This window comes from Indicator indicator, chromosome 33 (genome assembly GCF_027791375.1).
Source record: "Indicator indicator isolate 239-I01 chromosome 33, UM_Iind_1.1, whole genome shotgun sequence".
Lineage (NCBI taxonomy): Eukaryota > Metazoa > Chordata > Aves > Piciformes > Indicatoridae > Indicator > Indicator indicator.
This window is the reverse complement of record NC_072042.1, coordinates 859,833-1,139,832: the sequence shown is the minus strand read 5'-3', so window position 1 is coordinate 1,139,832 and position 280,000 is coordinate 859,833. Positions and strand designations below refer to the sequence as shown.

At 52.9% G+C, this 280,000-nt stretch overlaps 2 protein-coding genes and 2 non-coding genes across 5 annotated transcripts; all 4 read right to left on the bottom strand.

Annotated features, from left to right (window-relative positions):
* Positions 1-71,576: 71,576 nt before the first annotated feature.
* Positions 71,577-126,081, bottom strand: SDC3 (syndecan 3). The gene is made up of 6 exons (XM_054395179.1): positions 125,311-126,081; positions 79,452-79,541; positions 77,318-77,435; positions 76,264-76,892; positions 72,964-73,234; positions 71,577-71,822 (listed from the first exon to the last, which is right to left on the bottom strand). Exons 1-6 carry the CDS (start codon positions 126,079-126,081, stop codon positions 71,656-71,658), a joined length of 2,046 nt encoding a protein of 681 aa, XP_054251154.1. The 3' UTR covers positions 71,577-71,655.
* An 8,971-nt stretch (positions 126,082-135,052) lies between these two features.
* PUM1 (pumilio RNA binding family member 1) lies at positions 135,053-225,760 on the bottom strand. 2 transcript variants are annotated; one of them, XM_054395399.1, is made up of 21 exons: positions 225,395-225,760; positions 207,129-207,197; positions 194,365-194,473; positions 191,285-191,463; positions 189,077-189,243; positions 187,135-187,405; positions 177,913-178,006; positions 175,466-175,567; positions 168,435-168,586; positions 166,528-166,666; positions 164,344-164,487; positions 162,543-162,839; positions 159,686-159,922; positions 150,796-151,063; positions 148,960-149,089; positions 148,096-148,230; positions 145,935-146,072; positions 143,019-143,144; positions 141,380-141,501; positions 137,885-138,077; positions 135,053-135,347 (listed from the first exon to the last, which is right to left on the bottom strand). In XM_054395399.1, exons 1-21 carry the CDS (start codon positions 225,755-225,757, stop codon positions 135,216-135,218), a joined length of 3,567 nt encoding a protein of 1,188 aa, XP_054251374.1. In that variant the 5' UTR covers positions 225,758-225,760; the 3' UTR covers positions 135,053-135,215. The 2 variants fall into 2 exon arrangements, with proteins under 2 accessions (XP_054251374.1, XP_054251376.1); XM_054395401.1 differs by having other exon boundaries at positions 148,102-148,230.
* LOC128977823 (small nucleolar RNA SNORD103/SNORD85) lies at positions 137,010-137,095 on the bottom strand. Its single transcript, XR_008489435.1, has one exon. It is a non-coding gene; the product is annotated as a small nucleolar RNA SNORD103/SNORD85 (small nucleolar RNA).
* Positions 170,566-170,649, bottom strand: LOC128977821 (small nucleolar RNA SNORD103/SNORD85). Its single transcript, XR_008489434.1, has one exon. It is a non-coding gene; the product is annotated as a small nucleolar RNA SNORD103/SNORD85 (small nucleolar RNA).
* Positions 225,761-280,000: the final 54,240 nt, after the last annotated feature.

Genomic DNA, 280,000 nt, shown 5'->3' with positions numbered 1-280,000 from the left:
TTACTTGGTTTGCAAAGTGGCTGGGAACTGTTAGCATGGCCTCAGATCTCCAGGTCAAGGAAGGGATGGGGGGTGAAATAGAGAGGAAAGCTTAAGGGACAGGATGAGCAAGAGTCCCTGTCAGGACAGGGGATTGTTGACACCCACCAGGGCAGGAGATTGTTGACACCCACCAGGACAGGGGATTGTTGACACCTATCAAGACAGGAGCTTTTTGAGCCTGCACAGGCAGCCTGATGTTGGGCAAGTCCTGAACGTGCACATGGCCAGATGTTGGCCAGAGACCTTCACTGGACACCCAGGGAGCTGCAGGGAGGGGATGTCAGCAGATGGTGCTCTTCACCTGGAATCAGTGCCCCACTTCTGGGCTTAGGCAGAGCTCCCATCACTTGGATCATCTTTCCTAATGGTGAGATATACAATGGAGGTCTTGACCACTCATGGCCACTAAACTGCTCCAGGAACTGACTGCAAAAATGACATCTCACTCAAGAGCTCCATTCCCTCCAAGACATCCCAGCCATGAGCAGAGGCAGTATTGCTTTGAGTGCCTGCACAGAGAGCTGCTGGGGTGGATCTGGTGCCCTCCTGCATGCTTTCAGAAGAAAACCAGTTGGTCCTGTCCAGAAAGGGAACTTAGGAGCCTTCCTAGCCTTCTAACCATAGACCAGTTTTGCTTGGAAAAGACCTCTAAGATCATTGAGTCTAACCATTAACCCAACACCACCATGGCCATTAAACCATGTCCCCGAGTGCCATGGCCACACAATGTTTAAATATCTCCAGGGCTCGTACATAAATATCTCCAACTTCACCTCCCTGAGCAGCCTGTTCCAGTCCTTGAGAACCCTTTCAATGAAGAATTTTTCTTCTGATATCCAGCTTAAACCTCCTCTGGTGCAACTTCACAGAATCACAGAATGGTAGGTGTTGGAAGGGAGCTCAGAAGATCATTGAGTCCAACCCCTTGCAAGAGCAGGATCACCTAGGGAACATCACCCAGGAACAAGTCCAGATGGGCCCTGAAATTCTCCAGACTGAGACTCCACCACCTCTCTGGGCAGCCTGGTCCAGGGCTCTGCCAACCTCAAAGTGAAGAAGTTTCTCCTCATGGTAGGTGGAACTTCCTGAGTTCGATTTATGTCCCCTGCCCCTTGTGCTGTCACTGGGGACAACTGAGAAGAGTCTGGCCCCATCCTCCTGGCACTCAGCCCTTAGATATTTGGAAGCATTAATAAGATCCCCCTCAGCCTCCTCTTCTCCAGGCTAACCAGCCCCAAGTCCCTCAGCCTCTCCTCATGTGAGAGATGTTCCAGTCCCTTCAAACTTGAGGCCTGTTCTTGTCGTCCTAGCACTTGTTCCTAGTGAGAAGAGCCCAACCCCCACCTGGCTCCAACCTCCCTTCAGGTAGCTGTAGAGAGCAATGAGGTCTCCCCCAGCCTCTTCTTCTCCAGCCTAACCAACCCTAGCAGCACAGCAGGCTCCCAGCTCTGTGGTGGGTCAGTGGTAGCTTCCCACCAGCTCCCAGCTGGATGTGCCTCTGGAAGGCAGCAGCACCCTGCAGGGCTCAGGGCTGTGCTTCTCTGCAGGGGGTTCAGCAGGAGCGGTGCTGGAAGGTACAGGACGCTCCTGGCACGGCTGTCAGATCTCTGGTGTCAGCAGTGTCAGCAATGCTGACAGCTGGGGACAGGGGAAAACCAACATTACAAACTGAGCCTAATTGCTCTGGAGCCCCTGGAGAGCAAACAGAGACTCTGGGATGACCAGCTCTGCAAACAGAGTGGTGGCTGTCCCCTGGGAAGTCCCCAGAGCTCTGCTCCCCCAGCACCTGAGGTGTTAGCACTGGAGCTCTGATCTCCTCAGCTGGACTTTGCAGTGTCCACTACAGCCCCAAGACCTAATTTAGCTGTTTCTGAGGCTGAATCCTCAGCCAAGAGCAGCTGGATCTGCAGTCATGGCAAATGTGCCTGCTTGCTGCCAGACTTCCTGACCCACTGATATTCCTGGCATGCTTGGCCAGCTCTTCTGGCCAGCTGACATCTTTCACTCTTGGGCAGTGTTCAGACATTGCTTAAGTCATTTTTTTCCCTCCATCAGAGGATCTGAACCTCCTCCCACCTGCCCTCAGATGAGAAGCTGCTATTTGGGCAGAGCAAAGAATCCAGTCTGAGCCTGCAGGATACTCCTAAGGTCAGGCTGAGCAGGACAAAATTGTTTTGGTCCAACAGCTCATATTTAAAAATCTGCAAGAAAGTCTTTGGGAAGCTCAAGCAATCCATTCAGGTTGTGTGTGCCAAGCATCCAGCCAAGAGCTACAACACAGCCTGGGTGCAGAAGGCAGCAGGCAGCACCATTTGTGTGCACTGCTGGCCTTTGGCAAGACTGCTTTGCTGGGCAGACCTTCCTCAGAGGAAGAGCTGCTGGCTGGGTGCTTGTTCAAAGGGCTGTGTTCACCCTCAGAGCAGACCCAGTAACAAACTAGGCTCACCTCATCTCCCTGGGGGAGAACTGGGGTGCAAAGGGATGGCAACAAACACCCAAGGACAGGCAGGGAGTCTCTGTCAGGAAAAAAATCATTGGATTGTAGAATGCATTGGGTCAGAAGGGGCCTTTAAAGGTCATCTAGTTCAACCCCCCTGCAGTCAGCAGGGACATCCCCAACTACATCAGGTTGCTCAGAGCCCCATCAAGCCTGACCTTGAATGTCTCCAGGGATGGGGTCTCCACTGCCTGCCTGGGAATGCTATTGCAGTGTTTCACCACCCTCATAGTACAGAACCTGTTCCTAATGCCCAACCTAAATCTACCCTGCTCTAGTTTCAGACCATTGCTCTGTGTCCTACCAGCCATTGTCAAAAGTCCCTCCTCAGCTCTCCTGTAGTCCCTTCAGGTATTGGAAGGCTGCTCTAAGGTCTCCCTGGAGCCTTCTTTTCTCCAGGCTGCACTCAGCCTGTCCTCATAGCAGAGGTTCTCCAGCCCTCTGATCACCTTTGTGGCCTCCTCTGGACCTGCTCCATCAGGTCCATGTCCTTCTTGTGCTAAGAGCTGGACACAGTACTCTAGGTGAGTTGTCCCCAGAGCAGGGCAGAGGGGCAGGATCCCCCCTCTCCATCTCTGGCCTTCTGACTTTTGATGCAGCCCAGGCTGCCATCGGCCTTCTGGGCTGCAGGTGCCCCTTGCTGGCTCCTGCCCAGAAAAGTCAGCCCAACAAGATGAGTTGGGCAAAGAAAAATCTCTGCCTTTTGCTTTAGAGAGTGAAGGTGTTGATGGCTGAACTTTTGTATGAGCTTAGAGGTCTTTTCCAACCCTGGTGTTTATGGTTTTCTAAGATGCCTTTTGTCTGCTCTCCTTCCACCCCCAATAGACTCTGTGAGGACTGCTCCGTGAGTCCACTCAGCAAAAAAAACCAAAGAGGCAATTTCCACAGCTCTTAATTGCATTTATAATTAAGAGGCAGCACTATTTACTCCCAGCTGAACTGTCTTGGGTGGTCAGGGCTTGAATGGGGCTTCCTTTGAATCAAGGGCTATCACTGTTCAATTGGTTATTGATTATTAGCCCCCTCCAATTCCCAAGTAAAAGCATTCAGACAGAGATGCTTTGCCTGAGATCTAAGAGCCTGCAGTGGCCCTCAGGACAGGGAGGATTATTTATTGAAGCCCTGGTCCAGTCAAAGCAAGGTTGATGCTGTCTGTTGATATTTGATTAGGGTTTTGCCAAGGGGCCAGAAAGATGTTGTTAAGTAAAGCTGCTTCCTATTAGCTGGAAGAAGAAAATCCAGCCCCTGGGTCTGCTCTGTCTCTGGTTCTCCATCACACTCCTCAACTCCTCAGTTCTCTGTGGGGCACCAACCTTCTTTTTCACTACAGGTGCCAACCAGCCAGCACAACTGGGCACAGTCTTGGGCTGAGGTTTCTCAGGGTCCTGAGAAGGGCAACCAAGCTGGTGAAGGGTCTGGAGAACAGGTCTGGTGAGGAGCAGCTGAGGGAAATGGAGAGCAGTCCTGTGGAGAGGGACCTGGGAGTGCTGGTGGGCAACAAGTTCTGCATGGGACAGCAATGTGCCCTGGTGGCCAAGAAGGCCAATGGGACCCTGGGGTGTGTTCAGAGTGTGTCCAGAAGACCCAGGGAGGTTCTCCTCCCCCTCTACTCTGCCCTGCTGAGACCTCATCCTGAGTACTGTGTTCAATTTTGGGCTCCCCAGTCTAGGAGGGACAGGGACCTGCTGGAGAGGGTCCAGCAGAGAGCTATGAGGATGAGTAGGGGACAGGAGCACTGCCTGGGGAGGAGAGGCTGAGAGCCCTGGGGCTGGTTAGTCTGGAGAGGAGAAGACTGAGAGGGGATTTAATAAATGTTTATAAATATCTGAGGGCTGGGGTCAGGAGGGAGAGGACAGGGACAGGCTCTGCTCAGTTGCACCCTGGGATAGGACAAGGAGCAATGGATGGAAACTACAGCACAGGAGGTTCCACCTCAACATGAGGAGGAACTTCTGCACTGTGAGGGTCACAGAGCACTGGAACAGGCTGCCCAGAGAGGTTGTAGAGTCTCCTTCTCTGGAGAATTTCAAGCTCCATCTGGATATGTTCCTCTGTGACCTGAGCTGGATTGTATAGTCCTGCTCTGTCAGGGATGTTAGACTTGATGATCTCTTTGGGTCCCTTCCAACCCCTGGCATCCTGGGATCCTGGGATCCTGTGAAACCTTGCCCTTCAGGATAGAAATGCTGCTCTGTGAGCAGAGGTTGTGGTAGCTCTGCATCTCCTTTCCCCCTCATGGCACCTCCCCTTTCTAACGGTTGGGTTTGATGCCTTTAAAGGTCTTTCCCAGCCTAAATGATTCTGTGACTCCATGATTCCTTTCTTTGCCAGTCTCTGCTTTTCCCACATGGTCTAACTTCATAATCCCTCCCAGCTACACTGAGAGCTGCTGGTTTCTATCTGCCCTGGACATTGCTGTTCCTGGTTTAGGTTGAAGAATAACCCTAAACCAGTCTGCTTCCCATTACATCTGCTGGCTTCAGAAAATCTTGTACAGGAGAGCTTGCCCAGGATTTTCAAAGCAGAGAGCTGTGTGTGTGTGTGTGCAGAGCAGCACAAACCCAGGGGCAGCCCAGCTCTTCTTCACCCAGCTGGGGTGCCAGTCTGGGCACACATGTGCCTGGTGTGCCCTGAAAGCTGGCAGAGGACAACTAGGTATGGGAGTGGGGAGAGCAGACACAACCCCCTGAGACAACCAGCTGTGCTTAGCCAGAAATATCTTCTGGAGAAAGCTGGAGCACTCCTCAGATGTCTGCAGCCAGCAGAGCAGAGGAGGTGCTGCTGGGAATCAGCGTTGGAAGGCAGCAGGAGGAGACAGCTCTGACCAAGCAGCAGATGTGCAGCCTGCTTGGCAGGGGCAAGGAGTGAGCTGGAGGATTTCTGGCCCATCCCAGCTCTTCAGTATTCATGGCTAGCCATAAATGTTTTACAAGGCTTGAAATATTTAAGGTTGGAGTTGACCTTCTTTTTTTTTTTTTTGTCGTTGCTGTTGCTGATACCTCAGGCGTGGTTAGTTGTGATCATTGCACAGGGACATTCACTGAGCCATGGGAAAGCCACAAACACCACCCATGCTCAGAAACCAGGAGGGGCAGCTCTGAGCAGATCCAAGAGGTTGGTCACCTTCCTCCCTGAGCAGGTGTGAGAGCTCTCTCCATGGCTTGAGAAGTTCTACAGCTCAGATGGGTCAGAGCTCAGAGCTGTCCCTCTGCCCAGGACTTGCAATTAAGTTTGAAGGAGTTCAGCAGTTCCCAACCTCCAGCAGGTGCTAAAGCAAGACATCCTGAAGCATGGGGACAGGTCACAGAATCAGAGAACCCCACAATCCCAGAATCACAGAAACATTCAGGTTGGAAAAGCCCTTCAGGATCACCAAGTCCAACCCAGAATCCTACTCTACAAGGCTCACCCTTAAGCCATATCCCCCAAGAACCACATCCAAACCACCTTTAAACACATCCAAGGTTGGTGACTCCACCACCTCCCTGGGCAGCACATTCCAATCCCTGACCACTTTTCCTGGCAAAAAAAAATTCCTACATTCCAGTCTAAACCTACCCAGTCGTAGCTTGAGGCCATTCCCTCTTGTTCCATCACTAATTACCTGTGAGAAGACACCAGCACCAAGCTCTGCACAACCTCCTTTCAGGTAGTTGTAGAGAGCAATGAGGTCTCCCCTCAGCCTCCTCTTCTCCAAACTAACCATCCCCAGCTCCCTCAGTCTCTCCTCATCAGATTTATTCTCCAGGCTCTTCCCCAGCTCCTTGCCCTCCTCTGCACTCATGTCCAAAGAAGCAAGCAGAATCTCACTTCACTTACAAAAGTGGCTGACAGGAGTCCTGGAAAGGAGAAGAAGTGATGCAAACTCTGCCAGTGAAGTCCCAGAGCTTGTACTGAGGACCTGTTGTATTTATAGGACTCTCAGCAGCAGCTCTTAGCCTGACCTGTGCCTTTTCTGTGTCCAGGTTCAACACCATGAACTGTCACCCTAAAACACACAGTAAAGGCACACACCACTGTGCAGCAGCTGGGCCACAGGACTAGGGAACACCAAGAGGAGTTGTCTCCTTCATCCAAAAATCCCAGAGGGATGAAGAGAAGAGGCTTGGACCCTGCCCCATCTGATGGCCTCATGCACAGGAAAGAAAAGTGCTGTGACCTACTGCAAGCAGTTAAAGACCTGCCACAGCCTCACTCAGGCCAGACTTCCAGGATCCAGGCAGTGATGATCCTCTGATCTCCACTTCTCCTGTCCCTCTTTATAGGTGCCCCAATGCAAATTACCATCAGAAGGGGCTGTGGGAAGAGCCTGCCCCAAAGTATCTCCTGCCCTGGAGTGGACCTGAGGAGCATTTCTGTTGTGTGTTGTGTTTTGCAGCTGAGCAACCTTCAGTGCCAGCCAAGCTCAAACATGAAAGAGGTTCACAACCTCCTCCTGGGACCAAGAAAGGTTTGGAAGCCAGGAACAGAAGCCTTTCTGCCAGCAAAGCAGATGGTGCTGTGCTCCCCCAGCTTGCAGGAGGGTGAAGGGGCACCTCACCCTGCCTCAGCCCCAGTCAGTGTGCTCCCACCAAGGATTGGATCCTAGGACAAGCTGCAACCCAGCCCAGAGGAGCTCAGCTCATCACAGCTCTGCCTTTCCAAAGCTGCTCTCAGCTCTTCTCCCATCTGCTCCTCTCTGGCACAGGAGCAGCAGCAAGGCAAAGCCTTGGGTACCTGCCACCCAGGCCCACTTGGCATTCAGAGCCATCCCACATGTCTTGAGCTCCCACCCAGCCCAGAGCAGCTGCAATTCCTAAAGAAACCCCAAAACATGTCAGGAGATGCCACTTAAAGCAGTATTTAAGCACAAGTGATGGGGCCATGCACCAGCAAAGGCTCCCACTTGTACAGTCCTCAGCTGCTCTGCTAGAATTTTATGGATGGACTTGATGATGTTAGAGGTCTTTTCCAACCTTAATGATTCTGTGGTCCTATGATTCTGAGACAGAGGTTGCTAACCCTGAGCTCATTTCCATCATGTCAATACCTCCACCTCATTTTCGCCCTCTGAGATTTTTTTTCTCCCCTTTCTTCTGCCCTTTCCAGCCCTCTGTTTCCTCCTTCCCTTTCTCCCCCTAAAGAAACTAAAGAGGAAAACTCTGCTTTCTGCTTGCTTGGTGACTGTTCCTGCTGCTCCACGTGCCTCTGCTGGCTGAATTCTGGAGACAGGGTGCAGTAAATGGGATGTTTAATCTTGCTGTCAGGGCCATACATCATCCCCTAAGCTCCTTCTGGGGTAACAAGAGCAGCTCAATTGACAAAACAAGCCCAGGAATGAATAAACCAACAGAAAACACTCAGCCCATCAGGCTATTAATCCACCCAGAGCCAAAGGCAGATGCAGGAGAAGAGAAACACACACCAGGGACTCCTGGGCACTCTTGCTTCCTGGAAGAGTTTTGGCTGTGAAGAGAAGGGAAGGAGGGGACAGGCTCTGCTCACTTGCACCCTGGGATAGGACAAGGGGCAATGGATGGAAACTGCAGCACAGGAGGTTCCACCTCAACATGAGGAGGAACTTCTGCACTGTGAGGGTCCCAGAGCACTGGAACAGGCTGCCCAGAGAGGTTGTGGAGTCTCCTTCTCTGGAGCCTTTCCAGCCCTGTCTGGATGTGTTCCTGTGTGACCTGTGCTGGATTCTGGCAGGGGGGGTGGACTTGATGGTCTTCTGAGGATCCCAACCCCGAACATCCTGTGAGCTGTGATCCTGTGAGGATGAGCTGCTCCAAGCACAGGTGTCTGGCCCATAGCATCACCCCACAAATGAGCTGCCCCATGGATCTCACCAGCCTGCCAAAGCCATGGGCAGCAGCAGCACCTTCACCTCCTCCCTTTTAGGGCAATGAAGCTGTTGAGGGGTTTGGAGAGCAGGACTTAAGAGGAGAGGCTGAGGGAGCTGGTGTTGCTCAGCCTGGAGAAGAGGAGGCTGAGAGGAAACCTCACTGCTCTTTAAAACTCCCTGAAAGGAAGTTGGAGTGAGGCTGGTGCTGGCCTCTTCTCCCAAGTAACCAGTGACAGGACAAGAGGAAACGGCCCCAAGTTGTGCCGGGGAGGTTTAGGCTGGAGATTAGCAAAAGTTTCTTTGCTACAAGACTGGAACAGGGTGCCCAGGGAGGTGGTGGAGTCCCCATGACTGGAGGTGTTCAAAAAATGAATAGATGTGGCACCTGGAGACATGGTTTAGTGGCCATGGAAGGGCTGGGTAGAAGGTTGGACTGGATGATCTCAGAGGGCTTTCCAACTCGAATGCTTCTATGGTTCCCACAAGTCTAACTTCCAGGGTGAGGTGGACTCAGTTTGTATCCCCTCCAGGGCAGGCAGAGGCTTCTGCTGTATCTTGAAAGCAGCTGGCATGGTCTGAGGTGCTGCTGTCACCAGGGACTGGGACTCATTAAGGTGATGGAAGACTGACTGGAAGTGGCAGGCAAGGGCTGCATTTGGGGAGCAGCCTGGCTCAGCACACTGCCTGCAGCCTTTTGCTGCTGGCTCTGCTGCACACCCAGCACAGCACCATCCTGCTGCACACCCAGCACAGCACCACCCTGCTGCACACCCAGCACAGCACCATCCTGCTGCACACCCAGCACAGCATCATCCTGCTGCACACCCAGCACAGCACCATCCTGCTGCACACCCAGCACAGCACCATCCTGCTGCACACCCAGCACAGCACCATCCTGCTGCACACCCAGCACACCATCATCCTGCTGCACACCCAGCACAGCACCATCCTGCTGCACACCCAGCACACCATCATCCTGCTGCACACCCAGCACAGCACCATCCTGCTGCACACCCAGCACAGCATCATCCTGCTGCACACCCAGCACAGCACCATCCTGCTGCACACCCAGCACAGCATCATCCTGCTGCACACCCAGCACAGCATCATCCTGCTGCACACCCAGCACAGCACCATCCTGCTGCACACCCAGCACAGCATCATCCTGCTGCACACCCAGCACAGCACCATCCTGCTGCACACTCAGCACACCATCATCCTGCTGCACACCCAGCACAGCATCATCCTGCTGCAAACCCAGCACAGCACCATCCTGCTGCACACCCAGCACAGCACCATCCTGCTGCACACCCAGCACAGCACCATCCTGCTGCACACCCAGCACAGCATCATCCTGCTGCACACCCAGCACAGCATCATCCTGCTGCACACCCAGCACAGCACCATCCTGCTGCACACCCAGCACAGCATCATCCTGCTGCACACCCAGCACAGCACCATCCTGCTGCACACCCAGCACAGCACCATCCTGCTGCACACCCAGCACAGCACCATCCTGCTGCACACCCAGCACAGCACCATCCTGCTGCACACCCAGCACAGCATCATCCTGCTGCACACCCAGCACACCATCATCCTGCTGCACACCCAGCACAGCACCATCCTGCTGCACACCCAGCACAGCACCATCCTGCTGCACACCCAGCACAGCATCATCCTGCTGCACACCCAGCACAGCACCATCCTGCTGCACACCCAGCACAGCACCATCCTGATGCACACCCAGCACAGCATCATCCTGCTGCACACCCAGCACAGCATCATCCTGCTGCACACCCAGCACAGCATCATCCTGCTGCACACCCAGCACAGCACCACCCTGCTGCACACCCAGCACAGCACCATCCTGCTGCACACCCAGCACAGCATCATCCTGCTGCACACCCAGCACAGCACCATCCTGCTGCACACCCAGCACAGCATCATCCTGCTGCACACCCAGCACAGCATCATCCTGCTGCACACCCAGCACAGCACCATCCTGCTGCACACCCAGCACAGCATCATCCTGCTGCACACCCAGCACAGCACCATCCTGCTGCACACCCAGCACAGCACCATCCTGCTGCACACCCAGCACAGCATCATCCTGCTGCACACCCAGCACAGCACCATCCTGCTGCACACCCAGCACAGCATCATCCTGCTGCACACTCAGCACAGCATCATCCTGCTGCACACCCAGCACAGCACCACCCTGCTGCACACCCAGCACAGCATCATCCTGCTGCACACCCAGCACAGCATCATCCTGCTGCACACCTAGCACAGCACCACCCTGCTGCACACCCAGCACAGCACCATCCTGCTGCACACCCAGCACAGCACCATCCTGCTGCACACCCAGCACAGCATCATCCTGCTGCACACCCAGCACAGCACCATCCTGCTGCACACCCAGCACAGCACCATCCTGCTGCACACCCAGCACAGCATCATCCTGCTGCACACCCAGCACAGCACCATCCTGCTGCACACCCAGCACAGCATCATCCTGCTGCACACCCAGCACAGCACCATCCTGCTGCTGGCCAGTGAAGGGTTGGCACTGGGTACTGGCATGTCCTGGGTGGCAGCAGTTCCCATGGACACTGGCAGGAGATTTGTCTCTGTGCTTTCAAGCTGCAAACAGCTGTCATACAAAACTCCTCTGACAGGAGCTGAACCATGACTCTTTCCTATATCCCCTTCTGAAATAACCAATATTGGCCCTTTTTAAGACCTCCTGCAGGGGTGCTGAGCTCAAGGCAAACCCAGAGGACTCCAGGATAAAGCCAACCAGCCCTCACACCATCTCCAGCCATGGAAACACCCTGAACATGTATCCAAACACCTCACCTGCCTCCAAGCCTTGGAGACCTTGGCTTGGCCGTGGCAATGCCTTGCCCATGACAAGGTGTGAGGAGGTGGGCAAGAAGATGCTGGCCTAGAAAGGATGGGCTGGGAGGTGTTTCTCTCTTTCCTGGTGCTGGAGATATTCTGGATGCTGCATTCCAACAAAAACCAGGAGCAGCAATGACTGATAAGGTAGTGTGCTGAAGGTCAGAGAGCTGGGCACTGACAGAGGTGCTTTGCCATGGAATACTCAGCCTGGCAGCAGCACTTCTGGGTGAAAAATGTCTGTTGTATGTAGCATGCATCACACAGGACAGAGCAGCTGCTGGCTGCAGGGTAGGGGTGCAGCCCTCAGCTGCTCAGGGAGGGGGTGAGCAGTGCAGTGCTACCAACCACCTTGCATTTTGAGATGCCTGGACAGATTGTTACTGACAGGAGAAGACCCCGTGTTCAGAGGAGGCTTTTGGTCCTCTCCACAGGGCAGGGGGGAAGGTGGCAGCATCTCCAGGAGGCATGTGAACTGCAGACCATTACAGCACCCAGGATGATGAAGATGTTTGTTAATGGAGCTGAGGTAAAAGGCTGAGGCTCATCCAACTGCGAGAAGTTTCTGGAGATGCCCAGCAGAATAATAATTGCAGCATTAAGCACCGGGAGGGTACTTAGCAGCGCTGCCGTCTCAGGCAGGACTATCAGGCAGCCACTAATGCATGCACACAGCCACCCCAGCAGCCAGGCAGGGGAGGGGGGAGGGAGGGGAGAGGGAATTTAAAGCATCTCTCACTGCTCCAGCCGTGGGGGAGGGGGACAAGAGAGAGAGAGAGACGATTTCAAAGGTGAGTGGGAATGCTTTTAAGCATAAACAAGCGAAGCGCCTGAGATCCCAGATCCTGGAGGGAATGGATGTTGGGGTCAGAGTTACACCTCCCTGCATTTTAATGGAGGGAGCATCTGCCAAGCCTGCCTGCTGGGTGGAGGACAGAGGCTTCCAGGGAGCTGCTTTCCTTCACCTGCAGGACTTGAAAGACCTCATCCCACCTTGGCTTGGGCAGCCCACATCCCCCTCCTGCCTGTCTGTCAGGTGCCCAAAGCCTGGCAGGAGAATACAAATCACAGCATCATAGCAACACAGAAAGGGCTGGCTTGGAAGAGACCCTCAAAGGCCAACTTATCCAACCCCCTTGCAGTGAGCAGGGACACAGAATCACACAATCATAGAATCACAAAATCATAGAATCACAGAAGGGGCTGGGTTGGAAGGGACCCTCAAAGACCAACTTATCCAACCCCCTTGCAATGAGCAGAGACAGAATCACAGAATCATAGAATCACAGAATGGGTAGAATCATAGAGTGGGGTAGGCTGGAAGGGACCCTCAAAGGCCAACTTATCCAACCCCCTTGCAGTGAGCAGAGACACAGAATCATAGAATCATAGAATCATAGAATCACAGAAGGGGCTGGGTTGGAAGAGATCCTCAAAGGCCAACTTATCCAACCCCCTTGCAGTGAGCAGAGACATAGAATCATAGAGTCACAGGATGATAGAATTGTTTCATCTGGAAAAGACCTCTAAGATCACTCAGTCCAACTGGCAATCTAAGACCACCATCAGGTTGCTCAGGACCCCATAAAGCCTGACCTCTAAGGTCTCCAGGGATGGAGCCCCCACCACCTCCCTTGGCAATCTGTTCCTGTGTCTCACCACTCTCACAGTAAATAAGGAGGGGCAAAGGGTTGGAGCTGGAAGAGGGCAGATTGAGGCTGGAGATTAGGAAGAAACTCTTTACAGTGAGGGTGGGGAGACACTGGCACAGGTTGCCCAGGGGGGTTGTGGATGTCCCCTCCCTGGAGGTGTTCAAGGCCAGGCTGGATGAGTCCTTGAGCAACCTGGGCTGGTGGGAGGTGTCCCTGCCCATGGCAGGGGGTTGGAACTGGATGAGCTTTGAGGTCCCTTCCAACCCAAACCATTCTGAGGTTCTATGACTAATTGATTGGATAGGGCTGGGTGATAGGTTGGAATTGGATGATCTTGGAGGTCTCTTCCAACCTGGTTGATTCTATGATTCTATTCTCTGATTCTGAGTGACATTGTTCAGCAGGAACTGAAGCAGGAGCCCTGAGCTTGCTCTGCTCAGTCACAGGATGGTGTGGGGCTTGTGAGGTCAGCCCTGCAGCAGGGTGGGACCTGAATGCTTGTGTGATTCTGTGATTCTGTGAGTCCAACCATTGACCTACCACCACCATGGCCATTAAATGAGTCACAGCTTCCTTCAGTGAGGGTACCTGGGATGAAACTCACCTTTGGTGGCTAGCAGAGGAGAGATGGATCCCTACCTGGTAGGGATCTGGGGCACTTTGGACAACTCAGGAAATAAAAGAGGAGGAAAAGTGACTCTGGATGCAAATGAAAAGCAGCTGCACAAAGCTGGAAGAGAGCTTGGGGTGCAATCATCCAACATCAGTGGTGTCTCAGAGCTAAGAAACACACAGCTCACAGGGTCTAGCTCCAGATGACTGCAAGGAAAAGAACTTCTGGATTGGTTGTTTTGTTAGGGGAGGGGGTTGGGAGGTTGGGGTGGGTTTTTTTTGCCTTGCTGTGAAGAACCCTGCCCCAACATGTGTGAAAGCCACTAGACAATCAGTCTGGATTAGCCAGACATCTGATTAAAATGAGCCCCAAGAACAATGGCTGCTGATGATGAGGAAGATTGGATGTAGGTCACATTAAAAGAATGTGAATAAATCATCCCTCCAAAGACCAATTACACCAGGTTCTGTGATTGAGGAATGGGAAGAGGGGGGAAAAAAACATCTTCTGATGCCTTTGGGATGATTTCCAGGCTGCTCTTTAACCATTCTCTGCCCAGAACTAAGCAAACTCTTCTCCCAGAAAGGGCTGTGAGCAACTTTCTCCCTGCCTGAGGCTTTTGCAGGAGTGATGTCTTTCTCCCTGCCTGAGGAATGATGTGGGCCAGAGAGGAACAGACTCAAATTAATACTTTCTCCCCTATTTGACCTAAAATAGAGCAGACTGTGGCTATGGCTGTCCCTAGCCTGGTGGAAAGAAGATCACCTGGTGCAGAGATTAGCTGTCTCCTGAGCCTCACCTAATCCAGCTCCCTGTTTGAAAGCTGCTTTTTAGCACCCATGGAAGGGATTTGCCCCCAAAATAAGGGTAGGGAAGCTGCACAAAGCCTGGTTGGACTCTTGTCCTGAGAGCTTCTCTGAGATCTTTTTTACCTTGGGATTCTACTTTTCCAGGATGCTTCTGTTCCTCCCAAGTGATTGTCTCCTCTGTCGCCTCCTCTGTCCCCTCATAGAATCACAGAATTTTCTGGGCTGGAAAAACCCTTTCAGCTCATCCAGTCCAACCAGTCTCTAACTCTGCCAAGGCTGGGGCTAAACCATGGCCCTCAGCACCACATCTCTGCCTCTTTGTTACACCTCCAGGCATAGGGATACAATCCCCTCCCTGAGCAGCCTGTGCCAGTCTTTGAGAACCCTTTGAGTGAAGAAGTTTCTTCTCATGTCCAACCTAAACCTCCTTTGGTGCAACTTGAAGCCATTTCCTCTTCTCCTATCACTTGGTACTAGGTTGAAGAGACCAACCACATCTGGCTCCTGGCTCCAGTCTCCTCTCAGGGAGCTGCAGAGAGCAATGAGGTCTCCCCTCAGCCTCCTCTTCTCCAGGCTGCACACCCCCAGCTCCCTCAGCTGCTCCTCCCCAGCCCTGTTCTCCAGACCCTTCCCCAGCTTGGTTGCCCTTCTCTAGACCTGCTCCACCTCCTCAGCGTCCTTCTTGGAGTGAGGAGCCCAAAACTGAACCCAGGATTTGAGCTGTGGCCTCAGCAGTGCTGAGTACAAGGGGACAGCCCCTGCCCTGCTCCTGCTGGCCACACCATCGCTGATCCAAGCCAAGATGCTGTCAGCCTTCCTGGCCACCTGGGCAACTTCTCCCTCTTGATGACTCTCTTCAACCATTTCAACAACTGCAATAACTTCTGTTTAAATTGCAGGAGGTAGAAAGCAGCCCCACTGAAATCTGAGGTTAAACCATCAGGTTTTGCTGTTGTTCTCTTAGCAAACCCAAGATTTCACCTTCAATCCCTCCATGAAATAAAGCACAAGCAGGGGGATCTTTAAGCTGGGCACTGCAGGATCACCCTTGGCTTGCTGTGCTGAATGTACAGCTTCTCCTAGCTAACAACCTTCATCCAGCTCATACGTCAAGAGCCTTTTCATTTGCCACCAGTTATTCTTCCTCTATCTGTGTTCACTGAGCTCTTAAATTATTATTTTAAAGCATAATCTCCCCATTGTCTCTCTTGAAGATACAAAGACCCACCCAGGGACAAAGGAAACTCCCCCTCTTAATGGTTGGTTGGGTTGGATACAAAGCTCACCATGACAAAGCCCAAGTGGCTTGGAGAGTTTTCTACCCTCTCCATGCAAATGGTTCATCCCAGATTTGTTTAACCAGTTCCCTTCCTTCCCAGCAGCCTCCCACCCACCACAGTTCAGAGCCCTGGCACTCTGAATAGAATCATAGAATCAGGCAGGGTTGGAAGGGACCTCAAGGATCAGCCAGTTCCAACCCCCTGCCATGACCAGGGACACCTCACACTACAGCAGGCTGGCCAGAGCCTCATCCAGCCTGGCTGCAAACACCTCCAGGGATGGGACCTCAACCACCTCCCTGGACAACCCATTCCAGGCTCTCACCACTCCCATGATTAAGAACTTCTTCCTCATGTCCAGTCTGAATCTCCCCACTTCCAGCTTTGTTCCATTCCCCCCAGTCCTGTCACTCACTGACACCCTCAAAAGTCCCTCCCCAGCTTTCTTGGAGCCCCCTTCAGATCCTGGAAGGCCACAAGAAGGTCTCCTGGGAGCTTTCTCCTCTCCAGACTGCACAACCCCAACTCTCTCAGTCTGTCCTCATAGCAGAGCAGCTCCAGCCCTCTGCTCATCCTCCTGGCCCTTCTCTGGACACCTTCCAGCACCTACAGACCCCTCCTGTAACAGAGGCTCCAGAACTGGACACAGAGCTCCAGGAGTGGTCTGAGCAGAGTGGAGCAGAGGGGGAGAATCCCCTCCCTGGCCCTGCTGGCCACACTTCTCCTGCTGCAGCCCAGGCTCTGCTTGGCTCTCTGGGCCCGCAAGTGCTCACTGCTGGCTCCTGCTGAGCTTCTCCTCCCCCAGCACCCCCAAGTCCCTCTCCTCAGTGCTGCTCTCCAGCCAGTCCCTGCCCAGCCTGGATTTGTGCTTGGGATTGCCCTGACCCAGCTGCAGGACCTTGCCCTTGGTCTTGTTGAACCTTCTGAGGTTGGCTTGTGCCCAGCTCTGCAGCCTGCCCAGGTCCCTCTGGATGGATCCCTTCCCTCCAGCCTGTCCAGGTCCCTCTGGATGGATCCCTTCCCTCCAGCCTGCCCAGGTCCCTCTGGATGGATCCCTTCCCTCCAGCCTGTCTGCTGCACCACACAGCTTGGTGTCATCAGCAAACCTGCTGAGGGTGCACTCAATGCCTCTGTCCATGGCACTGACAAAGATGTTGAACAAGCCTGGTCCCAGGACTGATCCCTGAGGGACTCCACTTGTCCCTGGCTTCCCCTGGGACATGGAGCCATTGACAGCCACTCTCTGGGTGCAGCCATCAAGCCAGTTCTTTATCCATCTAGTGGTCCAGAATCTCCCATAGCTGGCTGAAGATGAGCCAGTGTGTGTGCCCAGGTGGTCAAGAAGGTCACCAGCATCCTTGCCTGGGTCAGCAATGGTGTGGCCAGCAGGAGTAGGGAAGGGACCATTCCCCTCTACAGGACGTTGGTGAAGCCACGTCTCAAATCCTGGGTTCAGTTTTGAGCTCCTCACTCCAGGAAGGATATTGAGGGGATGGAGCAGTTCCAAAGAAGGGCAACAAAGCTGGGGAAGGTCTGGAGAAGAGGGCTGGGGAGGAGGAGCTGAGGGAGCTGGGATTGTTCAGTTTGGAGGAGGCTGAGGGGAGACCTCATTGTCCTCTATGAGTCCCTGGAAGGAGGTTGCAGTGAGTTGGGGGTGGGTGTCTCCTCCCTAGGAACAAGTGACAGACAAGAGGAAATGGCCTCAAGTTGCACCAGGGGAGCTTTAGGTTAGATATTAGGAAAAATTTCTTTGCTGCAAGAGTGGTCAGGGATTGGCACAGGCTGCCCAGGGAGGTGGTGGAGTCCCCATCCCTGCAGGTGTTCAAAAATGTGTGGCCATGGCACTTGGGGACAGGGTTAAATGGCCATGGTGGGGCTGGGTTGAGGGCTGCACTTCATGATCTTGGAGGTCTTCTGAAACCTTAATGATTCCATGATTCTGTGATCAGTTTCCTCTGTGGAGCAGGCACTGGCATGGCCACATTGGTGGCTGGGTACTGCTAGGTGTAGAGAGATGTGTCTTGGCCTTAAGCCTGTTTTAATGATCCTCAGGTTGGTGCAGGAAAGGTCCTGTTCTGTAATCAATATGCCTGGGCTGCCCTCAAGGTGAGGGAGAAAGGATTAGTTACTGATCAGCTCTGATAGAAACCAGCAGGTATTGATTGGGGGAAACAAAGCTCTGTGTTGCTCTCTTGTCTATACAGACACAAACATCACAGAATTCCAGAACCCCAGCATGGTGGGGGCTGGAGGGGACCTCTGGACATCATCCAGGGTACCTCTGGACATCATCCAGTCCAACCCCCCTGCTAAGGCAGGGCACCCACAGCAGCTTGCCCAGGATGACAACGGCCAGGGGGGGTTGGAAGCTCTCCAGGGGAGACTCCACAAGCTCAGGTTGCTCTTCTCCAGGCTCAACAGCCTCAGGGCTCTCAGCCTTTCCTCCTCACAGAGATGCTCCAGGCCCCTCAGCGTCTTCACAGCCTCCACTGGACTCTCTGCAGTAGTTCTCTGTCTCTCTTGCACTGGGAAGTCCAAAACTGGAGTCATTACTTCATCCATAACCTTGCTAGGGCAGAGCAGGTGGGGAGAAAAGCCTCCCTCAGCCTCCTGGCCACACTCTTTTTCATGCTCCCAAGGACACCATTTGCCTTCTTGGCCATTAGGGCACATTGCTGACTCGTGGGGAACTTGTTGTCCCCCAGCACTCCCAGGTCCTTCTCTGCAGAGCTGCTTCCCAGCAGGTCTCCCCTCCCCCTGTACAGCTGCAGGAGGTTGTTCCTCCCCATGAGCAGGACCCTGCTCTTGCCCTGGTTGAACTCCAGGAGGTTTCTCTCAGCCACTCCTCCCAGGGCTGTAACACCAGCAAACTGGCTGAGGGTCCACTCTGTCCTTCATCCAGGTCATTGATGAAGATGTTGAACAAGACTGAACCCCTGGGGAACACCACCATGAGCTCCATGCCTCCAACCAGACAAGAAATACTGATCAGATGTCGCACCTGAGCCAAGACAGATTGCATTTGGGGTGTTTAGATGCAGTGCTCATCCCCAACCCTGTGTGCTGTGTCTCAGCAGCATCCCTGCAGCACACTGGCCCAAGCCACCCTTGGAAATTCTCAGACTGAAATCTCTTTCTCCCCCTAAAACCTTTCAGTGCTGGTCCATGGCTTTGCTCATGCCTGTGAAGCTCTAATTGGTTCCTCCTTCATTTCCAGCAGTAAAGTGAGGAGCTGAGCAGCAGGGCTCAGAGGCAGCTTGCTCTAACCTACCTCACCACAGGGGCTGTGCTTGCTGGGGATCGATGGCATAATCCATTTTGTTCTGCCTTGCCATGCACTCTTACACTGCCTCTACAAGGGCACTGCAGGGCTGGTGCCAAATTAGTGTTGGCACCAACTACCTGCATCACCTACGACGGGGAAATCACCTCCACAACTCCCTAACTTATTGCCCTTGGCATCTTTGACAGCACTGAGGTTATGCAGAGTTTAGCTGCAGCTTTGACCTCAGCACAGAGGCACCACGGGGGTTGGGTTGCCAGCCTGACACAGCACAGCACAGCACAGCACAGCACAGCAAAGCAGCTTCCTGCCTTGGACAGATAGGAACAACAGCAGGACCTCAAGTGCAGGTTGCTGGCCACCAGCACACCCCTAGAGGTCTGAGGGATCACGTGCTGGGTGGATGCATGGTGCCTGGAAAGATGTCCAGCAGGGAAGGACCTGGGGGGGTGCTGGTTGGCAGCAGCTGGAAATGAGCCAGCAGTGTGCTCAGGTGGCCAAGAAGGCCACCTGCAGCCTGGCCTGGATCAGCAGTGGTGTGGCCAGCAGGAGCAGGGCAGGGGCTGGCCCCCTGTACTCAGCACTGGTGAGACCACAGCTTCAATCCTGGGTTCAGTTTTGGGGCCCTCGCTCCAAGAAGGACATTGAGAGGCTGGAGCAGGTCCAGAGAAGGGCAACAAAGCTGGGGAAGGGTCTGGAGAACAGGGCTGGGGAGGAGCAGCTGAGGGAGCTGGGGGTGTTCAGCCTGGAGAAGAGGAGGCTGAGGGAGACCTCATTGCTCTCTACAGCTTCCTGAGAGGAGGCTGGGGTGAGGTGGAGGTTGCAGTGAGGTGAGGGTTGGGCTCTTCTCCCAAGGATCAAGTGACAGAATGAGAGGAAATGGTCTCAGGTTGCACCAGGGGAGGTTCACTTTGGAGATGAGGAAAAATGTCTTTGCTGCCAGGGTGGTCAGGGATTGGCACAGCTGCCCAGGGAGGTGGTGGAGTCCCCATGCCTGGAGGTGTTCACAAAACCTGTGGCCATGGGACTTTGGGACAGGGTTTAATGGCCATGGTGGGGTTGGGTTGCTGGTTGGACTGGATGATCTGAGAGGCCTTTTCCAACCCAAACAATTCTGTGATTCTCTGAGTTTCTACACCAGTCTCTGTGACAAGCCCAGCACAACCTGAAGAGCCTGGCAAAGCTCACATCCCAACAGAAACATCTTAATCATATTCTCTGTGATTTCTATCACCACTCAGCCACTGGTTTCAGTTTCATCAGCTGGTGACCAGACAAGGTCAGGGAGAACTTAGCTCTTTCAAGAATAAATAGAGGCTAAAGCTAAGGGAAAGGAAAAATCAATAAAAAGATGAAGATATCTCCATGAGTCACCAAAATGAAACAGCTACAGAGGGGGTAAAATAATATATATATTCATAATTTTAATATAAGCAAAAGGGTTGGTGGCTCCATGAAGCCTTTTTATTCTTTTCCCAGGTCCTGCCTAGCTACAGTTCTTAGAACAAGGAACTCACTGGAGGAGTCCAGACTTTAAAGCCCCTTTCCCAACAGACAGAGTAGAAGAGACAGACAGAGAACAGACCAGCAGGGCTTCCAGCAGGACCAGACTCAACTTCCCTGCTCATTCCAGAGCAACCATAGAGCAGAAACTACCACAAGCAGTTGAAAATAAATCCTTCAGGGTTTCTTTACAGGTTGTGAAGAAACCACAGCAGAACAGAATTGGCTTTCTGAAAGACATTCTTTGAAGGTCACCTTAAAAAAAAAAAAAAAAAAAAAAAAAGTCCCAGGAGAACGCAAAGCCTGGAGCAAAGACCAAAACGCCTTAAAAGGAGCTCTCCTGGCCACCAACCCAGCCCTTGCTATTGCTGGCAGCCTCATAGTAAAACCTATTCATAAAGCTCCACTTGAAACGACGTGGTGGGCTTCATGCCTCCACCACTCCTGCTGGAACCTGTTCCAGGACCTCACTCCTGCAAGCCTCAGGACCTTCTAATTTCCTGCCTTGGGTTATTGATGGCCATTTGGAACTGTTTGGTCACGGGCCAACCCCGTCCCTTGGTTTTTTCCCTGCACAGCAAGTCCTCAGACTGTGCTGTTCTGCTCAGGCAGAGCCATCAGGACTGCTCCTGTGCTCCCCTGGACTGCCCAGGGTGGTGGAGTCTGGGGGGAGCTTGCAGCAGAATCAGAGAGTCATAGAATTGTTAGGGTTGGAAGGGACCTCAGGATCAGCCAGTTCCAACCCCCTGCCATGGGCAGGGACACCTCACACCACAGCAGGTTGCTCACAGCCACATCCAGCCTGGCTGCAAAAACCTCCAGGGATGAGGCTTCCACCACCTCCCTGGGCAACCTCTGCCAGGCTCTCACCACCCTCATGGGGAAGAATTTCTTCCTAACACCCAATCTGAATCTCCCCACTTCTAGTTTTGCTCCATTCCCCCCAGTCCTGTCACTCCCTGACACCCTCAAAAGTCCCTCCCCAGCTTTCTTGGAGCCCCCTTCACATACTGGAAGGCCACAAGAAGGTCTGCTTGGAGCCTTCTCTTCTCCAAACTGCCTCGGTGGGGTGAGGAGGACTTGGAGCAGATACTTTGGCTTCTTGTTCTGAATCACTGACTGAAAGTCCTTCTCTATTCATCAGCTTCAGGAATGAGGCTGCCTGAGCTGAAGGAGTTTCAGAGTAGCTCTCACCCCTACTGCTTTCAGGTGTCCTCCTCTCCAATTGTCCCAGAAACCTTTCTCACACTGACCATTTTAGTGCCAAGTGATCTGCAGGAGGCAGACCTGAAGGGCTTTCTGGCTCAGCACCTCATGGGCTGTAATCACCTCACAAAAGCCAGCTCTGTGTGGAGAGGAGGGACTGTGGATGAAGGCTGAGCAAAACTTTCCACTGCATCAAGGCCAATGGAAGCTTCAAACCAGCCAGGACCTCATGGTAGTGCAGCACTCAGCACTGCTACAGCTGTCACTGCTCTGCATCAGTCAGCCAGAGAAACCCTCTGCCAGCCACAGAATCCCAGAATCCCAGCATGGTAGGAGATGGAAGGGACCTCTGGGGATCATCCAGTCCAAGCCCACATCCAGGTGGGTTTTGAAAGCTCTCCAGAGAAGGAGACTCCACAACCTCTCTGGGCAGCCTGCTCCAGGCCTCCAGCACCCTCACACCAAAGAATTTTCTCCCCCTGTTCAGGTGGAAGCTCCTGGGTTCCAGTTTGTGCCCACTTTCCCTTGTCCTCTCACTGGGCACAACGACAAGAGTCTGACCCCTGCCTGTTATCCTTCACCCTTTGGCTGTAGGTCCCCTTCAGGTCCTGGAAGGCAGCTCTGAGGTCTCCCTGGAGCCTTCTCTTCTCCAGGCTGAACAGCCCCAACTTTCTCAGCCTGTCCCCATAGCAGAGGTTCTCCACCCCTCTGATCATCTTCCTGGCCTCCTCTGCACCCTCTCCAGCAGGTCCATGTCCTTCTTATGCTGGGAAGTCCAGAGCTGGACACAGCTCTCCTGAGAGATCCAAGTGAGCTGGCTGGCATGCAGGGAAGTGGAGACAAGACCCTGTGGGTTTTCCCTGCCTGTATCTCCCTGCCTGGGTCCTACATTAGGTGGAGGTGCACAGGCTTCAACTCCTCCAGCAACATCAGAGCTAAACCTCCTTTCTGCTGGCCTCCCACAGGGCTCTCCAGCAAGACAGACACTGGCAGAGAGGAGCTGAGTGGCTCTGTGATGTCTGCACTGCCATGGTCTGAGCAGCACTGTCAAAAACCTCCAAGAGCAGGAAACAATTGAAGCAGAGACAAAGATCTTGAGGAAATTCCATCAGCTTCAGCAGCAATTCTTGAGTAAACAAACCTGGATTGATGTGCTGCAAGAAAATGTTCTCTTTGCTTGCTTTATTTGTTTGCTTTTTTTTCTTTTTCAAAGGGATTCTTTTTGCCCCAGGATCATTTTAATTGTGTGTGGTTTGTTCTTGTGTTCCCAGGGTGTAGGGACATGGCTTCAGTGACAGTAGCTAACATGACAGTGCCACTCCACGTTAGTGCTGACAGGTGGGACAGGATGAATTAGCTGCTCCTCCTGCCATGCCATTGGGGTGGAACAGAGCATCTCATGCTGGAAACAGAGCACCAGTGCTGATTCTCCTTTTGGTTTGACCATTTCACAGGCTCACAGGATGTTAGAGGTTGGAAGGGACCTCTAGAGATCATAGAGTCCAACCCCCTGCCAGAGCAGGACCATAGAATCCAGCACAGGTCACACAGGAACACATCCAGACAGGGCTGGAAAGGCTCCAGAGAAGGAGACTCCACAACCTCTCTGGGCAGCCTGTTCCAGTGCTCTGTGAGCCTCACAGTGCAGAAGTTCCTCCTCCTGTTGAGGTGGAACCTCCTGTGCTGCAGTTTCCATCCATTGCCCCTTGTCCTATCCCAGGGCACAACTGAGCAGAGCCTGTCCCTGTCCTCTCCCTCCTGACCCCCAGCCCTCAGATATTTATAAACATTTATTAAATCCCCTCTCAGTCTTCTCTTTTCCAGACTAAACAGCCCCAGGGCCCTCAGCCTCTCCTCCCCAGGCAGTGCTCCAGTCCCTTTCACATCCTTGTAGCCCTCCCTTGGACTCTCTCCAGCAAATCCCTGTCCCTCTTGAGCCCAGAAGTGGATGCAATATTCCAGATTATTATTCCCACTATTTAAATGATTCAACCAGGGCCTGCTTATCAGAGAATCATTTCATACCTCCAAGATCAAGTTTAACCATTAACCTTACTCTACCAAGTCTACTGCTAACCCCAGTTCTGGAGTCCCCAACACTAGAAGAACATGGAGCTGTTGGAAAGGGTCCAGAAGAAGCCATGAAGTTGAACAGAGGGCTGGAGAACCTCCCTTATGGGGACAGGTTGAGAGAGTTGGAGAAGAGAAGACTCCAGGGAGACCTTAGAGCAGCCTTCCAGTACCTGAAGGGGCTCCAGGAGAGCTGGGGAGGGACTTCTGATGAGGGCTTGGAGTGACAGGAAGAGGGTTAACGGCTTTGAGCTGGAAAAGGGGAGATTGAGACTGGAGATGAGGAAGAAATTCTTTAGAATTTCTGGGGAGACACTGGCACAGGTTGCCCAGGGAGGTTGTGGCTGTCCCATCACCTGGAGGTGTCCAAGGCCAGGCTGGATGAGTCCTGAGCACCCTGGGCTGGTGGGAGGTGTCCCTGCCCATGGCAGGGGGTTGGAACTGGATGAGCTTTGAGGTCCCTTCCAACCCAACCCATTCTGTGATTCTCTGCTCCTTGAGCCCAGCCATTAACTCTCCTCTACCAAGCCCACCACTGAGCCACATCCCCAAGCACCACATCTCCACAGCTTTTAAACACCTTCAGGGACAGTGACTCCAGCACCTCCCCCAGCAGCCTGTTCTGATGTCTGACAACCCTTTCAGTGAAAAAAATGTCTGCTAAGGTCCAGCTTTAAAGCTCCCCTGGTGCAGCCTGAGGCCATTCCCTCTCTTTCCATCACCACTTCCTACTAATTGAGAGGAAATTTTCTAAGGCCTCTCCTGTTTGTTCTGTAATGACAATGTGACACTTCAAACAGGAGAAGACGACAAGTACTTAGCACACTAATTAGAGCAGAAATGTTTTCAATAGCCAAGGAAGGTGATTCCAGCCTAACACTGAGCAACACTCCACCCCCCCGCTCTCCCCACCTCCTTTTGAAGATCTCAAAGCCCTGTGCAAACACTAATAAATTAAAATTGTTTTTGTTTTCTCTCCTCATTTCAAAGGCAGGTATGAAAGGAGGGAAGGGAAGGATGGGGACAGAAGGACTACAGCTGTGAAGGAGCTCAAATGGTTTTCCCAAGGGACCACAGACCTCCCTGAGCAGAACAGAACCTGTGGCATCTGCTGTGAACCCCCACTGCTGAATTCAGCAGAGGATAGAAGCTGGGGGGTGGCACCAAAACCAAGGAATGTCTGGAAACATAGAATATACTCTCCAGAGCCCAGTGCACTGTGCTGCCGTGGAGCTGTTGAGGTGGGAAGAGACCTTTGAGACCATCAAGTTCCACCATTCCCCTACAGCCTGCAACTCCACCACTCCCCTACAGCCTGCAACTCCACCACTCCCCTACAGCCTGCAATTCCACCACTCCCCTACAGCCTGCAACTCCACCACTCCCCTACAGCCTGCAATTCCACCATTCCCCTACAGCCTGCAACTCCACCACTCCCCTACAGCCTGCAACTCCACCACTCCCCTACAGCCTGCAATTCCACCATTCCCCTACAGCCTGCAACTCCACCACTCCCCTACAGCCTGCAACTCCACCACTCCCCTACAGCCTGCAATTCCACCACTCCCCTAGAGCTTACATTTCTACCACTAATGCTAAGCCACTGCCACTGAGCCCCATCCCTCAGTACCACATCCATGCATCTTCTAAATCCCTCCAAGGATGGTGACTTCACCACCTCTCTGGGCAGCCTGTTCCTGTGCTTGATTAACCCTTCTTTATGTGAAGAGATTATTCCTCATGCCCATCCTGAACCTCCCCTGTCACAACTTGAGGCCATTTCCTCTTGTCCTGTCACTTGCTGCATGTGGAAAGAGGCCAACTCCCACCTTCATCCAGCCTCCTTTCAGGGAGTTGTAGAGGGTGATGAGGGCTCCCTTCAGCCTCCTCTTCTGAAGAGTTCCCTCAGCTGCTCCTCATAATCATAGAATCACAGAATTAGAGAATGGTCCAGGCCAGAAGAGACCTCCAAAGGTCATCCAGTCTGACCTCCCCATGCTCAGCAGGAAAAGCTCAAAGCTCTTCACCAGCTTAGTTACTCTTCTCTGGAAACACTCCAGCACTAAAATGTCCTTCTTGGGTTGGGTCAACCTTCCTCACCTCATAACCTCTGGTGCCCAAAAAAAGAACAACCTTCACAAATGCCCCAAGTGCTCATTTCCTTTGGTCATCATCAACTGCTCCATAAAGTGCAGGTTTGTGCCACTTTGGGTGACATTTTTAGCCTCCTAAGGAGAGGTTATGTTGTTGTCTACTGAAGAAAATCACTGTTGCCATTTTTTGCAGCTCCCAGTCAGTGTTTTAGGTGCCACAAAATCTACTTTGATGCATGCACCTTGTGTGGCTGGAGTTGTTTCCTGGTCAGATCTGAGGGCAAAGCTCTCCCAGGCACAACCAGAAATGCTGGAAGAGCTGCTGATGATGGCGATTTCTCCTGCATTCCTGTGGCAAGAGCTTGTGGCTTTCCAGGCAGGAAAATCCAAGCTTCCCTTTAAACCCTGCATCTTCAGAAGCTTCTCTCTGACCACAGCAGGCAAGAAAGTCTCAAGTGGGAAATCCTCAATTGCCATGGATACAGCACTTGGGTGTGTCAAGGGCTTGGAGAGGAGAGCAAGAGCAAGTGATTGCAAAGCCAAGGGAGCAGACACAGCCCCAGCTTCCCCCACCATGCACTGCCCTGGAGTCACAGATGGAGCCCAACTCCCTCCTCCCAGCAAACCCTTTGGTGTCCTGTGGGTGCTGCTGTGAAAGCCATGTGTGCACCTCTCACCTGCAGCTTTTTCCTCACTTCCCACCTCTTGGCTGTCTGGCTACAGATCCTTCAGATCCATGTCACATTTCCTACCCTGAAGCTTCTAGAAGAACAGCACAGATTTCTTTCAGAAGTCATAGAATGATAGATGGTTAGGGTCAGAAGGGACTTTAAAGATCATCCTGCTTCAACCCCTCCCACCAGCCCAGATTGCTCAAGGCCTCATCAAACCTGTCCTTGAACCCCTCCAGGGAGTGGGCATCCACAGCCTCCCTGGGCAACCTCTTCCAGTGTCTCACCATCCTCACTGTAAAGATTCTCCTCCTAATATCCCTGCTTGAGTACATGGAGAGTACATGGAGCATGGTTCCATCAATGACCTTCAGGTGATTGTCCTCTGGGTTTCTGCAGGTTTCAGTGGGATGGGGCCAGGCTCTTGTCAGTGGTGCCCAGGGACAGGACAAGAGGCAGTGAGCACAAACTGCAACCCAGGAGGTTCCATCTGAACAGGAGGTGAAACTTCTTTGGTGTGAGGGTGCTGGAGGCCTGGAGCAGGCTGCCCAGAGAGGTTGTGGAGTCTCCTTCCCTGGAGAGCTTCCCACCCCCCCTGGGCATTGTGCTCCTGATCAAGCTGCTGTGGGTGCCCTGCTGGAGCAGGGGGGTTGGGCTGGATGATCTCCAGAGGTTCTTTCCAAACCCCACCACACTGGAATTCTGGGATTCTGTGACTGGCAGAGGCTTCTCCTTGTTGCCTGATGCAGAGCAGCGACAGCTATAGCTGTGCTGAGTGCTTCCCCTGGCTGGTTTGAAGTTTCCATTGGCTTGGATGTAGTGGGAACATCTTACTCAACCTTCATCCATGGTCTCTGTTCCCCATATGGTGCTGGCTGTTGAAATGTGATTACAGTCCATGAGATGCTAAGCTAGAAAACCATTCAGAAATCCACTCCAGTCTGATTTTCACAGGTCTGGGCTCCATAGAGTGGGACCAAAGTGCTTCCTCCTCAGCAGGACATCAGGCAGCAACGGTGAGAAATCCTGGAGCTTGTCTAAGAACCAGAACTTGAGAGTTCTCCCTCTCCATTGATTCCTTTTCTCTTTTGCCATAAATCAGTCTCAACTCTTATCTCCTGTTCTGTGGCTTTTGTATCACCAGGCTCCAATCCATCAGCCTCTCTGTCATGCCAGATGCTCAAGAATGAACATCCTGTGCCATTCCTAACTCAAAAAAGCTGCTGAGAAGGACTCAGTTCTCCAGCAGATTGTTCAAGCATTGGAACAGGCTGCCCAGGGTGGGGGTGGAGTCACCATCCCTGGAGGTGTTTAGAAGATGCATGGATGTGGTGCTGGGGGATGTGGTCTAGTGGTAGTGGCTTAGCATTAGTGGTGGGATTGTGAGCTCTAGGTGAGCAGTTGGACTTGATGACCTCAAAAGTCTCTTCCAACCTTAACAGTTCAATGATTCTGTAATGGAAGATGTCCATCTCCATCTCCATCTGTAGTGGAAGTTCTTCCCATACACATCCTCGGACTAAAACAAAGCCAATGGGGACCCTTCAGTTTACACCAGAGAGCTGTGGCTTGGCACAGCAGAGCCTGCTCCATAAATCCAGGCATCACCAACATCATTTTAACCCACCCCTTCATCCTAAATAATGCAGGAGATGTAAATGAGGACCAATGTGTTGATACATCAACATTTCACTCAGGCTTCTCATCTCCAGATTTGCAGCCACGACAGATTCAGAGATTGATGCTGATAGCCAGTGGAGCTCTCTGAGATCTATTAAATGTGTTACTCTCTCCATCAGAGAGCTCTGTGTGGCTCCTCCTGAACCAACATGGGGAGGGTTGGGAGTGGGAGAAGTCATTTAGCAAGGGTGCTCTAAATGTCAACTCTGTCAGCTCTGTTATTAATATGTCATGAGTGGACTCCAGGTGATGCTTGCTGAGAGATGAACATTATGAATGGAACACCCTGCCTGGAAAATGAATATTCCCCTTGCTAGATCATTTGTAAGTGTTGTGGAGAGGTGGTAAAGAGGAGAGGCTTGCTTGGAGATGAATGAATTGGGAAGGGAAGGCAAGGCAAGGCAAGGCAAGGGAAAGGAAGGGATTCCATCCCATAGACATCATCTTCAGAATAACTCCAAGGGATCCCCAGGGTCAAACTTCTCTTTCAATGGCCACTGTTGGAAGAGGACTCAAAGAACTCAGAGATGTCATAGAATAGCTTGAGTTGGAGGAGAGGAACACCTTGGATGCTGCACATGCCTGGTGGGTGCTGTCAGAGGGCTAGGCATAGAATCATGGAATTGTTAGGGTTGGAAAGGACCTCAAAGATCATCTAGCTCCAACCCCTCTGCCATGGGCAGGGACACCTCCCACTAGCTCAGGTTGCTCAAAGTCTCATCCATCCTGGTCTTAAACACTTCCAGGGATGCTTCTCTGAGCAACCTCTTCCAGGGTCTCACCACCCTCAGAATAAAGAACTTCTTCCTAATGTCCAATCCAAATCTACCCTGATCTAGTTTAAGAACAAAGGCTGAGACTTGGTTTAGATGAAGCTCACTTCCATCCCTACCAGAGCCAGGGCAGTCTGAAAGCTGAATGAGCAGCTTGCAAGGTAGCATCCAGAGGGGTGGTGATGAGGGGAGAAAATAGGACACAGGTGGCTCAGCTCTAAGGTGGCTGAGCACAGAAAAAGAGAAGAGCTCTGGCTCCAACCTGCTGTCTTTGCAGGAGGCAAGAGGATGGTGGAGGGTGGGCACTGTGGCTGAGCAGGGAAAAGATGCTTTGGCCAAAACACTAATTGCTTTGTTGTGTGCAAGGAGCAGGAGGGGGGAACAATTCCACCATGCTGGAAAGCCAGATGAGATGAACTTCTAGCCTCCTGGATGCCAGAGGAGATGGACTTATAGCCTCCTGGATGCAAAAGGAGATGGACTTAACAGCCTCCTGGAACTAGAATGAGATGGACTTACAGCCTCCTGGATGTCAGATGAAATGGACTTACAGCCTACTGGAACTCAGCTGAGATGGAGTAATGGCCTAAAGGTTGATCCAGGAAGAGAAAAAATGCAGGGAAAACCATCCCTTGGTCTAAGCCATGCCCCTGTTGAAGCATGAACAGCCTGAACTGGCTGCTCTCTTCTCCTTCTGTTATTGGGAGCCTTCTGGGAGCCAGGGCTGAGCCATGACTCTCATTTCTTCCTCTGTTTAGAGGGACTGGTCATTATTTACTGAGGATTCTCAATGCCTCAGCAGCATTTGAAGCAAGTAGGAAGCAGTGCATTTGTAAAGAGGCAGTCAGAGGTGACAGAGAAGGGAAGGCCCCCAGTAATTGCTCCTATCTATCATGCTGGCTTCTCTGCTTGGCTCACACCAGGCTCTGCTGATGTTAATGCTGGCTCTGGGCACAGCCTGGCTGGAGTGGGGATGGGTTGTAGTGATTCTGCCTTCTTTAATTCATGCTTTGCAGCAGTGTGAGTTATTGCTTTCCAAAAGAGATGGAAGCAGAGATGAAGAGATGGAAGCAGAGCATGATTAATCCAGAGGATAGGCATGGCAACAAGAGGGGATGGAAGTGAGAGGGCTGGGGGCAGGAATGAGAGCAGACTCACAGACACATGTGGGAACATGCAAATACAAATACACAGGGGAGTCCTTCCCAAACTTACCACAGAATCACAGAATGGGTTGGGTTGGAAGGGACCTGAACGATCATCCTGTTCCAAGCCCCCTGCCACAGGCAAGGACACCTCCCACCAGCCCAGGTTACTCCAGATTGCCTTTGGACACTTCTAGGCTTGGAGGCTCCACAACATCTCTGAGCAACCTGTTCCAGTGCCTCACCACCCTCATGGGGAATGATTTCTTCCTAATCCTTCCTCTAAATCCAGCTTCTTCCAGTTTCAAGCCAATCTTGTGCTTCCCCTGAAGAAGAGCCTGAGGGAAGGTGGTCAGAAGAGGACATGTCCATGTGGAGCATGTTCCAGCAGTTCCTTTTCAGGCAGCTCCCAGGGAGATCATTCTTAGCAGGGATGACCCTTGGCAGAAGTCTTCCACCTCAATGACCTTAGAGTGTAATTTAGTGTTGAAAAGAGCAGGGCAGGTCTTTAAGTGGGGTTGGGTTGTGGGTGGGATGAACCAGCCACAGATGTCCCTTCTCCTTCCACCCCTCCAGGAATCTCACCTGGAGAAACAGTCTGTGCAGCACTCAGGTAACAAGGTGGTATCTGGGGCTCTGCTCTGCCCTGGTGAGGACACATCTGGAGTCCTGGGTCCAGTTCTGGGCTTCCCAGTTCAAGAGAGTCAGGGAACTACTGCAGAGAGTCCAGCAGAGGCTAGGAAGATGCTGAGGGGCCTCTCTGTGAGGAGCAAAGGCTGAGAGCCCTGGGGCTGTTGAGCCTGGAGAAGAGCAGCCCCAGAGGGGAGCTGAGCAATGCTCAGCAAGAGCTAACAGATGAGGAACAAGAGGCTGGGGGCAGACTCTTGTCAGTGGTGCCCAGGGACAGGACAATGGGCAATGGGCACAGGAGGTTCCACTTGAACAGGAGGAGAAACTTCTTTGGTGTGAGGGTGCTGGAGTCCTGGAGCAGGCTGCCCAGAGAGGTTGTGGAGTCTCCTGTGGAAAGCTTCCCACCCCCCCTGGGCATTGTGCTCCTGGGCAAGCTGCTGTGGGTGCCCTGCTTGAGCAGGAGGGTTGGACTGGATGATCTCCAGAGATCCCTTCCAACCTCCACCATGCTGGGGTTCTGTGCAGTGGTATGAGGTAGGAATCTCCTAGTGACAGTAAGGGTGTGCCAGATAGAAATGAACACAGAAGGGACACCCACCTGGCTGTGTTCCTGTGGGGCCTGCTCTAGGTGAAACTGCCAGCAGGATTGGACTAAAACATCTCCAGAGTCCCCTTCCAACCCCACCATGATCCTGTGTGTGCTGTGATCTCCTCTAGGGCTGCTACAACAGCAGTTGTAAGAAGAGTTTAGAGACACACATGGTTAGAAGCTGCAGTGGATCCAACACAGACACCTAATGGTCTGGATTTCAAAAAAGAAAAGAGTTTGGGTTTTTTTTGTGGAGGCAATCAGGATGAATTAGGTTTTACCCAGCTCTTCCCCCAGCATTCAGCACATTCCTCCTCACCAGGAGGCAGGCAGACACTGGGGGCACCAGTGCCTGACTTCCAGGCTATTTCAGAGCCAGTGACCTATATACAAGCAGAGGATGCCAGTCAGAGCTGTCAGGAGAGACACTCCTGGGCTGGCTTGCAGAGACATTCACACATGAAGGCTTTCTGCCTGGGTCATCAGCCCTCACTGGCAGGGCCCTCTGATGTCTTGGTTCCACGCCACAGAGGAGTGGATGAGGGCTGAAGCTGATCTGGCATGATGCTGCCTATGGGTGGGATGAGAGCCTGTCCCAGGAAGGCTGTGAGCATTCCACCAAGGCTGTGGTGGAGCATTCCAGCTGCTGGGGAGCAGCCTGGCTTGCAGAGGATGCAATCAGGCACAGCTTGCTGACGCTGCAGTTAAGCCAACGGTGCCATTAGTAGAGTGGATTTCATTGGGAGCTCCACTTAAACCCTCCCCTGTTCCCCCACCCCATGGCCAGCTGTCCCTTACTGCTGCTGAGCTGCTCCTGAAGGTCAGAGAATGAGAGAATTGTTTCAGTTGGAAGAGAGCTCTGAGATCATTGAGTCCAGCCTTCAACCTAAGACCTTAAACCATGTCCCAAAGTACCTGGAGTGGGAGTCACTGGGATGTGCTCAAATCCTACCCCTCCCATGGCAAAGCTTTTTGTGTGTGCAAGCAAGCCCCACCAAAGCTTCCTGAAACAGCCTCCAGACTCCACTTGACACGTGTCTGATCTTTGGAAACCTGCTAACAGCATGTTCACTCTCTTGGGGGCTTCACAGCTGGTCCCCAAACCCCACCATGCATTCCATAAAGCAAGGACCCTCCCTGCCTTCCCTTCCCCAGCCCAAGCCAGGAAAATAAGCCAGCAGTGTGCCCAGGTGGCCAAGAAGGCCAATGGCATCCTGGCCTGCAGCAGCAATAGTGTGGCCAGCAGGAGCAGGGAAGTCATCCTGCCCTGTGCTCAGCTCTGGTTAGACCACACCTTGGGTCCTGTGTCCAGTTCTGGGCTCCTCAGTTCAAGAAGGACATTGAGATGCTGGAATGTGTCCAGAGAAGGGCAACGAAGCTGGGGAGGGGGCTGGAGCACAGCCCTGTGAGGAGAGGCTGAGGGAGCTGGGGGTGTTTAGCCTGGAGAAGAGGAGGCTCAGGGCAGACCTCATTGCTGTCTACAACTACCTGAAGGGAGGTTGTAGCCAGGTGGGGGTTGGGCTCTTCTCCCAGGCAAGCAGCACCAGAAGGAGAGGACACAGCCTCAAGCTGTGCCAGGGAGAGTTTAGGCTGGAGGTGAGGAGAAAGTTCTTCCCAGAAAGAGTAATTGGCCATGGGATGTGCTGCCCAGGGAGGTGGTGGAGTCACCATCCCTGGAGGTGTTCAAATAAAGCTTGGATGTGGCACTTGGAGCCTTGTCAGGAGGTGTTAGGTATTAGGTAATAGGTTGGACTTGATGATCTCTGAGGTCTTTTCCAACCTGGTTGATTTTGTGCTTCTGTGAAATGCAACCACAGCAGAAGAGGAAAAGCAAAGTTATGGCCAAAGCCATGCTGGCAAGCAGGAGATGAGCATAAATCACTGCTGTGCTGAGCCAGGGCTAGATCCACATCCCTCCAGCTCCAGCAGCCCAGCTCCTGACACTTGGGGGTTTGCAGGAGCTCCTTCAGCCTCTCCACACATCACATTGGCTATGAAATCACACAGCTTCAGACAGCTCTAATCAAAAATATGGGACAAAGAGAGAGACTGAGAGAAATATAACTCAGCAAGAGGTGATGCTTCATAGCAGGCTCCAACCATGGGTGACAAGGGGAGGGGAGGGGGCACCTGACAGAGATCAGGCTGCAATAGAAACATCACCTTCTCAACAAGACACTTGATCTGCTAAATCAGCTCCATTGCTTGTCAAATTAAATCCATAGGCCATTTAATCAGGAAAGTCAAAGCCAGCTCCAGTGTCTCGGGGGAAGTTTTATTGGAAGCAGGTCCTGAGTGTGGGAGAAGGAAGGTGATATATAGATATAGATATATATGAGACTGCCTGCTAATGCTGCAGGATTTGTCAGGAGGGGACACAAAGAGAAAAAAAAAAAAAAAAAGAAAGAAAGAAAAATAGAGGGAGGGAACAACTCAGTATCCCCACAGAAAATTATCTGGATTGGGGAAATAGGAGCTGACCCAGTTTGCAAGATTCTGTTTTAAGCAGAGAGAAGGAAATCTTGTTAGGAATGAATCTGACCTAACATGTGGGCTTGGAGAGGCACAGCAGAAGTGTGATGAACTAGGAGAGAAACAGGCCAGGAGGAGGGGTGATAGCCTCTGGGACTGGTCTTGAGGTGAAAATTTGGGTCAAGCCCTCAGAGGGGACATCCCTTTGGCTTCTCCAGCAGCATGTGCTGGAAGGGTGCTGGTGGGGGGACAGGAACAGCTCCCATGTCCCACCTCTGGAATATCATAGAATCATAAAATGGTTTCGGTTGGAAAGGACCTTAAAGCTCATCCAGCTCCAACCCCCCTGCCATGGGCAGGGACAGCTCCCACCAGCCCAGCTTGCTCAAGGCCTCATCCAGCCTGGCCTTGAACACCTCCAGGGAGGGGACAGCCACAAGCTCCCTGGGCAACCTGTTCCAGTGTCTCAGAGAAGAATTCCTCATCTCCAGTCTCACTCTCCCCTCTCCCAGCTCAAATCCATTGCCCTCATCCTGTCACTCCCAGCCCTTGTCCAAAATCCCTCCCCAGCTCTCCTGGAGCCCCTTCAGGTCCTGGAAGGTTGTTCTAAGGTCACCCTGAGGCCTTCTCTTCTCCAGGCTGAACAGCCACAACTCTCTCAGCCTGTCCCCATAGCAGAGGTTCTCCACCCCTCTGATCATCTTCCTGGCCTCCTCTGGCCCCTCTCCAACAGTCCAATGTCTTTCTTCAGGAGAGCTTTGAGCTCTACTGTATGAATGAATCCTTCTTTGTGTCGAATAAATCCCAATGTGTTGTGAATATTATTACACAATGTGATAAAAGCCAAACGATGCTGATGGAGAGGGATGGCAGAGGGGGAAAACAAAGAGGCAAAGAGGAGAACAAACCAGAACCAAAAGAACCACAATAAAAAACAAACCCCTGACCCAGAAGAAGGGCAAGAGAGAGGGAAAGATGATTTGCTTTCCCTAAAAATCAACCCCCAAAAAAGCAAAAAAAAAAAAGAAACCCCAAAAAAAATCAACCCAGCCTGTGGGAAGGAAGCAACAGAATTTAGAGCAACCATTTTGGAGATAAAGACTCTGCTAAAATTACTGTTGAACATTCCCAAAAGAGGCAGATAATGCCCAGATTACATCTTCAAAGTTTGATCGCCTTAAGCTGAAGGAGAAAGAGAAGGGAGAGCTCACAGGGAGAGAGAGAAAGAGATTTGGATCCTGAGGACTGTCAGGAGCCACATTGACTTGGAGTCCAATCTCCAGGATGTTTAATATGTAGATTGACTCAGGCTTTCTCAGTAAGTAATTTAAGAAAACAGCATCTGGAAAGGAGGGGGGGGGGGGGAAAGATAAAAAAAGGTCTTAAGTAATTTAAAGTGGCTGCAAGCAAAGGCAGCAGAAGGTCAGTGTTTGGAATACAGGCAAAGAGTGGTGAGAGGGGCTCTGGAAAGAGGCCAGATTTGGGCAGTGGGAGAGGATTTCCTGCTTGTGTTCCCATCCTTTGGAGCTTGCTGCTTGCCTTTCAACCACATCTGTGTGGACATGGAGAGCAAGAGAAGTGTGGCAGCAGGGCCAGGGAGGGGATTCTCCCCCTCTGCTCCACTCTGCTGAGACCACTCCTGGAGCTCTGTGTCCAGCTCTGGAGCCTCTGTTCCAAGAGGGATATGGACATGCTGGAAGGTGTCCAGAGAAGGGCCACAAGGATGAGCAGAGGGCTGGAGCTGCTCTGCTATGAGGACAGACTGAGAGAGTTGGGGTTGTGCAGTCTGGAGAGGAGAAGGCTCTGAGGTGACCTTCTTGTGGCCTTGCAGTATCTGAAGGGGGCTACAAGAAAGCTGGGGAGGGACTTTTGAGGGTGTCAGGGAGTGATAGGACTGGGGGAAAGGGAACAAAACTAGAAATGGGGAGATTCAGATTGGATGTTAGGAAGAAGTTCTTCCCCATGAGGGTGGTGAGACATTGGCACAGGTTGCCCAGGGAGGTGGTGGAAGCCTCGTCCCTGGAGGGTTTTGCAGCCAGGCTGGATGTGGCTGTGAGCAACCTGCTGTGGTGTGAGGTGTCCCTGCCCACGGTAGGGGGGTTGGAACTGGCTGAGCCTTGAGGTCCCTTCCAACCCTAACAATCCCATGATTCTATTCCTAGCCCTGTGACAGCACCCCCCAGGCATGTGCAGCATCCAAGTTGTTCCTCTCCTCCCCACCCAGAGGTGGCTGATGAAGGAGGTACCCCAGGCAAACAACTCCAAGGGAGGAAAGATCCTATCTAGCCTGACAGAAGTAGCAAAGTAATGATTCTGAGAGATGGATTCTGGTGTCTGCCACTCCCAGGAGTAAATCCAAATCTCCTCTTCATCTCCCCTCTGTCTGCCTTGTCTGCTTAGGGTCCGATTCAACGAAGCAATTAAGTGAATGATTAACCACCATTGATTGCAGAGGATTACACACACAGCCTGAAATTCAGGGAGACTTGACATGCTGACCAGGGCCTGACAAATGTGGTTTGCAGTGGGAGAGGACTCTCCCCAAGCTTTTTCAGTGCCTGGCATAAAGAATCATAGAATTGGGTGGAAAAGCTCTATAAGATCATTGAATCCAGCATCGACCCAGCACCACCATGGCCATCAAACCCTGTCCCCAGCTGCCATGGCCACAGCTTTCTAGAACACCTCCAGGGATGGGGACTCCACCACATCCCTGGGCAGCCTGTGCCAATCCCTGACTGCTCCTGCAGCAAAGAACTTTTTCCTCATCTCCAACTTAAACCTCCCCTGGCACAATTTCAGGCCAATTCCTCTCCTTCTATCACCTGATCCTAGGGAGAAGAGCCCAACCCCCACCCCACTGCAACCTCCTTTCAGGGAGCTGTAGAGAGCAATGAGGTCTCCCCTCAGCCTCCTCTTCTCCAGGCTGAACAATCCCAAAGGAAAACTGAAACTAGTTGGGAATCAAAATGTTTCTCCCTGCTTTTTGTCAGGCTGCAGGGTGAGGTTTCTGCCCCTGCATGTGCTGACAGCCAGCAGCTGATGGACTAAGCACACAGCTTGGTGGTGGTCTGCTTGTCACAGGAGCCAGGCATTGCAACAGTGATGACAAAACCTTGCATCTAGAAACCAGATAAAATCACCCAAAATCATGCAGTCAGGACCAATTCCAACTCCAAACCCAGCTGTGTGTCCAAGCCTACATCTGGAGCTGTGTCTGGATGAGCTCTGCACCTTCTCTTCTGAGGAGAGCAGGAGACACAGCAGCTCTGGCATGAACAGGGACAGCTGAGAAACCAAAGCCACAGAAGTTTATTTAAGGCCTCACATAAAACCAACCTCAAGTCATCCTATCCAGAAGGCAAATCACAAGCCAGTGATTGCCTGAGATTAGCAGCACCTTTGGAGCTACTTGGAAGAGCATGATGCAGGAACATGCAGAGCCTCCAAAACACTCAGCTGAGCACCCTCAGAGCCTGCTTCACAGAATCACAGAATCACAGAATTAACCAGGTTGGAAAAGAGCTTTCAGATCATCAAGTCCAACCTCTCACCCAACACCATCTAACCAACTAACCCATGGCACTGAGTGCCTCATCCAGGCTTATTTTAAACACTTCCAGGGATGGTGACTCCACCACCTCCTTGGGCAGCACATCCCAAGGGCCAATCTCTCTTTCTGAGAAGAATTTCTTCCTCACTTCCAGCCTAAAGTTCCCCTGGCACAGCTTGGGATCGTGTCCTCTTGTTCTGTCACTGCTTGCCTGGGAGCAGAGCCCAACCCCCACCTGGCTACAACCTCCCTTCAGGTAGTTGTAGACAGCAATGAGGTCACCCCTGAGCCTCCTCTTCTCCAGGCTAAACACCCCCAGCTCCCTCAGCCTCTCCTCACAGGGCTGTGCTCCAGACTCCTCCCCAGCCTCATTGCCCTTCTCTGAACACCTTCCAGCATCTCAACATCTCTCTTGAACTGAGGAGCCCAGAACACTCCAGGTGTGATCTAACCAGTGCTGAGCACAGGGCAGGATGACTTCCCTGCTCCTGCTGGCCACACTATTGCTGCTGCAGGCCAGGATGCCATTGGCTCTCTTGGCCACCTGGGCACACTGCTGGCTCCTGTTCAGCTGCTGCCAACCAGCACCCCCAGGTCCCTCTGCCTGGCTGCTCTCCAGCCACTCTGTCCCCAGTCTGTAGCACTGCATGAGGTTGTTGTGGCCAATGTCTAGAACCTGGCACTTAGATGTGTTAGATGTGTTCTTTGACCAAATCTGGAGTTGTTTTCCAAGGTGCAGCCAAAGGCACCTTCCTGACCTCCAGTCTGACTTTGCAGGATACACTGGGACCCTTCAGGTTTGTGGTTTAAGGTCAGCATGGTGGCCTGACACAGTTTGGAGCTTTACCCCACAAAAGCTGGGCTGCTTTTCCTGAACATTCCCACCAGCTTTCCACCTGAAGTAATATTGCTGAACCTGGGACATTTCAATCCAAAGATTGAAGACTTGGCAAAATGATAGAGAGTTGAAATCAGAGACTCACCAGGGGGTTGCAAAGGGGGGGATGCCACCACTCCCACCCAATATAGCCTCTTCTTCTCTAGATGGGAGGTGGTGGTGGTGTCATCATCCCTGAAGGTGTCCAAGAAATGTGTGGCCATGGCACTTTGGGACCTGGTTTAATGGCCCTGGTGGTGTTAGGTCAATGGTTGGACTCGATGACCTTAGAGATCTTTCCCAACTGAAACAATTCCATGGTCTCTGTGATCAGCCTTTGGTGCTAAGTAACCACATTTTAGTATGAAAGACACAATTTGTTCCAAATGCAGTGGCTAGAGGGATGCCACATCCTATTCTTACCAGCCCCATGGTGTCCTGTCAGCAAGCCAAATCCTGTTCCCAATTACAGGAGTGCAAATTCACAGCAGCTGGGAGCACAGCCACTGCCAGGGGAGCCAGCAAAGGCTCCGAGACCTGAAATCACAGCACAAGGATTTGCATCTGCAATGAGAAGTGGGCAAGCTGTCAGGCAGACAACAGAGGTGCTGTGCAGCAGGCACTTCCCACAGCCTGGCACTGCTGAAGCCATCAGGTGGCACTGCCCCTGCTCTGGGTGGTAGAGGTTTGGGAAACCAAGCTCAGCAGGCAGAGTTCCTTCTCTTTTGTGCTGCCACCCACATGCACGGACATCAGTTCACAGCAGCAGCAACCCAAGAGCAGCAATCAGAACTCTCAGTGCTGTCCCTGTCACCAGCCCCCTGCCCAGACTGGGACATCAGTTCACAGCAGCAGCAACCCAAGAGCAGCAATCAGAGCTCTCAGTGCTGTCCCTGTCTCCAGCCCCCTGCCCAGACTGGGACAAGTCCCTTCCTCTGCCTCCATCCGCAAGTGCTGGCTTCCCCAGCTGGGTGACACACTGCTGAGCCCAGCATCAAACAGCAGCTGAACAGAGCTCAGCTGGGCTTGAAAGACAAAGTCCCAGAGCAAACATCCACACCCCCAGTGGCATCCACACCCCAGAGCCAAGCCCCCAGTACAGCAGCAGGGCCTGCCATGCCCTGCCAGGGACTTCAAATGCAGACATCAGCTCCTTGCGTGACTCTCCCTTCCCTGCGCCCGGATGCAGGCAAGCCCCACGCCAGCAGGACAGGCTCCGGCTGAGGACCTGCTGGGGGCTCTCCACAGAGCTCTCATTGTGGAAGGAATACAATGGAGGCACCACAGAGCACATGGCCAAGGCCTGGGTGGGGAGAGCAGCAGCTTTGATCTGCCGGGGTGGAGGAGCTGACTGTGGGGTCGGTTAACCCTTGGAGCTTAGCCCAGTGCTGGTTTCTTCCTTTGGTCTCCCTGCAAAAGGGGCCTGCAGCTGACTGATCCCATCCACTGCAGGGGATCCTGAGGAGAGCTGGGAACCAGGTGCCAGGATGCTTGGGGTCCCTTCCAAGCACTGGGACAGACACTCATCCTCCTCACCAGGTATTTCACAAGCTGCAGCATTTCTCTGCTGCCTTCCCATCCCTCCCCTGAATGCTTCTAACATCACACTTGAGAAAATCCCCCTGCCTGAGCTCCTCTCATTGACCTTTATTCCAACACCCAGAGGTGGCTTGTTGCTGAGCTGCAGGACTGCACCCTTCACCTACCCACTCCCCAAACCCTTCTGTCCACCTTCTCCATCCCTGACCTCTTTTATACCAACCCACAGGCCATAGACCTTCCTAATGGACATCTCCAGCTTCCATGATGTCCCTGGTTAGCTCCAGAGAGAAGGAACATGGTGCTGGGGGAGGGGGCACCCAGGCTCTTTTAGCTGATGGTTTTGATGCTACATTTTTTCTCTTGTTGACTATTGAAGGCTGCACCTAAGGGATTTCAGGGAGGGAGACAAGGTAGGGTCTCATCAGATACATCCTCTCCTGACGTCAGCATCCTCCCTCACAGGGTGAGTGCAGGGTGCATGCTGTTAGTTAGATCAATAGAGTGTTCCTGGGGAAGGGAAATGACACCTGGGCTGTGGTTCATCTGCCACCGTGACTCCAGCCTCTATGAAAGCACAAAGAGACTGTAAGGAGCTGGCAGGCAGCTCCCTTGGGATTACAGCAGCAGACTCCGAAGCAAAGCCCTTTCCAAGGCAAAAAAATGCAGTTTAGGAGCCTGATGTTCAAAGATATTTGTTTTGCAGGATTCTGGCCAGCAATGAGAGGAACTGCACATGGGTGGCAGGGCTGAGCGTCAAGCCCCGAAGCCAAATGTCTGAGAAGATGCAGCTCACTCTGAGCATCTTGATTCCAAGGCTGTGCCAGAGCACACTTCCTTCCCTGGGTTACATCCAGGCCTCACCCAACACAGAATCCCAGAATTGCAGACTGGTAGGGGCTGGAAGGGACCTCTGGAGGTCATCCACTCCAACCCCCCTGCTCCAGCAGGGCACCCACAGCAGCTTGCCCAGGAACACAATGCCCAGGGGGGTTGGAAGCTCTCCAGAGAAGGAGACTCCACAACCTCTCTGGGCAGCCTGCTCCAGGCCTCCAGCACCCTCACACCAAGGAAGTTTCTCCTCCTGTTCAGATGGAACCTCCTGGGTTGCAGTCTGTGCCCATTGCCCCTTGTCCTGTCCCTGGGCACCACTGACAAGAGTCTGGCCCCAGCCTCTTGCCCCCATAGGTCCTTTATCTCTTGCTGAGCATTGCTCAGATCCCCTCTGGAGCTGCTCTTCTTCATGCTCTCAGCCCCAGGGCTCTCAGCCTTTCCTCTTCACAGAGATATTCCAAGCCTCTCAGCGTCTTCCTAGCCTCTGCTGGACTCTCTGCAGTAGTTCCCTGTCTCTCTTGAACTGGGAAGCCCAGAACTGTACCCAGTATTCCAGATGTGGCCTCACTAGGACAGAGTAGAAGGACAGGAGCACCTCCCTCAACCTGCTGGCCCCACTCTTCTTCATGCACCCCAAGAGAGCATTGGCTCTCTTGGCCATGAGGGCACATTGCTGGCTCATGGTGAACCCATTGTCCACCAGGTCCTTTTCCACAGAGCTGCTCCCCATCAGTCCAACCCCTGATGTGTACAAAGACCCTTCACTGTCATCCAAGTGGGCAGAGCCTTAGCTGCTCCTTCTGGAGGGCATCTCAAGGCACTTGGAAGAGAAGAAGGTTATCAGGAGTAGTTAGCATGGATTTACCAAGGGGAAAATCCTACTTGATAGCATTCTGTGATGCCATAACTGAATGGGTAGATTCAGGCAGAGCAGTGGATGTAGTCTGCCTTGACCTTAGCAAGGCCTTTGACATAGTCTCCCATGACATCCTAGTGAGCAAGCTCAGGAAGTGTGGGATGGAAGAGCAGACAGTGAAGGGGATTAGGAAGTGGTTACAAGATAGAGTTCAAAGAGTGGTGATCAATGGTGCAGGGTCCAGCTGGAGAGCTGTACCCAGTGGAGTCCCCCAGGGATCAGTGCTGGGCCAAGTGCTGTTCAACATCTGCACCAATGACACTTATAAGGGGACAGACAGACAGACAGACAGAGTCTGCTCAGCAAATTTCCTGATGGTACCAAGCTGGGAGGCTTGGCTGAGACACCTGAAGGCTGTGAGGCCATTCAGAGACTTGGACAGACTGAGAGCTGGGCACAGAGGAACCTAATGAGGTTCAGCAAGGACAACTGCAGAGTCCTGCAGCTGGGAAGGAAGAATAAACTGCAGCAGGACAGGTTGGGAGGGGATCTGCTGGAGAGCAGCCCTGTGGAGAAGGACCTGGGGGTGCTGGTGGGCAACAAGTTCTGCGTGGGACAGCAATGTGCCCTGGTGGCCAAGAAGGCCAATGGGACCCTGGGGTGTGTTCAGAGTGTGTCCAGCAGACCCAGGGAGGTTCTCCTCCCCCTCTACTCTGCCCTGCTGAGACCTCATCCTGAGTACTGTGTTCAATTTTGGGCTCCCCAGTCTAGGAGGGACAGGGACCTGCTGGAGAGGGTCCAGCAGAGAGCTATGAGGATGAGTAGGGGACAGGAGCACTGCCTGGGGAGGAGAGGCTGAGGGCCCTGGGGCTGTTTAGTCTGGAAAAGAGAAGACTGAGAGGGGATTTAATAAATGTTTATAAATATCTGAGGGCTGGGGGTCAAGAGGGAGGGGACAGGGACAGGCTCTGCTCAGTTGTACCCTGGGATAGGCCAAGGAGCAATGGATGTAAACTGCAGCACAGGAGGTTCCACCTCAACAGGAGAAGGAACTTCTGCACTGTGAGGGTCCCAGAGCCCTGGAACAGGCTGCCCAGAGAGGTTGTGGAGTCTCCTCTGAAGACTTTCAAGCTCCATCTGGATGTGTTCCTGTGTGACCTGTGCTGGATCCTATGGTCCTGCTCTAGCAGGGGGTTTGGACTCGATGATCTCTGGAGGTCCCTTCCAACCCCTGACATCCTGGGATCCTGGGATCCTGTGTTCAATCTCCAGAGGGCAGAGCAGAGAGGAGCCTTTGCAAGGTAAGTTTGGAAGACAAAGCAGGCTCAGGCACAGCTCACTTTATTGCTGTTGTTTTCTGGAGGCATCTGTTGTTTTGGAAACCTCTGAGAGGAGCAGAATCCAACACACAACACACAGAGCACCCAGCCCAGAGCATCCTCTGTCAGAGGAGGAAATCTCAGACACGTGTCTGAAGCAGGCTTGAAAGCTTTTTGGTTGTTGTGTTGCTGGTGGTAATTTTGCTCAAGAAAAAAATATTAAAGGAAGAAACTCTTTTTTTTTTCCTTTCCTTTTTTTTTTTTCTTCCTTTTTTTTTTTTCCCAACAACTCACCCAGATGTTTGTGGTTGGGGATTTTTAGAGGGGGGGTTTTGAAGTGCCTGGTTAGTCTCATGTATATTGAAACCTGCTCTGCTGACACAGAACAAGGGGGGCTCTGATGGGGTTCAAAGGGATCTGGAGAGCAGAAGTTTACACAAAGCTTTGCTCTGCTTTCCTGCAGGAGAGGGAGGAGGGAGGGGAGGCTGGGAGGGGGGAGCTGGAAGGGTGGCTGTTGCCTGTGAGAGCTTCTTCTGGGGAAAAGAAATGCAGGAAAATAGAATCTTAAAGCAACAAGTCCCACAGGCACAGCCAGGGATTTCAGAGAATCATCCCAGAACCATTGAATGGTTTGGGTTGGAAGGGACCCTAAGGATCATCCAGTTCCAACCCCCCTGCCATGGGCAGGACACCTCCCACCAGCCCAGGCACCACATCCCTCAGCACCACATCTATGTCTTCTAAACACCTCCAGGGATGGTGATTCAATCACTGCCCTGGGCAGTCTGGGCCAGGCCTTGACAACCCTTCTGGGGAAAAAAATTCTTCCTTATGTCCAATCTAAACCTCCCCTGGCACTGCCTGAGGCTATTTCCTCTTGTCCTATTGCTTGTTACCAGGAGGAAGGCAGCAACCCCCACCTCACTCCAACCTCCTGTCAGGGAGCTGCAGAGAGCAATGAGGTCTCCCCTCAGCCTCCTCTTCTCCAAGGCTGAACTCCCCCAGGTCCCTCAGCTGCTCCTCCCCAGCCCTGTTCTCCAGACCCTTCCCCAGCTTTGTTGCCCTTCTCTGGGTCTGTCCTTCTTGTAGCCCCCTGGTGTCACTCCCCCTCTGTAAACACTCATCACAGTTACAGCTTGTGCAAGGTGGTGAAGGTGAAGGACTGGGACAACAAGGAGAAGAAGCCCAGGAAAGGCAGGGCAGAAAGACAGCAAATTGCTCCCAGATTATGCCAGGTGCAGGACCTGGTGCTGAGGGAGCTTAGCTATCCAGGGGGTTGGTGAACTGAGTCCTCTTGGCTCAGCAGTGCTGGCTCAGACAGCTTGATCTTTGCTGCTGCCCTCCCAACACATCCACCCACCTCATCCCCTTCCATTCCAAAGGACATCAGCATCTCAGGATGCTAATGCAGGCAGCCAAGCTCAGAGGGGCTGGATGGCTGGTAAACCTGGAGGGGTTTCAGCAGGAGAAGATGCACAGCCTCTCAAAGGTAAATAAATAAAGTCTGCAACAGCATCCTTGAGCAGGGAATATGCAGGGCTGGGGCTGGAGAGGAGAAAAGGCTTCCTGGTCTTCATATCCATCACTTATAGACATACCTGAAATAGATCCAAGCAGGGTAGATGTCACTAACTAGGGACATTTTTCACCAGGCTAACAAGGAGGGGTTTTAAATCTTACCAAGCAGACCTTAAATAATTCAACAAACAAGACTGGGGCAGGTGAGAGGACTGAAGGGAGCTGAGTTCAGAGCTCTGAGAAAGCTCAGCAGGCCCTGAACCACCACACTGGCTCCAATGACACTTGATGAGCCCCGTGGCTCTTGGCCATGCAGGCTTGGGCCCCACAAGTGCCATTCATCAGGCAGAGGGCAGAGGCTCCATCCTGCTGTTGTGGGACTAGCAGCAGAGTTAGGCTGAAGATACAGATCCACAGTGGCCTCAGGGCAAGGCAGACACATCCTGTCACTCCCAGCCCTTGTCAAAAGTCCCTCCCCAGCTTCCCTGGAGCCCCCCTTAGCTACTGAAATGCTGCTGTAAGAGCCTTGTCTTCTCCAGGCTGAACAGCCCCAACTCTCTCAGCCTGTCCCCATAGGGCCATTAAGCTCCTGGATCTAGCCTTCAAGGCTGGAGGATGAGCCTCATCCCATGCTCTGCTCTCCCCTAACCCTCCCCTTGCTCTCTAGGACTGGATACCTGCCAAGGAGCAGACAATTTAGCACCAAGTGTCTCCCTGCTGATGTTTCCATCAAGACAGGGAACTCAGAAGGCTTCTCTGATTTATGGAGGCATGCTGGGACTGCTCCTTGTCAGGAATTACAGAAGAAATCTCATTACAATCTCCTCAGTCTTCATCAGCCTGGCACTGAGCCCACTGGTGCAACCTGTCAATCAAAACCTTGCTCCTGAAGGCCCAAAGGGTCTGTTAGAAGTGTGACTTTTTTTCCCCTTGATGTAGCCATGGTGCTCTTGGAAGCCTGGAGGATGAGTCATGGGGGGATGTGGCTGCTTTGGGGGCAATGAACACAAACTGGAACCCAGGAGGTTCCACCTCAACATGAGGAAAAACTTCTTTGGTGTGAGGGTGCTGGAGCCCTGCAGCAGGCTGCCCAGAGAGGTTGTGGAGTCTCCTTCTCTGGACACTTTCAATACCAGTCTGGATGTGTTCCTGGGTGCCCTGCCCTAGGTGATGATGCTCTGGCAGGGGGTTGGACTTGATCTCCATAGGTCCCTTCCAGCCCCTACCATTCTCTGATTCTCTGAAACTTCACAACTGAGCTTTGCTGGAGCATGGAGTAAGGAATGACAGCAGAAGTCTCTAATGGGGACCCCCAGCACACAGGGTAGATGCTCATCTCCATCCATATCATCATGGTGTGATGGGGATTAAGTCACAAAACATCCTCTGAGAACATCACAGAATCACACAAGCATTCAGGTTGGAAAAGCCCCTCAGGGTCACCAAGTCCAACCCAGAACCCCACTCTACAAGGCTCACCCCTAAACCATAGCCCCAAGCACCACATCCAAACCACCTTTAAACACAGCCAGGCTTGGGGACTCCACCACCTCCCTGGACAGCACATTCCAATCCCTGACCACTCTTGGTGGGAAAAAAAACTTCCTACTGTCCAGTCTAAACCTACCCAGTGGCAGCTTAAGGCTGTTCCCCCTTGTTCCATCCCTAACTACCTGTGAGAAGAGACCAGCACCAAGCTCTGCACAACCTCCTTTCAGGTAGTTGTAGAGAGCAATGAGGTCTCCCCTCAGCCTCCTCTGTTCCAAACTGAACAGCCCCAGCTCCCTCAGTCTCTCCTCATAAGGTTTATTTTCCACCTGGCTGCTGTGCCCAAGGTGCTTCAAGGATTCCTCCTCTCTCTCACACCCATGGCTTGTCAGCACAGCAGCCTCCAGCTTCTTAAGGTTCTTTACAACACTTCCACAGTGGTTGCTCCTCCAGTGGCCATTAGGACAATTCCCCTTGGCTGCCTCCCCCCTCACCTCCTCTTTGCTGTCACAATAATCTGGCTCTGCATGGTTTGGGAAACCCGTTGCATTTTATGAAAGCTTAAATCTGGAGCCATCCCCACAGGCTTCCTTCAAATGTCCTCATCCTCTGCCCTTCCCTTGCTCTGCAGACTCCAGCACAGGGGAATTTTGGGTTTTTTTGCCAAGGCCAGGTGAACTTGCTGAGATGTCCTTGTAATAAATCCAAAGCAAAGAGGTCTGAGGTGCTCCTTGTGGGGCTTTTACTCAGGGAAATGATTTCAGCAGCACAGCAGCTCTGAGCTTCGCCTTGAATCCTGGAGACTCACTTTGCTGCCTGCTCCTTGGAGCTGGAGGAGGGATGGAAGGTCACTTGATTATGCCTGCCAAGTGAGCAGCTCCTCACAAGTGTTGGATGAGCCTCCTTTACAGGCTGAAAAATGCTCTACAGAGCTGAGACCCCTGCTTGATCTGTAGTGTCAGCCCTTGTGCCCTGCTCTGAGCTAGCACAGAGCAAATTCTGCTCAGTGCTGTCCCTTCCCAGCTCAGGCTCTGCTCAGTGAGGCACTTTCTGCAGTTCAGGGGCTGCTGCTAGCAGGGAAAGGCTGATGGGGAGAGATCCTGCCAAGGGATGGGATGCAGAAAGGCTCTGCCTGAGACTTGCTCCTGGGCACACCAAGGGCACAGCTTGTGCCTCACATTGCGGGGCAAGAAGTCAAAAATGGCACCTGAAGGGAGGAGCAGAGAGCACAGGGGACCCTCAACTGCCCAACAAGGGATTGCAGCCCATGGATAGCATCTTCAGGATAAAGCTGAGGCTGAGGGATCATGAGAGTCAGGTCTCTCTTCTTCAGTGGCCACATCTCAGGAGGATTCTCTGCTGCCTTCGATCCTTATCCCTGTGTGCCTCAATCCAGTTCCAGAATCCAGCTCCTGAATCTGGTTCCCACCTACCAATGAGACCAGAATGGGACTTCTGCCACAGCATCAGTGGTGGCAGTGACTCACTGCCATCAAGGACTGGGTGCAGGATTGGGTTTCTGTATATTGATGTATATATCATTTGATTGTTATTATTTTCACTAACAAAATGTCAATTTGTTCTCCCAGCCCATCACTCTCTCCCCCCTTATTCCCTTTTTCTTCCCTTCCAGTGTCCTCCCAGTTCTGTATCTCTGGTCTTCCAGCCCTCCAGCCCCAGATCCAGGTCAACACAGGGATGGACAACACTCTTGGCACATTCTAGCAGCCAAGATTCAATTTATCTTCCTGGTTGATAGGCACTCAAAGCAATCCTTCATTTCCCTCCCTTGGAGATGCCTCCAAGCCCAATCTCCAAAGTCAGGTTTGGATGGGGTGAGATGTCTGGGCTGTTGAACCTGGAGGTGGTAGAGTAAGGGCTGAAGTCAGTGTTCAGAACCTCCCAGGCTCACTATAGCTAAGGGCAACCCAATTCTGGCTATTTAAAGCTTAGATGTCTGGTTTATGAAGTCCCCTTTGCTGAGAAGAGAGAAGGACATTGCAGGAGGGTGTCTGAGATGGGTTGGGAGCTCAGGAGATCTCTGTCATTCCTCCCTTTTGGGGAGAATCCTTCCTTTTAGACAGCTGCAGTTGTTCCTGCAGTGCCTAATAGAAGGCAGGCCAAATCCCTGGAGAGGTTTCAAGATGCTGCTGTCACCCTGCTAATGTTTAGATTAACTCCCTCTTTTGCCAAGGAACAATATCCCTCAAACTTCCTTCCAGAACAGCCCACCAGAGCCTCATTTTGCAACAGCCTTTCCTGCTGTGGCAGAGAGCTCCTGTCTATTTATATACATCTCCTCCACACCTAATAACCACAAGAATAACTAATAGGAAGTGCTTGAAGCATGTCTTAATTAGCAAGCTCCGATGTCTTTAGTTAATTGATGGATTTTCAGCAGGATTGAGGCTCAGGAATGGAGTGAGGGTTTCGTCTACCTTCAGCAGAGACTGAACAAGCTTAGTTCATCTCTCTCTTGGGGCAAGGGCATTTGACACAACAGCAGTTGATGGAATGGAGAGGAACCACCTTGAAGAGCAGCTGAAGGAATGTTGTGGCTGAGGGGGGGATTGTGAATTAATTACCCTCACAACAATCATAAACACTGTGGCAAATGGGTATTAACAACAAATAGTAACCCTTTATTAATGAAAAGTGCCAAAATTTGTTGAATAGGATTCTTGGATGGTTGGAATATCTATTTCCAATGGGAAGATGCAGTCTCAGGGCAAGAGACAAACCATTCAATGCAAACTAGGAGGCAATAACTTGGGAGGAGAAGGTCCCCGAGAGCAGATAGCTCTTGGATACAGTGGGGGGAGGCTTGATAAGAACCTTTAAACCCAAAGGGCAATGAACTCATTACTCACAGCTGCTTTTACCCACACAGGGATGCTGCTGCTGCTGCTGCTGTGTGAGAGTTTCCTGCGGGGTCCCAGGCTGGTCTGGCTGCAGCAGACGGCTGGCAGTTACCGACGCAAGGTTTGAGCAAGGCTTAAAGAAAGGTTTGAGCAAGGCTTGAAGCAAGGTCTGATCAAGGCTTGAAGCAAGGTATGAGCAAAGCTTGAAGCAAGGTTTGAGCAAGGCTTGAAGCAAGGTTTGAGCAAGGCTTGAAGCAAGGTTTGAGCAAAGCCTGAAGTGAGGTTTGAGCAAAGCCTGAAGTGAGGTTTGAGCAAAGCTTGAAGCAAGGTTTGAGCAAGGCTTAAAGAAAGGTTTGAGCAAGGCTTGAAGCAAGGTTTGAGCAAGGCTTGAAGCAAGATTTGAGCAAGGCCTGAAGCATTTTTTGTCTTTCTTTCTCCCTACAAGCACTGAAGTGTTCAGTGGAGATCAACCTCAGTGGAGAAGAACTCAAGAGAGTCCAGTGGAGAGCTACCAGGATGATTGATGGACTGGAGCACTGCCCTATGAGGAGAGGCTGAGAGCCCTGGGGCTGTGCAGTCTGGAGAAGAGAAGACTGAGATTTAATAAATGTTCATAAATACCTGAGGGCTGGGGGGCAAGAGGAGGGGACAGGCTTTGCTCAGTTGCACCCTGGGATAGGACAAGGGGCAATGGATGGAAACTGCAGCACAGGAGGTTCCACCTCAACATGAGGAGGAACTTCTGCACTGTGAGGGTCACAGAGCACTGGAACAGGCTTCCCAGAGAGGTTGTGGAGTCTCCTTCTCTGGAGCCTTTCCAGCCCCATATGGATGTGTTCCTGTCTGACCTGTGCTGGATTCTATGGTCCTGCTCTGGCAGGGGGGTTGGACTGGATGATCTTTGGAGGTTCCTTCCAACCCCTGACATCCTCTGATCCTGTGAACCCATGGGGCTCCAGAGCTCCCAAGTCTGGACCAAATCATTGCTGGGGGTGATGTGTGTGGTAGGAGAATGTGTTGAGTCTACCTAAGGCAGGAAGAGGCAGAACTGCTCTCCCAGGCATGTCCTGGCAGAGCAACTTGTTCTTAGGTCAGGCACTTGCATGAGCCATGCCTGCTGGGAGTGCTTTCTGTTGGCAGTGGCACCATCAGGGATTGTGGAATTTTCAGCCATTTTCAGGGAGATAGTTGCTGATGTAGTGAGCAGTGCCAAATGTCTTCCAAGATGGCCAATGCCAGGGCTGAGCCAGCCACTAAACAAGTGACAGAGGCTCTGCCCTGTGATGAGGGTGAGGAGTGATAGATACAAACTGGAACCCAGGAAGTTCCACCTCAGCATGAGGAGAAACTTCTTTGGTGTGAGGGTGCTGGAGGCCTGGAGCAGTCTGCCCAGAAAGGTTGTGGAGTCTCCTCTGGAGAGAGTCCAAACCTGGATGTGTTCCTGGGTGACCTGCTGTAGGTGACCCTGCCCTGGCCAGGACTTGGTCTCCAGAGGTCCCTTCCCACCCCTACCATTCTCTGATTCTCTGAAACTTCACAACTGAGCTTTGCTGGAGCACGGAGTGAGGAATGGCAGCAGAAGTCTCTAATGAGGACTCCCAGCACATGGGGTAGGAGCTTATCTCAGCCTTCTGTGACTCTGATTCCCACCCTGGACACCTCTGCTGTTGCATTTCTTCTCTGTCCTCAGCGAAGAACAAAGTCAAGTCCCAGCACAGCCAAGGTGCTCTGAGCCATACAAAGTACAGTGGTGAGAAAGGAGAAGCAACAAACCTTTTTCTCTCCCCCATAAATCTCTCTGTGAAGCATTTGATCTGGCAGCCTCTGGTATTTTTACCACAGGAGATAATCTTTGGTCGTTTGGGGCTAGTGATAAAGAAAAACTGCCTCTTATCAGCCCACCAGCTCCTCCCAGCAGGAGACATCCTATCTTGGGCACATCAAGGCAGCTTTTTGTTATTAAAGAAGCTGTTTGTTTGCCCTGATCTACGGTGGGTGGGTGGGGGAAATAAATAAATAAATAACAAAGGCAATTTCTTTTGTTCTCCACAAGCAGCAAATCGGTAAGCAGCAAATCAGAGCTTCTGCTCTGTCTTCATTACCTGCTCTGTAATTGTCGCTGCTGAGAGCCTGGTGAGACACCATGAAGGATGCTAAAAGCTTTCCCAGCCCTTCTTGCAGCACCATCTGCTTTTGTCTTCTCTCCTGATGGAGGCAAAGGGATGTCCACTGTTTTTAAAGGGGCAGGGGGGTGTGAATGCCACCTCTGGCTTTATTCTTCATCAGAATCAAGTGACCTTGGGTCTGCCCCCTCTGTCTGCTGCAGGAGGGGATTCACAGTCTCACAGTCTCACAGCCTCACAGTATATCAGAGGTTGGAAGGGACCTCAAGAGATCATCCAGTCCAACCCCCCTGCCAGAGCAGCATCACCCAGGGGAGTCTGCACAGGAATGCATCCAGGTGGGGTTGGAAAGTCTCCAGAGAAGGAGACTCCACAACCCCCTGGGCAGCCTGCTCCAGGGCTCTGTCACCCTCACTGTCAAGAAGTTTCTCCTCATGTTGAGCTGAAATCTTCTATGTTCAAATGTGAACCTGTTGTTCCTTGGCTTATCACTGTGAACCACCCAGCAGAGCCTGGCCCCCTCCTCCTGACACCCACCCCTCAGCTATTGATAGACATTGATCAGATCCCCTCTCAGCCTTCTCTTCTCCACACTAAACAGCCCCAGGGCTCTCAGGCTCTCTTCCCAGGGGAGATGCTCAAGTCCCCTGAGCATCCTGGTGGCTCTTGCTTGGACTCTCTCCAGCAGGTCTCTGTCTCTCTTGAACTGGGGAGCCCAAAACTGGACACAGTATTCCAGGATTCATTTGGAGCAACATCTTTGGGCTGTGTAGGTGAAGGCTCCCTTGGACATCTCCACTCCCTGCCCTTCACTTCACCCAGAATGAGTAAAACAAAGGGAAATTTGAGGTGTTTCAGGAGTGGTTGGGGAGCAGAGATTTGTCTGCAATGTCCATTGCCTGCTTCATCTTAGCACACATCTGTGCTGCAGGGGTGTGGCAGCAGCTTTCCTGCACAACTGCTGGAGAAATATGGAAATTCAAAGTGGAAAGAATCATTAGAAGTCCTCAAAAAAAGCTAAATGGTGGAGATCCCACAAGTAATCTGGTAGGGGAAATGCTGGCCATGGGCTGGCAATGTGAATCACAGCCCAGCAGCAGCCATGTCCTGAGCTGATCCCCAGCAGAACAGGAGCACTGATAGCCACAGTGGGAACTGTTCTGGACAATCTCCTTCACACAAACCAGAAGACAAGAGAAGCAAAAGGGCACACAAGAAGCCCCAGCTGTGAACCCCTCTGCTGTGAGGCCAGGCTGAGAGAGTTGGGGTTGTTCAGCCTGGAGAAGAGAAGGCTCCAGGGAGACTTCCTGATGTTCCCTTTAAGTCCTGAAAGGCAACCAATTGGACTGGTAAGCTTTTAGCTTGCTGCCTTGGTCACTGGTGCAGATGTAGTCATCAAGAGATGAGTTTTCTGCTTCCCAAGGCAGAATCCTTCCACTGCAAGAGGGATCCAGGCTCTGGCACTGGTCCCCACAACCCTACCCCAGGCTGCAGCTCTTCGGTGCCCAGCTCAGAGGGGAGCTGCCTGTTCCCTCTGCCTCCCAAAACTATCTGTGCTTATTTGAATGTGTAGTACAAAACGATCCAGCAGGTTATTCAGTGCCCCTGGGAGCTCCTGAGCAGGCAGAAATGATGAAAATTTATTAATTAGGTGATTATTAATTTATTATCATTATTAACTGCTGACGTTCTGCTCGGCACCAGGCTGGGCTCCAGCTGGTGGGGCTGCAACTGCAGATGGCAAGAGCCTGCCATGAGGAGAGATGATCCTGTTACAGCCCTGCTCCATCCCATGCCCTGAGGTGAGCATGAGCAGGGGGGATGGGGAGAGGTAGAGGGGTTCACCACATGCCTCCAGAAAAGATAAGAGCCCACAGTTCCCATATGGATGGACAGACTGAGAGAGCTGGGGTTGTGCAGTCTGGAGAAGACAAGGCTCTGAGGAGACCTTCTTGTGGCCTTCCAGGATCTGAAGGGGGCTACAACAAAGCTGGGGAGGGATTTTTTAGGGTGTCAGGGAGTGATAGGACTGGGGGGAGTGGAGCAAAACTAGAAATGGGGAGATTCAGATTGGATGTTAGGAAGAAATTCTTCCCCATGAGGGTGGTGAGACACTGGCAGAGGTTGCCCAGGGAGGTGGTGGAAGCCTCATCCCTGGAGGTTTTTGCAGCCAGGCTGGATGAGGCTCTGGGCAGCCTGCTGTAGTGTGAGGTGTCCCTGCCCATGGCAGGGGGTTTGGAACTGGATGATCCTTGAGGTCCCTTCCAACCCTGACTGATTCCATGATTCTATGGGGGCATGGAGCAGGTCAGCCTGATGGGACAACTCCCCTGCCATGGAGGGAGGTGTCCCTGCCCATGGCAGGGAGGTTGGAACTAGATGATCTTTAAGGTCCCTTCCAGCCCAAACCTTTCTGTGATTCTGTGACAATAGGGAGGGTCGGGGGGGGTTGGTCCCGAGGAAGCTGCAAGTGTGGGAATGTGCAGGAGGCAATGAGGAGGGCAGGGCAGGGCTGGAGGGGGATGGAGAGACTCATTCTATGATTCTAAATTTCCTGTCCAAGCAGAGTCCACAGCCTGTGCTGTCTGTCTTACAGGAGTGAAAGGAGAGGTGGGAGCAGCAGACACAACAGTTTGAGGATGCAATTAATGATTTTCCAGAACAGAAGCAGAAAGCCAGGTGAGATGGCAGTGCTGTGGTCCAAAATCATGGAATCACAGAATTGGTTTGGTTGGAAGGGACCTTTCAGATCACCCAGTCCAACCCTTAACCCAGCACTGCCAGGACACCACCAAACCATGGCACTCAGCACCACATCTCCACAGCTTTGAAACCCTTCCAGGGATGGGGATTCCACCACTGCCCTGGGCAGCCTGGGCCAGGACTTGATGAAGAAATAAATTGTTCCTCAAGTCCAACATAAACCTTCCCTGGTGCAACTTGAGGCCATTTCCTCTTGTGCTATCACAGAATCATTGTTTTGGTTGGAAAAGATCTCTAAGCTCATGGAGTCCAACTCTCAGCTTCAGGCCACCATGGCCATTAAGCCATGTCCTGCAGTGAGCTGTCCACCTGTTTCCTGAGCAGTGTCACTTGAAATCTTCTTGGTGGAGCAGGAGGACACAGAGTGCAGGTTGTAGGCATTGCTTGCCCCCTCCCAGACAGGATCAAGACTTTGTGTTCAGGTCCACACCAATGTGAAAATCTCTCTCCACCTAAACCATCCTCATCTTCCCCCTTCTCATGTTGACCCATGGAGGCCTCTGCTCAGAAGGAGAAACTTTGGTGTGAGGCTGCTGGAGCCCTGCAGCAGGCTGCCCAGAGAGGTTGTGGAGTTTCCTTCTCTGGAGAGACTCCAAACCCACCTGAACATTGTGATCCTGGGCCAGCTGCTGTGGGTGCCCTGCTTTAGCAGGGGGCTTGGACTGGATGAGCTCCAGAGGTCCCCTCCAACCCCTACGCCGCTGGGATTCTGGAATTCTGTGAAATTCAAAGCCACAACAGCACTGCTTGCAAGCAACAGCCCCCACAGCATGGCACAGACCCTGCAGCCTGGTCAGTGCCTTGCTCTCCAGCTGTGGGGCTCATCTGCACATAGAGACCACCTCTGGCCTTTGTTAAGTGAGCTCCCATCCGGACAGCTACAGGCAGAAGGTGGTGTTAGGAGGTGGGATGCAGCTGGATGATGTGTGGTGCTCAGCTAACAGTCACCTTAAGCATTTCCAGGCTTCTGCAGCTTTGTTTGCTGAACAGGATGTTGATGATTCCTGTGCTGGGACGGGAGTAGACTTGCCCAGCAGTTCCCCTTGCTAGGGACCAGACCTGCAGGAAAGCTTCCCAGTCTGTGCTACAAGGAAGAGGAGGATGATGATGATGATTCATAGAATGGTTTGGGTTGGAAGGGACCTTAAAGATCATGGAGTTCCAACCCCCCTGGCATTGTCAGGGACACCTCCCACCAGCCCAGCTTGCTCCAGGCCTCATCCAGCCTGGCCTTGAACCCCTCCAGGGAGGGGACATCCACAACCTCCCTGGGAAACCTGTTGCAGTGTCTCCCTACCATCACTCTAAAGAATTTCTTCCTCATCTCCAGTCTCAATCTGCCCTCCTTGAGGTAGGTGATGATGATGACTTCCACCTCTGACACTATTCTCGCCATGAAATTCAAGTTCTGGAAGATGAAGAAGCTTCCTGCTACTCAGTGGGCCAAATGTAGAGAGAAAGCTCTTGGCCACATCAGGAAACACCTCCCATGATGGGAGGAGTGTCCAGTTCTGGGCTCTTCAATTTAAGACAGATGTTGAGATGCTGGAACATGCCCAGAGAAGGGCAAGACAGCTGGGGAGGGGTCTGGAGAACAAAGATGGGGAGGGGGCTGGAGAACAAAGCTGGGAAGGGGTCTGGAAGCACAAGGCTGGGGAGGGGTCTGGAGCACAAGGCTGGGGAGGGGTCTGGAGCACAGCCCTGTGAGGAGAGGCTGAGGGAGCTGGGGGTGTTCAGCCTGGAGAAGAGGAGGCTCAGGGGAGACCTCATTGCTGTCTACAACTACCTGAAGGGAGGTTGTAGCCAGATGGGGGTTGGGCTCTGCTCCCAGGCACCCAGCACCAGAACAAGAGGACACAGTCTCAAGCTGTGCCAGGGGAGGTTTAGGTTGGATGTTAGGAAGAAATTCTTCACAGAAAGAGAGATTGGCCCTTGGGATGTGCTGCCCAGGGAGGTAGTGGAGTCACCATCCCTGGAAGTGTTTAAAAACAGCCTGGATGAGGCACTCAGTGCCATGGGTTAGTTGGTTAGATGGTGTTGGGTTGGACTTGATGATCTCTGAGGTCTTTTCCAACCTGGCTTGTGACTCTCTGATTCTGTGGGAGTGGGGCTGCTCCTATTTCCCTCTGGAAGTCCTTGCCAGGGATGAAATTCACTCTGAGCTTTATCAGAACCAGCTGCTCCAACGCTCCACTTCCACTGACTTAGGGCTGAGGATTACAACCCGTAATGAGAAAGGCAGAGTCAGCTTGGAATGTTTGGACTTCATCTAAATGGAACACTGAAATTGATTTAACCTTCATTATTATTATTGGTTTGTTACAGGCAGTAGCACAGGGTCCCTATTATTTTTAATTGGCTTTGTTCCTCGTTAGATTGAACACAGATTGTCAACCAGCAGAATTTCTCATTGAATGCAAATCCAGACACCAAATGTCCAGGCTCCAACAGTCCTGGAGAAATGCTGATGAGTTGTGTTGTTTTTCTTTTTTTTCTTTTTTTTTTGTTTTTTTTTTTTTTAACTTTTCTTTAGGAGGGGGATGGGAGGGGGGAGGGAAATATCCCACCAGGGAATTCTCTGTCCTCTCAGATGGAGGACACAGGGTGAAGTGTCCTCTCTCCCCACCACAGGGATGGATCCAGCTTCAGGAAAAACAGCTCCTGTTTTGTGTTGTTTTTTTTTTTTTTGTGGAGGGGAGGAAATACATCTGAGAAGGGCTGGGAGTAGGTGAGGGAGACATGCAAATCCCCCAGGCACGTTTATCAGCACCAGAATCCAATTGTCTTGAAGCAGGTAAATAATGGGAAATGCTTGACTGCTGTATTAGCTGCTATTAATATCTGCTGATGCTCAGGAAATGTTGTCATGCAGAGCAGGAATAAGCTGCTCTTTGCCTCAAATCCTGTACAACAGAGCAAAAATCCTCCCAGGCAGAATTCTGGAGCCGCTGGCGTCCGCCGTGCCCAGATATCCATCACTCCCATCAGGCAGTCCTGACCCACACACCAGGACAAGGAGTTTTATCCGGCCATTCTCTGCTGGAATTTGAATTTTATATGTGTATTTGTTTTTTTAAAAGGACTTCCTGCCCTTGCAAAGCAGGGGAAAGAGGCCAGGAACTATAAAAGGTGAGGGAGGTGGGTGGGGAAAAACAGGGAGGACACTTGGGTAAAGGAGGATTTGCTGAGCCCCTGAGGTAAGCAGGGTGAGAAATCAGGGAATGCCAGGTTGGAAGGAACCTCAAGGATCATCTGCTCCAACCTTTCTAGGTAAGAATCTGGTTGAAATGAGCTGCCCCAGCACCCTGGCAAGCTGAGTCTTAAAACTGTGTAATGTATCACAGGATCAGAGTATATCAGAGGCTGGAAGGGATCTCAAGAGATCATCAGGTCCAACCCCCCTGCCAGAGCAGCATCACCCAGGGGAGTCTGCACAGGAATGCATCCAGGTGGGGTTGGAAAGGCTTCAGAGAAGGAGACTCCACAACCCCCCTGGGCAGCCTGTTCCAGGGCTCTGTCACCCTCACTGTAAAGAAGTTTCTCCTCATGTTGAGCTAAAATCTTCTCTGTTCAATTTTGAAGCTGTAGTTCCTTGGCTTATCACTGTGCACCACCCAGCAGAGCCTGGCCCCCTCCACTTGCCCCCCACCCCTCAGCTATTGATAGACATTGATCAGATCCCCTCTCAGCCTTCTCTTCTCTACACTAAACAGCCCCAGGGCTCTCAGTCTCTCTTCACAGGGGAGATGCTCAAGTCCCCTAAGCATCCTCCTGGTACTCTGTTTTAATCTCTCCATCAGGTCTCTGTCTCTCTTGAACTGGGGAGCCCAAAACTGGACACAGGATTGCAGGTGTGGTCTCAGCAGGGCAGAGCAGAGAGGTAGAAGAACTTTCCTAGCCCTTCTGGACACCTTTCTTGATGCATCCCAGGATCCCATTGGCTCTCTTGGCCACCAGAGCACATTGCTGTCCCATGGATCACTTGTTGCCCACCAGCACTCCAAGGTCTTTCCCTGTGGAGCTGCTTTCCAGCAGGGCAGCCTCTAACCTGTCCTGGTGCCTGTTGTTGTTTCTCCCCAGCTGCAGGACCCTGCACTTGTCCTTATTGAACTCCATGAGGTTTGCCTGCAGCCAGCTCTCAGCCTGTCCAGGTCACATTGGATGGCTGCACAGCCTGACAGGTGTCAGCCAACCCCAGTTTGGTATCATCAGAACTTGCTGAGGGTACTCTCAGTGCCCTCAGCCAGGTTGCTGATAAAGATATTGAAAAAAACTGGACCCAGCACTGATCCCTGGTGTGTAGGGTAATCCACCCCTCCCCTTGGGAGATGATTCCAGTGTCTGACTGTTCTCATGGGGGAAAATGGGGAAAAGATAGGAATGAAGCTTTGGGGGTTATTTATTTACAGCAATGAAGAGGACTCTGAGACAAGACAAGATACCATTGCACTACCTTGTCCAGAGAGGTGGGAGATGCCTCATCCCTGGAACCATTCCAGGCCAGGCTGTTTGGGGCTCTGAGCAACCTGCACTAGCTGCAGATGTCCCTGCTGACTGCAGGGGGGTTGGACTAGGTGACATTTAAAGATCCTTTCCCACCCAAACATTCTGTGAGATCAAGGTTGCCAGGGAGCTGGAAGAAAGGGAGGCAGGAGATGGCTCAGCATGTCCATGTTGTCGAGGTGGGAGCAGAGCAGCAGCTGCCTGCTCTCTGGGATGAGGCAGGACAGTGCAAAGCTGCCTTGGGAGCAGTAAATCAGCATTAGCCAGAGCAGCTGGTGAATTCTGTTTGTTTGGAGTCTGCAGAAAAGCTCAGAAAGGATTTGCAACCCTCTGAGGATCTCACAGGGGGGTGGCTCTGCCACTGCTGAAATGCAGCTGAAGCTGGGGTGCTGTGATGTGAAGCCTGGGAGTGGGGTGAAGCCATGAAGGCAGCTGAGCCTGGCCTCATTCTTCAATAGCTGAATCTTTAGCTGGGTTTCTTGTCTTGGCAAATCATAGAATGGTCTGGCCTGGAAGCCAAAGCTCATCCAGTCTAACCCCACCCTGCAGTCAGCAGGGACATCCTCAACCAGTTCAGCTTGCCCAGAGCCCTGTCCAGCCTCACTTTAAATGTCTCCAGGGAAGGAGCCTCAACCACCTCCCTGGGCAACCTGTTCCAGTGTTACACCACTCTCAAAGTAAAGAACTTGTTCCTAACATCCAATCTAAATCCACCCTTCTCTAGTTTGAAGCCGTTGTTCCTCATCCTGTCCCTGCAGACCTTTGCCAACAGTCTGTCTCCATCCTTCTTGTAGCCCTTCAGGTCCTGGCAGGCTGCTCTTAGGTCTCCCTGGAGCCTTCTCTTCTCCAGGCTGAACACCCCCAGCTCCCTCAGCCTGTCCCCATAGCAGAGCTGCTCCAACCCCCTGAGCATTTTCATGTCTCTCCTCTGGGCCCTCTCCATCAGCTCCATGTCCTTCCTATATTGAGGGTTCCAGACAGCACTCCAGGGGAGGTCTCACCAGAGCAAAGAGGCAGAATCACCTCTCTGGCTGTCCTGGCAACGCTGCTTTTGATGTTGCCCAGGATGTGATTTGCCTTCTGTGCTGCAAGCACAAGCTGTCCATCAGCACCCCCAAGTCTTTTTCCACAGGGCTGCATATCCCAGGCAATGGTGCATATCCTTCCCTACCCTGATGCCCTTCCAGCATCCACCAACAGCTCAGGTAGGAGGTCCCTCCACAGCTTTGTCACCTTCAGTGTGACTGTTTCAGCCAGTATTTTCCACCTCACAAAGGGAACCAGGAAGTTTAAAGCACCCTGTTTCTCCTTTTCCCACCTCTTCAGAAGTCCTTTCACAGGTCTTCAGAGGGAGTTAATGCTTCCAGATGGCTCAGCCAGGCTTTTAAGATGTCTATTGGCTCCAGGTTGTTTGAAAACATCTCTCTCTGAACAGCTTCTTCATTCCTCAGCTCCTGATTTGGCTTCTCACCTCTACCCATGTTCCTCTGTGAAGACTCAGTGAGACCTCAGGGCTGAGACCTGCAACGTGTGGACCTTGGCAGCATCAGGTTTGACCTTACTGCCTCACTGTGCATCCCCTGAGCACAGAGACAGCCACGAGGAGCTGTTCCACCTCCATGCTTTCTAAACCACTCATTGCATTTGTCTGGGACAAACCAGCCCTGGTCTTTCAGTTCCTGGTAGTGGGAAGGCAATCATGAGAGCCCACCTCATCCAAGTGCCTAAAAGCCAAGCCCAGTGTTGACCCTTTGGCTTGCTGTTGTTTAGTCCTTTCCTTTGGAGGCTGAGCAGAGCATTTCCCCCCCTCTGTGTGAAGCCACTAGCACTCATTCCAGTCAGTTCAATGCTGCTAGAGATCTCCTAAAGCTGACTGCAAGAGTCATAGGATCACAGAATCATTTTGCTTGGAAGAGACCTTTAGGTTCATCCACTCTGACTGTTCACCCAGCACCTCCAGCTCACCACTAAACCATGGCCCTCAGCACCACCTCTCCACAGCTTTTCAGTCCTTGAACCCTACCACTGCCCTGGGCAGCCTCTTCCAGGATTTGATGAACCTTTCTGGGGAAGAAATTGTTACTCATGTCCAACCCTGGTGCATCCTGAGGCTGCAGGAGGTGGTGTATTTCAGGTGGTGGTGGTTACTGCTCTAGAGTTATTCCTTCTTATCCCAGCTTCAAGGAGTGGTGGCACTGCTTATAAGCCTGGGTTGCCACTCCCCAAGCTTAGGCTAAGCTGGAGTCTCCTTTTACCCCCATCACCCTCTTTTACCCCCAAAATGGGTGGTTTCTGCAATGCAGCTGTTGGTTTCTGAAGGCTTTGGTGACAATCTTATTTCCATCCACCCATCCATCCTCTTTTCCGCTCAGGTTTGGTCTCTGAAGACCTCTCCAAGCACAGAGCTCCCATGTGTGCTGTGGATGTTCTCCTGCAATTCCCTTAAATCCCTGTGAACCAAGGGGGAGGTTGTGCCTGGGGCTGTTACTTTGCAAGGTCAGATCTCAATGGCAGGATTCTTTTTGGACTCTCTGCTCATGTCACAGAGATTTAGAATTGGTGAGTTACAGGAACCTCCTTTTGCCACACAGCCCCACAACTTGGACCATTTTGGATTATCCTACCAAACCCTGGGGGTCTGCAATGGAGCTGTGGGGAGGCAACTTTCCTATGACAGCCATGGTGGGGGGAGAAATACAGAAGAATCAGAGAATTGTTTGGGTTGGAAAAGAGCACTAAGAGCACTGAGTCCAACCATCAACCCAACCCCACCATGGCCATCAAACCCTGTCCCCAGCTGCCATGGCCACACCTTTCTTGAACACCTCCAGGCATGGGGACTCCACCACATCCCTGGGCAGCCTGTGCCAATCCCTGACCACTCTTTCAACAAAGAAGTTTTTCCTAATCTGCAACCTAAACCTCCCCTGGCACAATTTCAGGCCATTTCCTCTTGTTCTATCACCTGGTACTAGGAAGAAGAGACCAACACCACTGCAGCCTCCCTTCAGGGAGCTGTAGAACAATGAGCTCTCCCCTCAGCCTTCTCTTCTCCAGGCTGAACAACTCCAGGTCCCTCAGCTGCTCATCACCAGCCCTGTTCTCCAGACCCCTCCCCAGCCCTTCTCTGGACCTGCTCCAGCAACAAAGGAGTGGGGATGAGGATATAATTAGAGGCTGTTTCAAGCCCTCAGCCTGCATTCCAACACCTCACTGCAAGCAGTTACTCACCTCACTCCTGACAGAGCTGGCTGGGGCTGCTGCCAAGTGCTCAGCCAGTCTGCCCAACGGCACAGTGACATCCTTGCTGCTGGGGCTGGGGACAAGCTTCACAGCCTGGATGGGTGGCCCTGATGGATCTGAGATGCTTCTGTGGGCACTGAGAGCTGCTGTGGGGAACAGCCCTGGGAGTTAAATCAAATCATAGACTGCTAGGGGTTGGAAGGGACCTCTGGAGATCTTCCAGTCCAATCCCCCTGCCAGAGCAGGGTCACCCAGGGCAGGTCACACAGGAACACATCCAGATGGGTCCTGAAATTCCATAGAGAAGGAAACTTCACAACTTCTTTGGGCAGCCTGCTTCAGGGATCCAGCACTCTCACACCCAGCTTTTCCCTTGTGTTTCAGCAGAACCCCCTGGGCTCCAGTTTGTGCTCCTTGCCCCTTGTCCTGTCACAGGGCACCACTACAAAGAGCCTGGCCTCTTCTTCTTGCCCCCCACCCTGTAAGCGTTAGTAAGATGCCCTCTCAGGCTCTCTTCTCCAGGCTCTCAGCCTTTCCTCACCACACAGATGTTTCAGTCCCTTCAGCATCCTTTTAGCCTCTGTTAGACTCTCTCCCTGTCCCTCTTGAACTGGGGAGCCCAGAACTGGACACAACACTGCAGATGGGCAGATCAGGGCAGAGTAGAGGGGGAGGAGAACCTCCCTTGCCTTGTTGCAAACACTCTTCTTCATACACTCCAGGAGACCATTTGCCTTCTTGGCCACAGGGTCACATTGCTCTCCCCTGGATAACTTACTGTCCACCAGGGTTCTTCTTCATGGAGTTACTGCCTGGCTCCAAGAGCCAAAGTTTGGGGTAAAAATGGAGGTGATCTGGGGCTTCTATTTGTTATCAGTACTCAGCAAGGTCCTTTTGAACTGTCTGGCCTGAGTGGAAGGATGAGGTGTGTCCAGCACAGCAGTCTGTGACCCTTGCTGAGGGCTGAGTGCTGGGTTCTACAGAGCAGCAGTTTAACCATGATGAAGAACTTAGTAATGGAGCATGAGAACCTTCAGCCAGAGGTTTAGCAGGGTCCAGGCAGGTAACAAAACCCATCCAAAACCACTCCAAAACCACCATCCCCCAAACCAAGTGGTGATCCCTGAAGTCCCTGCCAGCACTCCACTAACCCCAGGGCTGGGTGTGGATTTGCTGGCACATAATGTGGAGCACATCCAGGCTGGGGAGGTACCACTGGGGATCTCCTGGGGGATGTTGTTTGCCCTTGGCCACAGCTGGCCATCAGGACAGTGTGAAGCCACACAAACCATGCATTCAGCTGTGAGTGAAGATCATCCATGGAGGTCTGACCTCTGCAGAGCTGGAGCTCTGCAATATGTCCAAGCATCTCCTTATGGAGGCTGACAGCATCGCTGCCAAGTCTCTCACCATGCTCACTTCCAGGAATGGCTCTGGAATGGAGAGCTGTGAAAGCAGGACCCCAGGCCAACAGTCCAGGCTGCTCCACCTCCTCTTTAGGGAGAGGATAGAGCAGGTCCAGAGAAGGGCAGCAAAGTTGGGGAAGGGTCTGGAGAACAGGGATGGGGAGGAGCAGCTGAGGGAGCTGGGGGTGTTTAGTCTGGAGAGGAGGAGGCTGAGGGAAAACTTTCTGGCTCTTTAGAACTCCCTGAAAGAAGGCTGCAGTGAGGTGGGGGTTGGTCTGGCTGCAGTGAGGTGGGGGTTGGTCTGGCTGCAGTGAGGAGGGGGTTGGGCTCTTCTCCCTAGTCGCAGGTGATAGAAGGAGAGGAAATGGCCTGAAACTGTGCCAGGGAAGGGTTATGTTGGAGATGAGGAAAAATTTCTTTGCTGCCAGAGTGGTCAGGGATTGAAACAGGCTGCCCAGGGAGGTGGTGGAGTCCCCATCCCTGGAGGTGTTCAAGAAATGTATGGCCATGGCACCTGGGGCCATGGTTTAGTGGCCATGGTGGTGCTGGGTTGATGTCTGGGCTGGATGATCTTAGAGGTCTCTTCCAAGCAAAACAATTCCATGATTCTATGATTTTACAGCTGAGATTTCTCCTCCAGTGCTGGTAACACTCCTGAAACGCTCCGTGGCCCTTCTCACACCTGCAGCACTCCCAACCCCACCGTGCAGCACAGGCACAATTGGCTGCTCTGGGCTGGTCCACAGTGCCTCCTGCTCCTCAGCATCTCTGCAGAGTTGCCATGGAGACCATTAATTAGCCACCATCCATCCCTTGCCTGATGCTTTCAAGCCCTGAGAATAAATTGAGGTTGAGGGAGGTGATTCTCCCCCTCTGCTCCACTCTGCTGAGACCATTCCTGGAGCTCTGTGTACAGTTCTGGAGCTCCTATCACAAGAGGGATCTGGAGGTGCTGGAAGGTGTCCAGAGAAGGGCCACAAGGATGAGCAGAGGGCTGGAGCTGCTCTGCTATGAGGACAGACTGAAAGTTGGGGTTGTTCAATCTGGAGAAGTGAAGGCTCCAAAGAGACCTTCTTGTGACCTTCCAAGGGGCTCCAAGAAAGCTGGGGAGGGACTTTTGAGGGTGTCAGGGAGTGACAGGACTGGGGGGGATGGAGCAAAACTAGAAATGGGGAGATTCAGATTGGATGTTAGGAAGAAATTCTTCCCCATGAGGGTGGTGAGAGACTGGCACAGGTTGCCCAGGGAGGTGGTGGAAGCCTCATCCCTGGAGGGTTTTGCAGCCAGGCTGAATGTGGCTGTGAGCAACCTGCTGTGGTGTGAGGTGTCCCTGCCCATGGCAGGGGGGTTGGAGCTGGATGATCCTTGAGGTCCCTTCCAACCCTGACAATTCCATTATTCTGTAAGTGAGATCCTCTCTCTTCACCTCCATCCCACTCTGGCAGGATCAGAGCCAGGAGGTGCAGGCAATCCACAAGAAAGCAGGCAAAGCCCTGGGCAGACAACGTTTAAATGACTTTATTTTTCTTTTTTTTTTTCTTTTTTTTCCCTTTTTTTTTCTTCTTTTTTTTTTTTTGTCTCCTTTTATAAATGGGCACAGCACAGAAATCTTAAAAAAAATAGACAGTACCATTACAGTGCTAGATCCATTGGCAAAGAGTAAAATTTTTTTTCATAGTATTTTTTTAAGATTTTTTTTTTAATTTTTGCTTTTTAATTATTTTTAAAGTTTTGGCCATTGAGTAAGAACAAAAACAATTAACAAACATTTGATTTCAGTTGATTTTTTTTTCTTGGTTGTTGTTGTTTTTCTTTTTTTTTTTTTTCCTCTTTTTATTTTTTTTTAACAGACACTTATGAAGCAATTTAAGTACTAAACCCTAAGAGAGTTATGTACATACAAAAAAAAATTAAGATATGTTTCCTATTAAAAATATTTACATGCATTATTTTTTTTTCTTACCCCCCTTCCATATTCTTCTGTTCATGAAAGATTTTTATGTCCTGTTGTGGTGCTGGGAATTTCAATCAGCTCCAAAGGCAAAAGTGAAGTGGAGCTTTAAAAAGTTCTGGAAAGGGATTTCTTCCTTTTTTTTTTTTCTTATTGGACATAGAACAATGAATTCTTTTTGTTTGTTTATAACAATGAAAATTTTTGTTTGTTTGTTTAACAATGAAAATTTTTTGTTTATAACAATGAAAATTTTTGTTTGTTTATAGCAATGATTTTTTTTGTTTGTTTATAACAATTAAAATTTTTGTTTGTTTATAGCAATGAATTTTTGTTTGTTTATAACAATGAAAATTTTTGTTTGTTTATAGCAATGAATTTTTTTGTTTGTTTATAACAATGAAAATTTTTGTTTGTTTATAGCAATGAAATTTTTTGTTTGTTTATAACAACGAAAATTTTTGTTTGTATGTTTATAACAATGAATTTTTTTGTCTGTTTGTTTATAACAATGAAAATTTTTATTTGCTTAGGTTTGCTCTTTTTTTTTTTTCCCTTTCTTTCTTTCTTTCTTTCTTTATACAAGAAGGGTTGATGTTTATTTACAGAAGACCCAATGGATGGTGATTTCTCCTGGTGAAGTGGTGGTGAGAGGGAAACTTGTGAGTTTCCAAAGGAGGTTCTATCAAACTGCAGTGGGAATAGATTGTTCTCAAGTCAGCAGTTCTGTCTGGTTTGATTGTCAGCTGGACTTAAACCCAGGGGGACCCAGCCCAGGGGTAGCTCATGTGTGTGAAGTCGCTGGTACCCATGAGGTCTTTTGGAGATGCATTGGATGAGTTGTTCTGGAAGGTGAAGGGGGAAAAAAAAAACCACAACCAAACACTTGGGTGTCACACGAGTGACTTTTTTTGCCCCCCCCTCCCCGTTCCCCCCCCCCCCCAAAAAAAAAATTGAAAATCATAGTAAAAAAAAAAAAGAGAGAGAGAGAAGAAAGAAAAACACACACCAAAAAAAAAAAAAAAAAAAAAAAAAGAGTCTGTACAGTCCAGACTGAGACTGCTCTAGAGAGTGGGAGTGGAAACGTCCCCGGAGCTGCAGGCACAAGGTGCGTGGGACAGAGCGGAGCGAGCGCGGAGCCTCCACCGGGGCTTGGGCTCCACGTCAGCCCCAGCTGGGGCTGTGGCAGTCGGCAGCAGGCTCCTTATCCCCAGCCCCGGCAGACCCCCAGGCCAGCGCTGAGGGGCTGGGATCAGGCCGTTGCTACGCTGGGGCAAAGAGCACAGAGAAAGGAAGGAGCCGGCAGCGTGGGGCCGAATCCCGCAGCCCGCCGCAGACCACAGGGGCCGAGGGCTGCAGAGCCCAGAACGCGATGCTGGCTGATAAACCTTCCTCCTCCTTCTCCTCTTCCTCCTGGTTAGGTGCAGAGTTTACACTGAACCTGTGCCTCACACTCACAGGTATATACATATATACAGAGTTATTCATTACATACACATATATATACATACAGACACACCCAGCCCTGCCACTGTGGGCTCCAGCAGCTGCCAAGGTGCCTGCTGAGATGCCATCTCCTCTGATAAAACCTTTCACTGTTGAGCACTCAGTGTCACTGTAGGTAGAAAACCTCCAAGCTCAGAAATGTTTATAACCACAAACAGGGTGTTAAAGGGGGGGAGGGGAGGGGAGAAATAAGCATTAAAAAATAAAAATCCATTCTTGTTCCAGGCAAAAGGTTTTGTTCCCAGTAAAGCCTCCAGTTGGTGACTCGTGGCAGGGGTTGGAGAGCTCTGATAGTCTAGAGAGCAGGGGGCAAGACTCAAGTGGAGCAAAGCAGCTCCCAGCCAGGCATCTTCAGCACCCAGCATGCAAAATGAGGAGGGAATGGAACACTTCAAGGCAAACCAGCATGCCAAGGCACATCCAGCCCAGTGGCATCACTCTCCCTGCAGCAGGATCCCCACCACCACCCCAGTACAGGGTCCTGGAAAGGTCCAAAATCAGATTTTTGGAGGAAACTCAGTTCCCAGCCTTGCAAAACCTGTCTGGAACTGGGTCCTGCCACCAGCTGGGGTCACCTCCATCATCTGCCCTTCCCATCCTCCAGCTTACAGCCCTGTGTTTGGGCTCTTGAGTGCTTTTTCTGGTCCTCCCCTTCCATTGACCTCCTCCCCCTCCCTCCTCCTAATATATCTGGCCCAGGAGTCACTGGTTACTTTAGCATTCTCCTTCCAGGCATCAGCTGCTGCAAATCACAGCAGAGAGAGAGGCTGAAGCCAGCACAGCTGGGAGAGGAGCTGACATCATCTTTCACACCTTGCAAGCACAGCTCTCCTGAAATTATGGACCTGGCACAGCCCAGAGCCTTCTTCAGCTCTGGTGTATCACACACACACACAAGCACACAGAAAAGAAATGGCAAAGCCAGTGGGAGAGCCCAGCTCAGTGCCCACATGGCCATCCTTGGGTGCACAGCTGGAAGGGCAAACACAGCTGGAAGGAGGAGCACAGCTGGGAGACTGCAGCTGTTCATGGGTGGTGTCTCTGCAAGGGACATGCACAGGCTGGGGAAGAGGCTGAGTTTGTGCAGAGGAGGATAATGCCAAACCTGGCAGGTTTGGGGAGGGGATGGAGATGCTCAAGCTACCACTGGAGTTAATTTACCCAACCTTGCTCTGCAGCCAGATCAACAGCTGAGAAAAGATGCTTCTGCTCCTCCCTGCCGTGCTTTCTCCTCTCTTCCTCATCCATCTTCACACCAGGAACCACTCAAAACCCCCAGAAGCTCTTACTGGAGGGAGAAGCTGTGCCCTGCTGCCCACCATCTGCCTCCAGCCACCCGTGGCACAGCCATGTGCCCAGCACCACCACCCAGTGCAGGGCCGAGAGCCACCATACACCACATCCACCTGGTGCCACACACAGCCTCGGGGGTGACCCCCTCACACACCCTGGCAGCATCTCTCTTCTAGGTTCCATTGGAGTTTTACTCATCCCCATTAATCAGGAAACAGAGAGCCAAAGGTTTCTGCAATGGTTTTGCAGCTGGGCTTGCCCAAATGAACACAACCTTTGGAGCAGGCTGCCCAGAGAGGTTGTGGAGTCTCCTTCTCTGGAGAGATTCCAAAGCCACCTGACTCTTGTCATTCTGGGCAAGCTGCTGTGGGTGCCCTGCTTTAGCAGGGGGGGTTAGGACTGGATGATATCCAGAGGTCTATTCCAACCCCCACCATGCTGGGATTCTGGGATTCAGCTCCATCCCACAACTCCTTACCCTACAAGGCAGGCACAAGTTCAGCCACCCCCAGCAAGACAAGAGTGGGTTTTCCTTCTAAGCATCAACACCAACAACTCTCCAGTGCTCCTGGGAAGCTGAGGTGACAGCAAAGGCTCCACCCTGATTTACCACCAGAAGAAGCTGGACTCCAAGGCCAAAAGACAATCTCCTTGAGCTCACATCCTATCTCCAGGCAGAGAGCAAGTGCATGGAAGCAGCAGACATACAATGAATCAAGGCTTTGGTCAATTCTGATGACCACTTTAATTGCCTTCACCTTTTTTGCTTTGGTTTGGTTGGTTTGGGGTTTTTTGTTTGTTTGTTTGCATGTGATCCTCTTGTACTTTTAATTACTTCCAGAGAAAGCTCTTCCCAGCCTCCTCTCACCCTCCCACTTCCAACCTTCCTCTCACTTCTGGAACTGTGACGGATTTAAGTGCTGGGATTACAACTTAACACCAGCTGAGAGAACTGAGGTTAAGCTTGAGTGAATAAAAAATGGTATTATAGAAGTGCAGACTATTAGATGGGGGGAAAAAAAGAAATGGCATGAAGAAGATTAGGGAAGCAGCTAAGAAAATCAGCATTTAAAAGATTAAGCTGGGAAGTTTGGGTGGTTTTGTTTTTTTTTTTTTAATGCAAGGATTAAGTCCAAGTTTGCCCAAAAGTTGGTGGGTTTGGGTGGCTTTGGTACTTGTCCTGTCCAACTCCCTAAACTCCTTGATTTCTGCCACCCCTGTCCCCCAACAGCTAGGGCCCTTTGTGGGGTCCCCAAAAGGTCCCCAAAGCCATCAAATCCATGAGTTGAAACTCACACTTCCAACAGATCAGAGGAAGAGGCTCTTGGAGCCAGGTTGGCATTGAGACATCTTCAGATGTGTGGTCCTCCCTTTGCAGCATCCTCACCCTCTGCAGCAGGGGTGGATCCAAGAAATGGTTACACACACACACACACACACACACACACACACTCCTGACACCATCTGCTCTAAACTACAACCAAAACAATGACAATTTGGAGGCTGTTATCTCTAAAATGGGGATTTTAGAGCCAGCCTGTGCACAGGGGCTCTGCTCCCTGCCCTAAAGTAAGACCAGGTCGGTGTTTTGGGTCATAGCCACAGATTCACAGACTGAATTTGGTTGGGACCTTCAATGGTCATCTTGTCCAGCTCCCCTGCAGGCAGCAGGGAGAAGTCCAACTAGATCAGGCTGCCCAGGGCCACATCCAGCCTGATCTTGAATGCTAGAATCATAGAATCATAAAATGGTCTGGGTTGGAAGGGACCTCTAAAGCTCATCTAGTCCAACCCTCTCTGCAGTAAGTAGGGGCCAGGGATGAGACCTCAACCACACTCCTGGGCAACCTGTTCCAGTATTTCACCCCCTTTACTGTGCAGAACTTCCTCCTGATGTCCAACCTAACTCTGCCCTGCTCCAGTTTCAAGCCATTGCCCCTCATTCTGTCCCCATAGCCCCTTCTGAACACTCCCTCCCCAGCCTTCCTGCAAGTCTCCTTCATACTGAAATGCAGCTCTAAGGTCTCCCTGGAGCCTCCTCTTCTCCAGGCTGAACAGCCCTGATTCTTTCAACCTGTCCCTAGAGCAGAGGTTCTCCAGCCCTCTGATCATCTTGGTGGCCTCCTCTGGACACTCTCTATCAGGTCTATGTCTCTCTTGTGTTGGGGGTCCCACAGCTGGACACAGCACTGCAGGTGAGGTCTCAGCAGAGCAGAGCAGAGCAGAGGGGCAGGATCCCCTCTCTCCATCTCTGGCCATGCTGCTTTGGATGCAGCCCTGGGACCTTCTGGGCTGCCAGTGCCTTCACTGCAGATCCCAAGGGAGCATAGCCCAAAGCCTCCCAGCTTCACAAGTGCCTTCCAGCCACTGTGTGCAGTGCCATGGGAAGCTGCAGGGGTTCCATTTCCTATCTCTATATAACTGTGTATGTATACGAGTGTATATATATATAGATATAGATAGAGATTGATTGAACTCTAGAAGATGCATTTGGCCTCTCCAGTTCCTAACACAAGAAGCTCTGCTGTCTGGTAGCCTCTCCCAGGGTCATAAATCCCTACATCCACTAACACCCCAAGAGGCCAAAGTGTCACTGTGTTTGTGCAGGTTAATTCATGGTGCAACAAAGTCAAAGCAACACACTTTTTTTTTCTCCCTGCCCCCTCCCCACCCTCCATTTCTCTTGTTTCAGCTGCTCTAAGTAAGAGCAAAGTCAAAATCTCCGTGGGACACCATCGAGATGGCAACCACCAGAAAGGCAAAGCTCCTTGACTGCACCACAAACAGCACTTCAGCTAATTAAAAGCCAGGTTGCTGAGATATTTAATTGACTTTCCTGTGCAGAGTCTTGCTCCAAAGCATCTAGCCTTTCTAGAAGGCACAGCTGGGCTCTGGATCAAGGCCCTGCTGCTCTGCACCTTCAGTGGCCTCACTGCACTTGGGTGATGGTGGCTTCCAGGATCTCTTGCTCTCAGGCTCCTGGGTGCCCTGTGGGTTATACTGGAATCTAAGCGTAACAAAGGAAACAAAAAACATCAGTCCTGGGTGTTGCAAAGAGCTGTGTGGCAGCCAACCTGCCCTGGGGCTGATCCATGGAAAGCCCCCACTCTGCCTCACCTTCCTCATCTTCTGGCTGCAAGTGGCCTGATGGGGACCCCTGCCCAACCTTGAGGGGACAGAGTGTGGGTTCTGCTTTGCATTTCTTTTCTTAGGCTGCACCTCACACCTTGCAGAGATTTGTTATCCCCTCTGGAGGCACCAGGGAGAGGACTGAACTTCTCCATTTCCAACTCCTCTCCCTGCCAGCTCCCCAGCAAGCAATGTCCTGCTCCATTTCAACACCAGTGCTGGCGGCCGTGCTGCACAAGCTGAGTTTTTATTGGTCACAGTGACAACCCAGCAGGAGCCAGGTCCCTTCTCAAGCCAAGCCCTCAGTGGCCAGGGACACGCAGGTTCTGCAGCTGTAAGGTCTCTGGCTGTGCCCAGCAGTGTGGTGAAGCCAGGTGGTGGCAGCAGCAGGAGATACCCCAACAGCTTCTGGCTGCTCCACAAAACTCTCCCAAGAGTTGATCTCAAGAGATCCCTTCCAGCATACTGGCCACGTGTGGGAGGATTTCTGCCTTCCCTACTCCGAGAGCAAACCCCTGGCAGGGGTGGGGGGACACATCAGGTATTCCAGCCCCTTGTGTGCTTTTCCTCAAGGTTGGTAATGGATTTGAGAGCTGTGTCCTCTCTTCAAAGAGAAGCAGGGAGCAAGGGGATTCCTGCAAAGCAACCAGCCCCGTTCGACAAGAGCATAACAAACAGAAACAAGAGAGAGGGACAGAAACCTCTCTGCTCTCCCAAGGGAAAAAAAAAAAAAAAACAAACAGAAAAAAAAAGAGGAAGATAAATCCAAACCAACCCCCCTGTGCCCCAGGGCTGGTAGAAGATGTCCAGATCCCAGAGTCCATTGTGTGGGTGGGACAAGCCCAGCGAGCTCCAGCTCCACAGGTTCCTTGGCGCCGGCTCCTTGCCCCTCTCCCTCCCTCTGCAGCAAGGCCAGAGGTGCTCGGTCTGAGCTCTGAGCTTCCATCACGCTTGAAGATGTCCTTTCTCTGTTAGCTGTTGCCAGTTTTGCTGTTTAAATTCACAGTCTGATCCAAAAAAAAAAAAAAAAAAAAAAACAAAAACCAAAAGAGAGAGAGAGAAAGAAAGACAGAGTGGATGAAGGAGAGGAGGAGGAGGAGGAGGAGGAAGGGAGGTTTGGAGCAGGGAGGGAGGAGCGTGAGGCACGCCAGGCTCTGCTTCTATGCGTAGAACTCCTCCTGCTTGTCAGGCTTCTGGTAGGTGACGTTGGCTTGCTTGGGCTCCTCCAGTGTGTAGCTGCCCTCATCCTTCTTCTTCATCCGGTAGATGAGCAGCATGACCAGGAAGGCAGCAAAGAGGGCTCCAACCACGCCACCCACGATCACAGCTGCAACACAGACAAGTGGCACAGCCATCAGTGCCAACCTGGCTGGGCTTCCAGCACTGACAGTCTGGGGGTTCATCTCGGATCCCAGCTTGGTCTGTGCTTTGCAAGCACTCAAGCAACTTCTCCCCTGAAAGCTCTGGCTAAGAAAACTGCAAATGAAGGCGAGAGGCTAATGCAATGCTGTGATCCAAGGAGCTCCAACAAGCTCCCGAGGGCAGTGGTGCTGAAGGGTGAGGAGGGCCTAAGGGCTGTAGTAGATACTATACAGCTGCACAATGGATGATGGACTGGCATGGGGCAAGCCAGGCACAGAGAGGTCCCTGCACAGGCTGTAACCTCCTAGAATCACAGGAAAGTTTTGGTTGGAAAAGACTTTTAAGATCGAGTCCAACCATTCTCTAACTCTACCAAGCCTGGTGTTAAACTGTGGCCCTCAGCACCACACCTCTGCCTCTTGGAAACACCTCCAGGGATGGGCATTCAACCACCATCCTGGGCAGCCTGTGCCAGTCTTTGAGAACTCTTTCAATGAAGAAGTTTCTTCTAACATCCAACCTAAACCTCGCCTGGTGTAACTTGAGGCCATTTCCTCTTCCCCAGCAGGGAAGTCCCCCCAGCAGTTGCTCATTTGGGTGCCTGCTGGCATCCCTCACACTCAGCTGCAGGCCAGCAGAACTATAGCTGCTTGGCCATGCCACTGCCTGCAGCTCCCTTTAGCTAGCAATGGGACACTGACACCACTGCCCCATCTCTGATGTCCCTCTGGCTGGGACAAGTGGCCCTCTCAGGGTCCCTCTCTGCTCCCCTGCCACCAGAGGTGGTTGGTGGCATTCAGCCAGCACCACAGCTCAGCTTTCCACTAACATCCCTTTTTCTTTTTCCCTAGAAAGCCATCTCAGCAACATCAACTTGTGCACAGCTCTGCACTCTCCTGGCAAAGGCTTGAGTACCTCTGGGGACCCCTCCAGCCTTGGAGCTACACTGGCAGGTGGCTGTGGGTTAGCCAAGGTTTGCTGCTACACCAACACCCTGCCAAAGGCCATCCCCCTCTCCTGAGGCATGGACAGCCCAGCTGCCTGTCCTCCCTCCCCCTCCAAACACAGCAGCTGCACCCCCACAAGCCCAGGGTCTCCTCTCTCACCTATCAACACTTCTTTCCTCTCCAGGATGTTCTTCTGGGGCAGCTGAGCAGCGGAGTTCCCGGAGTCTATGGAGTTGTCCAGCAGCCCTGGCTCCGCATTCCTGCCCGGCCCAGGAGCTGCTGGTGGTGTCCCCACGGCCTTCACCTCGTTCCCCAGCTCGGGGCGAGTGGTCTCCTCCTCCTCACGGATCTCAAAGTCCCCACTGGGGCCGCTGCTGGCCGGGGCCTCCAGCTCGTTGTCAGGGACTGTGGCCACCTCCCCCGGCTCCATCTGGGAGAAAGGACAAGATGGAGCAAGGGACAAGGACCAGAGGGTGGTTCCTGCCTCCAGCACCTCCGATGCCTTCTGAAGAAGGACATCACAGTACCAAGGAGAGGGTGGCCCTCTCAGGAGGGAACATGGAGAATAAGGTTGGGGTGTCCCTTCCCTGCGTCACTTGAAGTGGAAAGCTACACTGCAGCAAGCAACACATCTTGGTGGTCACCAAAAGGCTGAGTGTGGCTCAGCTGGACACTTCTTGTGTGCCCCTATCCCCAATGCCCCTGGGATGCACACACTCTCCCCTGTTCCATGGAGCTTCCCCAAAAGGGAGCTCCACATCCCAGGGAGCTCCACATCCCGACCCTCATTTGGGCTCTCTGTCCCCAGTGCAAACCCATGGCTGGCTGAAACATCTCAGAGATGCCTCCTTGTTAGGCACGAAGTGATGCAACCCTTTTAAGCTCCAGCAACAGAGCCCTGTAAGGATCAGATGCCACTACATGAGCCCCAGAGGAGTCCCTTTCTTCTCCCTTTTCTCCCTTCAACCATGCAGGAGCAGGGAGCTGGACAGGAAGGTTGGTCCTTCCCACCCAGGGCATGGAGCCAGCCTGTCTCTCTGACATGAGCTCTACCTAAGCTCCTTTGGCAAAGTGGCAAAACCAGCATGGAAAGCAAACATGGGCCAGGCAGATCAGAGGATCATAAAACTCTAGAATTATTTGGGTTGGAAGAGACCTTTAAGATCATCAGATCCAACTCTTAAGCCAGCACTGCCAGGTCACCTCTAAACCATGGCCCTCAACACCACATCTACACAGTTCTGAAACCCCTCCAGGGCTGGGGACTCCAGACCTGGGCAATCTGGCCCAGGCCTTAACAACCCTTTTGGGGAAGAAATTGTTCCTCATGTCCAACCTAAACCTCCCCTGGTGCAATTGGAGGCCATTTGCTCTTGTCCCATTGCTTGTTCCTTGGGAGAAGAGACCAATCCCTATATGGCACCAGCCTCCTTTCAGGGAGTTGTAGAGAGCAATGAGGTCTCTCCTCAGCCTCCTTTTCTCCAAGCTGGACAAGCCCAGTTCCTTCAGCTGCTCCTCACAAGATCTGTGGCCTTCTGAGATGAGTCTCTCCATCCCCCTCCAGCCCTGCCCTGCCCTCTTCATTGCCTCCTGCACATTCCCACACTTGCAGCTTCCTTGGGACCAACCCCCCCCCGACCCTCTCTATTGCCACAGAATCACAGAAAGGTTTGGGCTGGAAGGGACCTTAAAGATCATCTAGTTCCAACCTCCTTGCCATGGGCAGGGACACCTCCCTCCATGGCAGGGGAGTTGTCCCATCAGGCTGACCTGCTCCATGTCCCCATAGAATCATAGAATCAGTCAGGGTTGGAAGGGACCACAAGGCTCAGCCAGTTCCAACCCCCCTGCCATGGGCAGGGACACCTCACACTACAGCAGGCTGGCCAGAGCCTCATCCAGCCTGGCTGCAAACACCTCCAGGAATGGGACCTCAACCACCTCCCTGGACAACCCATTCCAGGCTCTCACCACCCTTATGGTGAAGAACTTCTTCCTCACATCCAGTCTGAATCTCCTCACTTCCAGCTTTGTTCCATTCCCCCCAGTCCTGTCACTCCCTGATAGCCTAAAAAGTCCCTCCCCAGCTTTCTTGGAGCCCCCTTCAGATCCTGGAAGGCCACAAGAAGGTCTCCTGGGAGCCTTCTCCTCTCCAGACTGCACAACCCCAACTCTCTCAGTCTGTCCTCATAGCAGAGCAGCTCCAGCCCTCTGCTCATCCTCGTGGCCCTTCTCTGGACACCTTCCAGCACCTCCAGATCCTTCCTGGAACAGAGGCTCCAGAACTGGACACAGAGCTCCAGGAGTGGTCTCAGCAGAGTGGAGCAGGAGGGGAGAATCCCCTCCCTGGCCCTGCTGGCCACACTTCTCCTGCTGCAGCCCAGGCTCTGCTTGGCTCTCTGGGCTGCAAGTGCTCACTGCTGGCTCCTGCTGAGCTTCTCCTCCCCCAGCACCCCCAAGTCCCTCTTCTCAGTGCTGCTCTCCAGCCAGTCCCTGCCCAGCCTGGATTTGTGCTTGAGATTGCCTCGACCCAGCTGCAGAACCTTGCCCTTGGTCTTGTTGAACCTCCTGAGGTTGTCTTGTGCCCACCTCTCTGTACTGAGCTGGACCCCATTGAACAACCCCAAGCAAAGCCTCCCTGGATCCCTCCTTTGCAGGGCAAAAGGCTCCTTCCACAGCTGCCTGGGAACACTCCAAATGGAGATGAGCAAAGAGCTGGATGGGTGGAAGCAGGGGCTGGTGACAGGAGCCCTCTCCATGTCACAGTGCCCGGGGCAGGAGCACATGGCTCACTGCTCCCCACCAGCAGGAGCTTTTGTGACAGAGATTAATTGAAGGTCAGTGAGAGCCCAGAGCACTCTGCAGCCAGAGAAGGGAACTAGTTTAGACTCATCACTGCACCTTTCACTCAGAGCTCTTTGCAAAGGGCCCCCGAGGGGCTCGCAACAGGAGATGGATCCGTGGATGAAATCCCCTGCTCAGGACACCCAGCAGGCTGCAAATGCACCATCAAACCATAACTGTGGAGCATTTGGGCCTCCTGATGACAGGCTGCAAGCTGGGAATGGTGCCATGAGCCCAGACACCAAGCTCATTCCCCATGAGGTGGTGGTGGTGGGACCCCAAGCCTTGCTTCCATCCTGCCTAGGGAAGCTGCTCCGGAGGCAGAGTTGGGGACACCAGGGACATGTGGCATACTCCTAACTGCCCTCCACCAGTCCCCGTGCAGCCTCATCACTGTGCTCTGCCCATGCTAAACCCCCCACCCTTTATTCTTCCCTCTCCAGCTCCCCAAATGCTCCACTCTCCACAGAGCTGGGGAGAGCCCAGCCTGGCTTGATCTCCCTCAGAGCAACCAGCTCAGGACAGATCAACCACAAACACTTCCCACCACCAGGGTGTGGCTTCCAACACGTCCCACAAGCCCTACAGCAGGTGAGAAGAGCTCCTGCCTCCTACCTGGGGGGCTTCTGTGGGTGGCAGCGTGGTAGGACTGGATGGCAGGGCAGTGCTTTTTTCTGTGGGGTCTGCAGTCCTGGAGGTGCTTGGTTTTGGCAGGGACCTGGGCTTAGCTGTGCTGGTGGGGACCTGCCACGACGTGGCCAGCTCCGTGGGTGTGCTGCTTTCGAGGCTGGAGGTGGTTGGGGTCTCTAAGGTGGTGGCCCGAGTGGTGGCTGCCTTGGTGACCAAGGGAGGCAGGAACCTCCGGACAGTGGTGGGCTTGGCAGTGGCCACGGTGGTGCTGGTGGTGCTGGTGGTGCTGGTGGCCACAGTGGTAGTGGTGGTGGTGGTGGCTGCAGTGGTGGTGGTGGTGGTGGAGCTGGTGGTGGCAGGAGGTGAGTCGCTGGTAGCAGTGCTGGTGGTGGTTGCTTTCCAGCTGGGGATCAGTGGTGCCTCTGTCATCCTGGGGATGTACAAGGCGCTGGTTGTTTGCTCAGGGGTGGTGTCCTCAGCTGGGAAGGGTTCAAAGGGGGTTGCCACAGGCTGCACCCAGGTGCCAGGCAGCACGGCCGCCGTGGTGGGCAGCGTGACCGAGGTGTCCGTGGGCAGGGTGGCTGCGGTCTCCAGCCCTGACTCCTGCTCGAAATCTGAAAGGGGAAGAAGAGTGAAGGGTCAAGCTGCTGCTGCTCCAGCACCTCCCACTGGTGACAAGCTCCTACCCACAGCCCTAAAACCGCTGGGATCATGGATTGGTCCCAAGGGCTGCAAATTCCCATGGGGTGGCCAAAGCTCCTCTCTGAGGTCAGTGAAACCACTACAACATGGCACATGCTGGCATGCTGGGGAAGGGCTAACCCTGCCAGTATGGCCAGAGACTGAAATGGGAAATGGAGTCACCAACCCAACCTTTGGGACAGTTCCTGCCTAGGAGAGGGCAAGAGGGTAGCTCCAGGAAGATGGATAAGGGGTGACCTCTGTCCTCACATCCCATGGCAAGCCTCTTCCCACTTCCACCAAAGCCCATAGCCAGGCTCCCCTGTGCCCCTTCCTCAGGGACCCCTCAGGTACTTACAGCCAGAGCCAGAGCCTGAGTAGACATCATCCAGTTCATCATCCCCAAAGGGGTCATCATCCCCAGAGCCCTCCAGGTCCACAGGCCTCTCGTAGTTCTCATTGCGCCAGCGCTGAGCCTGGGGAAGGGAGAGACCTGTGAGCAGCCCCAGCCTGGCCAGCTCATAGAATCATAGAGATAGGAAGGACCCTTGCAGGTCATCTTGTCCAACCCCCCTGCAGTCAGCAGGGACATCCCCAACTAGAGCAGGTTGCTCAGAGCCCCATCAAGCCTGACCTTGAGTGTCTCCAGAGATGGGTCCTCCACCACCTCTCTGGGCAACCTGTTTGGGTTGGAAAAGGCCTCTAGGATCATCCAATCCAACCATCAACCCAACACCACCATGGCCATTAAACCATGGCCCCAAGTGCCATGGCCACACATTTCTTGAACACCTCCAGGGCCAGTGACTCCCTGGGCAGCCTGTGCCAATGCCTGACCTCTCCTGCAGAAAAGGAATTGCTCCTCATGTCCAACCTAAACCTCCCCTAGTGGACCCTGAGGCCACTTCCTCTTGTCCTATCAGCTGTTCCCTGGGAGAAGAGACCAACTCCCACCTCAGTGCAACCTCCTCTTAGGTTGCTGTAGAGAGTAATGAGGTCTCCTTCAGCCTCCTCTTCTCCAGATTAAACACCCCCAGCTCCCTCACCACCCCCCTGGGCAGCCTGTTCCAATCCCTGACCACTCTTCAGGAAAGAAATTTTATCTCATCTCCAACCTAACCCTCCCCTGGCACAATTTCAGGCCATTTCCATTCTATCACTTGTTCCTTGGGAGAAGAAACTGACACCCACCTGGCTCCAGCCTCCTTGCAGGAGCTGTAGAGAGCAATGAGGTCTCCCTCAGCCTCCTCTTCTCCAGGCTGCACACCCCCAGCTCCCTCAGCTGCTCCTCCCCAGCCCTGTTCTCCAGACCCTTCCCCAGCTTTGTTGCCCTGCTCTGGACCTGCTCCAGCTCCTCAATGTCCTTCTTGGAGTGAGAAGCCCAAAACTGGACCAAATATTCAAGGTGTGGCCTCACCAGTGCCCAGTACAAGGGCACAATCCCTGCTGTGGTCCTGCTGCCTACACAGTTGCTGATCCAGACCAGGATGAAGTATTTCCCCTGGAAACAAACCCTCTGGAAAAGGGGGGAAAATCCAACAGCTGCTTTTGGAAACTGTTATAAAATGCATCAGTTTGAATCCCCAGCTCCCTGTGGTTTTGGGTTAGGTGACTTTCATGTGATTCTTGGCACAAGTGTGACAACATCACACGTTCTCAGCTGCTCTGATGTGGAGAGTCTCAATCAGAGAATCATGGAATCATAGAATCATAGAATGGTGGAGTCTGGGAAGGACCTCTAGAGATCATAGAGTCCAAACCCCCTGCCAAAGGAGGGTCACTCTGGGCAGGTCACACGGGAACACATCCAGGTGGGTTTGAAGGTCTCCAGAGAAGGAAACTCCACAACCTCTCTGAGCAGCCTGCTCCAGGCCTCCAGCAGCCTCACACCAGAGAATTTTCTCCTTCTGTTCAGATGGAACCTCCTGGGTTCCACTCTGTGCCCATTGCCCCTTGGCCTGTCCCTGGGCACCACTTAGGAGAGTCTGGCCCCAGCCTCTTGCCCCTCAGCCCTTTAGCTCTTGCTGAGCATTGCTCAGATCCCCTCTGGGGCTGCTCTTCTCCAGACTCACCAGCCCCAGGGCTCTCAGCCTTTGCTCACAGAGCTGCTCCAGCTCCTCAAGTTGAGGCAGAACTTCCTGGGTTCCAGTTTGTGCCCCTTGCCCCTTGTCCTGTCACTGGGCGCCACCGACAAGAGCCTGGCACCTTCTCAATGCCAAACAATATCAGACTTCAAATGCTTTACTGCTTCCCAGCTGTATGAAACCCTGAAGAGCCCTTGCTAGCAGGGCTCTTTAACATCTTGTTTTGCAGATCAAAGTGTCTCCTGTTTGTGTTGCAAGGGAACAGTTTGACACTTCATTACAGCCCAAGCAAGGAGGCTTTGATCTGCAAGATAGCATCAGATGTTTCGAGATGTAACAAGCCAGGTTAGTGCTTAAATTTAAAAGGAAGGGGCTGAAGGGTCCCCTTCACCTGTTCGAGTGTTTTACCTCCCGATAAGAGCTTCCAGCTTCTTTGTTTTCCTTCCAGACTGGAATTAAAAGGAGTTTTGAGGAGTCAGGGAATAACAGCCCTGCATCCTGCTCAGACAGCAACCGAGCCCAGCAGCCCCTGCTCAGCACACGGCCAGAGAGGGGTCCCCAGGCACCAGTGCCCAGCCCCGTCGTGCCCCCAGGGTCACCAACCAGTGCCATGCTCCAGCCTGCTGTGTGAGGCTCCTCAATGTGATGCACATGTCTGGAGCTGGGAACCTTTCCTCTAGGACTGTCCCCTTCCCACAGCTGCACTCCCTGCACTGTGCCAACACCTCCAGCTTGAGGGAGCAGGATCCCACAGAGATCCCTGTCCCAGAGATCCGTCTCCCAGAGATCCATCTCCCAGAGATCTACCTCCTAGAGATCCATCTTTCAGAGAGATCCATCTCCCAGAAATCCATATCCCAGAGATCCATCTCCCAGAGATCCCTCTCCCAGTGATCCATCTCCCAGAGATCCATCTCCTAGAGATCCATCTCCCAGCAATTTCCCAGAGATCCATCTCCCAGAGATCCCTCTCCCAGAGCTGCTGACAGCAGCAGGAACAGCACTAAAAGCCCTCTGGGGGACAAAAATCACTCTCTGGAGACTCCTCTCCCAGGCCTGCCCCTCACACCCCAGCCTGAGGAGAGCAGAGCTGTCCTCAGCCAGGTTTTGCCCTAAGTGGATTCCAGAGGGTGGGTGGGAGGCTGTCAGTGGGCTCTGTAGCAAGGAGGGCCGATGGCAACCCCTGCCCCAGCTCCAGCTGCTGCCTGGCCAGCTCGGTGCATGCAACACCAGCCCCTGCCCACCGGGCACCAGCATGCTGCTGCCTGCAGTGTTCTCAGAGCTGCAGCACTCCTGCTGCTCAGGGGAGATGAAGAAAGACCTAAAGTGGGCTGGAGGAGAGTTTCCCTTCTCTTGCTTGTCCACAAGCCTCCAGAGGCTGCTCCTGAGCTGCTCCTCCTTGCAAGGAGAGCAAAGCCATGGCAAGCAGCAGCAGCTGCTGGGCAGCCCTTTGCTGCCCACCAACATCCTTCATTTTAGGATTGCATCTGCCCAGCAAGCCCCTGAATAACCACAGAGCCAGGACCAGGCATGGGGGGGACACCTCCTGGAGGTAGCAAGCACAGCCCCAGCCCACCAAGCTTCACAAGGGTTTATTGATCTAAACAGGAGGAGGAACTCCATGTGGGGGGTGTGGAGCCCTGGACCAGGCTGCCCAGAGAGGTGGTGGAGTCTCCATCTCCGGAGTCACTCCAAACCCACCTGAATGCCATCCTGTGCAATCTGCTCTAGGTGAACCTCCTCTAGCAGGGTGGGTTTGCTCTAGCTGGTCTCCAGAGGTCCCTTCCAAGCCCTATCATCCTGTGATTCCATGATAAAGATTTGTGAAACATCTCCAGGTGTTCCTGGGGGCTGTCTGGGACACAACTGCTCCCAACAAAAGCTGCCATGTTGCTCCACTCCCAAGGTGGTGACATCAGCCTCCTCCCAGCCAGGCTGCCCCAGCTGCAGCCCTGCTGGTTTAGGTCAGGCTCATGCCATAAATCCTGGGAGCAGTTGGTGCTTATTGGGATTTCCTGCTCCTTAGATCCTTAATGCTCCCTGTGCACTGAGCCCCATGGTCACGCAGGGCCCCTCCACCTCCCCCCAGCAATGAGGAGGTTGTTCCCCCTCACATGGCTGGATAAAGGGGAGAGGAACAGAGATTTTGGCAGCCCAGGAAATCACAAATCATGCAGGATGGCAGCTCCCACCTCCCGACCTGTGGCTGCCTCCCCATCCATCAGCCTCCAGCCCAGCAGAGGCAGCTGCCTGGATTGGATCCAAAAGGAAACTTCAACCAGACCTTATCCCTGAGCCAGAAGGCTCCAAGTGATCAGAGCAAAGTTGGAAGAAGCCTACTGGCAGGACCCCTTAGGTGTGCTGTATCCATCCCTCACAGCTCCTGGTCCCCAAGGATGGTGTCAGGGACTGTCCTGACCCCACTGCAGCAGGGATGGGGCTGCAAATCCCAAGAGAGGGTTTCCCACAGCAGGAGTTTTGGGCTGGGAGTCACCCAAGTCACATCCACACCCTTGATCCTTCCATGGCTGGGAAGGGAGCACCCACACACAGGACTCCCCAGCTCCTCTGTGCAGCCCTCTCCAGGTGTCCAATGCAAAGCTGGTCCAGGCAGGCACAAGCTCCTCAGGGCAGGAAGGAAAACCCAACACAATGCTCATCCTGCCCCCAATGCTGCCCTTCTGCTCCATCTCACCTTTAACCCTGCAAGGTGCTGAGCTCCACCAGGGCCATGCTGAGGACTGCCCTGCAGAACCACTCATGACATGTCCCCACGGCTCAGCCCAGGAGCCTGTCACTGACATGCCAGCAACAGGAGCAGCCAGGGCCAGGATCCAGCTCTGCCACCACCCAGACCCCAGCCACCTGCCCTGTTCCCACTCCTCCAGTGTCCAGAAAGGTCACAGATCTGCTGCTGTTACTTCAGGCCCTGATGCAAAGAATCACAGAATGGTTTTGGTTGGGAAAGACCTTTAAGATCACCAAGTCCAACCCTTAACCCAGCACTGCCAGCTCACCACCACACCATGGCCCTCAGCACCACATCTACACAGCTCTGAGACCCTTCCAGGGATGGGAACTCCACCACTGCCCTGGGCAGCCTGGGCCAGGGCTTTGCAACCCTTTTGGGGAAGAAACTGCTCCTCATGACCAGCCTAAGCCTCTCTGGGCACTGCCTCGTGTCCCATCACAGTCTAAAGCAGTGTCCATAGGGCAGGGCCAGAAATTCCACTAAAGGTTCCTCCAGTGCTCTAAATGACCCAAAGCAAGTGCTAGACCACTGGGGTTTGGATGTCAGCAGCTCTGGAGGTCTCATGGGCACTGTATCAAGCTGAAATAAGAAAAGCATTGCTCACTAGACCCCCGTGGACTCTCTTTCTCCTGCAACCACAACAGGGCTGAGCAAGGTCAGCAAGCAATGCCCACCCAGCTCCTCACTGTGCCTTTGCCTGCCTCTGCTCCCCAGCTTGGCTGAACCATCTGGGACTGACAGCCAACGGGCTGCAGAAGAGCAAATCACACCCAAAGCCTGTGCTAAGAGCCTTGGAAAGCACACAAGAGCTCAGGACCTTTGGCCTGGCACCATCAGAGCCAAGCAGGGAGATTAGAGAGGATTCAGTCCCCCTCCAGAGTCCATGCACATCAACCCCCAGCACAGCAGGGGTCAAGTCCCCCGTTCTGCTCTCCCTTTATCCAGGTGGGTGACACCATTTCACAGGTGACAAAATGTAAAGCTTGGAGAAAAAGTCCAACTCAGCTCACCACAAACAGCTCTTTGGCTACACCAGAGGATTTAGGTACTTAAAACAGAGAACTGTAGAATGGTTTGGGTTGGAAAATCCCTCCAAGAGCATCCAGTCCAACCATCAACCCAGCACCACCATGGCCATCAAACCCTGGCCCCAAGTGCCATGGCCACACCTTTCTTGAACACCTCCAGGGATGGGGACTCCACCACCTCCCTGGGCAGCCTGTGCCAATCCCTCACCACTCTTCAGGAAAGAAATTTTTCCTCCTCTCCAGCCTAAACCTCTCCTGGTGCAACTTGAGGCTCTTTCCTCTCATTCAATCTCTTGTTCCTTGGGAGAAGAAACTGACACCCATCCCCCTCCAGCCTCCTTGCAGGGAGCTGCAGAGAGCAATGAGGTCTCCCTCAGCCTCCTCCTCTCCAGACTAAACACCCCCAGCTCCTTCAGCTGCTCTTCCCCAGCCCTGCTCTCCAGACCCTTCCCCAGCTTTGTTGCCCTTCTCTGGACTTGCTCCAGCTCCTCAATGTCCTTCATAGAGTGAGGAGCCTAAAAGTGAACTCAGGATTCAAGCTGTGGCCTCACCAGTGCCCAGCACAGGAGCAAAATTCCTGTCCTACTCCTGCTGGCCACACCATTGCTGATCCAGGCCAGGATGCTGGTGGCCTTCTTGTGCTATGGAGGGGAGCTGCCCACCACCTTCATGGTACAAAGATGTTCCTACAGACTGTTCTGCATTCTTGTTCATCTCCTGGGGAACAGGGACCAACTGCTTTGGGCCTTCCTTTACAGCCCTGCCTGCTCCTCCCTCCTTCCCAACACCAGGAGCAGGGTGTTGGATATCTTAGGCAGGGAGGTTTAGGGTGTTGGATATCTTAGGCAGGGAGGTTCAGGGTGTTGGATATCTTATCTTATGCAAGGAGGTTCAGGGTGTTGGGTAACTTAGGCAAGACTCTCACAGTGACTCTAAATATTCTCCAAACCTGCCCCAAATGTGCTGCTGTTGCAAAAGCAACACTGTTGAGTGGCTGGCTCTGACCTCAGGAGGAGGGGACTCTCATAAATCAATCCATCTTTAACCACAGGGAGAGGCTGCTGAACCTCCCTGGGATGCTCTCAAGCCTTTTGCTGGAAGCCATCAGCATGGCAACAGTCACCATGGAAACCACCTCCTCCATGGCATCCATTGCTGGTGCAGGGAGATGTGTGGTGTCCTTTAAACCATGTCTCCAGGTGCCATGGCCACAGGTTTCTTGAACACCTCCAGGGATGGGGACTCCACCACCTCCCTGGGCAGCCTGTGCCAATCCCTGACCACTCTTGCAGCAAATATTTCCTCATCTCCAACCTAACCTCCCCTGGCACAATTTCAGGCCATTTCCTCCCATTCCATCACCTAACACAAGGAAGAAGAGCCCAACCCCCACCTCACTCCAGCCTCCTTTCAGGGAGTTGCAGAGAGCAATGAGGTCTCCCTCAGCCTCCTCTTCTCCACACTAAAGCACTGGAAGCAGACCCAGTGCCTTGATGGGGATGGAGAGAGGAGAGAGATGCTCTGAGTCCCCCTGGATGAGCTTCCCTTTTTGCAAATGCAGCTCTAAGGAGACTTTTCTGCCTTAGGAGGCATTAGAACACCCCAAAACGCTGGGAAGCAGGGAGCTGGCCACAAACAGGGTCAGCAATCCCCCAGGGGCTAAAGCAGTCTTCTGCAGCAAAACACATTGCAACTGGGGGCATGCCAGAGGAGAAGTGTTGATCATTTCTCTGCTATTTGTCACTGGTTATTGCCAATTAATATTCCCCCTCCCTCCCCCCTCCCCAGTCTTGAAATCCTTTCTTTGGTCTTTTACAGAGAAAACCTCAATAGCTCATCCCAGCACATGATTCAGTGACACCATAAACAGCTGAAGGAACATCAACTCACACAGAAAGTCAGAATGAAAACAATGTTTCTGATCCTTTAAAGGCTCCACAAAGTCTTTTCCCGTCACAAAAGTAAAAACTCCTTGCTGAATTTCCACTCTTCGATCCAAGGCTGTGGGATAAAAATAAATCTGTTGGAGAGTTGCTCCAGACAGCAGCTCAGGGTCACCAGGACCTGCTGCTTTGGGAAAAGATCTCCATGTCCCAACACAGAGTCACAGAATAATTTCAGCTGGGAAAGGCTTTTAAGATCATCCAGCCCAACCAGTCTCTAACTCTGCCAAGGCTGGGGCTAAACCATGGCCCTCAGCACCACATCTCTGCCTTTTAGACCCCTCCAGGGGTGGGGATTCAACCACCTCCCTGGGCAGCCTGTGCCAGGCTTTGAGAACCCTTTGAGGGAAGAAGTTTCTTCTGAGGTCCAACCTAAACCTTCCCTGCTGCAACTTGAGGCCATTTCCTTTCATTCCTTGTTCCTTGTGAAAAGAGCCCAACCCCCACCTGGCTCCAGCCTCCTCTCAGGGAGCTGTAGAGAGCAATGAGGTCTCCTCTCAGCCTCCTCTTCTCCAGGCTGCACACCCCCAGCTCCCTCAGCTGCTCCTCCCCAGCCCTGTTCTCCAGACCCTCTCCAGCTTTATTGCCCTTTTCTGGAGCTGCTCCAGCCTCTCAATGTCTGTCTTGGAGTGAGGAGCCCAAACTGAACCCAGTATTTGAGATGTGGCCTCACCAGTGCCCAGTACTGGGGGACAATCCCTGCCCTCATCCTGCTTGTCAGCTGTGGCTAAGATTTTGCATGAGGACCAACACCAGAGACCACCAAAGAGATGGAGATGACCACAGTGAAGCTGAGGAGGTTGGCTTAGAGAGCAGAAGGATGGCAGGGCTGGGGCTGCAGGATGTTGAGGGAGCTGGGGGTGTTTAGCCTGGGGAAGAGGAGGCTCAGGGCAGACCTCATTGCTCTCTACAACTATCTGAAGGGAGGCTGTAGCCAGGTAGGGGATGGTCTCTTCTCCCAGGCAGCCAGCCCCAGAACAAGAGGACACATTCTCAAGCTGTGTAGGGGGAACTTTAGCCTTGCTCTTAGAAAGAAGCTCTTCCCAGACAGAGAGATTGCCCATAGGAATGTGCTGCCCAGGGAGGGGGGTGGGGTCGATGTCCCTGGAGGTGCTTAAGAAAAGACTGAATGAGGCACTTAGTGCCTCAGTTAGGGCTGGACTGGATGATCTTGGAGGTCTCTTCCAACCTGTTTGGTTCTGTGGTCCTGTGGCTGCATGCTGATGGGAGCCGGGGGGGCTGCTGCTGACTCACCAGCAGCAGAGATGCTGCTCCCCGGGCGCGGTGTGGGCTGGGGCGAGCAGCCGCCAGTTGTTTTGTGCAGCTTCATTCTCACCCGGATTAATGAAGCCCCTGAACAGCAGCTGCCTGAGCCCCAGTGCCTTTTGGTTTAATAGCTCAGTTATTTTATGCAAGTAAAATAATCATTAACGTTTACTGAGCAGCAGGCATCATCCTGGCTGTGCATCGATTGCGGCTGCCAGCGCAGGCAGCGCCGCCGGGAGCTGCGCTGGGGGCAGGCACAGCACAGAGTCATGGAATGGCAGGGGGTGGAAAGCATCTCTGGAGATCACCCAGTCCAACCCCCCTGCCAGAACAGGATCACCTCAACCAGGTCACACAGAAACGTGTCCAGGTGGGGTTTGAATCTCTCCAGAGAAGGAGACTCCACACAACCTCTCTGGGCAGCCAGCTCCAGCAGCCTCACACCAAACAAGTTCCTCCTCGTGTTGAGGTAGAATTTCCTGGGTTCCAGTTTGTGCCCTTTGCTCCTCATCCTATCACAGGGCACCACTGCAAAGAGCCTGGCCCCTTCTTCTGGCCTGCCACCCCTCAGATATTTCTAGACATTGCTCTCCTCTGGGGCTGCTCTTCTCCAGGCTCTCAGCCCCAGGGCTCTCAGCCTTTCCTCCTCACATTGATGCTCCAGGCCCCTCAGCATCTTCATAACCTCTACTGGACTTTCTCCCTGTGTCTCTTGAATTGGGGAGCCCAGAACTGAACACATTATCCCAATGTGGTCTCAGCAGGACAGAGTAGAGCAGGAGGAGAACCTCCCTTGACCTGCTGGCCACACAGCTCAGTTGACTGTTGGCCTTCTTGGCTGCAGACCCACACATCCCCAAACCCATGCTGGGACATGTAAGCTGCTGAAGGTTTTCTCATTGTTTGGGGAATAAAATGAACCACCTGGGCCAGGCTCAGCTCTTCAAACAGCAACTCTTCCTCCTCCTCCTTGGGATCATCTGTCACCAGCATCACTTTTCATCCTAATTCTTCAATGGATCGGTGCCAGATCCTACCCCAGTCCACAGTAAATATCTCTGAGCCAGGGCTGGCATGAAAAGCAGCAAACATCCTGATGGAAATTGTTGCTAACACCTCATCTCCCAGCAGGCTCCACTTTCAACCTCTGGGGAGATGGAGGAGAAACAAAACCAACACAAGCTACGCACAAACACAAGTCCCCACTCCTGCCTTGTGCAGCACACCAGAGCAAGAGGCACAAACGAGCCCAGAGAGGCTCAGCCAGCCATCAGCTGGGACTGTAGCAGGCAGCTGAGGTGGCTTCTTGAGGTTCCCCTGGGCAGGAAGGTCTTCACAAGAACTAAGCACCCACAGGGACCACTGTGTTTGGCTCCTGCTGCATCCAAAGTCATCCAAAGTGTTGTGGCCTTGGCCAGAGCTGGTGGAACACTTGCCTGGAAACGAGTGGGGCAGGAGGTGCCCTCGAGTCTGGGTGAGCCAGCTTAGGGAAAAAGCCAAGCAAAAGCCAGGCTCTATAGATCCCTCCTTGGTACCCAGGAGTGGGGAGAGTCCTGCCACAGCCTAGAGCAGCAGGATAGCCACTTGAGGAAAAATCCCAAACCTACAGTACCCTCCCTCCTCCTACTGAGAGCATCCTGCTAGCACAGCATGGGGGCAATGGAGACAACCAGCATGAGCAGGACCAAAACCAGCCAGGCTGGCAGGCAGGGATCACAGATTCACAGAGTGGTGGAGGTTGGAAGGACCTCTGGAGATCACCAAGTCCAACCCCCCTACCAAAGCAGGGTCACCTAGGGCAGGTCACACAGGAATGCATCCAGGTGGGTTTGGAATGTCTCCAGAGATGGATCCTCCAACACCACTATGGATCACAGCAGCCCCAGTTGGTTCCTTTGGGTGTATCACTAAAGGTTCAGCCCTTGCAAAGCCACCAGCAGCCCCAGTTGGTTCCTTTGGGTGTATCACTAGAGGCTGAGCCCTTGCAAAGCCACCAGCAGCCCCAGTTGGTTCCTTTGGGTCCATCACTAAAGGTTCAGCCCTTGCAAAGCCACCAGCAGACCCAGTTGGTTCCTTTGAGTCCATCACTAAAAGTTCAGCCCTTGCAAAGCCACCAGCAGCCCCAGCTGCAGCCGAGCACAAGCCCTGTTGAGAGCCCTGGGTGGTTTTTGGTGACAGCTTGAGCTCCTCCGTGCCTCCAAATCTCCCCAGCCAGATGGTTGGGCTGATTACACTCTTCCTGGGTCACCCAAGGGCAAGGCCAGTGTTCCACAGGCCCAACAGCTCCTGAGTGAGGAGAAAACATTTATTCTCCCAGCCTCAGAGAGGGAGGAGCTGGATTTTTTTCCCCCTCTTTCCATTCTTTTTGCTGCCTGTGGGATCCCTCTCACTTCCTCTCCTCCTGGCCAGGGAAGGATGGACCCTGCAGCCCAGAGCAAAGCCAACCTGTGCCCATGAGCCCTATGGAGCCATCCAGAAGGGGAGAAACAGATTGGGGCTGGATGGTTTGATGCACAGTGTCTTGGACACTGGTGTCCTTGTTCTCCACCAGCCACACTGCTGGAGCTGAGGAAACCTAATGCTGCTCCCTCCCTGCTCAGATTTCCCAGCTCTGCTCCAGCACTGAAGAGGTTGGCAGCACTGAGAGAACATTACAGTGGTGCCAGCCCTGGAGACACAACCACTGAGAGCCCAGAGCCTTCAAAGCAAGGCAGGGATGGAGCAGGGTTTAGCATGGGCCATGATCCTCTCTGCTCTCCTCCATTTATTGCAAGGATGGGCTCAGGCAAGAGGCTTCATCCTTGTTGAGACCACCCTGAGGGTAAGACCCCAAAGCAAAACCTGGAAGGGGTGTGAGAAGAAGAGTCACAGAGTGGCTGGAGTGGGGTGATCATGGAATCACAGAATGGTTGGGGTGGGAAGGGACCTTTAAAGCTCACCCAACCCAACCCCCTGCAGTCAGCAGGGACAGCTGCAGCTACAGCAGGTTGCTCACAGCCCCAAACAACCTGACCTGGTTCCAGGGATGGGACATCTCCCACCTCCCTGGGCTACCTGGGCCAGGGTCTCACCACCAAACATTTCTCCTTCTCTCAAGTCTGAATTGCCTTCTTTTAATTCAAACCATCTTTCCTTGTCCTATCCCAAAAGCTCCTGCTCAGAACTCAGTCCCCAGCTTTCTGCTCAGCCCTTGAAGCACTGCAAGGCCACCAGAAGGTCTCCCTGGAGCCTTCTCTTCTCCAGGCTTCACAACCCCAACTCTCTCAGCCTGGCCTCACAGCAGAGGGCTTCCAGCCCTGCCAGCATTGCTGTGGCCTCCTCTGGCCCTGCTCCAACAGCCTGTCCAGGTCCCTCCGGACCACATCCCATCTCTCCAGCACACCAGTGGCACCATTCTGGGTCCAGAGGGTTCCCAGGGAGGTGCAGTGATTGCCTGGGGCTGGTGTGCCCCTGTCCCTGGGGGGAAGGAGCCTGATTTCAGGAGGGTGGAGACAGTTCATTGATCAGCACTTGGAAGATGCTCAGATGCCAAGTGTTGGCTGCTCAGCACTCAGAAGCCCTCCTTTTTTTGCACCTTTAACATGGATGGGTGGGTGATTGGATTCAGAGCAGGCTGAGGTGCTGCAGAGGGGGTGTGAAAGCCCAGCTCAGGCTCCTTGCAGGCAGCAAGAGGTTCCCAGCACCCGTGGAGGAGCTTCTCACTGCCTGAGTAACCCAATTTCTGCTGTCTTGCCTCATCACTCAGCTCTCCAACAAGAATTAGAGCAGGGTGGGGAGTTCACACAGGACTCCCTGCTGAGCCCAGGGAGGAGAGGTGATGCCAGGAGGCAGAGAAAGGCCAGCAGACAGCCTGGGGACACATCTTGGCTCTACCCAGCTCCTCTGAGCAATGCAGTGGTGACATCCACTGTGCGGGGGGAGGCTACAAGAAAGCTGAGGAGAGACTTTTGACAAGGGCTGGGAGTGACAGGACAAGGAGCAGTGGCTTTGAGCTGGAAGAGGGGAGATTGAGACTGGAAATCGGGAAGAAATTCTTTAGAGTGAGGGTGGGGAGACACTGGAACAGGTTGCCCAGGGAGGTTGTGGATGCCTCCTCCCTGGAGGTGTTCAAGGCCAGGCTGGATGAGGCTTTGAGCAACCTGGGCTGGTGGGAGGTGTCCCTGCCCATGGCAGTGGGGTTGGAACTGGATGATCTTGAAGGTCCCTTCCAACCCAAACTATTCTACTATTTCCTGATCCAGGCCACTAAACTAATTTCACCTGCATTTTCCAGCTGGCACATCAGCCCAGCTCCCTCCAAAAACGCTCAGGAGCAGCTCAACATTTCCCACCCCCAGCAGCTCACGGCTGGAGCTCCTCGATTTAGGGAAGGGGGAAGGTGGGGGGGGAGGTATTTGCTCTTTCTAGTCCATGCACAAAGAGCCTTCAACCTCTATTTATCTGCCCTGAACTTTATCTGCTGCAGTTATTCATCTGGAAATGTAATCAATCTCCCTGCCGACGGCACCACCCCCCCAGGCCCCGCAGCTGCACAAAGCAACCTCCCTCCCCTCTGCATCCAGAGGCTGCAGCAACCCAACCTGGCCCTGGGATGGAGAAAAATAACAATGCAATTAAAAAAAAAAAAAACCAAACCAAACCAAACATCACCTTTCCTCTCATGTTTCAGCTCGAGCATTTGTCAAAAGTCTGCATTTGGGGATTTTATTTTTTTGTCCTGGTTTGTGCAAAGGGAAGAGAAAGACAACTGCAAGCCCCTCCCCCCCCCCAGCCGTGGGGGTCATCTCGAACGTGGGCACTGCTGGGACACTGGGGAGCTGGTCCCTGATGAGTCCTGTCTGGAAGTGCTTAGGCTCTGCAGCAATAAAGCTAAGGTTTCCAGATGAAAGGAAAGGTCTGGAACCTGCTGAAGAGCAGAGCCTTGACCCCAGCTTTGCCCAGCTCTGGTTACTGGGTCCTTGCCCAGGAAAGGCTGCCAGCCCCCGGGGCTCAGCTTACTGGGAAAATAAAAAGAGCTGGAGGCTTGGTGCCTTCCAAATGAGCAAAGCTGCAGCCAAGTGGACAAAGCCAAAGTGGGTAACGGGTGGAACTGAGGAAGTTCCATGGAAACTGGAGGATTATTTCACTGCGAGGGTGACAGAACACTAGAACAGGCTGCCCAGGGGGGCTGGGGAGTCTCCCTCTCTGGAGGTATTCAAGACCTGTCTGGATGAGTTCCTGTGTGAGCTGGGATAGGTGATCCTGCTCTGGCAGGGGGGAGGGTTGGCCTGGATGATCTCTGGAGGTCCCTAACAGCCCCTAACACGATTCTGTGACTCTCCCTGTCCCCAGGCCAGCCATGGAGGGGTTGGGAGGCTTTCTGCAGGAGGTGGGAGATGTGTCAAGGTATGGTGTGTGGCAAGGGGGGAGTTGTGCTGCTGGCAGGAGCAGTTCAGATATTTCTACAGCCTGAGCCACGTTGTTTCCTGCCCCCAGCTGAAGTTCTCCTAACAAAATGGAACCGAACCAACCTCTCCCACTCTGCCTCCCAGCACTAATTGCAGCTGGGAGCAGTGATGGCAGCGATCCAAGGTCCTGGCCAAGAGATGAGAACCAGCAGCCTTGAAGGCAACAGCTACCAGGCACCCTCAGCCCCACAGCTGGAAGATGAGGCTTTGTGTTTCTGTGGTGTGACCTCAGTGGGGATCCCACCACCCACCTGCTCTGCCAGGCTGTTCACGTGGCCCAGGTGGCATCACTGCTCCTGGCACCCAGGAGAGTCACCAGGACAGGCCTGGCCTCTGGTTGCTCTTCACCTTCTTCTTTGCATGGATTATTGCCAGCATCACAGCAGGTTTGAGTTTGGGGGGAGGAAGAAGCAGCTGAAGTGAAGCAGCAGGACCATGAGCAGGACTGCAGGCTCTGCACACACACTGCAGCTGGTCCTTGTCACTGGCTGCAGGGCAATGTCCCTGCCAGAGCCTCTCCTGGGTGCCTCTGCCTCACCCATCCCAAAGCACTGGATGGCAGAAGAAGAGAAACCTCCTCCTGTGTTTCACAGGGAGAGGGAAACTGAGGCAGAGCAAGGGAATGACAGAGTCCCAGAATCACAGAAACATAGCATCTCAAGCACAAATCCAGGCTGGGCAGGGACTGGCTGGAGAGCAGCCCTGAGGAGAGGGACTTGGGGGTGCTGGGGGAGGAGAAGCTCAGCAGGAGTCAGCAGTGAGCACTTGCAGCCCAGAGAGCCAAGCAGAGCCTGGGCTGCAGCAGGAGAAGTGTGGCCAGCAGGGCCAGGGAGGGGATTCTCCCCCTCTGCTCCACTCTGCTGAGACCACTTCTGGAGCCTCTGTTACAAGAGGGATCTGGACATGCTGGAAGGTGTCCAGAGAAGGGCCCTGAGGATGAGCAGAGGGCTGGAGCTGCTCTGCTATGAGGACAGACTGAGAGAGTTGGGGTTGTGCAGTCTGGAGAGGAGAAGGCTCCCAGGAGACCTTCTTGTGGCCTTCCAGGATCTGAAGGGGGCTCCAAGAAAGCTGGGGAGGGACTCTTTAGGCTATCAGGGAGTGACAGGACTGGGGGGAATGGAACAAAGCTGGAAGTGAGGAGATTCAGACTGGAAGTGAGGAGATTCAGACTGGACATGAGGAAGAAGTTCTTCCTCATGAGAGTGGTGAGAGCCTGGAATGGGTTGTCCAGGGAGGTGGTTGAGGTCCCATCCCTGGAGGTGTTTGCAGCCAGGCTGGATGAGGCTCTGGCCAGCCTACTGTAGTGTGAGGTGTCCCTGGCCATGGCAGGGGGGTTGGAACTGGCTGAGCCTTGTGGTCCCTTCCAACCCTGACTGATTCTATGATTCTATGATTCAGGTTGGAAAAGACACTGAGGAGCACCAAGTCCAACCCATGACCCTACTCTACAAATGGACATCAAAGTCCAGCATCTCTGAATAGATAACAGCAGCTTTGGTCTCCTTAACCCTCTCAAGCTGGCAGGGGCCAAATGGACACAGCAAGAGATCTCCCTGTGCAGAGCTAGCAGTAGAAAGCAGGTGCAAGTCCTGCCTCTATCAAGTCTCCATCACCTCATGGTCAAATCCTCATCTTCCTCTAGCACCACACATTTTGAAGAGGAGTCACTTGGGCAGCAGGAAGGATTTCTACCCCTCCAGTGCTTGCAGGAATCCAGGGCAGCTCTGTGTCACCAGCAGAGAAGGCAGGTTGGGTGCTGGGTGCTGTGCCCCATGCGTGCTGGCTGCCATGGCCACTGGGTGCAGCAGCAAGGACAGACATTCAACATCAATTGCCTTCTCCTTGGGTATGGAAATGTTGAGTTTGCCAAGGAGAGATCTCCAGAGGCTAGAGGCAGCAATCAGGGCGGCTGGATGTCCACCATGGATGGATGGATGAATCCTGGGAATGGCTGAAGGCAAAACCTGATGAGGATCTCCAGCCTGAGCACCTCAAAACATACTCCCAGCAAGATCTGGGGGGGGGGTTTGCAGTGGCCCAAGGGACAGGCAGGGGACAGGCAGTACCAGAGTGGGGAGAGACCAGAGCCCAGCTTGGGCCATGCCCTGGGACCGTGCTTCACCCATGGACAAGGCAGCTTCCTGGTGTGATGCACAGCTGGAGTGATGCACAGCTGGAGTGATGCACATCTGGTGTGATGCACATCTGGAGTGATGCACAGCTGGAGTGATGCACAGCTGGTGTGATGCACAGCTGGTGTGATGCACAGCTGGAGTGATGCACAGCTGGAGTGATGCACATCTGGAGTGATGCACAGCTGGAGTGATGCACAGCTGGAGTGATGCACACCTGGAGTGATGCACAGCTGGAGTGATGCACAGCTGGAGTGATGCACAGCTGGAGTGATGCACAGCTGGTGTGATGCACACCTGGAGTGATGCACAGCTGGTGTGATGCACACCTGGAGTGATGCACAGCTGGAGTGATGCACACCTGGAGTGATGCACAGCTGGTGTGATGCACAGCTGGTGTGATGCACAGCTGGAGTGATGCACAGCTGGTGTGATGCACAGCTGGTGTGATGCACAGCTGGAGTGATGCACAGCTGGTGTGATGCACAGCTGGAGTGATGCACAGCTGGAGTGATGCACAGCTGGTGTGATGCACAGCTGGAGTGATGCACAGCTGGAGTGATGCACAGCTGGAGTGATGCACAGCTGGTGTGATGCACAGCTGGAGTGATGCACAGCTGGAGTGATGCACAGCTGGTGTGATGCACAGCTGGAGTGATGCACAGCTGGAGTGATGCACACCTGGTGTGATGCACAGCTGGTGTGATGCACAGCTGGAGTGATGCACAGCTGGAGTGATGCACAGCTGGTGTGATGCACAGCTGGTGTGATGCACAGCTGGTGTGATGTCCTGAGCTCCAGCCCCCCCAGAAGGGCAGCTGGGACTTGTTGGGCCAGCCTGGCTGACAGGGAGCATCCTCTAAGGCCTGCAGGTAGGGAAACTGAGTCACGAAGCAACTGAGCAGCATCTCCTCAAAAGCCTGGGAGAGGATCCAGGAGTCCTGGGCTCCACCTCCCACAGCTTCTCCCTAGAGGAGGTGGAAGGTCAAAAATCGGTGTGCCTGGGGGTGTTGGGGTCATGACCTGGCCCAGCACCCCTCCCAGGGCACTCACCGCACCATCCAGCCCTGCTGCAGTGATGGGGCTCCAGAGAAACAAATCAAAAGGGAAGCACAGCACCATCCAGCCCTGTTACAGTGATGGGGCTCCAGAGAAACAAATCAAAAGGGAGGCACAGCACCATCCAGCCCTGTTACAGTGATGGGGCTCCAGAGAAACAAATCAAAAGGGAGGCACAGCACCATCCAGCCCTGTTACAGTGATGGGGCTCCAGAGAAACAAATCAAAAGGGAGGCACAGCACCATCCAGCCCTGCTGCAGTGATGGGGCTCCAGAGAAACAAATCAAAAGGGAGGCACAGCACCATCCAGCCCTGTTACAGTGATGGGGCTCCAGAGAAACAAATCAAAAGGGAAGCACAGCACCATCCAGCCCTGTTACAGTGATGGGGATACAGAGAAACAGATCAAAAGGGAAGCACAGCACCATCCAGCCCTGTTACAGTGATGGGGCTCCAGAGAAACAAATCAAAAGGGAAGCACAGCACCATCCAGCCCTGTTACAGTGATGGGGCTCCAGAGAAACAGATCAAAAGGGAGGCACAGCACCATCCAGCCCTGTTACAGTGATGGGGCTCCAGAGAAACAGATCAAAAGGGAAGCACAGCACCATCCAGCCCTGTTACAGTGATGGGGCTCCAGAGAAACAGATCAAAAGGGAAGCACAGCACCATCCAGCCCTGTTACAGTGATGGGGCTCCAGAGAAACAAATCAAAAGGGAAGCACAGCACCTTCCAGCCCTGTTACAGTGATGGGGCTCCAGAGAAACAAATCAAAAGGGAGGCACAGCACCATCCAGCCCTGTTACAGTGATGGGGCTCCAGAGAAACAAATCAAAAGGGAAGCACAGCACCATCCAGCCCTGTTACAGTGATGGGGCTCCAGAGAAACAGATCAAAAGGGAGGCACAGCACCATCCAGCCCTGTTACAGTGATGGGGCTCCAGAGAAACAGATCAAAAGGGAAGCACAGCACCATCCAGCCCTGTTACAGTGATGGGGCTCCAGAGAAACAGATCAAAAGGGAAGCACAGCACCATCCAGCCCTGCTGCAGTGATGGGGCTCCAGAGAAACAAATCAAAAGGGAAGCACAGCACCTTCCAGCCCTGTTACAGTGATGGGGCTCCAGAGAAACAAATCAAAAGGGAGGCACAGCACCATCCAGCCCTGTTACAGTGATGGGGATAAAAAGAAACCAATCAAAAGGGGGAAGGGGGGAGCAGAAAACCACCAGAAAGAAAAGAAAAAAAAAAAAAAAAAAAAAAAAAAAAAAAAAAAAAAAAAAAAACAAAGAAGCAGATTTTGAGCAGATTTTGTAGGTTTTTTCCCTTTTTTCAGATCTAAAATTGATTAAAATAAACCCAGGGATCTGACTTAGCTGTTTCTATTTAGGAGCTGAATAAAGACTCATGAGCCCCAAAGCTTATCTGCTTTGGAGCTTTTTTAACCCAACCATATCAGTTGCTCCTCAGGCTCACATCCTTGTGCTCTCAGGCTTCCACCACTACAACCACCACTGATTTCTCCACTGGCTGCAGCAAGCTGTGAGGTCCCTGCCTGCTGTCACTCACTGCTGACAGGGTTACAACTCACCCAGCTGTGGGTTGGGCCAGAAAAAAGGAATCTTAAAAAAAAAAAAAAAAAAAAAAAAAAGAGCAAGAATTTGTGTTCAGCAAGCTGCCTCCTTCTCCCTGCTTATCTTCATGCCTGGTGGTGAACTTCCCACCACTCTGCCCAGCCCTGCACTGATCCTGGGTGCCCACTCAGCACCAGAATTGATGCTGGAAGAGCCAGGGGATGTGGGCAGCACACAAAGGGAGCAGCAAGGCTTGGGTGCAAGCCCAAGTGAAGCCAGAGCCCAGCCTTGGGTGGGCTTTCTGCCTGTGGCCAGGACCCCTTGGCTGCTTTGCTATTGCTGGGGGGAGCAGACCTGGGGAATCAACTCTGTGCTGGGGAGCAGGTCTGGGTGCTGAGACTGGGGCTGGGGATCTGAAACACTGGCATGCAGCATGGGACTGTGGTCCCACAGAGCAGCTCTCCCTGCGTGCCCAGTCCCCAGATTCCAGGCTGGAATGGTGATGATGCTCCTGCAAATCAGGCTCCCAGGTCCTCCAGAGCCAGGGTATTCCCTCTTGCTGGGGACATCAGGGGCTGGTGGCCCTTCCAGCCCTCCCTTGTGCAAGGAGAGCAGTGGGATGTGCAAACTCATCACAACACAGCCCCAGCAGCTGGCTTGGCACCACTGCTCCTCTGCACCAGCAGATTTTGTCCCCTTTTGGGCAGCACCCTGACCTCAGCCCTGGTGATCACTCACTGGGCAGCAAACCCAAGCTCCTCTGCCCCATGGCCAGTTCAGCAAGGGACAGGGTGAGGATTAAGGAGGTGATACTGCAGGGGATTACCCACAGCCCTCCCTGGCAGCCTGGATCCCAGCAGATTGCCTGTGCCATGGTGGGGGGAGGGCAGCAGCAAACCTCCTGTCTTTGCACTGGATGATTTATCTTTTGTTTGATGGTGCCATGAAGTGCAGGATTCACCCAAAGGCTGAAGCTGCACTGAGGAGGAGCAGGTGTGGTGGCAGAAGAGAGTGACATCCATTGCAGTGCTCTGATGGGTCAGCAATACTCCTCTGACCACAGGGACACATCTTTCCCCTCAAGGATTCATAACCCTCTGCCAATCTCCAAGCAGCTCAGGAAGGCTCCTCCACCCCCTTCTCCCTCCTGGAGAAACTAAGTCATCCCCAGCATGGCTCTAAGTCACCTCCCCACCAACTTCACCACAACTAACCTTGTTCTTCCCTAGATCCACAAAAATCAGCACAAAAATCAGCACCCCAAGGAGCACCCCAAAGAGCACCCTGAAAAGCACCTCAAAGAGCAGCCCAAAGAGCAGCCCAGAAAGTATCCCAAAGAGCATCCCAAAGGGCACCCCCCAAGAACAGCCCAAAAAGCACCTCAGAGAATATCCCAAAGCACAGCTCAAAGATTATCCCAAAGAGCATCCCAAAGCTCAGCCCAAGGAGCATCCCAAAGCTCAGCCCAAAGAGCAATCCAAAGTTCAGCCCAAAGAGCAATCCAAAGCTCAGCCCAAAGAGCATCCCAAAGTTCAGCCCAAGGAGCATCCCAAAGCTCATCCCAAAAAGCACTCCAAGGAGCACCCTGACCTCCACACTGCACCCAGCAGCCTGGAGCTCAGGCTCATCCCAGCTCCACTTCTGCTTTTTCTCCTGCCTGCTTCCCAGGAGGCACAAGGAGAGGGCTGTAGATAAAAAGTGTTATTTTTAGCACCTCCTGGCATTAACCTCTGGGACTCTGCTATGTGTGGCATCCCCAGGGCCAAGGTTTCAGCAGGGTGCCTCAAGCCCAGGACACTCTTACCTCAGCCAGAAGGAAAAGCAGGGTGTCCTCTACACCCACTCCCAACCATCTCCAAGGCAGTGGTTTATGCACCTCAAGCTGAGGATTTGGGGGTCACATCCCAACCTGGGAGTGGGAATGTTGGTGAAGCACTGTCCACAGCCCCAAAATCCCACCAAGCCCAAGCTGAGTGTGGAGCTTGGCCCAACACCAAGGATTAACACCCAGGTTCCTTTGGCAGCTGCTGCAGGGATGATGCAGGGATGCTGCAGGGATGATGCAGGGATGCTCCAGGGATGCTCCTTGTGCAGGCAGCACAGAAATGTCCATTTGTGCCCTTTGCAGGGGATGAGGCTCTGCTTGCCCCACTGGGCTCTGCCAAACCCAGCTCCTGCCCAAAGCCATGCCAAAGGCTCAGGGCAGAGGCACAGCACAATGCCAAGGTGCTGCAGGGACAGGAGCAGGGTTGGAAAAGGCCTCTTAGATCATCCAGTCCAAAGAGCAACCCAACCCCACCATGGCCATCAAACCATGACCCCAAGTGCCACGGCCACAGGTTTCTTGAACACCTCCAGGGATGGGGACTCCACCACCTCCCTGGGCAGCCTGTGCCAATCCCTGACCACTCTTGCAGCAAAGAAAGTTTTCTTCCTCTTCAACCTAAGCCTCCCCTGGCACAATTTCAGGCCATTTCCTCTCCTTCTGTCACCTGATACTAGGGAGCAGAGCCCAACCCCCACCTCACTCAGCCTCCTCTTCTCCAAACACCCCCAGCTCCCTCAGCTGCTCCTCCCCAGCCCTGTTCTCCAGACCCTTCCCCAGCTTTGTTGCCTTTCTCTGGACCTGCTCCAGCAACTTAATGTCCTTCTTGGAGTGAAGGACCCAAAACTGAACCCAGAATTTGAGCTGTGGCCTCACCAATGCCCAGTCCAGGGGCACAATCCCTGCCCTGCTCCTGCTGACCATACTGTTGCTGAAAGAGGCCAGGAAAAAACAGTTTAGGGAAGCTCTGCCTGTGGTTGGGACTAGGATGGGGAATTAGGAGGTGTCATGCTCCACAGGTAGCCCTGGGCAGGATGCTTTTGCCTCACCAGTGCCCAGCACAGGAGCATGATCATCCCTGCTCCTGCTGACCACACCACTGCTGATCCAGGCCAGCATGCTGCTGACCTTCTTGGCCAGCTGGGCACACTGCTGGCTCAAGTGTAAACCACCCAGCACCAAGGGCTGTTTCCTGGACATCATCCCTGGCTGAGCTAAGCAGAGCAAAGGGGCTGGGAGGGAGCCCACAGCCAGGCTGCAGCTCCCCTGCCCTGGGGATCCCTTCCAGTTGGGATCCATTGTCTCATGTCCCCATCTGGGCTAGGCCTGTCCTGAGTGGGCAAAGGCTGCCACGCAGCCCAGTGCCACCCAGGGGTGACACCACTGTCACTCAGAAGCCCCCAGCCTCTAACGGCAAGACCCCCAGTGCCTCATTGCCCCCTTCCCTCCCCCCCTGCCTTCCTCCCTCCTGCCCCTGCAGCTTTATCCTCCCTAAGCCGATTGCGGTGCCGCCGGTGCTGCCCGCGGTCACCTCCGGTGTGCTGCCAGCTGCCAGGTGCAGGAGGGTGCACAGGAGCCTGCCCAGAGGATTAAAGGGAATTACAGCCACTGCTAAAAGATGGGGAGCAGGGCAGCCAGCTGAGCAAGGCAGGAGCCAAGGAGCTACCTGAGAGGTGTCCCCGGTCCCAAGCATCCTGCCCAGGGCTACCTGTGGAGCATGACACCTCCTAATTTCCCATCCTAGTCCCAACCACAGGTGGAGCTTCCCTAAACTGGCTTCTCCTGGCCTCTTTCAGCAACAGTGTGGCCAGCAGGAGCAGGGCAGGGATTGTGCCCCTGGACTGGGCACTGGTGAGGCCACAGCTTGAATCCTGGGTTCAGCTTTGGGATCCTCACTCCAAGAAGGACATTAAGTTGCTGGAGCAGGTCCAGAGAAGGGCAACAAAGCTGTGGAAGGGTCTGGAGAACAGGGCTGGAGAGGAGCAGCTGAGGGAGCTGGGGGAGTTTGGAGAAGAGGAGGCTGAGGGAGACCTCATTGCTCTCTACAGCTCCCTGGAAGGAGGCTGGGGTGAGGTGGGGGTTGGGCTCTGCTCCCTAGTATCAGGTGACAGAAGGAGAGGAAATGGCCTGAAAGTGTGCCAGGGGAGGCTTAGGTTGGAGAGGAGGAAAAATTTCTTTGCTGCAAGAGTGGTCAGGGATTGGCAGAGGCTGCCCGGGGAGGTGGTGGAGTCCCCATCCCTAGAGGTGTTTAGACACTGTAGAGATGTGGTGCTGAGGGCCCTGCTTCAGCACCAGACTTGGAGGAGTCAGAGGATGGTTGGACTCAATGATCTGAAGGAGCTTTTCCAAGCAAAATGATTCTCTGATTCTGTGATTCTAGGCAGAGGTGGGAGATGCCCACAGAGTGTTTCCCCTCTTGACATCCATGAGCATGTCTGTGCCTGGCTCCAAACTCAGCCCCCAAAGGTAGCATCCACCCCTGCCACCCCCAGAAGGCTCCAGACAAGATGCTTCCTCCACACCAGTGTGCAGTGGGTGAGCCCTCACTGGGGTGTCCCCAGGATGCATGCTGCAGGAGGGGTCCCCACCATGAGTCTGGGGCTGCAGAGATCAGCTCAGGGCTTCCCAGGAGCTGAGCCAAGGTCTGGTCCTGCTAGGATCAGATGGCTCAGGGGAGCCTAATCTTGTCTGGTGTGGATGAGGAGGGGTCTTGGACCTCTGGGCAGACAGCTTGTGGAGCAGAAAATCTGCAGAGGTTAGAAAGGTCCAAGTCAAGGCATAGTACAGACCCCAGGGCACCTTGGAGAGGGACAGCTGCAGGCTGGGACATGCTGGCAGCTCTTGGCAGGGTTAATCCCCTCCCTCTGCAATGGTGTAACAGGAAAGCTAAGGGAAGCATCCCCACCAAAAACAGCTCTAACACCCCCAGATCACTGCCCCAGCAGTGCTTTCAGTGCTGGTTGCACATTCCTGATGTGTGTCTTCTCCACACCCAGGGAGCTGAGGTCATGGCAGGCTCTGCCCACACATCCCATGGCCTTTGAAAGAAATTCAGCCTCTGAGTGCAAAGTTGCTGTGTGAAACCTTCTGGTGAGGGTTGGAAGGGACCTCTGGAGATCATCCAGTCCAAGCCCCCTGCCAAAGCAGGGCACCCACAGCAGCTTGCCCAGGAGCACAATGCCCAGGGGGGGGGTTGGAATCTCTCCAGAGAAGGAGACTCCACAACCTCTCTGGGCAGCCTGCTCCAGGCCTCCAGCAGCCTCACACCAAACAACTTTCTCCTTCTGTTCAGATGGAGCCTCCTGGGTTCCAGTCTTTGCTCATTGCTCCTTGGCCTGTCCCTGGGCACCACTGACAAGAGCCTGGCCCCAGCTTCTTGCCCTCCAGCCTTTGTCTCTTGCTGAGCATTGCTCAGATCCCCTCTGGGGCTGCTCTTCTCCAGGCTCAGCACCCCCAGGGCTCTCAGCCTTTCCTCCTCACAGAGCTGCTCCAGGCCCCTCAGCATCTTCACAGACTCCCCTGGACTCTCTCCAGCTGTTCCCTGTCCTTCTCGAGCTGGGGAGCCCAGAACAGGACCCAGCACTCCAGATGTGACCTCACTGGGCAGAGTTGAGGGAGAGGAGAACCTCCCTTGACTTGCTGACCTAGGAGCCCATTTGCCTTCTTGGCCTCAGGGGCACATTGCTGTCCCATGGATAACTCATTGTCCACCAGGACTCCAAGGTCCTTCTCCAGGGAGCTACTTTCCATCAGGTCACTCCCTGATCTGTCCTGGTGCAGGGGGTTGTTCTGCCCAGCAATGACACCCAGCCTTGATGCCTTGCAGAGGCTCACAACCCAGCAGCCAAGGCACACCCCACTGGGTCTGCAGCTGGGGATGGCTCAGCAGAGGTGGCAGCTGCTGGAAATGTGTGGGCAGCAGTGTGCCCAGGCTTGGTTCCCCTCCTGCTGCATTTCCCACCACGGCTTACAAAGCTCCCCAGGTTTTCTCTCCCTAATTATGGCCAGGCAGGGTTTGTACTGCTCTGGGGAGCACAAGCTCTGAGCTCCAGCTCCTAATGACAGTGCAGAGCATGCAGCATGCAGGTCAGCAGCACTCTGCTGCCATACCTGGGGGGTTCCCATTAATTAAGGGGGAAAGGAAAGGGAAAGCTGTGGCAGGAGATGTGTGACACACAGCCTGAAGTGGTGGATGGAAAAACACCCAGAGGGGGGGAGGCAAGCTGGGGGTGACTCCTGGGGACTTGGCCAGCACTGGGACACAGCAGATGGGCTCCAAGGATGGGCTGGGGGCAGCTCCCCATCCCTGCTGGCTCCATGGGTGATGCTGCCATGAGCCTTCCAGCTGGGAAGATAGGAGGTTTTGGGGTGCCTTTGTGTCCTGGGATGTGTACCCCGTTGTCATTGGGAATAAAGGAGGGTTTGGGGTGTCTTTGTGTCCTGGGATGTGCACCCCATTGTCATTGGGAATAAAGGAGGGTTTGGGGTGTCTTTGTGTCCTGGGATGTGCACCCCACAGTCACTGGGCATGCAGGGAAGAGGAGAGGGTGTTACAGGATGTGCAGGGTCAGTGGTGGGTGCTGTGCAGGGTCAGTGGTGGGTGCTGTGCAGAGCTAGGTGGGCAAGGGGAAGAGTGGGAGATGCTCTCCCTGATGCCAGACAGCACAGGAACATCCTTGACTGGAGTATCCCAGAGTCCCAGCATGCTGGGGGTTGGAAGGGCCCTGTGGGGATCCTGCCCAGGATCACAATCCTGGCTGGAGTCTCCACTCCCACCAGCATGGCACAGGGATGCTGCTCGTGGGCTTCACACCCAACACCAGGACCCAGCTGGGCACTGCCTGAACAGCATTTGGGCTGAAAAGGCTCCCAGGGAGCCTCTTTCCCCTCTCCTCTTTACACCTTCCTAAGCCATCCAGGCCACCTCCAGCTCCCTCCTTGGGCTGGCTCCCTGCAGCCCCACACCAAGAGAGGAACATTGAGGGTTTTGTCCTGCGAGGCTCTGACCTGAAGCCTCAGTTCCAAGGGGTGGGTTGGGACGGTGCCTCCAGCCAAGCCCCAGCGCTGCCAGGCTGCTGCTCCCTGCCTGCTCAGATAAGAGCCCTTTGCTGCACAATGAAAAGGCAAGGAAAAGAGCAATTACCCTTTGGAGAAGGCAGCCAAGCACAGCCCCAGCCCTCCCACCCACGTTCCACACCAGCCTGGTCCTAGTGCCCAGCTGCAGGCAGCTCCTGGCAGCCTGGGTTTGATCCCCAATGACCCAGAGCAGAGCACAGAAACACAGAGTGGGTTGGGTTGGAAGGGCCCTCAGAGATCATCCAGCTCCAACCCCCTGCCATGGGCAGGGACACCTCCCACCAGCCCAGGGTGCTCAGGGCCTCATCCAGCCTGGCCTCAAACTCCTCCATGCAGGGAGCATCCACAACCTCCCTGAGCAACCTGTTCCAGTCTCTCCCCACCCCCACTAGGAAGAATTTCTTCCTCATCTCCACTCTCAGTCTCCCCTCTCCCAGCTCCAAGCTTCATCCTGGCACTCCCAACCCTTGTCCAAAGTCCCTCCCCAGCTCTCCTGCAGCCCCTTCAGGTACTGGAAGGCTGCTCTGAGGTCTCCCTCCAGTCTCAATCTCCCCTCCTCTCCCAAGGCAAAACCTTTCCCTGCAGGAGGCAAAAGGCTGTTTGGGGAACCACATCCTTGCTCCTTCAATGCTGGGAAGAGGAACCAGCAGCCATCAAGCCCCTGATGGTTGCATTTTACCTCATAGCCCCTCCTTAATTTTCAGGGAACAGGGAGGACAATGCTTAATTGTGTTGTGGGAAGAAGAAAATGATCTCATGGCTGTTGGTGGAAGGAAAGGTTTCAGCTGGGAACACCCACATGCCAAGAGAGATCCCCCACTGATAGAGGTGGGACATGGGAACCAGCCACACCACTCCTCAGATCTCTTTTCCCTGAGGTTTCTGATGGGGAGCAGCAAAGGCTCAGCCCTCCCCAGGACCAGCAGACACAGGATGAGCTCAGCAGAGTTGTCTGGGGACATGGGGACACAGCCCAGGGGCCGTGAGCCAGGCTGAGAACCTCTTCTGCTTTTGGGCATGTGATGTCCTTCCCAGCCAGAGCAGCCAGGGTGACTCAGGAGGCAGAAATCCCCTGGTCCAAGGCCACTGTCATGTCCTTCCATGGGCAAAAGGCCACCACCATGTCACCTCCTTCCATGGGGAAGCCCCTGTGGAGTGGAGGTGGCACCAGCCCAGAGAAGCACAGAATCCCAGCATGGTGGGGGCTGGAGATCATCCAGTCCAACCCCTCTGCCAAAGCAGCATCACCTAGGGCAGGTCACACAGGAACACATCCAGGTGGGTGTTGAAAGTCTCCAGAGAAGGAGATTTCCCAATCTCCCTGGGCAGCCTGCTCCAGGGCTCCAGCAGCCTCTCTGGAATACCTCCCTGTCACACCATGGGTGATACTGGCACAGGTCAGGTGCTCTGAAACTAATTTTTTCCCCCTAAAAGACCTCAGGGAGAAATCTGGACCCCTCCAGAAGAAGTGTGGAATGGCTGTGGAGAGCTGGGGTGCTGTCACCATGCCAGGTGATGCTCCATCAAAACCACAGGAGAGGCAGCCCTGAGAGGACAAAGCCTCTTAACGACCACAAAAGCCATTGTGGGATGTTTCAGCTTTATTTTGCTCCTGAAATGCCACTTCACTGATTGCAACTGCCTTAATTGTGGCCACCAAGGTGGTGAGGGGAACACTGAGCTGCTGAGGGATGGGCTGAGGAGAGAAGGGTCACAGGGCCAGATCTCAGCCTCTTTGCTCTCAGAGGGAAGATCTTCCAGCCCTACAAAACATCTCCCTTCCCCCAGCTACCTTCTCAGCCACCAGATCCAACCCCTCCCAGCTGCTGCCTCAGTTTCCCCATCCCCTAACCAAGGAGGGGTGGTTGCAGCCAGGCCACCACAGGCTGTAGCAGAGGTGGTTGGTGGGAGGGAGGGAGGGAGGGAGTGCAGGCTCAGCATGCTTGCAGAGCTGAGTGGTGTGGTCAGCACAGCTGAGGGGTGGGATCCATCCAGAGGGACCTGGACAGGCTGGAGAAGGAGAACCATGTGAACATCAAGAGGTTCAGCAAGGGCAAGGGCAAGGTCCTGCACAGGAGTCAGAGCAACTCCTGTATCAGCACCAGGCTGGAGATGAAGGGTGGAGAGCAGCCCTGTGGAGAAGGACTTGGGGGTGCTGGGGGTGCAAAGCTGGACAGGAGCTGGTACTGAGCACTGCCAGCCCAGCCTCAGCCTGTCCTGGGCTGATCCCCAGCAGGGTGGGCAGCAGGGGCAGGGAGGGGATTCTGCCTCTCTGCTGTGCTCTGCTGAGACCTCCCTGCAGTGCTGGGGCAGCTCTGGAGCCCTCAGCACAGACAGGGAGCTGCTGGAGCAGGGCCAGAGGAGGCCACAGCAGTGCTGGGAGGGGTGAGTTCCCAGCATCATTTTTAGGGGTGCAGGAGGCACCCAGGTGCAGATTGCACAGCAACCATGAAAGTGGGAGCAGAGTCACAGAATGGTATGGGGTGGAAGGGACCTCTGGAGGTCATCCAGTCCAACCCCTCTGCCAAAGCAGCATCACCCAGGCCAGGTCACACAGGAACACATCCAGAAGGGTGTTGAAAGTCTCCAGAGAAGGAGTTTCCACAACCTCCCTGAGCAGCCTGCTCCAGGGCTCCATCACCCTTGCAACAAAGATGTTTTCCCTCATGTTGAGGCAGAACCTCCTGGGTTCCATATAAACAAATGCCCCAGGGAGGTCACAGGGATGCTTTGTTCAGGCCACATCTAACTGTCCTGGGAAGGAGAGAAGCTGTCACTGTTGTGGCTCTGTGGCAACCATCACCTATCTGCTCCCAAACCTGTCCCACTTCACTTACTGGAGCCCTGTGGCTCCTCCCAGTCCATTCCTGTGCTGAGCCACAGCTAATGAACTTCCTAATCATGATTAATCAGGAATATTTTCCAGCCTTCCTGCAGGCAGCTGGAGATTAACCCCAACAGCAGGACCCCTCCCCCCCTGCCTCCAGAGCACTGCTGTCAAATTTGGGGGAGCCCTTTTCCCAGCCAGCCTTTTTCCTCAGGGTGCTTCATGAGGCTTGCTTGATTGATTAATTAATTAATCAGTCAATCAAGGGTGGGGCTTTGCTGACTGCTAGCCCAAGCTGGAGGATGGGGTGCCTGCAAGTGTGCTTGGAGTCAAGGGGAAGGAGTTTCTGCCCACCCTCCGTGGGGTTGTCATGGAAATTGCAGTGGATGTGCAGAAGATTCTGTGCCTGCCAAACCTCAACCTGCTGCAGTTTTCAGAGGGACTCCAGCCTGGAGTAATCCAGGGCTGGGGGAAAGGGGAACCATGGAATTGTTTGGGTTGGAAAAGCCCTCCAAGATCAGCCAGTCCAGCCATCAACCCAACCCCATCATGGCCACTAAACCCTGGCCCCAAGTGCCATGGCCACAGCTTTTGAGAACACCTCCATGGATGGGGACTCCACCACCTCCCTGGGCAGCCTCTTCCAATCCCTGACCACTCCTGCAGCAAGGAAACTTTTCCTCATCTCCAACCTAACCCTCCCCTGGCACAATTTCAGGCCATTTCCTCTCATTCCATCACCTAATACAAGGGAGAAGAGCCCAACCCCCACCTCACTCCAGCCTCCTTTCAGGGAGTTGCAGAGAGCAATGAGGTCTCCCTCAGCCTCCTCTTCTCCACACTAAAGCACTGGAAGCAGACCCAGTGCCTTGATGGGGATGGAGAGAGGAGAGAGATGCTCTGAGTCCCCTTGGATGAGCAAATATAGCTCTAAAGAGACTTTTCTGCCCTAGGAGGAATTGGAACACCCCAAAATGCTGGGAAACAGGGAGCTGGAGTGGGACCCACCAGAAGTGCCCAGTGCAGGATTTGATGGAAGAAGGGATGGAGGCAGGGATGGAAACAGGGATGGAAACAGGGGTGGAGGCAAATATGGAAGCAGGGATGGAAGGAAGCAGGAATGGAAGGAAGCAGGGATCGAAGGAGGCAGGGATGGAAGGAGGCAGGGATGGAAGGAGGCAGGGATGGAGGCAGAGATGGAAGCAGGATGATGTCAGGGATGGAGGAAGGATGGAGGCAGGGATGGAAGCAGGGGTGGAGGCAGGGGTGAAGGCAGGGAGCTCAGCACCCATCCCAGGAGCAGGAGGAACAGGTTTGATCTCTCCTTCCCCACCCACGCGGACTAGGAGCAGTCTCCAAACTTCCTCCCTAAGGTGCACCCCCACAAGCATCCACCGTTGGGTGGAAACAGGACTGGACTCCCCCCCACAGGGCCCCACAGAGGGGACAGGCAGTGAGGTACCGCTGGGAGCCTCCGGAGCCCCGGCGGAGCCAGCGGCCACAAATAGCTCCGATTTACATATGTAGGACGGAGCTGCCACGCCGGCACGGCCACGACCTACTTTCCCTCTGCCCCGGTGGGATGTGGGCACGTTTGGGGGCTGGGATGGGCTCAGCTCGCCCCCCTCAGCGCAGCCCAGCTACCCCAGGAAGGGCAGAAATAGGATGGGAGTCCTGCTTCTGACGCACCCCCAGCTCCTCACACCCGGACCAGAAGGGCAGCCCCCGGGGGACGCCAGGGCTGCTGCTGCCTCCGAAGCGCTGCTGCAGTCGTGCATGGGGAGCTGGGGCAGGTCAGCATCGGAGAAGGCTCCAGGGAGAGCTTAGAGAAGTCTTTCAGTACCTGAAGGGGCTACAGGACAGCTGGGGAGGGACTCCGGATAAAGGCTGGGAGTGATAGGATGAGGGACAATGGCTTTGAGCTGGGAGAGGGGAGACTGAGACTGGAGAGGATGAGAAATTCTTTAGAGTGAGGGTGGGAAGACACTGGAACAGGTTGCCCAGGGAGGTTGTGGCTGTCCCCTCCCTGGAGGTGAGTGAGGCCCTGAGCACCCTGGGCTGGTGGGAGATGTCCCTGCCCATGGCAGGGGGTTGGAACTGGATGAGCTTTGAGGTCCCTTCCAACCCAGCCCATTCTGTGGCTCTATGAAGGAACCAGTGGGCTCAGAGCATCCCTCAGGTTTACTCACAGGCTCACTGTGACTCAGAGCAAGCTCAGGCCCTAGATCCCACCCATGCCAACAGCTGGGGGGACTCAGCTCCTTGCACCTCTCCCACTCCTCACTGCCATTCCCAAGGCCACCAGCACAAGGCTCTTTGCAGGGCTGAGCACATGGTCTGGAGCCCCCACACAGCCTCCCCACTCTATTTTTAATTTGCTGAGCCTTTTTTTGCAGCACTGAGCATAAAGCAATAAGCTTTTCCTGGTGCCTCTGGGATGCTCCTTCCCTCAAGGAGCACAGAAAGCCATTGGTTGCTGTACAAACACAGCTTTTTCCATTAAGGAAACAGAAAAAACAATCCCCCAGACCCCCACCACATAATCCCCCACTGCTGAGCATCTTCTCCCAGGTGTTTCAGCAGTGTTCACCTGCAGGTCTGAACTGGGGACAGCACTGAGTAGTCCCCAAGGGGAGAAATGCTGACATTTATTTCACACCCTCTGGTTTCCTCTCAGCCTAGGCAGCTCTCAGCAAAGATCTGGGCAGGAAGGAGCTTTCTGCTCCCTCTTTCTACAATAGCACAGCTTCAAAAGCAGCTCCAGCCTTCTGGTGGAGATATTCCTTCCTGGCAGGTTTTGTGTTGTTTGTTCAGAGCTATTCAGGGCTCCCAGTCTCTGCTGTTGAAGAAAAACTGATTATTGTAGAGGGGAAATAAAAAGGACCTCAGCCAGCTCTCAGCTGCAGTCCCTGGAAGCAGGTGAGGAACAAACCACCAGAGCAAGAGGAGGAGGTTCACAGCATCTGAGCCTTCCTGCTTCCATCCAGAGGCAGTTGCTTGAGTGCCCAACAGCTGAAAGCAGGAGGGCAAGAGGCAAAAGGAAAGAGAGAAATGTTCTGCTGGGTCAGGGAGGGATCAGAGTGGAAGAAAGAAGAGAAACCTCTGAAGGTGGGTGGTCAATTGTCCTATCCCAGGGTGCAGAGCCTGTCCCCTCCCTCCTGACCCCCAGCCCTCAGATATTTATAAATATTTATTAAATCCCCTCTCAGTCTTCTCCTCTCCAGACTGCACACCCCCAGGGCTCTCAGCCTCTCCTCCCCAGGCAGTGCTCCTGTCCCTTCCTCATCCTTGTAGCCCTCCCTTGGACTCTCTCCAGCAGATCCCTGTCCCTCTTGAACTGGGGAGCCTGGAACTGGATGCAATATTCCAGGTGGAGTCTCACCAGGGCCTCTGCCAGAGGGAGGAGAACCTCCCTGGATCTGCTGGACACACTCCTCTGAATGCAGCCCAGGATCCCATTGGCTTTCTTGGCCACAAGGGCACATTGCTGACCATGCCAGGATGGTGACCAGGGACCCCATCCAGGGACAGGTACCATGTCAGAATGGTCACCAGCACCCCCAACACAGGTCCCAGCACCCCCATGTCAGAATGGTCACCAGCACCCCCAACACAGGTCCCAGCACCCCCATGTCAGGATGGTTACCAGCACCCCCAACACAGGTCCCAGCACCCCCATGTCAGAATGGTCACCAGCACCCCCAACACAGGTCCCAGCACCCCCATGTCAGGATGGTTACCAGCACCCCCAACACAGGTCCCAGCACCCCCATGTCTGGATGGTTACCAGCAGCCACACAGGGACAGGTCCCAGCACCCCCATGTCTGGATGGTTACCAGCACCCCCAACACAGGTCCCAGCACCCCCATGCCAGGATGGTTACCAGCACCCCCAACACAGGTCCCAGTACCCCCATGTCAGGATGGTTACCAGCACCCCCAACACAGGTCCCAGCACCCCCATGTCAGGATGGTTACCAGCATCCCCATCCAGGGACAGGTACCAGCACCCCATGTCAGGATGGTTACCAGCACCCCCATGCCAGGATGGTTACCAGCACCCCCAACACAGGTCCCAGCACCCCATGTCTGGATGGTTACCAGCACCCCCAACACAGGTCCCAGCACCCCCATGTCTGGATGGTTACCAGCAGCCACACAGGGACAGGTCCCAGCACCCCCATGTCAGGACAGGTCCCAGCATCCCTGCACAGGGATGGGTACCAGCAGCCCCAGTCAAACACCACCCAGCTATACCCAGGACCCAGCCTCACCATCTCCTTGCCACTCTTCTCATTCCCCAAAAAAAAAGCCACCAGACCAGGAGAAAAATGTGAGCAGGGAGAGCTGCATCCCAGGGGACCACTCTCCCAGGACACTGGGATGCTCCCTGGCAGTCCTGGGGCTTGTTTCACCCCATGCCCAACTTCTTGCCCTGGGGGAGATGTTTCTGGCCTCTGCACTGAGCAAGGGAGAACTTCTCCATGCAGTCACCACCTCCCACCAGGCACCTTGAAGCCTCAGCTCCACGAGGTGAGGGATTTGCCTTATGCTTGGGAAAGTTTTTTCCACCTCTTTAGTCTGCAGGAAAAACTTCAAAATAGGAACCTTGAGAAGCTCTCACAGCCCAGTGAGGGAGGGAAATGAACCCAGAACGCTGGTTTCAGAAACCAGGGTGATGTTCCTGTGGGTTTCAGGGGGGTGATCACATGGGAAAGGCACAGCAAAAGCCAACAGACAAAAGCCAAGACATTTATCAGCCTGAATCACCAACCAGCCCTTTGTTTTCAAGTCAAAACAGCTCAGCTTGTCTTCAGAACAGGTCTGGCTTGGTTGTTTTGGGTGTTTTCTTCTCTCCAGGAAACACTTCAACAAAATGTGGTTCTCTGTATCCCCTTCCCTCCCACTGCAGGCAGGAGCTGCTGCCAGCCCCAGGCAGTGCCCACCCTACACCCCTCTGGTTGTTTCACCCAGACCTCCTCTTCCTCCTCGGATTTCCCCTCCTGGGCTTTTCCTTTCCTCTTTCTCACCCAGCAAGGTTCAAGCTGTGCTGTGTCAGGCACTCTGTCCTGGAGCCACCCAGCTGGGCTGTGCAAACCCTCAGAGCTCTTTGCCAGGCCAAACCCTGGGCCCCAAACCCTTTGGGAATGCAAAATGCCACGATGCCAAATGCTGTAGCAGGGTCCAGCCTGTGCCCAGGCACAGACCACAACCATGGGTGGACACTGAACCTTCATCTTCCTGCCTCAGAGATGCAGCCAGCTTACATTTCTTGCAGAAGGGAAGAAAAAGTGATGAAAATCCACCAAAATCCACCAAAGCACTGATTCCTAGGCAGGGAAATGCAAATCCTGAGCAAACAAACAGGACCCCAGAGCCCTGTTCCCAGCTGGAGAACTGGGGATGCTTTTCCCTGGAAGACCCTGGGTCAAACAAAGCCACATCAAAATTCCCCTGATCCCCAGGATTTGGCCTGTTTCTCCAGGAGCTCCTGGTGTTCCTCATCCCCTGCCCCATCCTCCCCCCTGCTGCAGCCTGGGGAGGGGAAGGAGCCCTTCACACAGGACAAATCCCAGCAGAGCTGGCCAAGGCACTGGGGAAGTGCAGCCTTGGGGCTTCCCTAATTAACAACATCCAGAGACAGGCAGGAGGCCCCAGCCCTGCTGCAAACAGCAGGGAGAAGGAGGAACCCAATTCACTCCTTGGTGCCTTTTCATCTGAAGTCAAGGCTGAGCTTTGACCACGCTTGGGAGAGCCACAGGACTGAGGTGTCAGACCAGTTTGGTTCTCCTGCTTATGGGAGGGGGTTCAGACCTTGTCCTATCCTCCAGAGCCCCCAAGATGGGAGGCAGGGAGGCTGCACCCCCAGCTGGGGATGGGAAGCACTTGGAAAAGAGCACTTGGAAAAGAGGGGTAAGAGGACTAAGACACAAACCATGTTGTGGGGGGTGTATTTTTTTTTCCCCTCTAATTGCTTTTGCTATTTTAACCCAGACAGACATTTCCTTGATGATTTGCAAGGGCTATAAATGTTTCATGTCCCCTTCCTCTGCACTCACACACAGCAACTTCTGCTGCTGCTGCTGCTTGGTGTAAGCAAGAGCTGGAGTGGAGCAGCTGGGTGCAAAAGGAGAAGGACTCTGGCCACAGGGAGAGGATCCAGCCTTGGATCCACATGGAAAGTCATCTTCATCCCCCCTGCCTCGTGTCCTCTCCTTCCCTCCATTCCTAGAAGGAGATCCCACCGCCCAGCCCCCCTGCAAGATGTCTTTCTGCTGCAGGAAACTATAAATAGAGCCCAAACCCTCTGGGGGCTTTGCTGCTTGCTGAGATATTTATAGCTGGAGGCAAACTCCGACTGAGCTCGCTGGGAGCAGCTGGAATTGCACCGGGAGAGGCAGGATCCAGCCAGTGCCTGCAGCAGGGGAGCAGGCACTGGGCTGAGCGTCCTGCCTGGCAGCCAGGATTGGTCCCAACCCCACCAGTCCCCCCCCAGCCTCGTTGGGGAGAAGTTGTGGGATGTGGTCAGGGGGTTTGGGGGAGAGTTTTGGAGGGTTTGGGCCAAACCTGGTAGGCAAAAAGAATGACCACAAAGCTGAGAGGCTCAGCACCAGCCCAGCCGCTGGTCTGCAGCTCCCAATCCAACCTATTTCACCGAGAGCATTCCCAGGGGATGGGAAATTCCCCCGACGTGGCCCCTCGGCTGCTCTGAGCATGCAAAGTGGAGCAGGAGGGAAGAAATTTTCCCTTCTGCCCCACCCTGGGCTTCCAGCCCTGCTCCTCTCACAGGCTGAGCTGGGGAGGGCTGGCACAGCCCTGCCGTGGGCAGTTCTGACACAGCCCATCGGGAAAACCTGGGAGGCAGGGAGGGAGATGAAGGGAGGAGAGGGATGGGGAGGGGGAGGCCCAGCTGCCTGCAGGCAGCAGCCATTTCCTGAGCTGGGGGAAGCAAAGGGATGAGGAGATGGGAGCAGGATGGGATGTGGGGGGGCTTTGCACCCCAATCCTGCCCCATGGAAACCAACTGCCCTGTCCCAGCATCACTTAGAACCATAGACTGGGTTGGGTGGGAAGGGAACTTTAAAGCTCATCCAGTCCAACCCCCTGCAGCCAGCAGGGACAGCTGCACCTCGAGCAGGATGCTCAGAGCCTCAACCAAGCTCACCTGGAGTAGTTCCAGGGATGGGACATCTCCCACCTCTCTGGGCAACCTGGGCCAGGCTCTCACCACCCTCAATGGGAAAAATATTTCTTCCTTCTATCCACTTTAAATCATAGATTCACAGGATGGGTTGGAAGGGACCTCAAAGCTCATCCATTTCCAACCCCCCTGCCATGGGCAGGGGCACCTCCCACCAGCCCAGCTTGCTCAAGGCCTCATCCAGCCTGGCCTTGAACACCTCCAGGTTAGGAGACATCCACAACCTCCCTGGGCAACCTGTGCCAGCCTCTCCCCAGCCTCACTGTCAAGAATCTCTTCCTAATCTCTCTCTCTTTTAGTTGGAAACCATCACCCCCTGAGCAGTGGCATTCCCAGTGGCATGAGGCTGCCCAGCATGGATGCAGTGATATTTCTCATCCAGGGCTTACAGCACCAGGATGCCCAGCACTGGAGGAGTTGCCCACCTGCAGACACAGCCTTAGCTTGTGCTGGAGCTGGTGAGAGCTGATGGGGACTTTGGAGGTGGGAAGGAAAAAAAACCTAACACTTGGCTTCCCAGGATCTTCTCCCATCCCACCAGGTGCTGTGCAGCTGGGAGGACCCCAGGCAGATCCTCAGCCTCACACCAGGCTGGTGAGACCAGGAGCTAGAAAAGCTTCTTGGAAATTAAAAAAAAAAAAAAAAAAAAAAAAAAAACAGAAATTAATTCTTTTTACCAAATCTTCTCTTGGAGTCTCTACAGAGCAGTCAGTAGGGGTTGCTCCTTCCCAGTCCCTTCATTGAGGCTTTGAACTCAGCACAGAACTTGGGTGCCAAAGGGCTGGCTGGAAGCATCCAAGGAGTCAGTCCCAGGCATTTAGAGCCAAAAAGTTACTGTTTAACCCCCCCAAAAAAACTTTATTCCTATGGTAGGAACATGACAGGACACAGAGTTACTACTTCCTTTAGCCCCAGCCACCTCCTGCCTGCTGTCTTCCCTTTACAGCTGGGTAATTCCAATTTCCTCTTGGATCAGGGAGTGTCTGAAGCTGAACTGCTGCATCCAGAGCCCTTTCTTGGCCCAGCCAGGCTTTTTCTTTTGTCTTTTTTTTTTTTTTAGTCCTTCTCTGTACATCAACCAAAAATACCCAAAGGATGTGCCTCTCCTGGGCTATTTCTGGGTCTCCTTTGGGAAGCTCCAGACAGAAACAGAGGTTGGGTGGCTGCAGAGTGAGCACCAGGCTTTGGGAAGTGTCACCCTTCACAAACACATCTCAGGCTGGGTGAGCAGTGGGGATGTTCCATGAGCAGCCCAGGACTCCCTGCTGCCACAGGAGAGGGTCCTGCTGCAAGGGTGGAGACCCCCATGGTGCATCCTCCCTGCTGACCCTTTGCACTGCAGGAGTGAGCAGGCACAGCCCAGCTGAGCTCAGCCCAAGGCAGGGAGGTTCAGCTGCTCCAGATGTGGGGGGGTGATGCTGTGGGATGCCACTGGTGGAGAAATGTCCCTAGGGGGTGTAGGTTCCTGTGACAGATGAGGCACCAGGGACAGGCTCAGGGGGGAGAGGCAATCCCTGTAAGCCCAGCTGTGCACATCCACTTCCCATGCCAGGCTCAAAGGATTCCTTCTCTCTTCCTCCACATCAAGTGGAGCAGTTGGATTTGATGATCTCAACAGTCTCTTCCAGCCTCCACTGTTCTGTGATTCTATGATCCTGAATCTTCCTTCCCACCTGCTTGAGTGCTTGAAGAGCTCTCACCATGGAAAACAAAGGGATTCAGGATGCTCCACAGCCAGGACCTGTTCCCACCCAGGATCAGGCATCCTGGAGGGAGCAGGGCTGCCATGATCCTACTGGGATGGAGACCATCTGCCCATCCCCACACAAACATCTCTGGGCATCCCCCATGGTGGCTTTAGGGACACCTGGGGATGGCATGAGCCATGCTGCAAGGTCCTCTGCAGGGCTTTAAAACCCACAGCCTGGAGGCAGGACAGGCACCTCCAGCTGGAGGAGCAGGCACCAACTAATCCCAATTAAGAGCAAACTAACAAAGAGGCAGAATCAGCTGCATCACCCCAATCTCAGCACCAAAAAATAAATCCCCAAAAAAAAAAGAAATCTAAGGGAATTCTGTGAGACCCCACAGCCCTCTCACCCCAACACTGCTGGGGACACCCCAGTACCACGGGGGGCAGCCCAGGGAGCCAGGCCAGCATGCTGATGCCCCCTGCAGCCCCCTCCCACTGCCTAATTGCAGCCTGGCAGGCAGCTAATGAGCAAGAAACACCCAAAACAGTCATTTACTGCCCAGTGGGGAGGAACAGCTCCTGGGAGAGAACAAAACAACCACTTACAGAGCCTGCAGCCTGCTGGGTGCTGCTTCCCAGGCAGCTCTGCTCACCTGAGCCATCCCAGCTGGGTGCAGCTCCACCATCTCCAGCACTCCTGGCTCACCAGGGAGCCCAGTGGGGTGAGAATGCCTCCCAGCCCAGCACAGGACCTTCTTCCATCCTGCCCCAACTCACTGAATCCCAGAATTCTGGGGGCATGGTGGGTTTGGAAGGGACCTCTGGAGGTCATCCAGTCCAAGCCCCCTGCTCCAGCAGGGCACCCACAGCAGCTTGCCCAGGAGCACAATGGCCAGGGGGGGTTGGAAGCTCTCCACACAAGGAGACTCCACAACCTCTCTGGGCAGCCTGCTCCAGGTCCCCAGCACCCTCACACCAAGGAAGTTTCTCCTCCTGATCAGATAAAATCTCCTGGGTGCCAGTCTGTGCCCATTGCCCCTCGTCCTGTCCCTGGGCACCACTGACAAGAGTCTGGCCCCAGCCTCTTGCCCCCCAGCCTTTAGCTCTTGCTGAGCATTGCTCAGATCCCCTCTGGGGCTGCTCTTCTCCAGGCTCAGCACCCTCCCAGCCTTTGCTCCTCACAGAAATGCTCCTGGCCCCTCAGCATCTTTGTCACTCTCTGCTGGACTCCCTCCAGCAGTTCCCTGTCTCTTTTGAACTGGGGATTCCACAGCTGGATGCAATACTCCAGACAAGGCCTCATCAGAGCAGAGTAGAGGGGAAGTAGAACCTCCCTTGCCCTGCTGGCCACACTCTTCTTCAAACACCCCAGGACACCATTGACCTTCTTGGCCATGAGGGCACATTGCTGCCCCATGGGGAAGTTCTTGTCCCCCAGCACTCACAGGTCCTCCTAGGAGCAGCTTCCCAGCAGGTCCCCCCTCACCTGTACTGCTGCAGGAGGTTGTTTCTCCTAATGTACAGGACCCTACCCTTGCCCTGGTTGAACTCCATGAGGTTCCTCTGCCCAGCTCTCCAGCCTGGCCAGGTCTGGCTGCATGGCAGCACAGCCTGAGGAGGTGTCAGCCACTCCTCACTCCCTGTTCCATGGCCAGGCCCTCACTTAATGCCTCGAATTCCCCATGAGCAAATACATGCTGGCACAGTCCCTAATTAACTCCAGGCTAATTAATGTCAGAATCCCACCCAGGTTCACAGGAGATGTTTGTAATCATCCTCTGACAGGGGCAATGGCAGCACCACACAGGACATGAGGCTGGCAGGGTACTGACTGGCAACCACCAGTGGCTAATTAGGGCTTAATTAGTGCTCATCAGTGCCACAGGAGCATGAAGAAGGTCACAGCCCCCTGGCACCCAAGCATCCTGCCTGGCCTGGGGTGCACTGAGCTGAGCAGAGCTGATTCCATGGAATCATTGCATTTGGAAAAGGTCTCTAAGGTCATCAAGTCCAACCTGCAGCCCAGCACCACCATGGCCACTAAACCCTGGCCCCAAGTCCCATGGCCACAGGTTTCTTAAACACCTCCAGGGATGGGGACTCCACCACCTCCCTGGGCAGCCTGGTCCAGTCCCTGACCACTCCTCACTCAAGACGTTTTTCCTAATCTCCATTTATTTATTCCCCAAGGAAAAGGCAAGAATGGCAGCAGTGACACCAGCCAAGGTCCAAGGCACCCCAAAGGATGGTGACTTGGTGGCCACCTCACCCCAGCACCTCCACAAAAGGGAACCTCACACTCTGAACATGGATTGAAGCTGCTGAAAAACCATCCCATTCCATCAGCAAATACCTGGCAGCTCTGGGATTTTCCACTGGGACACAGCCAGGGCCTCAGAGCTCTTTAAGTGCTGGTCCTGCCTCTTCCCCACGCTCCCCCATAAGTGCCATCTCTGGTGACACTCAGCTCTGGCTCTTCACTACCCTGATCCTGGTGGCAGGAGATTCCCAGCACACCCTCAGCCCACAGTGAGCAAACACAACTGCTGCCCATGCACGAGGGGGAGGGAAAAGACAAGGTTGGATGATGCCACCTCCAGCCTTGGGCAAAACCCACACCTTCCTCTGAGTAACCCTTCTGGGGTGCCATGGAGAGCTTTCCCAGCAGCCTCTGGGGACACAGCAGACATCCCTGGGACAAGCAGGAAAGTTGTTAGGAGCCTGGTGGCCCCAGGGAGGTGGTGGAGTCACCATCCCTGGAGGTGTTCTAGGAGCACATGGAGATGGCACCTTGGGGACATGGCTTCATGGCCTTAGGTTGAAGGCTGGACTCAGGGATCTTCAAGGGCTCTTCCAGTTGAAACAATTGCATGATTTTATGATTCCATGACCCAATTTTGCCTCAAATGAGCTGGAAGGAGGGGCCTGACACCTAATTCAGGGTAGAAAAGCTCTTTGTGTGCCCTGTGCCAGCACCACCAGCTGCCCCTGCAGCTCTGGGGGCAGGAGAGAAAACACAGAGGCTTGCTGTGCAGTTACAGCTTCCCTTGCAAAAAAATAAGGCATAAATAAGATTATTTCTTGTTTTTTAATGCCCTTTTTTGGAGCAGAACTCCCACTCTTCCCCCTACCCCCAGCCCCCCCCCCCCCCCCCCCAAAAAAAAAAAAACCAAACACATCCCTCTGCTCTAGTTTGGATATTTGGAGCATCACTTCCAAAGGAAACCAAACTCACACTCAGGACCACAGCAGTTATTCAGCCAGCTCATGAAATAGCTTCATTCCCCTCCTCCTCCTCCTCCTCCTCCTCTAGAAAACAGCCTTTTTTTTTTTTTTTTTTTGGCAAAGAAATTGTTTTGCCAACAAGTTGTGCTCAGTGCTGCCTGAGAGAAGATTCTGCACCCCAGCTCCTGCCTCTCCCACCCCAATCCAGGTCCTGTTGTGGGCTTGCAGTGGTGGGGACACGTGGCTGGTCTCCCCCACATTGAAGTTTTTCACCCCTCCCACCCCCCCTTGCTAAAAGAATCTTTGTTTTGCCATCAGCTGGGAGAGAAGAAGCAGCCCTGAGGTTGCTGCTGTTATTTTTATCTTGAAATAAATAGTTTGAGCCCCAGCCAAGCTGTTCTGAGGGAGGGAGATGCTTTGCATCGTGGTCACAGAGATGTAAACACACACAGGGGACACATCACACAGCCAGGGCATAGTGAACATCCTGGGCTGTACCAGAAGGAGCTGAAATTGCCCATTCTGGGAGGCCAAGGGGGGTAAAGAGGGGTGGAAGGTTGGAAGAGCATCACTCCCAGGGTGGGGAAAGCAGTGGTACCCAGGGCTGTTCACCTCTGAATCGTAGAGCACAGGGTTTGGGCTGGAAGGGACCTTAAAGCTCAGCCAGTTCCAACCCCCTGCCATGGGCAGGGACACCTCCCACCAGCCCAGGTTGCTCAGGGCCTCATCCAGCCTGGTCCTGAACACTTCCAGGGAGGGGGCAGCCACAGCCTCCCTGGGCAACCTGTGCCAGTGTCTCCCCACCCTCACTGGAAAGAATTTCTTCCTCATCTCCAGTCTCAATCTCCCTTCCTCAAGCTTCAGTCCATTCCCTCTCATCCTGGCACTCCCAGCCCTTGTCACAAGTCCCTTCCCAGCTCTCCTGCAGCCCCTTCAGCTACTGGAAGGCTGCTCTGAGCTCTCCTTGGAACCTTCTCTTTTCCAGGCTGAACAGCCCCAACTCTCCCAGCCTGTCCCCACACCAGCCCTCTGATCATTCTCCTAGCCTCCTCTGGACCTTCTCCAGCCCCTCCAGGTCCTTCTTGAGCTGGGGGCCACAGAACTGAAGGCAGTGCTGCAGGTGGGATCTCAGTAGAGCAGAGCAGAGCAGAGGGGGAGAATCCCCTCCCTGTGCTGCTCTCCCTGCTCTGGATGCAGCCCAGGACATGGCTGTGTTGAATCTGCTCCCTGCACTGCCCCACCACAGCTGGGCTAAGCACTGCTTCAGCCAGGACCACAATTAACTTTTTGAGTCATTTTTAAGAACAAGCCCTGAAAGAACCAGCTCTAAAAACAATTGCTCCTTCCTGACAGCACAAAAAAAAAAAAAAAAAAAAAAAAAAGGAGCCACCCCTGTGCCACCCACACAACCTTGGCTTCAGTCCTGTTCCTTCCCAACACCAAAACCATGGTTTGGGGCAGGGTGGGGAGGAGTAGATGCTGAACCCAGGCTCAGCCTAGCAGTCCCAAGAGCTACACTCTGCCCAGATCCAGCCACATCCAACACAGGAGGGACACAGACCTGTTGGAGAAGGTCCAGAGGAGCTCACAGAGATGAACAGAGGGCTGGAGCACATCCCCTGTGGGGACAGGCTGGGAGAGTTGGGGCTGTTCAGCCTGGAGAAGAGAAGGCTCCAGGGAGACCTTAGGGCAGCCTTCCAATACCTGAAGCAGCTCCAGGAGAGCTGGGGAGGGACTTTTGATGAGGGCTGGGACTGACAAGACGAGGGACAGTGGATTGAAAGTGGAAGAGGGGAGATTTAGGTTGGACATCAGGAGGAAATTCTTCACAACCAGGGTGATAAAACACTGGGACAGTATTTTACTGGGCTGGAGGTGTCCCTGCTGACTGCAGGGAGGTTGGACAAGACGATCTTTGAGGCTCCCTCCCAACCTGATGCAATCCGTGAGTCTGTGAAGCCTTCTCCCCTGCCCTGCCTGCCAGCATCTCCCGTCCCGCCCTGCCCCCGGGGCTGGGCACAAAGGGGAAGCCTTTGCCCCACACGCCGCTCACCGAGGTCGCTGAAACGCTGCGGAGCTTTGCAGGAGCAGCTCAGTGTAAATGTCACAGCAATTAACTGGCCAAGATGTCTGTGGGGCCACAAAAAGCTCTCTGTTTCGCCCCCGCCGCCCTTCCTCCCGCTGCCACTCTCCCCAGAGCCAGGCACTGGCTGGGGAGGAGGAGGAGGAGGAGGCTGGACGCTCCCAAAAGCAAATGTCCCCCCACCTCCCCTTCCCTTTCCCCCTCCCCCTCCCTTCCCCCCTCCTAGAAAGCATCAAGGAAACAGGGAAAAGCACAAAGCCAGGATGGAAAACCTGGGAAAAGCTCTCCGGCAGCCACCGCTCCTCCCTCCCTCCGCACACGTGTGGCGGCCGCGTCGCCAGGGACACGGCTGGGAAGAGCACAGCATCTTCTGCTGGGGCCAGGCTGACACTGCCAAGGTGACGGAACAGAGGCACAACCCCCACCTCCTGCCCGAGAGAGGCTCGGTGGCATCAACCATTCGGCAGGATAAATCCTTCCCCGGCAGCTCCTCGGGGTCCTGAGCCAGAAGGAGCTTCCCCCTCTTAACTGGAGCAGGGAGGATAAGGAGGGTGAGGGGGTGCTGAGGGGTGCTGAGGGGATGCTGAAGGGGTGCTGAGGGGATGCTGAAGGTTCCTGAGGAGTTCAGAGGGGATGCTGAAGAGTGAAGAGGGGATGATGAGAGATACTATGGGGTGCAGAGGGGATGCTAATGGGGTGCTGAAAGGATGCTAAAGGGTGCAGAGGGGATGCTGAAGGATTCTGAGGGGTGCAGAGGTGATGCTGAAGGATTGCTGAGGGGATGCTGAGGGATACTGTGGGGTACAGAGGGGATACTGAGCGGTGCTGAGGACTACATCTCCAATGAAGGTACCTTCTGCTGCTCCCAGGGGATGCCAAGCCATCTGGCTAAAGGGGGTTTCTCCCCCCCAAATCACTGCTCCTCATCTCCTGAGCACCAAGGCTGGGTTCACAGTGGTGCTGAGCTCTGGGTTCATGCAGTCAGCAGCAGAGGAAAAGCAAAAACCACCCCCAGAGCCAGGCAGGGTACAGGGATGTGACCAGACCTGGCCCCTGAGCGTGGGGAAAGCTTGGTGGGACAAGGATGTGGGCACAGAATTAATGCCACCACCTCAAACTATTTTAAGGCCTTCAAAAGCCCAGGGACAGGGAAGGCTCCAGGCTGGCAGGGCACAGCCTGTGGGGTTTGGTACCCAGCTCACGTCCCACCAGGGACTTGCATTCCCTCGGCCCTGCTGCCGTCTCCCAGGGCTGCCACGCATCTCCCAGCTAATCCAAAGGGAAAAGGAAGCCTTAGGGACACTGGCAAACTGAACTCCCACTTCACCATGCAGGGGTGCCAGCAGCCAGGGGACCCTGCACCCTTCAGGAAGCTCTGGGAGCCTTTTGCTTATCATTGTCCTTGCTCAGGTTCTCCCCAGGAACTCGCTTCACCTCTTGCTCGGAAGAGGAAGGAGCTAGGTGCTGGGCATGGCTGGATGGGGGGAGCTGGGATGTCCCCACAGACAGGGCAGGGTCAAGCCACCACATTTCCCCAGCTCACACCAGAGAGCTCAAATATCTGTTTACAAGGGCCTGTGGTGATAGGGCAAGGGGCAACGGTTTGAAACTAGAGAAGGGGAGATTCAGCCTGGACATCAGGCAGAAGTTCTTTACAGTGGGTGGGGGGAGACACTGGCACAGGTTGCTCACAGAAGTTTGGACACCTCATCTCTGGAAGTGTTTAAAACCAGGCTGGATGAGGCCTTCAGCAAGCTGGGCTGGTGGGAGGCGTCCCTGCTCATGGCAGGGGGGTTGGAGCTGGATGATCTTTAAGGTCCCTTCCCACTCAAACCATTCTAGGATTCTAAACCCACCCCTCTGGGAGGCAGGCTGAGGCTGAGCAAACGTCTTCCATGCCACTCACTCTCACAGCAGCCCCCAGAGCACCCCCAAACCTCAGAAAGGGAAGATCCCTCCATGGCCCCAGTGCCAGGGTGGCCACTGTGCAGCTGCTGAGCCCAGGCCACTGACAAACATGGTGGGAACAAGGGTGTCCTGCAAACCCCCAAACCACCCTGCTGGCACCAGAGGGACCCAGAGCTGTGAAGATGCTGAACCCCAAACCCTCTGCATGGGGAAAGTGGCTGCTCCACCCCAAATCTCCATGGGGTATCTCTGGGTCCTTCATTCTCCATCATCACTCTGGACTGGTGGAGTTTAAAGGATGGGAAGGAGCATGGGATGCAGTCCCACACCAACACACTCTGCAGGATCAGATCAAATCACCTCCTGATACCCCACAAAGAGGAGCAGGATGAGGCCAGTCACAGAGCTGTCCCAGGCAAAGCTGCAGCAGGGACAAGGACATGAGCAGCCAGGACCTGCAGAAAGGTTACAGCTAATCAGCACTCTCAGTAATTAGGTGATGAGTTGATCCCTAAGGTTGCAGCTCAGCCTGGCAGCCAGGGCACCTTCCCCAGCATGGGGAGGGATGAGAGGTCCCCAGACTGAGGGTGCCACACGGGGCTGGATGCATGTCCCCTGTCCCCCACTGTCTCACCACAGCTCAGTGCACCTCCCTCACTGAAACTCACTCCCCAGCACCTCCCTGGCATGACCAGGGCTGCTTGCTGCTGCCCTCCCCCTGCCTGCTCTGTCCCCAAATGGTCCCCAGATGCCATTTGGCTGCCAGCATCCTGGCTCCCCACTGAGGCCCTGCATGGAGGAGGAGGAAGGAGCAAACCCTACAGCCTGTGTGTGGTCTGTGGGATGGGGAGCAGCCAGCTCTGCCAGCTGCACAGAAAACTGCCAGCTCTTGGATTCTCTGGTGTCTAACAAGGGGCTGAGCTCGCCCTAACCACAGGCCTGGCTGATGTGGGGGTTCCTCTCCACCGAGTTTTTGGATCTTCCAGACAGATCCAAACTGGTCCATAGCTGGCTCCAAACCAATGAGGCAGGAGCTGGGGGTCAGCAGGGAGGGGCAGGGTGAGCCCATGGGCCTCACAGCCCAAAGCAGACTTGCATGTCCATGATGCTGCTGGGATCAGGTCTTGCAGGAGAGGAAGCTCCTGCCCCACAGCACAGGAGGTTAAAGGGTCTGATCCCAGTGAAAGTGATCCCAGATTCCCCAAAGCCAAGGCCAAGAGGGATCACAGCCATCAGGAGATCAAAAGGAAGCACTGAGTCCCAGGAGACTCCTCATGGTGCGAGGCCACATCCCTGTGCCCAGGCCAGCAGCCTTGTCTCTCCACACTGTCCCAGGCTGGGGACAGGGACACTGGAGCTGTTCCAGGGAGCTGGTGGGCTCGGTGCCAGCAGGAACTGGAGTTATTTGTCCAGTCCCTGCAGTACAAACATTGATGAATTCTCCAGGTGCTGCTCCAGAGAAGGGCTCCCTGGCAGGGAGCAGGCAGAGGGTTTGCAGCCAGTGGCATCCAGTCACCTGCACAAGCACCCCAAGGGTGAGGGGCCCCAGATCCAGTCCCCATCCTATTGTCACAGCAGCCAGATAGGATGCACCAGAGCTAGACCAAGTTGCTGTTTCCCACCCCAGGGAGAAGTGGAGACTTTCTCTAGCAAGACCAAATGACGTGAAAGCTTCAGCAGAAAGAAGGAGGGGAGAGGAGAGGCCTCAGTGCCCTCCAGGTGAGGATGCCCAAAGTTCCTGGAGCAGCCCTCACAGGGAACACAGCCTCCTCCCTCCCTGGGACTGCCTACCCCAGCTCCTATGGTCCTCAGGAGCATCCCAGCTTCCCATCATCTCCTATCCCAGCACTGTCACCTTTCCTACCTAACTATCTTCAGCAAATCCAGCAACCACCTCTGTCACTGCTCACTGATCAGGGGAAGGGGCAAAAGCTTATTTGGGGGGCAGCAAGCACCTACAGAGCCAACCCCACACCTGCCACCAGCTTGGCCACATGCACCTCTCACCACCATGGGCAGCCAGTGATGGAGGGGAGCTGCCAGCAGAGCTGGAGCTTCCCCAGAGCCATGGCAGAGCACAATCTGGAGCTCAACCCCCAGTCCTTCGAGCCATATTCATCACTGCTTGCACTGGTGAAGCACACACCTGATGGGCTGCTCAGGAGCAGCTCAGCAACCTCCTCAGGAACACCAAAGTTGCATCTGGCTCTTGGGGAAGGGAAGAACTGCTGGGAGAGAGCCCAGCATGCACCAGTGCTGCCCAGCACGCACGAGGGCGCCTGCCCGTGGTGCCCAGGAGGATGGAGGAGAGCTCTGGGTTGTTCCATGCAGCTGGTGAGCAGCCAGGCCCTGAGACTTCTTCCCCTCATGAGGAGAGGAGGAGGAGGCAGCCTTCCTCACCTCCGTGCTCTCAGATTCCTCCCGGGTTGTGCTGGAAAAGCATCTTCTGGCTGCAGGATCCTTCCTGGAGAGCATCACCCAACAGCCACCACCCAGGAAAGCCACCTCGGGGGCCCCAAACGCTCCCATAGGATGGGCTGGGTGCAGGCAGGGTGCAGGCAGGGCTGGGGACAGGCAGGGAAGGGTCTCCCAGCCAGAGTGTGCCAGTGGTGGGATGAAGCAATTCTGGAATCACCCCAAGGAACCCCAGACCCTTCCTCCTGCCGACTTCCAGTTCCTCTTCTGGGAGTAGAGCTGGGAAAACCTTCCAGGGAGAGCCCGGGAAGAGCAGGCAGAGGCTAGGCAGGGAAGGGGTGAGCAGCAGCCAGGGCTTGCCCACATCTACCCCTGCCCATCCCGTAAGGATGCAGGAGAGCCCCCCGGAGGGCAGGCAAGGATGGGGCAACTCCCACCCCCAAGTTTCTTCTGCCGCTGGAAAGCAGCAGAGGGATTTTCCTGCCACCCCCACACCCGGGGTGGTTTTCAGGCCGTGCTTCCCTGCGACCTTCAAATGGCAGCTGCCTGCAGCCCCCTCTTCAGGCAGCGCCCCCCCTCCCTGCCTGCTGCTGCCTGCCCCTGCCCAGCCCCTGCCCGGGTGGGCATCGGCTCCTGCTGACCGAGCGGCGTCAGTGGCTCTGGGGGAGCTGGTGCGGGGTCCACGCCCGATATCGGCACCAGTCCCGTGCCCTCAGCCCGGTACGAGTCCCCTCTGCCCACAGTCGGTCCACGCTCGATGCCAGGACTGGTCCCAGCATCCCAGTCTGGTGCCAAACCCCCAGCCCGGTACCAGTCCCCAGCCCGGGCTCAGCCCACGCACCACACTGTTACTTCTCCCACCCTCCGTGCCCCCCACCCACGGCTGGTCCACGCACGATACCGGTACCAGTCCCGCCGCTCCGGTCCGCTGCCAGGCCCCCCAGCCCCGTACCAGTCTCGCTGCCGGGGTCAGTCCATACACGGTACTGGTCCCACACCCCCCTCCCAGTCCGGAGCCGGGTCCCGGTCCACGCACGACACCGATGCCGGTTCCACCCCCACTGCCCAGTACCGGTCTCTGACCGATGCCGGTGCCTCCCATCCGGTGCCGGTCCAGGCACGGTACCATCGATACCGGTTCTAGCACTCCGGGCCGGTCCCACCCCCCTTCGCCCGGTGCCGGTCCACGCTCCATGCTGATGCCGATCCCACCGCTCCAGAAATCTGTGCTGGTGCTCCCCCGAACCCCCCGGCCCCCGTTCCCAGTCCGTGCCCGATGCCGGTGCCGCTCTCCCGGTGCCGGTGGCCACGTACGACACCGATACCGGTACCAGCGCTCGGTCCTCTCTCTCTTCGCCTCACCCATTCCCAGTCTGTGCATGACGCTGGTCCCACACCCCACCCCCCCACCTCCCCGGTGCTGGTCCCTCCGGACCCCGCGGGGTTCCCCGCACGCCCCGGGTCCTCCCGCCCGGTCCCGGTGCCGGTAACTCACCCGGGCAGCGCTCAGCAGAAGCAGCAGCAGCAGCACCGTGAGGCTCCGCAGCCCCCGGGGCGCCGGCGGCGGCACCTCCCCGGGCATCTTCCTGCCGCAAGGACGGCGGCGGGCGGCGGGCGGGCGGCGGCGGCTGCAGCGGCGGGAGGCGGCGGGAGGAGGCGGGAGGGAGGCGGGGGCGGGGAACGGGAACGGCCCTTTGTTGCCGCCGCCCGCGGGAGGGGAGACGGCGGGTGCGGGAGGGAGGATGTGGGTGCGGGGGGCTGTGAGTGCGGGGTCGCTGTGCCCCCACCCGCGCAGGAAGGAAGCACCGGGAGCCCCCCACGCACACACCCACCCCGGGCTCCGGATTCGGTCCCGATTCCGGCACGCCTGTGACCGTCCCGCTCCGGACCTGCCGCCGGGGGGAGTGGGATGGTAGGAGAGTGGGGAGGGTGTGTAGATAGGGGGGACCTTGGGGTGGGATTAGGGGACCTAGGGCTGATTAGGGGGACCCTGGGGTAAACTGGGGGGGAGCCTGGGACAGTTGGAAGGGGACACTGGGGTAGGTGAGAAGGAGTTTGGTGAAGATGGGGAGGGAGCTGGGGCAGATCGAGGGGAGCCTGGGGTAGATGGGGGGGATCTAGAGGTAAAGGGGAAAGTCGGGGCGGGGGGGGTGTGTCTCAGGGCAGATGGGAGGGATCTGGGGTAGACTGGGGCGATCTTGGGGTGGATTGAGGGGAGCCTGGGATAGAAGAGGGGGGGTCAAAGGGTAGATGAGGGGGCCTGGAACAGGTGGGGGTGCTCTGGGGTGGATATAAGGAGGAATCTGGGGCAGATTGTGGTGACCCAGGGGTAGGTGGGAAGGGCTGGGGCAAAATAAGGGGGACTGGGGTAAACGGAGGGAATCCAGGGGCAGAGGAGAGAGGACCCTGGGATGGATGGGGGGACTCAAGGGTAGATACAAGGGGGGCTTGGAACATACTGAGGTGGCTGAGGAGTAGCTGGAGGGGGACCTGGGGCAGACTGAGGGGACTCAGGGGTAGATGAGGGGATGCTGAAGCAATGGGGGGACTCATGGACAGTTGAGGGGGCAGGAGGAGATGAGGGTACTCAAGGGGGTTATGCGGGGAGGAGCAAGAGGCAGATGGGGGGGACCATGGAGCAGATGGGGACACCTCAGGGAAGAGGAACCAGGGACAGGCACATCTGCCCTGGGATCTGCCTCCAGGGTGAGCTCCCACCCTTCCCTGCTCCCTCTGCCTCCCTCTGTGGGACCCCTGGTCACCACCGGGTGGGTGCTGGGTTCAGGGCCACCCCCAGGGGTACAGCAGTTCCCTGCCATGACAGTAACTTCCACACAGCTGTTGGGGTGCCCCTGGGCTGGTGGCTTTGCTCTGAATCTGGGTGTTGGATCACTGCAGTGGGCCTAGGGGTGGTAGCTATGGGTGAGCTGCAAACAGATAGGACAGGATATAACCCAGAGAATCACAGAATCCCAGCAAGGGGGGTCAGAAGGGACCTCTGGAGATCATCCAGTCCAAGCCCCTGCTCCAGCAGGGCACCCACAGCAGCTTGCCCAGGAGTACAATGGCCTGGGGGAGATGGAAGCTCCCCAGAGGAGACTCCACAACCTCTCTGGGCAGCCTGCTCCAGGCCTCCAGCACCCTCACACCAAACAACTTTCTCCTCCTGTTCAGATGGAACCTCCTGGGTGCCAGTCTGTGCCCATTGCCCCTTGTCCTGTCCTGGGCACCACTGAGCAGAGTCTGGCCCCAGCCTCTTCCCCCCCACCCTTTAGCTCTTGCTGAGCATTGCTCACATCCCCTCTGGGGCTGCTCTTCTCCAGGCTCACCAGCCCCAGGGCTCTCAGCCTTTGCTCCTCACAGAGCTGTTCCAGGCCCTTTGTTGTCCCCCAGCACTCTCATGCCCTTCTCCTCACAGCTGCTTCCCAGCAGGTGTCCCCTCCCCTGGACTGCTGCAGGACCTTGCCCTTGCCCTGGTTGAACTTCATGAGGTTCCTCTGCCCAGCTCTCTTGGGCAGCTCAGTCGTTTCTCACACTTCCTAATGGCTCTGATTTCTGTGAAAAGCCCCCAGACCTACTGGGATTCCCAGAACCCCCCTCCTGTGATGGAAGATTGACACTGGGAGGGGGCCAAAGTGGTGCAGGGGAAGAGGAACCAGGAGAAGACACTGGAAGAAGGATCACTGGGAGAAGGGGCACAGCCTGCCCAGTACCACTGGTTTTGGGCAGGAATCAACCAAATTCAGCTGAGAAAGGGGCTGCAGCTCCTGGAGGCAGCAGGGGGGCAGAACTGGGGCACAGTCCATGGTGGGAGCATCCTCCCTGGTCCCATTCTATGGGATACTCAGAGCCACAGCTCTTCCGGGTGGGAAACACCGAGGTGGGAGGGGAGAGCTCTGCCTAGGGGGTCCCACCTCAGTCACTTCCCTCGGTTTTAATCAGGCTGTAATTAGCTGAGGCCCCATTAATAATTTATTTATTATTTTAAACGTGCATTAATGTCATCAGGGAGAAGCTCAGGGAGGGGGGCTGGGGGGGAGCAAACTGTAGGGAAGGTTGTGGGTGGTGTAGAAATGCAGCAAGGAGAATTTGGGGTCCTAGGAGGTATTTCCTGGGGCAGGGGGGATGTCCTTGGGGCAGTAGAGGAGTCTTGGGACAGTGGAAGTGAGTCTGAGGCAGTGGGGAGGGGGTTCCAGGGGCAGTGTGGGGTGTCCTTGGAGCAGTGGTGGAGTCCTTGTTGCAGTATGTGTGGGGGTCCTCGGGCCACCGGGGGGGGTCTTGGTGCAGTGTGAGGGGTCACTGGGACAATGGGTGGTGTCCCCGGGGCAGTGGGGGGGGGGGGGGTGTCCCTGGGATAGTGAGGCAGTCCTGGGGCAGCGAGAGGGTCCTTGAGGCAGTAGAGGTGACCCTGGGGCAGTGGGGAGGGGGTCTCCTGGGCCGTGAGGGGGTCCTTGGGGAGACGGCAGGAGGTCCTTTGGGCAGTGGGAGTCCGCGGTGCAGGATGTGAGGATTCCTGGCGCGCTGAGGGTGTCCCTGGGGCAGGGAAGGGGTCCGCAGGACAATGTAGGGGTCTCCCTGAGACAGTGGGAGGGTCCCCAGGGCAGTGGGGGGGGGTCCCGGGGTAGCGGAGGCGAGCGGGGCGGGGCTGGAGCCGGGCGCGTTGCTGGGGCTGCACCGCCCCGCAGTGGCCGCGGCCACCCCCTGCAGCCCCCAGCCACCCCCTGCAGCTCCCGGCCCTGTCCCAGCTCCCGGCCACCCCCTGCAGCCCCCGGCCACCCCCTGCAGCTCCAGGCCCTGTCCCAGCTCCCGGCCACCCCCTGCAGCCCCCGGCCACCCCCTGCAGCTCCCGGCCCTGTCCCAGCTCCCGGCCACCCCCTGCAGCCCCCGGCCACCCCCTGCAGCTCCCGGCCCTGTCCCAGCTCCCGGCCACCCCCTGCAGCCCCCGGCCACCCCCTGCAGCTCCCGGCCCTGTCCCAGCCCCCGGCCACCCCCTGCAGCCCCCGGCCACCCCCTGCAGCTCCCGGCCCTGTCCCAGCCCCCGGCCACCCCCTGCAGCTCCCGGCCCTGTTCCAGCTCCCGGCCACCCCCTGCAGCTCCCGGCCCTGTCCCAGCCCCCGGCCACCCCCTACAGCTCCCGGCAACCCCATGCAGCCCCTGGCCCTGTCCCAGCCCCCGGCCACCCCCTGCAGCTCCCGGCAACCCCATGCAGCCTCTGTCCTTGTCCCAGCCCCCGGCCACCCCCTGCAGCCTCTGTCCTTGTCCCAGCCCCCAGCCAACCCCTGCAGCTCCCGGCTGCAGAGGTTGTGAGGCATTGGCACAGGCTGCCCAGGGAGGTGGTGGAGTCCCCATCCCTGGAGGTGTTCAAGACATCTGCAGACAAGGCACATGGGGACATGGTTTGATGGCCATGGTCGTGCTTGGTTGATGGTGGACTTGATTTTAGAGGCCTTTTCCAACCAAAACAATTCCATGAGTCCATGAGGTGGGACAGGGCACAAGGATGAAATGCATGAGCTGTAGAAGAAGAAATGGCCTCAAGTTGCAGCAGGGGAGGTTCAGGTTGGACATTAGAAGAAAACTTCACTGAAAGGGTTCTTAAAGCCTGGCACAGGCTGCCCAGGGAGGTGGTTGGATCCCTGTCCTTGGAGGTGCTTAAAAGAGGCAGAGATGTGGTGCTGAAGGCTGTGGTTTAGCCCCAGCCTTGGTAGAGTTAGAGGCTGGCTGGACTGGATGCTGTGAAAGGCCTTTTCCAGCCCAAACCATTCTATGGTTTTCCAGGTCTGTCTGCTGCTCCAAGGGGACAGGGATGCCCTCAGTGGAGGCAGCTCTTAAAGAGAGCAGAGTGTTCTCTGCAAGAACAGCAACAGAGCTGCTGAAGGGTCTGGAGAGGAACTGCTGAGGGACCTGGGGTTGTTTGGTATGGAGGAGACTGAGGAGAGATGTCTTCCTGACCTCTAACCTAAATCTCCCCCTTTCTAGTTTTGCTCCATTTCCCCCGGTCCTATCACTACCCAGCACCTTAAAAAGTCCCTCCCCAGCTTTCATGTAGGCCTCCTTCAGATACTGGAAGACCACAATAAGATCTCCTTGGAGCCTTCTCCAGACTGGACACCCCCAACTCTCTCAGCCTGTCCTCATAAGGGAGGAGCTCCAGCCCTCTGCTCATCCTTGTGGCCCTTCTCCGAACACCTTCCAGCACCTCCAATATCCTTCCTGTATATATCTATGAATATCTGAGGGGTGGGTGTCAAGTGGAGGGGGGCAATCTCTTTTCAGTGATGCACAATAAGACAAGGAACAATGGATGCAAACTTGAACATAAAAGGTTTCACCTCAACAGGAGAAAAAAATTTGTTTGGTGTGAGGGTAACAGAGCCCTGGAGCAAGCTGCCCACGGAGGTTGTGGAGTCTCTTTCTCTGGAGACTTTCAAAACCCACCTGGATGTATTCCTCCCCCTCTACTCTGCCCTGGTGAGACCTCACCTGGAATATCCAGTTCTGGGCTCCCCAGCTCAAGAGGGACAGGGATCTGCTGGAGAGAGTCCACTGGAGAGCTACCAGGATGTTGAAAGGACTGGAGCCCTGCCCTATGAGGAGAGGCTGGGAGCCCTGGGGCTGATTAGTCTGGAGAAGACTTGAGAGGGGATTAAATAAATGTCTATAAATATCTGAGGGCTGGGGGTCAGGAGGGAGAGGACAGGCTCTGCTCAGCTGCACCCTGGGATAGGACAAGGGGCAATGGATAGAAATTCCAGCACAGGAGGTTCTACCTCAACATGAGGAGGAACTTCTGCACTGTGAGGGTCTCCAGCCCAGAGAGGTTGTGGAGTCTCCTTCCCTGGAGATTTTCCAGATTCATCTGGATGCATTCCTGTGTGACCTGTGCTGGATTCTATGGTCCTGCTCTGGCAGGGGGGTTGGACTCAATGATGTTAGGACATCTCTTCCAACCCCTAGCACCCCCTGATCCTGTGTAGTATCTCCTGAAGTAAAGCAGCACTCTGGATTATTTCCAGCAGTCTGGCAATGATGCCACACTGAGAACACTGCTCAATAATGAACCTCACCATGGGCTCCAATGAGCTGAGCCAGACTATGACATCCTGTATGTGGTTGTTTCAGGCTGATGCCTTGAAAATTTTCCATAGATCTTGAGCAAAACGTGGTAGAATGTAAATGAATTACCATTGGATGGAGAAGGGAAAATAATGGAAAGGTCTAAATTGGTCTGAATAACTAACAGAAAGTAAGTTGTGCCAACTAACTCTCTTTTCAGCTTCTCCACCTCCAGCTGGTGCTTCTGCCAGCTTGCTGACCTTGGCTGTGTTCTTTGTTGTGGCTACTTACTAACAAGCTGCTCTTTGCTCTTTCTACGGTGGGGAAGGGGGGTAGGGAAGAGGAGGAAGCTGTTGGTAACCCCTCCTGGTTTTGTCCAGGAGGGTTCTTGTGTTGTTTATAAATTGTAAATATATGTAAACACTGGGGTGGAGCACCCCTCCTATGAAGACAGACTGAGGGAGTTGGGGTTGTTCAGTCTGGAGAAGAGAGGGCTCCAAGGAGGAGCTCTGTCCCCTCCCTCCTGACCCCCAGCGTTCAGACATTTATAGACATTTATTAATTACCCTCTCAGTCTTCTCCAGACTAACCAGTCCAGGTTATTGTGGCCTTCAGTATCTGAAGGGGGCTACAAGAAAGCTGGGGAGGGACTTTTGAGGGTGTCAGGGAGTGACAGGACTGGGGGGAATGGAACAAAACTAGAAATGGGGAGATTCAGACTGGACGTTAGGAAGAAATTCTTCCCCATGAGGGTGGTGAGAGACTGGCACAGGCTGCCCAGGGAGGTGGTGAAAGCCTCATCCCTGGAGGCTTTTCCAGCCAGGCTGGATGTGGCTGTGAGCAACCTGCTGTAGTGTGAGGTGTCCCTGCCCATGGCAGGGGGGTTGGAACTGGCTGAGCCTTGAGGTCCCTTCCAGTCCTGACAATTCCACGATTCTCTATTTTGTGCATATTCACTGCATTCCCTATTTCCAGACTGCAGTGTGCCTGTAAAAAAAGAGAGCTTCATTTGCCTCCATCTGAGCTAGTCTGGCAGTGGATTTTTTTTTTTGGGGGGGGGAGGGTAATTTCAACCCACCAGAGTGTAATACGGTGTGTGTGGGGAGGGGGGAGAGGATGTGTGTGTGTAGGGGGGGTAAGGGGGTGTGTGTGTGTGCTCCAGAACCTGATCAAATCACCTCCCAAAGGCAACAGCAGGCAGATTCCAAAGTTTCTGTATTTTTTCAAAATAAAGATCACACGTTGTTTAGAGACAATCTACACAAGAGTTACAAAAAATAGTCGCCCAGGCAATAAGCATACACAGGTTTGTTAATTATACACATATGGTTACAAGTGTGCTTGCAAAAAAGTTGGTTTTGTTTTCCTTTTTTTTTTTTCTCCTTGTTTTTGTTGGCTTTTTTTTTTTTCCTCCTTTTTTCTTTTTTTCATTGGAAATATACACAAGGCTCTGTAAATGTACACCGTGTAGTGTTACAGGGGAGGGAGGGAGGGAGGGGGAGGGTCTATATTCAAACGAGGGGAAGGGGGGAAGGGGGAAGAGAGGAGGGGGAATTGACAGTATGTTACATTCACTTACAAGTAGACAAAATGCAAAATACAGTTCATCTTCTGTACAAAAAAAGGGGAAGGGGAGGTGGTGGGGGGGTGGGGAGAGGGAGGAGGTGATTCACACTTTACAAGGTGAAAAGGGAAAACTCTCCAACCGGAAAGGGGAGACCAAAAAAAAAACCAAACAAAACCTAAAGGGAAAAAGGTGGGGTGGGGGGGGGGGGCTGTACTGTTGCACTTTTGTTTGTTTTTTACTGTCACAAAAGAAGCAAAACAATTTTTGTTTGTTTCAAGATTCAAAAAAAAAAAAAAACAACAAATCCTAAAAAACCCAAACCAAAACAAAATAATACTAAACCTAATTTTGAACTGCATCAGCAGCTCCTGGAGAACATTGAAGAAAGGATTTTTCTCTACTGTCTCCAACTAGGTGGAACAAATAAACCCAAGCCTTTATTTATTTATTTATAGGGTTTTGTGTTATTATTTTTTTGTTATTATTTTTTTCTCTGTGTGTGTGTGTGGGTTTTTTTTAATCCTTTTTTTTTTTAAACATTAACTAAGCTGTATAAAGAGAACATTTTTTTTCCTTCCAAAGGAAAAAAAAAATACCAAAACCCAAAAAAAAAAAAAAAAAAAAAGAAAAACAAACCCAAAACAAAAAAGAAATTTACTTCTGGTTTGAAATTACAATTTACAATATACAACACTAGAATATGCTACGACCATAAAAGGTGTTGAATATACACTGAAATGCACAGGGTTTTTGCCTTTTTTTTTTGCTCTTTTTTTTTCTTTTTTTACCTCTTGGTGTTTTGTTTTGTTTTTTTTTTTTTTTTTTTTTTTTTGTTGCTTTTTTGCTTTTTTCTTACCAAAAAAAAAAAAATCCAGGGGTTTGATGTCGATTCAAACTTCTCCACATTTACATTACAGAGGTTTACAAATGTACAATTGTACAGTCAGAAGTATGTTCCACTACTAGGGTACATTATAGATACAGCTCCAGACATCAAAACAAGAAAATACTACAAATTATTATTGAATTTTTTGTTGTTTTTGTCCTTTTTTTTTTTCTTTATATATGTAAAGTCTACACCAAGTATACACTAGATATTTATAGAAGCAAGACCAAAGCTGAGTTGGATTTTTGTTTTGTTTTAACCTCATGCTTAAAATGATCAAATTCTGTCTCTTTCTTTCTCCATCTCAACAGAACGAACCAAGTAGAAACCACCCAACCCCACACCCAACCCCTCCCCTCCTCCCCAAACCATTCCTTCCCTGCTTTAAAAACCCTGCTTGGGTCTCAACCTCTCACCCTTAAAAACCACAGCTAAAGCCACTTCTCTCCTCCAGCACCTCAGACTCCTCAAATTAACCCCAAAAAGCAATTTAAAAGTTTCCAAACCATTTGTTTCGTTGGGTGTTTTTTTTTTTTTGTTTGTTTTTAACCAAGTTGACTCTTTCTGGTTAGAAAAGCCTCATTTGTGGCCTCGGAACTAAAAACTTCCCAACTTCTCCCTGATTTTTTTTAACTAAAAGGAGCCAACAAAATAACCATAAAAAAGAAAGAAAAAGAAGAGGGTTGCAGAGAAGTTGCTGAGTTAAAAATTGGGGGGGGGGGGTTTGTTGTTGTTGTTTTTTGTTTCTCAAACCAACCACCCTGAAAAGTTTCCATATTTGGAATATAGATACAACAGTGAACCAAGTAAAAAAAAAAAAAAAAAGAAGAAGAAGAAAAAAAATCCCAAAAGAAATGTGGCTCTTCCATGTACATCGGGTACCTATGTACAGTATTCTATACACCAGTAAAACAGCAGGGCAATTAGTTAATTAAAAAAAATAATTAGTACATGTTATGCATAATAAAATTAAAGGAATTTACAAAGGCTTCTTTCTTTTTTTTTTTTTTCGTTTTTTTTTTTTTTTTTGTTTTGTTTGTTGGGTTTGGTTTCGTTGTGGTTGTTTTTGTTTTGTTTTGTTTTTCCCCTCCTCTTCTTTAGCAGTTGAGCAACCAGGGAATCTTGCTCTGACTGGGATCTGGAATCGTGGTGGTTGCTGGTTGGTAGGTGCTGAGGGGGCAGTGAAGCTCCTCTCAGGGTTGCTGCTTCAGATGATGCCGTTGGGTGGCCCACAGATGGGCCCCAGGTCCACTCCGTTCTTCATGTAGTACTTCTCCAGCTTGGCCAGGATGTGTTTGCCGTAGGTGTACTTACGCAGGGTCGCGATGTGAGGCCGGATCTAGGAGGGAAGAGAAGGGAGGGTGAGCAGCAGGAAGCCCAGGAACAGCCACCTGAACACAGCCACAGAAGCACAGAATGGGTTGGGTTGGAAGGGATCTTAGAGATCATCCAGTTCCAACCCCCCCCCCCCGCCATGGGCAGGGACACCTCCCACCAGCTCAGCTTGCTCAAGGCCTCATCCAGCCTGGCCTTGAACACCTCCAGGGAGGGGACAGCCACAACCTCCCTGGGCAACCTGTGCCAGTGTCTCCCCAGCCTCACTCTCAAGAACTTCCTCATCTCCAGCCTCAATCTCTCCTCTCCCAGCTCAAAACCACTGTCCTCATCCTGTCACTCCCAGCCCTTGTCACAAGTCCCTCCCCAGCTCTCCTGGAGCCCCTTCAGGTACTGGAAGGCTGCTCTAAGGTCTCCCTGAAGCCTTCTCTTCTCCAGACTGAACCCTCTCAACCTGTCCCCACAGGGGAGGTTCTCCAGCCCTCTGATGATCTCTGTGACTTCTTCTGGACCCACTCCAACAGTTCCATGTCCTTATGCTGGGGGCCCCAGAAGTGGATGCAGTGCTGCAGATGGGGACTCACAAGAGCAGAACGGAGGGGACAGAATCACCACCCCCATGGTGCTCCAGGGACCATAGTCACAGGGTGCTGGCCACCAGTGGAAGCCCACAAGAAGCCTGAAGCATTGAGGAGCCATTTCCTGTAAGCACAGCAGTGACTGCCAATCCAGCTCCTAACTCACTGCTGGGATTTTTCTGGTCAAGCAGGTGGCATCATCCTGAGGTACATGACTGGAATCCAGCTGGATCTCAGCACGTAGGTGGATACCAGGCTTTGTCCTAAGAGAGGAGGCTGGGAAGACAAAACCCCTGGCTGCTCAAGATTCCCACAGCTGGCCTGAGAGTGCCCTCAGCCCAGGGTAATCACCCTGAGGCAGAACAGGCATCAGAAGGGTCTAGTGGGCATGAGCAGTGTCTTCTTGAGGAGCACTTGAGGGAACTTGGGGTGTTCAGTCGGAAGAGGAGGCTGAGGGAGACCTCATTGCTCTCTAAAGCTCCTTGAGAGGAAGTTGGAGTGGGATGGGGGTTGGGCTCTTCTCCCTTGTCTCAGGTGATAGAAGGAGAGAAAATGGCCTGAAATCGTGCCAGGGGAAGGTTAGGTTGGAAAGGAGGAAAAAATTCTTTTCTGCAAGAGTGGCCAGGGATTGGAAGAGGCTGCCCAGGGAGGTGGTGGAGTGCCCGTCCCTGGAGATGTTCAAGAAAGCTGTGGGCACTTGGGGACAAGGTTTAAAGGAAAGGAAGACATCAGCTGTCTGAGAGCTTCCTGCCCTGAGGCAGCAGGCACACAGCCCTGGGGGGCAGGACTGGAGGCACTGCAGATGAATTCCAAAATGCCTCTGTTCTGACAAATGTGAAATCCTGAACCTGTCTGCAGTCAAACTCTGCAGCTCTGCACTGCACCTGGGAGCCCCTCCTCAGAACCCAGGGCCAGGGACTTTGATGAATGGCTCCGGGCCAGGTGCTGCAGCAACAGCAGCTCCTCTCAGCATGGTGTCACCAGCCTGTCCTCAGCAGGGCTGCAGAGCAGGGACACGAGGTGGCACAGCAGTGTTGGCACCCCACAAAGAGGCAGCAGGGCCAGGCTGGGGGTGGGAGTGGGCAGGGGCTGGCTCAGCTGCACTGAGCACACAGAGCTGCTCTCCTCAGCGAGCACAGCTCTCAGCGAGGGCAAGTGTGACATCATTGCCAGCCCTGCCCAGCACCTCCTGGGCACCAGCCTCATGCTGCTGCTGTGCCAGGCTGGGAGGATTTCAGCAGCGTTTGCTACGCCATGAGCACAGAACTAGGTTAGTAGGTCAGGAGAGATTGATGTAAGCAGCCAGCCAGTTTTCGGCCCAAACTGCACCTCACTGTTGTACGTTTTTGTGTTTCAGCTACTACTGAACTACTGGGATCAGTTCTGTGCCCCTTACTCTAAGGAGGACATGGAGGGGATGGTGCAGGTCCAGAGAAGGGCAACAAAGCTGGAGAAGGGTCTGGAGAACAGGGCTGGGGAGGAGCAGCTGAGGGAGCTGGGGGTGTGCAGCCTGGAGAAGAGGAGGCTGAGGGAGACCTTCTGGCTCTCTACAGCTCCCTGAAAGGAGGCTGCAGTGAGGTGGGGGTTGGGCTCTTCTCCCTAGGATCAGGTGATAGAACAAAAGGAAATGGCCTGAAACTGTGCCAGGGGAGGGATAGGTTGGAGATGAGGAGAGATTTCTTTGCTGCAGGAGTGGTCAGGGATTGGCACAGGCTGCCCAGGGAGGTGGTGGAGGGAGGTGTTCAAGAAAGGTGTTGCCATGGCACTTGGGGCCATGGTGGGGTTGTGTTGATGGCTGGACTGGCTGATCTTAAGAGGCCTTTTCCCCCAACACTTCTCTGCTTCTGTAAGCAAATCCTGAAGGGCAACCACCACCACCTCAGCCTTTTTTTTCCCCCTCCCTGCACCAGCGCGGCAGCGACAAGCCTCACCCAAACCTCATCGAGGGAGGGCAGCTGCTTACCTTGTGCATGACAATCTTCCTCTGGGCTGGCTCTGCCACATCAATCATCTTCTGTACCACGTAGTTGGCATACTGGTCCTTCATCATGGTGTATAAGGCACTGTGGGGGCCGTCGTTCATGGTGCACACCTCGTCGATCAGCATGGCGCGCTCCGTGCGCGACGCGTGCGTCACACACTTCTCCACCACGTTGCTGCAACACACCAAGGACAACCTCTGAGCACCAGCAGCTCTGCTGGGCTTTCTGTTCAAGCCCAAGGAGATCTTCTCCTGCTCCTAGCAAAGGCAGAGATTATCTCTGAGGGAGGATTTGAGGCTGTTGAGCTTGGAGAAGAGCAGCCCCAGAGGGAGGTGATTGTCCCCTGGGACTCCGCTCTGGGGAGGCCACACCTCGAGTGTTGTGTCCAGTCCACACCTTAAGACACCTCCACCTCAGTGTGGAGGTGCTGGGGGCAGTGCAGAGGAGGGCAAGGAAGCTGTGAAGGGCCTGGAAAATAAGTCTGATAAAGAGCAACTGAAGGAGCTGGGGATGGTTAGTTTGGAGGAGGCTGAGGGGAGACCTCATTGCTGTCTACAACTACCTGAAAGGAGGTTGTGGAGAGGTTGGTGCTGGTCTCTTCTCACAGGTAATTAGTGATGGAACAAGAGGGAACAGCCTCAAGCCATGACTGGGTAGGTTTAGACTGGACATGAGGAAAAAAAATTTCCCAGCAAGAGCGATCAGATACTGGAATGTGCTGCCCAGGGAGGTGGTGGAGTCACCAACCCTGGGATGTGTTCCCAGGTGGTTTGGATGTGGTGCTTGGATGTGGTTTAGGGGTGAGCCTTGTAGAGTAGGGTTCTGGGTTGGATTTGGTGATCCCTGAGGGTCTTTTCCATCCTGAATGTTTCTGTGATTCTGTGAATACTCAGCAAGAGCTAAAGGGTGGGGAGGCAAGAGGCTGGGGCCAGACTCTTGTCAGTGGTGCCCAGTGACAGGCCAAGGGGTAAGGGGCACAAACTGGCACGCAGCAGGTTCCATCTCAACAGAAGGAGAAAATTCTTTGATGTGAGGGTGCTGGAGGCCTGGAGCAGGCTGCCCAGAGAGGTTGTGGAGTCTCCTTGTGTGGAGGGGGGGTTGGAAGGCCCCCTCCACACAAGGAGACTCCACAACCTCTCTGGTTGGAAGCCCCCTGGCCATTGTGATCCTGGGCAAGCTGCTGTGGGTGCCCTACTTTAGCAGGGGGGTTGGACTGGATGATCTCCAGAGGTCCCTTCCAACCCCACCATGCCCCTAGAATTCTGGGATTCAGTGAAGTGAGGCAGGATGGAAGAAGGTCCTGTGCTGGGCTGGGAGGCATTCTCACCCCACTGGGCTCCCTGGTGAGCCAAGAGTGCTGGAGATGGTGGAGCTGCACCATGCTGGCTGTGCTGGCACAGGATTTCAGCAATGTGAAGCAGATCAGTCAAAGGAACTTGCATCCTTCAGGTAAAGGACCAGTTCAGGTTTTGTTTATTTCTTACTCAAATTTGGGGAACTCTACAGTGATCCACCTTTGAGATCAGGCTCTGTCCTCACAACAAGCACATCAGAGCAGCAGGTGAACTGTTCTTTGGTTTTCTCAGTATAGGAGCAGAGGTGCAAGGTTAGAACAACAGGGAAATACTTCTTCAGGAACAAAAGATCTTAACTTCCCAAATTCCTAACTGTATCAGCTGCCTCTCTCTGCTCTCCAGAGAGCCAAGTTGAATAGGATACATGAAAGAGGATGGAGACTTTTGCTAGTCTCATCCTCTGCATCCTTGAGTGAATCATCAAATCACCAAGTGGTTTGCCCCAACTAGTGCTCAGCTCAGGGGACATCCTACACTAATTAGTGCTGCATCTGGATAGAAACTTAGGAAAAGACCAAGGAAGGATCTGAAACAACAATGTTAAGAGCAGAATCCCCTAACTCTTGTTAATGTTACACTTCCCCCGTGTCCAGATGCATTAAAGCTCTGTTTTATTCACCATAAAAAGGAGGGGGGGAGGGGGAATGTTGAGCCTTTGAAGAGCTCAGCATTCATGTTCCAATGGCTCAAAACACCAAAGGAATTTACCCATGTGGGAAACATGATTTTGTCTTGATATCCACTCAGGTACCCTGGAATTTGCTTCTACCCACGTGGTGCTCAGTAGCATCTGGACTAACAAGCTCAGGCTGCTGCAGATTCCCTAGGAGGACATCATCATGCATGTGTCTCAGGAAGAATTGCAAGACTTGGTATATACAAAGCTTAAGGTGGGAGGATAAAGAAGCACTGCTGAACTGATTTCCCAAATTCCCTTGTGGCTTGACAGAGCTTCCCAGGGGCAGGGAACTGTTTCCTGTGGCGTGTGATTATCCAAGGGAGAGTGACCAGCAGTGAAAAAACAGCAAAAGAAAAGAAAATGCCACACAGAGAAACTCTTGGTCATGCCCAGGAAAGTGGATTTGAGCTACTCTTCCACATCTTTGAAGAGTAGCTACATCTTCCATGTTTCTTCTCATCTTAGGACAACAGGAAATGGCCTCAGCTTGCAGCAGGGGAGGTTCAGGTTGGAAACTAAGAAGCAACTTCTTCCCTGAAAGGGTTCTCAAACACTGGCACAGGCTGTCCAGGGAGGTGGTTGGATCCCTGTCCCTGGAGGTGTTTCAAAGAGGCAGAGATGTGGTGCTGAGGGCCATGGCTTAGCCCCAGCCTTGGTAGAGTTAGAGAATGGTTGAACTGGATGATATTTAAGGTCTTTTCCAACCCAATGCATTCTATGACTCTATGCATAATTTTCCAGGTCTATCTGCTGCTCCAAGGGGATGCACTGAGGGATGCCCCTCAGTGGAGGCAGCTCTTAAAAGAGAGCAGAGTGTTCTCTGCAAGAACAGCAACAGAGCTGCTGAAGGGTCTGGAGAGGAACTGCTGAGGGACCTGGGGTTGTTTACTATGTAAAAGAGAAGGCTGAGGGGAGACCTCATTGCTCTCTGCAACTCCCTGCAAGGAGACTGGAGCCAGGTGGGAGTTGATCTCTTATCCCAAGGAACAAGTGATAGAAGAGGAAATGGCCTCAAATTGCAACAGGGGAGGTTTAGGTTGGACATTAGAAGAAACTTCTTCACTGGAAGGGTTCTCAAAGCCTGGCACAGGCTGCCCAGGGAGGTGGTTGAATCCCCACCCCTGGAGGGGTCTAAAAGAGGCAGAGATGTGGTACTGAGGGTCATGGTTTAGCCCCAGCCTTGGCAGAGTTAGAGACTGGTTGGACTGGATGATCTTCAAGATCCTTTCCAACCAAAGCAAGTTTTGACTCTATGATCTTCATCACAAGTGAAACCTACCCTGCCAGCCACTCACCCCAGCTCAGCAGCAGTTACAAACAGCTTTGTGTGGGTAGGCACAAAGTTATTTTCACTTCCCTACACTTCACCCCAACTCTTCTGCAGCTCTACCATGTGTCCATGCTTCCATGGGGAGTAGACAGTTGAAGGAACAAAGCCATACCTAGCAAATTTATGTTGACTCAAGACCAGCACGTTGCCTCTGATCTCTGCTACAATCTTGCTCTTGTCCTCAGGCCGCCCATGCTCCAGGACGTGCTGGATGACGTAGTTCCCATACTGGTCCTGTGTGGGGGACAGAAGGAGTGAGTGACAAAACCTAGACAGGAACCACTGACAGCAAACCAGTCCCCACTGTGCATTGTGACCACCAAACCTGAGCTAAGCACTCACTGAACTATCTGATGCACAAATCACAGACAAGGACAAGGGGCGATGGATAGAAACTGCAGCACAGGAGGTTCCACCTCAACAGGAGGAGGAACTTCCTCACTGTGAGAGTCACAGAGCCCTGGAGCAGGCTGCCCAGAGAGGTTGTGGAGTCTCCTTCTCTGGAGACTTTCAAAACCCATCTGGATGTGTCCCTGTGTGACCTGTGCTGGATTCTATGGTCCTGCTCTGGCAGTGGGGGTGGACTTGATGACCTTCAGAGGTCCCTCCCAACCCCTAACATCCTCTGACCCTGTGAAAAAAGGTCCCCCTGGAGCATTTTACCAGGAGGGAAAATGCTGCATCAAGTCCTAACCCTCAAGAGAATGTCCTTGACCATGCCATGTCATGGGTGAGAGCAGCCAACTCTTGTTGAGAGGTGTCCCAGCCCATGGCAGGGAGGTTGGAATAAATGGTCTGCTAGGTTCCTTCCAACCCAAGCCATTCTGTGGTTCTCTGATGTCAATACCCTGTGTAGTTCAAGTTTCTTTGCTACCTCCAGGTTCAAACACACTTGGAGGACTGTGCCATGCTTCTAGCTAGAGGAGACTGTCCTCATGTGTAGTCATGTTCTGAACAGAGGTATATTCAGATCCCAGTCCACAAAGCCAGAGGTACGGCCTGATGTCTTCCCTCCATGTCCACCCTCTTCCCACTTTGCATGTGCTAAGGACATGAGCATGCAGGACAGGGTTCATTCATTGTTGTAGGCCAAATACCAGGACCCCAGTAAAACAACTCCTCAGAGGACTGCAAGGAGAAGGAAAGGCAGCCAGGAAAGGCCTTTTCCAACCAAAATGGTTCTGTGATTTCAAGAACCCAAATCACTTGGCAGTTTCTTAGCCAAGAAGTGACCAGCCCCCTTTAGATCCCTCTGGCACTGTCATGTCTGGAGTGAAGCATAAGGACACAGACCCACTCAAGATCCTTTCAGAAAGAAGGGTGCCTACAGCTTGGTACCTGCTCGGTATTTGCACATAATCAGAACAACTGAGACACTGGCACAGGTTGCCCAGGGAGGCTGTGGATGCTCCCTCCCTGGAAGTGTTCAAGGCCAGGTGGGATAAGGCCTTGAGCAAGCTGGGCTGGTGGGAGGTGTCCCTGCCCATGGCAGGGGATTGGCACTGGATGATCTTTAAGGTCCCTTCCAACCCAACCCATTCTATGATTCCCTGATTTTTCTGATCAGTGGTGATGTTCTCCTTGTCTGCCATGTTCCTTCCCATCCCTCCTCAGGAGCAGCATCCCTGTGCTCAGCCGACCCCAGCAGCGCTCCAGCTGCCACCCCAAAGAGGCTGCCAGTAGCGTTCCTACTACACAGCAGCAAGCAAGAACCAGCTCACAGCAGCAGCTCTGCTCCTTCCCACACTGACCTGCACGAGCTGCTCGGTGTGTTGGTGGAGCTCCTCCAGGATGGGCAGGGTCTGCTCGGGCAGGCAGTGCTCCAGGATCCTCTGGATGACGCGGCAGCCGTAGGGATGTGTGGACAACGCGAAGACCTGCGCCCGGCAAAGACAGGCAAGCACAGCAGCAACACCTCTGTTAGACCTTGGGAACCCCAGAACCCCCCTGCACTTCAATGAACACATGGTAGCTTTGCCCAGACATGGCAGGTAATGCCAGCTGGCAGCTTGGCAGCTCCAGACAGCATGGAGCGGAACTGGGAGCATTCTGTCCCCTGCTCCCACAGCACTGGTGGGTGATGGCAGGCACAGCACAGCCCGACCTGTGCTGCTGCTTCCCCACTCATGGAGCAGGGACACAAATGAGCCAGCAATGTGCCCTCAGGGTCAGGAAAGCCAATGGTCTGCTAGGGGGCATGAAGAAGAGTGCAGCCACCAGGTCAAGGCAAGTTCTCCTCCCCTTCTCTCTGTCCTGGTGAGGCCAAACCTGGAGTTCTGGATCCAGTTCTGGGATCACCAGTTCAAAGTCAGGGAACTACTGGAGAGAGTCCAGCAGAGGCTCTGAAGATGCTGAGGGACCTGAAGCATCTCTGTGAGGAGGAATGGCTGAGAGCCCTGGGGTTGCGGAGCCTGCAGAAGAGCAGCTCCAGAGGGGATCTGAGCAATGCTCAGCAAGAACTAAAAGGCTGGGGCCAGACTCTTATCAGTGGTGCCCAGGGACAGGCCAAGGGGCAATGGGGACAGACTGGAACCCAGGAGGTTCCATCTGAACAGGAGGAGAAACTTCTTTGGTGTGAGGGTGCTGGAGGCCTGGAGCAGGCTGCCCACAGAGGTTGTGGAGTCTCCTTCTGTGGAGAGATTCCAGTCCCCCCTGGCCTATGTGATCCTGGGCAAGCTGCTGTGGGTGCCCTGCTTTAGCAGGGGGGTTGGACTGGATGATCCCCAAAGGTCCTTTTCAATCCCCACCATCTGTGATCAGAATATCTTTACCATACACACCTGCAATATACAGGTGTGCATGGCAAAGCCTCCTGGTTAAAAAAAAAGGACACTGGGACAAGCAAGCATCCTCAGAAGGTGTTTCAGGAGAGGAAACCCAGCCTGCTGCTGCCAGCTGTGGGGGTTACACCCTACAAGAAATGGCATGGGCCAGGACAGTGAAAAATGCTCAGCAAAGGATTTTCTTCAACTGTTTGGATTTGTTTAAAAGCCTTAACTGCTTCTTAGGAGAAGGGACAACAAAGAACCTCCTCTCTCATTTCTCAGGGATTACCAAATCTGTCAGTAAGAACACCACACATTTTATTATTGCTGTGCTCTAGACAGAAAACTGAGCAAAGTCCTCTTTGGTTGCTTTAAATTAGAAAAGAAGTAAATCCAAGCCCAAAGTTAAATTGACAAGCTACATATTTTTTAATAACTAGAGAGCAAACTGTGCAGGGAAACAAGACCTGAAGTGCAATTTACTGCAGAAAAATAGTCTCGAAGTGCTAAGTTTCATCTTCCACATGAAAGTTCAGATGGAACTGAGATGGCTGCTCAGAAAGTGTTAGTGTCATCAGCTGAGCTCCCAGAGGTATTTGCTGCCTTGCCCAACTCCCCAGTGGAAGGTCCAAAGCTGAACTCCAGCCAGGAAATCTGCTGAGCAGGTTTCCAGCTAGGATCCTGCTTGTTTGGACACAGCCAAGCAAGTCTCTGCTTTCAGAGATGTTCTAGGAGCAGCCAAATTAATAAAGGCTGGTTCCTGCTGGAGCAGCCACAGGCTCCCCTCATCCCCCATGGCAAAACCCAGCAATACTTCAAAGTCCTTCTCCAAAGCCAATTAAGCTGAAGTTGGGAACACCCAAACCAGTGCCTCTGGAATGGAAGAGAAGCTGACTGCAGGCACAATGCAGCCAATTCAGATTCAGGCCATGGATGCACAAGAGGACATCAAGAGAGCATTGGAGAATGAAGCACAATGAACTGTACCTTTCTAGATCAAACTCATGTTCTGCTCCGGTCTGAAGCCCTTGGCAAACAGTGGTCCTCTCCTTTATGCCAGCCTCACAGACAGGGAGCACAACATGAACTGACTGTGCCCATCACAGGACTCTGCTCACCACCTTTACTGTGAAGGTGATGTCCTTTGAAGGGCAAGGAACTGCTTGAGAGGGTACAACAAAGGGCTACAAACATGGTTAGGAGACTGGAACATCTCTGTGATGGGGAAAGTCTGAGGGACTTGGGGCTGTTTAGCCTGGAGAGGACTGAGGGGGAATCTCATCAATGCTACCAATACTTCAAGGGTGGGTGTCAGAAGGATGGGGCCAGGCTTCTTTTAGTGGTGCCCAGTGACAGGACAACAGGTAACAGGCACAAACTGGAACATAGGAATTTCCATCTAAACATGAGGAGGAACTTCTTTAATTTAAGTGTTGTGGAGCACTGGAGCAGGCTGCCCAGAGATGTGGTGCAGTCTCCATCTCTGGAGACTTTCAAAACCTCCCTGGATGTTTTCCTGTGTGACCTTCTCTAGGTGACCCTGCTTTGGCAGGAGGTTGGACTAGATGATCTCCAGAGGTCCTTCCCAACCCCTATCATTCTGTGATTCCCTGAAGGTGGATTAGTGAGGGACTTGGTTTTACCTCCATCAGTCAAAACCCTCTCAAATGTTCTAGGGAAACATGTTTGCAAGGATGTTATACTGTGCTGCACCTGCACAGAAAGAACAGAGACAAGACCAAGGAGCTTCCATGCTCCTCAGTGCTGCTGTGGAAGCCTTTCAGCTGATGCCTGCTAACATTCAGAAGCCAGCAAAGCTGAACAAGTTACAGCCACTCTCACCCTGCTCAAAGCAACTTTGAAGAACACAAAGATGAGTCAGGATCTGGGTGCAGGACTCACCTGTCCCTTAAAGGCATCGATGATGAACTGCAGGGACTGAGGCTGCACACACTCAATGCACTTCTGCACCACGTGGTTCCCGTTCTGGTCTTTCACACACTTGAGGACGTGGCCGTCCAGCTCCCGAACCATCTCATTCTATTGGGAGAGGAAGACAAACACAAAGCACCACCAGGATTCAGGGCTGACAAGCACAACGTTCTCCCTGCTACATGAAAGCTACTGAAGGAGGCACCAATGGATTCCCTTCCGGCGGCCCAAGTGCCGAGGTGAAGCTTGCTGTGCTACGGAAACCACCGAGGAGGGTACCCCACGAGAAGGAAGATGAAGGCCTCCCTTCATTAGGCATGAGTCTAGTCTGACCTTAGAGCTGCCTTCCAGTACCTGAAGGATCCAACAGGAAAGCTGGGGAGAACCTTTTCATAAAGGGCATCTAAAGACAGGCCAACGGGGAATGGCTTGAAACTGAGGGAGGGCAGGGTTAGGCTGGAGCTCAGGAAGAAGTTCTTCAGTGTGAGGGTGGTGAGACTCTGGAACAGGCTGCCCAGGGAGGTTGTGGATGCCCCCTGCCCCTCAAGGCCAGGCTGGATGAGGCCCTTGAGCAGGCTGCTGCTCTAGTTGAGAGGCATCCCTGCCCTTGGCAGCGGGGTTGGAGTAGATGATCTCTGAGGTCTCCTCCAACCCAAACCATTCTAGGATTCTATGATCCAAACCTGAGAGATTTTACTGTTCCACAACACTCCTGTGCATCCCCCATTTCCTCCTCTGCTCCCCTCAAAGAGAAAGAATATAAAACGCCCAAACTTCACCAACTTTTCAGGCATCAGCTTCATAAAATGGGGTCAGCACTGGGAGAATGTTTGGACTTGATCTTAAAGGTATTCTCCATGTGCAATGACTGTGGGATTCTGTGGTTCTGGGGACATTGCTACTGCTGTACAGAGACAAGGTGGTAGAACTAAGGAATTGGAGCAGATAGGAGCACAGAGCACTCAAAAATCCCATCCTGGAGGAAGACACTTGGACAGCAGTGCTAGAGCTTGGCACCATCCTGCTGACACACTAAGGCAACACTGAACTCAGGCTCATCCTAAAGGGAAGGAGCCTTCCTCAAACCCCTGGCATTTCATTTAATGACCTACACTGAGCTTCCTGAACCATGATTCCCAGCCTCTTTTTCTCAGCTTGGCTGGTGCATTTTCCCCAGAGGAATCACTTTATTACTGAGCTAGGAGTGGGACTCTGGCTATCAGCCACATCTCTCCAGTGCCAGGCCTGGCTTGACAGGAACCAGGAGTTTCTCAGCTGTCCCACTGCAGAGTGCACAGTGCTGACCCACGTATCAAAGCAGTGAGATCTCAGTGAATGTTCAAGGTTATGCTCTGGCTTCCTTCAAGGCAAGAGAGACCTGGACCTGCTGGGATGGTCCAGAGGAGGCCACAAAGATCATCAGAGGGCTGGAGCTCCTCTGCTATTTGGACATGCTGAGAGAGCTGGGACTGTTCAGCCTGGAGAACAGGCTGCAGGGAGAACTTAGAACAGCATTCAACATCTGAAGCGGACCTACAGGAAGGCTGGGGAGGGACTGCTCAGAAGGGCCTTTGAGGGTTCCTTCCAACCCAGTGCAATCTGTATGACAGGAAAAGGGGCAGTGGTTTGGAACTGGAGCAGGGCAGATTTAGGTTGGACATCAGGAGGACGTTCTGCACCATGAGAGTGGTGAAATACTGGAACAAGCTGCCTAGAGAGGTGGTGGAGGGCCCATCCCTAGAGACATTGAAGGTCAAACTTGATGGGGGCCTGGACAGCTTGATCTAGCTGGCGATGTCCCTGCTGACATGACCGTTGAGGGTCCCTTCCAACCTGTTACAATCTGTGAATGTCTTGTAATTCCCCAGCATTCTCCATTTCCCCTACACACACAACCTGATCTCAGGGGATGAACAGAGACCCAACCCCATTCCCAGTTCAGTGGAACAAGGAGATGACAAGAAGACCTCCCCCCAACAGTGTGACATACTCATCATGCACATGACACAGAACAAACATGCCAGAAACCAAACCACAACACCAGCCACAAGAGGAACAGAAGGTGGAGGTTCAGGTCACCAAACACCAAGGAACATTCAACATCAAGAAGAAAGTTAAAATTGAAACTTACAATTACCTGCTGGTCTGGGGGGATAAACTCCAGGGCCTTCTGGATCACTCTGCAGCCATACATCTGCAGGGCCAGGGACAGAACATGCCCACGGATACGTTCTGCCAAGGCCAGCTTCTGCTCCAGGCTGCCGAACTGGGGAGATGAAAACCAGTCACTACCAGCCCAAAGCCCTGAGGAGGGGTCCCAGGGGCACAGCAGCCCTCCCATATCCTCCCAGTGTTAAACCAGGAACAGAAATACCCACCCCAGCCCAGTGCATGGCAAGAGCTGCAGCCAGACGTCTGCTGTGTGTGTGCTGCATAGCCTGGCACATGTGAGACACTCCAGAGCCCAAGCTGGCGGGCCCAAGGAGCTGCTGCCAGGGTGACAAGTGCCAATTCACCAACCCCTGACAGGCCTGAGGGCAAACCACCAGACAGAAGAAGCACCAAGGCTTGGAGAAGGAGCAAGAGACCACTTGGCAAGAGGGAGAGGTGGGTATCTGCCCAATCTCCTGGTAGGAAAACACAACAGCTCCTTCCTTCCAGAGGCTGCTGCTGGCTGCAGAAGTGTCTCTGTTGGTGCTAAATCCTGGGAGTCCAGCACAGCACCCTTCAGAAGTCTCTTTGGGGTGTTGCTATTTATTCCTACACCTTTTGGCACCTCCAAGCCAAGTGTTACTTTTCAGATGAATCTTTATGAAGTCTCACACCGCAGTCACCTCAACAGCAATGATGCAACAGCCCGTGGGGAGGAGATGACATCACTGTGGACCCCAGTGGACCCCATTTTAGCCTGCTAGCAGGGGTTCCACAAAGTGGTGCAATACCCCAGAAGACAGCAGGAACCTGAGGTAAGGCCTTCAGGGGAATGCAGACTTACTTCAAAGAACTTCTGGATGACATAATTTCCAAAGACATCGACCATCAGCTGGTAAGCTGCCTGGAGGATCTCGTTGAAGACAAGCTGGCGTTCTGCTGGGGTGGCTCGTTCCAGTTTCAGCTGAATGAACCTGGGAGGCAGAGCTGCTGTGATGCCACTGGCACAAACCCCCTCACCACAGCTGCTGGGATGCCACTGGCACAAACCCCCTCACCACAGCTGCTGGGATGCCACTGGCACAAACCCCCTCACCACAGCTGCTGGGATGCCACTGGCACAAACCCCCTCACCACAGCTGCTGGGATGCCACTGGCACAAACCCCCTCACCACAGCTGCTGGGATGCCACTGGCACAAACCCCCTCACCACAGCTGCTGGGATGCCACTGGCACAAACCCCCTCACCACAGTTGCCAACACAACCCCCTTCCAAAGCTCACACACTGAGCACTCACAAGCCCAATCTTTTAAACACAGTTGCTCTACTCAGCCATTTGAACACCCTTGGGGTGGTCACAGCCATGAGGTTCATGGTCACAGGTCATTGTTGGTAGCCCAGAAATCTCCTCACTCCAAGCAAAGCAGACCTCAGAGTGAGGTGTCACATCCAGGCAGGTCTTGAAGATGAGTTTAGCTATGCCAGTGGGGCCAGCCAGCAGCTTAGAGCAAGCAAGCAGCTGTTCAGGAGCTTGCTTGGGGTTGTTCAGCCTCAACAAGGCTCCAGGAAAATCTTACAGCAGCTTTCCATTACCTGAAGGGGGTTACAGGAGAGCTGGGAAGGGACTTTTGACAAGGGGTTGTAGTGATAGAACAAGGGGCAGTGGTTCGAAACTGGAGCAGGCTAGATTTAGACTGGACATTAGGAAGAAGTGCCTTAGTCTGAGGGTGGCTGAGCACCAGAACAGGTTGCCCAGGGAGGTGGTGGAGGCCCCATTGCTGGAGACGTTAAAATTCAGGCTTGATGGAGCTCTGAGCAACTTGATCTAGTTGAGGATGTCCCTGCTTGCTGCATAGGGGGTTGGATTAAATGACCTTTAGAGGTCCTTTCCAACCCCGTGCATTCTATAATTCTATCAGCATCTGCACCCAAACAGTCTGTAAAAAGAAGCAGTGTGACTCCAATTGACTGTTCTCAGCTCTACCTCCTTCACCTTAGCATGAGGAGAAACTTCTTTGGTGTGAGGGTGCTGGAGGCCTGGAGCAGGCTGCCCAGAGAGGTTGTGGATTCTCCTTGTGTGGAGAGCTTCCAACCCCCCCTGGGCATTGTGCTCCTCGGCGAGCTGCTGTGGGTGCCCTGCTTTGGCAGGGGGCTTGGACTGGATGATCTCCAGAGGTCCTTTTCAATCCCCACCATCTGAGATCAGAGCATCTTTACCGTTCACACCTGCAATATACAGGTGTGCATGGCAAAGCCTCCTGGTTAAAAAAAAAGGACACTGGGACAAGCAAGCATCATCAGAAGGTGTTTTTCAGGAGAGGAAACCCAGCCTGCTGCTGCCAGCTGTGGGGGTTAAACCCCACAAGAAATGGCATGGACCAGGAAAGTGAAAAATGCTCAGCAAAGGATTTTCTTCAAGGGGGCTGGACTGGATGAGCTCCAGTTCCTACCATTCTATGATTCTCCCTGCTCAGGTTCTCGAGGCTTTGAGCAACCAGGTCCAGTTGGAGGTGTCCCTGCCCACGGCCAGAGGGTTGGAACTGGACAATCTTTAAGGTCCCATCCAACCCAAACCACTCCATCAATCTACCATCTACAACTCTTTTCTCCGAGCCGTCCTCCAAACCACAACCTCCAAGCACATCCACCCCAGGGGCAGCAAGATGCCCTTATTCCCACCTGGATCCGTGCTGATCTTGGGAGAACTCCATGATGTGGCCGGCGATCTCCCTCAGCTGCAGGTTGGGGTAGCGGTTGTTGCGGAAGTCCTCCAGCAGCCTGCTGCGGCCCGAGGGCATGACGTCGGACATGCCGTAGCGCAGGCGGGAGGAGGGGAACAGGGTGCTGCTGGGGCTGAACAGGCTGGAGGCGCTGCTGGCGCTCCGGTACTTGGCCTCCGCCCCCGGCGCCGCCGAGATGTAGCGGCCGCTGCCGTTCGTCAGGCCCCCTGCAAGGCACAGGCACAGGCAGGGGCATGAAGGGAAGCGGTGGGGACAGTGGCTTAGGGTTAGGGTGAGTCTGGGGGTTGAGGGTTAAGGGTAGGGCCAGGGGCTGAGGGTTAAGGGTGGGGCCAGGGTCTGAGGGTTAAGGGGTTGAGGGTTAGGGTGGGGCCAGGGGTTGAGGGTTAGGGTGGGGCCAGGGGTTGAGGGTTAAGGGTGAGTCCAGGGGTTGAGGGTTAAGGGTGAGTCCAGGGGTTGAGGGTTAAGGGTGAGTCCAGGGGTTGAGGGTTAAGGGTGGGTCCAGGGGTTGAGGGATAGGGGTGGGTCCAGGGGTTGAGGGATAGGGGTGGGTCCAGGGGCTGAGGGTTAAGGGTGGGTCCAGGGGCTGAGGGTTAAGGGTGGGGCGAGGGGTTGAGGGTTAAGGGTGGGGTGAGGGGTTGAGGGTTATGGTGGGTCCAGGGGTTGAGGTTTAGGAGAGCAGCAGATATGGAGCTGTTGGGAGGCTGCAGAGAAGGACTTGGGGTGCAAAGCTGGACAGGAATGGACACCAAGCTCTGCCAGCCTGCCCCCAGCCTGTGCTGGTGTGGTCAGCACATCTGCAGGGTGGGATCCATCCAGAGAGACATGGACAGAGGCTGGAGAAGTGGCACCACGTGAACATCACAAGGTTCAGAAAGGGCAAGGTCCTGCACATGAGTCAGGGCAACTCCTGTATCAGCACCAGGCTAGGGATGAAGGGTGGAGAGCAGCCCTGTGGAGAAGGACTTGGGGGTGCAAAGCTGGACAGGAGCCAGCCCCAAGCATTGCCAGTGCAGCCCCAGCCTGTCCTGGGCTGAGCCCCAGCAGTGTAGGCAGCAAGGACAAGGAAGGGATTCTGCCCCTCTGTTGTGGTCTGCTGAAACCCTCCCTCCCCCTGGAGTCTTCATCACAGCACAGACAGGGACCTGTTGGAGCAGGGACAAAGGAGACCACAGCAATGCTGGCAGGGCTGGAAGCTCTCTGCTGTGAGGTCAGGCTCAGCTGGGGCTGTTCAGCCTGGAGAAGAGAAGGCTCCAGGGAGACCTTCTGGTGGCCTTTCAGTGCTTAGAAGGGGCCGGTCAGAAAACTGGGGACAGACTTTTGCGAAGGGCCTTTTGGGACAGGACAAATGGTGATGGTTTGAACCAAAAGAGGGAGATTCAGACTGGAGAGAAAGGAGAAATGTTTGACACTGAGGGTGGTGAGAGCCTGGCCCAGGTAGCCCAGAGAGGTGGGAGATGTCCCATCCCTGGAGGCACTCAAAGGTCAAACTTTGAGCAACCTATCTAATTGGGGATGTCCCTGAAGGAGGACTGGACAAGATGACCTTCAAGGTCACTTCCTTGTGTGATTGTGTGAAGTGTCCAAGGGTACTCCCAGCCTGTGCAGGTCATTGTGCTTTCTATCCAGCTCTGTGCTTTTCCACCAAGATGGGTTTCCGCCATGGCTCAACTAGGAAATGTTCTCAACTATGCTAAGTGAACTTCCTGTGTTCCAGTTTGTGTTTGTGGCCTCTGCAGACAGACAGCATAACATGGCACTTCTTGTTTAGGAGTCAAAATTCTATCTAGTGACTTATTGGCATCTTCAAGAGATTTTGATTCCAAAACAAGAACTGCCAGGTTAGACTACACGGACACAAAGTGGAACACAGGAAGTTCCACCTCAACAGGAGGAGGGCTTCTTTACTGTGAGGGTGCTGGAGCCCTGGAGCAGGCTGGCCAGTGAGGTTGTGGATTCTCCTCTGGAGAGATTCCAAACCCACCTGGATGTGTTCCTGTGTGGCCTGCCCTGGGTGATTTTGCTTTGGCCAGGAGGGCTGGACTGGATGATCTCTGGAGATGGCTTCCAACCCCTACCATCCCAGGATTCTGTGAGCTGCTCCCACAATAATCTAGACCAGGGATGTGTTCCAGCACCATTTTTTAGCATGGCACTGTTGGATCAGGTGAGGAACAGGCAGAGCTTGCAGCAAAGAACAGGCTGTGCCAGCTCCTGTTCCTCTCTGGGTGTTGAACCTGTCTCTAAACCAGACATATGTCAACCCTGCTGCCTGCACCTTCTCACCACCTCACTCTTTCTGGTCATCTTAACTCCCATCCTCAGGCTTTTTCAACCCACCCTGCTGCTGTGTGAAGAACTGACTGAGTTAAAAGAAGTGACTGGGGGTCAGAGAATTAGGATGAAAAAGGTGGCAAGAAGCAGGTCTACAAGCTTTGGGTATCAAGACTGAATCACTATTAGATACAAGTAAGTATCACTGAACTCTCCTGGAAATCCTGTGCCTTCACAAATGCCCTGAAGCTTTTCACCCCCTCCAGGACAGCCACTGAGTTACCAATAACAGGTACCTGGGGAACAGATCACCTAGGAAACTGCTGTGGAGAGGAACCAACACCAACCTTCCAAGGCTGCTCCCCTGCCTGCAGGGGTTGCAACTAGATGATCTTTAAGGTTCTTTCCAAGCTAACCCATTCTATGAATCTACGGACATCACTCCAGAGCTCTGGCAGAGGCCTCTTCCCCTTCCTGCAGGGCTCGGGATCCCTCTGCTGGCCACAGACTGCAAGATGCCTGCAGTATGGTTTGTCCTGGGTAGGACAAAGTCCTCCCAGAGAAATCTTCTTATCACATGGGAACCTCCCACCTGAAAGGCCAACATGAGGCAGAGAGGACAAATCACCTGGAAAAAAAACAAGCTGCAAGGAGTCTCTGCGAAGGAAGGAAGAACCTTCAAGGCAAGAAACCTTCTCCTGGCAGCCACCAGTGTCTGAAATTAAAATGACAAAGGAGAGACTGAGTGACCTGCACTCCTCTGCCATCAGTGTCTGAAGGAAGCTCCTGTGCAGCAATGCTGTATGAGAGTTAAGTACCTGGTATCAGCCTAATTATAGAATCATAGAATTGTCAGGGTTGGAAGAGACCTCAAGGCTCATCCAGCTCCAATCCCCCTGCCATGGGCAGGGACACCTCACACTACAGCAGGTTGCTCACAGCCACATCCAGCCTGGCCTTAAAAATCTCCAGGGATGAGGCTTCCACCACCTCCTTGAGCAACCTCTTCCAGTCTCTCACCACCCTCATGGGGAACAACTTCTTCCTAACATCCAATCTGAATCTCCCCATTTTTAGTTTTGCTCCATTCCCCCCAGTCCTATCACTACTGGATACCCTAAAAATTCCCTCCCCAGCTTTCTTGTAGCCCCCTTCAGATCCTGGAAGGCCACAAGAAGGTCTCCTTGGAGCCTTCTCTTCTCCAGACTGCACAACCCCAACTCTCTCAGTCTGTCTCCATGTCTCTGGCCACATATGTTGTGACTTCTGCAGAGTGACTGCCAAGTGTCCTCTTTCCTGAGGAGAAGGAGACTGAGAGCTCCTTATTCACATCATCTTAAGCTGTCCTGCCAGTGGTGTGGCCATCACCTTCTTAAAGTCTTTTCCAACCTTGATGACTGATTCTATGATTCTCTGTCTACCTGACTTCTTAACTGAGCCAGCACTCCAGAAGGTGACCAAACGATACTCCTGCTGGAGGAAGGCCCAGGACAGTCAAGGGACCAGTGAAGCACCTCGCAGGTGAAGGAACCCAAGAGGGACAGGGTAAGCACTGACAGTTTGCCATGGCACTGGAAGAGCTCAGCATCACAGCTTCTTTCTGAGGGCCTGGAGCAAACAGGAGTCACAGCACTGCCAAGCTGAGGTGAAGAACCAGCTCCTGAGCATCTATAAATGGCTGCAAGAAAAGGCTTTGGCACTCTGCTATCACCTGGCCATTATCTTGTAGTTAAGAGGGAAAGCAGAGTTTGTACAGAACCAGTCCTCTCTGTCAGAGGTTTTCTGAGAAAACCCTTCTGGTCTTACTGGAGATTCCAAGTAACCCATGGCAGTGACTCCTCCTTCTACCCACCTCTGATGGAGATGCTGGCTGCAGGACTCCCCAGGATGATCAACCTCATACTGGGAATGAAGAGATTGTGTGGAGGACAAGTTTCTTAAATCAAGTGCTTCTGAAACCCACTTGTTAACCACCAGACCTTGGAGTGCCTCAAGCTCCTTTATTCCAGCATGTGGCTGGGAATCCAGTGACCTGGCCAGAGCCCTGACTCCAGTGGGATCTCACCTACAACCACAATGCACCAGCTCCTTGTTCAGGAGAAGTTCAGAGGCTGGAAGCTCCTGAAGCACTTGAGGACATCAGGGTAAAGGGACAAAAACCTCAAAGAAGGGACAGGACTCATGTAAGATGTTGGCACTGATGATTCCTCCTGTGTCCTCAGCCAGCACAAACTTCACAAGGGCGGTCTGCAGTGTGGATAGCAACCCTTTGTCTGCACAGAACTGGACTAGGTATTAAGAAGAAATTGGTTGCAGTGAGGGTGGGGAGACACTGAAACAGGTTGCCCAGAGAGGCTGTGGATGTCTCCTAACCTGGAGGCATTCAAGGCCAGGCTGGATGAGGCCTTGAGCAACCTGGGTTGGTGCAATTTGTCCCTGCCTGTGGCAGGGGGGTTGGAACTGGATGATCTTTTCAAGTCTCTTCCAACCCAACCCATTCTGTGAATCTATGAAATCTCTGAATCTCGACTCTGTGTCTGCACAGTGGATCAGAGCCCAGCTTTGGGACAGCACTGAGATTCCTACTGTGCCAGCACCATGCTGCCCATGCACAGCACTCTGCACCAACACAGGACAGCAAGGCTGTGCTGTACAGAGGACACCTGGGCTGTGCTGCTTCTCCCTCTGAACACATCAACCATGTTTCCTTTAAAGTGTCCAGGATTTGCCAGGACAGATCTGTTTCTGGGCAGGACAAAGCACAGAGACTCTGCCCAAGGTGGGCAGGCTCACACCAAAGCCCTAACAACCCAGTGCTTGCTACTCTGTGCTGGTCACTCAGCTTCTCAGTGCTTGCTGGGGCCCTGGAGTCAGACCTCAACCTGCAAGATTTGGGTGGGAACCAAAGAAGGACAAGGAAAGGACGAGTCAAAAAGGAAACAGAGGAAGAAAACACCAAGGCTGCTGTCTTGAAAATGAAGTGCTGCTTAAACAAGCTTCCAGGGGACTTCCCCAGGGCCCTCAAACTGCTCTTCAAGTTCAGGAGCTCACAGCAATGGGGACACAAGGAAGATGAGAAGGTGTCTCTGAGAAAGCAGGCAGAGGAGAGTCCCTGCTGCCCTCCCCTTAGAAGGCTCAGCACCCACCCAGCCATGGGGACTCTCTTCCCTCCCTGGAGCTGGCAAGAGCAGGATTCTACAGCCCCTGGGACATCCCTTAAGGGTCACTGTCCCATTCTGTCACCCTGTGTCAGGTGTGCCCAGAGAGACACAGCCCTCCAGCCCTCCCAGTTGGTCACAGCTAACTGGTTACCAACTCTCCAGTCAGTTTTCTCCCTCACATAAATCCCATTCCCAGTGATCCTGCCTTCAAATGACAGCACAGGGCAGCTCCCTCCCAGGCAGCTCCTGCAGCAATACCATACCATACAATTAAAATAATTACTGCTCCTCTTCACATCCCCACCCCTATCCCAGAATGGGAAAACTCTGAACTGGACATATTCAGCCCCAGACTGCAGGGGTTTAACTGGGACCACACCAGCTAGAGAGAGAAGGGCTGACAAAATCTGCTTGTGGGGCTCCAGGAATGGATCTGAGGTGGAACCTGGCTAAAAGTCAATTACTTTGTGATGTAGAATTCTAATATTTTGGTCAATAGTATAGGGAAAAAAAAAAAAAAAAAAGAGGGGGTCCTGCTGGTTTTAGCACCCAAAAGTGCAAGTTTGTTTACAGCTGCTTTACTCTGCCTAAGCAGAGCTGCTCAGTGCCTACACCTCTGAGTTTAGAGTGTGTATTTAGCTCAGCCTCCTCCTCCTCCTCCTCCTCCTCCAGCAGCTCCTGTTGTAAGAAGTGGCTGCTTAGTTATTTCAGGTACTTGTGATTGCCCAGACATCTCACAAGGTCACTTCACACCACCAGAAACCCCCCAGCCTGCTCAACACAGAGCCATTTTTCACCTCTGTGAGCTCTCAGAAAGCTGAGTCTTGACACACAACATCAACCCTCCCCATGACTGACTGGGGCTGGCAGGAGACGTGACAAAGTCAAAGCCACAACTCACACCACCTTCAACTGGAGATCTGCTGACTGCCAGCTAGATTCAGTGCCAACTTCTCAGGTTATTGTGTAACCCTGAAATCAAAGCTACTCCAAGGGCCTCCCCCAGGTTGGCTCACCCCCACATAATGCAGAGGTGGGACTTGGCTCTAAACCCAACTGCTCTGACTCCTCTTTTTGCAGACACCACCTTTGGCTGTTCCCATCTCTCCATTTTTAGGTATTTAGAAACCCTCCTCATCCTCTTTATCACAAACTACTTCTGGTATCATTCCAAACACAAACAGAGCCAGCCTCAAGCTTCTTGTAAGGACATGCAATGCCTGGGCTGGTTTTAGAGCAGTAAAACTTATTTAGAGCATTAAAAGTTGTTTTATAACCAAAGAAAACTGCACCTTTTTTTTTAACACCATCTTGCATTAGAGGTGAAAGAGAAACTGAAAAAAAAAAGTGAAAGGACCTTTTAGGGATTTCAAGGTGAAAGCCACAGAAAGAGATGAGGTTGTTCTTGCAGCAGGGTCTGGAGAACAGGGCTGGTGAGGAGCAGCTGAGGGAGCTGGGGGTGTTTAGTCTGGAGAAGAGGAAGCTGAGGGGAGACCTCACTGCTCTCTACAGCTCCGTGAAAGGAGGCTGGAGCCAGGTGGGGGTTGGTCTCTTCTCCAGAGGAAGAAGTGATAGGATGAGAGGAAATGGCCTCAAGTTGAACCAGGAGAGGTTTAGGTTGGGCATCAGAAGAAATTTCTTCACTGAAATGGCTCTCAAAGCCTGGCACAGGCTGCCCAGGGAGGTGGTTGAATCCCCACCCCTGGAGGTTTCAAAGAGGCAGAGATGTGGTGCTGAAGACCACGATTTAGCCCCAGACTTGGCAGAATTAAGAGAATGTTTGGACTGGACAACCTGAAAACCCAGACAACTCTGGGATTCTGTGACTCTCAAGCACACAGTCAGCTATGGGGGAACCCTGTCTACAAGGAGAGGACTCTGTGTGTCAGGATGTGAAGGCCACACAAACTGCTGTGGGGCACAGCTCACTGCTGCAGATGGTAACTCCACTGTCTGCCCAGAGTTTGTGCTCTAACAGATTGACCTTTCTCTGGTCCACTTTTTAGGATTCATTCTTTTGTTTGCCTGCAGGGGCAACAGCCTTTCTCCCATGCTAGATCTTCTCAGTCTTCTGCATTAATTTATTGTAGCTCTTTAACTGTCAGCTTAAGGACTGCATAGCTGCATAAATAAAGTTGAAACCTTCCCATTCTATTAAAGCTCCAACACAGGAAGGTGGTAAATCTGAACTCCAGCTCAAAAAAATTCATATTTATTCTTGTTCCAAGCTAACCTTTAGCCAACATCAAATTTATCACACATGGATGTAATAAACATGATAAATCTGAGCAGTGTGGATATGCATGGAGAGCTGTTCTGGAAACCAAAAGTTGTGTTCAAGGCAGACAACATACATCACAGAACCAGAAGAGGGTTTTTTTGGAGCATGTACTAAATTCTCTGCTGCAAAAGCAACAACCAACCTGTCTTGTTTGCTGGTGAGGCCTGGGAATGAACACTTCAGGAGGTGCAGATGAGCACTGTGCTATTCATGGAATGGTTTGGGTTGGAAGGGACAACAAAGATCACCCATGGGCAGGGACACCTCCCACCAGCCCAGGTTGCTCAAGGCCTCATCCAACCTGGTCTTGAACACCTCCAGGAGGAGGCATCCACAACCTCTCTGGGCAGCCTGTTCCAGTATCTCACCATCCTCACTGTCAGGAATTTCTTCCTAATCTCCAGCCTGTATCTCCTCTCCTCAAGCTCTAATCCATCCCCTCTCATCCTATCACTACATCATTTAATACTTACTTTAGTTTTAAGATTTACTCTGTTCTATACAGAAGCTCTAGGCCAACCAGCAGCTCTTCCAGAAGATGAAGCCTGCATAAAGCAATGCCTGTTCCAAAAAGGAAGGTCCTTCTCATGCACTAATGTGCCACACTGAAGGGAGATTTTCAGAAGCAAACTCTCAGAACTGTCAGCTGCCAGCCAAGCACTGCTCCAGACACCAGAGCATATTTTGGTTAAAAGAAGAAACTGGATCCTCAGCTCATGAATTTATTGCTGACAGCTCCAGGGGTGTTTTAAAGCACCTGACACATCGAAGGCTCAGCCCTAGGTGTCTGTTCTGTTCAGGGAGAACAAATAATTGGTGCTGGGACCCAGACCTGTGTGAGGCAACGTTCACCCTGCACTTGGCAATGTCACCCATAGCTGAGACATGAGGAAAGGAGGAAGCAACAGAGAAACCTTCCTGTGTGACAGCTGAGGGACAACCACCTCACAGATGTGCCACAGCTCCTGCTTCACCTGGTGAAGGCCAGGACCCTGCCAGAGGACTAAGAGCAGCAATGAGGCTGCAGGTATGGACCCAGCAGCAAGGTGCTCACTGTCCCAGGGGAGAGCAGAGCAGTGACCTGAGGGCTGGGACAGTGAGGCTGTGGCTCTTACCCAGGTTCAGACTTGAAGATGATCCATGTGAAGATAAGGAAGGTGGTGGAGTCTGCGAGTGGCCAGGTCCTTGGCTGGGCAGAGGCATTCCCACAGGTCCAGGAGAAGAGGAAAAGCCAAGGCCATTATAAAAACTGTGTCCTATGGGTGTCAAACTGCTGGATGTCCTCTTGTACAGGTCACTGCTCCCTGTCAGGGAGTCTCGGCGGGAGCCACTGCCCGTGTTGGAGTTCGCAACTGAAAAGAGGAAGAGAAGAACATTGGTTGATGGCCACAAGCTGCCCCAGACAAGTACAACAGCACCTACTTAACAACCTCATTGCACCAGGCTGCTCTTTTCCTGAAGGTTCTGCCTGTGCCCCAATGAAATGCAGTAATTAAAACCATGTTGTTAACCATCAAGCAGAAATCCTTGGTTTAAAAAGTAAACTTGAACCCTGCCGCTGCATTTCTAGCTCTGGAGTTTTCATACTGCTAGCAGGTGGAGAAACACAGCTCCAAACATTTACCAGCAAGATCAAGATAAGAATCTACCTCAAGGAAGTGAGAGAGCAAAACAGATTCACAGATTGCACTGGATTGGAAGGGACTCTCAAAAGGTGATCTTGTCGAACCCCACTGCTATCACCAGGGACACCTCCAAGTAGAGCAAGAAACGACACAGAGCTGTTGGCTTTTGGACACCAACACTTGATGCTTTGCCTCTGAACCCTCAGTGCTTTGCCTGTGAACCCTCAGGTGAGGGTTTATCCACTTCAAAGCTCTTTTTCCCCTTTAAGGGACACTCAAAGATCATCTTGTCCAACCCCACTGCTGTCAGCAGGGACACCTCTAATTAGAGCAGGGAAGGACAGGGAGCTGCTGGCTTACTGACACCACCACTTGGTGCTTTGCCTCTGAACCCTCAGGTGAAGGTTTGTGCACTTCAAAGCTCTTTTTCCCTTGGTTTAACAGAAGATATTAGATTGCTCCACAAGCACAGCCTGGTGTTTATTCTTTGGCCATTAGAGCTCAGACAAATCCAAGAGGAGATTTTATCTCTCCATGTTTACTCAAGGCATACAAGCTGCAGGTACATTCACTTGAAATCCTTCTGCTCACCTTTCATTAGGCTAGGAGACAGCTCCTGTTTGCAGCAGGCTTTATTGAGATGGAAATCATGATTCAATTTCACAGAAACCCAGCATTTATTTAGTGGTTTGGGGTTTTTTTTTGGTTTTTTTTTTTTTTTGAAGGGTTGTCTTGACAATCAAACACAAACTCTTTAAGTGCTCTGTCAACTCCAGGCAAAAAGAAGAAATAAATAAAAATAATCAATTTTGCATTAAAAGCTTGTTTAACAAACAGTGAAATTGTTAACTGGGGTGAATTAATCATTTCTCATGACTGCACACAAGCTCTAGAAGCAACAGCCTCCTGCTTTTATTCATTGATTGAAGGAAAACAGGTTTGTGCATCTTGGCAGTGAGCAAACTAGTAATTGAATTAAATTAGCTAAACAAACTGAAGTGAGGGAAGCAAATGCTGTGTTTAGCTGAGGTGGTTCAACTTCTCAGGCTGGCTTGAAAGGAAAATATTTAGAATCAGTTTTGTTTAACATTGGGATCTGCTGCAGTGAGAGTGTGTCCCTCAGACTGGTCTGAAGAAGCAGGTTCAAAGGGCATGTTTTAACTTGCCCTTCACACTGATGAAAGCAGGAGAGAGTTCAGGAGGTAATTACTACCTCTGAAACTAAGCAGTAATTAAAACAATTGTTCTGCTTCACAAAAACAAACCTAAGGAAAAAAAACAGACCCACAGTCAAGAGAACAGGAGGAGAAAGTTCTTTGGTGTGAGGGTGCTGGAGCTCTGGAGCAGGCTGCCCTGAGAGGTTGTGGAGTCTCCTTCTCTGGAGACTTTCAAGGCCCATCTGGATGCATTCCTGTGTGACCTGCCCTAGGTGACCCAGCCCTGGCAGGGAGGTTCCAACCTCTACCATTCTATGATTGTGGTTTGGATTTATTCTGTAAGAAAACCTCTTTGTCTCCAGCTACTCAACAAACAAATCCAAACAAAAGATGTATTTAACATTTCCTGAGATGGGGTTTGGTGGAAGGTAGAAACAATTCCAGAATCAAGCATGGAAACCACCTTGGATCAGCTCTTTAAGAACGATGAAAATTACTGGGCCATTACCCTGAGGCAAGAGTCAGCAGATCCATAGAACCACAGAGTGGGTTGGGTTGGAAGGGAACTTAGAGGTCATCTTGCTCCAACCCCCCCCTGCCATGGGCAGGGACACCTCCCACTGGACCAGGTTCCCTGTCTCTCCTGAACTGGAAAGCCCAGCACTGCACTCAGTACTCCCAATGTGACCTCACCAGGGCAAAGGGGGTCGAGAACCTCCCTCAACCTGCTGGCCACATTCTTCTTGATGCCCCCCTGGATGCCATTGGCCTTCTTTGTCCATGAGGACACACTGCTCTTCATGGGGGCAACTTGTTGTCCCCCATCATTCCACAGAGCTGCTTCCCAGCAGGTCACCCCTCACCTATACTGCTGCAGGAGGTTGTTCCTCCCCAGGTGCAGGACCTTACACTCGCCCTAGCTGAATTTCATGAGATTCCTCTCCCCAAACACTCCAGCCTGGCCAGGTGTGGCTGGATGGCAGCACAACCTGACATGGTGCCAGCCACTCCTCCCAGTGTTGTGTCATCAGCAAACTGGCTGAGGATCCACTCTGTCCTTCATCCAGGTCACTGATGAAGATGTTGAACAAGAATGACCCTTGAGGAAACACCACACCACCAGAGGCCTCCACCTGGACTCTGTGCCACTGATTACAAGCCCTTCTCCCCCACAGAAGCTGCTTGCTTACCTGCTGTCCCAAACCCTCCCAGCGCAGAGCCCAGCGTGGCTCCCAAAGAGCTGCTGCTTCCGAAGCCTAGGGAGGTGTTGGCAGGCTGGGCAGAGCCCTGGGAGAAGAGCGAGCTGCTCTGGGAATTACTGCTGAGGGAGTTGTTGCCGTAGAAGGAGCTGGATGCCAGGTTGTTGGTGGGCTGCTGCTGGGGCTGGGGCTGGGGCTGCTGAGTTCCTAGGGGGCGAAATGGTCCATTCGTGGTTCCTGCCAGGCCACCTGCGGCACCGTTGGCTGAAGCTGCAGCTGCTGCGACCGCTGGGGAGACAGGAACGGGAATCACAGACTGGGAACACCATGGAATCACAGAATGGGCTGGGAAGGACCTTAAGGATCATCTAGTTCTAACCCCCCTGCCATGGACAGGCACAACTCCTGCTATACCAGGTTGCTCAAGGCCTCATCCAACCTGGCCTTCAACACTACACTGCCAGGCTTGGAGCCTCCACAGCTCCTCTGGGCAACCTGCTCCAGTGCCTCACCATCCCCATGAGCAACCATTTCTTCCTGATGTCTCATCTAAACCCAGCTTCTTCCAGTCTGAAGCCATCAACCCTTGGCCTTGTATCTTCTCCAAGCCCCTCTAATTTAACACTCCCATGTGCAGCAGGGAGACCTTCTGCCTTTATACATAACTCTGAACATCTGAATTCCCTCATGGACCTTCACCCCTTACAGAGAAAGGCCTTCAAAGCTGTTCCAGCCTGGCCAGAAGAGGTGCTCTTCCCAACACAAACATCAACAGGGAGTGAAGTTTGGTACATTGCCTTTTCCAGCCTGATACAAAGGCCAGTTCTCAGCTGCATCCAGCTCCTTCCGGTTTCATAGCAGCTTGCAAGTTAAAACTTCACAGCTTCCTTTTATTTACTATAGATTTGTTTCTTCCCTCTCAGAATGAAAATCTCCCTTTCACCTCAGACCCTCCAGGAAGTCTCTTGGCTTTGTATCTGAGATCTCCCTTTCACCTCCCTGATTTTGCATCTGAGCCCCACCAGCCTTGTACAGAGCCGCTGAAGGCCACCACCCACCAGGGCTGATCGCTGCTGCTTGGATTAGGGGAGCTCCCAAGATCAGACACAAAACCCTTCCCTCTCTCCCAAGATCTTAGATTCAAATCGATCCAGCCACACATCTCCCAACAGCCAATTAAGAAACACAAGTCTGGAAAGAAGCAGAATTGTCCTTTAGCAGATGAGACACAACCCTGTGGTGCTCGGAACATCAAAACCCAACTGCTGTTGGTTTGCAGCCAGTTCCAAAGTAAAAGAAAAAGCAAAATAAACAAGAGCTACAAGGAAACAATTAGAAGGCTCGTTTCATCATCTGCTACTAACCCTGCAGACTGCTTACACACACAGATTTGGGCTGGAGAAGTCCTTTTAAAGCCTTGAACTGCCAGAGAACCCCAATAAAACACAGAACACCTCAGGGCAAAGGCTGGGCACAGAGAATTTTAAGTGAGGTGATCACCTGGGAGCTCTATACAGGCTTAACCTTTTATTAGGTGGGAAACTGGCTGCCAGCAGACAAATAACTGCCCTAAAACTCTGCAAAACAAAGGAGTCTAGGTGGTGGTGCCTCTGGGAGAACGTTCTGGAGGCTCAGCCCACAGTGAGCACAAAGGATGCTCTCAACAACAATCCCACAGTGGATCTCAGTGAGGGCAAGTTTGTGTCATCATTGCCAGCAGAACCCAGAGGACTTCAAAGCTACCCTCCAGCAGGGATGGGGCAAATTGTCACTTGAAAAGGCTTGGACTCACCTGCTTGTGCTGCTGAGGAGCTGATGATGACTGGAGCAGGGGCTACCAGACGGACAGGGGCCCCCAGGCCATTCCTGGCCCCTGCGTTCACCACCAGAGCACCGGTTTGGTCGTAGTAAGCAGCAGGAGCCAGCACAGGGTAACCTGAAGGAGCAGAGCAGAGGGGCAGAGGTGAGGCAACAAGCAGTACAACACATGGTGGATCAGTTGTGTTCAGGAGTACAGTGCAAGAGGAATTTTTAAAGGAAAACCTGAAAAAATGGGGTTGGTGTTGCTGCTCTTGAAGCAAACCCAAAGCCATGTTAACAACCTACGGCTTGACACTAGTGAGACAATCAGGTAGAGAAGGCTTTTTTCCTGCTCTCAAACCTACTCTACACCAGCACTGTCCTTAGTGTCAATTCAGTTACACAGATTTAAAAGGTCTCCAAAATGCAAAAGCTTTTTTTAAGTCAGGCCTCTCTTATATGCCCCTCCAGCTCTTCCACTGCTGGAGGTGGTCAATGTGTGAGGAAGCAAGACATGGAGCTTCAAGTGATGTGGTTTTGATGGTATCAAACATATTACTAAGTATCAATAAAACCTCTTACAATATGCTGCCCATCCACACAGCAACAGGCTGGCAGCAGTGTGGAGGTATTTAGGTACCTCACTATTCATAGATTCACAAAATGGTTTGGGTTAGAAGACATCTTAAAGACCATTCAGTTCCACGCCCCTGCCACGGGCAGGGACACCTCCCACCAGCCCAGGCTGCTTCAAGCCTCATCCAACCTGGCCTTGAATACCTCCATAGATTAAGGGCATTCACAACCTCCCTGGGCAATCTGTTCCAGTCTCTCACCACCCTCATTCTGAAGAATTTCTTCCTCATCTCCTGTCTCAATCTCCCCTCTTCCAGCTCAAAGCCATTGTTTCTCATCCTGTCACTCTCAGCCCTTATCAAAAGTTTCTCTCCAGCTTTCCCAGAGCCCCTTCAGGTACTGGAAGGTTGCTCTAAGGTCCCCCTGGAATCTTCTCTTCTCCAGGCTGAACAGCCCCAACTCCCTCAGCCTGTCCCTATAGCAGAGGTTCTCCAGCCCTCTGATCATCTTCATGGCCTCCTCTGGACCCTGTACAGCAGTTCCTTGTCCCTCTTATGCTGGGGGCACCAGAACTGGAGGCAGTGCTGCAGGTGGGGTCTAATGAGTGCAGAGCAGAGGGGCAGAATCCCCTCTGTGTCCTGCTGCTCTCCCTGCTTTGGCTGTAGCCCAGCACACAGCTGCCTTCTCAGCTGCCAGTGACCCCTGCTGTAGTCCCACAGTTAAAGAGAACTTCCAGAGAAAGGTGAAGGGATTCTCCACGGTGCCTCACAAAGAGAATGTCCTCTGTGGGGGTTTGCTTTGCAAATCTAACTCCCAGTACCACAGCTTTAGGGAAGCTTGCAGTTTGGAAGAAGGGCTGTTACACTTTGATTTGTAACTCAAGACAGCAACAACCTTCCTGAATCATTAATGATGCAACAACCATGGGGCACTTCCAGGAGGAGAAGTGAGGTCAAAATAATCCTCTTCACTTACATTTGACCAGCAGGAAATACTTTACAATATTCAGAAACAATATTGATGTTTTCCCTTTGCCATTACACCAAGATTCTGTATAAATCCAGTTGGATTTGTGTCACAGCCTCACAGATCACAGACAGAATTCTTCCAGTAGCTCCTCCTGCAGGATTTTAAATTACAACAAACCCTGCTGCCTTTTATCCATCTTGGTTTGAAGCCACTAGAAGAAATTAGGAAGGGGGAGTCCTTATCCTGTTAAGAGTCTCGCAGGGATGGAGAGACCAAGCTGATGAACTCCTGGACTAAGAGACCTCTGAGGTTTTCCAAATCAAGAACCCATAGCATGAGCCCCAGAGAAATGGGAAAGCAGCTTCCAAAAGCAGCCAGCAAGCCTTTGGAGCACAGCAGCAGCTGATGCAGCTGCTAACATCTGTTTTCATCTGTAGAACAGACACCTGAATCCTGACTCCACTTCAATGCTGTACTTGTAGCTAGGGTCCCACCCAACAGGCTCTCCAGATGCCTTCAGACTGACACCAGAGAGCAGCAGCAGGCCAGGCTGCAGCACACAGACACAAGGCAACATCTTCTGAGATCTCCCCAGGAGCTGGAGAAGCTGCAGCCCCCTCGGAGCCCCTACCTGGCATCCCTGCTGCCAGCCCCTGCCCAAAGGCAAGGGCAGAATTGACAGCTGCTGCAGCCACCAGGGGATCAGTCTGCTGGCCCTGCTGGTTCTGGTTTGGGGTCAAAGGACGCTGGCTGGCTCCTCCACGCAGAACCTGGAGGAGAGAAAAACATGAATCTGTTTACTCTGGGAGCCAGCAGCAAGCCAAAACAACCAGACACTTCATCAGCAGGTTGCTCCGAGCCCCAGCCAGCCTGACCTGGAATGGTTCCAGGGATGGGGCAGCTCCCACCTCTCTGGCCAACCTGGGCCAGGCTCTCCCCACCCTCAGTGTCAAACATTTCTCCCTTCTCTCCACTCTGAATCTCCCTTTTTTACTTCAGAACATCACCCCTCGTCCTGTCACAAAAGCCCCTGCTCAAAAGTCTGTCTCCCACTTCAAGTCCTGAAAGGCCACCAGAAGGTCTCCCTAAAGCCTTCTCTTCTCCAGGATGAACAACCCCAACTTTCTCAGCCTGGCCACACAGCAGAGGGCTTCCAGCCTTTCCATCACTGTTGTGGCCTCCTCTGCCCCCACTCCACAGTTCCATGTCTCTGCTGTGCTGAGGACTCCAGAGCTGGCCCCAGCTCTGCAAGGGGGGTCTCAGCAGAGCAGAATCTGGAAGTGATTCATCATCTCACCTCTTTCATTTCTTAATAAACTTTCACTACTCACCCTGTCAGATGTGTTTGCAAGCACCTACCCCATCCCAGACAACATTTGGTCTGTGCCACAGAAACACCACTGAAAGCTCACTTGAGCTGAAACATAAAAAGCTTTCCTCAGCCCTCATTTTGGAGCTGGGGGCTGATGACATGAGGTGACAAGAGGTTTTACCAAGCTGCCAGCCCCTGTACAGAACATTGGCCTGGTGACATGACATTTCCTCATTGGAAATAATGACCAAAGATCACACAGCAGCTTTCTAGGGAGCTCTGGTGGTTTGAACAAAGGTTGCTCTCCAAGGGGAAGATGGCAAAGTGACCTTTCCTGTAATTAACTGTGACAGGCTTGCTTTGCCAAAGCCTTTTACTCAGAGTGGTGATGCAAGAGCCTGCACCCACCAGGGAGGTCAGCTTGTTAAAGAGCCATCCCTTGGTAGGCAGCAAGAGGTAAGCTTGTGTTACTGACAGGAGAAAATGAGAGTCTGGGAGAGGATGATGAAGTTACCAGACTTAAGAGTCTCAAGAGTCTGCTATCACTGCCAAAGCCTCAACATGAGCTCTTCAGCCCTGGGAGCCTCACACATTCAGAGAACCATAGAATGTTTTAGGCTGGAAGGGACCTCAAAGGTCATCTAGTTCCAAGGCCTCTGCCATAAGCAGGGACACCTCCCACCAGCCCAGGTTGCTCAAGGCCTCATCCTACCTGGCCTTCAACACCTCCAGGGAGGAGACATCCACAGCCTCCCTGGGTGACCAGGGTTTCAGTGTCTCCCCACCCTCACTCTGAAGAATTTCTTAATCTCCAGTCTCAGTCTCCCCTCTTCCAGCTCAAAGCCATTGATTGCCCCTTGTCCTAGCACTACAAGCCCTTGTAGAAGGTCCCTCCCCAGCCTTCCTGTACATACTGAAAGGCCTCTATAGGTCTCTCCAAAACCTTCTCTTTTGCAGGCTGAAGAGCCTCAACTGCTGCAGCCTGTCCCTATAGGGGAGGGCCATCACTGTGTCATCATCAGAAAAGGCCTCTTCTAACAGTCCCAAGCAAATGCTGTGCTTTGCTCTGGCTTGCAGAGCTGAAGCCAATGAATTCAGCTGTGACTCTCTGAATGCCGTACCAGAGTGTTTCTGCTCCTTGGTTTCAAGACAAGTCAAAGGCTCTTCTCAATCCCAACTGAGTGTCTGGAGCAAACTGTCCCCTCTCACTGCAGGGAGCCCCTTACCTGCTGCTGGCCCTGCTGGGTTTGCTGCGTGGTTTGCTGATTTGCTGAGTTGGTTGCGGCAGCAGCGGCGGCAGCCTGCTGCTGGAAGAGGCTGGCAGGATAAACTCCCCAGGGTGTGACTCCATAGTACTGGTGAGGAACCACTGCTGGACCTGGAAGGGGGAAGGGAAGCAGTCAGCTTCTGCAGAGCGCCAAGTGGTCCACAGCAAAGCATGGGCAGAAAGAGCTGCCCATCATCTCAGGGTTAACAAATCCCATTCCAAGGTGATTGCTTTAAATCCCCTGCAAATACAGGGGGATTCTGGCATTTCTGGTATTCCTTTGGGAAAAGCTTCCAAGCTGGACCTGAAACTTCATCTTTACTGCCTTTTACCTTAGTGGATGAGGGCAAATCCTGCTACCAGTGAGACTGTTGCAATTTCACAGGTTTATTGGTGTGCTCTAATATTATTAGTGAAGGAAGAATACTTTAATCAAAAGAGAAGACAGCTTGGTTAAGCACAGAGATAGACCAGGCTCATCTAACCTCAGCTGACACAGCTCAACAAGCATCTAGCACTCAGCTTAAGAAACCCTCTTGGCAGCTGGACATCACCAACTTTCAAGTGATCTCCAAGCACCTTTAAAATTCTATTTTTTCAGCCCCTCAGCCCTTCTTTGCATTTGTAAACCACCACAAAACAGGTTGTATGGTCCTGGATCCTTTCACATTCCTAGAGTCATGAAATGGTTTGGGTTGGAAGCACCCTTGAAGATCATCCAGTTTCCCATAACATGGGCAAGGACACCTCCCAGCAGACCAGGGTGCTCAAGGCCAACCAGAGGCTTGGATCTTCTACAGCTTCTCTGGGCAACCTGTTCCAGTGTCTCACCACCCTCCTGGGGAACAAATTCTTCCTAATGTCTCATCTAAATCCAGCTTCTGCCTATGGGGAATAAACAAGTCTTCAGTGCATCTGAACCACACACTTAGCTGGAGTACAAATAACTTCTGAGTGGAGACACAGTTCACATCTTGAGTTCTAACCAAGCAACTTCCAGTGTTCTGTTGGGCACCTTGCAGGAAGACTCTGCCAGCAGAATACATGACACACACCAGAACTCTGAGTGCTTGCCCCAAGAGATTTCAAAGATTCCCCCAAATGAGGGATGACAGTGAAAAGGGAGCTGCAAAAAGACACTGAGTGGAAGCTTAGGGGTGACAAAGGGGAGGGAAACACAGGAATTGTTTGTTTTTTCATTTTCATACAGCAAGATGTGTTTGTCTCAAATGAACTGCAAAGCAACTCACAGTGCCACAGCCTGGGGAGACTCAGCAGCGCTTCAGGATATTCATTTCATATTCAATGGCAAAAATTCATCTTCCAGAAGTGTAGCATTTTGGGTTTAACCACTGCACCTTCCCCCAGTTCAGGGTTCTGTGATGCCATGAGCCCAAGTCCAGCTCCATGTACAGCAGCAGATGTGACAAGTGGCCTGGTGTCCCACACCAGGCTGCACAGCCAGGTTTGCACCCCCCAGCTGAGCTGTGCCACAACACCCAGCCTTGCTGGATTCCCTGTGCTCCCTTCAGCCACAGGAGGTGACTTTTCCATCTTCCTCACATTCATCTTTGAGCAACAACCCCTTGTTTCTTACCTTCTCACCTGGAAATTCAGGTGCTGCAGTAGCTACAATTAAACCAAGCTGCAGAAAACTGACAACTCTCACACCAGTGCTGCCCACCCCGAGCCCAGCAGTCACAGCCACATGGCTGGTTTGGTGGATTGTCACCTGGTTATACCCAGTCCATGCAGATCAGAAACCAACTGCTGGAGTGCTCCTGCACTCAACTGGAAAACAGCTGCAACTGCTCTGCCCCATGCAAGCCACTGGTGTGTGTCTGCCCGTCGGCTCCTGGGCAGCTGCTGCAGCATCCTTTGTTGGGCAGAATGTGGGCATCTCTCAGGGTTCTTTTCATCTCAGTTCTAATTACCAAACAAGCACAGTCAGGAGGGTTTCTTTTTTTTTTTTTTTTTTTGCCTCGTTAGAGGTTACTCAACAGATCTGCAAAGGCCTTAGGTGCTTAAAAGAAGAAGAGGCAGAAGAGTCTTTGAAGTTTGCAGGCAGCTGGGCTTTCAAGCACTGCGAGTCTGGCTCAGCTGGTCTGAGCGCATGCTGAGGCTCATTATTGAACAGTGTTCTCAGTGAGGGCAAGTGTGGCATCATTGCCAGACTGCTAGAAACACCCAGAGTGCTGCTTTACTTCAGGAGATACTGCACCTCCTTTTACACTTACTCAAGATACCAAATGCAGGAGACAATAAAAGCTCTCCCGATGCCTTTGAAAGCAAATCTTCCCACTGCTGTGTCTCACACGCTGGCTGCAGACACTCACAAATGTTCCTTTCCAGAAACATTAGCAAAAGCAGCTGTAAGTGTGTTCAGAGCAAGATTTGGCCTTTTCACCCCAGCCTTCACACTCAAATCTCTGTCAGCAGAAGCCAGACCTACCCCAGGCAGGAACAGCCAACCTCTTCTAGCCAAGGGCTTGGTGACCACCAGGTTAAACAGCTTCAAGAATGTCAGGGCTGAAAGCAGGAGGCTGCAAACAGCAACTTTATCAAATCCTACCAGTTCCTGAGATGATCACATCCCAGCCACTGGTATAGCAACCACCAACAGCCATGAATCGCAGAGTGGTAGGGGTTGGAAGGGACCTCCAGAGATCAAGTCCAATCCCCCTGCCAAAGCAGCATCACCTAGGGCAGGTCACACAGGAACACATCCAGGTGGATTTTGAAAGTGAAGGAGACTCCACAACCTCTCTGGGCACCTGCTCCAGGGCTCCTTAGTTAAGTCTTTTTAGGGATGGGGCTGAGGAATACCCCAACTCCAGCAGCTACAGTGCAGCCCCATCCCAACCCTGCCACACAGCCCTGGGCCAGCACAGATCCACGAGAGAAGCCCCCTGCATGGCACTGTGCCCGAGGCAGCTGGGCAGAGCCAGCTGGCTGTGCTCCCCCACCCCAGTCCTGGGTGGTGTGGGCATGCATCTAGACTGGTTCCCAGCTCTCAGCTGACTCTGTCTGGGACAGGCAGCACCAAGGGAATGGGGCCTCAGGACACCCAAGCTTTAGAGACACAGTGCAGGCACAGCCAGCCCCACTCTACCTTCAGCCTGCAGCACTGCGCTGTGTTTCTCCTGTGTGCAGCTTAGTCCAGCATCCACTTCTCTCCAAAGAACAGAAAGCCTTTGCTACCTCTAACACACCACTTCAGAGGCAATCAACAATGCCTAATTTGTCTTGCAAAAGGCAAGATGTCTTTGCTGAGTGACACCTCTCTCAAGTGACAGAAGGCAATTTCACAGTGATTTTGAAAGACAGCAGCCTCTTCCCCACCATTTCAACTCACAAGTGATTTTTTTTTTCTGGAGTCTAGGAAGCCCTTCCCTCTGCATTTAAATTTATTCTTTCAAATGCTACTATTGTTGGGAAGAAAAGAGTATTAGCAGAGGGCTGCCAGTCTTACAGTCATCAAAGAGCTGCCAGAACAGCAGAATCTTAATTGACAGAATTATCTCTGCCATAAAACACACAAAAGTTTCCCCTCTGCTCTAAGAGTAACTGTGAGCCAATAAACTACCAACAACTCCAAACTCAGTTCTTCCAACTCCTAAACTTTGTAGAATCCCAGACTGGTTTGGGTTGGGAGGGACCTCAAAGATCATCCAATCCCCCTGCCTCAGGCAGGGACACCTCCCACCAGCCCAGGTTGCTCAAGGCCTTCAACACTGTCAGGCTTGAAGCCTCCACAGCTTCTCTGGGCAACCTGTTCCAGTGCCTCACCACCCTCATGAGCAACAATTTCTTCCTAGTATCTCATCTAAATCCAGCTTCTTCCAGTCTGAAGCCTTCACCCCTTGCTCTTGTGTTTTCTCCAAGCCATTCCAATTTCACACTCGTATGTGCAGCAGGGAGTGTGGAGCAGGAGCCTTTATACAAAACTCTGAACATCTGAATACCCTAACTCACTCCTTACAGAGAAAAGCCTTTCAAAGCTGCTCCAGCCTGGGCAGAAGAGGTACTTTTCCCAACACAAACATCAACAGGGAGTGAAGTTTGCCTTTTTCACCTGGGTCCAAAGCCCAGCGAGATGGCTGCAGTGGTGTCACACTTTGAGAACCCTACAGCTCATCACACATTCATTTGGTTTGCTTCCAAGAGCCAAAGTTTGAGAATGATTCAAGCAGATCTACTGAGGCCAAGCCTGGGATGGTTTAGGTAACCTGGGCTATGCTATTTCCCAGCTCAAATTTCCCAGTCAGACATTCAGGCAGCTGCAGCTTTAACATTGCTGAGCAAAAGGAGAAAAAATCCCCAAATGTCACAACCACTCTTGTTGTTTCCTAGAAATCTGGCAGCAGTTACACATCTCTCTGAAATCAAGACGCTGACCTCCTGCTCCACTGAACTCCAGAGTGCTACTGAGGGGGTGCAAAGAAGGCCAACCAGAAGCCTCTTTTCATAGCACAAAGCTCCTCTCCTGCCCATGACTGGATCTGTGAGTGTTCCAGCACCTCTTCCTCAAGTCCTGTCTGAAGCTTCCTCCTCAGGTTTGCCACCAGGAGCTCAGGTCATTCACTCCCTGCCACACATTCCTCATCACATGAGGCTTTATTGACTCCTGGACTATTAGAACTATCCTTGTACTCTAGGCTCTTGGGTGGCTTCCAGACAATCCCAGTGTCCTTTGTTTGCCAACCTCTTATCTGCACTTAATCTTGCATTATTACACAACCAGCACACAAAACTCCCAACAGCCAAAAAGTCCAAAGCCCATCTTTAAGTTGTAATCTTGATTCTTTACACACTTCACCAGGATCCATTAAAACCTCCATCCAACTAGGGAACACTTCCTGAAATCCCATTTCAGAGCTTGACGTGACGCTGGCCTCAAAAGCTTAAAAGCTCAGCAGTGGTTATGTAAGAGGTGCTCAGCACTGCGAGGAGTCACGTACCCACCCCCAGCACTGCTGGGAACAGCCCCCTGGCCCCACGCCTTCTGCTTCTGGGGTGCCACCAACCATGCCAGGGAGGACACCAGCTGTGAGTGTGGCAGCAGTGTGCAGGCTACACTAAATCCCAGATTCATAGAATGGGTTGGGTTGGAAGACACTTGAAAAGCTCATCCAGTTCCAACCCCCTGCCATGGGCAGGGACACCTCCCACCAGCCCAGCTTGCTCAAGGCCTCATCCAGCCTGGCCTTGAACACCTCCATGCAAGGGGCATTCACAACCTCCTTGGGAAACCTGTTCCAGTCTCTCCCCACCCTCACTCTCAACAATTTCTTCCTCATCTCCAGTCTCCATCTCCCCTCTCCCAGCTCAAAGCCATTGTCCCTCATCCTGTCACTCCCAGCCCTTGTCCAAAGTCCCTCCCCAGCTCTCCTGGAGCCCCTTCAGGTACTGGAAGGCTGCTCTAAGGTCTCCCTGGAGCATTCTATTTCCCAGGCTGAACTGCCCCAACTCTCTTAGCCTATCCCTATGGGAGAGATTCTCCAGCCTTTTGATCATGTTTGCAGCCTCCTGTGGACTCTCTCCAGCAGTTCCACACCTTTGTGCAGTGCTGCAGGTGGGGTCTGAGCTGAGCAGAGCAGAGGGGCAGAATCCCCTCCCTGTGCTGCTGCTCTCCCTGCTCTGGATGCAGCTCAGCACACAGCTGCCTGCTGGCTGCCAGGGACCATTGCTGGCTCCTGGGAAGTTTGTCACCAACTGACACCCCCAAGTCCTTCTCCTCAAGGCTGCTCTCAGTCAGCACTGCTCTGAGCTAAATAGTTTTTGTTTAAACTGCAAAAGGTTTCCCCTCCCAGTGGCTCAGGGAGAGCAAATCCTGGTTCCGTAGATGTTTTTCTAGAAGTACATTCTTCATCCTCAACACTTAGGCAAGAACTTGATGGCACCCACAGCAAAAGTCCAAGGTACAACATGTTCCTCACACTGCCTGAGAAGCTGCTTTAGCGAGCTGTCATCTCAAGATACAACAATTTTGGCTGCAACAGTTGGCAAGAGTTTGGAAACTGATCCAGGAATGACTGGAAGGAAGATCTTGCACAAAGAGCCACCACCTTCACCTGCCATCTGGAAAACTACGTATTTGTGGCATGGGATGTTTTTACCTAGAGAACCTAAAAAGCATCAATTCTTAACAGGAAAGAGATCGTTTGCAGGATGCACTACAGGAAATCAAACCAAACAGCCACAAGAGCCAGTGTTCCTGGCAGGACAACACACCCTCCATCCTTCCAGCACTGAGTGAGTGCATTCTCAGAGGTCTCTCTCATGACTGGCAGTTAGCAAAACACCCCAAGGTTTATGTTTGCAAGTGATCTCACTTGACATTTGCTCTGGTTGTTTATCATAGAATCATACAATGGATTAGGTTGGAAGGGACCTACTCCAACTCCACTGCCATGGGCAGGGACACCTCTCAGCTAGACTTGGTTGCACAAGGCCTCATCCAACCCGGCCTTGAGGCCCAGGGAGGAGGCATCCACAAGCTCTCTGGGCAACCTGTTCCAGAGTGTCACTGAAGGACTTCTTCCTAAGATCCAGTTTAAACCTACACCCCATCAGCCTCAAACCTTTCCCCCTTGTCCTGTTGCTAGACACCCTCACCAAAAGTCCCTCTGCAGCCTTTCTGTAGGATCCCTTCAGGTATTGAAAGGCAGCTCTAAAGTTCCCCCAGAGTCTTCTCTTGTCCAGGTTGAACAACCCCAGCTCCCCCAGCCCATCCTCATAGTAGATCCTCAGCAGAGCAGAGATACTCAACAGAGAGCAAGCCCAGAGCAGCACGAGAGAAGATCGATCCAGCACGTTTCAGCCGCATAAAGCAGGGCTTCCAAGCCAAACGTTTCAACTCATCACTTCACCATCACCTCCCCACACAAACTGCAATGCACAAACACTGAATTTCCACAATCACATCACTCAACAACAGTTTTGGGACAGAAACTGGACAGGAACACACAGACAACTCAAGTTGCTCACCTAATGTGGCAGCTGCTGCGAGTCCAGCCGCATACGGATCCGTTCCCGGCGGAGCGGCGCTGATGATGTAGGGGTTGGGGACAAAGGCAGCAGGGGCTAAACCTGCTGAAAACATACCTGTCAGTGAAAACAAACTTCACTGGGACTGCAGCCCTACCAAAACACCTCTGCCTAGCTGCCTGGGGAACAGAGGAACTCAGGGTGTTTCACTGCCTGCAAGCTTTCAGGCTGCATCCTGGAGGGAGCGAGCAACTGCTGTGCTTGCCGCAGTCGGAGTGCTACAGAGGATACACCTGATGGGAAAGAAACCCAATGCCAAGGATGCAGCACCCCACAGGACAGCCCCTCACTCCAGAATGGACACTGAAGGGCTGAAACATGTCCAGAGAAAGGCAATTAAGATGGTGAAGGGTCTGCACAAGAGGGCTGGGTAAGCAGCAGCTGAGAGAATTGTTGGCTGAAGGGAGACCTTCTGGCTCCCCACAACTCCCTGAAAAGAGGTTGAAGCCAGGTGGGAGTTGGTTTCCTCTCCCATCAAGTGACAGGACAAGAGGAAACAGACTCAAGTTGCCCAAGGGAAGATTTAGATTAGACATGAAGAACAATTTTTTCCCCTTGATGGTTGTCAAGGCCCGGCCCAGGCTGCCCAGGGCAGTGGTGACATCCCCATCCCTGGAGGGGGGTCACAGCTGTGCAGATGTGGAGCTGAGGCACATGGTTTGGTGGTGACCTGGCAGCGCTGGCTTCATGGTTGGACTTGATGATCTTGGAGGTCTCTTCCAACCAAAATGACTCTGCTTCCATGAGGAAAGCTGAGGTGATAGAAGTCTGTACAACAGCCAGCACTGCTCAGTGTCTCTGCAGCACACACACCTTCACTCTTCAGGTGGCCATGACACCGGCAGCCATCAGCACTGGCCAACTGCCCTAACTGTTCTGTGCTTTCCAGCTGATCAAGAACCTCTCTACTCTACTCGCTGAGTTCCAAGCCCTCTACACAACATCAGGACTTGAACTGATTTGCTTGGGAAGAGCTCAGAGTACAGAGGCAGCATGGCAGGGCAGTGGCACTGCGAGTGGGCACTGCCTTCTGCTGCAAGGCAAGAGCTTCACCACTGGAGAAAGCAGTGGTGGGCAGGAGGGGGTGTGCAGGGGAGGGTGAAGGGGAGCAAGTTATAAAGCTAAATAATTTGAATTTAGGTCCATCCCTAAACTCCAATAAGCACATAAGTGCACTGCACAGAGCTGGGAGAGGCCCAACATGTTTGTAGTGGGCTTTAAGGTAGGGGAAACCACCACTTAAACTGGGGACTGTGCTCAGAACACTGAACTCTGAGGCAGTTTTTAATCATCCCTGAGTAGGCCTTGCACAGCTCTCCAATTTTCCTGTGCACAGGATTAAGTGCTTGCATCCCAGTTAATTGATCCTGGTTTAATAATATCAACCATGTGTTGGCATAAATTACAGCTGGAAGCTGAGTTCCAAGCCCAGGCAGCTGAAGCAGGGGAAGCACATCTGGGTGCTGACTGAATGGTGCATTTCCCCTCGCTGCTGTGGCGCTTACCCCAATCCATGCCCCATTCAGTGAGTCCTTCACAGGGCTCTCAGTGCTCAGCAGCTCTCTCAGCAAGGGTGAGATTGTCACTCCTGCTAGACAGGAGTGCTCTAGAGCTTTTAAAGAGAGGCCCTCCAGAGTTTTTCAAGTATCTCTTCAAACAATACAGCGCTGCTCATGTGGCAGTAATCAAAAAACATCATTAAGATGCTCTAATCCCAACCAATTCCTTTTTCCCTGCTACTTTCAGAGAATCACAGAGTGGGAGGGGCTGGAAGGGACCTCTGGAGATCATCAAGTCCAAAATCCCTGCCAAGGCAGGTTCACCTAGAGGAGGTCACACAAGAATGCATCCAGGTGGGTTTTGACTGTCTCTGGGCAGCCTGCTCCAGGGCTCCACCATCCTTAAACTAAAGAAGTGCCTCCTCATGTTTAGATGGAGCTTCCTACATTCAGGTTTGTGTCTGTCACCTCTTGTACTGTCACTAGGGACCACTGAAAAAGCCTGGTCCCATCCTCCTGACATCCACCCTTGAAGTATTGATCAGCATTGATGAGTCTTCTCTTTTCCAGATGAAAAGCCCTAATTCTCTCAACTTCTCCTCACCACAGAGATATTCCAGTCCCTTCAGCATCTTTGCAGCCCTTTGCTGTAGCCTCCCCAGCAAGTCTCTGTCCTTCTTGAACTGGGAAGCCCAGAACTAGACACAGTATCCAGATGTGGCCTCCCCAGGGCAGAGCAGAGGGGGAAGAGAACCTCCGTGGACCTGCTGGCCACACTTCACACACCCCAGCACGCCACTGATTTCCTCACCATTCTTTTTAATCAGCATGCCTTTTCACAGTGTGGGGACTAAGAGGAAGATGGGCTGGGTTCAGTGCCAGGCTTACCTATGTGAGGCTGGTGGGCAGCTGCCAGGGCGTACTGCTGCTGCTGCGCTGCCGTGAGCTGCTGAACTGCCAGGGCGTTGGGTCTTTGGAACAGCTGAGGGGACAAAAAGCACAGAGATGCTCCTTAACTCCTGCACAAAAAGCATCCTCTTACTGCCTTTTACAGCAATTCCTTTACCCTGGATTTATTTTCACAACCACAGACACTCCCCTCTGAAAGGAGACACTTCAAAAGGCACTGCACAAACCCTTTGGAATCAATTGCCTGTGATAATCCACCAGGAAAAAAAAAAAAAAAAAAAAAAAAAAAAGGACTTTCTGCAGCAGAGCTGAAGCACAACCAGGGCAGAGCTTTCCCTGCCATTCTCTGCACCATGTCCAAAAGCCATTTTTCCCCAAACTCCTCCCCAAACACACCAGCCCTGACTGCAGCCTGTGGATCACTGGTAGCTACTACAAGCATCCCCAGATCTTGAAGAGCAGAGAGAGGAGTGAGACCAGCCTGCAGCAGTGAGGGTGGAAGAGCTGGGACACCAATGACACCTCCTGAAATACCCTGGATGGTGAGCGGGCTGCAGAGCAAGGTGTGGGAAAGAGCTCAGAATCCCAGTATGGTAGGGGTTGGAAGGGACCTCTGGAGATCTTCAGTCCAACCCCCCTGCCAAAGCAGGGCACCCACAGCAGCTTGCCCAGGTGCACAAACGCCAGATGGGTCTTGAAAGCCTCCAAAAAAGGAGATTCCACAACCTCTCTGGGCAGCCTGCTCCAGGCCTCCACCAAACAAGTTTCTTTTCCTGTTCAGATGAAGACTCCTGCCTTCCAGTTTGTACCCACTGCCCCTTGTCCTGTCACTGGGCACCACAGATGAGGGGCATCCCCTTGCCCCTCACCCTTTAGCTCTTGCTGAGCATTGCTCAGATCCCTCCTGGGGCTGCTCTTCTTCAGGCTCAACACCCCCAGGGCTCAGTCTTTGCTCCTCACAGAGATGCTTCAGGCCTCTAACCATCTTTAGAGCCTCTGCTGGACTCTCTCCAGTAGTTCTCTGTCTCTCTTGAACTGGGGAACCCAGAGCTGGACCCAGAATGCCAGATCTCCCTTGGGCAGAGTAGAAGGAGAAGAGAACCTCCCTCCCTGCTAGCCACACTCTTCTCCATGCACCCCATAACACTCCACAGAGCTATCTGAAGAGCCTTCAGGTGAGATGCCAGCCTGAGGAGCTCACAAACTGGAAAAAATGCTTCCTTTACTGCTGCCCTCCCATCTCCAGCTTCTCCCACCTGAACTCAGGCAGGAAGTGTCCTTTTTCCTTCAGCACAGACAGAAAGCAGCCCTGGGGAAGTTCTGGTTAAGTCATCCAGAGGATGGCCAAGTCTGGCAGCTCCCAGCTCACAAGCAGCTCAGGAGCAGGGGGCAGTGTTCTTGGGAAGAGCCATTCTCAGGAAGCAAAGTGGATTACAGGAGTCTCTAAAGTAGCTTTGCTTAGGGGGTGATTTTCCTTCATTTTCACTCATTTTCAATTAATTTTCTTTTCCAGGTCCTTACTCTGAACTTCCTTCATAGCTTCTCATGCCTCTCGCTCCTAGAATCAATCCATTAGCAGAGCATCCCTCAGCTGTAATTAAATCAATTCAGGCTCCACCAGCTGAAGAGCCACTCTGAAACCATCTAGCAGCAACTGTTCACCCCTTCTGCTTCCTTCCAGAAGTGATCATTTCTGAGGTGTGAAGTCCTTCAGAAAGCCCTTTGAGAAATGTTTGCTCCCTCCACTCACCTGGAGAACTCCAGACCTAACCTCCATGCAATTTTCACACCTATTATCTGTGCCCTCCTCTCAGGCACCACAAGCCAGGTTCTGCAGCTGACAGAAGCAGCAATGATAAATAATTCTGACCAAATCTTTGGCAGAAGCTCCTGAGGGTCAAGAAGCAGCACAGAACAGTTTAGGAAATGAAGGGCTTATTTAATAGGCAAAAATGGAGCTGAGATCTTCTGGGGGCAGAACGAGCAACTGCTGTTGAGGCAGAAAGTCTGGAAAAGAGATGGGGGAGAAATTTCCATTCACCTTCTTCTCACAGGTTCACAAGGAGGAAAAAAGAAACATGTAAGGGATCAGTATCAGAGGGAAGATGTGAAAAATTGTCCTGATGGACAGTAAGTTACCCTTGGGACAGCAAGGTGCCCTTGGGGCCAAGGCCAATGGTCTCCTGGGGTGTATTAATAAGAGTGTGGCCAGAAGGTTGAGGAAGGTTCTCCTCTCCCCCTACACTGCCTCAGTGAGGCCATATCTGGAGAACTAGGCCCAGTTCTGGGCTCCTCAGTTCAACAGTAGTTACAGTCCAGTGGAGGTTATGAAGATGCTGAAGGGCCTGAAGCATCTCTGTGAGGAGGACAGGCTGAGAGCTCTGGGGCTGTTGAGCCTGGAAAAGAACAGCCTGAAAAAGGCTTAATGTCTATAAATATCTGAAGGGTGGGTGTCAAGAAGAAGGGGCCAGGCTCTTTTTGGTGGTTTGAGATAGGAGAAGGGGCAGTGCAGACAGATTGAAACCCAGCAAGTTTCACCTCAACAGGAGAAAAAAATTTCTTTGGTGTGAGGGTGCTGGAGCCCTGGAGCAGGCTGCCCAGAGAGGTTGTGGAGCCTCCTTCTCTGGAGACTTTCAAGACCCACCTGGATGTGTTCCTGTATGACATGCCTTAGGTGACCCTGTTTTGGCAGGGGGGTTGGACTCAATCTCCAGAGGTCCCTTTCTATGTTTCTACGAAACTCAGTACTTAAAGGATGCAGAATTGATGATCTGTGTGCCAAAAACCAAGTCACCACTGTTCTCCCCAAAGCTGTCTCACCCTTTAAGATGTTGGAGCCCTTCCATACCTCCAAGCAGTAATGCTGCTTGTGGAGAACCATCTCAAATCCCCAGCTCCTTTATGACCTCCTGGGCCATAAAGCACTCCCAGCAGCCACTGTGCACACCACATCTTTTTCTTCTTCCTCTTCTCTTTTTGCAAACATGCCATACCCAAGCACACTTCACGTGTAGCCAGAGCTGGGTTCTCAGGAGGGGAGATCCTCCTTAATGCACCATCTGGTGTTAGGAGCTGCAGCAAATGCTCTGCTGATATCTTCCACTGGAAAAAACCAAGGACACCAAGGGCAATGTGACCTCCAAAGATGGAATGAGAGCCACCAGCTCGGTAGGAGTCTCTAGCAACATCTCTGTGACTCAGCAGCAGACACAGAACTTCTTCACTGTTGGGTGTAGATAAAACCATTGCAGCCATCCTTGGGCTTGTGGTCTGCTTATGTCTTGAGTTCAGCAATGCAGCATTTTAGCTTGCTTCAGCTGCAAACTCTTCACAGAATGGTTTGGGTTGGAAGGGACCTTGTAGATCATCTAGTTCCTCCCCCCCTGCCATGGGATGCCAGGCTGCTCCAGGCCCCATCCAACCTGGCTTTGAACACTTCCAGCCTTGGAGGCTCCAATATTTTGAGCAACCTGTTCCAGTGCCTCACCACTGGGGATCAGCCCAGGACAGGCTGGCTCTGGGCTGGCAGCACACAGCACTGGCTCATGTGCAGCTCTGCACTCCCCAGCACCCCCAGGTCCCTTTCTACAGGGCTGCTCTCTGTCCATTCTCTGCCCAGCCTGCAATTGTGCTTGGGGCTGCTCTGGGCTTTGCTGAACTTCATGAGGGTGGCACTGAGCCACCTGTCCAGGTCCCTCTGGACAGATCCTGTCCCTCCAGTGTGTCAACCATGCAGCTTGGTGTCACTGCCAGATCTGCTGAGGGTGCCTTGATCCCACTGTCCATGGCACCAGCAGAGATGATAAACTGCACTGGTCCCACTACTGGTGCCCCCTGAGGAGCACCACTCATCCATCACTCATCTGCACTTAGACATGGAGCTACTGACTGCCAATCCTTGAGTGTGATCACTCCACCAGAACCTTTAATTTTCATATTCCTTGGCATCTCTGGGACCTCCTTTTGCAGGCTGGTGCTGTGCATTCCACCCAGGTGAAGAGCAGAGGAAGTGGTTAGATCACTGGCTGCCTGGCTGAAGGACAAAACCTCACTTGCCTTCTCTGAAGTCAGCTTCTTGTGCTCAGTTTCGGTGTGTGACAGACCTCTCGATGATCCATTTTTAGATGAGAACACAATCAAAAGCAGAAGCAGTTACACAGCTCCTCCCAGCACAGCATTTCACCTGCTGCTGTAGGAGTGTTGTGTTGTCCCCTCCTGTGAGCACAGCTGGTCACTGCTGAATGTGACTTCCAGACACCCTAGCACCACACCAGCTTTGTGCATTCTTCTGCTGCAATGGAGCCACAGCAGCCAAAATACTTTGCAAACTGTCAGCAGCTGCTGGAGATCACCTAAAGACTCCAAGAGGGAGATGGAAAACATTCATAGAGTGGTTTGGGTTGGAAGGGACCTTAAAGATATTCAAGTTCCAACCACCCTGCCATGGGCAGGATGCCTCTCAACCAGCCCAGGTTGCTGGTTGAGGCCTCATCCAATCTGGCCTTGAACACCTCCAGGGCAACCTGTTCCAGTGTCTCTCCACCCTCAATGTAAAGAATTTCTTCCTAATCTCCAGCCTAAATCTGCCCTCCTTTACCTGGAGTTACTGGTGTAAAAGAGGGAGTAAGAAACACAGTGGCTGGACAGGGTCCTTTCACCTGCTCAAGAAAGCCACCAAGAGCTGGTCCACATCCTCACATCAAAGAAACCTGAAGAGTGAGCTCCAGCCTAGTGACACTGCCTGCCTCAGACAGTATTCCTGAGCTCCATGAAAGCCACATGCAAGCACTCTGCATTCACACTGCATGGCATGAGGAAGGGCTGCACTCCCTCTGCCTGCAGCAGACCTCCTCTCAAACCTGTCTGGAGCTTCTCTTCCAAAGAAAGGTCAGAAAGATGTTGGTATCTAAGCCATGAACGTGGGCAGTGACTCAGATCAGTGACCTCTTCATACAGCAATTCCTGCTGCCTGCAGACCCTGACTCTAGACTCAACTCACCCAGGAGAGACTCAGTGTGAGCAGCTACAACTCTTGGAGCTGCAGATTCCCTTCTGCCTGTAGTGCATCCAAGGAAGAGAAGCCAAGGGAAAAAAAAAAAAAATCCCAATTTCAGGCTTTCCTTAGCCAGCTAAGTCCCTCTGCTGCATGAGCTCTGGGAATCATCACCTGCATCTATTTAGGAAGAGTTATTAAAGCCTCAATGCACTGTCTCCATCTGCTGATAGCAAAGACCTGGATTCCAAACAGCACAGCAAAAAACTCCAATCATTTGTTGTCATCTTATTTGGAACCCCACTGGATATGAAACTAAGGTTAAATTGTGTACCAGTATTAAATTGTGGTCTGCAGGAAGTGGCCAAAGGAGAAACAAACTCTCCTAGCAGGAGTATTAAGTCAAGTGCCAAATTCATGTGTGCATGGAGCACTTCAGCCTGTCAGAAACCAAATCCAGAGTGAAAGCCAACAAATCAGTGACCCAGGAGGGGCTCAGAAGGAGCTTTCACCCCTCACACGTGCACACAACAGAAGCGCCATGTCTGAAATGTTCATCCAGGGAATTCCAAGACACCAGAACACAGCAATGCAGAGTGATGGGACAGGGTAAGATGAGATTGCTCTAAGCCAGTTTCTTCTTCAATATAAACATCTGACATCTCTAATCAGATTACACCTGCTTAAGACCTTCCCTTCTTAATATTGCTTTTAGCTGTACTTGCTTGTAATCCCTTCAAAGTATGGGATGCTTCCCAAAGGACCAGGAAAGACACTTTTACAGATGAAATGCTTTAGTTCAGGACATGTTTCCTTCTGACAGCTCCATGGAAAAAACTATGCTGTGAAAGACAGATTTCTGCCAGACAGGCTGTAACTGGCAGACAGGGAATACTGAGACACCCTAGCTGCTGGATATCCTATCCCAGAATCCCAGCATGGTGGGGTTGGAAGGAACCTCTGGAGGTCATCCAGTCCAACCCCACTGCTAAAGCAGGGCACCCACAGCAGCTTGCCCAGGATCACAATGGCCAGGGGGGGTTGGAAGCTCTCCACACAAGGAGACTCCACAACCTCTCTGGGCAGCCTGCTCCAGGCCTCCAGCAATCTCCCTCAAAGGAATTTTCTCCTCCTGTTCAGATGGAACCTGCTGGGTGCCAGTCTGTGCCCATTGCCCCTCGTCCTGTCCCTGGGCACCACTGACAAGAGTCTGGCCCCAGCCTCTTGCCCCCCAGCCTTTAGCTCTTGCTGAGCATGGCTCAGATCCCCTCTGGGGCTGCTCTTCTCCAGGCTCAGCACCCTCCCAGCCTTTGCTCCTCACAGAAATGCTCCTGGCCCCTCAGCATCTTTGTCACTCTCTGCTGGACTCCCTCCAGCAGTTCCCTGTCTCTTTTGAACTGGGGATTCCACAGCTGGATGCAATACTCCAGACAAGGCCTCATCAGAGCAGAGTAGAGGGGAAGTAGAACCTCCCTTGCCCTGCTGGCCACACTCTTCTTCAAACACCCCAGGACACCATTGACCTTCTTGGCCATGAGGGCACATTGCTGCCCCATGGGGAAGTTCTTGTCCCCCAGCACTCACAGGTCCTCCTAGGAGCAGCTTCCCAGCAGGTCCCCCCTCACCTGTACTGCTGCAGGAGGTTGTTTCTCCTAATGTACAGGACCCTACCCTTGCCCTGGTTCAATTTCATGAGGTTCCCTCCACCCAAGTCTCCAGCCTGGCCAGGTCTGGCTGCATGGCAGCACAGCCTGAGGAGGTGTCAGCCACTCCTCCCAGTTTTCTATCATCAGCAAACTGGCTGAGGTTCCACTCTGTCCCTTCATCTAGGTCACTAATGAAAATGATGAACAAGACTGGACACAATCCTGACCCTTGGGGAACATCATCAGCTACAGGCCTCCAACTACAGGAGGAATATTAACCAAATGGGTACAGCTGTGAGCCAGGAGCCACTGCATTTACACAGATGTGCACTGAGAGGTCACAGCTGGCAGAAGAGTGAATCTTTACCACAGCCCTGAGTTCACCCAAAGCTGTTGTTTGCAGTTACTGCAGGTGGAAGTAGTTGCTGCCATAGAGCTGAGGCTTTACAGTGCCAGCTGTTATCAAACAGCCTCATCTGCCCATCCTCAGTGTGACTGGAGTGGGCAGGCAGCTGTGCTCCCAGTGCCAGCACCTCCTGCCACACCAAAATCCACAGTGCAAAGACAGCAGAGTGCTGCATCCTCACCAGCAATGCAGCAGGAAGTTTTCTGCATGACCACATGGAGGTATCAGCTCTAACAGGGTCTTACTTACCACCCACTTCATACAAAGAGAAACCACTCAGGCTTGTCCAGAGTGTCCTCCAGAGTCAGAGCTCCAGACTAGAGTCATTCCTGAAATCAGCACTTCCCAGGCCAGCCTTACTTGGAGTTTTTATTTCTAGCCAGGTGCTAGACATGCCAATATTTAAATTCCTATTTTTGAAAGGCTTGAAAAAAAACAAAATAAAAACAACTTGAATTTGTAAACGAGCCTGAATGTCAAGGAGACATTGACAGGATGTTCCTGACAGGCCTCATGTTCCTGCAGCTACTTTCCCCTCTCTAAGGGCTCTCACTCAGCTGTCACTGGTTAATAAAAACACACAAGACTGTTTGAAAGTCACCTCCTGCATTCCAGGTCCTGCACCGGAGTAAGACAAAGACCTGAAATGTGTCCAGTTTCGGGCTCCCCAGTTCAAGAAGGATAGGGTTACAGTGGAGAGTCCAAGAGAGACTACAAGGATGCTGAAGGCACTGGAACATCTGTCTCTGGCTGAGAGACCTGAGGTTGTTGACCCTGGGGAAGACTCAGAAGGGTCTCATTTAATAACGTCTATAAATATCTGAAGGGTGTCAAGAAGAAGGGGCCAGGCTCTTGTCAGTGGTGCCCTATGATAGGACAAGGGGCAATGGGCACAAACTGGAAGCCAGAAGGTTCCATCTGAAGAGAAGGAGAAACTTCTTTAGTGTCTGGAGGCCTGGAGCAGGCTGCCCAGAGAGGTTGTGGAGTCTCCTTCTCCACAGAGCTTCCAAATCCCCCTGGCCATTGTGATCCTGGGCAAGCTGCTGTGGGTGCCCTGCTTTAGCAGAGGGGTTGGACTGGATGGTCTCCAAAGGTCCCTTCTAAGCCCCACCATGCTGGGGTTCTGTGAAACTAGCTTTTCTTTTTCCTTTTTGAACTACACAACAGCTATTTAGTTTAATCATTAAAAAGCTGTCCATCATTAACCTCCCCTACAGGCTATATAACAACTCAACAGATTAAGTTCTAACAGAGATATTTACACTGCTTTTAGGACCAGGATAACCCTCTGAAGGTGGCTTTTTAGCACAAACTTGGCACCAGCCTTTCCTGAGCACAGGGTGCCAGCAGGCTCCTTTGCTGACAAAGATCAGACACTTCAGGAAACCCAGGGCCAGTCCTCTACTCCTGCAATCAGCCACAACAAAGGATTTTATTCTTCTTTGAGACCTATCATACTTACAAAAGGAAAGCAATAAAGTTTACAATCATTCCCCAAACTAGCAGGAACAGGAGTGGATTAGGAGTCGATGCTTGGAGCTGGGCCCAGCATTCAAGAGGAGCCAACAGCAAAGAGAGGACTTCGGTTACTTGGCTGGGATGAGAAGCTCTGGCTGCTTGCGTGGGAGAGAAGGTCAAACAAACTGGCCTGAGATAAAGTTTGGTAGTATTGGACTCTGCCCTCAGGTTTTAAACCCTGCTTGAGCATGAGGCAGTTCAAACTCCCTGCTCTTTCAGCCCACACCAGGTCAGTACCGCAAGGACCCCAACCTGGGCCGTGGTACCAGCATGGAACAGTCTTGACCTCTAAGTCACTCCAAGGGCTGGAGGGTGGAGTGGGCTTTTTGCCTTTTTACCAATTTAAACCTTTTCTCCAGCGCAAACTTACTCAAGCTAGAAGCAATTCATACACAGGAAGTGCTGCTGGTAGCTGCTGTTCATTAGAGGTCCTTCAGCTGGCTGTGCCGGACAGATCTGTTCCCAGCTCCCTGGAACGATACCTGCAGTACTCCACAGGTGGGACATGGATGGTGAAACCATTCCAAGTCTTCCTCTGTCCCTCTCCTACTGACAAAAGCCTGAGCTCCTGCCAACCCCTTGAGGAGTCTCCTGGAGGACCTGGAGCAGCTGGGTAGGACCAAGAGCCCACACTTTACCTGCTGTTGGGAATTGTAATCGAAGAGTCCCACAGTGGCTGCGGCCGAGTCCACAGGTACTTGAGTGCCAGAGTAATCAAACTGCAGGGGCTCCATGCCAACATGCTCCATGGGATCCAGTGGGACACTCTGGGATTCAATGTTGGAGAAATCCTCCACGGGCTTGGCACCGTTGGTACTTGCCAGCTGGGCTAAGCCCTCGGATCCATTCTGGTTTGGACCCAGAAGATCAACTTCGCTGGCAGAGTTCTGGCAGTTACCAGGCGTGCGGCTGCGTGGAATGAGAAGAGAAACTTGTCACCAACACCTCCCTTAGCACAGCAAGGGACACCAGCACTCACCAGAGCTGCTTCTGGTGTGATCAAGAGGGAAAACATAGAATTCCCCAAATGAACCCTACAGAACAATTCATGTATTGTAAAACAAACAAACAAAAAATCCCTCCCACCAGCCCCCCGGCCCCTGCCTCAAAGGCCTCTTTCTCATACACCTAGCTGCTGATTATTAAAAGCAGGAGATGCTCTGGCACTGCATCTCTCTTCAAACCTTTCTAAAGCAGCTGCCTGCTGCCCCCAACACAAGGAAGTAGAACTGTTGGAGAGGGCCCAGAGGAGGCCACAAAGGTGATGAAAGGACTGGAGAAGCTCACCCATGGGGAGAGGCCATGAGAGTTGGGGCTGTTCAGCCTGGAGACCTTAGAGGAGCCTTTCAGTACCTAAAGAGAGCTACAGAAGAGCTAGGGAGGGACTTTTGACAAGGGCTGGGGGTGACAGGATGAGGGACAATGGCTTTGAGCTGGAAGAGGGGAGACTGAGACTGGAGATGAGGAAGAAATTCTTTAGAGTGAGGGTGGGGAGACACTGGAACAGGTTGCCCAGGGAGGTTGTGGATATCCCCTCCCTGGAGGTGTTCAAGGCCAGGCTGGATGAGGCCTTGAGCAACCTGGTCTAATGGGAGGTATCCCTGGCTGTGGCAGAGGGCCTGGAACTGGATAATCTTTGTTGTCCTTTCCAACCCAAACCATTCTGTGATTCTATGAATCTATGAACGTAAGCACTGGACTGGAGTGGGAAATGGCTGATCAGAAGGCAAGGCACAGCAGTGTGCCCTCACAACACAGTTACTTGGCTTTTACAGCTCCTTAATCATCAGAGCAAGGAGGTAAAGCCTGTGAGAAACACACATGCACTGATTACATCAACAGCCATTTCAGAAGGCTTTCATCTCTCGAGAGATCTGAACAAGTCCAAAACCCCAATGAGAACCGAGACCAGCACACAGCAGAGCTGACACCTCCAGCAGGCACTGGCACAGAAATCCCACCCAGCCTCACTGAAACCAGGGCTGAAAATAAACTCAGCTGACAATATTCAGGAGGTCTGCACAGACTGGAGCTGTCAGATGCTATCCTCCACCTCCTCCCAGGGGTTCCCTCTGTACCTTACAATATCCTTATGACACTGCCTCAATCAGTCAAAGGCTTTTTCACTCCAGCGTGGAAAACTTTCCAAAAATGTAAATCATAGAATCACAGAACAGTTTGGGTTGGAAGGGACCTCAGATATCACCTACTCCAAGCTCACTGCCACGGGAAGAGATGCTTTTTAACTAGACTTGCTTGCTCAAAGCCTCATCCAAGCTGGCCTTGAACACCTCCAGGGAAGGGGCAGCCACAACCTCCCTGGGCAACCTGTTCCAGAGTCTCACCACCCTTGTACTGAAGAACTTCTTCCTAAGCTCCAGTCTAACCCTGCTCTCCCTCAGCTTCAAACCATTCTCCCTTTGGCCTGTCACTAGACACCCTCATGAAAACTCCCTCTCCAGCCTTCCCGTAGGTTCCCTTCAGGTTTTGGAATCCAGCTCGAAGGTCCCCCTGGAGCCTTCTCCTGTCCAGGCTGAACAAGTGTGACACTGCCCAGCTGTTAACTCACACTGCACCCACCTGAAGTCTTTGACATCGGCGTCGATTCCGTTCTGCACAGGCAAACCATTTGTTTTGTCCATCACGTCCCCCTCCTCCTTCAGATCTCCTAATTTATCACCATCAAACGTGCCCTTATTTTTCTTATCTCCTTTCTCATTCTCATCATTCTCTGCATCCCTTGGCCCCTAAGCAAAAGAGACATTACTTTAATAAGCTTTGTTTTCAGATCACTTTGACTTTGATTCCGAGAAGGTAACAAATCAAAGCAAACAGGTCAGAAGAAAGCCAGTCCCTTGCAAACATTAGTTCTTGGAAATGAGAATGTAAGAAAGCAAAAGAGTTAATCATAGTCAAAGAGATGAGGGAATTGCTTCTCACTCTTCCCAGAGAGCTTTTGAGCTGTTTGGTTTCTTCCATTCAGTAATTCAGGGTCTGCTTCTTTGGCTCTGCAAAACCCACCCCAAAAGAATTTTAAAGAAGATTTCTCCAAAGCTTCTTCCTCCTCAGGGGGACTTCAGCGCTTCAAACTAAACCCAGGGACTTTGACAGCACGTGCCCAAGGGGTACAAACTGAACCAGCAGCTTTCCAAAAGCCACTGGTTCAGTGCCAAAGATGCAAGAACTGACTGGCCAAGTGCACGTGTTCCAGCAGCAGAGGATCAATCTAGTTCTGGGGGTGCACTGCTGTGACTTGCAGAGCGAATTCTGAAGTGCAGCTCACTGAAGAGCACTCAAGTCAATCACCAGCTTGACCACTGCTTCATATCATCCTAAAGAACATCATTTGGGAGGAAAAAGGAAGCAAAACTAAAAGATAAAAAAAAAAAAAAAAAAAAAAAGGGCTTTCTGTTCTGTTGAGCATTTGAGGAGTGGTGTTACATCTGCAGCAGTTCTGCCCTTAATGTCTGTGTTTTATTTCAGCTGGGAGAAGAATAAAGGGTGATTATGCCGGAGGCAGAGTTCTGAACAACAAAAGGGAGAGGAAAAACAACATAATTTATGATAAAAAGCAGCAAGGGGCATACAAACAGATTTATCAGAGAGTGCTTTGGTGCTGTCACAAAGACAGACATTCAAACCCTGTCTTCCACTTCATTGGAGGGAAAAGGACTCAGCACAGAGCAGAGCATTTGAGCCTTGTATTAACTAAACCACTTTTCTATTCTCTCCAATTGGAGGTGGAGTTTCTCCCCCTTATTTGGAACAAAAAAAAAAAGGTCGTTTTGAAAGCAATCATCTTCTGATGCTTCTGAAAGAAAATAAACTTGTGTTTGATATTGAAGGGCAGACTTGGAAATACAAATATGGAGCCCAGTTCTCACCCAAGGTGCCATTCACCAAGTGGCACCCTTCATTCCAGAGCTGGCATCCAGAGCTGGCTCTGGGTGCTTCAGAGCAGACACTTCCCCAACCCTCAAGCTGGGTGATAAATTGGCTCCTTCCACTGATTGTTCATTTCTCCAAGCCATCTTTCTTAGGCCCAGGGTTCAATGAGGTTATGAGGTGCCTGCTAATGAGGGACAAAAATCAAGAGGATGGATGAAGGAAACCACAAACCAGCTCCCTGAGGAGATGAGCACTGCAGCCTGACAGGAACAAACCTGCTCTGCTTGGAGGGGTTTTGATGATTCCTCATCTAGCACTTGGCCAGTGAGGCAGAGCTGAGCTGCAGCCCCATCTCCCTGCTACAGGGATGGGGCCCTGATTAGGCCTCTCTCCCCACATCCTTAGATCTGAGGCAGCAGCCACTGTGCTCCCTCCCCACCCCACAGAGCACAGTGACACCACTGCTCCAGAGGGAACAATGTACCCTTCAGCACCATCCCCAGCTGGAGTGGCTCTTGGAGCTACTACACCTTTCTAACATCACTACAGGGAGCTTTTTGTTCTTAGCCAGCAACAAAGCAGCCACACGCTTACTCCTAGTCCACAGCTCTATCTGCACACCTCCACAGTGACAAGCTCAGCTGGGGTGGCCCTGCTTGGGGTGCTTCAGGAAGCAGGGAAGGTCAGCAGCCTCCACATCCTGAGCACCCATCCCATCCCCTATGTCAAGGAGGATGGTTAAACTGTGAGCCTCCCCACTGTGACCCAACTAAACTAAGAGCAAATGAAAGAGAGAGGAAAGCTCAGCCTTTAGGGATGGATTAACAAACAAAGAAAGCAAGCAGCAAATGGAGAAAAGAACAGAATGGGAACTGAAATGTCAGAATTGGGCACACTTACAAATCCTCCTTTCCTTAGGCAGGAGTCTCCAGGAGATGAGCTCAACACATACTCCACCATGCTAACTCCAAGTCCTCCACTCTCTGACCGTGGTGAAAGCACTGAGTTGACTTCACTATTCACATGAAAGCCCTGACCAGGTCTTCTCTGAACCATAATTGGTTGGGAAACAGAGTGATCTGGAACAAAAAGATGTATCATTCTTAGCAGTAGTCCCAACTACTCCAAGGAACAAGTCATTACATAGGTACTCTAGGTCTTGACTGTACTAAAGTGCCAGCTTTTAGACTCTGCTGATGCCTGGTACAAAGCAGGATGGCTTTCTTGGTTTGGAGATATTAAAACCTAGAAACCTCCTAGTGATAACTGCATTTACAGTTGAAAAATCACAGGAATTTCCTCTCCAAGTAAAGGTTGCAATTAAACCCCCCCAAAAGTTTTGGTGTTCAGTTTCAGTAAAACTCTTGACTTTGGCATAGTATAGCCTTGGTTTGTCACTGAAGGCATCATCACACCCTCACACCAGCCTGCACTGCTCTGCTTGGTCATATCAGCTCCATATTCATGTCATCATCAGAGCTCCCCTTAGCTGATACTTCATCAAGAAACACTTTGAGAACTTTATCTGACCTTCTTCATCCCCTGTCCTACTGCATCAGCTCCATCCCTTGTCCATCCCTGCAGTGTGAGGGTTTGAGATACAAGCAGAGCAGAGTGAGGATGGATCCTTACTAGGAGAGGCTGAGAGCCCTGGGGCTGTTGAGCAGCCTAAGTGGGGATCTGATCAATGCTCAGCAAGAGCTGAATGGTGGGGGGCAAGAGGATGGGACCAGACTCTTGTCAGTGGGGCCCAGTCATAGGACAAGGGCCAAAAACTGGAACCCAGGAGGTTCCACCTGATCAGAAGGACCAACTTTGGTGTGAGGGTGCTGGAGGCCTGGAGCAGGCTTCCCAGAGAGGTTGCGTCTCCTTCTCTGGAGAGATTCCAACCTCCCCCCTGCTCCCCAGCCATTGTGATCCTGGGCAAGCTGCTGTGGGTGCCCTGCTTTAGCAGGGGGTTGGACTGGATGATCTCCAGAGGTCCCTTCCAACCTCTACCATAATGGGATCCTGTGATTCTACTTCCTTACAAGTCCTTACAAGTTGCTGGCTTGGCAGGGGAAAGCGACCCCATATCCCAGGCAGGGGAGGGAAGTTGCTCTCTCTGCCCATGGCTGCAACAGTCAGCGAGTCAAAAATAACAGGCAGCAGCTCCAGTTAGTCACCAGGGGTGGTAGAAGGGCCATGCAATGCTATCAGTGCTGCAGCTTACAGAGCAGGCATGAACTGTTAGGAGAAGTCATTCTGTTCTGTGGTTGTTCCTGACTACACTTCCCTCAAGCCAGCACAAGCATCTATGCGCCACAAAGGGCAATGGACTAGGAAGATTTGGGGGGGGGGGGGGATAAAGAAAAAAAGCTAGAACCCTGTTCAATTCCCCAGCAGGTTTCGTTGCACTGCTGCATGACCACTGTTATCAGCAGAAAGGGAGGAAAGGGATGGCCTGCATGGGACAGGACTGCTTGGTTTAGTGGTACTGGCTTTAAATGCTTCAGAACTACAAGTCTGAGGCAAGGTGGTGAAGAACCAAAGCCATACAGGAGGACTGCAGTGCATACTGTGCACACAGACAGGAAAACGGATGGAGCAAAGGGCATCTCAGAGAAAGATCAAGTGCCATTATTTCCACTGTCCAGGGAACAACTCAGTCTCCTGGCCAAGGGCACTTCACACCCCACTCCCATACTGTGCTCCTTGCTCCGGGGCAGTGACCTTGAGCTGTTCTCTTCCTTTCAGATGAGCAAAAGGGGAAACTCTGACTTGCCTGACACCCAGAGAGCAGTGCAGGCCAGGGCTGAGGAATAAAGGCTGTAAGGTGCACAGGATTAATGGAGAATAAACAAAGGAAGCAATGAGACGAAGGGCTTTGACTCATGGAGATTTGTGACCAGCCAGCGTAGGAGGTTACCTCCCCCAGATGTCTACCCAGCCCAGCAAGAGAGGCACAGAAGGAGAAAGTCTCCTCCAGGGCTGTTGCTGCTGCTCAGAGCCTGGCTCAGCCCTTTAATCCCCCCTCAGCCTGCATCACTACAGCCAGACACAAGCTGTGGCTGAGGGCTGGGTACAGGCTCAGCTCCACAGATCACTGTGGACAGGGAAGTCAGGCAGCAACCCAACCCCTCCCACCCCAGACCCCAGCTGGACTGCAGGATCCAGCCCATCAGATTCTGAGCAGCTTTATCCCCTTTCCACAGCCACTGTGCCATTTCAATGCTCAAAATTGCCCTTAGCACTATCCCAGCACCTCCACCCTGAGAACAGAGATTTTTCAGCAGGAAACCAGCCCCCACCCAGCATTGAAGCTGCTGTAAATCACAGCTCCCCTCAGCTGCAGCTCAGGGTAGCTGTCTGGAACTACAGCAGACAGGCAGCAGGGTTTAAGGAGCATTTTCATTACCCAGAGAAAAGGAGCTGTGGAAGGTCAATGGGATTTGGGGCCATTTAACTAAACCCAGCCTTCAATTCAAAACTAGAGAGAGTCTCTGATTCAAGAACAGAACTCTTAGCAGATAAACTGCAACACTACTCATTTAAAACATTTTTCCCCCTTTTTTTGAACAGAATGTTGTTGGGGTTTGATTGGTTGGTTTAGGATTTAAAGAACTGTAAGGCTGTTTGAGGTGGGGGAGAAGTTACTCATCTTGTTCTCCAGTCTCTCTGTTCAAACTCCAGAGTAACTCATCCCAGGGCAGAAAAATCCAGCAGGAAGTCGAAATGAATGTTTTAATGGCAGTCTGAATTTGTGAGCAGGCAACACAAGGGCTCCCAGGTTCCCACTAGGTAGGTTTTTTTGGAAGTGTGGAGATTTTTGAACTCTTATCACAGAGCAGTGTGGGGGTTCTCTTAGCTTTCTGTCTTGTAACCCAGATGTCTCTAAGAATCTTTTTGAAGCTGGCATCCACCTGCCCAGTGAATGTGAGTAGATGAGTTGCACATTACTGTATCCAACCCCAACTAAATGAAGTAAATAACAGAGCTACCTGATGTTCCCCAAGCACTGTCTCTCCACTGATCTCCCAGAAATATCCCTTTTGGTCCATCTTTGCTGGAATCATCAGATTCCCAAAACTTTTTACCCGGCAACAGCTGCTGCAATTAAAACAAAACAAAACAAAAACAACAAAACAAAACAAAACAAAGCATGATTAAAAGAAGTAGAAAATGCAAACATAAACCATAAGCGTCTCCCTTCTAAACACAAATCAATCATCAAACACAAACCAATCCATGCTTTAGAATCAAAATATTTATATTTCCTGGGGTGAAAGCCACCCAACAGCTGAGAGAATGATTCAATCTCCACAATCTTCTTGCATTCCTTTCTGAGCCCCACACATAAGCACACACACACAATGCACAGAAACGTTCTCCAGCCTCTCCCCATGACAGCTACTTGCAAGGGAAACAGCAGCAGCAGCAAAGCCCTGTTCTCATCAGAACATCCCCAGAGCTTCATCTGAAGGGGGCTACAGGAGAGCTGGGCAGGGACTTTGTACAAAGGCATGGAGTGAGAGGGTGAGGGGCAATGGCTTCAAACTGGAAGAAGCTGGATGTAGATGAGACACTGGGAGAAAATTCTCCCCTGCAAGGGTGGTGAACAGGTTGCCCAGACAGGTTGTGGATGTCCCCTCCCTGAAAGTGTTCAAGGCCAGGCTGGACGAGGCCTTGAGCAACCTGGGCTAGTGGGAGGTGTCCTGCCCTTGGCACGGGGCTTGGAATGAGATGATCCTTAAGGTCCCTTCCAACCCAAATCATTCTCCATGACAGTTTCCACCTGAGCCATGAGGGTACTCAGCAGCCCCAGCACTAAACCCCTACCTTCAACTTCTGAGGTTCTGCTGCTGGCAGGGACAGATTAGCTCAAGAGGTGCCAAAAGCTCTCAATTCTCACTTATTCCATGACTGCTGAGGACTCTCCAAGCTAGAAAGGTTATTTGTAAACACTAATGAGAGTGAACAGTTCTGGGCCACTGCACCTGCCACACATCTACTGCTCTGACTGGATGAAAAGAAAGATGTGCTGAGAACGAGATGGAAAGTCACTGCTGGCCTCCAAGAATCCAAGGAAGATTGCCCTGGAGTTCAGAAGATGGCAGGAGGAACCAAGTGCCCCATTTAGCAGCTGTAGTTGGAAAATATCAGCTTCACCCAGGAAACACCTCCTGGGTGGCATCTACGGTGGTGAGGAGAATTACAAGCCCTGCTGAAGTGCCTTAGATGGCAAGCACACAGCCTTCAAGTGCATCTCCTCCTGGTTGAGTGAGATGGAAGCAATTCAGAGAGGGAACAACAGAACATCACAGCAGCTCAACAAAATGAACAACCCTGCCTGCTGAAGGAGCATCTGAAGGAGCTGGAAGATTTCTGTTTGAAATGACCACAAACCAAACAGGAGCCATCAGGTTAGTTGGGGTCTCCTGCGTTAGGAGTGTTGGTAGCTTTAATTTCTTTGGACAACCTGTTCCAGGTTCTCACCATCCTCACTATAAAGAAGGTCTTCCTTGTTTCTGGGAAGTCTCTCCTTCCTTTCCCTACAGCCAAATGTGTTCAAAACACCGCCTTTGAGTATCAGAACTTTCTACAGGGACACCAAGCTCCTCTTTTCCCCAGTTCTTCAGCACTTGGCACACCACTGATGCCTGATCTCCTTATCTTGCACACAGTCTGTCCAAGCAAGATCATGTAATTGGCTGTTTTCTAAACTCCAAAGGTATCCTGTTTCAGTTTCAGTCCATTTCAGCAGCAAGTCATTTCCACCTAAAGCTCTCTGAAAGGTTCAAATTCAGACAGCATTTTAATCCTAGCACTAAGCTTCCTCTGGGCCTTTACTGTCTTCCTACTGAGAGGACAAGACTCAACTTGTTTGAGAGTTAAAAGCCTCTCAAACCACTAAGTAGAAAACACAGCATGTTCCTCAGCTGCTACTTCTCTGTAGCCAGAAGAACAAATAGCAGCAGCTAGCAGCATGTCACTCACTTAAAAATGTGCTGGGGACTTGAGGATTTAGTAAACACAGCGTGGGACTGCTCCTGAGTCCCTCCACTGAACGACAGAAGCAGGGAAACTCACATCACACTCTCCTTGAATGTACTCCAAAAATAAGTGTGGACAACTCTAAGGACAAGAGGCCCCAACACAGTTTCAACACAGACAGACCAACCTCTCCCTCCCTCTGCACCACGGGGTGAGGCTGAGGAGGCAGCAGCCAAGGCATTGCTCTCTAGTATTTAGACACAACCACACCTCAGGTCTGTCACCTTTCTTTTTTAAGCTTCTCCACTCCTGCTGCTGCCACGCAGCAAAAATAACTGCTCTGCTTCTCAGCCCTTTGCAGGGAACTTTGAAGGAGTGATCTGGACCCAGTGACACAGCAGTGTAGCTGCAGCTAAACACATCTCATTTCCTTTCCTTTTCACACTGCAGGACACAGTCTGGTCTACAGTCACACTTCAAACAGAGGATGAGAGGGGCCCAGGCTTGCAGAAAGGAGACAGGGAATTATGGAATGGTTTAGGTTGGAAGGGACTTCAGAGATCATCTACTCCAAACCCCACTGCCATGGGCAGGGACACCTCTCAACTAGATTTGTTTTTTGAGAACACCTGCAGGCAGGAGACATCCACAACCTCCCTGGGCAACCTGTTCAGAGTCTCACCACCCTCGTACTGAAGAACTTCTTCCTAAGATCTACTCTACACCTATTCTCCTTCTGCTTCAAACCATTCCCCCTTGTCCTGTCTCTAAACAACCTCATTAAAAGTCCCTCTCCAGCCTTCCTTCAGGTATTGGAAGGCAGCTAGAAGGTCCCCCTGGAGTCTTCTCTTCTCCAGGCTAAACAACCCCAGCTCCCTCAGCCTGCCCTCATAGCAGAGGTGTTCCAGCCCCTGGACCATCTTTGTGGCTCTCCTCTGGACACACTCCAACAGTTCCATGTCCTTCTTATGATGGGGACACCAGAACTGGATGTAGTATCCAAGGTGGGATACCACCAGAGCAGAAGGAGCAGAAGAGTATTTTCTTTTCAAGGAAAGAGCAATCTCTAATTTACAAGAAAAATTAAAATTCCTTTCACAAGCTCCTGAGTTTCCAAAGCTTTCACAGTTTTCCTGATATATACAAGACAGCAACAGTGAATTCTCCACTGCTGAAATTCAGTTCTGCTTTAAGGTAAGAGGCAAAATGGAACTGAAGCAAAGTAAAAAAAAGAAAAAAAATTCTAATGCAAACCTAAGAGGAAGCCTGCATCTGTAAAGCAGCACAGAAAAGGGCAACAAGGAGCCCAGCAGCTGCCTGGAAAGTACAGGCACAGCAATAGGTAACTTACAAAACTAATGCTAAAACCTGAAGTGGCCACATGTAAAGGTTTGGTAGCTGCTCTTCTGAGCAGCCCTGCTGCAGAGCACTAAGCTGAAGCTCCCTTCTCAGTTCTAGCACTCTGAGGCTCTCTTGGGCACTATCACAGTCATAACAAAAGCAGATTTTTCATTTCCACCAGGGTAAAATTTCCAACATGTCTGCAAGCAACAGCTCTAGCAGAACCCAGAGTAAGGCCATGCTTGGACTCTGTCTTAAGCAGCAACCCCAGCACAAGCCATCCCAGAGTGTCCCAGGTGCCAGAGCATGTGGCCCCTCAAAGCTCCTCTGCAGGCAGAGCAAGCTTTTGCAGGTCCATGGTGTAAATTGTTTGCAAAGAGCAGCCTCCAAATCTGGCTGCTGAGAAGCTGCTGAGACAAGGGTAGAAATTTGCAACACCTCCAGGAGCACTCCTGGACAGCACAAGAGGAGTATCTTACACCAGTGTGGCCTGCACAGGGTGCTGTCTCACAAAGGACTTTCAGGTCTCAACTGTAGCAGAGCTCCACACTGAAGATGTGGGAAGGGACAGCCACAGCCTTGAGGCACCAGCTCCAGCCACACTGGCTGCAGCTGCCCAAACCAGGCACCCACTCTTAAGTGGAAGGGAAAGGAACCTGCCCAGGTACATGTGTCCATAAACCACAGCAACACACTGTGCTGTGAAGCAGAATGGACAGAGTGAGCTTTCATTTGTATTCTGCTCGCTCCTTTAAATCAGTATTTCAATTTTCCTGACCATACAACCTGAGTCACCACCACAAAAGGCAGCAAGACCATTAAGTCCAACTGTCAGCCTAACACAGAATCACAGAAGGCACTGGGACCCTCCAAGGTCATCTTGTCCAAACTCCCCTGCAGTCAGCAGGGACATCTCCAACTAAATCAGGATTCCATCAACTTTGACCTTGAATGTCTCCAAGGATGGAGCCTCAACCACATCTCTGGGCAACCTGTTCCAGTGTCTCACCACCTTCCTGATGTGCAACCTAAATCTCCCCTCTTCCAGCTCAAAGCCACTGACTCTCACCCTATCACCAGAAGCCTTCCTAAACAGCCCCTTCCTAGCTCTCTCATATCCCCTTCAGGTACTAGAAGGCTACACTAAGGTCTCCCCAGAGCCTTCTCTTCTCCAGGCTGAACAGCCCCAACTCTGGCAGCCTGTCTCCATAGGAGAGGTGCCCCAGCCCCTTGGCCATCGTTGTGGCCTCCTGTGGACCTGCTCCAGTAGGTCCATGTCTGTCTTGTGCTGGGGAACCCAGAGCTGGACACAGTACTCCAACACCACCATGACCACTAAACCACATCCCCAGGTGCCATGGCCACAGGTTTTGTGAACACCTCCAGGGGTGGGGACTCCACCACATCCCTGGGCAGCCTGTGCCAATCCTTGACCACTCTTGCAGCAAAGAAATTTTTCCTCATATTCAACCTAAATCTCCCCTGGTACAACTTGAGGCCATTTCCTCTGGCTGGAGGGCAGCTTGAGAGTAGGGCAGTCCCCTGTATTGCTTCAACTCCCCTCTACCCTTTCTAATGGGTGAAAACACCAAGACCCTCAAGGCCCCAGCACCTTCTTATGGTTTTGTAGGGAATCACAGACAAGAATCTAATTCTAACACTCCTTATCTAGGGCCACACAGCTCTTGGACTGCACAAACAGCTCTAACTCTGTCCCCTGTAGTTTAATCTTCGCCCCCAGAGAAGCACAAAGTTTACTCTGTGCCATAAGCAGAACTAAAATAAAACAAAGGTTTATTTGACAGCCAGGTTCCAGATACTGGGAAGGGGAAAGACCAAAAGCCAGCATTAACAGATGGCAGTGGGGGGCCTTCTTGTGTCATTACTGCCCCAACCAAACTGGAGGTTTAGTGAGCAGTAATCATTTGAACTCAATTAAGCAAGAGGCTGCCAAGAGGAGGAATTGTTCCTCAGGGAGAATTGTCAGTTGCAATGGAGAAATAAAAAAAAAAAAAAACAAACCCGAAATGATTTTAAGTGAGGATCATCCATCAGGCTGGAAATTAAAAAGAACATTGCAGCAGTTTAGTCTAGTTTAGAACTAGACTTGTTTATTTGTTGCTCAGTTTTATTAAAATTGACCCTATCTAGTATGAAAATAATCCCTCTAAGCCCTCTTAGAGAGGACTTAAAGAGTTAGGGCAATACTCAATCCAGCAGAGCAGGGAGGAGAGGACAATTTACACATCACCAAAAGCAGTACTGCAATCAACATATAGATCCCACTGAGATAGGATTATAAATTAGGCAAATTAAGGAAACTGATCCCCTCCAGATAAGGAAAATATGAAGATAAAAGCAACCATCTGTGCTGCTGGAGAACTGGGGTTATCTGCAGCAACAGGTAGGAGAAGGCAGAGCCTGTATTTGCAAGTCCCATTTGGGCAGCACTGCAGGTTTACAAACACCAAGATGTTATCTACCCTCGAAAAATGTTGCCATCTAAAAGCCAAACAAGATAAGGGAGGCTGAGCACACAAGCAGCAATCCCAGCTGGAGTGCCACAGCAGCTGGAGGGCTGCTGCAAGGCCAGCTTTGCTCCCTCAGCCCAGGCAGCTTGCAGCAGGCTCAGGGAGTTCCACTGGCTCAGAGAAGGCCCTGCTAGCACCCAAAAAACAAGGGGAAGAATGAAGAATGGGAATAGAGAGAAAAAAATCCAGCTTGCCAGGATGCTGAGGAGTTGAACAGTCTACTTTCACTGACCCCACAGCCATAAGCTGGCTCTTGGCAGCTGCCAGCAGCCACCCAACTGTCCCCTGGTGTGGCCTTAAAATCACAGAATGGTGGAATTCTTTTATAGCTGGAAAAGACCTTTTCCAGTTCCAAAGTCTTCCCCCTTCAGCCTCCTTTTCTTCAGGCTGAACAACCTCAGGTCCCTCAGCTGCTCCTCCCTAGCCCTGTTCTCCAGACCCTTCACCAGCTCCATTGCCCTTCTCCAGCCCCTTTGTGTCCTTCTAGGAGTGAGGGGCCCAAAAGTGAAGCCAATATTCAAGGTGTGGCCTCACCAGTGCCCAGCAGCAGAGAACAATCACTCCCCTACTCCTGCTGGCCACACCATTTCTGATCCAGGCCAGGATGTTGGTGGCCTTCCTGGCCACCTGTGCACACATTGGCTCATCTCCAGCCACTGCTGACAAACACTCCCAGCTCCTTTCCCACAGGGCAATTTCCTTCATGGGGTTGTTGTGACCCAAGTGCAGGACCCAGCACTTGGCCTCGTTGAACCTCATTGCACTGACCTCAGCCCACTGATCCAGCCTTTCCAGGTCCCTCTGTAGAGCCTCCCTACCCTCCAGCAGACCAACATTCACACCAAACCCAGTGTCATCTGCAAACTGAGGGTGCCTCGGTCCCCTCATCTAGACCACTGATAAAGATGTTGAAGAGAAGTGCTGCCAGTACTGAACCCTGGGCTAGCCCCAGTTCAGGTTCTCTCAGCCCCTGCTCTGAGCCATCCAGATGTGCCAAGCCTGGCTGCTGCAGCACCCTCACAAACATGGCTTCAACCCTCCCCTTTGTCATGCTGCTAGCACTTGGTAAACTGAAAGACACCTGAACAGAAACATGACCCCAAACCCTCAACACTGCCCAGCTGCCAATGAATCATCAATTACTGAGAACACCCCAGAGGCATCAGTCACAGGAAAGCAGTCACAGGGTGGAGTTTTTTGGCTTGGTTTACATTGGGTTTTATTGTTAACCCAGACAGAAGATTGGTCCAAGCCAAATGTCACAACCACTCTGCTTAAAAACAAGTGCTGGCCACTGGGGAGGCAGAGGCTTATCTAGGACCCAACCAACCTGGCCATGGTGAACCATATCCTACCTCAGCATTTGATGGTCAAGAGCTCTGCTGCTATGAGACATGGGGGCTGTAGCAATCTTAGAATGGTTTGGGTTGGAAGGGACCTCCAAAGGCCATCTAGTCCAATCCCCCTGGTTAGCCAGTCAGACCTACACTAGACTCCAGAGGGGACAGCAGCAGACAGCAGTAATTAAATGGTCATTAGATGAAGTACTTCTCAGCAGCACTTCCTTTCAAGAGCAGGATGAGATTCACTGTTACCCCCAATAGTCATACTTCCTATCTTTGGTCCAATTCCTTCTACTTTTGAAGCACCTACCAGTTGTCTCACATCTTCCTGTCCCTACTGTCCTCCTACTCTCCTGGATTAAGTTACAGCCAGCTCCTCACCCAGCTGCTCTCCCATTCTAGGCTTGTCTCACAGCACAACCTACCATCAACCCAAGAATGTTGCTGCAGTTCAGAATGCCTGCAATGCCCTGATGGCAAGGACAAACACCACCTCGCTGCCCCTCTGCACTCTGCTGTCCCAAAAAGACACTGCAGGAGTGTTCAGCATTGCAAAGTTACAGGGCAATCTTAGGTATCAATCCAGGCTGAGGGATGATGAGATTGAGAGCAGCCCTGCAGAAAAGAACTTGGGGTGCTGGCGGACCAGAAGCTGGACAGGAACCAGCACTGGGCACTGGCAGTCCAGAAGGCCAAAGGCAGCCTGGGCTGCATCCAAAGCAGCACGGCCAGAGATGGAAAGAGGGAAACCTGCCCCTCTGCTCTGCTGAGACCTCACCTGCAGTGCTGTGCCCAGCTATGGGGCCCTCAACACAGGAAGGACATGAACCTGACGGAGTGGGTCCAGAGGTCACTAAAAAGATCAGAGAGGTGGAGAACCTCTGCTATAAGGACAAGCTGAGAGAGCAGGAGTTGTTCTACCTAGAGAAGGGAAGGCTCAGAGAAGACTTCACAGAAGCCTTCCAGTACCTGAAGGGGGCTACAAGAAGGCTGCTGAGAGACTGCTTCCAAAGGCCTGCAGTGAGAGGGCAATGGTTTGAAGTGAAAGAAGAGCAGATTTAGATTGGATGTTAGGAACAAGTTCTGCACCATGAGGGTAGTGGAACACGGGAACAGGTTGCCCAGGTTGGAACAGGTTGAGGCTCCATCCCTGAAGATAATATTCAAGGTGAGGGTTGACAAGGCTCTGAGCAACCTGATCTAGCAGAGGATGTCCCTGCTGAGTGCAGGGGGTTGGACTAGATGACCTTAGGAAGTCTATTCCAACCCAAATCATTCTATGATTCAAGGAAAGGGATTCAAGTGACAGAAAGCCACCTCCCCTGTCTTGAAGGCCTGAAAAGAAGGAACCTGCACAGCTCATGTAAAGGCTCAGATAATCATTGCTGTGGTGGGATCAAAGAGCTCAGAAGATGGCACAAGCAGCATGGACATGTGTTCTGCTCTGTGCCCTGAAGCACCCAAACCAACTGGCCCCTGGGGGTGACACCTGAGGCACCATTTCCTTCCCTCACCTGCTGCTCTATACCACCAGGGCTTTTTATCAGTACCTGCTGAGAAGTAGAGTTTGATACAAACAGCTTATGTGGCTTGTCCTAAGGCTCCAACACCAACTTCCACCACTGCAGCTAACAAGCAGGTCACAGCTTTCAACAAGGCCAAGTGCTGGGTCTAGCACTTGGATCACAACAACCCCACAAACACTCCAGGCTTGCCTCTGGGCATGGTTTAGCAGCAGGCCTGGTAGTGTCAGGTTAATGGTTGGACTGGATGATTTTAAAGCTCTTTTCCAGCCTAAACAACTCTGTGGCTCTATGACAATGCTAAAAGGGGAGGCCATCCCTTTCAGAAGGTCACTTTCACCATTTCTGACCATGTTCACTAGCAACAGCCCAAATCTTCCCCATTTTAGAGCAGGGTACCAGGTGCTTCTGGGGCTCTTCTTTTCAATCTCACACTAGGGGAGGTGTTGCACTTCCACCTGCACAGACAGTGAAGAAGGTATGAGGCTGGTTGCTGTGGGGCAGGGTGGGATTTGGAAGCCATAAAGCACATGGAGGTTGTGGGGGCTTTAAACTCCTCCTAACCTCCCCAAATTAGGGCATCTGTTAATCACTTACTATCTACTGCACTATCAAAATCCAGGTAAGAGAAAGAAGCCCTTTAAAACAAACCTCTGATGTGATGTCTTCAGAGACAGAGACTCCTCCAATCACTAAGATGATGATGGTGTTGCTTACTAAGAAGCAAGAAAACAAGATAAAAAGATGCACTGAATGTGTAAACTACTTTCCTCCAGGTTTTTCCCTATCAACTCGAGGCAAGAGATCACTGACACTTCCTGCAGGTAAGGCTCAGAAGACTCAAGATCAAGAAACACAAACCAACTTCACTCTTTGCCTCATGTATTTCACACAAGTTTTTTTTTCTCACTATGCTGACTTTCTCCAGGATTTTCCTTCATGTTCCAGGAGCAGGAGGAGGGGAAGAAACCATCAGTGCCTTCCTTGCTAAGGCATCTGAACAACAGAGCTTCCTGCACAAAATCAAAGTCCATGGCTGAAGAACATGGTACTGAAAGCCAGCACCACATCCTGTGGGATCTCAGGTTACACACTGCTGTACATCAGCCAGCTGGATCTGTGTTGGACACCTCAGGAAACACAGGGAAAACTCAGGAAACTGTGGCAGAGGTTGTGGAGTCTCCTCTGGATGCTTTACTAGGAAAGGCTGAGAGCCCTGGGGGTGCTGAGCCTGGAGAAGAGCAGCCCCAGAGGGGATCTGAGCAATGCTCAGCAAGAGATAAAGGGAGGGGGGGCAAGAGGCTGGGGCCAGACTCTTGTCAGTGGTGCCCAGGGACAGGACAAGGGGCAAAGGGCACAAACTGGAACCCAGGAGGTTCCACCTGAACAGGAGAAACTTGTTTGGTGTGAGGGTGCTGGAGGCCTGGAGCAGGCTGCCCAGAGAGGTTGTGGAGTCTCCTTGTGTGGAGAGCTTCCAACCCCCACTGGCCAGTGCGATCCTGGGCAAGCTGCTGTGGGTGCCCTGCTTTAGCAGAGAGGTTGGACTGGATGACCTCCAGAGGTCCCTTCCATCTCTATCACATTTAGATTCTGCAACTGATAGAGGAAAAACCCCAAGAGAAACAAGCAGCAGTGTCTTAGCTTAAAGGGTGAAATGTCCCCTTTCCTGGAAAAACATGCATGTTCCAGTGTGGGGGAAAGCCCAGTGATAAAATGATACCAACTTTAAAACTTTCTGCATCACAGTTACAAGAAGGGGGGGAAAATAAAAGGTGAATCATCACTGGAAAGTAAATCTCACATCCTCCAACAACCCAAACCCAAATTCACATCTCTCAAGGGACAGCTGAACAAGAGTTGGTAAAACCCAGCATACTTAGGAATGTCAAGAGGAAGGGGCCAGGCTCTTTTCAGTGGGGTCCTGTGACTGGGTATGGGGAAATGGACACTAACTGGACCACAGGAAGTTCCATCTAAATAGGAGGAGAAACTTCTTTGGTGTGAGGGTGCTGGAGCCCTGGAGCATGCTGCCCAGAGAGGTTGTGAAGTCTCCTTCTGTGGAGGCTTTCAAGGCCCACCTGGATGTGTTCCTGTGTGACCTGCCCTAGGTAACCCTGATTTTGGATGGGCTGGACTGGATGATCTCCAGAGGTCCCTTCCATCTCCTAACATCCTATGATTCTATGAATACCTTCAGGCACTTGAGCTGATGTGATCCAATGCCATGGTAAGCACGAAACAAGTGCTGTAGTTCTCTATCTGTAAATGAATGTCTTGCTCAAGTGAGGTGGGAAAAAATACTATTCCCAGAACACTCACAGCCCCCTCATTCCTATGGCACACTTCAGATGGAGACACATCAGCTGGTTTCCAGCAGTGTTTTTTATGTCACGTTCTTTCCTTTGTAAATCATTTTCACCTCTCTTAGTCAATAGGCTCAGTGGAGGTTAACATAACCTGGAGAAGCAGAGATTTTCCTATCAGCTCCTGTGGGATTAAAATGCAGCTCAGTGGTCTGATCTTTCAGAGAAGCAAGGAGAGAAAGGTAATGAGAAGAAGCAGCTAAGCTGCAAGCACCAGGAATTCCCTGAGTTCTTTCACCTGAGAAAGGCACCTTCTGAAGCCACCATGCAACAACCCCAGTCTGCCATTTTCTCCACAACATTAACTTTTGGGTTCTAGGGATTTAGTATTTTTTTCAGCCTGGTTTACAAGCCAAGTAACAGAGACAGGAATGGGATAAATGTGGAGAGAAATGCCCTAGTCTGAGCTTGCCAGTCAGGAACTCAAAAAGGCAGGCTCTGCAAACAGAGCTGTCCTGCTGTATCTTAACAGCCTCCTACAAGAGATGATTATCTCACCTCTGTTCTCCCACAAGCTTCTGAAGGGACTAACTATGAAAGAAAAGGGAACAAGGCAAGGAAAAGAAGTGTTTACATCCAGCTTCAGCCTGGAGAAAAGAAGGCTCCAAGGAGACCTTAGAGTGCCCTTCCAGTGTCTGGAAAGGGGCTACAAAAAAGCTGGGGAGGGACTTTTGACAAGGGGTTGTGGTGGCAGGATAAGGGACAATGGCTTTGAGCTGGAAGAGGGGAGATTGAGACTGGAGATTAGGAAAAAATTCTTTTGAGTGAGGGTCATGAGACTCTGGAACAGGTTGTCCAGGGAGGCCGTGGATGCCCTCACCCTGGAGGTGTTCAAGGTCAGGCTGGATGAGGTCTCGAGGGAGTTGTTCCTGTGCATGGCAGGGAGGTTGGAACTAAGTGATCTTTAAGGTCCCTTCCAACCCAAACCATTCTATGAATCTGAGAACTTCCAGGAACCTACTGCCCAACTACAGTAACTTGCTATTCTTTCAAACCACCTGAAACATAGGTAAATTCTGTCTTTACAAAGAAACCCAAAGGCCATCTGCCCCAAAGCTGCCACCTCCTCCCTGCACTCTGACATTAAAACAACTCTGCCCACACTTCTCTGCAGTTAGAACTGAAGGGCCTGTTATCTGCCAGCACCTGCCCACCCCTTTGAGCTGTCCGAAGCACTTAGCACCTCTGCAGCCCCTGCTGATGTTTCCCAGCCATTAGAACCGTTAAACACAGTCCTGTGCTTTGTGACAAGAGCCAAAAGGTGGCCAGGAGTGAAAACAGGGCAGCAAACAATGACAGACAATTTAACTCCACAATATTATGGGGTCTGAGATCACTGGAGCCCAAAATAACCACGCTTCAAGTATTGTACCACTTGTCACAAGACATATTTCTACCACCCCCCCCCCTTTTTATTTTTTTTTACAACCACCCTTCTGCTGTTTGATGATACAACAGGTGGGAGCTTAGCTGTTCCTCCTGTTGAGACATATTCCAGCCTGGCAGGTGTTTGTTTTGATCAAGCACACACACACAAACACACACACACACGCTTCACAGTCACAACAGACAACTCTCTAGTTCAGAATCATTCCAGCAGGCTCCAAACCTCTTTCTATCCCTCCTTTCCCCCCCAGATACAGATTTATTCCTGTAGGCCTTTCACTTACCTCTCCCATAGCCCGTCCTTCCAGAGCAAGTGCTTGAAAATCATGATTCAGCTCATCCATGGAACGCACCTATTCGTAGATGGGCAAGAAAAAGAGATGAGGAAATGCTTGCAGTTGGTTTTCTTCATAATAATCACAGTTCATAGCAATTCTGAGACAAACATATTCCAGGACATAACAAGGTTATTGAGCTCCAACAGGTAACTTACCTCTGAAGACTCCCAGAAGCTACAAAGTTTATAGTTAAATTTATGCACAAACAAAAAAAGGAAAAAGCAGCAATCACTTTTAAACCATCCAAAGTCTAACACAACCACATCTGCTAAGTGCATTGCAGAGGCTAATTGAGCTGCATTATTCTAAGTGAGGCACTCAAGGCACAAGCCAATTGGTATCATTTCCTTGCAGGTGAAAATCAAGTGAAGACTACTCTCATGGCAAACAGGCAGATTTATAGTAAAGTGACATTAATATGAAAGAGCAAAACACAATGGTAGAAACAAAAGGCAAATTAAATAAGACCAAAGAGAGCAAGCAATGCCTTCAGGTCAGTTACTAATTTAAGTTATTGAACCCACAGCAATCAGAGAATCAGACAATCATTAAGGCTGGAAAAACCTCCAAGATCACCAAGTCCAGCCATTAACCCAGTACTGCCAGGTCACCACTAATCCAAGGCCTTCAGCACCACAACTACACAGCTTTGAAATCCCTCCAGAGATGCTGAGTCCACCACACCCCTGCGCAGCCCAGGCCAGGCCTTGACAACCCTTGGGGTTCAACCAAAACCTCTTCAGGTGAGACTTGAAGCCATTTCTTCTTGCCTATCACTACTTACTAGGGAGAAGAGATCCACACCCACTTGGCTCCAACCTCCTTTCAGGGATTTCTAGCGAGCCAGGTCTCCCCTCAGGCTCCTCTTCCCCAAGCTGAGCAACCCCAAGACTCACAGTGAGAATCCAGAAGCACATAAACCGTGGTGCAGAACACCTGAAGTAAGCCCACAACATGCTGTGGCCTTTTCCTTACTCCCAGGAAGCTGCTGGTGCATAACACAGCAGGCACACAGCCCCATGGCTCTGCTGGGACCCAAGGCTTGCCACGTACACAAGGACAAGTCAGGGTGAAGCTGCCCTTCCAGACTCTTTGGGCAGAGCTTGGGCACTGTGGGAGCAAGAGGAGAGGCCAGGAGGTGACAGTGGCCTTGCTCACCTGGAGGGCCTGCAAAGATCCATTTCCCTGGGGAGTTGGGCCCTTCTCTGCTTCTGCTTTGGATCTGCTTCAAAGCAGCAGCAATTTAACAGTCACCTACGTTGAGGATGCAAGAAAACACATCTGATTTTCATTCTCAAACCTCATCCAGAGGCATCCCCGCAGATGCAGCCATGGAGCACAGCTGCAGAAGCAAAGGACAAACCCAACTATGGACTTCAGGACAAAGCACAGAAGTTCAGCCACATTGCTGCAATTCACTCAGTTACTGCCCTCCTCAGATAACAGCCCCCTATCAAAGCAGGGCTTGCTACAACAGCCACGACCACTTATGGTGGCACATAACCAACACTACACACCTCCTACTCCATGTTTACACATTCCCTGCAACCCAAATGCTCTGCTGTGATCCACAGTTCTGCTAGAGTAAGGAGTCTGGAGAGGAAAAAAATAAAATAAAAGGCACTACTTTACAAGTAACTCCCAGCCTCTATTCAGTGAGGAGCTTTCTGGGCTCTTTTTAACCCCAGAGTTTAGTCCTGTCACCGCTGAAGACATGGCAAGAGATGTGGAGGACAAGGGAAGGAGCCCAGTAATACCTGGTGGGTAATTTAAATGTATATTTTATATATATATAATATATATTTTATATATATAAAAAAAAAAAAAAACAGTTTAGATGCTAAGGTTCCTGCAGTGAGATCAGTGCTGTAAGTGGTTACACCACATTCACTGACCTTAACCCTGACTTCTCACACTTCTGCCACTACTTCCAGCAGAACCACATCAAAATTTTGCTGTGACAACACTGCATTTTTAAGACAAGATCCAAAAGATCTCACCCAAGAATATCAGATGTAGAGAGGACACCATGGATAACCTCCAGATGTCTCCTCCAGCCTGTGACACCACAGCTTTGCAGGCAATTAGTAACACACTGATAAATTATTTATTTCTGCGATTTGCAAATCCCCAACAGCCAGTCACCTGAAGGACATGGATCTGTAAGAGCAGGTCTAGAGAATGCCATGAAAATCATCAGAGAGCTGGAGAACCTCCCATATGGGGACAGGCTGAGAGAGTTGTCATTGTGCAGCCTGGAGAAGAGAAGGCTCCAGGCAGACCTTAGAGCAGCCTTCCAGTACCTGAAGAGGCTCCAGGAAAGCTGGGGAGGGACTTTTGACAAGGGCTGGAAGTGACAGGATGAGGGACAATGGCTTTGAGCTGGGAGAGGGGAGGTTGAAACTGGAGCTGAGGAAGAAATTCTTTATAGAGTGCAGGTGGGGAGACACTGGAACAGGTTGCTCAGGGAGGTTGCAGCTGTCCCCTCCCTGGAGGTGTTCAAGGCCAGGTTGAATAAGGCCTTGAGCAACCTGAGCTAGTGGGAGGTGTCCCTGTCCATGGCAGTGGGGTTGGAACTGGATGATCTTTAAGGTCCCTTCCAACCCAAACCATTCAATGATTCTATGATCATCTATAAACCCACAGTATCCTCTCCTTGCTAGATCTCACTCAAAGCTATTTTCAGTGATGCCTCCATCTTGTCACCTGCTGCAGTGACACTTATTACACCAACCACAGGCACAGAGAGCAGAGACAGGACTCCACCTTCCAAAAGCTACAGCACCAAAGTCCTGCCTTCCTGTCAGTCCCATCCCCCAATCTGCCAGGGAAGATATGTCTCAGGTGAGACAGAAGTTAACCAAGACCACACTCTTCCATGAAGCACTGCAAGCTGCACTCATGGGAATTGCTGCAGACCCCAGACATACAAAGCCACAAAAGCTGAGCAGTAGCAAGTGGTTATTTCAATGAGCCATCTGAGGCCTGGAGAAGCTACACCAAGAGATTCCCTGGATGATGTTCATTACTCTCACTCTAAAGCAGTGTCCCAGCAAACCACAGATGCAGCTGCAGTGGCACCAATCCAGGACTTGCAGCACTATGCACAGTGCTGGTAGAGAAGCAGAGCAGTTCCAACTGCTCCAAAACAAAAGAGCTCCAAAAGGTGATATGGGAACCTCCCAACAAAGCTGCTACAAAGCAATGATCACCAGGCTCCTTGCACAGATCAAAAAGATGTTGGGTGACATTTGGGTTTTGTTTGGTAAGATCCCAGCACCATCAACTCCCCCTGCTAAACTGAGCTCCCCTCACAGCTTCAGATCACCAACACCCCTGGTGATGGTCCTGTATAAAACAAGGGCAGCTTCTGAACAGGAGGGAATTCTTCTTTTCAGCTCCAATCTCACCCTTCTCTCTGGTACTTCAGCATGTTACATGGCCATCCTTACTCCATCAAACATTTTTAAGACTGCTGGAATCATCCATTCTACTTGTTCGCATCAAATGCAACAACTGCTCACAACATTTTCAGATGTCTTGTTCAAGTGTTGGCCTGGAGTAGAAAAATGTCTTATCATCTTGTCCAAGCATTCACAGCAGTGTAAATATGGGACTTGGTGTCCAGTCATGCTCCCATGCTGGCCTGAAGTCTTGGTGGAGAAGCTAGAGCTTGTGGAACTATTAACAACACACCATCTCCAAAACAGTCAAAGCCTTCAATGCAAGTTCATGACCCTCCACCAGACACCACAATTCCATCAAGTCCTATTTCTCCAAGAGCTGTAAGTCAACAAACATGCACAGCTCCCCCCAGTGCTGACCATGTGGCCACCTCCAAGGTGGAGAAGCACACTTGTCTTCAAGCAATGCCATAACAGCTGATTGCTAGAGAGGTGATAAGAGAGCGAGATAAGAGTAGTAGTAAAGGGTAAAAAGCAGTGTCATCATTAAAGCAAAGTGCACTCCAAAGGTTTCACACTCAGCACATCTGATAGTTCTGCTGCTTTCACTCCTCTCTTGAGGGTCTGCAGGGCCTTCAAACCTGTCTTAAGATTGCCAACTCTCATCCCAACCTCCCTGCTAACAAGACACAGCAGAAACAGGCTGCCTCCATCTTCTTTCAGATAGGCTTTGCCTCGGGCACTATCAAAACAGTATCAGCTTCTCTGTCTGCTGTCACAGGTCAAGAAACAGAAGAAATCATCCACTAGATATCTAGGAGCCACCTCTATTCATCCCTCTTTCAGCAATCCTAACAATAAAAACATTGTCTGAATCAGGTCTTTGTGCACAACTTTTGGGCACTGTATGCCCAAACTGCACAGAATCATCAATTCTGAGGCCCTTCAGTCTCTGTTCCTTTATCTCCACAGATCTTTGCATCTATGTTTGTAAGAGAGGCTAGTTTACTATTCAGTTTTCACAGACTGTACACAAAAGGTCCTCATTTCCCCACTTCTGTATTATTAACCAGCAGCACTTCTTCACCTCATGTTCTTAGACAATGCACACAAACATCACAGGGCTCCTGCAGCTCCCTTTGAAAGAACAAAGAGCTTCTGAAACAGCAGAACATGCAGCCAAAGTCATGACTTCCCACACCTCAGTACTCCAAAAGGCAGGCAGTCCTCTGAAATGGTAATTACATGAGACTGGCAAACCATCACCTCACAGGGACCTACTCCTTCTCACTACCACTGCCCTGTAAGGAATGCAGACATGCAGTGCACAGTCAGGATGTGTAAACACTAGAAACAAGGAGGTCCACAGAGCAAGATCTTCTTCCCAGACAAGCACTAACGTCAATAAGATTTGATTGCCATAAAACTCAGCTCACTGCTGAACCAGAGCTTTGAAAGAAATCCAGCAGACAACGCCAAGATGAATTGGCTGCACACGGAGGCCATGCCCTGACTGGATGTGACATGACAACCTGGCTCCTCAGAGGGAGAGATGATCTTGAGAAACATCAGGCATCACAGGAGGAGAGGTCAGCTGCAGCTCCAGCTGCTTCACAGGTGATCCAACCAAACCTGACTCCTGCTCTTAGCCAGCAGCACTCCAGGCTCACCCCATGACAGCCTCTTCCACGCACACCACTTTGCAAAGCCAAACACCAAGTGCAGATCCTTGCTCCTACCAGAGGGGCCTCCCCAATTCCTTAACAAGAGCCTTCCTTCTGTCTGGTAAGGTAGCAAACCAGCAAATTTGCTTCTGAAGCCCTACTCAACAAAATTAAGGCTTTGTGCATCAGCACCACTCTGCTGAATGAGAGTTGTGGAGCAGTTTGACTGCAGAGGCACAATCCTCCCCTCCACATAACTGCTGTGCCTGCACTCAGGAATTATGTAAATCTCCCTGAAATTAACCAGGAGCTCATTCAAGAAGAGCAATTTTCACACAGGCTAATGCATGAATGTATGTCACTGTAACACACTCCAGCCACTTCACTGACTCACAACTAATTCCTGCCTGCTCAGAGGAAGCAGCATGTACCCCAGAGAGGGTTTCCAGTGTGCTGTGAGCCACAGTCAGGAGCCGGGGTAAAGCCACCTTGCCCAGGCTCAGGTCAGTTCTGCTTCTAAAGCCCTTTAACCAATTCCCACCTCTGCTCTGAAAAACATCCTAAAGCCAGAGAGAGATATACTGCTCAGGACACAGGCTGGGTCAGGCATCTAAACCTGATTTTCCCTCTCCTGAACAAAAGTTCTGGGCCCCTCAATTCAAGAAAGAGCTCGAGTTGCTTGAACGCGTCCAGCGAAGTGCAACAAAGCTGGGGAGGGGTCTGGAGCACTAGGCTGGGGAGAGGCTGAGGGAGCTGGGGGTGTTTAGCCTGGAGAAGAGGAGGCTCAGGGGAGACCTTATTGCCATCTACAACTACCTGAAGGGAGGCTGTAGCCAGATGGGGGTTGGGCTCTTCTCCCAGGTAACCAGCAACAGAACAAGTGGACACAGTCTCAAGCTGTGCAAGGGGAAGTCTAGACTTGGTCTTAGAAAGAAGTTCTTCACAGACAGAGATTGCCCATGGGACTGGGCTGCCCAGGGAGGGGGTGGGGTTGATGTCCCTGGAGGTGTTTAAGAAAAGCCTGGATGAGGCACTTAGTGCCATGGTCTGGTTGAGTAGTTAGGATTAGGTGATCGGTTGGACTTGATGATCTTGGAGGTCTCTTCCAACCTGGTTGATTCTGTGAAAACATTTGGCCTCACACAGGCTGAGGCCACAGAGGCCTTTCCCAGTTTCAAGAGAAGACAGCACTGCCCATGTTCAGAGGGCAAAAGGCAGAACGCTTGCTGCTCTCACCTGCTGCAGGCTGCCACAATGCACACCTGCTCCTCTACGTCAACAGCCACTCTCAAATCTCAGCCTCCCCCACAACTCCCCAGCCAACCTCCTCACTGGGCACTCACCAAGCCCTCAAGCAGCAGGCAACTAACGCCTGTCAGGCAGCCATCTTACACAGGACACTTCCATGTGGGTTTGGTTTGCAGTAACATCAGAGGGCCTCATCACTGCCAAACTAAAGGACAGCAGCTCCGAACTTTCAGCAGCTCACACTTTCCTGGTCCCCAAGCTACACAGACCTTGTCCATATCTACAGCACTTTGGGCTTTACATACAGGGAATTCCAGCAGCTAAAGATTTTCTATGCATTGGTACCATTTGGTACTGGAGCTTACCTACCACACCACAAACCCAGGTGAGAGGCTTTTCCCTGCTTTTCAGCCCTCCTCAAAACACAGCCACAGATACAACCAGTAGTGAGATGCTTTGGAAGTTGTCTCTTTCAGAAGCGTAAAGCAGACCTTGGTGATCCTCACCAAAGACCCAAGAGCTCAGAGAGGCTGAGAGTGGAAGGAACAACTTCCCCGAGGAAAGGACTTTTGACAGGGCTTGTAGTTATAGGACAAAAGGGAATTGGACTGAAGCTTGAGGAGCACAGATTTAGATTGGAGATCAGGAAGAAATTCTTTCCAGTGAGGGTGATGAGACACTGGCACAGGTTGCCCAGGAAAGTTGTGGCTGCCCCCTCCCTGGAGGTGTTCAGGGCCAGGTTGGATGAGGCCTTGAGCAACCTGGGCTAGTGGGAGGTGTCCTTGCCCATGGCAGGGGGGTTGGATGATCTTTAAGGTCCTTTCCAACCCAAACTATTCTATGAATCTAGGAACCTACAGGCAGAGAGGGACCAAATCCCTCCTCTTACAAGCCCCAATGCTCTAAAGGTGCCACGCAGCAAAGGATGAGCAGGGAAAGCTGTGGAACACCAGGCCCCACCAAAAGGAGCAGTAAAGCCCAGCACCTTCCAGGACACCCTGCTCTGCTGGGACTGCAAACCCCAGCTAATTTTAACCTCATAAGCAGCCAGGCCCACGGGGCTAAATGACACTTGTCAGAAGGGATTCTGCAGTCAGCTAAACCAACAGCAACCAGGGCCCCAAACTGTCCTTACAATTACTAAGAGGGATCTGAAGGACCTAACAAATTAACATGAGAGCAACCCTCTATTTACCTTTTGGATTTCCAGTACCATCTTTTTTATTCTTGAATAATCCAAGGGTTTGGGTTTGGTTTTTTTCTCCAAACTACTATCAGCAAAGCAGCTGAATTGGAATTTGAAGTAAATGTTAATGTCAACAATCAGTGTTAATATAGCACCTTATATTAAGCAAATATGGTTGCTCATATGACCTTTCCATCCAAATTCCAAGTGCAATACTATAGCCCATTTCATGGTTTGCAGGTGTCCCAGGGGATTGTAGCTTTATGTGTTAAGGAATCTTCGTTTATGGAGAATTTATATTCCCCCAGCAAAACTACCCAAGGCTGAATTTCATTCTTAATCACAAAGAGGTTTTGTTTTTTTTTTTTTCTTCCTCCTTATGCAAGTGATGCTACCCAGAAAGAGAATGGAGAGGTAGAATTAACAAACAAAAAAACCAAAACACCACCACGACCAAAAAAAAACCAAGAAAACACACAGGAGAAAAAGAAAACAGCAAATAAACAAACTAAAAAGTCCCATGGAGAAAAAGAAGCTGAGAAATATTCTAGTTGATGATGTAAAAATTTGCCTCTAAAAGCACACCACAAAGCCTGAGGATGGATGATTATTTTATTTTTGATGTTGGACAATATTAACCAGATCAAGTATCTGCATTTATTAGCAGCACCAGAGACTGCAGAGGGTTTAAGTTCTCTGTTTCTATGATGCTGATGATGCTAAAGAGAGGAACCAAAGCAAACCAGGGGACTGCCCCTGTGAGCCCCAGCTCTCCTCTTTCTCCCTCTCCTAATGCCCTCTCCACACAGCCCCATTTCAAAGGCTGCTTTTTCCCTTCCCCAGCACTGTCTTAGCCCGGGATCTCTCTAGCCCCCAGCTGTTTCTCCCTTCAACTAGAGCACTTCTCCCACTACTCCCCTCCCCCAGTTCTACTCCTGACCAGGAGACAAACCCCTCAGGGCAGGATCTGCTAAACCAGGGGTAGGAAAGTAGGATGGGCGCTGCAGAGACAGGATTCCATGAAGCTGCAACATGTAAATGGCTGCTTTGCAACTTCTTTGATCCACAGCAAATTACAGGCCTGACTGGAGCCTTCAGTCCTGCCAGCCAAGCAAGCCAAATCCAGGGGATCCCACAGATAGCACTCTAAGGAACCCTGGGCAAAGCATCCTCAACTTATCTGCCATGCTAGCAAACAAGAGCCAGGTGCTGGGACCACAAATCCAGGGACTGGGCTCATTCCCCAGCCTTTGCTGGTGCTGGCCATGGTTGGAGGAGCCCACAGATAATTTAACTCTGCACAAGCTAGATGGGACCACCTTGCTCCAAGCCCACTTGGTTTGCTTTCCTGCTCCTGAAGAGTGATGTGGGAAATGGTGTTACACTTGCCAAGAGAGATCAACACCTTAGGATTTGTCAGCTCCTGAAATGAAGAGCTTTGGTTTGTTTCTTTGAGAAGAGAGGAGAGATTCCAAGTTCTCCCTGCTTGGTGTTTATCCAGAGCACCTCAAAAGTGTGATTTTTACTTGGGTATTTATTTTTAACTTAGGTGGACTCTGCAAGTGTGAAAAAGCAAGTGTGGTGTAAAGTTTCCATCCGTTAGGCCTCCACATTTTAAATCCTGCTCAATTTGTAATAGGAAAAGCCCAAAACCTTATTTTCTAGTAAAACATTCCTCTAAAAAAAAAAAAAAAAAAAAGTCAGCCTTACTGAAGGAACACTGGAATTAAGACAGGAAGAACATCAAAATTACTCAGGCTGCTGCCTGAATAAAACATTCCTAGAAGGGAGAGGAGAAAAAAACATGTATAGCTGAACAGCCTAAATAAGAAGATAAACAAAGCTGGGGAAGGGTCTGGAGAACAGGGCTGGTGAGGAGCAGCTGAGGGAACTGGGATTGTTCAGTCTGGAGAAAAGGAGGCTTAGGGGAGACCTCATTGCTCTCTACAGCTCCCTGAAAGGAGGCTGCAGTGAGATGCATCCTAGAGTCAGGTGATAAGTGAGAGGAAACAGCCTGATATTGTGCCAGGGAGGGGTTAGGTTGGAGATTAGGAAAACTTTCTTTACTGCAGGAGTGGTCGGGACTGAAAGAGGCTGCCCCCCTGGTGGTACGAGTCACCATGCCTGGAGGTGTTCACAAAATATGCGGCCATCATTTAATGGCCAAGGTGGTGCTGGGTTGACAGCTGGACTTGATGATCTTGGAGGCCTTCTTCAACCCAAACAATTCAATGATTCTACTTTGTAGCACTTCATTTATAAACTCCCAAGTCATTAAAGCTTTTTAAACTACCCCAAGGTTTACAGATTTCAGATGGAAACAAGTGCCTCCCACTCAGCCTGTGGGAGAACAGCAGAGTTTGGCTGGTTTGAAACCTCACACAGCACCTTCCTTACAACACACCTACCCTGCATGCACACGTAGAGTACATGGGAGAGGGAAAAAAAAACAGAGAACTTCCCAGCTGACAACAAGAAAAGCACAGCACAGTGTCAACAAGAGGCTCACTACACACACTCAGACCCAGGGTTAAAATATGCTGTTCCATCAACTGATTATGGCCCTATTTTTAGTCCTCTCCTACAACAATAGTCAGTGAAGAAAGAACGTGAAGTCACACGTCTTAGATGGGATTAGGTGCTTTAACTACTATTTTTATAGTAAAGGATTCATCATTGGAATTGCTCCTACCATTAGCATTGGAAGCAAAAGGCTGTTGAAACCCTGGATTGGCTAATGATGCAGATGGCACAGGGCCAAGGCGATTAACGATTCAGGGCACAGCAACACAGCCGCCAAAGGCGCCTCTCCAACGGCTCCACAGCCTGAGCTAACGATGTTTTCCCTCAGATTTGATTCACCCAGGCAAGTGCATCATCAATGTGGAATTTCAGCTGCTCCGCAACATCTCAGGCACAGACTCTTGGGAGTGAAAAACTTTCAAAATGCTGGATTACAGAAGAAATGACCTTAATTTTGCCTCACCGAGGTTGGTGGTACCTTGGGAAAACTCTTCTGCTCCCCAGGTGTGTACATGTGGGGAGATGTTTTTGAGTAGACACTCAGGGGTACGCTAAGATCTGGCTGGTTTCACCCCAAAAACACTTATCACAGAATCATTAAGGTTGGAAAAGCCCAATCTAAGCCATCAAGTCTAACTTTCTACCAACACCTCAGTGACCACTAGACCATGTCCCAGAGGGCCACATCTACTGTTTTGTTGAATACCTGCAGGGATGGGGACTCCACCATCTCCCTGGGCAGCCTGTTCCAATCCCTGACCATTCTTGCAGCAAAGAAATTTTCCCTGATACCCAGTCTCTAGCTATATCAACACTAATGTCTGTTCCTTTCACTTCTACTCTGACCTTCCAAGGTTTAAACTCAGAGGGAGAAAGGCCTAAAGAAGGGACACAGCAATGAATCTTCTCTAAAGACTTTCAAGACCATTCTGGACATGTTCCTATGTGAGCTACCCTAGGTGACCCTGCTCTGGTAGCAGCACTGGACCTCAATGGTCCCTTCCAAACCCTATCATTGATTCTCATTACAGTGCCAAGCTCACTGCTTCTGTCAGAGACAGATTTGAGCAGCCCCACGCCACACCAACTGCTAAGGGCTAACTTGAAGGTTTAATAACAATCAAGCTTCACTCTGGTGCAGAACCAAGGTCTCAAACACAGCTTCTCTACAGGGCAACTAACAAAGTCAGATGCTCCCACTAAAAACCACTGCCCTAGAACAAACGTTACCCATAACAAAGGAAGAGGAGCAACAGGATATCTGAGAGCAGATCGCTGTCAGGAGGGAGCACAGCATCACATGATATCCGCACACAAAGGAAAGTTTGTTCACTGCAGACCTGCGAGATCATCCCTCAGAGAAGACAAACTGCAACCTGCCCCAGCACACACCCACCAGTGAGTTTTGGGGCACACCACCACTGGATTCACTGCTCTGGAACAGCTCTTTGTTGAGGTGGTTTCTGAGCAGCAGTTGAAATTAATGGTGTCACTTTGCAAGGAAGAAGCTGCTACGGCTGGACAATGGCTTATGCCTTACCTGAAGTTTCACCCATGCCGAGTAACACAACCTGCTCTGCAGGAGCACAGAGAGGTTACAGCAGCTCAGCAAACCACAGAAGAGCTGATAAGGGGAAAGCAAGGATGGGGAGAGGGGAGGAAGAAAACAAGCACAAGCTGTACTCTAATAAAGCTCCACTGAAAACATGCTTGTGTGCTATGCACTCACTGAAACACTTCTGGAAGCACTGAAATGCACCAAATCCATAGTGTGGAAACCTCCTTGCTCATCCTGAGCAAGCACCACAGCAAGGAAGCAGATTACAAAGATGATGGACCAGAGAGAGCACACCGGGTCACTTGTGCAATCCCAGCTCAAGCCAGCTGCCTGTCAGGGACTGTAAAAGCAGCTGATTCAGAGGGAGCAGACTCTTAAACTGACCTTCTGCAGACTTCTGGCTGGGTTTTCTGCCCTATGCAAGAGAAGGGCTTTCCAATCCCCATCCTTCAATACCCAACCTAGCCAATCAACTCATGCTCCCTCTCTCTCAGGAAGGATTTTTCGAAGGGCAATGTAATGCAGAAAACTAAATCAAATGTTCTGATCTCTCTCTCTCAAAATTCCCTCTAGCACAAAGCAATCTCTGTGGGACAAATCAGCCAAAGCAGATATCTCACCTCAGCAAGGTATTATGTCCTGGCTTAGCTGGGTATCGAGTTAGCACAGCCATTCTAGTGTCACCCTGAGGGGAGTCCCGACTGCTTGACTGCCATGCAAGGAAGGAGCCATGAAAATACAAGAGATTTAAAGGACTCACATCAGAAAAGAGTCTTCAAGAGGAGAGCCACAGGCTCTACCAGAAGGTGTACATGATTAAGGATCCTCTCCATGCCTTCAACGTTAGCCCAGACAACAAGTCATGTTAGTAAAATCACAGCAGCTCTTAGACACTAGGTGCTTCCCAGGGGTGCATCAGGAAATCTCCATCCTGAACAGTTAAGTGTCACTTCAAGGGGATTTCTCTTTGGAAGAAAAAACACTAGATCTTAAAATCATAGAATGGTTTGGGTTGGAAGGGATCTTAAAGATCATCTAGCTCCAAACCCCTGCCAACTAGACCAGTTTGCTCAAGGCCCTTGGAACACAACCCAAATGGAATATTGCTATTAGAATACAAACCTCTGAGAGGGCACTTCTGAGCTTCTCCTTCCTTAGCTTCCACAATCCTTTTAGAGGACGTGGCCACAACTTCAAGGCAAAGTGGTCATCATGCCTGCCAACAGGCACCAAACATTGTCAAACAATGTCAGATGCAGACACTTCCACAGCAGCAAGCAGCACGGTTTGAGCAGCACTGTTCTAGAAGGGCAGCTGCCAGGAGAGTCACCTTCTGGCTCCACTTGAATGCAAGTTCTCAGTTAAGAAGCTGCATGGTCATATTGCCAAAAGACAAAACTGAGCAGAAAACCCAGCCCCAGGCCTGTTGCTCTCACTATTCTTTACCAGCTATATGTGAAAAATTCCCCACATTCAACAAGACGATCCCTGCAGAGTTCTATTGTCTCCAATTATTAATTAAACATGCTCTCAAAGAAAGTAAATCCCTACCATCATTTGCTTCTACTAAGCAACTCCCTCACTGCCCCAACTGCAGTTCAGACAGTCTGAGTACATCCACTCCGCAATTCAGAAGGGACCACCACCAGAGCAGCTTCTTTCTGCTCCAGTCTGAGCACATACACACAGACACCAGCCACAGGAGACCCCAGCCAAGAGAACCCAGCCAATTTTCCTAAAAACCTGCTCAGTGTTGATAACTTCTCCCAGCTGAGTATCTTGACCAGCTTTCCATTCCCCTCAGGAGCAGTAAACAGCTGTTTGAATTTGTAATGAGATCTGCAACCTCTCCCAACCAGGACAAATCCAAACCAGGCCATCTTGCACCTCTTCACTCACCTATGTGAGGAGAGGTTCTGATTCCCACCCATTTTTTGCAGGATAAACACACAAAACCACCCTAGAGCAGCTATCAAAACTCTGTTCCCAGAGCTTGAAATATAACTGGGCACCACAGGTGAGTGACAAACTTAACCTCCAGTTCCAATCTAATCATTACCAGTGGGCACCAACACTCAACTTCATCTTGTTGATTTCTGTGGACAAACAAATCTGAGTGCTGGGTCCTGCACCTGGGGTCACCACAAACCCATGAATGCTCCAGGCTTTGGGTAGAGAGGCTGGAAACTGCCTGGTAGACAAGGACCTGCAGGTGTCAGTCAACAGCAGTTGAAAAGGAGTCAGTGTGTGCCCAGGTGGCCAAGAAAGCCACCAGCATCCTGGCCTGGATCGACCAATAGTGTGGCCAGCAGGACCAGGGCAGGGATTGTCCCCTTGGACTGGGCAATGGTGAGACCACACCTCAAATATTAAGTCCAATTTTGGGCCCCTCACCCCAGGAAGGACATTGAGGGACTGAAGCGTGTCCAGGTTGCTAGCAGCCTTCTGAGCAACAAAGCTGGTGGAGGGTCTGGAGAATAGGGCTGGTGATGAGCAGCTGAGGGACCCATGGTCGTTCAGCCTGGAGTAAAGGAGGATGAGGGGAGACCTTTTGGCTCTCTACAACTCCCTGTAAGGAGATTGGAGCAAGCTGGGGGTTAGCCGCAAGTTGCAACAGGGAGGAAGTTTGGGTTGGACATTAGAAAACTTCTTCACTGAAAGGGTTCTCAAACACTGAACAGGCTCCCCAGGGAGGTGATTGAATCCCCATCCCATCAAAGAGGCAGAGATATGGTGCTGAGGAACATGGTTTAGCTCCAGTCTTAGCAGAGTTAGAGACCAGATGGACTCAATGATCTTAAAGGCCTTCTCCAACCACAACCTTTCTGTTATTATACAGTTCTAAAGAGAGAAGACTGCATTATGCAGTCAAGACTTGGCTGATGGAAGTGTCTTCCATGTGAAATCTGGTGTTGGAAGTATTTGTAGCTGCTGAGGAGTTCAGAGATTTCAATCCAGAGGTGGGAAAAAAAAAAACCAAACAAAAAAGTCTAATTCCACCACTGCTGTAGGAACAAAGGAGTTTGTAACATGTGCTGTTAATGTGGATATGTTTGATATCCAAACGTGCAACAGGACAGTAGCATCTTAATTCCTTAATTTTATATAAAAATGTAATTATTTCCCCCCTGCTCCTTCTTCATGAAGGAAAAACACAAAGGCAAGAGAACGTTTCCAGGTAAAACATATAAAGACCCAGCATTTGCCTGGTGTGCACAACAAGAGGACACTACCTGCTTCCCTGGCAGCAGAGAAACTTTACGTTAAGCCCTCCCTCCTAAAGCCATTCCCAGGTGGATTCTCAGAGCTGATACAAGAGGGAGGAGCAGGTAACCCCACAAAAATGGGAAGGCAGGATCCCATAAATAAGCTCTGACTCACAGCACTCACAGCTATTTAACAACCCCTGCTGAAATGCTATCATTTGGTAAAAATCACCGGAGTATTATCACCCACAGAGACAGATGTCTGGCTACCTACAGAACAAAGGACAAACTGGGATTCCACAATTAAAAAAAAAATCCCTCTACCTTTAATTCCAGCCTCCCAAGCTCTAGGCAGGCATTAACCTATATTACCCTGTAATTATTTTTTCTGCTTTCCATTATCTTTTAGCTACCAAGTTTCCTAACCAGTCTTCAAGGCAGCAAAGTCCTCGCTGCATTATCTTTGAAAGCCTAAAATCTAAAGTACAGTAATTTAAAGACATAGAATGGGTTGGGTTGGAAGGGACCTTCAAGATCATCTCCTTCCAATCCCCCTGCCAGGGGGGACACCCCCTGCCAGACAAAGTCGCTCAAGGCCCCAACTAACCAAGCCTTTTAAACCTCCAGGCTTGGGGCTTCTACAACTTGTCTGGACAACCTGTTCCAGTGCTTCACCACCCTCATGAGGAGCAATTTCTTCCTCATGTCCCATCTAAACCCAGCTTCTTCCAGTTTGAAGCCATCACCCCATATCCTGTTACTTCCTGCCTTAGTACAAAGTCCTCCCCAGCTCTCCTGTAGCCCCCTTTAAATCCTGGAAGGCTGCTCTAAGGTCTTCCTGGAGCCTTCTCTGTTCCAGGCTGAACAGACCCAACTCTCTCAGCCTGCCCCCAGAGGAGGGGTGCTTCAGCCCTCAGATGATCTTCATAACCTCCTGTGGACAGGCTCTAACCCACATCTATGAGACTTAGCAGACACCCATGATGATTCCCCACATCCCTGCATGTCCCAGCACTTCCTCCCACTTCTGCTCTTGCAGGACAAATCCAATCCTACCCTAGCTAAGCCCAAACTGAATTAATTCATTTTGCATGCATAAGGTTAGCTCTTGCTTGCAGGAATTTATAATTTAAGAAGCAGATACAGAGGTGGCCAAGAAGTCAAAAGGAATGGCAGTATCAGAATTACATATCCTGTGTTCTGCTTCCCAGCAGGCAAAACCCTGAGGCAAACAGAGAACCATAGAAAAGAAGTACTCAGGAAAGGCTGGAGCAATGAATACAGAGATAAAACTGCTCGTTGGAGTACATGGCATCAAATAAACCACAACAGAATAGAGACAGTGGCTACCTCAGGGCTGGCTGTGAAGAAATTAATCACAAGGAGTGGTGTAGAGATGCACACTCAACACACAACACCAAGACTCTGTGACAAAGACACTACAGCCAATGTAAAAACCTCCAGGCCACAAGAACAGGGAAAGTCCCAGTACGAATTATGTCGGAGTGGGAATCTCCTGAGTTTCAGATCACACAACATATGGGGCAAAACCAGAGAAAGCATCACACAGGACCTTCTGAGTTTAACCCTGCAGGTGTATTTTGTCCACACAACCTGCTCAGAAGTGTTCTGTCTCCACAGACCACAGGCACCGTGCCTTTAAGAGTTCAGTTAAAACTGGTATAAACTGGTTTTTCTTCCATTAAGTGGCACAGTTACCAGTATCACTTCATTCAAGAAGTTGCTATTCCTCAGCTTGTTTTCTTTTAGAAACACATCTCCTGAGAGCAGGGTAAGCCTCTGCACCAGGAAGGACTCTTTTGCTGAAGTGAAAGTTTAAGTCTATTAAAGAATTCAGTAAATAAAAGCTCAAATGCCAGCACCACTTCCAGTGGCTGCAGAATTTGGGTGTCTCATCTCTGCCCCCTCAGTCTCCAGTGAGATTTGTTGTCTTTCCTTTTCAGACAAAGCCAAACGATAGCCTGAGTTGGAAAAAAAAGGGATTAAGAATTTCATTACATTCATTTTAATCCATGAAGTCATCTTTCCACAGAAGGCCCAAACACCAGCAGGTCCTGCCTAAAGATCTCCATCCACACCAGACCGTGTGACAGCTTTCATCTGAAAAACCCGGAAGCTACAGCCCCTCAGACATTTCTGCTACTCACACAACTTAAGATCTCTTCCATCAGTGTCTCTTGAAACAAGTTTCACATTTAGCAACTGAAAATTCTGGTCCTTAAAAGAAAAGTTACATCTCATTTCCATGCAGTCCTTTCCTTTAAGCAATAACTGCACTAAACACTGTGCTGCCACAGTGCTCCACCAGCTGCTCAGTTCACATGGTAGGATTTATATGTGATTTTTTCTTCCAGAACAACTTAACAGGGCACTTGGGTTTACTGCTTTGTTGATGCACACACTGACTTCAGCGAGGTTGCAAAATTCACTGCAATGTTTGCTTTTAAATGGTCTGGATGGCAACACATCCCCTGGGGAGGCTGGGCAGAGGAACAAGGGCTTGTTTCCTTTCATTTGAGAAACTGGAGGCAGGAGATATAAGGGTTGCAAAAGCTTTGTGTCTGCTGCTCTGACAGCGTCTGTGGGAATCATTCCTTTCTTAAACGTGCTTACAGTGAAGCTGTGCTCCCTCAGCAGAGGAAGCACTTCTCCTTTGAGGAGCTCCTCACGGGTCAGAGCCAGCCAGCCCCAGTGAGTCATGCACTCATTCCACTCAGCACATCTGACAATGCAGCTCCTGAAAAGGCTGCTAGTAAACACTGCTACCGAGAAACGGCTGGGCCCACTATCCTGGGTAAACCTGAAGTCACTGCCAGAAGTGAGCTGTGTGGCTAAAGACACCATTTCATAGCATTATTAAGGCAGTTCTCAGGTCAGCTAAGCACATTAATAGCTTCTTCCCCTCCCAATTATAACTCAACAAACCCAACTCAAGCCAAACAAGCAAAGAAACCCAGGAAAACATATTACCAGCAACCTCCAGAGCTGTGTTTTTCACTACTGGGAACGGTGAGAGCCCAACCTACATCATTGGCAGTTTTGTAATACCATTACATAAGAATTATTTAACTACAGCACCAGTTTTGAAAAGCAGCAGCAGCAGCCACTGCCACGCTGCTCCACACAGCCAAAACAACAACAAAAATCAATAAAAGGCAACGATCAACATTCGACTGTCAAGAGAGTGGACTGGGATTTCAACACCCTGAGGAGCAGAAACATTTCAGCTTAAAACAACCAAGGCCCCATGATCCTGAAAAGAGAAAACAAAAAGTAAAACCACTGCCATTTCCCACCCGCACAACAACCAGCTGAAGCTTGAAAAAGTGTCATTAAAAGCATCTATCACAAGCCCAATGCATTCAACATGTGGAGTTTGGAAACATGGAACTGGTTTTTTACCTGATGCTCTGCATGAATGTTATCCCCAGTAGGCCAACGATGTTTGCTGTTATTATAGCCGCCTCCACCACTTCCTCCTCCCCCAAGCTGCTCACCATGCTGCCTCTGGAAGAAGTAATCCACCATAGCGTCGTCCTGGGAGCGGCCTGCGACCCCGATGGACCCAGGAACAGGGCTGGAGTGTGTCCCTGCTGCAAGTGCCTGGTTTGCAGTTGGCTGTGGCTGAGCCTGGGACCCTGTTCCAGATGTCAGTACAACAGGCATGGTGGGATTAGCTGTATCTTGAGCGTGCTGCTTCAGGTGGGGGCTGAACGAGTCCTGCCAGAGTACTGCTTTTCTCTTCAAAACACACGCTACGCTCATTCCACCAGCACCTACGGAGGGGAGAGGCCAAGGGGGAGAGAGAAGGAAAAGAAAGCATGAACTGGGGCTCTTTAGTCTTGAGAAGGCTGAGAGGGGATCTTATTAATGTCTATAAATATCTGAGAGGTGGGTGTCAAGATGAAGGGGTCAGGCTCTCTTCAGTGGGGCCCAGCAATAGGACAAGGAACGACAAGTACAAGATGGAAGTTCCACCACAACATAAGGAAAAACTTCTTTGGTGTGAGGGTGCTGGAGCCCTGAAGCAGGCAGCCCAGAGAGGTTGTGGAGTCTCCTTCTCTGGACACTTTCAAAACCTGCCTGGATGTGTTCCTGTGTGACCTGGACTAGGTGATCCTGCTCTGGCAGGGGGATTGGACTCGATCTCCAGAGGTCCCTTCCAACCCCTAACATTCTATGATTCTGTGATTCTATGAAATCATGAACTCTGGCTCTGTTTCCTGTGAAGAATGCAGCCTCTATTTATCATTCCATGAGAATCAATCAGTTTCAAGCACAGAATCTTTTGTATGTAGGTTTTAATACACTAAGTCTAAATCTGACATCTGTAGTTTTACCAGTGATTGGCTCCAATTCCTTTCTGGACAAGAATGAGGATGCCACAGCCCTGAAGAAGTCTGCCCAGCGAGGTGGTGAAGTCTCCTTCTCTGGAGACTTTCAAAACCTGCCTGGACATGTTTCTGTGTGGCCTGCCCTAGGTGATCCTGATTTGGCACATGGTTTGGATTCCATGATCTCCAGAGATCCCTTCCAACCCTTACCATTCTGTGGTCTCCAGAGGTCCCTTCCAACCCCCAACATTCTGTGCTTGTGACTCTGTGAAATCCTCACAGATTCAGCTTCACATCTTAAATAACACACCCATCTTGAGACTGGCAGGGCAACACCATGATGCCAAATCTGATGATTTTAACACAGTTATTTGCTCCATTAACCCAGCAACTAAAATATCATAGGAAAAAAAATGAGAGCTAGCCAAAAATGTCACATTTTGTGCTGCCAAGAGTTAGCAGTAAAGGCAAGATTCATGCAAGGTACCCATTAGAACCACATCAAAATGGCAATTTATGCAATGGACAAAGCCCCAACTGGAATGCTGCCATGGAGAATGGCTGGAAAAAGCTCCCAAAGAAGCCAGAGGAAGGCAGATTCCACCATCAGAGCCTGTTGTGCTTGTTTACAGCCCACAAATTACAAGAGGCAGATCTTCAATCAATACGAGTTGCTCTGTATCACAATGTCTCCACTCAGTCACACAAAGCATCAAAGCAACAGGGCTTTTTTTTCCCCAAATGCAAGCTTGAAATCGTAGAATGGCTTAAAGATCATCTAGAGACCTTAAAGATCATCTAGTTAGAAATCCCCTGATATGGGCAGGAACACCTCCTACCAGACCAGGTTCCTCTGTGCCTCATCCAACCTGCATCTGAACACCTCCAGGCTTGGAGCCTCCAAAACTCCTCTGGGCAACCTGTTCCAGTGCCTCACCACCCTCATGGTAAAAAGCAGAAATACTGGATTTCTGCTTCTGCAGTCCATAAAATCCAAACACAATGAGCACTCCTCCTGCAAAATCCAGAGCTGGCTTTGGTCAAGCGATGGTAAAACACACCAGCATGTGTAGTGTGAGACACCCTGCAGAAAGGGGCAGCTAACCTCTTGGTGCCTTGGGATCTTGGCTGAACCTTCCAGAGCTGGAGCTGCCAGCAGTGCTGGTCCCATTCTTGACAGTACCAGGGGAGAGCTGGACAAGTCATAGAGCCCATCCAACACTGAAATACCCCAAGGCTCTGGATAGACCCAAAATCCACTGTGGGCAAAAGGACAACTGGCAGAGCGGGCTGGCAGCAACTCACTAATTTACTATCCCCCAAATAATTTCAGAGCATCACAGAATCATTTTAGTTGGAAGAGGCCTTTAAGATCATCGAGTCCAACTAGTCTCTAACTCTCCATCCCAGCAGCACTAACCCACAGGTTTGTTTGTTGTTTTCACACACCACTATGGGCTGATGCTGAGAGCAACATGTTACACGTGTGAACAGCTTAGGTAAGGCTCAGCCCATGCAGAGCACACACAAATCCAATGGGGTTTCAAAAGCCCCGGATGGTCAGAATCACTGTTTTTCAGAAGATCACTAGTTTATGGCTTCAGTTACCTAAAGGCAATCCTGCAAATCCCACAAAGGATGAAACTGGGGTGGGAAAACCTCACAGACTTTCACCACAGCCACACACCAGCCTCACAATGCTTTTACTCTGGTACCTTGGTGGCTGCAAACCTTGGCCCTGATCCTGACAGTGGCTCCCAGGGCCTACAAGGTAGCTCTGTTCCTCCCCTGCACAGGGTTGCTCTGAACAACAGGCAGCTACCACAGGCAACTTTCAAGAACAATCTTCTAACAGGAGAGAGAGAAAAAATACACCAAAAAACTGCCATCTTTCATCAAACTCTGTCAGGCCTATCCTACTAACAGAGAACAGGGTTAATAATCAGAGGAAAATACCTGCAAGAGCTACAGAGGTGAGATTATTTTAATTGTCCCTCTAACACATTTGTTCCCAGGCCACATAAACTGCTCCACAGGGCTTTGTAGAGACCTCCACCAGCAACATTCCACATAACTCACTCCTCTGTCTTCCAGAAGATCTGCAAATCACTGAACCTTCCCCAAATCCTTTGTGAAACACACTGTGACAATACCTGGCATGACTAAACCTTCACTGATTTTTACCACAATACTGCCAGTTAATGGCATTTCCCCTTAGTTTCACTTTAATAAACATTACCAAAATCCTTCAGCAACACAAAATGAAGCAATAAAGCTCCTCTATGTAGTAAGAACAAAAATTAACTACTAGTAAGAAATTCATGTATCCTAAGTTGAGGTTTGTATTAATTGCAGACAGTAAAATCTGAGCAGGGGGTTATAAGTTATCTCAGGGCAGGCTCTAAAAATCGAGGAAGATATTATGAATCCAGAGGGAGTTTCATGTATCTCTGCCCGGGACAAGCTCTGTTTCCAGCACAAACATACTGCACAAAGTGGCTGGTGGCAGCTGCACAGCCCCTACTGTCGTCCCTCAGAAGGCTGTGAGCTTTCTCTGCCCACTGAAATTAACTCCTGCTTTAATTTCTACAGAGATCACTCATAACTACGTTAGGATAAAATCCGGGGGGTGGCTGAAGCTCTAGAAAACTTCAGTCACCGTACTACAAAGAACCACACAAGTGCCTCCTGCTCCCAGGCGCTTCCTCTTCAGTCTGCCACAGCCGAGGCAGCTCCCAACACCAGCAGAAAACTTGGCAAAGGCGACATTTTGAAAAGGAGCAAAGGGAAAGGCAGCATTCTGGGTAGTTCAAGTTTAGTTCCAGGCCGTGTTTTGATGGCAGGGCCGAGTGAACCGCAGCCGACAGCCGAATCCTGTCATTCAGTGCCGACAGAGCATCCGAAATACGGGAAGTCACCTACACAAGGCACAGGCAAGAGCCAGCTGCCAGGCTCACACTGCTCAGGGCCACGAGGATCCTTTTCATTTCCAAGTTCTTCAAAACACAGAATAAACTTTGCCGAGGTAAACTGTTTGCCGGGAAGGGTTAGCTATTTATAAACAAAGGTTTAACACCTTCAAAGCAGGCAGTTCTCCTTCCCCCTCAATAAAAACACCTCGTGTAAATAAATCCCTGTGTTATCACCACGAGCAAAATCCTTTCGATTATGGGATGCTCCACAAGCAACAAAAACTTGGGAGCCTTCCCCAAAGTGAGTTTGAAGCACAACGCTGAAGCAGGAGGCTTTAATCCGTGGAAGAGCCCAGCTCTGTGCACAGAGCTTCCAGCTTATTCAATATGCACAGAATCATAGAATTGTTTAGGCTTGAAAAGACCTCTTAATATCACCGAGTCCAACCATCGACCTAACACCAACACGGCCATCAAACCATATCCCAAAGTGCCATGTCCACACGCTGACTTGAACACCTCCAGGGATGGTGACTCCTCCCAAAACAACAGAATAGAATGAAAAATTCAGTCAGCAGACGACGCGCAGCTCCCAAAGTTCAAGCACAAAAGGGAAGAGTTTGAGATGTGATGTGTTGGGAGTGGGGAAGGGAGTTTTGTTTGGGAAGTTGGCCTGGCAATGGAAGCCCAGCTATTGTTCGCCAGCTCTGTGGCCTACAAGAAGTTTTAAGGCTAAACCCGGTGCTTTCCTGCAATCCCAGAGAGAGGCGGCGGGAAGAGAGGGAAGTGGGCACCCACCGAACGCCTCCACCATCACCGAAACCCAGTGAGATAAACGCGACCCCTTACCCCTCACCCTCCCGTCCCTGCCTCTCCATAAAGGAAATTCCTTACTCATGATCTGGCTAACGAAATCGCGGCTGGGAACAAAGTTATTAAACACTGTCCAAAAAAAAAAAAAAATCCAAACCAAAACAACAATAAAAACAAATAATGGAGGATTTCGCAGGTTGGGGCAAGAGACAGACTCTGAAAATCCCCAGCGTGACATGAGAAGGGCCAAACGCTGTTACTGCACGAAAACGAGATAAAAACAAAGCAGAAACAGGCCCCCCCGCCCCCAAACACAACACCCCAGGGTCATCTAGCACATCACAAAGTATTGTCTACATTTCCCTGATCCCCCACTTTCCAAGCACCGTCTGCCTCCCCTGCCAGGAATCTCGATCCCCTCCCCAGCCCCGCCGAGACCCCTCTATGGCCAGGGTGGTGATGGAACCCAGCCACCCCCCCACACCACCGCGGGGCCGGGCCCCCCGGGGCAACAAAGCAGAGCTTCGGCTCTCCCCGGCGGGCCGGCCCAGGCCCCTTCTGGGAGAAGGGGGAGCCCCGGGAAGGACCCACCGCGACAGGCCAGGCCCGGGGGGGCCGCAGGCGGGGGGCGCCCGGCCGGGATGGGCCTGCGGCCCCCAACAATAACAACCCTCCCCACCTTCTGCCTACCCGCCGGGGCGCGGTGGCGAGGGACCGGGGAGGCTTCACGGCAGGCGAAGGCGCATCGTGCCCCCTCTTCCCCGGTAACAATAGGGGCCAGGCCCCGGCCCCCCGAGTGCCGACAAGAAGCCGGGCGGGAGAGCCGGGCGCCAGCGCCCCGCCGCCGCTCGCCTTCGGGGCGGCCTGGCGCCGCTCCGCCCGCTCCCCCCACCAATATGGCCCCATCGGCGGCTCGGCTGGGGTGCGCGGCGCGTGGAGGCCCGCTCCGGTACCGGTACTCACGGGCGGAGCGGTAGGATGAAGACGGATCTCGGCCCCCCCCCAGGCCGCTCGCCGCCTGCCTCTCCCCCTGCCTTTCACTCCGACAACATGGCGGCCCGGCGGGGACGGGCGCCGCGCTGCACGCCGGGAAGGCGAGGCCGCTCCAAGCGGCGCCGGGCCGCCGCTTCCCAGGCCGGGACGGGCCGGGACGGGCCCTGCCCGCGGCCCCTACCCCCCAACAGGCCCGCCCTGCACTGGCCCTGGAGCACCGCGGGGGGGCCCCGGCTGTGTCCTGCTCCCTCCTGAGCAGCCCTTTGCGGGCGCCGCCGCTGCCCGACCAGGCCCAGCTGGGTCGGAGCCAGGCCCTGGCTGGGGGCCTCAGGCTGTGAGCGCAGCCCCTTCCCCAGCCGGGCTGAGGACAGAGGCCGTCCTTAGCCCCAGGCAGCAGCCATCAGCCCTCCCTTGGCTAACAGGGCTGTGATTGAGTGCCCGCGGCAGCCAGCTCCTGTTGGGCACCCCCGAGCCCGCGGTGGGGACGCCGTGGAGCCAGCTCCCAGCCCTAGCAGCAGCCACCATCCCGGGGTCTGCGCACACAAAGGCGATGGAGAACCGCACCAGGGGCACGAAGCGCAGCGGAGGAGAGTGGCATTCCCTCACCCTGCGCCTTTCCGAGCCCAGCCCCGGCAACGAGTACAATTCTGGGGTGTTTACCCTTCACGTCCCGTCCCCCCCCCCCCGCCCTCGTTCGACTCCCCTACAGGTTACTGGTGACTTGGCAGTGCTGGCTCAGCGGGGGGACTCCAGCACCTTACAACTCTTTCCCAGCCATACCCAAGCTATGAGAGCCAGCGCTGTGGGGGGACTACAGAGCCCAGCGTGCGCCGCTCCAGCGCCGGCCAGGCTCCCGGTCTGGCCATTATAACAAAGCGCTGTACACTGGGAGAGGTAGTTCGTACCGGAACACCTCCATGTTAAAGGGACAGCTCGTTCCCGAGCAGCCACCGCTTGTTTTGTGCTCCCTCCTGCGCTGGCGTGTTGGGCTCCTGTGTTTTAGGCGGGGGTTGGCACCTGCACTCGACATTTAAATGCCATATTTTCTCTCTCTCTCGGCCAGGCGAGAAACCACACACGAAAACCGGGAGGAAAGTGCTGCACAGGGAAGCAGCTCGGGGCATGCCCTCACATGCAGGCAGAGAGCAAAACAAGCAGCAGCCCGGCGCGGTGTCTGCTGCCTTTCAGAGGGCTTCGGCAGGCCATGGCATCCCACGGAGCTCGACGAGAGGTTTCCCTCAAATCTGAGCTTTTCCCAGGTTTTGGTTGCAGGTCCAACAAGTCGCTCCACGTCCGGTATATGAGGGGCATTAAAGCACGACCTAGCTGCGAGGCTTGCATCCATTTTCTCCCCGAAGGTCTGCTGGGTGTCTCTGCTGCCATGCTGCCTCCTCCAGGTGCCCAGGTCACCCCGGAGCCTGCAGCCCTGCCAGCCAGGGCTTGTGGGGAAGAGAGGCCTCACCTGGCCACCCTTCTGATCTGTGATGAGACACAGCTCATGGTTGCAGCTTGGCAGGTGCTGAGTGCTCCAGGCTGGCCATGACAAAGGACCTTCAGGACTAACAGCGAGCAAAGGTTTTGCTGTTGATCTGGGTTTTAAGCCAAGCTTTGCAGAGCCACCCAAATCTTCCTTCAGCCAGCCCCAGCATGGCTTATTTGACCTGGCAAGACCCCACTGTGATAAACCCAGCTCTGCCCATATTGCCCAGAGGTGTGTGGCACTTGGTATGGACCCCCCTGCCCTGCTGCCATGCAGCCCTGCCAGGCCCTGAGCACACCACAGGCAGCTGTGGCATGGATCCTGTGCAACAAGTAGCTCCTGTTGGTGATGTCTGGCTGCCTCCAGGCTCTTCACTGGAAAAGGAACCTCAGCAGGTTCTTCTGGCCAGCATCCCTCGTGAAGGTGCAGCTCATTCTGCTGAGCTATGCTGCCCTATTAGAAGGAAACCATCTTGGTGACAGATGGTCAGCCCATCAGAAGCACACTTGGGTGGTGAGGATGGATCAATTCTCCACCTTCCAGCTGGTAGAGGTGGAAATCTGGCTCTGCTGTGCCATGATGGACCATGCAACATCCCCAAAACACCGCTGGTGTGCGCAAGGCCAACCCTAGGGCACAGAAGAGAGGTAAATAATGAAACTGTGTCCTATTGTCACTGGAGCAAATAAATCTTCCAGCCACCCTTTCTCCTTTGGTTGAATTCCCCACCAACTCCTGAACATCCAAGGCTGATAGAAAACAAATATCTGGGCAGGTTTGAGAGGTCGGGAGCTCTTTCCCACAGCATATCCTTGCTGTGGAGCCTGGGGGAGGGAGGCCTGGCAGGTCCCTACCTGCTTTTGCTGGCCAGCTTTTGGGGTGCTGTGCTTGCAAACTAGCAACCTCAGCACCCCACCTTGCTGGTGAGGCTGCCTGTCCCCAAGCTATCTTACTGGTGGTGGCACAGAGCTTCTCAAGCAGCACTGACCCTCTGCTGTGAGCCAGAGATAACAGCTCCACCATGGTGGGTTGCAGCACACACCCAGGCTGCTTGCTGAGACCAGGAACATGGTTTGTGTTAATTATCCCTGGGATAATTACATTTGTGCTGGTGTAATGAGGGGGGAAGGGATGGAGTTGTCCTGCAGATGAAGTGTTAGTGGTTAGAACCTGCTGCAGCCAGGGAGTTTATTTGGTTTGGGAAGAAAAGGGCAGAGAAATGGCACGTGGGGACATGCAGCCCTGTGGCTGTGGGACTGTGCTGGGGTTTGGGTCTTTCCTCTGCTCCTCCAACAGCCTCTTCTGCCTCCCATCTTTTGCCCCTCAGTCCTTGTCTGAGCTCCCAGCTTTGTTGAAATCCATGAAAATCCAGTGGGAAAACATTACTGCTCCAGAGACTGCAGGAAGTGCAGGCAGTAGAATGACTTCCACCTCCATGAGAAAAACCTTCTGGAGGTGGAAGTGTCTTTTTTTTTTGTCTCACTGTTGGCCATCAAGGACAGCCCAAGCTCCCCAGCTCACCCCATACCAGGCCTCAGCATAAATTATCCTGGGCTTCATCCTCAATCTACAAAGAGGAAAAGATGCCTTCAGAAGTTGGTTGATGTCCTCCTAACCTCCAAATGACTCTCACAGAAGCAGCCTTGTCCCTTCATTGACTACAGAAGGGGCTTTAGTCAGCTGCACTCTTCATTAAACACCAAAGCTGCATGTCCAAAGTCTGCATGTCCTGTGTGCAGGAAGGCAGCTGGCAAAGCCACACCACATGCCCCATGGTTGGGAAACAGATGTTTTGGAGACACAGAATCATCAGATGGTTTGGATTGGAAGGCACCTTAAATACCATCTAGCTAAACCCCCCTGCAGGGACACCTTCCACTAGAGCAGGTTGCTCAGAGCCCCAAACAACCTCACCTGGAAGGGTTCCAGGTTTCTCCCACCTCTCTGGGCAACCTGGGCCAGGCTCTCACCACCCTCAGTGTCAAACATTTTTCCCTTCTCTTCGGTCTGAATCTCCCTCTTTGAATTCAAACCATCCCCCCTTGTCCTGTGCCAAAAGGCCCTGCTCAAAAAGTCTGTCCCCAGCTTTCTGCTCAGCCCTTGAAGCACTGAAAGGCCACCAGAAGGTCTCCCTGGAGCCTTCTCTTCTCCAGGCTGCCCAAGCCCAACTCTCTCAGCCTAGCCCCACAGCAGAGGACTTCCAGCCCTGCCAGCACTGCTGTGACCTCCTCTGGCCCTGCTCCACCAGCTCCCTGTCTGTGCTGAAGACTCCAGAGCTGCCCCAGCACTGCAGGGGGGGTCTAAGCAGAGCACAGCAGAGGGGCAGAATCCCCTCCCTGCCCCTGCTGCCCACACTGCTGGGGATTAGCCCAGGACAGACTGACTCTGGACTGGCAGTGCTCAGTACCAGCTCCTGTCCAGCTTTGCACCCCCAGCACCCCCAAGTCCTCCACTGGGCTGCTCCCAATCCACTCAGGAATGCCTTCCTTTGAATCCTTGGATGTCCTCTGCTGTCATCCCTCCAGTTTGCCTCATCTCATAAAGCCACCACAAAGACAGCCAGAGGCAAGCAGTGTAAAATACCCTGGAGAAGTAGAGATAAATCCAGGATGCATTTCTGGGATCAAGAGTGGGTTAAATCCATGATGAGAAGGGACATACAGGGCTTCTTCTGGCTCTTATGGGATCCAGAAAGTATTTTCCACAGGAACCAGGCAGCAAGAAAAGTCACTAGCACACAGGGCTGAGTGTTGTTAGGAAGGATCCTTGAGTGCCCCTCTGCCACCCCACTGAGAGAGTTTATTAACCAGAAAGTGGTTGAGAAAGCTACAGCCAGGCAGCCAGCAATCAACTGTTGGCAGCTGTGAACCAGGAAAAAGGAAATTCTTGTTTGTTTGCAGACCACAGGGGGTTTCCCCCTGCACCTCACTGCTTAGATGTCTCTCCTCAGTGGGGAGTGGAGCTGAGCCCTGCTCCACGTTCCTGCCTTTTCATCAGCCTTTGTAACCAGCCAGCAAAGCCTGGGGGACAGGAGCAGGACAGCAGAGCTGCAGAGCAAGCAGGAGCTCTGATAGATCATAGAGCCACAGAATGGCTTGGGTTGGAAGGGATCTTAAAGAACATCCAGTGCCAATCCCCTGCCATGGGCAGGGACACCTCCCACCAGCCCAGGGTGCTCAAGGCCTCATCCAGCCTGGCATTGAACACCTCCATGCAGGGAGCATCCACAACTTGCCTGGACAACCTGTGCCAGTGTCTCCCCACCCTCACTCTAAAGAATTTCTTCCTCATCTCCAGTCTCAATCTCCTCTTCCAGCTCCAATCCTTCATCCTGTCAGTCTCAGCCCTTGTCCAAAGTCCCTCCCCAGCTCTCCTGGAGCCCCTTCAGGTACTGGAAGGCTGCTCTAAAGTCTCCCTGAAGCCTTCTCAGAGGGGGTGATTGCCCATTGGGATGTGCTGCCCAGGGAGGTGGTGGAGTCGCCGTCCCTGGAGATGTTCCAGAGAAGCCTGGATGAGACTTGGTGCCATGGTCTGGTTGATTGGCTAGGGCTGGGTGATGGGTTGGACTGGAGGATCTTGGAGGTCTCTTCCAACCTGGTTGATTCTATGATTCTATGATTCTCTTCTCCGGGCTGAACTCTCTCAGCCTGTCCCCATAGTGGAGGTTTTGCAGCCCTCTGCCCATTTCCATGGCCTACTCTGGACCCTCTCCAGCAGCTCCAGGTCCTTCTTGTGCTGGTGTCCCAGAGCTGGAGGCAGTGCTGCAGGTGGGGTGTGAGCAGAGCAGAGCAGAGGGGCAGAATCCCCTCCCTGTGCTGCTGCTCTCCCTGCTCTGGATGCAGCTCAGCACACAGCTGCCTGCTGGCTGCCAGGGACCATTGCTGGCTCCTGGGGACTTTGTCACCAACTGACACCCCCAAACCCTCTCCTCAAGACTGCTCTCAAGCCACTCTTCACTCAGCCTCTATTTGTGCTTGGGATTGCCCTACCCCAGGTGTAGATGCTGATGGAGAAATGAAATGAGCACCTGGGGTACAAGCAGCCATCTCTGCTCAATGGCCCCAGGTAGTGCTGTGCTGTGAGGGGACAGCAGTTGGGTTGAGTGCAACCATGGGAGAAGATGGGATCCAAAAAATCCTGATTCTATGGCTCAGCAAATCACCTGTGTGAGGAGAATTCAGGTGGTGGCACCTGCATCCTAAGAAGGAGGTGGCAGTGGCATCCCTGCTCTGTGCAAGCTGCTGGGCAGGGCTTGGACAGTACCCAGCTGGCAGGTAGCTGGCAGGCTCCATGACTGCTCTTGGTTAGAGCTTTCCAAGCCATAGTGGAGCCTTGTCCCTGCTCAGGGTGTCCTTCCAAATGTGTCCCAGGATGGCCAAAGCCTGGAGAGTCAAAGGGTTTGTATCTGTGTAGGGTCACTCCACAGTCCAAGCCAGATCCTTACACCTACCACCTCTCTTCTCTGTGGGCCCCAGGAGGGTACAGACACCCACCAGGAGCATGAGGGTGGAGCACTGGGGTCCCTCTGCTGCTGATGCCCCACCAGTGAGGCAGGTAAATGCTGCCTGGGGACATTTCATGCCTTCTGCTGTCACACTGTCCCCTTATGCTGTCACTGGTAGGTGCAATGCCACCTCCTTGACGAGTGCTTTTGAGATGCCTCTTAGAATCACAGAGTCATTTTGATCTTTCAGATCATCAAGTCCAATCATCAGCCCAGCACTGCCAGGCCACCACTAAACCATGTCCCTCAGCACCACCTTTACACCCTTCCAAGGATGGGGACTGCCCCCATGCCCTGGGCAGCCTAGGCCAGGGCTTGGCATCCCCTTGTGGGTAAAAATTGTTCCTCATGTCAAATGTAAACCTCCCCTGGAGCACGTGAGGCTGTTTCCTCTTGTTCTGTCTCTTGTTTTATCCCTGACACCCACAAAAGGTGGTGAGGTGCAGCTCAACCCCTTGGGGTGAAGCAGCCAAGCTGGAGCAGGTGGTGAGGATGCACACAGCTCCTCTGGGCTCTGCTGGGACAGAGCAGCCTAGGGACAAGAACATCCCAGTCTCAGGGTCAGAAGTCTCTTCTAATCCCAACCTAAATCTCCCCTAGAGCAACCTGAGGCCATTGCCTCTCATCCTATCACTTGTTACTGGAGAGACCAACCCCAACCTGGCTCCAACCTCCTTTCAGGGAGCTGTAGAGAGCCAGAAGGTCTCCCCTCAGCCTCCTCTTCTGCAAACTGAACAACCCCAGCTCCCTCAGCTGCTCCTCACCAGCCCTGTGCTCTAGACCCTTCTTGGGGTCATACCCACACCATGTCTCACCCCAGTTTCTAGTCCCTGGCTCCCTGAAGCAGGAAGCTGATTACTTTTTCCACCTTATTTGCTGTCATCAAACACATCAATGCTGGGTTTTCTTGACAGGCAATTATGTGACTAAGCCCTTTGGAAGGTCACTACCTCCTCAGGCTGCTTGATGACTTCTTGCAATCCCAGAGCCTGAGGGAACTTTGTGGGGAGCTGTTTCCTTCTGCCAGCTCCATCTTTCCCATTTGCATTTCATCAGCTCTTCCTTCATGCTGGAAAACAGACCAGAGGAACACTCTGACTTTCTCCTGCCTCCCCAGCATCTCCAGAGCTGGGTTGAGCTGAAGCACAGCATGGAGACCAAGAGATCCTTCCCTTCCAGACAGAGCTGTTCATGGTACCAGCTGCTGCTGGTGCATGCACAGTGGGTTTGTATTACCCACTCTGGAAACATATAGCCTGTGCCTATATCACAGCCTCACAGTATATCAGAAGTTGGAAGGGACCTCCAGAGATCATCCAGTCCAACCCCCCTGCCAGAGCAGCATCACCCAGGGGAGTCTGCACAGGAACACATCCAGATGGGTCTGGAAAGTCTCCAGAGAAGGAGACTCCACAACCCTCTGGGCAGCCTGCTCCAGGGCTCTGTCACCCTCACTGTAAGGAATTCTCTCCTCATGTTGAGCTGAAATCTTCTATGTTCTAGTTTGAACCTGTTGTTCCTTGTCCTTATCACTGTGCACCACCCAAAAGAGCCTGGCCCCCTCCACTTGCCCCCCACCCCTCAGCTCTTGAGAGACATTGATCAGATCCCCTCTCAGCCTTCTCTTCTCCACACTAAACAGCCCCAGGGCTCTCAGTCTCTCTTCACAGGGGAGATGCTCAAGTCCCCTAAGCATCCTCCTGGCTCTCCCTTGGACTCTCTCCAGCAGGTCTCTGTCTCTCTTGAACTGGGGAGCCCCAAACTGGACACAGGATTGCAGGTGTGTATGTGGGCAGGTGGGCATGGCAGCGATGCTCAGAGAGGAGCAGGGACATCAGTGGTGACCTGGCAAGGTCAGCCAGAAGGTTCTCCCAGTCCCCAACCCCACTTCTGGTTTGCTCCCAGCTTTTACAGGCCTTATTCTTAGGGTTTAATTTGTCTGGTTTCCTCTTGTCCTTGTCGCCCTGAATCATAAAACAGTTTAGGTTGGAAGGGACCTTAAAGCTCATCCAGTTCCAACCTCCCTGCCATGGGCAGGGACACCTCCCACCAGCCCAGGTTGCTCAAGGCCTCCTCCAGCCTCTCCTTCAACACTTCCAGGGAAGGGACATCCACAACCTTCCTGGGCAACCTGTTCCAGTGTCTCCCCACTCTCACTGTCAAGAATTTCTTCCTAATCTCCAGTCTAAAGCTCCCCACCCTGAAGATGGTGACAAGATGCTGCTGCTGCCAGGCCCTCATGGTGGCCCCTGGGGCCCTCCCTGGAGCTCAGCTATCTGCAGGCTGCACCTTCCAGATGTGTTTCCTGTTATGTTCCCAGTCAAGACAAAACAACAACCCAACAAATTGTCACGTTTAGGTGAGCACCATCCTGGCTGCAGCCAGATCTGGCCAAGCGTGGGAAGCACCAGTGAAACATTTCCCTGCTGAACCTTCACTCAGCCCCTTACCCATGGGCTTTGTGCTCCAGCCTTTAATTACAGGTTCACAAATGAGGCTTTTCCCACAGCAGCCATGGCCTTCTCTTCTCCAGGTTGAACAGCCCCAACTCTCTCAGCCTGTCACCATGGGGAGGTTCTCCAGCCCTCTGATCATCTTCATGGACTCCTCTGGACCCTCTCCAGCAGCTCCAGGTCCTTCTTGTGTTGGGAGAACCAGCACTGGATGCAGTGCTGCAGGTGAGGTCTCAGGAGAGCAGAGCAGAAGGGGAGACTCACCCAGGATGCTCCAATCCCCTCAGCATCTCTGTAGCCTCTGCTGGATCCCCCCTCCAGAAGTTCCTTCTCTCTTGCACTGCAGCACTCACCCACCCGGCTCCTGCTGAGCTCCCACCTCCCTGCAACCAGCCCTATTTCCCTCAGCACACCTAGGACCAGAGCAGCTGGACCTCAGGACCTCCTCAGCTCCCTGAAAAGCATCTCTCTGCCTCTGACTGAGGTTCTGAAAGCTCCTTTTCTCCCCCTGCTCATCTGTGAGTGGCGGGGGTCCCGCGGCTGCGGCGGGGAGCCGGCGTTTCTGCACGGGGTTAAATCAATCCTTTGTTGCTCCTCAGCCATTTCTTGGGATGGAAGGCAATCAACTCCTTTTGCTTCCTGCCCTTCCTGTTTACCACCACCACACAGGGTTGCTTCACATGACAGCAGCAAGAGAGGCTTGGGCTCTGTAATCACAGCTCAGGTATGGCCAGGCAGGGGCCGGTGGCTGCGAGGAGGCACCAGCGAGGACCACCAGCTTGGCCCAGGTACAAAAAGGTTCAAAGGAAAGACCTCTCCAAAGCCTCCCCATGGCTGTGGGTAGAGGAGCATTGCCCACACTCAGCTGCTTTCTAGATGTGGGCTCACTGATAGGTTTGAGGGCAGCACAAGCAGCAGGGTTGGGAATGCTGCACCCATGTCCCAGCTCCAGAGCAGGGAAAGGGGCAGGAGGGGACATGGAACTGTTGGAGCAGGTACAGAGAAAGCTTCAAAGATGATCTGAGGGCTGGAGCACCTCCCCTATGGAGAGTTAGGGCTGTTCAGCCTGGAGAAGAGGAAGCTTCAAGGAAACCTTAGAGGAGCACATGGACAGTGAGGGAGGAGGCAGAATCATAGAATTGTTTGGGTTGGAAAAGGCCTCTCAGATCATCCAGTCCAACTCTCAACCCAACCCCACCATGGCCATTAAACCCTGTCCCAAAGTGCCATGGCCACAGGTTTTGTGAACACCTCCAGGGATGGGGACTCCACCACCTCCCTGGGCAGCCTGTGCCAATCCCTGACCACTCCTGCAGCAAAGAAATTTCTCCTCATCTCCAACCTAACCCTCCCCTGGCACAATTTCAGGCCATTTCCTTTTGTTCTATCACCTGATCCTAGGGAGAAGAGCCCAACCCCCACCTGACTGCAGCCTCCTCTCAGGAGCTGTAGAGAGCAATGAGGTCTCCCTCAGCCTCCTCTTCTCCAGGCTTGACACCCTCAGCTCCCTCAGCTGCTCCTCCCCAGCCCTGTTCTCCAGACCCTTCCCCAGCTTTGTTGCCCTTCTCTGGACCTGCTTCTTCACCTTCTAGGAGTGGGGGGCCCAAAACTGAACCCAGTACTCCAGTCATGGCCTCACCAGTGCCCAGTACAGGGGGCAAGGTCACTGCCCTGCTCCCAGTGGCCACACCATTGCTGATCCAGGACATGCTACTGGTGACCTTCTTGGCCACCTGGGCTCACCCTGGCTCATCTCCAGCTGCTGTCAGCCAGCACCTCCAGTTCCTTTTCTGCCAGAATCTCACTGGGGTATCATTAAAAAGAGACTCTGGGATCAAGGGCAGCACCCAGCTAGGTGATGCAGAACCACAGCAGAGGGGGGAAAGGTAAAAGTTAACCCCCCCAGCACTTTTTAATGGGTGAATGGAAGGGAAATGCCCCAAAAGCAGAAGAGCCATGGGATGAAACTTTCCTTCAACTTTTATCATTACAGAATAGAAAAGAAATCCTCAGTTCACATTACAAAGACAGGCTGATAGAAAACCAACCCAACAGAACCAAAGAACAGAGGGCAGAGCACCAGAGCCTGGCTCCTGCTGAGCCCAGGGGAGTAGGGGAGGGGGGAAGCTCTCCCCAGTGAGTTTTAAATGACAATGAGCTGAGCTTTTCCTTCTGCTTCCTGCTGGGGAGGAGAAGGTTTGAACAGGTGGGTGTCTGCCCTGCCCATCCCATCCCAACTTATCCCATCATGAGTCAGCCAAAGCATCCTTGGTCCTGCAGAGGAAAAGCAGCTTTGGAGATGCTGCTGTCCCCCAGGGCTGGGCAGTGCCTGGGGGATGAGGATGTGTTTTAGAGGAGAAGGGGGGAATCTGTAGTTTGAAAACTATTATTTTTCTTGGGAAATAAAAAAAGGAAAGGGTGGAAAAAATTATTGCCTGTAAAGCTGGCAGCTTGGCTAGAGGCAGTGGAGGGGCTGGTGGGGGGAAGCAGCCTGTCCCCTTCCCAGAGTTTGGGCTTGGGCAGCTGTGGTAGTTGGTGGCACTTCATGGCTGCTTGTTGGGAAGGACAAAACAAATAAATAAATCGCTGCAGGGTGCAAAACCAATCTCCAAATAATTCCCAGGATTGGAGGGAAAACACCTGGGAGGCCAAATTCATGTGACCAGATGCAAAGGGTGGGCTTGGGGTGAGATCCAGGAGAAATCACCTCCCAGCTCTGGGTAAAAAGGGAGAAGAAGGAGCTCAGGGGTAGCTGGGATGCTTCATGAATCTGCTTTTTTCCTCCCAGCTTCCTCCCAGGCTCTTCACTCCCAGCTCATCTCCATTCTGCCAAGCAATTGCTGCCCCATGGACCTTGCACATTCCCCTCCGAACCCCCCCACAGATATCATTCCCCATGTGCCATCATCACCCCTCTTCTGCCCCCAAACCTGATGGGTGATTTGCCACCCACACCCTCAATGGATGGGAGAGCTGCAGCAGGGTCAGGAGGTACCAAGCTACCCCCTACAAAGCCCTGGGTGAGGGCCTGGGGGGCACTGGAGCAGCCTCAGGGTGGGCAGAGCGTTGCTGAAGGCACGGTGTTGGCCTTGGAGGGGGGGAAGAGGAGGGAGGTCCTGCTCAGCCAGAGTCTTCTCAGGCACTTTAAATAAAAAAATAATAAAAAAACCAACCAACCAAAACCCCAAACAAAGAGAAAGAAACCATCCCAATAATTAACCACCCCCCCAAACCAACCCCAAAACATTCATCAGATTAAAACAGCCAGAAAGGGGCTGTGGTGGCAGCAGTGTCAGTATTGCCAAATCTCAGCCCCCACCCCAGGAATGTGGGAGGGATGGGGAGGGGGGGGAGGGAGGCTTGCAGGGAGATTTCAGAGGGCTGTGACCCCCTCCCCAGGTGTAGGGAGGGGGTTGAGGCAAGATGCTGATGGCTGGATCCATGTCCTCAAGGTGAGCAGAGCATCCCAGACCAAAGCCCTTTCCACGCTGCTTCATCCAACCAGGGGGGGCTGGAAAATTCCTGCTGGGAGCAAAATCCCAGACCCAGCACTGCAGGAAATTGTCACAACCCTGCAGAGGACAAAGCTGCTTTCTGTCCCCAAAGATGTGTTTACCACCTGCCCCTGGTCCCAGTTTGCTCCAAACTGGTTGGGTTTTGCCCCAATCCCACTCCAGGCCTCCACTCCTGCCCAGCACACTGGGAAGAGCTCTGCTGCTCCAAGGGAAAACCAGGCTGGAAGAAACAGAAGAAAAGGCTGTCCAGTGATGCCACTTCCCTGCAAGTCCCCATCTCAGGGTGTGGGAGCCTGGGGGGGTGGCACAGCTTCGGGGGATCTCCCCATCTCCAGCCCCCTCCAGTCCTGCTGTGGGTGGGTGGCTGCAGCTCAGAGCATCCAGGGTGAGGTGGATGAGCAGCTCCTGGCTCCATTTCCAGAGGTCCTGTGGGGTGCAGGGAGGCAGGAGGGAACCAAGTGGCTCAGTGGTGTGTCCCCCTCTCAGCCAGGGGTCTTGTCATCAGGTGGGGACAGTTTGCTCTGAGGGCTCCTGGCATCACTGGCTCCCACGGGGGGCTGGGGCTGGATCCAGGGCAGGAGGAGGTTACCCAGACCTGGGGGGAGAATCAGAGAGTCCCAGAGGGGTTTGGGTGGGAAGGGACCTTTACAGGTCACCCAGTTCACCCCCCTGCAGTCAGCAGGAACATCTGCACCTAAAGCAGGTTGCTCAGAGCCCCAGACACCCTCTCCTGGAATGGTTCCAGGGCATGGGGCATCTCCCACCTCTCTGGGCAACCTGGGACAGGGTCTCCTGCTGCCCATCCCCCAGCCTGAGCTTACTCCTGGCAGGAGCCTTTGGGCAGCAGCTGGGGTCTGGGAACACTGCACACAGCTGTGGGCAGCTGCTGACTGTGCACATGTGTGCAAATGGCTACATGTGTGGAACCACAGAATGGTTTGGGTTGGAAAAGGCCTCCAAGATCATCCAGTCCAGACATCAACCCAACCCCACCATGGCCACCAAACCCTGTCCTCAAGTGCCATGGCCACAGGTTTTGTGAACACCTCCAGGGTGCCCACCTCCCTGGGCAGCCTGTGCCAACCCCTGACCACTCTTGCAGCAAAGAAAGTTTTCCTCACCTCCAACCTAAGCCTCCCCTGGCACAATTCCAGGCCATTTCCTCCCTGATACTAGGGAGAAGAGACCAACCCTAGCTTGCTCCAACCTCCTCTCAGGGAGCTGCAGAGAGCAATGAGGTCTCCCTCAGCCTCCTCTTCTCCAGGCTGAACACCCCCAGCTCCCTCAGCTGCTCCTCCCCAGCCCTGCTCTCCAGACCCTTCCCCAGCTTCCTTGCCCTTCTCTGGACCTGCTCCAGCTCCTCAATGCCCTTCCAGGAGTGAGGAGCCCAAACCTGAAGCCAATACTCAAGATGTGTCCTCAGCAATGCCCAGTCCAGGGACATTTGCAGGTGGGTCCCAGTGTGTCCCTGTCCATCAGATGTGCCCAGGCATGCCCAGCTGTGTGCCAGCACAGGGGTGCACAGCAGCTCTGTGTGACACATGTGCACTCCTGGGACATTTCTCTGTGTGACCTGACCCTGGCACCCCCCAGGCTTTGGCTGCAGTGGGTGGTGGCACATCCACAGCACACCCCCTGCCCTGTGTCCCCCAGGGCAGTGTGAGGGGATCCCCTGCAGCACCCCCAATCCCACCCAGCCCTGTCACAACTGCTGAGGTCTCAGCCACCACCCTCAGTGTTCGTCCCCCACACACACTGTGTGCCACAGGAGGGATTTTGGAAGCCCCTGTTCTGGGTGGGGGACGTAAGTGGGGACCTAGTGGCACCCTGGGCAGGCAGGAGGGCCCCAAGGGGACTGGGTGTGGGTGCTGGCATGGCACATCCTCCTCCTTCCACTGGGTGGAAAGCCTCCCCCATGCCCTTCAGTGATCTAATTAGAGCTAATTGGTGCCTTTGGAATCAGCTGTCTCAGCCTGGGCTGGGAGGGGTGGCAGCTCCCCTCTGTCCTGGGGACACATTGAGTGACCAGAGCCACTCCTACAAGGTGGCACAGCCACACTGCTCACCACCACAGCCCTCCACACCAGGGACAGCATCTTCTGTGTCCCTTCTCACCAGCCATGGGTGGCAGCGAGACCCCCAATGTCCCCCTCCCCCAGATGGGCTTCCCACGTCCCAGTGCCCCCCTTGGGTCCCCCACAGTGTCACCATGCCACTGCTGGACCTGGTGGTGTCCCCCTGAGTCCAAGAGCCTGACCTGCCACAGCTGTGAGGAGGTGCTGGATAGAAATGATAGCAGCATTAATTAAGTGCTGGGCTATTAATGAGCTGGACAGAGGGGACTGTGGGCAGGGGGAGGTGGCAGTGTGATGCCAGCATCCTGGTTGTGACCCCTCCCAACCCTAGGCCCTGCAGGCAGAAAGGCCACAGGGATGTGGGCAGCCTGAGCCAGCTGATTGATTAGGAAGCAATCTAATTAGGAGGAGCAGAGAGTGGCCCAGCCCCAGGGTGGCTGCAGGATGGGGACTGGATCCTGCTGGGAGCCAGGCAGCACCATGCCAGCATCACAGGATGCCAAGGGTCAGAAGAGACCCAAACAGATCAAGTCCAACCCTCAATCACCTTGGGACACCTCAGCTCTGCTGCCCAGCTGGCTTCTCACGACCCCAACACCTCCCACTTGGATATTGAGCTGGTGGGATGAGGATCAGTCAGCTTCCAGAGGATGTGGCCTCCTCCCAGGGGCCATCCCTGAGCACCCCAAGGTTTCCCATGCCCAGGGACTCACGTGTAGAGAGGCTGTAGCTGTAGGTGTGACGTCTTCTGGGGTGCCTGGTAGCCGTAGGAGTCAAACCCTCCAATGAAGTCAACTGGGGAGAGAGTGGAGAGCAATGAGGGGAGCTGGGGAGGGCAGCAGGGGCATGGCCCTGCCTCCCTCTGCCTTGGTGGCACCCAGGGCACACACAGCATCCCAGGCTGCAGCAGGAGCTTGGGGATGTGCAGCATCCCAGCTCACTACAGCACCCCTTGAGGTGCTGCATCCCAGCTTGCAGCTGCTTCCCAGGAGGGGTAGCATCCCACTTTGCAGCTGCATCATCTCAGGTCACCACAGCATCCCAGGAGGTGCAGCATCCCAGGTCACTACAGCACCCCTTGAGGTGTTGCATCCCACTTTGCAGCTGCTTCCCAGGAGGAGTAGCATCCCACTTTGCAGCTGCATCCCAGGAGGAGTAGCATCCCACTTTGCAGCTGCCAAGCATCCCACTTGGCAGCTGTAGCATCTCAGGTCACTACAGCATCCCAGTTTGCAGCTGCATGCCAGGGAGGTGCAGCATCCCAGGTCACCACAGCTCCCCAGGTATTGCATCACCCTGGGAAAACGCATCATCAGTGTGCAGTAGCATCTTGGTTCACCACAGCATCCCAGATTCTAACAGCATCCCAGGAAAGTGCAGCAACCCAGGGATCCTAGCATCCCAGGAAAGTGCAGCAACCCAGGCTGCTGCAACATTTCAGGACCCCACAACATCCTGGGTCATTGCAGCATGCCAGGCTGCCACAGCCATCCTTGGGAACGTGCTGCATCCCAGGTCGTGGTGGCATTTGTGGTCATGGCAGCATCCCAGGTAAAGGCAGCACTGCTGGGAGGCACCACAGCATCCCAGGAAAGTGCCAGCAAGAGCTGGAGGAGAGGAGCTGTTCTGACTTGCAGGGATCCCTGTGGCTCTCCTCCTCCCCACCACAGCCCCTGTGCTGCAGGCTGGACAATGACCTTCCCTTTGGCTCCAGAGTGGGCCCTGAAGCAGCACTAGGTCTGGCTTAGATCCTGTCCTTTGGGGGAATCACAGACACCAATACAGCAGTCTGGAGGGCTGGGATTCCAGTCCTGCCCCATGACCCCCCCAGGCACTCACTGGAGGGATGATGGCCACAGCCCTTCCCATCCTGGGAGCGATGGGTGGCTGGGGGTACCCCAGTGGCTCCCACAATCACCCTACATGCTTCCAGCCCTGAACTCTCCCTGGGCAGAGCTCAGCCAGCTCAAGAACAGGCACCAGGTGCAGCCATGGAGGTCTCCCCATTGAGAGATCCCCATGGATCCAGGTGGGTGCCCACAGCGGTGCCCAAGCACGGCAGCAGCAGCGAGCTGGAGAGGGAAGCCTCATTCTGCCAGTGTGTTTCTCTTTCTGACTTAATATTCTGCCAGCTCTCAGGTTTGACTCCATCCATCCATTTCCAAATCTAATCAGATATTCCATTAAAAAGGATGCATTTGGATCTGGGGCTGCAGCAGCATTAAAATTGGAAGTGTGTTGGGTGCAGGAGTTTGTTTGAATGCAAACAGCCTCAGCGGCGCTGCCGGCACAGGAACCTCTTTGCCAGCTCCCCAGGTACAGGAACAAATTATTTCTGCAGGCTGTGTCCAATTTCAGACCCAGAGTTTCCTTCTCCACTACACCACTGCCCAGCAGCAGCAGGGGGAAATGTGGGGATGCTGAACCCACACCTCCTGGGCTGGGCTGTGGTCAGTTTTGGGTTCATGGGACTGATGCTGGTCTTTGAAACATAAAACCACTGATCCATAGAACCACAGAATGCAGTTGGGTTGGAAGGGACCATCAAAGGTCATCTTGTCCAATCCCCCTGCAGTCAGCAGGGGCATCCCCAACTAGAGCAGGTTGCTCCTGGCCACATAGAATTGTTAGGGTTGGAAGGGAGCTCAAGAATCATTCAGTTCCAATCCCCTGCCAAGGGCAGGGACACCTCACACTACAGCAGAGCCACATCCAGCCTGGTCTTAAAAACTTCCAGCCTCACCTTGAATGTCTCCAGGGATGGGGCATCTACCACCTCTCTGGGCAACCTGGGCCAAGGTCTCACCACCCTCAGACTTCTCTCTAGTCTCAGCAGCATCTTGAAGTCCTTCTCCACAGAGCTGCTCTCCAGCCCTTCATCCCCTGGCTTGAAGTGATACTGAGACCTGCCCTGACCCAGAACCAAATGCATTTGGCCTTGTTGAACCTCAGGAGGTTCACATGGTCCTACTTCTCCAGCCTGTCCAGAACCCTCTTTATGGATCCCATCCCTCAGATATTTCAACTGCACCACCATGATAATTTAATGGGTTCAGGTGGCCAGAGCCTGAACTACCTGGGCTAATGGGGAACCAGGCTGCTCAGCACTTCCCAAGGGATGTCTGCAGGGATGGGTGTAAGAGCAAGAAGCACAACAGGGAGGTGGTGGAGTCACCCTCCCTGGAGGTGTTCAAAAACCATCTGAACTCTCTGGGACATGTTTTAATGGCCATGGTGGTGCTGGGTGGAAGGTTGGAATCTTGGAGCTCCTCACCCTCACAGTGACAAAGTTTTCCCTTCTGTTCCCCTGGCACCTCCTCTGCTCCAGCTTGCCCCCAGTGCCCCTTGTCCTGTCCTTGGACATGCCTGAGCAGAGCCTGGCTCCATCCTCCCCATACTGCCCTGCACATCTTTATCACTGGCACTCCTCAGGCTCCTCTGCTCCAAGCCCAGAGCCCCCAGCTCCCTCAGCCTGGCCTCACAGGGAGATGTTCCACTCAGGGCTCAGTGTCCCTGCCCCCCTTTTCTCCCAGCCCTGGCCAGGGTGCAGCTCCTTCCCTGAGGCTGGGACAGGGGGCACCATTGATGGCCCAGGGGGGGCACATCCTACCCCAGACTCTGAGGAAGGAAAATCTGGGCAAACCCCCCAAAAAAACAGCTGAAGGGATTTCTCCACCTGCCTGTGACCCAGGCATTGCTCCTCCATCCCTGGCCAGACACTGGCTGGTGCCAGCCAGGCCCATTGGTAGTGTCCCCCCCCACCCCCACGACCTGGAGCTGCAGCACTCACAGCTGTCTTCTTCCTCCAGGAACACTTTGCTGACGTAGCAGGCGTAGACAAAGCCAAAGAGCTGTGAAATGAAAGCAGGCAGAGAGGGATTGGTTACTGGGGGGATGGGCACTGGCACCAGCATGGTGCTGCTGGGCAGGATCAGTCCCAGGCCTGCATTGTCCTGGAGCCCATCCCCAGTGGGTCCAGGTGCTGGTGTGGATGCAGTGAGGATGGATGGCTCAGCTGCACCAGGAGGGGACAAGGATGGTGGCTCTTGGACTGGCACTGTAGTGGGATGGCAGTGCAGAGGGTGCTGAGCCCTACACAGAGCTGGATGCACCTTGGGGGCATCACGGCAGCTCCTCTGGACCCCAGCTCCCTTTAATGTTCTTGTATCCCCCCAGGAGCTTTGAATCCAGATGGGTTCCCTTCCATGTCCCCATGGGGTGAGACAGCCACCAGGCAAGGGCACCCCTCCTCTCCCTGCAGGTGGCACAATCCACCAGCCCATAGTCCAGCAACCTTGAGGGGTATCACACCAGCACCCTCCCAACTCCTGCAGCATCCAGCCCACAGCCTGCCAGGTTTGGGGGTGGGCAGCACCACAGGCTGCTCCATGGGCTCTGCCTGCTGCTCTCTTCCCAGCCCTGAGCCCCTCATGATGCCATAAAGGGGCAATGATGCATGATGGCTCCAGCTGGACCAGAGTGGCTCTGCCTACCCTGTGCCCTGCCATCATCCCATGGGATGAGGAGGAAGAGGAAGAGGGGGAGGAGGAGGGGGGAGGAGGAAGGAAGGGAGGAAGGGGCAGCTGGGAGGAGGAAGGGAGAGGAGGAAGGGGGAGGAGGAAGGGGGAGGAGGAAGGGGGAGGAGGAAGGGGGAGGAGGAAGGGGGAGAAGAGGGGAGAAGAAGGGGAGGAGGAAGGGGGAGAGGGAGGGGGAGGGAGGGGAGAGGAGGGGGAGGAGGGAGGGGGAGGAGGGAGGGGGAGGAGGGAGGGGGAGGAGGGAGGGGGAGGAGGGAGGGGGAGGAGGGAGGGGAAGAGGAGGGAAGAGGAGAGGAAGAGGAGAGGAAGAGGAAGAGGAAGAGGAAGAGGAAGAGGAAGAGGAAGAGGAAGAGGAAGAGGAAGAGGAAGAGGAAGAGGAAGAGGAAGAGGAAGAGGAAGAGGAAGAGGAAGAGGAAGAGGAGTGCTGGCAGCTGCTCTTACCGCCAGGAAGATCTGGGTGGCGCTGCTGAGCACCTCGATGTATTGGTAGTCGAGCAGGCAGCCGCTGACGGTGATGACGTGGTGGTCCTCGGGGGCCAGCTGGGAGTTCATCACCGGAGTCACCAGGCAGCCAGGCCCATTCTCCATCCACCAGGAGCGGTGCAGTGAGGTATTGAAGGTCATGATGAAGTCTCGGTCCTGCAGGAGGGAAGGCACAGGCCAGGGAGCTCGGGAGGGGGGCAGAAGGTTGACTTTTCCCGACCCAAGGATGCTCCACCAGCACTGCACCCAGCCAGACCCTGCCAGCCACTGAGTTGTCAGGGTTGGAAGGGACCTCAAGGCTCAGCCAGTTCCAACCCCCCTGCCATGGACAGGGACACCTCACACTACAGCAGGTTGCTCACAGCCACATCCAGCCTGGCTGCAAAAACCTCCAGGGATGAGGCTTCCACCACCTCCCTGGGCAACCTGTTCCGATCTCTGACCACTCTTGCAGCAAAGAAATTTCTCCTCATCTCTCACCACCCTCATGGGGAAGAATTTCTTCCTAACATCCAAGCTGTGCACTTCTAGATTCAGAGTGGATGCCAGGAAGAAGTTCTTCAGTGCACCTCCCTAACCCTCAGCTGGTGACCCCAGGCCTTGTGGCTTTCTCTCACGCTGGTGTCACGGTCAAGCAGCGTCCAGGTGCTCTGTGACACCCAGGTGACATCATGGATGGCACAGAGAAGTCACCAGCTTGGCATCTGGGCCTTGAGGCAGGGGAGCAGCCACCTGGCATGCTGCCAGCTGTAAGCTGAGATGCTGCCAGCTGCATCCAGCCATCCTAAAGCTGGGGCCATGGGCTCACCCTGCCAGCCCAGGGATCAGAGAATCATTGAGGTTGGAAAAGACCTCAAAGATCAAGTCCAACCTTCTACCCAATGCCTCCATGCCCACTAGGCCATGTCCCAAGTGCCACATCTGCTCATTTTAGGAACACAAAATGCAGCACAATGCCCTCTGCTTCCCCTGGTGTTTTGGGGTGCCATCCCCCATCCCTGCAGAGCCTTGCAGGGTCCTCACTCTCACACATCCCTTCCTTGTAAGACCATTGCTAGGCTTTGGGGCTCCCCATGTTTGACCTCCAGCAGCTCTGAGGACTAATCTCCAAGCCCCCACGGATGGCTCATGCAAGAGTAAACTGGAATTTAACCAAGGCAGCAGGATGGGCTCTGGGCTCGATCCCAGGAAACACCACAGCACCATCCATGCTGATGCCCCTGCCCACAGATCCAGCAGGGAGCTGGGATGCAGCTGGGGACCACAGGGGTTGGGATGCACCCTCAGGACAGGGCTGCTGAAGGCAGCAGAAGCACGGCTGGGTGAGTACCCATCCCAAGGAGGGACCTCCTGGCATGGTTGGGTGAGCACCCACCCCATGGAGGGTCCTCATGCCATGGTTGGGTGAGCACCCGCCCCGTGGAGGGTCCCACCCTGTGGATGAGCACCAACTTCATGGAGCATCCCCTGGAGGAAATCACCCATCTGGGATTAAAAGTTTTTTTTGGCTGTGGAGGCAGAAAAGATAGAAAGAAAGTGGGGGGAGGGAGAGAGGCAAGGAGAGAGAGAGAGGGAGACAGGCAAGAAGAGAGGGAGGGAGGAGGAGGGGGGGAGGAGGAGGGGGGGAGGAGGAGAGAGGGAGGAGAGGGAGGAGAGGGAGGAGAGAGGGAGGAGAGAGGGAGGAGGAGAGAGGGAGGAGAGAGGGAGGAGAGAGGGAGGAGAGAGGGAGGGAGGAGAGGGAGGGAGGAGAGAGGGAGGGAGGAGAGAGGGAGGGAGGAGAGAGGGAGGGAGGAGAGAGGGAGGGAGGAGAAGGGAGGGAGGAGAAGGGAGGGAGGGAGGAGAAGGAAGGAGCAGGGAGGGAGGAGAAGGGAGGGAGGAGAAGAGAGGGAGGAGGAGGAGGCAGGCTGGCCATGTTACCTGCGACAAGCGTCCGACCTCCAGGTAGAAGCAGATGATGAAGGCGTTCCAGCCGACCCACAGCACCAGCCACACCGCGTACTGCCGGGCAGAGAGGTCAGGGTCAGGTCCCTCCCACACCGGAGAGCCATCCCGTGGCCCATCCCCGCTCCGCCCTGCTCGCTGGGCAGCTTTGGATACGGGGAGGGCCCCGGGGCTGAGCCGTCCCGGGGGTGCCGAGGCGGGAGCCGGGCGCGGGGAGCAGCAGCCGGCTGGTACCTACCATCATGAGGTATTTGGATCTGTACTGGATGGTCCCAAAAATGCCCAAAATAACGGCCATGATGTGTAAAAAATTCGCCAGGATGGGAGCCCACTGGTAGCCCAGGAAGTCAAAGATCTGCCTCTCCAGAGCTGCCACCTGCAAGAGAGCACAGCACAGCCTGTGGGCACCAGGCTGGGCATCATGCACCACAGCAGTCCTGGGGTGCTGAAGGCAAAGAGCAGCTGGGAATTAAAGGGAGACCCCAGTGGGAATTAATGGGAGACCCCAGTGGGAATTAATCACAACAACCCAAAACAGTGAGGGTGGGGAGACACTGGAACAGGTTACCCAGGGAGGTTGTGGATGTCCCCTCCCTGGAGGTGCTCAAGGCCAGGCTGGATGAGGCCTGAACAACCTGGGCTGGGAAGTGTCCCTGCCCATGGCAGGGAGGTTGGAACTGGATGGGTTTTGAGGTCTCTTCCAACCCAACCCATTCTGTGACTCTATGACAATGCTGAGTGATGCATCAGGCAGTGGTGGACAAGTACTTTGTAAAGAGCCAGGGGTCAGATCCCAGGATGTTAAGGGTTGGAAGGGACCTGCAGAGATCACCAAGTCCAACCCCCTGCCAGAGCAGGACCATAGAATCCAGCACAGGTCACACAGGAACACATCCAGACAGGGCTGCAAAGGCTCCAGAGAAGGAGACTCCACAACCTCTCTGGGCAGCCTGCTCCAGGGCTCTGTGACCCTCACAGTGCAGAAGTTCCTCCTCCTGTTGAGGTAGAACCTCCTGTGCTGGAGTTTCTATCCATTGCCCCTTGGCCTATTCCAGGGTGCTGAGATGGAGCTGAGAAGGGGGAGCAGCAGATGTCAGCTTGTCACCCCACCCTCTGTGCCTCAGTTTCCCCATGGCTCAGTTCTTGGGCACTGCTTAAAATCCCTCTCCAGGCTGGCTTCATCCCAGCTTATCCATGGAAAAACTCCTGCCTGGGCTGTGTGTGGGGTTCCCCAAGTATTTTGCAAGGGATTTTTCTGCCCATCCTCACCAGCTCCTCGCTGCCTTCCCCTGGACCACAACTGGGCTTGGGTCATAGAATCAGAAAGGTTGGAAAAGATCCCTAAGAGCATCGAGTCCAACCCTCTACTCAACACCACCATGGCCACCAGACCATGTCCCCAAGTGTTATGGGGTTCTTGAACACCTCCAGGACTGGGGACTCCACCACCTCCCTGGGCAGCCTGTTCCAATCCCTGACCATGGTCACCACTCTCTGACCATGGTCACCACTCTCATCTGGAATCCACAGCTAAGGATATGATGCAATTTAATAAACCTCAGGGCACCTGAAACTGGGGAGGGAGCTGCTGTGATCCCCCTGAGCCCAGCACTTCCTTATGGCTCCATTTCCTAGCAGCTTGGGGTCTATTCCTCTCACTTACAGGATTAGCTTAAGGAAAGGTGCCAGCAGAGGTAGGATGGGAGGCACTGGAGCACACCCTGAAGGCTTTAAGTTTAAAAAAAAAGGTGATTTGATGAAGCTGAGGTATTTCAGGGGACTTTTGGGGAAGTTCAGGGTGTGTTGGATGCTGCAGTCCCTGAGGGCGTGGGGACAGGGCTGCAGCAAGCTGTCTCCAGCAGCCTTGCAACCCAAAATCCTCTTTACATTTATCTTTCTGACAGCCCAGCCCTGTCTCATGCCCCAGATCCAACCAATAAATGAGCTCCAGAGCTCTGAGTCCTCCCTACAGCACTGTGCCTCAGTTTCCCCTCCCAGTGCAAAGCCTCTCCCCCTGGCAGAGAAGTGGCAGCTTATCCTCACAGCTGGAGGAGAAAATGTGCTTTACACCCCTCCCCACCACTCACCAGCAGCTGCTCTGCTGAGCTGGGTTTAGAAGAGCTCCATCCTGGAACTCCCACTGAGCCTGGGGTGCTGCAGCATCCCTGCCCAGCCAGCCCCACTCAATGTGGCCTCATTACAGGGAGAGGGGGTGGAAGGAATGAAGTGGCAGAAGTCCTTCTCTACTTGTTTCAGGAGGATGAGCCATGGCTCATCCTCCTGAAACAAGTAGAGAAGGACTTCTGTATGGGCAACCACCAGCTGAGCCTCAGTTGCCCCATGCATAAAGCATCAGGCACTCATCAGATTGGCTTCTTGAGGGCTCTGATGAGTGCCCTGGCAAGTCAAAGAATCGTTTAGGTTGGAAGAGACATTCAAGATCATTGAGCCCAACCATCAACCCTACTCTGCCAAGTCCACCACTAAGCCATGTCCCCAAGCACCACATCTCCATGGCTTTGAAACCCCTCCAGGGATGGGGACTCCACCACTGCCCTGGGTCAGGCCTTGACAACCCTTTGGGGGAAGAAATTGTTCTTCATGTCCAACCTAAACCTGGCCTGCTGCAACACAAGGCCATTCCTTCTTGTTCTATCACTCGTTACTTGGGAGAAGAGCCCAACCCCCACTTGGCTCCAACCTCCTCTCAGGGAGCTGCAGAGAGCAATGAGGTCTCCCTCAGCCTCCTCTTCTCCAGGTTGAACACCCCCAGCTCCCTCAGCTGCTCCTCCCCCAGCCCTGTTTTGCAGACCCTTCCCCATCTTCATTGCCCTTCTTTGGGCCAGAAAATCCAGAGCCCAGCTCCATCCAGAGCCAATAACTCTGATATCCCATCCCTAGGGTAGGATCTGGTGGCTCCATGCTGGCAGAACCCTGGGCAAGAACCCTGCCAAAGGCAGAGATGTTATCCCATCCCTAGGGCAGGATCTGGTGGCTCCATGCTGGCAGAACCCATGGCTCAGCTCAAGATGATGCCAAGCTGTGGAGCAGCCACTGGCTCTGCAGGGCTGGGCTGGAGCTGTTGGCATTGAGGTTTGATTCACTCCCACACTGTTTAAACTCTCTGAGGAAACAGCCCCAGGAAACACTCACAACTGGGCCCTAAATCTCCTCAATTGAGGCATGTAAATAATAAATGATACAAGGAGCAGAGGGCTCAGGAGCCAGCCATCCATCTGCTGCCTGTTGACAGAGCTGCTTAGCAGGAGCAGCCTGGGAGGGTTGGGTTCTGGGGACTCCTTGAGCTGGGGGATTACAGAGGGACAGAATTGTTTGGGTTGGGAGAGACTTCTAAGATCACTGAGCCCACTCCTTAACCCAGCACTGCCAGGTCACCACTAAACCATGGCCTTCAGCACCACCTCTCCACAGCTGTGAAGTCCCTCCAGGGATGGGGACTCCACCACTGCCCTGGGCAGCCTCTTCCAGGGCTTGATACCCCTCAAGGGGAAGAAATTGTTCCTTATGTCCAACCTAAACCTCCTCCAGCACAACTTGAGGCTTTCCTCTTGTCCTGTCACTTGTTACTTGGTTGAAGGAACCAACCCCCTCCTGGCTCCAACCTCCTTTCAGGGAGCTGTAGAGAGCAATGAGGTCTCCCCTCAGACTTCTCCTCTCCAGACTCAGCACCCCCAGCTCCCTCAGCTGCTCCTGCCCAGCCCTGTTCTCCAGCCCCTTCCCCAGCTTTGTTACCCTTCCCTGGACCTGCCACTCCTCCCAGTTTTCAATCACCAGCAAACTGGCTGAGGATCCACTCTGTCCCTTCACTGATGGATTGATCTTCATGCAGCCACCACCAGCCACTCACCAGTGGTGGCCCTGAGTGAAGCAAGGGCAGGGAACCAGCCTGGCCATGGAGCTCTCATTGCCTCAAGGTCTCTGCAAGCTCTCATTGCCCTCCACAAGAAACCTGTGAGCAACTCAGGGACCAGCAGCACCCAACCCCCCCCAAGCCCAGGTGAGTAGTAGACCTCAGAGCACCCTCCCCAAGCTCTCCTCCTCCCATGAGGGCTCTTTCCCACATCAATAGCAGCCCCATTAAGGACCTACCTTCATTAAAGCTGGGAAGGGACTTTTTAGGCTATCAGGCAGTGACAGGACTGGGGGGAATGGAACAAAGCTGGAAGTGGGGAGATTCAGACTGGATGTGAGGAAGAAGTTCTTCCCCATGAGAGTGGTGAGAGCCTGGAATGGGTTGTGCAGGGAGGTGGTTGAGGTCCCATCCCTGGAGGTGTTTGCAGCCAGGCTGGATGAGGCTCTGGGCAGCCTGCTGTAGTGTGAGGTGTCCCTGCCCATGGCAGGGGGTTGGAACTGGCTGAGCCTTGTGGTCCCTTCCAACCCTGCCTGATTCTATGATTCTATTCTATGATTAACACCCCCCTGTCCCCCTGCAGCTCTTACTGGGACTCTGCCATCCATGGGAGCTGAAACACTCCTGGGGGTGGAGGGTCAGGAGCCACCCCTCAGCCCACTGCTAATTAAGATAAACCAGCAGCCAATCAATGCAGCCAGTTTCAGCTCCCTCTTAATTAAGCACTCTGTAAGCTATTGATCAGCCCTGAGCTGCCTCTGAGATAATCACAGCAACGAGTGGGCAGCAGCTGTGTGCCCCAGCCCTGCTCCTTCAGATGCCCTCCCAGCCAGGAACTGAAGTGGGCAAGAGCAAGGGATGGGCTCCATCAGCATGTGGTGGTGCCCAGGGAGGAGCATGGCAGCAGGGCACATGTGTGAGCAGCTCCTTGGAGATCTGGAGGTGTCTGGGCTCAGCCCAGAGGCTCTAGGCAGAGCTGGAGGAAAATGAGATGTTTTAGAGGCGTTGGCACCAAATTCAGGTGGGACCACAGCAATGCTGGCAGGGCTGGAAGCCCTCTGCTGTGAGGCCAGGCTGAGAGGGTTGGGGTTGTTCAGCCTGGAGAAGAGAAGGCTCCAAGGAGACCTTCTGGTGGCCTTTCAGTGCTTCAAGGAGCTGAGTGGAAAGCTGGGGACAGAGTTCTGAGCAGGACAAGGGAGGATGGTCTGAACTGAAGGAGGGAGATTCAGACTGGAGACAAGGAACACTTCCAGGGATGAGGCAGCCACAACTGCTCTGGGCAGCCTGCTCCAGTGTCTCACCACAGAACCACACATTTCTTCAGCACCTCCAGGGATGGGGACTCCACCACCTCCCTGGGCAGCCTGTTCCAATCCCTGACCACTCTTGCAGCAAAGAAATTTTTCCTACTCTCCAACCTAAGCCTCCCCTGGCATGATTCCAGGCCGTTTCCTCTCCTATCCCCTGATGCTAGGGAGAAGAGCCCAACCCCCACCTCACTGCAAGCTCCTCTCAGGAGCTGTAGACAGCAATGAGGTCTGCCCTCAGACTTGGCCACCTGTGGCCACAGCTGACCCCAGGGCACACAGGTCTGGGCACTTGGTGGCCTGGCAATCACAGGGATGATTTATCCAGGTCTCCTGCCACAGTGCCCAGGGGAGGTGACATTCACATCACCATGACCCAGGGTGAGGATGCTGGCCCCAGCTGTGGCCTCCAGCCCCCCTGGGCTCGATGTGGGAGGCAGCAGCAACCCCTCCCACACTCCATCCTCTCACCTCCTGGCCATGGAGGTGACACATTTGCTGACACAGACACATCAGGATGTCCTTGCAACGGGTAGAGAGAGATGGGAGCTGGCTCCAGAGCTGGGGGGAATAATCTCCTGGGATGTGGGGATGTGGACAGTCCCTCCATGCTGCTCACTCATGGCCAGCACCTCCCTGAGCCCTCCCAGGCTGCTGAGCCCCACAGCTGGGTGCTGGGTGCTGGGTGACGCTCTGGGGACATCCCTGCTGCTCTCCAGGCCACCACCCAGCCCAAAGACCCTTGAGCCTCACCCTGGGGTCATGCCTGGGGTCATGAGGTGGTGACCCCCATCCCCTAGCTGCCATTCAAGCTGTGCCCCCCTGTGCCCCCCATCTCCAAGATTCCCCAGGGGGGAACCCAGGCATGCAAAGCAGTGGGACAGCAGTGACATGGGGGGGAGGGGCACAGTGGCACAGGGGGCCAGCCCTGTTAATTCACAGTGGGTGACACTGGTCACACAGTCCCTCTGCCCATGGGGACAGCCCTGCCTAGGCCACCACGTGCCCTTCCCTATCCCAGCCCCCCCTCCCCAGTCTCTGCCACCTCAGCTGGGCCCTTTTGGGGCAGAGTGAGAGGAGCTGCAGATCTTTGCTCCTTGGGCACAGCACCTTCAGGGGGCAGGGGGAGGGGGAACAGCCCTTTTGGGGGGCATGGATCCCTTTCCCTTCTTTTTTTCTGGGATAGAAACTCTTCCCATCTTTTCCATCTACACATCCATCCACCTCCCATCTTCTCTTCCCATCCCCATTTTCCCCCCTTTCTAGGACAAATCAGGTGGGAACAGCCCCCTGTGGCTTGCTGAAGCCTCTTGGAATGGTGAAGGGCAGGTTTGCTGCTGCCTGCAGATCTCAGCTCCACATCCCTGGGGAGCCAGCAGCAGAGCAGCTGTGACTTTGGTGAGGGGAAAAAAAATTCCCTAAAAATCCCCTTTTCCACATCCTTGGGGCTGGCTGGGGAGCAGCTTCTGGTTCCTGGGGCATCAACACCCCCCAAGATCTGGAGCAAGCCCCAGTGTGGTCGGGGATCATTTTCCACCCCCATCCTGGCTGTTTGGGGCAGAAATGCTCCAATTTTAGGTTTGGGCTAAAAAATACTGGGATTTAGAGAAAAAAAAATCCCTTGGGAAGAGCTATGGAGCAGGATCTGCCCTGCTAATGGAGTGCCTGATGCTGTTGGTCCCCACTGGGACAATTCCCACAGGTGACCCCACAGCAGATGCAGCATCACTGCATGGGGCTGATGGGGTTCTGGGGACCAGCCAGATCCTGCCCCCCAATTCCCAGCAAGGAACCAAGCCCAGCTCCCAGCCCCAAAGGATGCTCCAGAGCCCTGCATCACCACCCTGAGCACCCCCAGAACCACCTCACCCATCCCCCACCACTCCTCTTTCTGAGGTAGGTGAAGGAACAAACTGGAACCCAGGAGGTTCCATCTGAACAGAAGGAGAAAATTCTTTGGTGTGAGGCTGCTGGAGGCCTGGAGCAGGCTACCCAGAGAGGTTGTGGAGTCTCCTTGTGTGCAGAGCTTCCAACCCCCCCTGGGCATTGTGATCCTGGGCAAGCTGCTGTGGGTGCCCTGCTGGAGCAGGGGGGTTGGATTCTGTGATCTCCCTTCCAACCCCACACTATGCTGGGATGCTCTGATCTCCTGAGCTCCCTTCCAACCCCACACCATGCTGGGATGCTCTGATCTCCTGAGCTCCCTCCCAACCCCACACTATGCTGGGATGCTCTGATCTCCTGAGCTCCCTTCCAACCCCACACTATGCTGGGATGCTCTGATCTCCTGAGCTCCCTCCCAACCCCACACTATGCTGGGATGCTCTGATCTCCTGAGCTCCCTCCCAACCCCACACTATGCTGGGATGCTCTGATCTCCTGAGCTCCCTTCCAACCCCACACTATGCTGGGATGCTCTGATCTCCTGAGCTCCCTTCCAACCCCACACCATTCTATGATTTGATGATTTTGCTAATTTTCACTCTTCCAGTGCCTTCACCCTGCTCCTGGGGAGCCTGAGGAGCCCAAGGAGGGGGTTCCACTGTGGGGCCCCAAGAAGCAGCCAAGCCCCAATGCAGGGCATTGGCTGTGAGCAAACAGTGAGTGAGTGAATGCACAGAAGGTGCAAACACCACTGAGAACTCCACTTAATGAGTTGGAAACAAGTTCTTGACCTACTTCCAACTTGCAAAAGCCTTTGTGGCATCACAGAGGAGAGGAAATTAAAGGCACTGAGCCCTGATTGCCTGCTGGTATTGGTGGGGGGAGGGTGGTGGTGAGCAGGATGCTTCCACCTTTGCCAGGGCAGGTTCAGGCTGGACATGAGGAAAAATTTCTTCCATAAGGGGTTCTCAGGCACTGGCCCAGGCTGCCCAGAGAGGTGGTGGAATCACCATGCCTGGAGGGGTTTCAAAGCCATGGGGATGTGGTGCTGAGGGATGTGGTTTGGTGGCAGTGACTTAGCAGCAGAAGTGGGATTGTGAGCTCTGGGTGAGTGCTTGGATTTGATGATCTCAAAGAGCTCTTCCATCCTCAGCAGTTCTGTTCCTCAAAGAGCTCTTCCAACCTCAGCAGTTCTGTGGTTCCCATGTGGCCCTTGGCCAAGATGCTCAAGGACCCAGCAGCCCCACTGTAAAACAGGGCAGGAAGGAAAAGTGAGGTGATTGAGACTGGAGATGAGGAAGAAATCCTTGACAGTGAGGGTGGGGAGACACTGGGACAGGTTGCCCAGGGAGGCTGTGGATGTCCACCTCCTTGGAGGTGTTCAAGGCCAGGCTGGATGAGGCCTGGAGCAAGCTGGGCTGGTGGGAGGTGTCCCTGCCCATGGCAGTTCTTCAGGGTCCCTTCAGACCTGAACCATTCTGTGCCTCTATGATTCTATGAGAGGCACAAATTGAGTCTTCCCCCAGCTGCTGCAATCCCCCCTGCTGGATGCCAGCAGCTTTTGGAGGCCTCTTTTTGCCCCCCCAGCACCAACATCACTGCACTTAGGAGCTCCCAGCACAGGGCTCCAGCATCCCAGCTCTCCAGGATGAGACTGAGGGCACAGGCAGAGGTTTGGGGTGCACAAAGTCCCTCACCACAGCTCTCCCAGCACCCGCCCAGCACCCAGCCTCTGGGCTCCCTTTCCTCTTCCCTCTTCCCCCACCCTAAGCCTGGTTATTTATTTCATTTCCTGCAGCCAGCAGCGTTGCCATGGGAACGTGGTGGCAGCCCCAGCTGGATGCTCTCATCTAGACACTGGACCCCAGGAGCACAGCACCAGCAACCTGCTCCATGGGCTGGATATGGCCCAGGGTGGGCTGGACCCCTGGGTAGGGGTCACCCAGGGCAGCCAGCCTGGGGTGTACCCAGCACCCCAAAGGGCTGGGGCCACACCAAGCCTTGCACCCTAAAGCTGTGCTCCTGGCTTCATCCATCCCTGGGGGGGGGGTTGTGGAAGGGGGGCTGGGAAATGCAGTCTTGGGGTGGCTAATGGGGATAATAATAATGATAATGATGATGATGATAATAATGATAATGCTACTGCTGAATAATAATAATAATAATAACAGTAATAATAATAATAACAATATTAATAAATAACACCACCACCACCAATAATAATAATAATAATAATAATAATAATAATAATAATAAGAAGAAAAAGAATCATAGAATGATAGGGTTTGGAAGGGCCCTCAAGAGAGCTTCAAGTCCGACCCCAAGAATAATAACAATTAAAAATAATAATTTAAAAAATAATAAAAATAGTAATGAATAATTAAATAATTAAAATTTGATAATAAATAATACTAATAACAACAACAACAACAACAATACTACTACTACTACTACTACTACTACTAATAATAATAATAATAAAACAGAATATTAAGAACAAGAATCATAGAATGACAGTGTTTGGAAGGGCCCTCAAGAGATCTTCAATCTGACCCCAAGAATAATAACCATTAAAAATAATAATTAAAAAAATAAAATTAGTAATGAATAATTAATTAAAAATTAATAGCAATAACAATAACGATAACAATAATAACAACACTACTACTAATAATAGTAATAATAAAAATAGTAATAATAGTAATAATAATAATATAGAAGAAGAAAAATAATCATAGAATGACAGGGTTTGGAAGGGCCCTCAAGAGATCTTCAAGTCTGACCCCAAGAATAATAGCAATTAAAAATAAAAATTAAAAAATAATAAAAATAGTAACAAAGAATTAAATAATTAGAAATTAATAATAAATAATTAAAATAATAATAATAGCGATTATTATAATGATGATGATGATGATCTATCCTTAAAAGTAGCCCCAGGGCTGCAAATTTCCCCTCTGCACAAGGCAGGTCAGACCCAGCCCCCTCTTGTTCTGGCACCATCACAGAGAAGGGAAACTGAGGCCCGGCAGGAGGAGACACACCCAAACCTTCTCAGTGCTCCCCCACGCTGGGAATGCCAAAAGGTGGGATTTGGGCTATGGAGAGGGATGGGATGCTCCATCACCAGGCTCCTCCTGATTCATGCCCCTAAAGCAAAGCCCTTCAGCAACCAGAACTCTGGGTTTGGGTGGATTTGGCTCTTGCCAGCTCTGGTGTGCCCAGTGAGGGCCCACTGAGGGTCATTATTCCCAAAGGAATTCTCAGAGGGAGGGTTTTTTTCCCACAGGAAACATCAGGAATTCCCCCTTTCCCCCTGAGCAGGCTGGTTTAGCTCTACAGCAGTGTCACATCTGTTTAGCTCCAAGGTGCCATCTGTCATCTGCATCCCATCAATGCCAGCGTGAGGCTTTCCCCTTCCTCTTGCCCCCCAGCAAGGAAACATCTCCCTGCTAAGGGGGAGAGAGGGAATCAAAGCAGCTCAATTCCCTGCCTGGCTCTGGCACGATGCCCTCCTGTACCACAGGCTCTATCCCACAGGAAACTGCTCCATCCCTTTGGGAACCACTCAGGAACCCCAAACCCATCCAAGTGTCCTTTTCAGGAGGCAGCTGGAACTCTCCTGTCGACCCCAAGCTCCTTCTGCTCTGCATCCACCCAGCATGACCTTGAAAGTGACCCTGAAACAACCCAGCCCCCTGGGTGGGGAGGCACTCATGGGATGGGGTAAGGAGGTGCCAGCAGTGCCCCTGGCGTCGGGGTAAGTGCCCAAGGAGGCACTTGGCATGGAGGGGAAATTGAGGCATAGGGCTGCCACCCCAGTGGGACCCAGCCACGGAGTCCCATGAGGTTGAGGTGCTTCTGGAAGCTCCAAGGCCACCAGTGACAGCTGGAGAAGGGCTGATCCTGCAGTGCCCACTCTGCTGTGCCTCATTTTACCTGGAAAATGGACTGAGTCCTACCTGGCCCTGCTCAGCACCACACTGGGAGCATTTGCTGTCCTGGCCAGGGTGACCAGCTCCAGCAGAGAAGCTCTAATGGGGAAACTGAGGCACGGAGGGCTGGAGAAAGGCTGTGCCTTGAGGACACCAAGGTGAGAGCTGCTCTGAACCCACAGGAGCTGGGCTGGGGCTGCTGCCTTGGCACAGAGGTGGGATTTGGATTCCTGAATGAGAGCTTTTCTTCTAAATTAGGCCATGAGGAGATCTGGAGGAGAAACGAGCAAGGGCCCCAGGGCTGCAGGAGGAATGGGCCCAGGGCATCAGGGGCACCTGGGGCACAGCCAGGCCACAGCTTCAGGCAGCCCCAAACAGAGAAGTTCAGCTGCAGGTTGGAGCAAATCCATCTGGAAGCAGAGAGGGGAATGAAGCTCTACAGCCCCATGCCATGCCTGGATAATCCCATTTTGTGTCTGGGATGCAGGGGGAGCCTGCTGTCTGTCCATCCCTCCCTCCCTCCCTCCCTCCATCTCTGCCTCCCTCCCTCCCATTCTAACCCATCCCATCCCTCCTATGCATCCTATCCATCACATTACATCCATCCATCTCATCCCACCCCATCCCATCCATCAACCCCATCCATTGTATGCAACCCATCTAATTCATCCATCCCATCTTATCCATCAGTCCCATCCATTTATGCATCTCATGCATTCCATTCATCCCTTATCCATCAATCTATCCCTCCCATGAACCCCATCCGTCCTATCCATCAGTCCCATCCCATCTATCCTGTGCATCCCATGCATCTTATCCATCCTATCCCATCCATCTCATGCCTCCTATGCATCCCATCCATCTTATCCATTAATATCATCCCATGTATCCTATGTATCCCATGCATTCCATCCATCCTATCCAACAATTCCATCACACCCCATCCCATCCTATCTCACCCTCTCCCATGTATCCCATCCATCTTATCCATCCTATCCCATTCCTTCCATGCATCCCAACTACCTTATCCATCCTATCCCATTCCTCCCATGTATCCCAGCTACCTTATCCATCCTATCCCATTCCCCATTCCCCATCCTATCCATCAGTGTCATCCCATTTATCCTACACATGCCATGCACAGGGAAAATGGGAATCCTTCACCCCATCCCACCCCACCCCACAGCAAACATCCTCCCAGCCAGGTCCAACACAGGTCCCTGATCCCCAGCCACCCTGAGAAGCACTCACTGTCTCCTCCCCCTCACTGGGGATTGCTGGCATCAACCCAGCATCCATAGGGATGAGGAGCACCAGGATCAATCAAGCACCTCAGTGAGGCACCAGGCTGCAGGCTGGCCACAGGAGCACAGTGACAGCAACTCCTGGTGACAGGACAGGGGGCAAGGGCTTGAGACTGGAGCAAGGGAGATAAAGAGTGGACAGTAGGAGGAAATTCTGCACAGTGAGGCTGGGGAGAGACTGGCACAGGTTGCCCAGGGAGCTTGTGGCTGTCCCCTCCCTGGAGGGGTTCAAGGCCAGGCTGGATGAGGCCTGGAGCAAGCTGGGCTGGTGGGAGGTGACCCTGCCCATGGCAGGGGGGTTGGCACTGGGAGGCCTTTGGGGTCCCTTCCAACCCAACCCATTCCATGTTTGTATGAACAGAGAGCAAAGCAATCCTCAGCTGCAGGGCTTGAGCCAACACCTCAGACTAACACACTCCAGGTCAGGTTTTAGGCTGAGATGTTCCAGCAACACTGCTCCTGTGCCAGCCACACCAGCACCTCCAGCACTGAGCTGCCATCTCTGAGCCAGCTGAGATGGCTGAAATTGTGCCAGGGGAGGCTTAGGTTGGAGAGGAGGAAAAATTTCTTTCCAGTCAGGGCCTGGAGCAGGCTGCCCAGGGAGGTGGTGGAGTCCCCATGCCTGGAGGTGTTCAAAACACCTGTGGGCATGGCACCTGGGGTCATGGTTTGATGGCCATGGAGGTGTTGGGTTGGTGTTGGACTGGATGATCTCAGAGGCCTTGTCCAACCCAAACCATCCTGTGCTATGCTCCTCCAAGGCTGAGCACACAGTGTCCATGTGTGTGATGTCTGCTGCCACAGCACTGGACAGAACTTGGGCTAGTGGGAGGTATCCACCACCAAACTGCATCCATCACCAGACTGTATCCATCCATCACCAGTCTGTATCCATCCATCACCACATTGCATCCATCACTATTCCAAAGGGAGCCAAAAAATGGGATCTAACTCCCCAGTCTGAGTCTCAGCCACACTCCCAGGACAACCAGCAAAGAGGTGCTGGGAGGAGGAGGAGGAGGAGGCACAAAGCTGCTGCAGGGTCAGTAGGGACATCACAGACATCACAAACCCTTTCCCCTCCTTTCTTTCCCTCACAGCTCTTGAGGTTGATTTTTTTTTTTCTTTCCCTTCTTTTGGGCTGCAACCACTGTCCAGGCTTGGAGTGTGAATTCTGGGGGCAAATTTCACAGAAGGTTGGAAAAGACCTTCGGATGGTGATGAGAAGGTGGCAAGGTACTGGGACAGGTTGCCCAAGGGAATTGTGGAGACTCAAAAGCCTGAAAGTGTTCCAGGCCAGGCTGGATGAGACCCTGAGCAACCTGGGCAGGTGTGAGGTGTCCCTGTCCATGGCAGGGGGGGATTGGAACTGGATGATCTTTGAGATCCCTTCCACTCCAACCCATTCCATGGTTCTTAGCTGACAGAGATCACCCTGGAGGCAATTTCCATGCTAATTCTTCCCAGTGAAGTTCTTCAGCCCAACAGAGCTGCGAGGAGCAGGAGGGAATTTCTCAGGCAGTGCCTGGAAGATGTCATTAATATAAACCAAGAGAGGGGTGGGGTGGAAATAAAAGAAAGAAAGAAAGAAAGAAAGAAATCTACCTCTCTAAAAAAAAAAAAAAAAAAAAAAGCCCCCAAAATATCCAATTTAGTGACTTCTTTAGTGACACCTTTCCTAATCAATCCTCCCAGGAAAAGAAACACTGATTAAAGCCCAGCCCATCGCTATGGAAACCACCGCTCCCTCCTCCCACCTCCCTCCAGGCTGGCAAGGAGAAAATTGGGTGAGGAGAAAAAAAAAAATGATAATAATAACAATAAAAAAAAAAAAATAAATCTGCCTGGTAACAACCCCCCCCTGAAAGAGCTGGGGAGCAAAAAATAATCCCCTGGGGAGCCCAGGAGCCACCAAAGGAGCAGCCGGCGGCAGGCGGTGGGGAGGCGAAACCCAGAGGGGCTCCCAAAATATTGATCCTTAGGGGAGGGAAAAGATGGTTTGGAGGAGGGAGATAAAAAGGGGGCAGCCTGGAGAAGAGAAGGCTTCAGGGAGAGCTTAGAGAAGCCTTCCAGTGCCTGAAGAGGGCTCCAGGAAAGCTGGGGAGGGATTTTTGACAAGGGGTCCTAAGACAAGAAGGTTATGGAAGTGTTGGAGTGGGTCCAGAGCAGGCCATGAAGGTGATCAGAGGACTGGAGAGTCTCCCCTATGGGGACAGGCTGGGAGGGTTGGGACTGATCAGCCTGGAAAAGAGAAGGCTCAGGGGAGACCTTAGAGCAATCTTCCAGTATCTGAAGAGGCTAAAGGAGAGCTGGGGAGGGACTTTGGACAAGGGCTGGGAGTGACAGGATGAGAGACAATGGCTTTGAGCTGGGAGAGGGGAGATGGAGACTGGAGATGGAAGAAGAAATTCCTTAGAGTGAGGCTGGGGAGACACTGGAACAGGTTGTCCAGGAAGACTGTGGATGCCCTTTCCCAATGCCAGGCTGGATGAGGCCTTGAGCAGCCTGGGCTGGTGTTTAGGAGGGACAGGGACCTGCTGGAGAGTCCAATGGAGAGCTACAAGGATGCTGAAGGGACTGGAGTACTGCCTGGGGAGGAGAGGCTGAGAGCCCTGGGGCTGTGCAGTCTGGAAAAGAGAAGACTTAGAGGAGATTTAACAAATGTTTATAAATATCTGAGGGCTGGGGGTCAGGAGGCAGGGGACAGGCTCTGCTCACTTGCTCCCTGGGATAGGACAAGGAGCAATGGATGTAAGCTGCAGCACAGGAGGTTCCACCTCAACACAAGGGGGAAATTCACAGAGCCCTGGAGCAGGCTCCCCAGAGAGGTTGTGGAGTCTCCTTCTCTGGAGGCTTTCAAGGTCCATCTGGATGTGTTCCTGTGTGACCTGAGCTGGATTCTATGGTCCTGCTCTGGCAGGGGGGTTGGACTGGATGATCTCTTTGGGTCCCTTCCAACCCCTGACATCCTGGGATCCTGTGATCTGTGGTGGGAGGTGTCCCTGCCCCTGGCAGGAGGGTTGGAACTGGATGATCTTTGAGGTCCCTTCCAACCCAACCCATTCTGTGCTTCTATGGTCTGCAGGTGGTACCCAGGGGTGCACCCACCCAGCCCTGCAAACAGGACTGTGTACTCCTGGACTTGTCCAAATGTTTAGGCTTGACATACAGGATAAAACCACCCTGAGATGCAGGCTGAACTGCCCAGCATCCCATGGGGAGGTAGCTGCCAGCACAAAAGGGATTTATAGGATAAATCTTGTGAGTTTCCCTCTCCTTGGGGTGATTCCCCAACCAACAGCAGCCACAACATCTGGTGAGGAGCATCACTGCCTGCTGCAGGCAGGGCTGTCATGGCCATGCCCATCCTTGGATGAGTGAAACCCTCACAGGCCAGTTTCTGGGAGAGGTGAGGATTTATTCTTGTTCCTACACTGAAAAACAGCCCCAAGCTTCTTTCTGGATGTGCTCCTGGCTGGATGTGCTCCTGGCTGGATGTGCTCAGCACTCCAAAGGGAGAAGATACTTGAGGCATCCATGGGTGCTGGCCAGACAAGGATAAATTTTCCCATGGGTGGAATTCCAAAGCACCCAGGTGGTAAGAAGCAGTGAGCAGCACAGAAAAGGACCTGGCTGATTCCCCAAGCACCTGTGATGGGTTTTGTGGTGCTTTAAGAAGTGAAGTTCTATCCAGGCCATCATTAGTGCCACTTGTTAGCTACTGAGGGATTAAACACCAATCCAACAGGGCTTCCTTAAATTCCCCCCATCTCCACCACCATCACCATGACCAAGGATGGGATGGACCCCAACTTCCCCATGGTCCAGCCCAGAGCTGCAGTCCCACAGGGCCACAGTATCCAACTGCTGCCATCCTCACCCCATCCACCCACATCCCACAGGATGGGATCCCAGAACCATCCAGTTCCAACCCCCTGCCATGGGCAGGGACACCTCCTGCTGGATCAGGTTGCTCAAAGCCTCATCCAACCTGGTCTTAAACACTCCAGGGATCTCCAGGATTCACAGACTCACAGATTGCATCAGGTTGGAAGGGACTCTCCAAGGGCATCTTGTCCACCCCCCCTGCAGGCAGCAGGGACAGCTCCAACTGAATCAGGCTGCCCAGGCCACACCCAGTCTGATCTTGAATGTCTCCAGGGATGGAGCCTCCACCACCTCCCTGGGCAGCCTGTTCCAGTGTCTCCCCACCTTCATTGTGCAGAACTTTCTCCTGATGTCCAACCTAACTCTGCCCTGCTCCACTTTCAAACCATTGTCCCTCCTCCTATCCCCACAGCCCCTTCTGAACAGTCCCTCCCCACCTGCCTGTAGGTCCCCTTCAGATCTTGAAATGCAGCTCTAAGGTGTCCCTGGAGCCTTCTCTCCTTCAGGCTGCACAGCCCCAAATCTCCCAGCCTGTCCCCATAGCAGAGGTGCTCCAGCCCTCTGATCATCTTCCTGGCCTCCTCTGGACCCTCTCCAGCAGCTCCAGGTCCTTCTTATGTTGGGGAGCACCAGAGCTAGACACAGCCCTGCAGGGGAGGTCTCATCAGAGCAGAGTGGCAGAATTGGATGTGCTGTCCTAATAAAGCCACAAACCTGAACATCTGGAGCAATTCCTTTAGCAAAGGGATGCTCCAAGCCACCAACACCTTCCCCACTCACGGCCAGGAGGGTTCCACCCAGCACCTTCTCAGTGCTTAGCAGCTGCAGGGGCTGGCAGCTCATTAGAGGCTCCTTAAGCATCCCTCACAATCGCTGCCGTTAATTGCTTTGGCCTCTTTTCATAGCCACCGCGTTCGGGAGAGGTTTGTTGGGGTTGCTTTTAACCCCTTTGTTCATGCAGCTGGAGAGGGAGCTGCCGGGGCCGGTCCAGCCCAGCGCCCGCCCCGGGGCCGCTCCGCTCGGCTGCCTCCGCTAATGACAAGCGCGACGCAGGGATGCCACCGCGGGGGACAGCGCCGGGGCTGAGCAGGGGGACAAGGCCACCAGAGCATCGCCAACCCTGGCCAGCACTCCCCCGAGCATCCAGCCCAGCCCCCCGGCACTGGGGCCAGCCCCACATGGAGCAGCCCCTCCAAAGCCTGGGGTTTGACCCCATAACCACAGGGGATGGATTTGCCAGCTGGGTGATGGGTGCTGTGCCAAGCTACCCTGCATTCTGGGGGCACCCACAGGAGGGCTGAATCAGAGAATCACTGAAGGCTCCTTTGAAACTCCCCCAGTCCAACCCCCTGCAGTCAGCAGGGACGTCAGCAGCTAGAGCAGGATGCTCAGAGCCCCAACCAACCTGACCTGGAATGGTGCCAGGGATGGGCATCTCCCACCTCTCTGGGCTGCCTGGGTCAGGGTCTCACCACCCTCAGCATCAAAAACGCCCCCCTTGGATCTAGGCTAAAGGATGAGGATTTCCATCTCAAAACACAGGGGAGGGCTCCTGGAGACCCAGAGGGATCCCTCCTAGACACAGGATCAATGCTCCCAGGATCAATGCTTCCTAGAGACCCCCAAGAGAAATGGGGCTGTGCCCACCTCCCCCTGCTCCATCCCCTTCTCTGCTGGCTGGGGGACACCAACCCCACCAGCAAGGCTGCTAAGGAGGACAGCACTAATTGCTGGGCAGGCAGCGAGCCCCTGCCCCATGTATAATTCAAGCCCCTTTGTCAGGGCTGGGTTTGCTTTGTCTGACAAGTGTCACCTCCCCAGGGGACCCCTCCCCGAGCCAACCACCAAGCAGCTCCTTCTTTGAGGGGGGCTTGATGAAAAATAATTAGAGCCTGGAGCTGCTGCAAGGCAGGAGGTGAGGTCAGGGTCATTAGCAGGGTCGTTAATGGGGTTGGCATCACCCTCAGTGAGAGAGAAGATGAAGCAGGGGGACATGGGGAGAGCTCTGGAGCTGTGTGTGGGCACCCCAGGAAATGATGTGGGCAATAATCCTGTGTCTGTGCCACATGAGGACCCCAGGAGTCCCCCCAAGTCCTGTGCCCAGGCCAGGGATGCTGCTGGACTGGGTCATCCCCCTGGAATTTGGAGGTGGAAATCCTTATCCCTCCTGCTGGTGCACCTCAAAGAGGGATGGGTTGGGGCAGCAGCACCCTGTGGGTGCCAAAGTTTGGGCAGCACCCCATGGTGGGGTGGGAGAGCTCATGGGTGATGGGGAGGACTTGCACCCAATGGGGCACAGACCAACCCAAAATGGGTGAGGGTGTCCCTAAAGACTGCCCCTGGCACCCACTGGAGCCCCAGCTGGACACCCCCCCCCCCAATTTACCATGGCATCACTCTCCTGTGTGTGCCAACCCAGCTGTCCCCAGCACCCTGCCTGTCACCAGTGCTGAGCTCAGCCCCACAGCTCAGGGCCAAATCCAGGCTGGGCTTAAGGGGCAGCAGGTTGAATCTGGTGAGATGCTGCCCAAGGAAGGTTGGTGGCCCTGGGCATGGGACAGGGATGTCCTCCCACCATGCTGCAAGGGACCACAGGGACTTGGCCCAGGCTCTGCTCACTGTCACTGCACAACTGTTGAGCTTCGGGGGGGGGGAAACAATTCAAAACACAGAAGTAAAGCCCCTGCTGATCAGTGAGTGAGTGCTGAGCAGGTGACAGCAGCCTGCTGCTGCCACATCAGATCTGTGCTTGGAGCCACCACAGACACCATCCCCAGAGACACAATTCCCAGAGATGTGATTCCCAATGCCGTGATTCCCAGAGATGTGATTCTCAGAAGGTGCCTCCCCCTCCCTCCAGCTCTGCCTCATTCCCCCGCAACCCCCAGCCCCAGGGAAAAGGGGGTGACATCCAGGGTGTCCCCCAGAGCAAAGGGCAAGGCAATGTGACCATGGCCAGGGCTGCAGTAGCAGAGCCAGGGGACAGAGGGGACCAAGGCATGGCCTAGGATGGGCACCAGGCCCCTCAGCCCTTGGGGGTGAGCCCCACTCCCTGTGAGCTCCATGCCTGGTCCCAGCCTGCCCCACAGCATCATCCCCACAATGTCCCTCCTGAAGCCCATCTGTGGTACCCATGGCCATAGGGTTCCTTACAGCCACACTGCCATGCCAGGGGGATGCCACCCTCCAGCGAGCCCCCCAGTGCCATCTGCAGCCCTGGGGAGCCAAGAGACACGAGAGACCCCTCCCCTCCCCTCCAACCTTGCTGCACTCTGACCACCCCACTGCGCCCCACACTGCTGTGGGGATTCAATGCCAGCCCTGTGCCACTCCAGTGCCCGTCCCGGGGTTCCTGCTGTGTCCTCCCTGAGCTGAGCCAGATGCTCCAAGAAGGGGCCAGGAAGGGAACATTTTGCCTGCGAGTCGCGGCAGCTGCCGAGGGGAATTGGCGAGCGGGCGGTGACTGGCTGGAAGGGGCGGCAGAGGAGGGGACAGGAGGCGGGGGGCATCCGGTGTGCAGATGGGAAGGCCGTGCCCCGGGGGCATGCCAGGCTGTCGGGGAGGGTCAGGGGGACAGGGCTGAGCCAAAACAGGAGGGGAAAAAAACAGAGAAAATATCAACTGGGGACTGGAGAGGGTCAGTGCAAAGCTGCCCACCCCCTGCCTGGGTCCCCTCCCGGGGCCGGGGGACAGGGCGCAAGGGAGCAGCGACCTTGGCTGAACCCCACGGCCACAGCCACGCTGCCCAGCCTCCCACTGCTGCTGGTCATTCGGTGAGAGGAGGAGGAGGAGGGAGAGGAGGAGGAGGAGGAGGAGGAGGTGGGGAGGATATGCTGCAGGAGAGAGCCCCGAGGGGAAGGGACAAGGATTCTCAGCTTGACATTTCCAGGCAACAGCTGAGAGACCACCATTAATCTGAGCCATTACTGCTCAGGAGTGGAGAGCAGACAGCTTCTCCCTGGGCTCACACTGGCCTCAGTACCTCTCACTGTGCTGACCCAGCATCCTCTGCTGCCAGCCTGAGCATCCTCCACAATCACCCAGAGCATCCCCCACCCCCCCAGCATCCTGCACAATCACCCAGAGCATCCCCCACCCCCCCAGCATCCTGCACAATCACCCAGAGCATCCCCCACCCCCCCAGCATCCTCCACAATCACCCAGAGCATCCCCCACCCCCCAGCATCCTGCACAATCACCCAGAGCATCCCCCACCCTCCCAGCATCCTCCAATCACCCAGAGCATCCCCCACCCCCCCAGCATCCTCCACAATCACCCAGAGCATCCCCCACCCTCCCAGCATCCTCCAATCACCCAGAGCATCCCCCACCCCCCCAGCATCCTCCACAATCACCCAGAGCATCCCCCACCCCCCCAGCATCCTCCACAATCACCCAGAGCACCCTCCACTCCCCCAGCATCCTCCACAATCACCCAGAGCATCCTGCACCCCCCAGCATCCTCCACAATCACCCAGAGCATCCCCCACCCCCCCAGCATCCTGCACAATCACCCAGAGCATCCTCCACTCCCCAGCATCCTCCACAATCACCCAGAGCATCCTCCACTCCCCCAGCATCCTCCACAATCACCCAGAGCATCCTCCACTCCCCCAGCATCCTCCACAATCACCCAGAGCATCCCCCACTCCCCCAGCATCCTCCACAATCACCCAGAGCATCCTGCACCCCCCAGCATCCTCCACAATCACCCAGAGCATCCCCCACCCTCCCAGCATCCTCCAATCACCCAGAGCATCCTCCACTCCCCCAGCATCCTCCACAATCACCCAGAGCATCCTCCACTCCCCCAGCATCCTCCACAATCACCCAGAGCATCCTGCACCCCCCCAGCATCCTCCACAATCACCCAGAGCATTCCCCACTCCCCCAGCATCCTCCACAATCACCCAGAGCATCCTGCACCCCCCCAGCATCCTCCACAATCATCCAGAGCATCCTCCACTCCCCAGCATCCTCCACAATCACCCAGAGCATCCCCCACTCCCCCAGCATCCTCCACAATCATCCAGAGCATCCTGCACCCCCCAGCATCCTCCACAATCACCCAGAGCATCCTCCACTCCCCCAGCATCCTCCACAATCACCCAGAGCATCCTCCACTCCCCCAGCATCCTCCACAATCACCCAGAGCATCCTCCACTCCCCCAGCATCCTCCACAATCACCCAGAGCATCCCCCACTCCCCCAGCATCCTCCAATCACCCAGAGCATCCCCACTCCCCCAGCATCCTCCACAATCACCCAGAGCATCCTGCACCCCCCAGCATCCTCCACAATCACCCAGAGCATCCTCCACTCCCCAGCATCCTCCACAATCACCCAGAGCATTCCCCACTCCCCCAGCATCCTCCACAATCACCCAGAGCATCCTGCACCCCCCCAGCATCCTCCACAATCACCCAGAGCATCCTCCACTCCCCAGCATCCTCCACAATCACCCAGAGCATCCCCCACTCCCCCAGCATCCTCCACAATCACCCAGAGCATCCTGCACCCCCCAGCATCCTCCACAATCACCCAGAGCATCCCCCACTCCCCCAGCATCCTCCACAATCACCCAGAGCATCCTCCACTCCCCCAGCATCCTCCACAATCACCCAGAGCATCCCCCACTCCCCCAGCATCCTCCACAATCACCCAGAGCATTCCCCACTCCCCCAGCATCCTCTAGCATCGCCCAGAGCATCCTCCAGGATCACCCAGAGCATCCTCCTGGATCACTCAGAGCATCCTCCTCTCCCCCAGGGTCATCCAGAGCATCCTCCACTCCCTCAGCATCCTCCAGGATCACACCAAGTACTCTCCCCTCCCACCCTGAGCATCCTCCACGATCATCTCAAGCATCCTCCTCCATCACCCTCAGCATCCTTGGCTTCCATCTGAGCATCCTCCATCATGACCCCAAACATCCTCCACTCCTCTGGGACACTTCCACCCTGGCCTTTGTACCAGGCTGTCCCTGCAGGATGGCACCAGGAGTCAAGGTGCCAGAGGCACCACTCCAGTGCCATGTCCATGGCTCCTTGAGCCCCAGACTGGGACAGTTCCTGAGGCAAACCCAGGCCATTCCCAGCCCTTTAGCTTCCCAATCCCTCCCAGCAAAGATCTTTTGTCTTTCCCTCCCCAGCAAAGCTGCCCTGCACTGCCTCTTCTCTGGCTCCCAGTGCTCCCAGCATCCCCAGCACACAGGTGACTGGAAAGGGCCTCACTATTGATCCTGTCATGGGAAGAGATCAGACTGACCCAGAGCATTAATTAGCCCTAATCAAGGTAATTAGCCCCAGAGCCAAGCACCAGGTCAGCTCTCAGAGCTTGCTCCCTACCCTGCCTTTGGCTGTGTCCCTGTGTGGCTGTCACCCTGGACCCTGGGTGTGCCCTGCTGCCAGTCTGGGCAGTGAGGATGATGAAGGTGCTGGGGCACAGCCATGCCAGGAGCCCACAGCCATGCCAGGAGCCCACAGCTCAGGCAGTGCTGGTGGCTTTGCAGTGCCACTGTTGCCACCACCAGCCCCGGGGTGCCCGAGGGATGCACCATGCTGCAGTGTCACCTCCTCCAGCATCCCCCCCAAGGGGACAGGTCCCCCTGGCTGGGTCAGGGGCAGGACATGGCCCTGGTGTCCAATGTGCACGAGTGCCTGTGGCAAAGGGCTGTGTGGGATGCCCCCAGGTTGAGTGATTCCTCAACCACCCCCACCAGGGCCTGCAAACAGCTCCCAGCTCAGCCTGGGGGGTCCTAGCAGCCCCAGGGGGATGCAGCAGGAATTGCTGCACCCCCAGACATATGTGGACTCCACAGCCATGCTGCACCCCCTGCAACCCCCCCTCCTTCAAGCTCCTGCTTCCCAAACCCCCCAACATCACCCAGAGCTGCAGAGCCCCCCCAGCACCCACACCTAGACCCCAGCTCCCTGTGGGCTCCCAGCAGCTGATCCCTGATGGGGAAGGGGTGAAAGTGGGGGGGTGGCCTTTGAGGGTTGAAAAGCAGAGTTCTGTGCCCTCACAGCTCAGTCTGTGTCTGGGGACCACAGAGATGAGAAGTTTGACCTGGGAGGGGTCCCCTTGTGCAGCCAAAGCTCCTTGAGGGGTGGCAGCAGGGTGGCCCTTGGCCAACACAGGACCAAGCTGCCATGAGTCCTCCTGGGGAACCTCCACAGATCCCCCAGGGGGCTGGCAGGACACTCCCTGTCCCCATTCCACCCCGTGGTGTCCCCCCCCAGGGCTCATGAAACAGCATCAGGAGGATTTTCTTGATTCCTCTCTTGCCTCAAGGCATGAACTGATGGAGGCCACGAGGGAGCACACAGGGACAGGAGCAATGGGGAAAGAACCTGCCTGGAGGGCTTCCCTCTTCAGTGGGGCTCCCCTACAGCCCCCCCAAACTTCTGCACACTCTTGGGCACCACAGCAGCCCAAATGAATCCCCCTTAACCCATCCCACATCCTGCACCCCTCCAAAACACAGCCCCAGCCCTCCTGCATCCTTCCCTTGCAGCTCCTGCTTCCCAACCCCCCCAGAACCACTGGGATGGCTCCAGCCCCCCAACACCATGCTGAACCCCCCAACACAGTGCTGAGCCCCTCAAAACAATGCTGAGCCCCCCCAAACAATGCTGAGCCCCCCAACACCATGCTGAACCCCCCAACACAGTGCTGAGCCCCTCAAAACAATGCTGAGCCCCCCCAAACAATGCTGAGCCCCCCAACACCATGCTGAACCCCCCAACACAGTGCTGAGCCCCTCAAAACAATGCTGAGCCCCCCCAAACAATGCTGAGCCCCCCGACACAGTGCTGAACCCCCCAACACAGTGCTGAGCCCCTCAAAACAATGCTGAGCCCCCCAAAACCATGCTGAACCCCTCAACACAGTGCTGAGCCCCTCAAAACAATGCTGAGCCCCCCCAAACAATGCTGAGCCCCCCGACACAGTGCTGAACCCCTCAACATCATCCTGAGCCCCTCAAAACAATGCTGAGCCCCCCAAAACAATGCTGAACCCCCCAACACCATCCTGAGCCCCCCAAAACAATGCTGAGCCCCCCAACAAAATGCTGAGCCCCCCAACACCATCCTGAGCCCCCCAAAACAATGCTGAGCCCCCCAACACAATGCTGAGCCCCCCAACACCATCCTGAGCCCCCCAAAACAATGCTGAACCCCCCAAAACAATGCTGAGCCCAACACCATCCTGAGCCCCCCAACACCATGCTGAGCCCCCCAACACCATGCTGAGCCCCCCAAAACAATGCTGAACCCCCCAATGCAATGCTGAACCCCTCAACACCATGCTGAGCCCCCCAACACCATGCCGAGCCCCCACCACCATGCTGAGCCCCCCACCACAATGCTGAACCCCAACACCATGCTGAACCCCCCAACACCTTCCTGAGCCTCCCAACAAGCTGAGCTCCCCAACACTACACCAAGCCCCACTACTCCCTGTGGGCTCCCAGCAGCTGATCCCTGATGGGCAAGGGGGAAAATTACCCCACTGTGGGTCCCTGTGGCACCTGCCAGCCCAGTGTGGGTCCCTATGGCACCTCCCAGCCCAGTCTGGGTCCCTGTGGCACCTCCCAGCCCAGTCTGGGTCCTTGTGGCACCTCCCAGCCCAGTGTGGGTCCCTGTGGCACCTGCCAGCCCAGTCTGGGTCCCTGTGGCACCTCCCAGCCCAGTCTGGGTCCCTATGGCACCTCCCAGCCCAGTCTGGGTCCCTGTGGCACCTCCCAGCCCGGTCGGGGTCCCTGTGGCACCTCCCAGCCCAGTCTGGGTCCCTGTGGCACCTCCCAGCCCAGTCTGGGTCCCTATGGCACCTCCCAGCCCAGTCTGGGTCCCTATGGCACCTGCCAGCCCAGTGTGGGTCCCTGTGGCACCTGCCAGCCCAGTGTGGGTCCCTGTGGCACCTGCCAGCCCAGTGTGGGTCCCTGTGGCACCTCCCAGCCCAGTCTGGCTCCCTGTGGCACCTGCCAGCCCAGTCTGGGTCCCTATGGCACCTCCCAGCCCAGTCTGGGTCCCTGTGGCACCTCCCAGCCCAGTCGGGGTCCCTGTGGCACCTGCCAGCCCAGTCTGGGTCCCTGTGGCACCTCCCAGCCCAGTGTGGGTCCCTGTGGCACCTGCCAGCCCAGTCTGGGTCCCTATGGCACCTCCCAGCCCAGTCTGGGTCCCTGTGGCACCTGCCAGCCCAGTGTGGGTCCCTGTGGCACCTCCCAGCCCGGTCGGGGTCCCTGTGGCACCTCCCAGCCCAGTCTGGGTCCCTGTGGCACCTCCCAGCCCAGTCTGGGTCCCTATGGCACCTCCCAGCCCAGTCTGGGTCCCTATGGCACCTGCCAGCCCAGTGTGGGTCCCTGTGGCACCTCCCAGCCCAGTCTGGCTCCCTGTGGCACCTGCCAGCCCAGTGTGGGTCCCTATGGCACCTCCCAGCCCAGTCTGGGTCCCTGTGGCACCTGCCAGCCCAGTGTGGGTCCCTGTGGCACCTGCCAGCCCAGTCTGGGTCCCTATGGCACCTCCCAGCCCAGTCTGGGTCCCTGTGGCACCTGCCAGCCCAGTCTGGGTCCCTGTGGCACCTCCTAGCCCAGTCTGGGTCCCTGTGGCACCTGCCAGCCCAGTGTGGGTCCCTGTGGCACCTGCCAGCCCAGTCTGGGTCCCTGTGGCACCTCCCAGCCCAGTGCAGGGGCAACTGGTTGCACAAACCATTACTGAACACCAGGGTGAGAGGTGTCAGGCTGTGACCTGATCTAGCTGGGGACAGCCCTGCTGACTGCAGGGGGGGTTGGGTGAGATGACCTTCGAGGGTCCCTTCCAACCTGATGCATTCTGTGGCCCCCATGGGGCTGGGAGGGCTGGCAGGGGGCAGGGGGGGCCACATCCTGCCTCATCACTCCCAGCCTGGTGCAGGCAGAGCAGCACTTGGGCAGTTGTGTGGTTTGGGGTTTTTTTTTTTTTTCCCCTCCCCTAAATCTCTTTCTGCTGCAGAGCAAACCCCGAAGCCAGGTGAAATTTCCCAGCTAAGCAGACAGGAGCTGTTATTAATCTTATTAATAAAGCTCTTGGGGTTTAATGTCCTGTTTCAACACGAGAGGGGCTGCTGCCTGCCAACTTTGCCTTCCCAGTTTTCCAGGCTGTTACACACAGCTTCTGGAAATTGAAATAAAGAGCTGCCTCCAGCAGGGGAGGGGAAGAAGAGCCTGAGGGGCTCATCCTCACCCCTCTGCCCACCTGAGCAGCCCTTGGGATTGCAGAATCCTAGAATTGTTTCAGTTGGAAAAGACCTCCAAGATCATCCAGGCCAACCCTCCACCCAACCCCACCATGGCCATCAAACCATGGCCCCAGGTACCAAGGCCACAGGTACCATGGCCCCAGGTTTCTTCAACACCTGCAGGGATGGGGACTCCACCACCTCCCTGAGCAGCCTGTGCCAATCCCTGACCACTCCTGGCCCCAGCCTCTTGCCCCCCACCCTTTAGCTCTTGCTGAGCTTTGCTCAGATCCCCTCTGGGGCTGCTCTTCTCCAGGCTCAGCACCCCCAGGGCTCTCAGCACCCCCAGGGCTCTCAGCCTTTGCTCCTCACAGAGCTGCTCCAGGCCCCTCAGCATCTTCAGAGCCTCCCCTGGACTCTCTGCAGTAGTTCCCTGTCTCTCTCCAACTGGGGAGCTCAGAACTGGACACAATACTCCAGATGTGGCTTCACCAGGGCAGAATAGAGGGGAAGGAAATCCTCCCTTGACCTGCTGGCCATATGCTTCTTGCTGCCCCTCAGGACATCACAGCCCTACAAGACCACCTTGCTGACTTGTGGGGAACTTGTTGTCCCCCAGCACTCCCAGGTCCTTCTCTGCAGAGCTGCTTCCCAGCAGGTCTCCCCTCCCCCTGTACAGCTGCAGGAGGTTGTTCCTCCCCATGTGCAGGACCCTGCTCTTGGCCTGGTTGAACTCCAGGAGGTTCCTCTGCCCAGCTCTCCAGCCTGGCCAGGTGGGGCTGAATGGCAGCACAGCCTGAGGGCTGCCAACCACTCCTTCCAGTTTTCAATCACCAGCAACCTGGCTGAGGTTCCACTCTGTCCCTTCACCCACACCACTGCTGGATTGATTTTCATGCAGCCACCACCAGCCACTCACCAGTGGTGGCCCTGAACGAAGCAAGAGCAGGGAGCCAGCCTGGCCCTGGTGCTCAGCATCACCTCAGGACCTCTGCAAGCTCTCAGTCCCTGTGTTGGCTCCAATGTTGGTTTTATTCCTCTTCCTCTTTCTTGCTATCACTGCAAGGACCACCATTGATTTTTCATAGCATTATTTTTTTTTTCTCCTAGCAGAAAGCCACCTGGGATGGACTCAAATTGCTTATCAGCATCTAAACACTTACAGCAGCTCCATCTCTTTCAGCAGCCAAACTTCAGCAGCTCAATAAGAGACAAGATCAAGTCTGGCTGGGCAAGCCACATGCTCCCAGACTCCATTTAGGCCACCAGGCTTTGCTGAGCACATCATGCCCCAGCCTTTACTCCCCAGGCTCACAGCTTCAGTGTCAGCTCTGTTCATAGAATCACAGAATGGCTCAGGTTGGAAGGGACCTCTGAGATCATCTACTCCAACCTCCTTGCCATGGGATACCTCTCAGCTAGACTTGGTTGCTCAAAGCCTCATCCAGCCTGGCCTTGAACACCTCCAGGGAGGGGGCAGCCACAACCTCCCTGGGCAACCTGTTCCAGAGTCTCACCTCCCCTGTACTTGAAGAACTTCCTCAGCTCCAGTCTAACCCTGAT

Excerpts from the sequence above, each read along its gene's own strand:
- SDC3 (XM_054395179.1), bottom strand. The coding sequence starts at position 126,081 with ATGCCCGGGGAGGTGCCGCCGCCGGCGCCCCGGGGGCTGCGGAGCCTC. Across the intron at positions 76,893-77,317 it reads CTCAGGCTCTGGCTCTGGCT|ATTTCGAGCAGGAGTCAGGG; the intron begins GTAAGTACCTGA and ends TTCCCCTTTCAG. Across the intron at positions 71,823-72,963 it reads GAGGAAAGAAGTGTTGATAG|CTGTGATCGTGGGTGGCGTG; the intron begins GTGAGAGAGGAG and ends TCTGTGTTGCAG.
- PUM1 (XM_054395399.1), bottom strand. The coding sequence starts at position 225,757 with ATGAGCGTAGCGTGTGTTTTGAAGAGAAAAGCAGTACTCTGGCAGGAC. Across the intron at positions 143,145-145,934 it reads TCGATGCCTTTAAGGGACAG|GTCTTCGCGTTGTCCACACA; the intron begins GTGAGTCCTGCA and ends TGCCGGGCGCAG. Across the intron at positions 138,078-141,379 it reads AGTCAACATAAATTTGCTAG|CAACGTGGTGGAGAAGTGTG; the intron begins GTATGGCTTTGT and ends GGTGTGTTGCAG.